General features: G+C 35.7%; 1 protein-coding gene across 1 annotated transcript; it reads right to left on the bottom strand.

Annotated features, from left to right (window-relative positions):
* Positions 1–85,932: 85,932 nt before the first annotated feature.
* On the bottom strand, positions 85,933–238,870 carry LRRK2 (leucine rich repeat kinase 2; the record flags this gene model as incomplete). Its single annotated transcript, XM_082849938.1, has 51 exons — positions 85,933–86,054; positions 90,559–90,626; positions 92,447–92,659; positions 93,925–94,077; positions 97,356–97,540; positions 99,560–99,632; positions 100,885–101,078; positions 102,433–102,627; positions 105,978–106,078; positions 107,303–107,473; positions 116,192–116,352; positions 121,567–121,757; positions 124,793–124,893; positions 128,052–128,198; positions 128,857–129,048; positions 129,207–129,353; positions 130,411–130,565; positions 131,457–131,644; positions 138,075–138,163; positions 139,208–139,409; positions 142,748–142,966; positions 144,309–144,436; positions 144,841–145,070; positions 147,598–147,779; positions 148,878–149,064; positions 151,358–151,451; positions 155,523–155,671; positions 155,955–156,205; positions 163,579–163,796; positions 164,298–164,367; positions 164,794–164,912; positions 171,226–171,414; positions 175,191–175,449; positions 179,865–180,035; positions 180,110–180,238; positions 182,227–182,366; positions 182,500–182,644; positions 195,228–195,340; positions 199,607–199,731; positions 201,146–201,275; positions 214,589–214,695; positions 216,035–216,114; positions 216,208–216,347; positions 216,819–216,938; positions 222,563–222,690; positions 225,109–225,247; positions 227,815–227,949; positions 231,234–231,322; positions 233,820–233,929; positions 238,342–238,427; positions 238,717–238,870. 51 exons carry the CDS (start codon positions 238,868–238,870, stop codon positions 85,933–85,935), a joined length of 7,584 nt encoding a protein of 2,527 aa, XP_082706064.1.
* Between the last annotated feature and the right edge of the window lie 49,488 nt (positions 238,871–288,358).

The raw sequence follows: 288,358 nt of genomic DNA, 5'->3' as shown, positions 1-288,358 counted from the left end.
AACTTCCAACTAAAGATTACAGAAGCGTCTACTTTTCCATATCAATAATAATTATTACCCTTTATACATTTCAAAAAAATGTGCTTTGACATACATTTATTCATTATTTCATTTGATCCTCATCACAATGTTACTCAATAGATTGCATTACTCAGTTTTTACAGATAAGAAAACTAAGGTAATAGAGGTTAAATGATTCACTCACTTAATTACATGATATTGATTCTAGGAGTAGTGTTTGCATATGGACACTGCTTGGGCAAGTTGTTTATTTATTTTTCTTTTTTCACATCAGAAATGATTATTGAATGTTTATCAAATGGCTTTTTTAGCCTCTTTGTAGAAAACTACTTGTTTTTATTTCTCTTAGAGCTATTAGTACAATGAACTATTTTAATGATTTTGTAATTTTGAAAAGCTTTCATTGAAAGTTAATAAGAATTATTATTAAACATTATTTTAATACACTTTTGGATTCTAATTTTAGCCACTTGTCTTTTGCTATGCAAACTCTTTAGATGCTCATTTTTTTTTTTTGCTTTTTGCTTTTTTATTTCTCTTTTGATAGTTAGAAAGGTGTTTTCTGGTTTTCTGCGGTACGCTGGCCTCTCACCGTTGTGGCCTCTCCCATTGCAGAGCACAGGCTCCAGACGCGCAGGCTCAGCGGCCATGGCTTACGGGCCCAGCCACTCCACGGCATGTGGGATCCTCCCAGACCGGGGCACGAACCCGTGTCCCCTGCATCAGCAGGTGGACTCTCAACCACTGCGCCACCAGGGAAGCCCAGAAAGGTTATATTTTATAGTGTTTTTCTAATATAATCCCATTAGCATCCTCCCAATTTTCTTTCAGATAGTGTCTATTGGTTGTCCCCTGTGGGCAGCAATAAAATTAACTCATAATCTCTTCTTTCCTTGTTCTCTTTCTCTTCTGTAGTTTCCAATTTAAGTAAATACCATTTTCTTTCTTAATGCTCATGTTTTTACTTGGTCATTTATACTTGGACGTTTTTACTTGGTCAAATATGTAACACTTATCTTCCACCTTTCTTTCAAACTTTGTTATAGTTTTAGAGCTACAGTTAAAAATAGCATTACAATCTTTTTGCTTGTTTTCAAGGCATCTTTTTGCTGCTTAACACTCCTCCAGTGATTTCATTATGAAGGGCTCATGGCTATCTAATTCCCTGAATTCTTTCATATTCCTATAGCTTTAATACTTGAATTACATTTAGTTAGCTATGAAAACCTTGGCCCACATTCTCTTTCCTTAGGTATCTAAATGCTACTCTACTCTTGTCTAATGTTAACCTGATTTTCTTTCTCTTTTAATAGCTGCCTTTTCCCTCAACATCCAGAACATTTCTTTATCTTTCAAGCTTAACATTTTTCTAAAATAAGCCACAGAATTGACTGTTCATGAATGATTCTTCCAGGTAGGTCCTTTCAACGTGTAGATTTGAAATTTTTTTTTATTACAGGAAACTTAATCTGATTTACAATTTTAAATATTAGTTCTATTTCATTGCCTTTTCTTCTCCAGAAACTGCAATTATATATATATATATATATATATATACACACACACACACATATATATATACATATATATAATATTTTTGTCTGTTTCCTATAACTATGTCCTACTCTGATCCACTTTACCTTTTTTAAAAGTGTCTGCAATTTTTTTGGGGGGGTGATATTTCCAATTCTACCCTCTAATCCCTTTCCCATACTTTCAGTCATTTATTCTCTGTAGGGTACCTTGTTATTTGGTCTTTACTTTCAAGAAAAATTTTCTTTTTTTTCAATATCTCTCCTTAGTTTTCATCAATTCCAATTTAACATCTTCCTATTATTTATCTGTTTTTACCCTGAGTTTTTTAGTTTATAATTTTGATGTCTCTTTATATCTTCAGTTGTTTCTTTATTTTAAGTTTGTGTTAATGTTATGTTTTTCAAACTGAGCAGAACCCAGATGGCTCCCCCAAGTACAAAGGCCCTTCCATGTCCCCTGCCTCTTGTTTGTAGAAAAGCTGAACTCTCCCAGGCCTCCCTGAGTCACAAAAGAACAAGTTCAAGCAGTTAATGATTAGGGAATAGAGTCACAGAATCTTTCAGTGTCCGGTGCACATTCCTGAGTTGTTTTACAGATAACTATGACTGCCACCAGAGGGAAAAAGCTAACTTCATGATGACCAGAATGTACCCATGACATAGGCTGGCCTATGTCAGCCATCTATGGCTAGCACAATTCCAAGAACTGGCCTCAGGAGAATGGGATTAACATTGTTGCTCATAATAATCTATATCTTTGAGGGTATCAAAATAATTATAACTTGCTCTGCCTGCATATGTAAGCAGGCAATTAAAACTTTCAGCAAAGAGATGCTACAGACCCATGTCAACATCTTCCACTCTAAGAATATGGTGCCATATGTCAACATGAAGAAGTTACAGAACATGGACCTTCACCCCTAATCCCAGAGAAATAGAATGATGTCTGACAGTGGGGATTTGTAAGAAGCTCCTTTGCCTCTTTCCTGTTGCCTGTTTCTGTTCCTCTCAAACCTTATAGAAATGAGATCACTCGGCAACATTTAACTTAACTCCTGACTTATGCCCTAATGAATGCACATAATACCTTGCCTAACCTGTTGATTCTTTCCCTAGATTAAAAGCAGTAGGAATGAGGGCTTCCCTGGTGGCGCAGTGGTTGAGAGTCCGCCTGCCGATGCAGGGGACATGGGTTCGTGCCCTGGTCAGGGAAGATCCTACATGCTGCAGAGCGGCTGGGCCCATGAGCCTGTGTGTCCGGAGCCTGTGCTCTGCAACAGGAGAGGCCACAAGAGTGAGAGGACCACGTACCACAAAAAAAAAAAAAAAAAAAGCAGTAGGAATGAAGAATTCTGTAGTTAAAGAGTGACTAGCTTTCTACCCCCAGACTCCCCCTTAGCAATTCTGCAGGCAGACAATGCAAGCAAGAAAACATCTGAAGAAAGATCATGAGGAGTCAGGCATTCTGCATGCAATGGAGAATGATACAGAACCTAACATTTTGCCTCAACGATTCACTGATTCTTTCCCTGTTTTCCCTTTAAAAACTGTCATGGCCAAGTAGAATCTTTGGAATTGGTTCTGGGACATGAGTCCACCTTCTCCTCAGATTGCTGGACTTCTGATTAAAACAACTTTTCCTTTCTACCAACACTTGCCTCTCAATATTGGCTTTCAAGCAGTGAACAGCCAAACCTGAATTTGGTAACATTTTAGTGTTCCTCTGCTTTATGACTAGATTTTTAGAATTTGCTTGCTATTGCTGAAAATTTCTGAAAATGTATACAAAAGAATAGTTTAAAATAGATATTGGAATTTAATTTTTTTCATGCCTTTTTATTTTTGCATTGTGTTTTCCTAAAACAGCAATAGCAGGAGATCCTATGCAGTGAGGGCACAGAGGCTTCTGTGAGGTTCATCAGATTTCTAAGATCAAGGGCTTCCTCTTGTTACATTGAAGGGAAGATTCTTTTATAAGTGGAGCTTTTCCTTTTTCTGTCTTCTAATTTTTAATTATTATACTGTTTTCTTGAGACCCTGAGCATTTTTTTTTCTTTTTCCATTGACATTCATTCTCCAAGGATTCCTTCACCTTCCAATATACCTCCTTCCCCTTTACAAGCAGTTGCATGCCTTCCCAAGACTGCCAGTTCTCATTCCATGAACTCTCCAGTCCTTTCTTTCAAACTCGCATTCACAAATGCTCTGACTTGCCAGATCCCAGATCTCTCAGTATTCTCTAATCAAGGTGAGGACCTTTCCTTTTGGAGGTGAACCCAGTTGATGTTACCTACATTCTACCACTATTAAAGACCTCTCTATACTTCCCTCTGTTCTGATGCCCTGACCTGAATCTTGATTCCTCTATGAGCCCCAGAGCGCTCTTTTCCAGTCTCGAGATTTTAGTCTTCTCTAAATATTCTAGATATGGGCTCTGTGTTGATATTTCTGGTTGGTGAAAGGAGGTATGTGTAGCTTCTAATGTATGCAGCCACCATTTTCCTCTTTTTTAAAAAAATTTTTTTCACAGGTTCCTTGAGTTTAAACGCTACTCAATCCTAAGAGCATCAGTGCACATTAAGGATCAGATCCTTAGTCCAGATCAGACACTGATGAGGGAGGTGTGGTTGGGAACTGTTAAAAAATCAGGTCCAAACTTGCCTGATTTCCCGGGACTTGTGGCTCCAGTGCCTGGTTCCCCACGGGTGTTGCCACCTCCAGCTCTGGGGATTGCTCCAGGCAATACCCTAGGCAAGGCTTAATTTTATAATGGGAGAAAAAAGCTAGCTAATTAAAATATAAAATTGATCATTTTATGAAGATGGCCTGTGTAAGAACAAATAAAAATTTTGAATAAGAGGCTTAATTCTCTCTATTGAAAATAAGGGAAGAGACTTCCCCTTTCCTTTTCTTAGAGTATTTACTTTAGAATATCTGTAAATGCAAGTTCTTTTCAGTGTCTTTGAAATGTATGTAAATCTTTCAAAAAAACTAAATAAGCCTCTTGTCAGCTTAATGACCCAGAAATGTCTTTCTCAAGGGCTTGAGCACTATCTCTTTGAAATGTAAACATCTAAGAAGACAGTGGTTCTTCCCCCTCCAGATACAAAACTTCCTCCTATCATCAAGATAGAAGTTTATTTTTCTGTTGTATAAAACCAGTTATTAAATAACCAGATGGTCACCCAATTGCCAGGTGAATTTAGAATGAACTATATGTAATAAATGGTGCTGTCAAGTTCTCTTACTTACGGACTATTTTTCTGGAGAACATGCATGTAGCAGATTGTATTGGCTTGGTGAGATTTCTTTCTCTCTTTATAGATCTTTAGTGAATTGGCTATAATTTGCATCACATTCTGGTTTAATGCTTATTCAATAATAAAACTGTTTTCTTTGTCTTCTACCTTTGTGGACAGGGTCTCTGGGTTGGGAGATTTTGTTTTCAATTCTATTTCCCCAACACCTGAAATATGATTGCTGTTTATTCCCCTGAAATTGAATACATCCTAAAATTTCATTCAGTTTACTTATGTTTTGAGTGTATTTGCTCAAGTTAAAGTGTATAGTTATAGACAAAGAATGTCTCCTGCCATTCCACTAAACAAAGAATGTTGCCTGCCATCACGCCATCAGCTACTGCGGCCTCCCCCACCAACAGTGCGCCCTCAGGGGAATTCAAGATGGAGAAAAAGAGGATACTGGCCCTACATAGTTAAGATGAACACCTAAGGAATAATTTCAATGAGCCTAGACTCTTGTATCTTCCCATACACAGAAAAGCACTAAAATCATTAACTTGAGATGTCTGATTTTTTTATGATTAGCTGTAATCTTTTGATGTAAGACTACATGTATTGTATTCAGCAAAAATCCTATATATCTTGGCTCCTCCCTTACCTCTTCAGAACAGTTCCTCAGAGCTATCTGAGAGGCTGTATCATGGGCTATAGTCCTCAATAAGGTCCCTAAATAAAACATAACTCACAACTTTTAGGTTGTGTGCTTTTCTTCAGTCAACACAGTCATAGTGTACTGATCATAATGTCATATTCTTTTCAAAATAGAATAATTCTTTTGCCTTTAACCCCAACAAATCAGTTCTCTTACTAGAAGGTCCTCTTGAGTTCCCACTTCAACAATTGTCACTGAACATTTCCTCGATTTAAATTATCTTCTATTGGACATGGTTTTTGCCTTTGTGTGTATATAAATATTCATTTCTCCTGATCAAAAATCAAGTTCTAAGAGAATAAGTATCTTACTCTTCTCCTCTCCTACTTTCTCTAGGGCACCCAGTGTGATGTGGGCACACATCAATAAATAACTCTTGATTTATTTCTGATCTTCATCAGTTTTGACATCACACAAATAATAATAATTAAATTTTCCAGAAAACCTTGCCTCTGACAAAATTTTAAGTAAAGAACTCACATTTCCATTGTCTGGTTTTATTCTGATTATGTTCATTCAGTACCTGCTGCTCCAGAAGTCTTTTCACCAGCAGCTCCAGTGATGGCAGCATTTTCCCCTCCAGTTGTTCCTAATTGAAAAGAACAATGGTTCTCAGTGGACATTGGGGTTGCCAGATATAGCATATCAAAATAGATGACACCCAGTTACACTTGAATTCTAGATAAACAACAATCACATCCCAATTATTGCATGGGGCATACTTATACCAAAAAAATTTCTTATTTATGTGAAATTCAAATTTAAATGGCATCCTGTGTTTTATCTGGCAACTCTACTCTACATAGATGGTTGTAATGAAAATGCTCAAACTACCCATATTCATTTGTCCTAAAATTATAACTGTTAAATCCATAGCCATTGCTCAATTCACCTAAATTCCTCATGAGAACTTGGAGTCTCAGCTCCTGATGGAGCACCACCAAAGTGTCCTGGTGACCTGCACCTTGACTCTGAGCTACCAGTTGGGCTGGAACCATGGAAAGGTGGTCTAGCTGTGATGCCACTGCCAGTTCCAGTGGTAGTTCCAACAAATTCTCCTGTTACACCTGATAAACAGTATTGGGAGAGTATATATATTATTATGACAATCCAGTACTGTAGTACTTTTGAAGGGAAGATTTGGAGAAACCAGAAAAAAGACTTCTTGAAAATGTTAATCATGTTTATACTATTCTACATCCTACATCTTTTGTTGGATGGTATGTTATCAACTAATACTAAGTGCAATCAATGGTATTCTGATGAAAGACTGCCCTTTTTGACAAAAGTCGTGGCCTCAGTGAGATCCTCTACTCACCTAACTTACCTTCAGATTGTGTCACTTCACTGCTTGGTGCTCTAGTTGTTTCACCAGCTGATGATCTGGTAGTCTCTTTCAAAATAAACAATATATATCAAATTACATATATATATATATATATATATATATATATAAAGATCTTTAGTTAAGCGAACAGAATATGCTGTTCTCTGTTTTCAAAAGACTTGTCACACTTATACATTCCCAGTTCACTCTTTCCAAAAATTGATCATAAGAACCATCTGGGTTGCTTATTAAATATACAGATACACTAGCCCAGTGATTCTCAGCTCCAGCCTATACACTGGAACCAACTGTAAGGCTTTTAAAAATTACTTATGCCTGGGTCTTTCTTCCAGGAGTTCTGATCAATTACTCTGTAAAAGCCTCTTCAGTATGTATTTTCAAAAATCTTTCTAGTCAATTCTTATTTGTAGCCAAGATTGCAAACCATTACTTTAGCCCCATTTCACATTCACAGCCTCAGAAGTCCAAAGGCAGGAGTCTTAGAATCTGAAACATAACATGCTTTGCTATAAATCACCTCTGAGCTAATGTTAGCGAAACACTGCCATTAATCCCATAAATGCAGGGATAGTGAGGTCACGAATATGTGCATTTACTAGTAACTAATAACTCAGAAGTGCTGGCTACTTCCCTAAGGTCAGTAAGAAGATGCCTCAGACTTCCCATTTCAATACCTGCTTGGCCTCCCGGGGTTGTGCCTGGGGTAGGTGAGTTCCCACTTGTGCTCTTGCTTCCATGCATGGTTGTGAAACCCTCTGATACTCCTGGGATCCCTGACACAACAGCAGGGAATGAGCATTACTTCCATTGTTGCCGGATTCTACATACCACTCTTCTCTAATGTGACAGAATTGAGGTTTCTCACATAAAAGACAACTTTAAATGATCCCTATGATTTCTGTGACTAGATGGTCTTATACCACATAGAGCTTAATCTTTAGTTCAACCTGCAATATGTTCAGTGCCATTTAACAGGGGTTAAGGAGCACATCCTGATCTGCCTAATTTCCCTGGGCTTATTGCTCCTGTGCTTGGTTTGCTGGGTGTGCCGTCTTCCTCATCTCCTGTTGTTGGTGCAGTAGAACCCCTGTTCCTGCTCATAAAGAATAGCAGTTTGAAAAATAACCTAGACATAAATCAACTCATGTAATCCTATAAAAATCCTCTGAGGCAGGTAATATTACTATTCTCACTTAACAGACATGGTTAAGTGACTTGATCCAGGTCACCCAGGCAATCTAGACCTAAGTTCATACTCTAACACATGCTTCTCAGAAGATCTGTGGTAAAAGATCAATTCTGTAAAATTTTCAGTCTTCCATATTGATGCTTTGGAAAAATGCCATGAAAGGAGAGAAATAAAATTAAAAAAAATAAATCCATACACAACATAAGCTTTTATTCAACAAATATAAAAATTGCTGTGTCAAATTGCCATGTTTCTAAATACTTGTTTTCTGTTTCTGTTCTTATCACTTCATGAACCAGTTACAAACAGTTCTGAATTGCACTCATTGGCAGAGCAAACTTTGAGAAGCCCTGGACTGACTTGTCATTATCACACAAATAATTCCCATTCAAATTCTAGAAAATATATACTAAATAGTCATCACCCTCAAATTTCAGTCAATTCACTGATCTAGTTGGAATTAAATAGTTTCTTAATTTGTGCTACCCTAGCTTACATCTTTCAACATATTATTTTTTATGCAAACAATATCTTATTCCAAAAAGTTTTTGACAAAGATTTTAAATTGAGAAATTTACTAAGGGAAAATAAATGTAGGAAAAATAAAGTCAGGTCATCGATTAGTTAATAAATGCATAAAGAGAAATTCCATGAAAACACTATAGAAATGGCTTTTAATGGTATATAAAGGAGTTTTGATTTATCCTAAAAGCAATCTGAAAAGTTGAAAGATTTTAAGTAGTGGAGTGGTATGATGACAGTTGAGGTTTTGTAGGTTCATTCTGGTGTGGTATCAACTAAAGTGTAAATTGGGAGGGAAGTGGGAAAGGGTGGGAAAGTTCTCAACATTGACAAGCATCCATTGCCTAAAGGGCTTGTTAATACACTGTTTGCCTGGCTCCACACTAAGAGCTTCTGATTCTAGGCAGGTAGGCCCCAAAATTCTGTGCTTCTAAAAAGTTTGCAGGACCTGTGGATGCTGTTGGTCTGGGAACTGCACTTTGAGCATCACTGTATCAGAGGAAAGTGAGCGAGGTGGGTGCATGTAAAGACTAGGTGGAAAATGTTTAACATCTGATCAAAAGCAGAGGCAAATGTGATGCACAGAGGAAATTTAAGAGTTATTCAATATTTAAAGTCACTAACTTGCAGCATAAGGGACAGGGTGAACTCAGGCTTGTTTGTTTTTAATCAAAATCATCTACACTTAAAGAAGTCAATAATATTTTATTCATGAAACCAACAGTAGTTGAAATTTAGTCAGTGATGCACAAGGGCAAGCATACTCTCACTGACTTCTCTTGGATGTTTGCTCTTAGGCACAGATCGCAGAATTGTGGAGCTATGACAGAGGAGGCTAAGGGTCTGGGTTCTAATCCTGCCTCTGCCAGTTTTGAGAACTTTTATTATTTTCTTCCACCTGGGAAAAAAGACACATATTTCAGCATAATTCAGAAATTTCAGTGTGCCATAGAAATGTCACTAATATTTTGTTAACATATAAATATTAATTTTTGAATTTTTCCCAAAGTCATCCAGATAACATAGTGCTGACACCAGACCCCTGTTATCTAATGAACTCAGAGTACAGTTGTTCTTGACTTGAAAAGAAGAACTGCTTGTGGAAAGAAGCTATGGACTCATTTCTTTGTCTCACCTGCTCTGAAGCCTATGTCACTTGTGCTTCCATCTTCAGCGCCTGTGGTTGCACTTACTGATCCTCCAGTTGACCCTGATGAAGGTAAAGAAAAAACAGTTTTTTTCTGTTAAAAAAGTGCGTGCTGTCAACTCTCAAGGTAATGGGTGTATATGATTATAACATGATATTCAATAATAAAGTAACTTGTGCAAAAACTACAGAGTCTACATTTTAATTACATATAAAGAACATCCAAATCTGATTATATATGTCAGATACATTTATTTTGTAAAATATTGCAGTGAGCAGTATTGCCTGAAACCAGCTGCTTAGGAGTGGCTGGTATATTTGTTCTGAACTTAATTTACCTGATATAAGCCCAGGACTGGTGAAGGTGGGGCCCACTGCTCCTGTGGTGCCCACACTTCCAGCTGTGGAGGTGATAGGCACTGGAGTTCTAGTAATACCTGAGAAAAATATAAAGTGAACTTCTCATCTCAAGTTTACTTGGCCTTTAATACCAATGGGTGATTTAACTGTTCAGTCAATTCCTACTATAGAAAAGAGAATCATGAATCCAGTGACTTTCTTCAAAGAGTCCTTAAGATTTTTGTTCCGTTATTACTTTCCTACTAAGATTTTGGTTTAGTTCTTGCCATATTTTTTTTTAACAAAGTCATGTTATCTTTTCCCACAAAAGAACTTGGGAAGAGGTAGGTCTGAAATTGTTGATATAGCAATAAAAAGTATAGATAAGCCTCTACTAACAGGAATATATGAGAATCCACATCTACTTGTTTTCATGGTTTAATTACCAAAACTGATAGATAAAGCATTTCTGTTCTCATTAATTTTGACATCCATAACCATTACAATTTCAGTTGATTTTTCCATTACTTGCAGATGAACATACACACTAAAGTACTTGATGTTATGAATTACTGTGTATCAGATTCTTTGTTGCCAAGACATAAATAATAATAGAAAGAGCTGTCTTTACCAAAATATTGATAGCTCTGTGTATTACAAAGTAGTAATCCACCCTAACAATTTTCAAAGTGACTGTGTCCATTTATTTTTACCTCATGATAAAATTAATAATTTATTTTATTATTTTAACTTCATTTATTTTTCACTTCTCAATAAACTTAATAATTAAAATAAAATCTTGCAATTAATTTCCCAGCTACTGCTAAGTTTTTTGTTTACTTCTAAGAACCATTTAAATTTTTATAAAATCTTTTACAAATGATTAATTTGCCTTTTTTCTTCAATGGATTCTATTTTACTTAACATAAATTTGAAAAATAATCTTAAGGAGTATCTATAACATTTACCATAATAAACAACACATTCAGTATTGCAAGGTTTATTTTTTGCAAAATATCTTATTCCTGAAAAAAGTTAAAAATACATAAAATTGGTTTTAATTAAGGAAGCAGTATACTTGTGATTAATTATTAAAAATACTAAACTCCTCTGCTAAAATTTAAGTTTATTTACATAATGAATTATTCTTTAAAAAATTGTAAGTAGTAATAAATTTGACTTTATTGAGTATTTATTATGTATTATACAAAGCTGCACTATCACATTTACTCAAGTCCTGTAATGTAGATGTTATATTTTTCATACTTAAAGAATGATAAAACTAATCTTCAGAGTGTTTGACAGATTAAAACTAGGGTCATACAGCTAGTAAGTAGAAGAGAAGAGATTCTCTTCTTATTTATCTGCTTCTGCTTCCCACTACACTCAACTGGCTCTCTGTAATATCCTGGTACAATTATCTTCTTTCTATGATTGATGCAATTTTAGAATAAGCACATTATACAAACAAATAAAATTTATATACAAATTATATAAATTCTAATAAAATTTAACATTTTGAGACAAGAAAGATGCATTTTAAGATATCAAATTGTTATGTAGCAGAAACCTACATTTTAATTATATGAATTAGTATCCCATTTAGTCAATGAGCTATTTTTAGTTTTAATAGAAACGTATTAAATAAGTTATAAATTTATTAAACTTATTAAATAAGTTATAAATTTATTAGAAACTTATTAAATAAGTTATTATAAATTTTAACACAAGTCCCAATTTGAAATTGGAATCTGCAATTATATGCCACTACTTCAATAACTGATTTAAATTAAATTTAACTTTTTTTTAAATATCAAAACACAAAAGCCTTAAGACTAGAATCTAGAAAACTATGCCCTGGATTTAATCCTCTCTCTGCTACTTATTACCAAGTGACCTTCAACACATGGCTTAACCTTTTGTGCTTCCATTTCCTCATTTGTAAATTGAGGAAAATAATGGTGCCCACTTCATAGAATTCTATACCAAATGATATAATATGTGTCAAATAATTATAATAGTGCTCAGTAAATATTAGCTCTGTGTCAAGATTTGTCAGGCTAAACAGGAAAAAAGCATAATTGAATAATTTTTCTTCTAAAAATAACATACTTATTGCAATGGTTGGCTAAGCATCTCTCAGGGCATTTTAACCCTTTGAAAGCCTTTACTGTATAGAAAATAAAATAGATATATAAGGCATGGAAAAAAACTTAAGCTTTGCATATTGCTTCCTTTAACTTTCTTTAAAGTTTTAAAGTCAAATACATCATAAATCCTCTTCTGAGCACCCAGGCCTTTCTCCTTCTATCTGGCAGGAATGCCTTTGATCCATCCGAGAAGGTCATTTAAATTTATGGAAGAAACTTTAAAATAACTTGTACAAGTTATTGTACAAGTCATTTTCAAGTTATAGGTGAGAAACAAAAACAAAAAAATAACTAATGGCCAGTGAAAAGTACTTGATACAGGGAAGTATTTGATCTATTACTTGATCAAAAGTACTTCACCCAGGGAACAAGATAAGGGAAAAAAGGTGCCCTTCTGCACAGTCTTTTTTTGAAATAAATCTTACCTATTCAAGAATCATAGGTTTTTTTTAAAATACCACACTGATATCTTAAGACAATGCAGAAAATAAAAATAGAAGAGTTTTGGCTAAATTAAATTAACCCATTAATCATATTGGTTCAATTCAAAAGGACAAATATATTATCCAAAATGAAAGTACATTTAGAACATTGAGACTATAAACCAAATTTCTGGGTAAAATGGGTTCTCATGTCTAAGAAAAAAATCCTTCCATCCATCATAGACAGTTCATGGAGAGGCAACACATGTTCAAAATGATGTGTCTTCCTAGCTATATTATATCTGGAAATATTACATTTCATTTTTCAGTGTCTATTTAAATATTCTTAGTTGAGGCATACTATATTTAGAAAGAAACAAGAAACTTGCTAGTAATGATGACTAAACTCTTATCTTGGGATCCATTTTTCTCATCACTGATCAAGAGAGCTTCACCACTAGAAAGCTAAAAACCAAAAATCATTATGTAGTTATGAATTCATCACAACTTGTCAAATGCTGTTCAACTTTTAAATCACTGATGTCAGTAAAAGAGATGGGATATGATTTTCAAGCCTTCACTTTGTGCAAGGCAATTTCTCCACAAAAAGGATCCTTACTTCCTTTAAAAAATGTTATAGATAATCTGATTTGCAAAGCAGAAATAGAGACAGAGAACAAACTTATGGATACCAAGGGGGAAAGGGTAGGGTGGGAGGAATTGGGAGATTGGGATTGACACATATACACAATTGATGCTATGTATAAAACAGACAACTAATGAGAACATACTGTATAGCACAGGGAACTCTACTCAATGCACTGTGGTGACCTAAATGGGAAGGAAATCCAAAAACTAGGGGATATATATATATATATATAGCTGATTCATTTTGCTATACAGTAGAAACTAACACAGTGTGGTAAAGTAACTATACTCCAATAAAAATTAAAAAGAAAAAAGGACAAAAGTGTTCTAAAAGCAAACACTTTAAACTGTTTTATTTTTACTATGGCGTGATGCTTATTGGATGAATTTATAAAACAAGTTTTTTTTTAATTATGTTGATGTGCCTTAAAATGAATTGCTTTATTCTTACATGAAAAATGAAGATCAATAGAACACTAAACTTGGCTTTTTTAAGAGCTTCAAAATAAGACTGTCAATAAACATACTCATCCTTCTGAGAGTCTACTGATTGCCATCCTCACTTTAAGTAGATTCTTATGATACTTCAGTCACCAGCAAATGGACATGTTATCTCTTATGACTGTTAAAATTCAAAAATGTCACATTTAATTCTCAACATTTTATACCCAGTCCAGGAATCTATAGCACATATTGAAGTATAAAATTTATGGTTGGTGTGGTTCCAGAGGGGGGACCTTCAAGATGGCAGAGGAGTAAGACGTGGATATCACCTTCCTCCCCACAAATACATCAGAAATACATCTACATGTGGAACAACTCCTACAGAACACCTACTGAATGCTGGCAGAAGACCTCAGACTTCCCAAAAGGCAAGAAAATCCCCACATACCGGGGTAGGGCAAAAGAAAAAAAGAAAAAAGCAGAGACAAAAGAATAAGGATGGGACCTGTACCTCAGGGAAGGAGCTGTGAAGAAGGAAAAGTTCCCACACACTAGGAAGTCCCTTCACTGGTGGAAATGGGGGCTGGGCAGGGGGAAAGCTTTGGAGCCATGGAGGAGAGTGCAGCAACAGGGGTGCAGAGGGCAAAGAGGAGAGATTCCCTCACAGAGGATTGGTGCTGACTAGCACTCACCAGACTGAAAGGCTTGCCTGCTCACCCGCCAGGGTGGGTGGGCACTGGGAGCTGAGGCTTGGGCTTCAGAGGTCAGATCCCAGGGAGAGGACTGGGGTTGGCTGCGTGAAGACCGCCTGAGAGGGCTAGTGCACCACAGCTAGCTGGGAGGGAGTCCAGAAAAAAATCTGGACCTGTCTAAGAGCCAAGAGACCATTGTTTTGGGGTGCACAGGAGAGGGGACTCCTTCCCCATCTGCCCACAGAAGGTAGAGCACCGCCTAAATGAACTCCAGAGAAGGGTATGAGCTGTGTCTATCAGCTCGGACCCCAGAGACAGTCAGGAAACACTAAGGCTGCTGCTGTAGCCACCAAGAATCCTGTGTGCAAGCACAGGTCACTATCCACACCACCCACCACCCCCCTAGGAGCCCATGCAACCTGCTACTGCCAGGGTCCCATGACCCAGGGACAACTTCCTCAGGAGAACACATGGCATCCCTCAGGCTGTTACAACATCACATCAGTCTCTGCCACTGCAGGCTCACCCCACATTCTAGTTATGACTACTCTACCCCTCACTTCCCCTGGCCTGAGTGAGCAAGAGCCCCCTAATCAGCCATTGTTTAACCCCCTCTTGTCTGGGCGGGGAACAGATGCCTGAGGGTGAACTACTTGCAGAGGTGGGGCCAAAACCAAAGCTGAACCCCAGGAGCTGTGTGAAAAAAGAAGAGAAAGGGAAATTTCTCTGTGCAGACTCAGGAGCAGCAGATTAAATCCCCACAATCAAATTGATTTACCCGGCATCTGTGGAATACCTAAATAGGCAATGAATCATCCCAAAATTGAGGCAGTGGACTTTGAGAGCAATTGTAGACTTGGGGTTTGCTATCTGTGACTGATTTGTTTCTGATTTTTATGTTTATTTTAGTTTTTAGCACTTGTTATCATTAGTGGATTTGTTTATTGGTTTGGTTGCTCTATTCTTTTTTTTTATTTATTATTTTTTATTTTAATAATTAAAAATTTTTTTTCTTTCTTTTTTCTCCCTTTTCTCTTAGGCCTGGTGGCTTACAGGGTCTTGGTGCTCTGGCCTGGTGTCAGGCCTGAGCCTCTGAGATGGGAGACACAAGTTCAGGACATTGGACCACCAGAGACCTCCCGGACCCATGTAATATCAGTTGGCGAGAGTTCTCCCAGAGATATCCCTCTCAACACTAAGACCCAGCTCCACCCAATGGCAAGCAACGTCCAGTGCTGGATGCCCCATGCGAAACAATTAGCAAGACAGGAGCACAACCCCACCCATTAGCAGAGAGGTTGCCTAAATTCATACTAAGTCCACAGACACCAAAAAACACACCACCGGATGTGGCTCTGCTCTCCAGAAAGACAAGATCCAGCCCCACCCACCAGAACACAGGCACCAATCCCCTCCACAAGGAAGCCTACACAAGACACTAAACAAACCTCACTCACTGGGGCAGACACCAAAAATAACGGGAACTATGAGCCTGCAGCCTGCAAAAAGACCCCAAACACAGTCAGTTAAGTAAAATGAGAAGACAGAGAAACACACAGCCGATGAAGGAACAAGGGAAAAACACACCAGACCAAACAAATGAAGAGGAAATAGGCAGTCTACCTGAAAAAGAATTCAGAATAATGATAGTCAAGATGATCCAAAATCTTGGAAATAGGATGCAGAAAAAACAAGAAATGTTTAACAAGGACCTAGAAGAACTAAAGAGTAAACAAACAATGATGAACAACAAAATAAAGGAAAATAAAAATTCTCTAGAAGGAATCAATAGCAGAATAACGGAAGCAGAAGAACGGATAAATGATCTGGAAGATAAAATAGTGGAAATAAATATCGCAAAGCAAAATAAAGAAAAAAGAATGAAAAGAATGGAGGACAGTCTCAGAGACTTCTGGGATAACATTAAATGCACCAACATTCGAATTATAGGGGTCCCAGGAGAAGAAGAGAAAAAGAAAGGGATGAGAAAATATTTGAAAAAATTAGAGTTGAAAACTTCCTTAACATGGGAAAGGAAATAGTCAATCAAGTCCAGGAAGCACAGAGAGTCCCATATAGGATAAATCCAAGGAGAAACACATCAAGACACATATTAAACAAACTATCAAAAATTAAATACAAAGAAAAAATATTAAAAGCAGCAAGGGAAAAGCAACAAATAACATACAAGGGAATCCCCATTAGGTTAACAGCTGATCTTTCAGTAGAATCTCTGCAAGCCAGAAGGGAGCAGCAGGACATATTTAAAGGGATGAAAGGGAAAAATCTACAACAAAGATTACTCTACTGAGCAAGGATCTCATTCAGATTCGACAGAGAAATTACAAAGTTTACAGACAAGAAAATTTAAGAGAATTCAGCACCACCAAACCAACTTTACAAATGCTAAAGGAACTTCTCTAGGTAGGAAATACAAGAGAAAGAAAAAAACCTACAAAAACAAACCCAAAACAATTAAGAAAATGGTAACAGGAACATAAATATCGATAATTACCTTAAATGTAAATAGATTAAATGCTCCAACCAAAAAACATAGACTGGCTGAATGGATAAAAAAACAACACGCACATATATGCCATCTACAAGAGACCCACTCAGACCTAGGGACACATATAGACTGAAACTGAGGGGATGGAAAAACATATTCCATGCAAAAGGAAATCAAAAGAAATCTGCAGTAGCAATTCTCATATCAGACAAAATAGACTTTAAAATAAAGTCTATTACAAGAGACAAAGAAGAACATATCTATTGATCAGGGATCAGTCCAAGAAGAAGATATAACAATTGTAAATATTTATGCACCCAACATAGGAGCACCTCAATACATAAGGCAAATGCTAACTACCATGAAAGGGGAAATCAACAGTAAAACAATCACAGTAGGGAACTTTAACACCCCACTTTCATCAATGGACAGCTCATCCAAATTGAAAATAAATAAGAAAACATAAGCTTTAAATGACACATTAGACAAGATGGACTTAATTGATATTTATAGGACAGTCCATCCCAAAACAACAGTATACACTTTCTTCTCAACTGCTCATGGAACATTCTACAGGATAGATCATAACTTGGGTCACAAATCAAGCCTTGGTAAATTTAAGAAAATTGAAATCATATCAAGTATCTTTTTTGACCACAACGCTATGAGACTAGATATCAATTACAGGAAAATAACTGTAAAAAATACAAATGTATGGAGGCTAAACAATATACTACTAAATAACCAAGAGATCACTGAAGAAATCAAAGAGGAAATCAAAAAATACCTAGAAATAAATGACAATGAAAACATGATGACCCAAAACCTATGGGATGCAGCAAAAGCAGTTCTAACAGGGAAGTTTATAGTAATACAATCCTACCTCAAGAAACAAGAAAAATCTCAAATAAACAACCTAACCTTACACCTAAAGCAATTAAAGAAGAGCAACAACAACAACTAAAAAAAACCAAATTTAGCAGAAAGAAAGAAATCATAAAGATCATATGAGAAATAAATGAAAAAGAAATGAATAATATGATAGCAAAGATCAATAAAACTAAAAGCTGATTCTTTGAAAAGATAAACAAAATTGATAAACCATTAGCCAGACACATCAAGAAAAAAATTGAGAAGTTTCAAATCAACAGAATTAGAAATGAAAAAGGAGAAGTAACAACTGACACTGCAGAAATAAAAAAGATCATGAGACATTACTACAATCAACTATACGCCAATAAAATGGACAACCTGGAAGAAATGGACAAATTCTTAGAAAAGCACAACCTTCCAAGACTGAACCAGGAAGAAATAGAAAATATAAACAGACCAGTCACAAGAACTGAAATTTAAACTGTGATTAAAAATCTTCCAACAAACAAAAGCCCAACACCAGATGGCTTCACAGGCAAATTCTACCAAACACTTAGAGAAGAGCTAACATCTATCCTCCTCAAAGTCTTCCAAAATATAGCAGAGGGAGGAACACTCCCAAACTCATTCTACAAGGCCACAATCACCCTGATACCAAAACCAGACAAAGGTTTCACACACAAAAAAGAAGAAAACTACAAGTCAATATCACTGATGAACATAGATGAAAAAATCCTCAACAAAATACTAGCAAACAGAATCCAACAGTATATTAAAAGGGTCATACACCATGATCAAGTAGGGTTTATACCAGGAATGCAAGGATTCTTCAATATATGCAAATCAATCAATGTGATACATCATATTAACAAATTGGAGGATAAAAACCATATGATCATCTCAAGAGATGCAGAAAAAGCTTTTGACAAAATTCAACACCCATTTAGGATAAAAAAAAATCCTACAGAAAGTAGGCAAAGAGTGAACTTACCTCAACATAATAAAGGTCATATATGACAAACCCACAGCCAACATCATTCTCAATGGTGAAAAACTGAAAACTTTTCCTCTAAGATCAGGAACAAGACAAGGTTGTCCACTCTCACCATTATTGTTCAATGTACTTTGGGAAGTTTTAGGCACAGCAATCAGAGAAGAAAAAGAAATAAAAGAAATCCAAATCATAAAAGAAGAAGTAACACTGTCACTGTTTGCAGATGATGTGATACTATACATAGAGAATCCTAAAGATGCTACCAGAAAACAACTAGAGCTAATCAATGAATTTGGTAAGGTAGCAGGATACAAAATTAATGCACAGAAATCTCTTGCATTCCTATACACTAACGAAGAAAAATCTGAAAGTGAAATTAAGGAAACACTCCCATTTACCATTGCAACAAAAAGAATAAAATACCTAGGAAAAAACGTACCTAAGGAGAGAAAACATCTATGTGCAGAAAACTATAAGACAGAGATGAAAGAAATTAAAGACAATACAAACAGATAGAGAGATATACCATGTTCTTGGATTGAAAGAATCAATATTGTGAAAAAGACTATACAACCCAAAGCAATGTACAGATTCAATGCAATGCCTATCAAATTACCAGTGACATTTTTCACAGAACTAGAACAAAAAATTTCACTATTTGTATGGAAACACAAAAGACCCTGAATAGCCAAAGCAATCTTGAATAAGAAAAACAAAGCTGGATGAATCAGGTTCCCTGACTTTAGACTATACTACAAAGCTACAGTAATCAAGACAGTATGGTACTGGCACAAAAACAGAAATAAAGATAAATGGAACAGAAGAGAAAGCCCAGAGCTAAACCAATGCCCATATGGTCACCTTATCTTTAATAAAGGAGGCAAGAATATACAATGGAGAAAAGACAGCCTCTTCAATAAGTGGTGCTGGGAGAACTGGACAGCTACATGTAAAAGAGTGAAATTAGAACATTTCCTAACACCATACACAAAATTAAACTCAAAATGGATTAAAGACATAAATGTAAGGCAAGATACTATAAAATTCTTAGAGGAAACCCCAGGCAATACACTTTCTGACATCAATTGCAGCAAGATCGTTTTTGACCCACCTCCTAGAGAAATGGAAATAAAAACAATAATAAACAAATGGGACCTAATGAAACTTAAAAGCTTTTGCACAGCAAAGGAAACCATAAACAAGACAAAAAGACAACCTTCAGAATGGGAGAAATATTTGCAAATGAAACAACTGACAAAGGATTAATCTCCAAAATATACAAACAGCTCATTCAGCTCAATATCAAAAAAAACAACAACAACAAAAAAAAAACGAACAACTCAATCCAAAAATGGACAGAAGACTTAATAGACATTTCTCCAAATAGACACACAGATTGGCAACAAACACATGAAAGGATGCTCAACATCACTAGTCATTAGAGAAATGCAAATCAAAACTATGATGAGATATCACCTCACACTGGTCAGAATGGCCACCATCAAAAACTCTACAAACAATAAATGCTAGAGAGGGTGTGGAGAAAAGGGAACCCTTCTGCACTGTTGGTGGGAATGTAAATTGATACAGCCACTATGGAGAACAGTATGGAGGTTGCTTAGAAAGCTAAAAATAGAACTACATATGACCCAGCATTCCCACTACTGGGCATATATCCTGAGAAAACCATAATTCAAAAAGAGTCATGTACCACAATGTTCATTGCAACACTAGTTACAATAGCCAGGACATGGAAGCAACCTAAGTGTCTATTGACAGATGAATGGATAAAGATGATGAGGCACATATATACAATGGAATATTACTCAGCCATAAAAAGAAATGAAATCGGGTTATTTGTATTGAGGTGGATGTACCTAGGGTCTGTCATACAGAGTGAAGTAAGTCAGAAAGAAAAAAACAAATACCATATGCTAACACAATATATGGAATAAAAAAAAATGTTCTGATGAACCTAGGGGCAGGGCAGGAATAAAGACGCAGACATAGAGAATAAACTTGAGGACATAGGGAGAGGGAAGGTTAAGCTGGAAAGAATTGAGAGAGTAGCACTAACATATATATACTACCAGATGCAAAATATATAGCTAGTGGGAAGCAGCCACATAGAACAGGGAGATCAGCTCGGTTCTTTGTGACCACTTAGTGGGGTGGGATAGGGAGGGTGGGAGGAAGATGCAAGAGGGAGGGGCTATGGGGATACATGTATACATATAGCTGATTCACTTTGTTATGCAGCAGAAAGTAACACAACATTGTAAAGCAATTATACTCCAATAAAGATGTTTAAATAATAAATTAAATAAAATAGAATTTATGGTTATGCAGTTAATTGAACAAAGATAACCAAGTGGTACTATCTGAGCCCCCAAGTTACAGATTTTTGATGAAACTAAATCAATGATCATTTGAATAATTTCTAAGTTCCTACCTGTTATGTCTGATATGGGCATATTCTCAGAAAAGATGTTGTGGAATAGTCGATGAGGAGCTAACCATTAAATCACTAATAATTATTTTAGAATTGAAATTTAAGTAATATACAAAATTTTATGTGCCTCAGTTCATCTGGGAAATAAGCAATTACTAATTTATTCCAGTATCAATATAAAGCTACATCTACATTATCCAAAAATTCTGGAAAGTTACTAATGATTCTATAACTTGATAATCAATGTTTTCTCTATATTAGGATTATTTTACTAAATCTACTTAAAATTTATTTGATTTGCGGCACATTTACAGAATTTTAACATGAAAAAAATAAACTTCTAAAAACTACTTTTTTCTCCTGATTTCAGATTAACGTTGGGGCAAGCCTTAATGATTCACATCTGTGAAATTATAATTTCTGATTTTATAATTTCTTGCTTTCACAAATAAAAAGGAAAAGACAACTCTTTTTTCTCTCTACATCATACCAGAAAATCCCTTTTTCTTCTGATATTTGTAATGCTGGAAAAAATATTTAAGCTCTTTGTATCTCCTCCCCTGTAAAATATGAGGGTACCTGTGTTGTGGAGGATTGTGGAATTAGGGGATTGTTGAGATTTAATGAGAAATTGAATAAAAAGTTCATGATATAATGACTAAAATATAGTAATCACTCATTAATAGTTATTATTTGCTATATATTATAATACAGTACTAAGATGATGTTTTAGTAAAATAATATTATACTAATAGCATGAAATGTCTGCTGGAATTTCAGTGAAATTAAATAAAACATTAGGATTTGGTAAGGTTAAGCATTAAAAGTCATAAATAATACCAAATGAATTCAGGAAAACATCACCTAGCTAATCTTCCCTATAATTAAACTCTACATTAGATTTATAATTTTTTTAAATGCTATGGTGGAAGCAATTGATGAGATTTTTGTAGTGTTTTAAGATTAATTTTACATCTAAAACCTTATCAGTGGCTAATGATGAAGTAACGAAAGCTCTAGGTAATCTACACATGGCCTTCTGTTTTATGTGAAAAGTTTGCTTGCTACAATACAGAATGTTGACAAAATTAATTGCCAGAATATTATGTTCAAAACTGAATGCTTGGGGAAGAAAAGGCAATAAAAGAAAATATATGTATAAACTGGAAAAAATCAAACCAGTCTTCTTAGTTCTGATTGCCTACTTTTAATGCAAGATGCAGATATCAGCATCATATTGAAATAGTTATCCAAATTGCTTATGACTCATGCATGACTACACAATTCATCAAATCAACAGTCAAGAATACATTAAATGGCCTCAAGATTCAAAAGTTTTAGTAGCTGAGTGAATGATTTTATTTTAACTGAAAGAGACCTATATAACTGAACCAAATTACTTATCTTAGACACAGAACAAGGCTGAGAATTAGGAATTCAGTCCATTGTTTATGGCTGAGATAATACATAGATAGAATATCATTATGCAGTGTATATTAAACAACTACCGGGATGAAATTTTTACTAAGCCTTCAGAAATAAATTTACAATTATAGAATAAAGAAAAATACTTCTGAAACGTGTCAGTTCTTCTAAAATTACATTGAAAGAGCCAGACCTGCTAATGATATTCAACATAAGAGAAAGTTTGATAGAAATTAAACATGTCAGTTGGGCATTTTAATGACATTCCACACTACAATGGTGATAAAGTTACATGTTTGCCCTTTGAATATAAGCAACATGTATTAAGTACCAAATAAATCAGACAACACTAAAAATTACAAAAGTACCGCAAATTAGTCATAATTCTATATCATGATATAAAATCATAATCAAAAAGTAGTCTTGATTTTACACTATCTCTTTGTATTCTAGAGAAGAAATATTAGCTCCAGTGAATGAAATGTATGAACTATAAGATTCATCAGTATAAATAATATCTAATCAATAGTATAATCTTCACTAGAAATTCTGTGCCAAAAGAAAAAACCTGAATTAAAATTTGGGACAGGGAAAAGAAGAATCATCCATTCATTCTACAAATATTTATTGAATACTAACTATTATATAGCTTGGGACTAAGTGCAATTGGGAATACAAGGATGGCAAACCATTATCTGTGACTTCAAGGATGTTACCTAGACTTCTTGTGCTGATCATTTTGCAATATATATAAATATCAAATCATTATGTTGAACAACTGAAACTAATAAAATGTTAACACGCCAATTATACCTCAATAAAATATTATGTTTTAAAATATATATGTATATACAGAGACAGACAGATTGGAGAAAGTAATAAATAAGAGGAGAAAGAAAAATAATGTTAATTGAGGGGAATAAAAAGGTATTAAGTATAGGAGAGTGGGTCTGTTGATTCTAATATGTAAAAAACTATTTTAATATATGTAAAAGCCTATATTTGTCAGTTTATAGGCTTGTTGATTCACCTACGGATTATTTCACTGCTTGATGTAGTAATCTCTGGAATGGAAGCTGCTGAATTGGAGAACAATGGAAAAAAATGTTTCATGTGGAAGGAAAATTATGTTACTGATAACATTTATGGCAATATATAAGATGGATTAACTTGAAATTAATGTTTCAGAGAAATTTGATTAAATAGTACATAGATGTCAAAATGTAAAATTAAAGTTTAAAATCTATAGACCACAAGTAAAAGTCAAAGACTCTTATCAGTTTGTATAACATTTTTTTCCAAAGTTTTCTTCTAAAATGTTAAAAATAAACAAAACAAAAACAGAAAACAAAATCTTCCCTGAGTTTATTTTTGTGTATGGTGTTAGGGAGTGTTTTAATGTCATTCTTTTACATGTAGCTGTTCAGTTTTCCCAGCACCACTTATTGAAGAGACTGTCTTTTCTCCATTGTATATTCTTGCCTCCTTTATCAAAGATAAGGTAACCATATGTGCATGGGTTTATCTCTGGGCTTTCTATCCTGTTCCATTGATCTATATTTCTGTTTTTGTGCCAGTACCATACTGTCTTGATTACTGTAGCTTTGTAGTATAGTCTAAAGTCCAGGAGCCTGATTCATCCAGCTTTGTTTTTCTTATTCAAGATTGCTTTGACTATTCAGGGTCTTTTGTGTTTCCATACAAATTGTGAAATTTTTTGTTCCAGTTCTGTGAAAAATGCTCAAAATGGATTAAAGACCTAAATGTAAGGCCAGACACTATCAAACTCTTAGAGGAAAACATAGGCAAAACACTCTATGACATAAATCACAGCAAGATCCTTTTTGACCCACATCTTAGAGAAATGGAAATAAAAACAAAAATAAACAAATAGGACCTAATGAAACTTAAAAGTTTTGCACAGCAAAGGAAACCATAAACAAGACCAAAAGACAACTCTCAGAATGGGAGAAAATATTTGCAAATGAAGCAACTGACAAAGGATTAATCTCCAAAATATACAAGCAGCTCATGAAGCTCAATATCAAAAAACAAACAACCCAATTCAAAAATGGGCAGAAGACCTAAATAAACATTTCTCCAAAGAAGATATACAGACTGCCAACAAACACATGAAAGGATGCTCAAAATCACTAATCATTAGAAAAATGCAAATCAAAACTACAATGAGGTATCACCTCACACCGGTCAGAATGGCCATCATCAAAAAATCTACAAACAATAAATGCTGGAGAGGATGTGAAGAAAAGGGAACCCTTCTGCACTGTTGGTGGGAATGTAAATTGATACAGCCACTATGGAGAACAGTATGGAGGTTCCTCAAAACACTAAAAATAGAACTACCTTATGACCCAGCAATCCCACTACTGGGCATATATCCTGAGAAAACCATAATTCAAAAAGGGTCATGTACCACAATGTTCATTGCAGCTCTATTTACAATAGCCAAGACATGGAAGCAACCGAAGTGTCCATCAACAGATGAAGGGATAAAGAAGATGTGGCACATATATACAATGGAATATTACTCAGCCATAAAAAGAAACGAAATTGAGTTATTTGTAGTGAGGTGGATGGACCTTGTGTCTGTCATACAGAGTGAAGTAACTCAGAAAGGAAAAACAAATACCGTATGCTAACACATATATATGGAATAAAAAAAAAAAAAAAAGGTCATGAAAAACCTAGGGGTAAGACGGGAATAAAGACGCAGACCTACTAGAGAATGGAATTGAGGATACGGGGAGGGGGAAGGGTAAGCTGGGACAAAGTGAGAGAGTGGCATGGACATATATACACTACCAAATGTAAAACTTATAGCTAGTGGGAAGCAGACGCATAACATAGGGAGATCAGCTCTGTGCTTTGTGACCACCTAGAGTGGTGGGATAGGGAGGGTGGGAGGGAGGGAGACACAAGAGGGAATAGATATGGGGATATATGTATGTATATAACTGATTCACTTTGTTATGAAGCAGAAACTAACACACCATTGTAAGGCAATAATACTCCAATAAAGATGTTAAAAAAAAACCAAAAATCTTCCCTGAAAAGTGTAACTGCAAAGGTATAATACTGAAAAAGGAAGTTTTGGAATTTTTTTTTAATGCCCTCTTGATTAAGTTGTGGTTGATGATTATGGCTTGCCTGTGCCTGAGCTACTGGTCACCAGTGTAATTGCTGTACAAAGGAGGAGACAAATATTTGGAAATGTACGTTAAAATGGTGTTGAAAGGCAAGATTACAAAGTATTTATTTAGACATGGGTTAGATATCTCTATAATTCAAATAAATAATGAAATGTCAGTTAAATTCATTTACCAGAAGTACTCCTGTACTTCTCTGATCATTGCTTTAATTACAAATGATTCAATTAAAGTTAAAATTCCTTGGTGTCAGTTGAAAAGAAAATATAAATTATTTTCAAAGAATTTAGCATAGAATTTTCTTCTGTAGCCACTTTCTTCCAAATTAGTAATATGTAGAATGTTATTTTTAGGACACATGATCTCTGAATAGGGAAGAGGTTCTTCACCAATATCACAGTTGGGATGTAGACCCTGCTATTTGGCATTTAGAAAATAAATAAATAGAGAATGATAAAATTGAGAAAAGGGCCAAATGCCTGAGTTGCAAATTCACTTTGATGCTTATTTAGAAGCTAAAAAGCAAATAAGCCTTTTTTTTTACCTGCTTCAGCGCTTAGTATGGAGGTAGCTGTTGTAGTAGAAACTGTTTAGGGAAGAAAATATTTATGGAAATAAATTACTTAAATAATTTTGCTGGAAAATTTAGTTCAAGAAACCAGTTGCCATAAACTTAATAAAAGTTTCTGAAGTTGTATGCAGAGGTTAATTAACAAAACAATCTTTCATTAAATCAATATGAATACCACTGTATACTTACTGTATGCCTGACAAAAATAACTATTTTCTGTTATTACCACTTAACCAAAATCTCACAGGAATTTTATAAGACAGGGCCAAGACAAACCCTGACATGTGATACCTTAGCTTTAGGAAAGTAACCAATGATAACTAAAATAAATAACACTTCACTGATGACCACATACTAAATACGTTACCAAAACCTAAGGTTTCCAATTTACTATACTATCTCTTAATTGACACCACTTCCAAATAATGATCAACAGGAAATAAATTCTATCCCTGAATCATACAAGACAGGAATGTGTAAGTATACTGTAGCAACTCTAAGTACACTTATATCACCAATGTATTACAAGTTCCAAACCCAAAGTTAAACTGCATTTTGCCCAATACGCTCTTGAATGGACATAACTGAAATACTTGCAACAAATTATAGCTTGCAACAAATACATGAGTTAAGAAAAATAAATTAACTTTTATTTCTATGTTTTCAAGTCATCTCCCAGTATAATCATGATTTCAAAATATTTACTTCACAGGAGATCACATTTACTTCTTTTTCATTCCACTTGTTCCAATTATCATCTAAAAATATCAAGCTTTGGATGATTATATTTAACTAATAAGCATACAATACCTATTGTACGTTCTAATCATATTTCTAACTTAAATCACAGGAGTATAATGAAATATTTTGACATATTTTCTAGCAACTGTTAATTTTATTTGTTTGTTTGTTTTCTTTGAGGTACGCGGGCCTCTCACTGTTGTGGCCTCTCCCGTTGCGGAGCACAGGCTCCGAACGCGCAGGCTCAGCAGCCACGGCTCACGGGCCCAGCCGCTCTGCAGCATGTGGGATCTTCCCGGACTGGGGCACGAACCCGTGTCCCCTGCATCAGCAGGCGGACTCTCAACCACTACACCACCAGGGAAGCCCAGTAACTGTTAATTTTAATTTGAAATTTTATATCAGCATATTTACCAGCATATCTTTTGCTGGCACAGATTCATGTGAAACTATAAATGATTATCCATAAAAAGACATCAGAAATACACATTTAAACCATAATGATGATTTTACCTGTAAATGTTGAATTTGTAGGAGCAGTTTCTGAAATAATCATAAATTACTATTATTGACAGGAATGAAAAATTGTGAAAAAAAAATCTAAAACTCAAGTTGCCTATGAGTTATCTGGCCTTTTTTATTTCACTTCTTACAATTTCGAATGCAAAACAGGAGTCGTTTATATATTCTTTGGAAGCTTATTGAAATTTCTTTTTAAGATATATGTTGCACATGAGTAATCCTTCAAGTATTGAATTCTATCTATATAATCCTCACCTTCCACTCCATCCCTTTATTAAATTATTTTAGTTGATGTCTCACTCCCTTAATTCCCAGAACCTACAGACAGGCAGGAGTGTGGCAGGAGAATTGCCCCATCTACCAGTGGTTCGAAGTACCTTGACAGCATTGGTTTTGAACTGACTCAATATGAACAAATACCCTGAAACAGAATAGTCTCAATCCACTGAGGAGCAGTCTAAAGCATTAAGTACTTACTCCTCTGCTGTTGATGATATGAAAAGATTGCAAACCCTTTACCTCATCTTTCCTAAATTGATTAGAGTAAAACATAGTGACTCACCACTGCACTCCAACTCTCCTGCGATGCAATAGCTGAAAGTTAAATTATAAACAAAAAATAAACAATCAAAATAAAAAACAAGAATTAGGTTGAAATTTTTAGCTCCTAATTACATACATCTCCCAAATTTAAAATAACAAATTGTCTAACCGTGAAAATCAAAACAGAACCAAGTAAGAGAACAGTAAATAACTGTTTCCCCAAGAGCATGCTGTGGATTCAAACTGTTTTTTTGTATTTTTCATGTACTGTTTCCTAATCTTTTCACTGAGGAGTTCTTGGGACCTAAAGGAATGTTTGGAGTCAAGCTGTAAAGTTAGTTCTTAGATTTTAAGTTTCAAACATGACTTTTTTTTGATGGCCATGCCGCTCTAGTACAGACCTCCCTTCTTTACTTCCATGTCACTGTCTGAAAGCCTATAAACATGATCTTACATTTATGGAATGAAAACTTTCTTTTTACCCAAAAGTACATAGTGACATTTTCTGTTCTGTCTTATGCACTAAGTATAAGATTTAACAAACCATTTGTTGATATGTGGATTTACTGAAAACACAAAATAACCAACATAAGTGATATAAAACTGAACTTAAAGCTGACCTTCCCATTTAGAAATAACAGTTAAAAAATATATTCACTGATATTTTTCTTAATTGTTTTCTAAATAAAAATGGAAGAAACAGAAATACTGGACAGTTAGAGAATTTACCATATTCTCCCACAGTTATCTTGGATCACTCCACCAGCAGGTATGATGTCATTATAGAAGCAGCTGCACTCAGACAAACTGACGCATTTCATGGTGTTCTCATCCAGGAAGGGAGCACTGTCTGGGCACTTAGCATAACAGCCTGTGTGTAAAAATGACCCGCAGTTCATCTCTATTTGCTGAAACTACATTGTACCTTTGTAAACTTACTTCAATGGTTCCATGAACTGAAGTAGATAATAGCAAAACAACAGCATACTCTTAGTGAAAAATATATAAAATTGAAACAGCCACTATGGAGAACAGTATGGAAGTTCCTTAAAAAACTAAGAATAGAACTACCATACGACCCAGCAATCCCACTACTGGGCATATACCCTGAGAAAACAATAATTCAAAAAGAGTCATGTACCACAAAATTCATTGCAGCTCTATTTACAATAGCCAGGACATGGAAGCAACCTAAGTATCCATTGACTGATGAATGGATAAAGAAGAGTGGCACATATATATAATGGAATATTACTCAGCCATATAAAGAAATGAAATTGAGTTATTTTCAGTGAGGTGGATGGACATAGAGTCTGTCATACAGTGAAGTAAGTCAGAAAGAGAAAAACAAATACCATAAGCTAACATATATATATGGAATCTAAAAAAAAAAAATGGTTCTGAAGAACCTAGGGGCAGGACAGGAACAAAGACGCAGATAGAGAGAATGGACTTGAGGACACGTGGAGGGTGAAGGGTAAGCTGGGACAAAGTGAGAGAGTGGCATGGACATATATACAGTACCAGTTGTAACATAGATAGCTAGTGGGAAGCAGCTGCATAGCACAGGGAGATAAGTGAGGTGCTATGTGACCACCTAGAGGAGTGGGATAGGAAGGATGGGAGGGAGACACAAGAGGGAGGAGATATGGGGGTATATGTATATGTAGAGCTGATTCACTTTGTTATACAGCAGAAACTAACACACCATTGTAAAGCAATTATACTCCAATAAAGATGTTAAATAAATAAATAAAGATGTTTTGTTAAGAAAAATAAATTGAACAGGATTCAGACCCTCTTGCAATGAATATAAACCTGAGAACTTAGAAATTTTGGCTGATTTAATTTTTTTCTAATATGTTTCCTAAAATATTTTAAATGATTTACTACTTTAATGACAGCACGCTGTTGAACATAATGCAAGACTTGGATAAATATGGGTCTTGAAATGTGAATGCCAATTCTAAATATCTACTTTCACAAGGGTAGACGAAGATAACAGAAATCATAATAAAATGGGCTGAAAATATCCCAAAGCCTGGGATTTAACACAGATGTGACTTTTGGAAAGTTTCTGTATCATCTTGTTTTCTTGTCAATTCATTCTTTTTCTCTAAGATATGTAATGCTAGGAATAAGGTAATTTTTAACTGTGAGATATAGTTAATTGGCCTCCATTCAAGTGAGACTATATTATATGTTGCATTCTGAAACTACATTCTCAACAAACTACCTTGTCTAATGAAATGTATAAAGATTGCCAATGCGATCAGATCGCTATGTTCTCCCTATCTCTCTCTCTCTCTCTCTCTCTCCTGTTAAATAGATAATTTATGTCTAGACAAAATATTTCTAATGTAGAAATATTAATATCATAATAAAAATAAACAACTATTCATTAAATTACAAAATGTAAGATACTGAATTGTCAGTATCCTAAAATATTTTCGTTTTAAGGTATCAGTATAATTTGCGCTTCTTCATGGAAATTATTAAAATATGTCTTACCTTCTAAAACTGCAGAAAACTTCTGGCCAATTACTCTATCTTTGCATGTTTTTGCAGTCAGTGTACCACAAGGTTTATAATGCCAGCTGCATTCCCCAGGTGCATTATAATAATCACAGTAGACAGCTATGATTGAATTATATCAAATTACTTGCATTCATTACATGACAATTTTCACCTTTCATTTTCCAAAGCATTTTTATAAGAGTTTTTGAATGAAACTAACAATAAACAGAACTAAAGTATATCATTCTGTCTTAGCAAGTCCCTTTGGCTTTATCTAAATTGCCATATGAGCAAAAACAGCTTACAAAAAAAGGAGGGAAAGCATATAGAATCAAAATAGCACTTTTCTTTGACATCTCACAATAAGATTGGTTTGAGGTGGAAGAGTAAATATTAATTTTCCCATTTTTTAGCTACTTTAGGTCATAGTCTATATTCATGGTTTTAATGTCTAAGCTTAAATGAGAAAGGTAAATCTCCAGGGAAATTAAGCTACTTTAATATGTAAATAACAGTTCCCAAATGAGGCAACTAAAGATTTCAATATAATATATAACGCTGTACATAAACTAAATAAAATGAGGATTCAATTTCAACATTTCTCATTTGACACATTATCTCTTATCATACCTTCCTTTGGAAGGAAATGTGTTGACTAATTTCTACTAAAGTTACCACATTCCACACATAACAAAATTCAGTTTATATTCATTTAACAGTTTATCTTGACTAGAACTCTGTAGAACTTTTCAAGATGATGTGTGAGGACTTCACCCAAAAGTGATATATGAGGTAAATATTTAAGAATATATAACTATACCAAGATAGGTAAACAGTTCATTGTTCATTTAAGTATGAATAAGAAATATTTTCCATCAATATTCAATTTTCCCCTGTGAACAGAAGAACTTTTGAAACTAAAAAAGTTGAATTTGATGTACTGTGCCAGGTGCTATACTTTTTTAAATAGGTATTTTTTTTCCAATCATAAACAAACATTAACATGTGTTTAAACCTGTCTATGCCCAAGAATATGTATTTTATAGAAAATATGAGGAGAAGAATGGTTGTCTAACAAAACAATTCTGTCTGATTACGTTTTAAAGGACAACAACATATGGACTTACGACAGAGATCTGGTTTCCTCCATGTAACACATACTCCAACCGCACTGCATGCTTCTGCGTACATCGCCACAGCTGTGCAGAATCCCAGGTACTTCCCCTCCATGTCACATGCACAAGCTTCTTCAACACATGCATCATAGTACGTACTGGGGTCCACCTAGGAAGACCATGTTAAAGCAAAAATAGAAATGAGATTTTCTTTTCTGATAAACAAGGAAAATAAGAAAACAATGAACAGACTGGGGAAACAGTATAACCACACCTGAAAGAGTTAAGCAATCTTGGTTATTCTTTAGCTGTTACTACTAACAAACACTTGTAGCCTTGTCCTTCACAAGGCTAGTTACTCTCTGACTCCTACCCTTTGCACCTGGCATTTCTTCTCTCCTGCACTCCCTTGTAGCACTATTCATTTCAGAAAGAAGGTCACAGGCAATAACTTCAGGGACACCAGACCGGGTTGCTGAGCCACCTGACACCAGCTTTGGCCATGAATTTGCAGAAAAAAAGACATGCAAGACCTTAATTACTTTGAGCCTTATCACCTACCCCAGACCATGAGCCCCAAGCTATATAATCTTTCCCTGTTCCCCAGGGAAAGGGAGCACAGTTCTTGAGGCACTAGCCTGCTGTGTTTTCCCCTTTGCCAGGCAAAGATTAAAGCCATTTTTCTCACTGCTCCAAAACTCTTGTCTCTGTATTTCTTTTCACCATCGGTGCACAGAAAGCCAAGATTTTTGGCATCAAGCACAGCACCTGAGTACCTGAGAGCAAAACCCGTGCCTGTCATTGCTCTCAGAGCCCCACTACCTTATTGTGGCAGTCTCTGAAGGTGCTGTCCCGGATGATCTCACATTTCCGCACAGCCCAAGCTTTACAGTATGGGTTTGAGTCACATGGGAAGGTTTGAGCTACTGTGTCTGAACATTCTTGACTTGTTTTCCAACTATTTCCAAATTCCAGTGCTCCAGCAGCTACTGATGAGTATCTCGTTGTGAAATCATCCTTAAGATCGCCATTGTTATTTCCACAAAGACCACACACTTTGCCCTATATAGATCAGAAAGGGAACTTTAAAAGTGAGTTATGCTAGAGATATATAGAGAGATAGATAGGTATGGATAGATAGACATATGATAGAGATATTAAGATTGTGTATATTATAAATCTATTTTAAATTCCAAATTTTGAATGGAAACCAGAATCTGTGGATAAGATTCTGCTCCCATTTAATCCAAGATATCCTATATTTCAGTATTGACCAAGATAAATGCCTTAAGAATTTAAAAATAATTATATTCAGTAGCTTCAAATCATACAGGAGTATACGCTTAGGTTCTTAGAATATTTGTTCCAAGGATTACATTAATTCTATCTATACACCAAGCAACCACATATGGCTAAACTAGAATGCTTCAGGTTTATTGCATTTATTTTTCACCAAATTCTATCATCTTTGATTACATTTAATACTTCACGTAAGGTTGAATAGATGTGGAACCTTGTTCTATAACAAAGACTACCATTCTCCCACTTTCCACATTTGAATATGTCTCTAATCTTCAGCAGCAAAAATGATTTTGCTTCTATTGTTATTTGCTTCTGTTATATTATTATATATATGAATGTGATATACATACATTCCAGCGTGGATCCAATAACACAGAAATTCTTGTATTTTTGTCCCAAATTATGGTTATTCCACTTAAAATTTTCAAAATCAAGTACAGGCCAACAGTATGAACAGAGTATGATTTTCCACTGAGTTCACATTCCTTACTTTCCGTAGTTTTGACTGCTGTGATTTTACCATCTTGCAAGACAATATTCTGATCCTATAAATGAAAAGATAGACTTACAAAAACATTAGTTTTATTTGGCGGTGCATAATCTGAGAGAAAAAGAAAGTAAAGAGAAACAGTACTGTACCTGAAGAGCAACTATAATTTTTCTTGAGCATGTAAGCCCATCTTCACAACACGGGACGCTTTCAGTTAAAATACGGAATGTGCCATTTTCACGACCACAATAATCCTTTAAAAATTAAATGTTAATAATAGTTTATTTATATCAGGGACATGGAACTCAATTACAATGTTTGTATCAGACAAACATTTCTTAGACAGTGACCCCTTATAATCAATAAATTACCATATGTTTTGTTATGGAATTTCCAAAAGACAGTGGTGTAACTGTGTTATGGGTCTGTAGCCTTTGCTGAGTCCAAACTAGTTAACTTGTTTTGACTGAGTCCTTTTCCCATTACCTCTATACAAGTTTAGAATTATACCATAGATGTATATATATTTAAATTGTGTAAGTCTTAGATTTATTTCTAGGCTCTGCAAATAGCTAGATAAGATGTGGGGGCTTTTTCCTCAGTGATTTATATGAAATTTGATATTCAATCAAAACTAATGCAAAACAATCCAAACTTCACCCATTACATGTTACTTAGGAAGCAGTTTAGGTGTATGGAACAAGCATGAACTCCAGAATCAGACAGATCTAGGTTGAATATAGCATTTTCTGCTTAGTAATTCATGTTGCTTAACCTCTCTAACCCTCAATTTCTTCATCTCCATCATAGGAATAATAATATAAGCCTTTTATATTTTAAATGATTGAATGTAATAAAATATATAAATTCGCTTTGCAAAAAGCACTCAAGAAAATGTAACTGTTATTGCTAATAGTGCTGTTGTTAAAATAATGACACCTAACATTTATTGAGCATTTAGTATGTGTGCCAATATTTTCTCTACTTTGGTTTCAAGTAGGGGCTATTTCCATCCCCATTTTATAGCTGAGGAAACTGAGACACAGAGAGATTAAGGAATGTGCCCAAACTAAGTCATACATCTGAGAAATGGCAGAGCCAGGAGTGAAATCTAGGTCTACTGCCTCCAGACTCATTTTTACATTATGTTACATTTTACTGCCTTTGAGAAACATATAAGGGGCCATTTTTTTTTAATTTCACATTTTGAGAATAAAATACTCCAGAGTTCATCTACAAATAAATAATAAGTAAAGAAAAATTGTGATAAAATACACTTGCAATTACCTCAATAAATGAATACTGGCAGAGACCATCAAAGCTGTAACTTTTTCCATCAAAAGATCTAACATGACCTTCCCCATAGATATGGCAGGTGGTTTGACATTCATTTTGTGTACAGTTCCAAGATCCTTTTATGCAAGTACTAAAAGAGAGCAATGATACAGTGTGGTAATTATATTACGTCAAGATTCATATACTCATATTGTTTTTGTAAAAAGCACAAAACAATGTTTCATATTGGTTTAAATTTTGCAGTTTCTTCATTATCAGATGTTCATCGTACATAATGCTATGTAAAATTTCTATTTTAAAGATAGCTTTTTTTCTAACTACATTTGACCATTATTTTTCAAAATATCCCAGAGTATGACTTCTTTCTCATAAAAATCAGAGCAGATTGTCCACTTTCAAATATCCAAAACAAATAAAGTAGTAATCTTTTGTTATGCACCATTTGTTGCAGCCAACCGAGGTGACACTTCCTTGGTCATACTCTTGTCCACCAAAAGAACATGGGCAGTCATCAGGGAAGACACAGTTCCCTTTAGAATTTCGAACCATTCCTACAGGACAGTAGCATCCACGCTTGCAAGGCAAGTTCTCCTACAGAAATAAATATAAAATATACACCATGGGGCACTAGTCTAAATACATCACATTATCAGTTTTAATTGACAATGCAGAAATATACCAAATATACATTTAGAGTCAACATTTGACAAATCAAAATGACACACAGAAAATAATGTGACCTTCTAATTACTTTTCATTGATGTTTTAATTTCCTTCTTCACTGAAACAAAAGTTTTAAAAAACTAAACTCTAATGTCATGTTACTTACTTCAAAATTAGGTATGTTCCGAGTGCTACAGGTACTGTCAACTCTTCTCTGTGCCTTAGGATTCCTACAGTCAACATATTCAGCCCCTCTAGAACAATTCTCTGTGGAACAAGGGAAGCTGTTAATCAAGGGCCCCTTGATCTGCTTATTTTAACCAAAGTAGATATCTTAAGCATCATGATTTCAAAACTTACGTAGTGTTAAATCAATGGGAGTCTGGCAAAGAAGAATTCCATCTCGACATATGCTGGAAATAAAAGAAAATGATAAATAAATGATAAATAAATTTTTTTTTAGGCTGTGCCGTGCAGCATGAGGAATCTTATTTCCCCAACCAGGGATCGAACCTGTGCCCCCTGCATTGAGAGAACAGAGTCTTAACCACTGGACCGCCAAGGAAGTCCTGGAAATGATGCGTTTAAATAAAATTCCAATGACAGCTTCTTAATACACTGTTACAGCAACTTTAACCTCTCATTCATAAACTACCTGTTTTATCACAAATAATAAGACCAATGAGACACAGTCCCCCAGAAGATGCATAAAATGTACCAAATTATAAGATATAATCCTGTATGTATTATAGAAATGTACAAGCAAGGTTCTTATGGACAAACAGAAAACTTCATGGAAAAGATGGCTTGATCTTGATGGATGAGTGAGATTCAACAGATATTGCTGATAAGATGTAAAATGTGACAACGGAAAGAACAAGGTACGTTCCAATGACTTGTTTGATAGAAGGCAGGATACATTACAAGGAGAAGTACTGGAAGTAAGTTACGGCCAGATTTCAGTTAGTCTCACATGCAAGTTTGTTTCTATTCTTTTTTTTTTTTTTTTTTTTCGCTGTACGCGGGCCTCTCACTGTTGTGGCCTCTCCCGTTGCGGAGCACAGGCTCCGGACACGCAGGCTCAGCGGCCATGGCTCACGGGCCCAGCTACTCCGCGGCATGTGGGATCTTCCCGGACCGGGGCACGAACCCGTGTCCCCTGCATCGGCAAGTGGACTCTCAACCACTGCACCACCAGGGAAGCCCTGTTTCTATTCTTTAAGCAACTGTCACCATAACAAAAGTGTTTGAGCAGCTAAGTGCCACAGTCAGAATAGTGCTATAGATTTGATATTCTATTGGTAGTACAAGAAACTTGAGACAGAGACAGAGAGAGAAAGGGCAAAGAACAGCCAAGTTAGCTCTCACAGTAGTGCCAATAAGAGGTCTTAGAGGTCTGAAACAGGATAATGATGAAGGCAACCATAATTTGGAGGTGCTGGCCTAAGTTTTATTAAAAAGGTAATGTACGGATTCCCCAGCATCTACAGGGAATGTATCATTACCAAACCCCAACCAAATATTTTACATATTTGATGGAAAAGAGTTGATACACATCCTTTCCTTTAAAATGACCAAGAAAAATTATTCATTGCTAAGTGATATCTTTATGGAACTAAAGAAAAGAGAGAAGGTACATCCAAAGTTTTTTTGGAACAACTGCTTCAATTTTGCAGTTATGTTTTTAAGAATTGCTATTTATGTGTATCGAATTAGAAATGTGGATAGACTACTTTGCCCAGACTGCAGAAATCACAACCTTCTTATCCATTACAAAAAGGTACAATTCTTCAGCACCTCCTACTTCCCAGGAACAAAGTTCAAACTCTTGAGTATGCCCTGGTCACTGCCTTCTTTTCCAGCGTAATCCTGTGCAGCAACAACCTGCATGTGCAATACTTTTTCAAACATTTCCTACATCAGTTCATTCTGTTTACTCCACTAGAAGTCACTCTTCACAACCCAATTTTGTCTGGAAGATTCATCCCTTAGGAAAACTGAAATGCTGGTCTCCTCTAAGAAGTTTTTTTATCTCCTGCAGTAGCAACTGGCCCTTTTTGGTACCATATGATAGTATACAAACCTCCTTGCAATATCTGAGTCCAAGACAATGCTCACTCATCTTTGTAACTCCAGGGCTCAGCACAAAGCATGGCACACAGTAGATATTTATTGAATAACTCTTTGTTGAATGACAAATGCTGAGAGACAACTAGGAAACATTGAATATAAAATCATTTTGCATTGTCTGTATGTAGTAGCTTCTAGAATATTTTTTCTACTGTCATTTAAAACCAAACAAGAGTGGGATAAATCAGCGATGGCCATTACAGTGTAGTGAACACTCCAGGTAAAAGAGGTAATATCAAACTTTAATAAGAAATACAAAATTTTAAATATGATAGGTCTAAAGAAGACTTCATACTAGCAAAAGACTATTTCTCTGAAAAACACAGTCCCTTGATTTCAAAGTCATAACAAGTATATTTGTAATTTCCATACCATTTATTGTCATCAATATGGATGAGTTTGCCTGGTTGTATGACCTCGTCATTTATGTAGCAGTCACACTGAGATTTTGGAACACACTTTCCTTCATTAGTCTGGTACATTCCATCAGGGCAAGTGCATCCATCAACTAGAACATCTTCCATATCACAGCTCCTATCTCTCTCTGACAATGATCGGCAGGAACTATTGCAGGTTTTAACATTGTATCTGAAAACTAGGCCACTTGGACAAGATTGATCTGTTGGTATAGGGAAAAATAATCAACATGAAAATTAATAATCTTACCTCAAGTTGATGTTTATAGGTATTATAGTGAATTAATCATAATTGAGATTATGAATAATAGAGGAAAAGGTACCGGTCCTTTTTTCATTCTTTTTTTCTGTCATTATTAAGACACTACTATAATGTTTACACATTCTGCTGAGAATAAAGCCAATGAACAAGATAGGCAGTACACTGCTCTCCTGTAGCTTATTTTCCTGGGGAAAGGACAATTGTGCTGCATGCTAAAAAAGCAAGATAGGAAGCGCTAAGTGTGTACAGCTGGGAACCTGCACTTAGTGAAAGGAGCGGGTAGATGGACAGCATGAAGACAGCCTGGAGAAAGGTAATTCTATGTCTGGTAATTCTATGTCTAAATTACAAGAGAGGGAAATTCTTTCAAAAAGCAAGTAGAAGAATAGAAACTATAAGCCCAGAGACAAGTAGCCTTTAGAACTTGCACGACCCTTGTAAGCAGCTTGGTCTTTAGTCTAAAAGCAATGAATTGCCATTGACTTGTTTTAGACTGGAATGTCACATGATCAGGTTAGTTTTATTTGGTTTTACTTTAAAGATTATACTGATTTCTCTGCAGAAATTGGATTAGAGGGGACCAAGACTGGATATTAAAGGAGGTTATTGCAATCACCCAGAAGTAAAAGTGACAGCTTTTGAACTAGGTTGGTGGCAAAAGAGATGGAAAGATATGAATATATTTTAAAGAAATTTTGGAAGTGAACTTGGCAGACCTTACTGATTAACTGGATATTGGCTATGCAGTATTAAGATTTATCTATAGAGATGTTTTTCTACAAAAGTTTTTCTTTTTTGTAAACAAAGTACTTCTCTGAAGTCGTATTTGAATAGTGCAATAAACATTTTTTTCCATTAAATGAAGGATTTATCAGCTTTCTAATAAGAATTTTTTTCATTTTTTCTTTACTGAGTACAGTTGATTTACAATATTGTATTAGTTTCAGTGTACAACACAGTGCTTCAAAATTTTTATAGATTATACTCTATATTTATCACAAAATATTTGATGCATTTCCTGTGCCATACAATATATACCTGTAGCTTATTTATTTTATACATAGTAAATTTGTACCTCTTAATCCTCTACCCCTATATTTTCCCTCCCCTTTCTCCACTGGTAACCATTAGTTTGTTCTCTATATCTGTGAGTCTATTTCTTTTTTGTTATATTCACTAGTTTGTTTTATTTTTCAGATTCCACATAAAAGTGATAACATACAGGGCTTCCCTGGTGGCGCAGTGGTTGAGAGTCCGCCTGCCGATGCAGGGGACACGGGTTCGTGCCCTGGTCCGGGAAGATCCCACATGCCACGGAGCGGCTGGGCCCGTGGGCCATGGCCACTGAGCCTGCACGTCCAGAGCCTGTGCTCCGCAACGGGATAGGCCACAACAGTGAGAGGCCCGCGTACCGCCAAAAAAAAAAAAAAAAAAGTGATACCATACAGTATTTTTCCTTCTCTTTCTGACTTTAGTGTAATAAATATTTTAAAACAAAATAAGATTTTTTTTCTGGCCACGTGGCAAGAGGGATCTTTGTTCCCTGACCAAGGATCCATCCTGTGCCTCCTGCAATGGAAGTGCAGAGTCTTAACCACTGGACTGCCAGGGAAGTCCCCAAAGTAAGATTTTGTAAACATAGTAGTTGAGCCCTTAGCTTACTAATTTATTTTTTCAAAATAAGTTATTAATATTTGACTATGAGTTAAAAATGCATGTCAGAACATTATTTATATTTCAGCATACAAAAGTTGAACAGAAACATATATTTATATATAAATGCATATATATTCTGTTCTTGTTAAAATATGAATGTATTTAGTCAAGATAGAAGAAATAAACCAAGAAGTAAATATGCAAGGATTGCAAAAAACATATTTTTTGAACAAACATAAAATCATCTTTGAAAGAACAAAGTACAGACTTGTAAATACACATGCTTAAAGTACACCTAGACACACACACTCACACACAACTGTTATAAAATTGAGAAGAAAGTAGAGTTATCTAAAGCCTCTGCTTACCACAAAGCCCAGCCCTCCATCCTATCATGTAAGTTTCCTTCTCAGCACATGCTTTCACATAGTTGCCTAAAATCGTGCACAGGCAGTCTTGACTATTTTCACAAGTACAAGTATATTTTTTGCATTCCTTTAAAATAAGAAACAAATTTATATTACATTATGAAAATATTCAGAACAGGAAAACTGTGTATAACAAATCAGTTCATAACCACTCCTCTTCCCTGAAAAACGTATGTCCTTGAAACTTTTGGAATTACTTCTTTTCAAAAATATACAAAATAGCAAATCAATTATTAAATGAGTTTTCCAAGAACTTAGAAAAGACAGAAAGAGAAACTTATTCAAGACTTTTCTCATTTCGGGTTATTTTCCAGTACCTCTTTTTGTTTTGAGTTGGTATATCTAACAATTGAATAAATTAGTATAATCCAATGTTAAATTTAAACATATATCTTAATCTACTGATAATGGCTGCTATTTGAACATTTTTAATATCTCATGCTTCTTTTAATATTATCAAAATATTTCTCAAAAAAAGCTGTTAATATCAGACCCTCACATACCTCTTGATATGGTTTAGGGTCCACAACTGAATGGCAGGAAGCAAAAGGCCCACTCAAATCAAGAAGAATTCCACAGTGCCTTTCAGCAAACCTTTCTGGAAGAAAATTAATGAACCACATATTAGATCAAAAATGTCATAATATTTTGATTAAAAGAGAAAGTGTAAATTTTTAACTTTTGTCTTTATTAAAACAATTGTGTTTTTAAAGTGTTTTGCTATAATTTGTTATCACTATATACAAAAATAGCATGATATAATCAGAAACTATTTAAACTTAGAGGCAAATCTTTATTAGCTTTGGACTTTTATATTAAATCAGTTAACATCTTCTGAAGGGCAGTTTCTATATAAAAATATGAATAAGGGAACCAGAGTATTTATTTACATACCTTTTAATTTAAAATACATATTTATGTCAAATTATGAAATGTTAGTACTGTCACCCAAGTAGGTCAGATCAGTGTTTCTGAAGGTCATACATTAGGACAACCAATATCAATAATTCAGATATGCTAATTTTATTTTTAACTGCTTAATTGATATTTGGTTGGTTTATAAATAACTAGTCTCAGATTAAATTAACAGAAGAGAAAATTCACAAAAATAGCATCTGAGCAGAAAATGTTTTGCTCAGTGATTTGCAGATTCTTAAGGATGATGACCATGACTAGGACAAACATTACTAAAATTTTTTTTTAACTATTTGTTGATTGGCCTTTAAAAGTTACTGTCACCAGGAAGCAATAAAGGAAGATGACTGAACCTATTTAAAGGACATTGAGGCCAATTATGAGGCCAAACTTGCAACCAGGTTTCACTGTTTTTTTGTAAACATTATTAACATCTTATTAAAGTATAGTTTAATTTTCTGTATTTTATTTTATTAAGTTATATATAAAACACTGAAAATTGAGTCATTTACATATCTCTCAAAATTGTTAACATATAGTCTGCTTAACATAAATTGGCTTGGTTTCTATGAGATATATATGTTTTTTACCTATGCTCATTTTTTTCATTGCAACACCACAAAACAAAATAACAACAATTAAAACCGTGAAATATGTATTACCATGTTGATGTTAATGCATTTACCAGCTCATCTTTTAAATCAAAACAAATAGATGAAACTTTCAAAAGGAATCGCTTTAGTAATTTTTAAATATTATTAAAAACTGATCAGACATTTGTTTCAAATATGCAGATTAATTTAGAAATAACTAATTAACATATCATCATAATACATCTTAACTTACCTTCCGTTGCATTCCATTACTTATGAAAGAAGCAACATAAAGTGAAGTATGTATTAAAATCAGCAATACTAGGAGAACAATCAGAGAAAGACTTGGACTCAAAACACTTGGATTACACCTTATTAAGAACACACTGTCTAAACTCCATTATCACCATCTACATTAATGGAGATAATAACCTCATCTATGTCCTTCATGAATATTTGTGGAAATAAATTGAACTAACAGGTATGAAAGTATTTGGTAAGCTAAAACATGAGCTGAATCATACAAGTGTACAGTTTTCCCATTAAGATCTATATTTGGGGTTTGGCATACATGATGGCAATGGTTAGACCTGGATCTAACTATAGCTGCATCATTAAGTGTCTCAGCAGTTACGGTGAGTCTTGCTATTCAAAGAAATGATGACTTCTACAACTAAATAAAATAGGAATACTAATAAACTAAGTGATAGGTAAAGTCTCCTCTAACCCTATTATTCTATAACCATGGAGAAAACTGTATAAGGAGGAAAAGAGTAAGTACAGAAAAAGACAGCTGTGTCTTTTCCTCCCTGCATTCCCCAATGAGACATGTTTTCTAAGAGTGTCATCAACCAGCCCGATTGTTTCTCCACTGTTCCCTCTAAAACTGGGACAGTACAACAAATGCTAGCTGAAACCAGGATTATCTGGTAGTCTCATATTATTACCAGAATAAGTTTATAATTCCAGTACCAAATATCTAATTACGGAGTTTGATGTTCAATTAACATTACCTTTTTCTATACTGACGCATGAAGCAGTGTTTCCTTTAGGACAAGGCATCATTTCCCAAGAATTAGCAAATGCCTGAGATGTCTTCTCTAATATATTCTGACTTGACATGAAATCATCCTCTGCTCTGTTGTTGTAGGAACCACAGAGTCCTGTATAGAGCACAGAACAAATTTTAGCATTTTCTCATCTTCTTTCTGGATTCATATTCAGTTCTTTGCTCAAATCAAAACATGTATAAGCCACCTGAGAGTATTGTCTTTCTTATCTGGACCCTTCTGACCCATGAGTTACATTTTTTTTCTGTGTATAAATGTCACCTTCTTAAGCAAAAGTATATTGCAAATATTTAGACGGTTTTAAATGAGTAACTGTAGGATTTGCCATCGTTTCTTTGTTTTGTTTGATATTTGGACAGTATGTAAGAGCTGATTTCTATAACAGAAAAACTCATTAAAAGAAATGTAATCTACGAGCAGAAAGACAAGTTATAATAGCTTGTATTTGAAACTTGATTTTCAAAAGATTTATATGTATAATATTTTCATTTATTCTTCTACAAGTCAAAGCTTTAGTAATATATATTAGCAAAATAAATAAAAATTATCAAATCTCACTTAATAAATCCTTAATTTAAAGACCTTAAAAATTTTAAATTGTTGAAGACCATTAGGAAATAGATTTTGTAATAAATAAAGCTGTCCTCACTGTATGTTAGAATTATTTTACTGCAATATGGAAGGAAAGATTAAGTAAAAATGCTTTATGGTCTAATGTCATTAATTGAGACAACTGAAAATTACACTAGATGGTTACAAGAGCACCTTGGAAATAAAAACATATCTAGACGACTTACCTACGGTGTCTGTGAATTGGTTGGGTGGCATGGAAACATATAATTGCATCACAGGAACAATTTGTATTTGCAGTTTTCCATGAAAGTATGTTTCTGCTTGAAGGTATGAGGAAGATGCATTGGAGATCTGTATTTTTTCTGTTAAAGTAATAATTTATATTAATAGCAACAATTGACATATTAAACAGTTTTTGATTTCTTAAAATGCTTTTATACTTGAATAGATTTTAAAAAGCAGAAACATTTAATATCCTTAAAGATTGAATAAATTAATGCATTTTATATTTATTTTAAAATGTTATTATTAAACTTACCTGAATAATAATAACCTTGATTTCTAATCTTGTCATTTGTGACTGTTCCATCTCTATTGAATATGTATTTTTCAGCTGGAACAAACTAATATTTAAAACACATTATTAGTTCATATTAATTTACAATATTAATTCATTTTAGTGTAATATATGAACCTGAAATTTTTTTCCATAAAAGTTTAATTGTAATGGATTAATTTATAAATATCTAAAATATAGATCATTTTTAAAGCATTTTTTTTTTTTTTTTTTTTTTGCGGTGCGCGGGCCTCTCACTGCTGTGGCCTCTCCCATTGCAGAGCACAGGCTCCAGACGCACAGGCTCAGCGAGCCCACTCCGCGGCACGTGGGATCCTCCCGGACCGGGGCACGAACCTATGTCCCCTGCATCAGCAAGCGGACTCTCAACCACTGCGCCACCAGGGAAGCCCTAAAGCATTTCTTATATCAATTCTTTGAGGAGGATTATAAAGGACTTTTCATCCCTGATTTGTAGATGAGGAAACCAAGACCCAAGAAGGTAACTTGGATTTCCAAAGGTCGAACCACTTGTAAGTACCAAAGATCAAGCTAGGTGACCTCCCCCCCATATAGGTCATCTCCACTTAAAATGATAATTCCAAATACATGAAATTCTAAACAAATATAAATGTCTTCTTAAATGGGCCATAGATTTTAATAATCGAATAAGCACATAAGGCTGACCTGTAATTAGCACATTAGTTATGTGTCTACGTTAATTTTGATATACTTAAGGATCCTTGGAACTATCCAGCTCTTCCAGAGACTTTACCAATCTTATTTATGCTTTTAATTTACACAGTAAAACCTCTCTTTTACAACCTGAAAATTCTGAATTTGTGGAGTAACTGATTTGATTTTGCTTTAGGAATCTGATTACTTACCGAATTCAAGAGGAGTGTAACACTATTTAAGCACGTTCCTGACTGACCACTTGGACATGGACGAAGCTCAACACTAATAGACCAATCTTTATCCTGTTAAAAAATGCATTTCATGTAAATGTTTATTAAAATGTCATTGAATATATGCTATTACTATGTGATTCATTCACAATGCATGTTTGCATTTCAAATATGCAAAAGGCTTACATCTTATCATTCTGCTCTGAAACTAGAAACCTAGTTCAGTCAATGGCACAGTCTAGGATTGGCCAAAAGCTTTACAGATGGTTCAAGTTTCTTGCATCTAAGACTATCTAAGTAGTCTATAACTGGTGGATTTTCATAACATTATTTTTTTTTTCTTTTAGCTTTACTTTTCGTCTTCTCCAAAGGAATTGTGCTGCATTATTGAGACTAATAGGACTTAGAGGGAACATAGCTTGTTTATTCTCTGGAAAAATCCATGATGTCAACTTAAATCCAATGAGAGAGGTATTTAATTTGTCAACCCATAATAAAAGTCATGCCAAACATTGACTTCCAGTTTTCATTTCAAGATCTAGGAATCTCTAATCTATAAGAAGCAAATATTCTATATATTTTGACATATTTCCCTCTCACTTTGCCCATCCCCTATTCTCATGGATTATGTGAGGAGTATTACAAAAAAGGAAAGAAGATTTGGAAAACTGGCTTTTGATAGCAGCAACTACATTTTTCAGATTACTGGTCATTGACCCACATCTCTCACTTCAGGAGTCACAAATTCTGCTCATCTTTGTTTCTGACCAGGAAGATTCAGTAAAATTTCCTGTTCTCATGCTAGCTAAAGGTACAAGCTACGAAATAGAATCCCCCTTTTATTGAACTTTGGATTACTTAAAATTTTAATATTGAAAAGAGTTTAAATGTAAGGATAACCTCTATCATACTGTTATATTATAAAAACTAAAAATAAATGTAAAAGAATAATGATGAAAGAGGAAGATCCTTTATGGAATGTAAAAGATAGTTTCATTTGAGGCACTAATGAACACATGCAAAGAAAAGTAGAAAAAGGAAAACTTTTCCTGGTGTATTTAGAAAATTATTAGTAATGAAGGAGATTTTGATTGTTTTTGTTTATCAAGAATTTCTAAGGAACACAAGTAATAATCATTGTCAATGTCAATATGTGACCGAAAGCAGATACTGAAATACATAACCAATGATTGAAGGGATGTTTTTTATTTTTAATAGTAAATAAAGATGAAGATTGTGTTTTAAAATGGCTGAGAAATAGTTTGATGTATCAGTTTTCTCAAGTGTTGTAGACTGTTACGTACATGGATGGCCAAAAAGTGACAGTTTCCATGATGATTGTATTTAACACCATCAAAGGTGGTAATCAAACTTCCTTCCACCTTACATCTTCCAGGACATAGCGTTTTAGTGCAAGACCACTTTGCTTCTTGGCATGTGCTGTTAAAATGCAATGGTTATGTTAAAGGTCATCAATTATGTTTTCTCTATGGTGAAAATAAATAACACAACATTAAAAAATCATAACTTAAACTATGACACCTAGTTAAGTTTTCTTACACCATTTTCATTCCCCACCCAACATCTCAGCTTTGATAAAATGTCTCATTGACCATGGTATCCTGGTATTTTAAAAGACTCTAATTCCATTGACCAAAATAATAACTTCTGCCTGCATTAAACATATAAAAACTTGTAAACTGGATTTCAGGAGTTTGTTTAAATGGAACACATTTCACTATTAGTATTAAAACAGCTGTTACATGCCACATTATAGACCTGCACTGTCCAATATAGTATAGAGACATAGCTACTGATTATGTGAAATGCGGCTTGTCAGTCCAGATTGAAATCTGCTGTAAATGTAAAATACACACAGACTTCTAAGACTTAATATGAAAAAAGATTGTAAAATCTCTCAACATTTTATACTAATTTCATGTCAAAATGATAATATTTTGGATATGTAAAATACATGATTATAATTAGTTCCACTTATTTCTTTTTGCTTTTTAAAATGGATCAACTAAAAGTGTTAAATTATATATGTAGGTCGTATTTGTGGCTCACATTATATTTCTCTTGGACAGCACAGTTCTACACATTCAATAAATCATAGCTCTTGTTATTCATAATTATTATTAATATATTACCAGACTAACAGAACATAACCTATTTATTGAGAAAATATTACAGTATTAATAATATATTAGTTTTCATTTAGTCAGTTTATTTCCTCACAAGGACACAGTACATTCTAGAAAGTCCTCTGAAGTCCAGCAGATATGTGGAGTTTCAGAGAAAAGGCATAATGAGGAACAGGGAAATCTGTCTGGTCAGAATATTGTTCCTGAACGCAAAAGGAAGAATCAAGCTATTCAACTAAAAGAGAAATAATCTACACTAACATTTGGCACATTAAAATCCTATCTGGAGGTTTTGAGTGCACTGGTTTAATGGAATACAATTAGCAAAGTTTATATTTTTGTTATTGCTGTTGCCTCTTCTTCCCTTTCTCCCCCTCACCCTATTCCTTTCCAGCCTTACCCAAAATTTGCAAAGCAACTTTATTTTCCTTATGTAATGTAGTAATGTGGATAAGCTTTACACCAATACTTCTTGTGGCCAAGGTGACAGAAAGTACCAATAAAATGTCAAAAATATAGAATCTAAAAAAAAAAATCCTATCTGGATTAAATGTATCTTCACCAATGTAGCCTCATATAAAAATTATTTGAAAAGTGTTGGGTTGTTTCTAATTGTATATTTTTAAATATTCTTGGAAATTAGCATATTGTTTCATTATTGTAACCATACTTTTGTATTATGCTTTGCTCTGTTTTGCAACCACCAATCGGTTTACTATTCAAAACACTATTTTAGTTAGTAAAAAAACATTGTCTTTTAAAGATACAAAGAAAGCTCATATATTTTACATAAAACACAAAGCTTTCCTCAAAAATTGAAAGACAGAATATCAACACAGAAAATGCCAGAAGGTTGTTTTTTTTTTCTGAAAAGTTTATTTTACATGTGGATTTAGGGAATTACTTCAAATTACATTAAAATATTAGTATTATGTCACTATCAATAAAATGTAGACCAAAAGCACACACACATACCACTGAGAACCACAAGAACCTTCACGGATTTCTCCTGACTGATACACCTTTCCATTAGATTCACAGGGACAGTCAGCCTTCAACACGCATCTCCCTTTCTCTCCAATATCATCCAATAGATAACCTAGAGTACGTTATATAAAGTTAATCTTGAAACTATATAAACATCAGTAAATTCTCAAGCAGTGTGTTGCAAAATCACTTTTGAGGTTGTTCTTTCAAGTGTAAACATGCACTTAAAATGATAATTTCTATTTAAGAAATTTGAGAACTGGCAAGAGTATAGAAATTTTCGGAGCCACAGAGCAGTCCTTTTGAGCCTAATACAGAGCTAGCAAATCATCTGTGTAGTACCATGGCCCTCAGGTATTGTAGAGACAGAAATGCACATTAACTTTAAAAGTCTCTCTACCCCTCCCCTGCAGTATGCTAGAAGGATGGATTATAAATAGGTAATAATTTATTCATTAAATATCTTGTTAGAAACAAGATCCCACTATAACTGAGTCACTTCATTTTCAGTTGTTTTAGTGTAAATAGTATTACCTTCTGGGCAGGTGCAGCCACTCACACATTCAATGCCTTGAAAAGGAGCCACATTAGAACAAGTTGCAGGATTTGAGGGACCACATTCTTTGTAGATATGTTTTTCTGGGCATCTAGGTTTTTCTGGAGAAATATAGAAATATGTATACATGGAAAATAAATGTGATAAATACATAATATTCTAATGTGGATCTTTTCAAATGGGATTCTTTGAGTCTACTTTTCAAGATATGTCAGTTTTTAAAGATATTCAGTACTAAATTATGCCAATTTCCTATGTATTATTTTATGATACAATATTTAATTTGGAGGAAATGTATATTATATAGTATCATTTTACCTTACTTTGAAATTGATATTCTATTTGTATTTTAACTTATAACTTATTAAAAACTTATAGGTTTTCTAATTTTCTGAAAAACATAATTACTCATCAACATACTTTTGATAACTTTTTCAGTTATTTTTTACAGAGTTTTTACAGAATTTCACAGAATTATTCATTTTTCCCAGTGACTTTTACTGATTATAAAGTTCCAAATTAAGATCTTAACACAAAGCACTTGTAGCAAGTAACCCCACAAAATGGACCTCAGTTTCCTCACAGGTACATGTCAGAGACAAGATTATGGTCTCTGAGGTTTCTTCCAGGGCTTAAGCATTTGAGAAGACTACTTTGAAACACATCCCAACTTTAAGTGCTATAGAAGCTTCCTGATTTGGAATCTACAATATATTTGAAACCTACCACAAACCACATCGGGATCGTCTCTCCAGGATACATAGGTGCCGGGACCATCTGATGAACAGAGGCGGGACAATTCTTCATAAGTGTCACAGGTGGATTTTTTGTCTCTACTTTGACAGTACTCATCAATGCAGATCATTTTGTAGTTGTTGGATAAAGTGCCAACCTTTCCACATTTCTCAAAGTAGGTTCCAATAATTTTGTTACAGTGCTAGGAAATAAAGCATGAAGTTTTAAGAAAACATAGGAAAAATGAAGAATCAAATGAGTATTTTGGGAAAGATAAATTCAGAAATTTATTTTGCATAATACCCTGTAGCTTTGACAGGAAAATTCTTGAACACTGGTTGAAATGGGGAGTTTTGAATCATTACATTTGGTACAGTGACTCCTAAAAGAAAACTTCACCTCTGATACTTTTGATTGCTATATAAGGACTTCAAAATTTGTTGTACCAAAACTCATCCAAAATTTCTCTAAAAGTGACATGAAGTTTAGAACTTGAGAAAATGAAAGGGGTGAGAAAAGGAAAGGTTGTCAATGTCAGAGATTGGGATGGTGAATGATTGATACCACAATACACAGAGGGATATTGACCCTTTAACTGTCAGTCTGCTTATATTTGATGAGCAAAAAAATAAAATGGACTGATTCTGTGCTTTCTTGGTGGGGGCCATGTGAGTCTGCTCTGGAAACAACATATCTGTTCTCATGTTGTTTAAGGAAGTAAAGACATATTGTCAAGCACAAAAAGTTCAAATTTCAAAATATTTTAATTACCACATAGCTTTTTGCTATCTTAACTATGTTTGTTTTCAGAGAAATATAAAAGCTACTAGCAAGGAAATAACACAGTTTGCACCAATTAAGCCCCAGGACAACTGATAACATTCTCCAAGTGAGGTATAAAATTAAGTGAAACGAAATCTTCAAAGATTGTTTTTTTTTTAATGTACTATTCTTTGTGTATATTTCTCACTAGATTACAGGTTTCTTTGGAGCAAGAAATAGAACTTTATAATCTCTAGGCTTAACACAATGTCTTGTACATAGTAAGTTCTTACTAAATACACATTGGCTTTAATATAAATTTGTATACTCATTCAACTAACATTTTTGAGCAACCAGGCATAAGTTCTCACACACTGTGCAACTACCACAACAGTAAAACCTAATCTTTATTATCACAGAGCTCATAATCTCTTAGGAAACATGTGAGAAAAACATGAGGAATTTTTATAGATCATAAGTACCAATGAGTGACATAGGGTAACAGAGGAAAGAGAAAGCAATTCTAACTGCAAAACTCAAGGAGCATTTCACAAGGAAGATAGCAGATGACCTTAGTTTGCTTTGCTAAAAGATGACAAGGTGGTTATAAATACAATACCCATTGTCAATTAAAACACAAGTCTCTTCTACCTATACTATTCATACATACCTTGGTCTTGAGAATTTTGTTCTAGATTGAAATAAGAATATGTGAAAATTCCTTCAGTCATCAAATGAGTGCAATCTACCAAATTCAACATTAAGAGTTTCTGCAAGTGCAGAAAATTCAGAATAAATGATGACTATTTTCAAGTGGTGTAGTCAAAAATATTATCTGTAACTTTTTCAGAAAGAAGGTAAAGTAAACTGGAGATGACAATTCAGACTGGCTATCTGGGGCGAAAGTAAGGGAGTGAGAGCAGAAAGTAGTTCTTAGGAATGCACTACGGGGATTTCTAAACTGTAAGAGTCAAGTCAGTCCTTATTAAGAAATAATCATGGAGAGGTGAAGCATGTCACTTTACAGACTAACTAAAACACTGTTCAAAGGAAATTAGAATTGTTACACTCATATATAGTAAATATCATTTAAAAAAAAACACTTATTTTAGCATCTACAGCTAAACTAAAGCAGAGAAACAGACCACAGGGACATTGGAGAGGAAGCAATGGCAAAATTCTAATAAGGTCTGAGTGTTAGAAAAGGATTTTGGCTATCCAAATTGAAACCAAAGGGAATATTGTTGAAATCTGTTATTAAATGAAATATATATTTCTTACATGCACTCCATCTTCACAAACTTGATAGCTTTTGGTAACAGCTTTGGGACAATTACCAGGAATTTTACTATTGTCAATGTGCTCATTAATATCTTCTCCTTGAAAAGAAAGCAATGTTAACTTCAAGATATTCATTTTATATATATATATATATATATATATATATACACACATTATTTTCAAGATAAATATGGACTTGACAATATAAATATATTTTTTTATTTTAACAATTTCTCATTCTATAGACAAATGCAAATTGTTAATTGTTAGATTTATCTAAATATGAAAAATTACTTTATAATTTCCTTTTGGGAGGCAATTTTCTTAGACAAAATGCATTGAAATCTTACCTGGAATGCTGTTGAAGTCACCACAAAGACCACAAGTTGGATACTGCTTGTGAAGAGTGAGCTTTAAAAAAGATTACGTGTATGTTTATAAAATATTGAAAATATCTCAAGACAAAGTTTAACCAAACCAAAAGACAGGCCCTCTTCATGTTCAATTTTACCTAAGCTGGTTACTTAGGAATGTATTACAGGGACTTTTCTAAAGGATTTAGATTTAGAATTTGGCAAGATCCTGACTTCACTTTTACTAACTGTGCCTTTGGGTGGATTATTTAACTTTTATTAGCCTGAATTTCCTGAGTTCCATCATCTGTAAAATAAGATTAATAACCATATTTTAAATATTAGATAATCCTTAGTACAGTGCCTGATACATAGAGATTTCTCAATAAATCTTAGCTCTTATTTTCCTTATATTATATTATTTTATAACTGAAAGTAAAGAACAAAAAGCACAAACTATAAGAAGATCATAGGTGGACTTACTGAGAGTTTATTATTTTCATCCCACATTAAAGACAGGATTCCTCTACGGCTATTCAGAACATTATGTTCTCCATATTTCTTAATGTGAATCATCTTATTGTCATATGGTATCTGTACACTGAAAAGTATAAAAGAAAAGTACATATAAAAGGTGTAAGAACAGTATTATTACATCATGTTTTTTTCTGGTAATTCATGTTTCTATATTTAGTATCATAAATATAATACTGCTAATAAATAGTAAAGTTTTTTTTTCTGATCATTTCAGAAGAAGAGACACAATGGCTTTCATCTGATTTTGGAAAGACTTGTAAGGAACAATGAATAAATCTTTGAGGCTTTGGAGAAATGAACAAGAAGAAACTGGTCCATTATAAGAATAAAATGATTAAATAATTTGAAATGTTCACAAGCAGAATATCATGCCTCACTTTCTTATCCTGAAAAATATTCAAATATGTCATCCCTTCTAAATATAAATTGCTACTTCTCAAAACAATGGCCTAAGTTTTAATGTATTGTAAAAGCTCAAATTTTTATTTAGCATTAAGCATGTAAATGAAAATTGAAATATTCTATTAACAGTTTTGTTGAATATGCATGTTGCCCCAAATCTAGATATTCAAAATAGTCAAACAACAGAACTACTCTTTTTTTCCCAGCTTGTGATAGGAATAAATATAATATCTTATAATCCCACCTATAGCAAAGTCTTATACATTTTACAAGAACTTATTATAAATATCAATATATTGATATATATATATCAATATATTTTTTGGAAATAGGAAAAGAGTACTATCTCTCCCCTAATAAACCTTTTATTTTCTTTTTGCTCAGGTTACTTCAAGTGATTCTATAGCCTTTATTCAAAACACTGTGACATTTACCTTTCTCCATTAACTAAAATGATATTGCCAACAATAGAGATGACATTACTGTCTACTATAACTGTTATTTTTTCAATCTCACTATCATTGTTTCGTTTGATCTCAATATTGAATTCTCCTCCAGATTCAACACAGTGACGGCAGAAACTATATGTGCATGAAGACTCAAAGGAAAAGACACGGCCGTTGAAAGCTTTATATGCTCCTTTGCCCCAAGTAGAAACTTCACCTACAAAATATTTAGGGTAGAATATTCATTATTATTTAGAACAATTAATGTAGCTTCTAGTTTCAGTTTTTAAGTGTTTATGTACCAAGAAAAAAAAATCACTGAAAGGTACTATTCTCACATCCACCTTAAGTCTGTACTTTTCTTTCTTATATACTGCAAAATGTGCTAAAAGTAATATCTGAGTACTTGCAAATACCCAAAGTTGGCTAAAACAAAAAAAGTAAAACATCTTGTTTCCCAGTGGAAAAGGGAAATTGTCTCTACTATGGGAAGGGATATATGGAGGGAAGCTATGGTCTGTTTGCTCGTTTGTTTTGCTTTTTGTAGAGCTAGCTTTTCTAATGTTGTCTGAGTGGGTTATCATTAATATTAAATAAGTATAAAGAATTATATTATTTCTCTCTATACATATATGTGTATGTACATATGTGTGTGTATATACGTTATGTGTATGTGTGGTGGGTGTCTGTGTCTGTGTGTGTGTATAAAACAGATAGATGATGGAAAAATTTTTTAAACCAGTTTCAAATTTTCAATACTTTGAAACCTCATTAGGTACTGGTTGTCTTGGTCATATAAATATGGATATAAATCAGAGTCATTTTTACTTACCAATAGTTGTGTTTGTTTCTGAGTATTTGGGGGTTGCTTCTGGAATATGGGTTCCTTTTCCTATTCAACACAATACATAGATTACTTAAATTACAAATATATATTGACTTTAAATATACAGGATATTTGGTCTTCTACATGGGAATTTAAAAGTTGGTATTGAAGGCCATCAGTGGGTATTTTTAATCCTAAATATATAATTTGATTTTGTGACAGCTATGATTTGTCAAAGTCATATGTATGATTATCTTTGAAGCCCATATTTTTTCTTGTAGCAATCAGCCACAATATGTTCAGAAAATCATTGACAGTTTATTCATTTTGGGTCATGTACAATTAATAACATATGCTGCATTCCTTACAGAACTATATTTTCAACTTCAAAAATAGAATATTTGTAGTCTATTTTTATTGGAAAATGCTACCCAAACAGGCCCAAGATAGATTTTATTAAATCAGCCTACTGTATAATACTAATAACTCAATCATCTATATACAAAAATAATCAGTTCTCCTGATCAAAGGGAAAAATTCATAACCTTGAAGATTTGTTTCCCATTATCATTTATTTCCAATGCATGGACCCTTTTATGAAACCAAGTAAACACATGAAGTCTTAGAGCAAGGTTTAAAAGCAAGCAGAATAGAATAGTAACAACAATTTTAAAAAGTGAACATTTTGATAGAATTTTAAAATATTTTTCCCAATGCCATTTATGTATATCTTGAGGCCACCTCTCTTTGCCCAGGTTGAGTGATAATAGATTAAATTCTTAATTTATTTATAAAATCATTCTTTAAATACTATATCTAAAATGATAAAGGGGAAGTTGTATTGTTTTATTTAGGTTCTATTAAGATATAATTTAATCTTTCTTATTCAAAAAATTGTTTCAAATATCCAATTGGTCATCTAAATTTTAGTACTGGAAGAGGAGAGCACTTAGATGTTCAATGCTACATGAGAATCACATAATAATATCAAGCCCTAGCAAATCAATAATCAACAGAACATCTTACATATACATTATAAACACTGAACATTAAAAATCAAACTACCTGGAGTGCTGAGTAGTCCAGAAGTACTGTAGTCAGATGAGCTTGTGACACCTATTTAATACAAAATGATTAGGCTGTTTATGTGTATAATTTTATCTGGTAAAATATGAAAAAAATATTTTTAGATCTGATGTATAAACCATAGATCCAAGTTCAGCAATGGTATGCTAGCAGACTTAAAACCACGTGAAGCTATATAAGAAAAAAATATTATCAACTCAACAACCTGCTGGAGTAACAAAATTATAAGCCTCACTACTAAATGAACTGACACCAAATTACTTTATTCCAGATAAATTGCCTTAAAACTTGTTCAGGGAAAGAGAAAAGGGTTGTGTAGACAGGACTCCAAGTCTGATATTTCAGTTTCAACCAAACTTATTCCCACTTTGAATTGTTTTACACTTGGGAAACCTAGGTACCATTTCAAGATGTCAACTGAATAAAGGATTCTGCATTCACAGGAACTGGAAGTATTAAAACTATTAATCTAGATGAACTGAGATGTTCAATCTCAAGATGTCTGATATCAAGAGACATTAATGTCTCTGTCCCTTAGGAACAGAGACTGAAAGGATATCTGAACTACTGGCATCAGAGCCAAAGTCTTTATGTCTACCCCTAACAGATGTACTGCCACTCATTCTATCCCCTCCAAGTTCATTGATTCCAAATCCCTGTTCACCAAAAGCCCCTAATTTGGATTCTAAGTTTCCAGAGCTATCACCAAAAACGGTATTACCATTTCTCAAATTGGTGTCACCTGCAGAATATAAAATGACTGTCACAGAGTATATTGAAAATATTTTATGATTCAGAAATTTGTATGCACAAATATGAGATATCAATACCTAGATCATTGGAAATGGATCCTTCAGATCTAATCACTCAATTTCCTTCAACTGTTTTGCTACTAAAGTCACCATCACCAAGTGAACTCAAACCAGAAGCTCCAAAACCAAATACAGCATTGCCCTTCCCTGCTCCAAGTTCCTAACTAAAGACCCCGTTCCAACGGATGAAAAAAAATCAAGATGTTATTAAAATTCAATCTTTAATAATTAGTTAGTTTGTTGTGAAATGTTATTTAGAGAAAAGTGTTTCCACTACTTAGTTAATTTAATTAACTTAAAATTTGCCAGAATGAGTCTTTATTGGAATACCTGAGCTACTGACATCAGATCCAAGGCCTTTAAATCCAGCCCCAACAGATGCACTGCCACTCATTCTATCCCCTCCAAGTTCATTGATTCCAAATCCCTGTTGACCAAAAGCCCCTAAACTGGATTCCAAATTTCCAGAGCTATCACCAACAAAGGTATTCCCAATTCTCAGACTGGTGTCACCTGAAGAATATAAAATGATCATCACAGAGCCTACTGAAAACATTCTATGATTCAGAAGTTTGTATACACAAAAATGAGATATCAATACCTAGATCATTGGAAATGGATCCTTCAGATCTAATCACTCAATTTCCTTCAACTGTTCTGGTACTAAAGCTGCTGTCACCAAATGAACTCAAACCAGAAGCTCTAAGACCAAATGCAGCATCGCCCCTTCTAGCTCCAAGTTCCCAGCCAAAACACCCTGTTCCAACTGATGAAAAAATCAAGATGTTATTAAAAATTAATCTTTTTTAACTAATTAATTTGTTGTTAAATGTAAAGAGAAGTATTTTAACTAATTAGTTAATTTAATTAATTTAAATTTTTTCTGGAATGAGTCTTAGTTGGAATACCTAAGCTATAGGCATCTAAAACCTATGGATTCACCCCCAGCAGATCCTCTACTGCTAATTTCACTCCAATCAACTCTACTGACTTCCAATCCCTTTTGACCAGATGTCCCCAAACCAAATGCTAAATTTCCAGAGGCACTGTTACTAAATCCAGCCCCTCTGCCTATGTTGGTGCCTATGTTCAGCTGTCTGCTGAAATTAAAAAAGATTGTCACCAGGGAATATTTAGGTACAACTTATGAGTCAATACTTTTTATGCACAAAACCTAAAGAGTAGTACTTAGATCACTGGAACTTGATTTTCCAAAGCTCCCTGTTTTATTTTTACCAAAGCTTTTTATTTTCAAGATCACTGACACCAACTCTGCGTGAGCCAGGATTACCAAGACCAAATCCAAATTAACCTGCCTTTTTACCATCAAGTCCAAAATCAAAAGACAAATGGAAACTTAAACTGTAATCAGGAGCAATAAACAAAGGATGTAAATCATTTGTGTTTTTTCTTAATAGAGTCTAGATCAGAATTCCTGAGCCTCTGAACTGAGAGCCAAAGCCAAAGCCCAGCGAGAAAAAACTCCTTGCTCTTCTTCCTGTTTCCACCAATTTCCACATCTTTTAAGATAAGTTGCTCTGACACAAAAAATACCTATATTTACTGTACTTTATTGACCCTCACTTCTGTCACTGACTTTAATTTCCAAATATAAAAAGCTATTTATCCACACCATTTTGTTTATTGAAAATATAATATAAAACAATATTGAAAACCATTTTGAAATAAAAATCACTATAACAAATTTTAACACTTTTGTTTTACTTATCACCTCCTAATTCTTGACCGTAGATATACACATTTGACAGTTTCAAACATTCTTGCATTCCTTTTCAAGACAACTAGTTCAAATATGAGTAATAGAACTTAAAAAGTCAAATTCATACAGAAACATGAGACCAAAAAGTTTCTGTTTCTTATGACAAAACTTGGGAACAAGAGAGTTTAAGTGGCTTTACCAAAGTCCACAGAAGGTTAGTAGAAAAGACTGGATAGAAACCGGATGTCTTCATTCCAGGTCCAAGTCCCTTCATAAAAGCATTCAATCTATTGTCCCTTCTAAAAGCATTCAATCTACTTGCCTCTTCACTAAAATGTTTAAATTGATTTCTGTTGAAGATAACACAGATCCTTTAAGAATCAAACATAGTTTAAAAATCTTTCCCATGAGTCCCTCCAACACTAAATCTGTATTGGTCAAAAAATAACCATCAGTTCGTCCTTTGCTAATTGATTGCCTTTTCTGTCAAAAGCAGAAACTAAGAAACAACTTAGAATACTTGTTTCACTGGCAGCAGAATTAGAGCTGGCTAATCCATTTACTGAATTCACACCAAATCCATTTGGCCAGACGGACCCCAACCAATTTTATTTTTATTTGAAGCAGTGCTGCAAATTCTGTACCACCAGAGACACTGTTGGCAAGACCACTTGCTAAATTGGTTTTCTCTACCATACAAAATATAAGCATTATCAGAGAACAGTTGCATTCATTCATATTATACAAGAAATTAACACGTTGCTTGAACTAGGCCTTCATTATAGTTTTGAATGTATCATCCCCTCCCTTCCACATATCTTTCCATATATGATTCCACACAGTGTAACTAGGGGTGTGCATGGCAACCAATTTACCATGAAGTTTGAGAGAATTCCATAAGAAAAGTGAAGCACTAGGTTCATTTAAGATAAAGTTTCAATTTATCCTATAGAATATGAGCAAACCATTCACACCTCAGTGTTGTAAACAAGAGCAAATATCTGTGTTAACTTATTAGTCATACTGAGCTTGTCAATCCCAAAACAGATGACTGAACAGATAGGAAACCTTTGTGTCTTTCCTGAAGAGATTTCAACCGTATCCCTACACCTAAAACTGCTTCTCCCTTTTCAGTTATCACCACCTAGACTCAAATATTAAATTTTAATAAAGAATATTGAAGTTATCTTCTTCACTGTATCTCCTTCTTTCTGACTTTTGCAGAGGTACAAAATACAGAAACTTCAGGGACCAGGCAAGTAAAGGAAAAGTTTGAATCAACCAATAGGTAGAAGCATATTGAATCAGAGAGGACACGCCTCACCGAATGAAAATTAAAATTATTTTCCAAACAAAACAAAATTAAAGGCCACAAACAAACTGTCTAAAAACTCTACTTTATAATATTGCTTGGCAAACTGAGTGTGCAATTTCAAGAGAGAATCTTGGTATAGAAAATGGATTGTGGTTGCCGACAGAAACATGAGAGATTCTGCACTAAAACTGGGTCCAGGAAGCATTTTAAATTATTAGTTTATAATCATAAAAATGATTGATCTTCACAATAATAGTAAGAAAGATAGCATAAGAAAATAAAAATTATCAGGAAGAATTTAATTTAATGTAAACTGCTTTGCCAAAATTCTCTTAAAACAGAATTCATTGCTCTCATTGGCACTGGAATTAGTGTCTTTAGCTTTTCACTGTTACTATTAAGGCCATGTGCTGCTAATAAAACAAAGATGATCAGATTATCCCAAATGAAAAAAGCACTTCTAGGTCAGTATTTTTCTCCAACAGTACCTGCTGGGGTGTCTTTTAACTCTAAACTGTTGGCATCCTGAGGTTCTCTCGACCCGTCTTCAGCTTCTCCTTGAGCACTAAATCCACTGTTAAGGAGTGAACCAACAAGAGATTTCTTTCTCCTGTTTGAGTCACAAAAGGATAAGCTACTGAGCAAAAAAGGACCTAATGCGAATAACAGAAGATTGTATTTGAAAACAGTATTGCTAGCACTATAAAGGGTTATTGGATTGTGACACTATAAAAAGCCATATTTTATTTTGTGTAAGTGCCTTTACTCTGGTGGCACTTGGAACAACATACACCCCTTATTGACTTAATCACTATGCCCATATCTTTTTGTCATAGTTCTAAGACTTCAAGAAAGAGATGAATAGAGTTGTGAAGATTTAATTGATGTGTAGTAGAAATTCTTCCTCTCATGGACAGGGCAGAAACCTCCCCATCTGCTTCATTGTCTACCGCTAAGCTCCAAGTTCCATTGTTCAACCTCCTCTCATCAAAATATTCTACCATGTTGGATCCACACTGTCCTTGGCTTAGTAACAGCTGATAAATTTAAAATAACATAACTGATTCTCTTTTCCATATTTCTACAAAGAAAAAAAGATGAAAACATTTACTCATAAATTAACATTTACTCACCTCCAAGTCTTAGCTTAAATGTCATCTCAGTGAGGCATACTCTGACAGTGTAAATTTGCAACCCCCATTTTAATCCTCTCAATTATCATTATATTACTCTAATTTATTCCATAGAAATTGTCACCCTGTAGTATATCATGTTTACTACTTATAATGTTTATTGTTTATGAACTGTCTCCTCCTTCCAGATTTTAAACTCTATAAACTCAAGATTTTTGCCTGTTTTATTCACTGGGGTATTCCAGATGTCTTGAAATGTGCCTGAACCATAAAGGACACTCAATTAATATTTATTTAATAAATGCATTCATCAACAAAGACCTTTCGTTAAGGTAATATACACTGAATTACATGAGTTATTTTGTGCTTTCTGTCATACCATTTATGTTTTTTTAAATCTCTATGATAAAATTAAAATACTTTAGAATTAGGCCTTAATAACTATGATATTCTTGTAAATTTGTGGAAGACATGCATTTTGGTCACTAACTAGACAATAAAATAAAATGTGTGATTTGTAAGCAAAACTTGAAGACTATGTAAGAGCAAATACAAATAAAAATAAGAGACAATTCTCTCTGTTGACAATAAGGGAAGAGAGACTCTCCTCGTTTTTAGATCATTTACTTTAGAAAATTGTGAGTTCTTTGTCTACATCTTTAAAATGTTTGTAAATCTTTTTAAAGGTTATATAAGCAACCCAAGAATGTTTCTTCGAGGGATTGGTGACCATCTTTTTGAAATGCTGTCATCAAGGGAGAGAGCTCCCCTTTGTCCTAGGTGATAAGAACATAACTTCAGCTGGTGTCTGGCTCCAAGCACAAACCTACCTCTTTTATGATTTTTAAAGATACAAGAAAGTACTTTTTTTCTTATAAAGGCAATTAGCAAACACAGGTGGCTACCCCAACTACCAAGCAAATTTAGGACAAACCATGTGTGACAATTGGTGATGTCAAGTGCTCTTACTTGAGGACTAGTTATTGTTCATCTTGAGAACAGGTATGTAGTGAGTTGTATCTGCCTGGCTGTATAAAAGGGTGAGATTTCTTTCTGTCCTTGCAATCTCCCCATCAGATTGCCTGTGACGTGTATCACATTCTGGTTTAATGCTTATTCAGCAGTAAAACTGTTTTCCTTCTCTTCTACTTTTGTGGAGAGGTTTTCTGGGGTGACAGGAGATTTTGTTTTAAATTATCTTTCCTCAACAACTCTTGCACTTCTTAGCCATTTTCCATGTTTACAGCAAAATTATTTTTCTATAGCAAACAATATACAGGAATAAAATATGAATGATTTTGAGAATAGTAATGAGTTAGTCTACTACGTAGTTGGATGAAGAGGCCCCCAACATTTAAAACATCATGAAATTATAATATTTACTTATCAGTGTTTGGTTTAGGAGGAATTCAAGTGCTGCTTAAATTACAGCCAATTTGTATTATTATGTTATCAAGTAATCCTCAAACCACTATTACATTTACAACTCTTCTCCATATAGAGCTTTTTTCTTTTTCTGAGTTTGCCCTCTACCTGCCTCACTGTCACTACACACTCTTCTCCTTTCCTCTTTTATCCTCTCTCTCTCACTGTCTTTCTTCACTGCCATGTACTTTTATAACTGCATCTTGAAATCTAAATATCTCAGTCTGATGGAAAAGCAGAAAGAAATAAGGCCATATTCAGTACTGGGAAATATATGAGCTTTTGAGTCAAACTCATCTGGACTTCCAAACTTGCAATCAGAATGGCCTTTGATAGGACCTCCCTTAAACTCAGACAAGAGGGGTTCCTACTTTAAGCCACACAAGTTTCATTCTGGCCTTCCTTGAGTCATGGTCCTCCTTAGAGGGCAAAGAATACAGACACAGGGTCAGGTGGATATGCTAACCCAGAGCCAGGACCATCTTCCCTCCTCCACTGTAGATCATACTAAGGCCCTAGTGCCCTGTAGTCTCAAGCATGTTACCATCTTTCCAAGACTAGACTGTCTTTCCAAGGTTAGACTGTCTCAAGACTGTCTTTCCAAGGTTAGACCACATCACAGGAATGAGAACCCCTAGGCCTGGGGGGATGGCCAGGAGGTGGCTGTTTATAGGAAAAGTAGATGGAACTGAGACATGCAGGTTAGGGTAATCCTCTATGTGTGTGACAAAGCAAGGAATGGAAAGGGCAATGGGACAGGAACATTGGCAAGGGTACTGCCCATCCCATTCTTGGGTTGAATTCCAGTGATCTGAAAATTCTGCATTGGTATCAGGCCTTCCAGGTTGTCACAAATATATTTTTGCCAAGGTGGAAGAAAAAACACATTTTAATTAGATGTTTTTCTTTTTATTTATGCATATGCTATGTAGACATTCATTTTTATTCTTGCCCCTGGCTGTGCCCTTGACCTGTCCTTGGATAAATTATTTAATACTTCTGAAACAAAGTTTCCTTATCTATTAAACTGAGAGTACATAATAAATGAGGATAAAACAATATCTACTTCATAATATATTTATTAATTAAGTAAAAGAATTAAATGAGATGAAAGCACCTCTCACAGTGTCTGGCACATAAATAGTCAACAGTCAAAAGCCACATATCTTTTAATATATTTCATTTTCTTCACCAAATTTGTCACATCAAACTCATGCAGATTCATTTTATTTCACTTATTTAATTCATGACAAGTCTTCACTATATCCATCATACCTCTCCTGAGTTTAACCTCACAGATATATTAGATCCTTCATTTTGTTAGACCAACATTTCTTCTGAATTTATTTCCTCATTCTGTTGTTGAAATGAATAGCCTGGTATCTTAGCCAGTGTGCCATATTCGTTTCTACTAACTATTTTATCCTTCTCATATTTTACTATATAAAACTTATTCAATATATAAATATTGCCATTGGGGTTACCAGTAGTAATGGCCAGTTGTATGTACCACATCTTAGATGTGTAAAAGTATCTTACTTGCCTTATCTCTTTTAACTCTCTTACTCTTACTCTTTAACTCTTGCCTTATCCCTTTAACGGTTCTCCTATTAGGTAGGTACTATTATTAATCCTCACTTGTAAATGAGAAAACTGATACTTTAAAAAGGTTGAATAACTTGCCCAAGATCAGGTGGTAAAATCTGCTAAGAAACCCTTTTCTCCTAAGCAAGAGGTACACTGCTTTCACCTTGCTTAAAGACAGATTGCTTATACAATTCTTAGAGATAAATAAAATATGTTCATATACTTCATAGCTCAAAGGTAGGTAAAATACATTTACTTATTTCAGAGTAAAGTCATACTATATTTTGCATACATTTTGCATAAATTTTTGGAAGAGTTATCTTATACTTTGGATCTTAGAATGGAATAGAATAAAGAAATAGACATAATTCTGCTCCTCCACCCCCACCCTATGGAAAAAAATTGCCAGATCAGAGAGGAGAATATGAGTGAGCTGTGTGGAAGAGGGGATTTTAAAATTAATGGTGCTAGGGCTTCCCTGGTGGCGCAGTGATTGAGAGTCTGCCTGCCGATGCAGGGAACACGGGTTCGCGCCCCGGTCCGGGAAGGTCCCACATGCCACGGAGCGGCTGGGCCTGTGAGCCATGGCCGCTGAGCCTGCGCGTCCAGAGCCTGTGCTCCACAACGGGAGAGGCCACAACAGTGAGAGGCCAGCGTACCGGAAAAAAAAAAAAAAAAAAAGTAATGGTGATAAACGAGTTATGTTGTCTAAAATTAATGAATATCAAAAGTATAAAGTACTACAGCCGCCTATGGATCCTTTTCTCAGATATGTGAGACTTTGTCCCTTTTAGGAATGAAGATTGTGGGATTAACATAACTCTGGAGCTTGTCCAATTTTTTTTTTTTTTTTTTTTTTTTTGCGGTACGCGGGCCTCTCACTGCTGTGGCCTCTCCCGTTGTGGAGCACAGGCTCCGGACGCGCAGGCTCAGCGGCCATGGCTCACGGGCCAAGCCGCTCCGCGGCATGCGGGACCCTCCCGGACCGGGGCACGAACCCGTGTCCCCTGCATCAGCAAGCAGACTCTCAACCACTGCGCCACCAGGGAAGCCCGAGTTTGTCCAATTTTACGCTGGCTGGTTGGGTGGTTGGTTGGGGCTTCCTTGCTTGGCATTTTTATTCATCCAATGCAGCTCTAGTTTTAGAGACCCTCAGGTCCCTCCTCAATGAGACCTGGAAGGTTCCCTGAGCGACAAAGGAATAAATCCAATTGCTCATAATTTCAGAGGATTTTCAGAGAGCTATGGAATTCCAAGTGTTCCCTTGCCTCATTCTAACTCCCTGAATGAGGAAGTAGAGAAGCTCTTGCTATGCCATTGTGACAGAACCTAATGAGTCTTGTTTGTAGTTATGATGAGGTGACTTCTTCATGAGACAGTAGAGCTGCTGCTTATTTTCAGTATGTGTTTTACCTCAAAGGAAATATGTGCCAATTACATTTTATTGTATTAAGGTTGTAGAAAGAGAGATCGAAAAAATATATAAAAGTAATCTTGGGCTATTTGATTGCTGTGTACATTACACCAGAATCAAATTGAATCTATATTGATATTGACAAAAATCCTATCATTAGGTTTACGAAAAATTCCATAAAAGTGGTGTTCATTTTCTGTGGCTTATTTTTCATTTGGTGGAGGGGGAAAACAAATAATGGGTAATAGCGGCCTAGTTTCCAACTGTACCAAAATGATGAGTAATAATCATAACTATTCAGTTGCTCAAAGAAATCTGTAGTAAAACTATTGGAACTAAGATCGATTTTAATTAAAATAAATCAGTGAGGAATTAATCGCAGAATACAAAATAAAAGCATGTTCTGTCAATAAAAATATAGGAAAGTAAAACTTTAAATCTACATTCACATTTTTCTCATAGGTTTAAGAAATTTTTAAAAAGCACATAACCAGAGTAGTTTCCTATTTCAAAGGTCACCACCTTCATAAATACTGATTAAATATTAAATGGCTGGCCCAGATTATGTTAAAACACACTATGGTATGTTCCTTTGTATTAATAAGGAATATTTCATTTTAGGTGTTTTAATGATTTTCCATGGAAGAAATGTCCTGTCTCCAAAGAAAAGCACTGCCACTCTATCGTTATTTAGCATAAATAGCATAAGAAAAGAAAACAAGGTAATTTACCTGATTTGCTTTGAGCTATTTTATCATCTGAATAAAAAAAGGAAGAACTGCTGTCAGTGATAGATTTTTAAATAGATTTGCCAATAGAAAGTGAATCTTGATTGCAGACAGTTCTTGTCCTGAGAGGTGTTCCCATATACATCTGCTAACTGAGTCAATACTCAGGCATGAATATAGTAATTATCCATTGACCATGGTATCTTAATACCCCTCCAGACCAGACCCATAAAGGAGAATGGCTGCACTAATGCTCCAGCCAATTTATAGAGTCAGTCTAGATGCATGAATTAGAACACAGCAAAATATAATTCTTAGATGACTTGAAAAGGTGCCTCAAAGCATAAATTATTATTCTGTTGGTGAAATCTGTTGGTGAAATGTAGAAGAGTTAGTTAAAAGAGTTTTTCATGTGACAAAAGTACTATATAAACTAAAATTAATTAATGTGAATTAAATGGCTACAATTTCTATTTTACAGGTGGATACCAAAATTCATGTACACACAACTTACAGATGATTCCAGGATTGTTATTATTATGAATCAAGGTGAATTTTCTTCATATTTAAATAAATAGCATGTAAATTTGCAAGATTGTCAAGCTATAGTAAGTATAGCAGAGTCAAAAACACACAATAGGAATGAGTACTTTACAACAAATGGCATGATTTACATGCAAGCACACATATTAAGAAAGACTTAGAGACATCAAAATATTTTTATCAAATACATCAAAGCATTGGTCTCCAAAAGAATTTTCTCAATAACTATGTGAAATAAAATACTTAACAATGGCAATAGAATTTTGCATAAGGTTACCAGTCAATTATATATTCAAGAAACCTCAAAAAAACCATTTGGGGTAACATTTTTATTTTGGGACTTAGTGGATTGCAGGTTTCTTTTCTTTTTTAATGCTTCTCTATGCTCTAAAATTCACAAATTTCCTAAATACAAACTGACTATATCATTCAAATAAAAAGTTAAAGCATATGGTCTGATACTAAGATAAAATTTTAGAAATTGGAGCTCTTCTGGGAAATCCAAGACTTATGGTCAGCAAATCTATCTGAGAGATATAGGTGCAAATTAAAACAAACAGTAAATAGAGCTGGTTAAAAGACAAAGGTCTTCATATGTGTTCTGATAAATCATTGCCAAAACTAAATTGTGCATAGTTATACACACACACACACACACACACACACACACATACACATTTAGCCAAAAGATAAGAGGAAATGGTTTACAGACAGGGTTTGGGGACACTTAATATTGTCTCTAAAGAAAAATTATACAATAACATTCCCCATATAGGTTAAATACCTGGAAAATTCTAGCTATCTGAAATGTAGGTTGCAATCAGGAGTCATCCCCAAACCCCCTTGCAATAAATAGAGGTGTCACAAAACCCATGCATGAACTTTTCCCTCCAGGAAAAATTCCTTGGTGTCTCACAGAGAGTGCCTACCCTTACAACATATACGAGGTTAATGAGCTGGGATCAAAGGTGTTCTCATCACACTAGACTGAAGACAGTAAGAATTGGAACTGAGTGCTAAAAGCAGACATAATGACCCTATAAAGATATAAAGCTAGATATTCAACATAAGTGAGGAGAAAGAAAGGCAAATTAAGAAGAAACATAGAAACTCAGAAACTATCTCTAGAGTAGGGTCCAACTGTCACATGCATATCAGCAAATGCCAAGAGCATCATTGAATGGTATATAATATAATTGGCATTTATTTTTATGCCCTCAAAATAAGGTTAAACTGTGTTCAGAAGTCCCATGTCTCCCTGGGTCTGAAGATAGGCCTTCTGTGGTTCATTTTAGAAAGTTTACCTTGCAGAGGGTTTGGTTACCTTCATATAGAAAATTTTTGTATGTAGAACAAATCATTTATCAATGATCCTGAATTATTTTATTAATTCAAAACAAACATATACTGAGTGTCATTGCGGCCATAGATCAAGAATCCTACCCTTGAGTAGTTTACAATCATGTGAGATAAATGAGTGAGGAGTCCTGGTAGTTCATTCACAAAATCAAGTATGTATAAAAACAGAATACATCAATTTTCTCTATTCCATGTTGGTGGGAATGTAAATCGGTACAGCTATTTTGAAAACAGTATGGAGGTTCCTCAAAAGATTAAAAATAGAACTACCATATGACCTACCAATTCCACTCGAGTATAGACCCAAAGGAAATAAAATCACTATCTCAAAGAGATATCTTCACTCCCATATTCATTGCAGCACTATTCACAATAGCCAAGACATGGAAACCGCCTAAGTGGCCATCAACAGATGAATAGCTAAAGAAAGTGTGAGATATAGATATATGTATATATCTATATCTCATGCACAGTGGAATACTATTCAGCCATAAAAAGAAAATCCTACTATTTGTGGCAACATGGATGGATCTTAAGGGCGTTATGTAATAGGGAAGAACATTTTGTATTCTATTACAAATTAATCACTAAAGGGATGTTGCCTATAAATTTAAATTATACATAATGGCTTGTCTCTGGGGACCCTGCCTCCCAGGTAATGAGCACTAAGTTAAAATACCCTTGTTTCCCTTGTTTAGCTCGCCAGAAACATCCTGAACAGGCCCACCTGTGAATGACTTCAGGGAGGAAGAAATTAACACATCCCCTCCGGAGGCTGATGGGAACCAGGAAATGTTTGACTTTACTCCTTCCCCTTTTAGTATAAAAGAAGCCTGAATTCTAACTCAGGCAAGATGGTATTCTGGGGCATGAGTCCACCATCTTGGTCTTCTGGCTTTCTGAATAAAGTCTCTATTCCTTACCCCAACAACTCGTCTCTCAATTTCTGGCCTGTTGTGCAGCCAGCAGTACGAGCTTGGACTTGGTAACAATTATGCTAAGTGAAGTAAGTCAGAAAAAGACAAATACTATACAATTTCCCTTTTATGTGGAATCTAAAAACATCTAACTCATAGAAACAGAGAGTAGAATGGTGGTGTCCAGGAGATTGAAGATGGGAGAAATGGGAAGAGCTTGATCAAAAGTACAAACTTCCAATTATAAGATGAATAAGTTCGGGGGATCTAATGTACAGCATGGTGACTACAGTTAACCATTTTGTATCAGGTATGTAAACGTTGCTATGAGAGTAGATCTTACATTGTTCTCACCACACACACACAGACACACACACAAAATAATTGTGTGAGGTGATTGAGGTGTCAACTAACTTTACTGTGGTAGTCATTTTAAATATATACACATACTGAATCATCCATCACATTGTATATTTTAAACTTATGTCAATTATATCTCAATATAGGTGGAAAAAATTTCTGTGTTCTAAAAGTGGGCTCAGAATACACCTTGCTATATCAAAGTGAAGATTAATTTCTGAAAGATACTGACCTGAGTTTAGCCTATAAAATAGGGCTTCCCCATCTACAAAAATGAAAAAAAAGTGAAAACAATTAGATCATTTTATACTTCTCTATAGCATATTTTTTAAGAGAATGAGATTAATTCTGTTGTTTCCATTCTTCTTTTAAATTCATTATAAGCAATCTACTTTTTGTATCTAATCATTATGTTATTTCAATGTTAATTTATTATTTTGGAGCTTTCTTATTTAATAAATCTCATTTATATATATATAAGTAATACATTTACCTATCAACATACTTAAAGTTTTTAACATCAATATACTCTTGGGAATATATGTAGCCAAATAAATTAGACTCACAAATTAATATCAACCAATACTTCATACCTTTTTCATACTATTTATACTTATACCTTTTTCAAACCTTTTACAGCTGCCAATGTGAAGTTTATTTTCTGATCTATATTTTATTTTATTTTCCCTAAACATTTTCTGGCTAATGTGTTCATAAGCAAGGAATTAGGCAAAAAAGGGAAAAAAGACAATTGTATAGATTTTACTCTACTGAGAGGATAAAATAGCCTGGGAATAAAATAAGAACTGATTTTGCATATCCATTTTGTGCCAAATCTACCTCTTGTATCACTGAAGATTTTTTCCACTTAGCCAGGGAACTATTTATTAGGTTTCTTTCTTTCTATACATTTACGGTTGATGAAACAATACAAATATTTCTTCTGACTGATTCTATGTATGCCCTTTAAATATCTGTCTTCTGTAACTTCCAGTCATCAATTCTTTATCATCCTGTAACCTACTGAAAATGAAGGGAATCTGTTTGGATCATAAATCTTATTGACTAAGAGCAATAAAAATTCATTTCAACTAAGGCACTTGGAATTTCTGCAAAGAGCAGTTTTTCAGGTATATTCTTTACTTCTGACTATGAACTTATAAATAAATACATAAAATATCTGAATTTTGTTAGTAAATAACCAGCCTATGGAAATCCTATTGAAATATTTATAATAATTTACCAGAATTATCAGGGATATCTAGGAATTTACTTTAGAAATATTCTCCAGTTCTCTGGTGAATTTAGCATACTTTAGCAAATACAAACACATTTTGTTGTGATATATCATTTAATAAATGCTTTGAAATGAGTTTTGTGAACTGTTACTTAAGACATAAGAAATACATTTATGCAAAGTATAGGCAAAGAATATTTATATTTATATAAAATAGAAGCAAAGATTACAGCAAAGTGCTGTATAAGATTACAAAAGTCACCGTTACTTGAAATAATCATTTTCTAAGGGCCTATCAATTTCTCAGGTAGCTGGATTAAGGATAGGAATGTTTTCTCTTAATCAAAACAAACAATTGTAGTCCTCTTTATTCTGGTTTCTCACAGAGAAGCAAAATGTTTCCTACTCCCAAATTTAGAAAATAGAATTTAAGTTTAGATATAGTATGAATTTCCTCTTTTGCACACCTTTCTCCTTATGTTTGTATATTATTGTTTTCCTATCCTTTTCAGAAACAAACCTAAAGGGCAAGAAATACATTTGTTTCTAAAGATTTTTTTTTCATTTTGCTCAATTTTTAATTAAAATTCATTAATGATCTTATCTTTCAATTAATTCTAGAAATTAATTAATTGACTTTCTAAAATGTCCATGAAAGTTGTTTAAGAAATATTCTTCCTACAAAATTTTCTTTTGATGATGAACCAGTCTTTTAATTGATGAAACTTTATGATTTGTGAAAACTGAAATTACTAGTGTGAGTCTTTAGTCTTAAGGTAGATGCAAGATCAAGACAGAGTCATCGAAAACCTGTTCACTAATATTTCTAAGCATATAGATACAGATATACATATTGCCTTAAGACAGGCTTGTAAAACCTGAAATAATACCTAATAAAATGCAAATCCAATTTTCTTACTTATTATCCTACTCTTGGTGTAGGAAAGATTTCCCAGGAGGAAAAATATTTGAAATATAGAACACTAAACATTTAAACAAATATATGCATGGATCTATCAAGATATGGAAGGATTCTTTAAATTAGTCCCTTACCTTTGCAGAAGATGCAAAGTACCACAACCAAATACAAAAATATCAACTTCATGGTGGTGATTTGGGACCTAGAAATGAAGAACAGTCATGGTGGAGAATCAGATCTGCAAGGGCTCCTGTAACTGGAGTTTTTATACCCACACATAGCACCGTCTTTCATCATGGACTAGGTATGGTAAAGTTAGTGACGACAGGGCAAAAGTAAATATCATAGCATGCCCCAGATGAAATCCATCTCAAGTTAGTTTAGTGTCTTATTTCTGTGATATCTTCTATCTTGAATCAAGTCCAGCTCACACCAAACACAGACAATGCCTTCTTGCCACCCTAAGCAAACAGCAGAGGCAGGAACTAAAAGCCCCAGGATTAAAAACCAATATGCCAGTGATATATATTTATCTGTACTCTATTGATCATTGCAAAAGTCTTAACACCTCAAGAAACTCAAATACTGTGATTAAATATTGTAATTGTCTCTCCCTTAACAAGAAAATGAATTTTAAACATTAACCTACCTTGAAACAAAGAACTCTTTACTTATTGATATATTATTAGGTATTTCCTTAGAGAAATATGTAGCTATCACATAGGGTATATGCATAGGTATAGACATACTAAGACATATTTAAGTGCAATATGTTTACAGTAATTGCTTTATTACTCACAAGGATACATAATTCTCCAGTAATATACATTTTACCATGAACTTTATAATCAGATATGTAAGTAGAAGATGTATGAAAATGAGAACATCTGAAAAAATGTTTTAGGACAAAAATTAAGTTGAATAGAAAATGCCATCCATAAATTATATATGTAGATGTTCTGGGATAGAGGGAGCAAGTTCAAATTAGGATTTAAGAAGAGAAGATCTAGTCTGTGCTGAGAAAGGTAGAGGGGATTGACAATTAGAGGAATCCCTGATACTGATCAGCTGGACCTGAAAACTAGAAGGGCCGACTCCATGGTTTTGATGATGCCATCTGCTTCTCATCTGCTCCCAGTCACTACCAAGCAAAAACTTCAGTAGCCAGAGGGAAAACAATCTTTATTCGCTCCAGAAAAGCAGAATAATCCCAAGAAAAGGGAAAAGTAGCCAAACATCCCTTTCTTTCTTCTTTATTCACTCACGCCTCTGCTAATCTAAAGGAAAAAGCGATGCCTGCCTTCTTCGAGGGCCTCCTCAGTAAATACTGAATGCTTGTACTCCATGCTCCCTGCTCCAGAGAATCTCCTTAGTCTACTTACTGAATTCTTAAATCATTTTGAAAGTGGGAAGAATTCCACAGATTTAAATATTTAAAATTCATTTTCCTATTTAAGGTAACACATTTACTGAAGGCCAGGCATTTTTTAATCTGACATCAGTGAAAGTATCAGATTTTTCCCTGTGGGGCAGAGACCTGGAGAGTGGACAAACAGGAGACACAGGAGCACTGAGGAGAGGGCTGTTCATGCCACGAACAGAGAGGGAGGTAACAAAGGACTGACTTCACAGACCATAATTTTTCCAAAACCCAGCTCTGATTGTCTCAATAATTCACAAATAAAGACTGTACATTGAGGACTTTTCTCCAACACAGAAATTAAAAGTATAGCTAAGAGGGAACATTGCCACCATTACTGCTGCCATTTAAGACATACTTTTCTTTATCATACATTACTTCATTGTGAAGGAGATTTGGTCCCGGAGCACCCATTTATCAGGTGATCATTATGACATAATTATTCTTTTATGTGCTTGACTGTGAGCTTAGGTATGAAGGAGACCAGAATGAAACATTAAGTTACCTAGAGACTTTTGGGGGAACTAAGAATACACAGAAGATAGAAATTTTCTATAAGTCGGGTTTAGTAGGCAATCCTATAGACGTACCAAGAAAGGCAGGATTTCTTTTAGCTTGGGAGAATCAGGGAAAATTTCATGGTTTCATAGTCTAAGGGCTAGACCAAGGCTTGGACTTGCAGAATCAGGGAAGGATTCCAAGTGGAAAATGCATTATGAATAAGGTCAAATGCAATTTCAAATATTTCAATGTCCTCTCTCTTTCCAGATCACTTCTTCTAGTAGTGTGATTATAACAAACTACTGGTTCCCACTCAGAACGATAATGCATTGAGCCTATTTACCTTTCATTCACCCTCACTTCCCTCAACAATTCAAGTACCTTCTTCCTTGGTTTAAAGTCTGTGGTCAGTCATTATCATTCCCTTGCATGAACCCTCAGTTCCCTTGACCCTCTCTATACTTGCTTGGCAAAACCACAACCATGGCTTAAATTAGACTCTTTCCTTTTCTCTACCTATACCAGGCAGATGAACATGATAGGGTAAAAACACATCGTCATGCTATCTTGTCTCACTTAAATTCATTACCCCAACTGGATCTTTAAGACAGTCAGTTATACTTTGTAGTCCCTTTGCTTCTATGCTCTTCTGCTTCATATTTTTTCTCTTCCCCAATAGCCAATATCTCCTTCCCATCCTCCCTCTTGTCAATGACCTTACTTCTAAATTTCCTAAGAAAATAAAAGCCATCAAAAGAGAAACTCTACATCCCCATGCAAGCACACCTACTGGTATTTGTACCCTGAACTCTGCCTACCTTCTTATTAATACAGATGAACACTATGTGCTGCCACCTAAGCTTGACCTCCCATTTCTGTCCTGGATTCCATCCAGGAGAATCATGCCAGGAATTTGCTCATTTCTATCCGTATCATCAAGGTTTCCCTCCTCTTTTGGCTTACTCCCAACCATATAAATATATGCTGTTATTTGTCTTTACTTAAAAAATGAATAAATATAATTAAACAAACAATTTTATGGTATCTGAATTATATCTCAATAAACCTGCATTTTTAGCTATTGAACTCACTTCCCTCCAGTTCTATTCCCACTCCTCCACCGCCCTTAATGGTTAAACTTCACAAAGGAGCTACCTGTGCCAATTGACTCTGGCTTCTGACATTCTCTTGGAATGGACTAACTCCCATTGTTTTTGCTTCAGCACTGCACACAATGTGCTCTTGTCAAGAACACTGGATTCTTTTGTGAATCCAATGGTCAGTTTTCAGTCCTTATTTTATTGACCTCTCAACCTCATTTAACACAGTTGATCAATTCTTCCTTCCCAGTACACCTGACTTCTGTGATTCCCAGTTTTTTCCTGCTTCATTTGTTACTCCCTCTTCTGCCGATTCCTTCTCATCTACAAGACCTCTTAACACGAGGATCTGGAGGCTCAAATTTGAATCTCTTCTTTTTTTCTAGCCACTTTACTTCCTTGGTGACTGTACCCAAGTTCTATGGATTTACAAGGCCCACTCCATCAGCCCAAACTCTGATCTCACCTCCAAACAACTCGCTCTTACCCTCTTTCCTCCAGCCTCAGAGGCCTCTCTGCTGTCTTTGGTGAAGCTCACCAGACAGAATCCCATGTCAGAGCCATTGCATTTGCTGTTTCTCTCCCTGGAATACTCTCTCTTCGGCTATCCACAGACTGTGCTCGCTCACCTTATTAAAACTGGAGTTTTAATGACATACTTTGCAAATAGCTAGCGTCCACTTCTATATGTTATAATTATTTTCCTCCAGAATAACTCTTTTCAGGGTTATAATTAAACTTTAGCCTTAAGAATTAAAGCCTCTCTATATGTAAAACATTTAAGTTATGGATAATTTGCATATATTTTAAACAGATGTCCAGAAAGATGGTTAGATAACATAATTATTTGTCACTATTACTATTTTTACACTATTAAATTTAATATTAATTAAAATTAATATTCTAATTTCAAAGTAAATTAAAAGCACTTTTAAATTTCTTCTAAGTTATTTTTACTTTTAAGCAATTGCTAATTCTTCCCCTAAATACCACCCCCTCACCTCATAAATCTTTGCTCAAATACTATCTTCTCATGGACACCTTCCCTGAATACTTTAAATTACAAACCTCATCCCATGGCACTTCTTCCCTCTCCCCTCTTTCCGCTTGATTTTTTCTCCATAGTTTTCACCACCATCTAATGTATCTATTTTGATTTAATCTGTTTAATACATTTAACTATTGTCTGTTGTTAGTTCTAGAATGTAAATTCAATTAGGACAGGTATCTTCATGTCGTTTGTTCACTGCTGAGTCCCAGTGCCTAGAAAAGAACCTGGCACATACTTGGTGCTCAATAAATACTGAATGAATGATTTAATGAATAATTTTGGGGGGGGGGCTCAAAAATAAACATTACATTAAATAATAATGTCAATAATAATAATCATAATTAGGTGTTGGTACTGAAGCTATTTATATTGAGATTCACTTCAACATAATATAGCAGGCATTCAGTTAGACACATTGTACTGAAACAAAGAAAATCTTGATGGTTAACAAAAAGTTCCCACCATTTGAACCTTCTAGTCCAGATTTATTCTCAGTTAATGACACAGGGAAAATGCTATACTAACAGTATTATAGTTTTGTTTGATTTCACCAACTCAGATTTGCCTAGTACTGAAAAATTGTTACAAAGTTTTAAGATGTGTCCTAGAATTTTTTCACTATAAGGTTAATAACTATAGACAAAATTTGGTTTACAGTGGCGCTAAAAGTCAAGAAGACAATAAAATGCCAGTAAACTATATTTATATATGTGGTCTTGGTATGAGGTTTTTTTTCAATTTTCATTGAGAACCAGATAATTCAATGCTTATGCATGAAAGCATGTAAGCTACAAACCACATTTGTTTGACCCTAGTGCCTCTCTCCTCCTCAGACCACTCCTTTTAGGATTTCACTTCAGGTTATTCTTTTTTACCTTCTAAAGTTTCAAAGTATCCGTTATTGATATTATAAGAGGAAAAGTATTTTTAAAGGAATTGAAACTATCCACTTAGCAAATGTTAAATAGTGTTCTTAAAATAATTTTTCTAGGAGGTAGACCCATTTTTGTTCTGGAGCATCTCATTATGTAGCTCCTTTTTACAAGGAAATTAAGCACTTTAACTCTTTTGTAATAGTATATTGTTTGGATAAAACCATGTAATAATGCTAAAACATACACTGCATAACTACGGTACATAGCTTGAAAGCACATCCAACAAAAAGAACAATAGTCAAATGTTTCCTTCTTGATTTTAAAGGATGTGGCTTAAATGTCTGTACACATAATGATATACTGCCAGAGGAAAAGTCAACAGTTGAAAGAACAATAGCATCAGGGTGGGCAAGATAGTTTGTTTTATCAATAACGTTTATTCCAGAAGCAAACACAGAAAATGTTAAACAGTGTCTCTTTGGATTGTGGAACAAGTTCCCTACTTTCATATATTATTACCTGAAATTATATTCAAAAGTTGAGTGTCTGAAAATTAGAAAATTTTTACTATATGGGAAGACTCATACCAAAAAAATAATACAATTGAATTTTTAAATGAATATTATTCAAAGTTATATAAATAATTAAACTAATATTTAACATTAGATATAGACAATAAATAATTTTCTACAGTAAATTGCCACCTCCAATTTAACTTCCCCAAATTTTCTTAGAGTAATACTTAGTAAGCAGAAGAAACTGGTAATGTTGGAACAGACTTTCAGATAGTGATTTAGAGTAAATGAGAAATTTTGCAGGGTTCTGAGCAGGCTATTATAGTGACCTTGATACTTACAGCTATTATGTCAACTTCTTTGAATAAAATTTTAAAAGGAATTTCAACACCGACCTTCTCTTGATAAAGAGGTTTATAGTAAACCATAACCCTGACTATAGCTTTATGTCTTCTCTCTGCATTTGTATCATTGAAATGGTTTCTTGTGCTCAATCTAAAGCATATTTTCAAAGATCCCTCTACCATTTGTCCTTTAAAATTACCCCCTCACCCCACTTATTGTATCAATTCCCTCTTTCTAGCTTTCTTCTGCTTCTTAACATGCACTGCTGTCTTTTCATTCTTGTTGCACTTCTTAGTTAGGCATACTTCTCAACCCACTTCCATCAGCTTTCCATCCTATAAACCCTGTCCTCTAAATGGTCACCATGGACGGCTTCAACACCACATTTATTTGCTGTATTCAGTCCTGATAGATCCTTATTGAATGTTCTGTCTCTTTTGATTCCACTGATCATCTCCTCCTTTAAACTGTCTCCTCCTTGGGCTGTCCCCTTCTGTCTGTTCTGAATACAGATGTGTTCCAGAGCCTTCTTTCTCCAATGTGACCCTCTTCATTGGCCATCTCACACTTTCACATTTTTAAATCATGGTGCTATAGAATGAATTGTGATCCCTCAAAAATTCATATGTTGAAGTCCTAACCCTTAGTACCTCAGAACATAACCATATTTGGAGATAGGCTCTTTAAAAAGGTAATTAAATTAAAATGTCATTAATGTGGGCCTCAATCCAATACAACTCATGTTCTTATCAGAAGAGAAAATTTGAACAGACATGTGTAAGACAATCTGAAGACACAGGGAGAAGATAGCCATCTATAAGCCAAGGAGAGAAGACTAGAGCAGTCCCTTTCCCCACAGCCCTCAGAAGGAAACAACCCTGTCAACACCTTGATCTTAGACTTCTAGCCTCCAGAACTGTGGGAAAATAGATCTCTGTTGTTTAACTACCCACTCTTTGGTACTTTGTTATAGCAGCCCTAGCAAACCAATAAGATGACCTCTCAACAGATCACTTCCAGATCTGCCTTTGACCCATAATTTCTTCTGAGTCTTGGATCAGCATTCACAACTGCCTACTGAACATTCCCATCTGTATGTTTTACAAGAAGCTGAAATAAATGTCAAAAATGAAATAATCATCTGCCGCATAGCTGCTACGCTTTTCTACTTTCCAGTATGTCTTAATACTCAACACTCTAAGCTTAAAAGTTCAGAATTATTTTACATGTATAGTCTTAATTGTAATGTTAAAACTGAGTAAGGCAGTATGTGGTGATGTTAACTAGAAATGAGTGATACACTTCATTACCTATGAATCATTTATTCCTTATCAAACTATATGCCCTACTGACACTTGACAGACTGAGGGAAAAAAAATTAAACCCAAAGAGATAAGAACTCCAGAAATTTATGAAAATTTTTAGCATACGTTTTCAGGACAATGTTACCTCATTAAGTGCAAGTAATTAGTGTGACCTCTTTTTAAATTGAGAGATAACATGCATGAGTAAGTAAATAAAATATAAATGTGTAATCTAAGAAATTGTTATACAACAAAACCCCATCTAATCAACAACTAAGTCTAGAGATAGGACATTTTCCAGCATCCTAGAATCCCCCACCTGCCTGCTTCTCAATCATAATTCCTTTCCTTCTTTATAGAGATGATCACTCTCTTGACATTTGTAATCACCATTTCTTTACTTGCTTATAGTTTTGCCATCTATCTATGCATCCTTAAACAAGAGTTCAGTTTTTCTTTTCATTTTTGTATGAATGGAAGCTTACTGTGTATATTCTTTGTGTTTTGCTTCTCTCATTCAGTGTAATGTTTGTGAGAATCACCCAGGTCTTTTTATTTGACATTCTGTCTATGTGGAGATATCTTTTAATTTATCTAAATTTAGATTCTCAAGGTTTCTTGTATAAAAGATTGGTATCTTTCATCAGTTCTAGCCAGTTCTTTGCCATTATCTCCTCAAACACACCTCTCCCCTATTCCTCTTCTGATAGTCCAATCAGACAAATGTGAGAAATTCTTAGTCCATCCTACAAGATTCTTGACTACTCAGTATATATGTTTGATCTATTTTGCTATCCCTGCTGCATTACAGAAAATCTCTTTGGATTTATCTTCAAGTTTATTAACTTTTTGTTCACCTGTCTAAAATGCTATTAAACTCATCTATGACACTTTTTTTTTTTTTTTTTTTTTTTTTTTTTTTGCGGGCCTCTCACTGTTGTGGCCTCTCCCATTGCGGAGCACAGGCTCCGGACGCACAGGCTCAGCGGCCATGGCTCATGGGCCCAGCCGCTCTGCGGCATGTGGGATCTTCCCGGCCCGGGGCACGAACCTGTATCCCCTGCATCGGCAGGCGGACTCTCAACCACCGCGCCACCAGGGAAGCCCTAAACTCATCTATGACACTTTTAACTATATTTTTCCTTTTTAGAAGTTCCACTTGATTCTTTTACAAATCTCCTTAGTCATAATTATGGTTTCCTGACCCCTGAAGAAATTGTCAAGTTTATCTTTGTTTCAGATTCTGTTTCACAATTCTACAATAATATTTGGACTCTTAGACAGCCTCTGAGTTGATCCTGAAGCTTCTCTCTCATGTTGTCTTCTTTTCTTGTAGGCTTTGTTTATTAAACTGTACACTGCTTATTATCTTGAAAAACTTATTTATGTTATTTAAGAGAAAGGATAAATATCTATTCCTCCAAAGAATATGTAAGTTTTCTTTTTCCAGGCACCTAATCAATACCAGTGGAACAGCTTTCAATAGTCTCTTGATGTTTTTTGGAAACACATGTCATGTAAATTTGGTCTGTAAATCTATTACGAATTCAGAGTTACAATATCTCAGATTCTTTTATAACCACCTTGCTATGCTCAGCACCAACACAATTTTACCTGGAGGGAGAGGCTGCAAATTGTGGGATGAGTGAAGTCTGGTTTACCTTTATTCGAAGAGTATACTTCTTTGGGGTTACAGCTTTATTTGAGGAGTGAATCTACAACTAGACTCCCCATGTTAGGTAGGACTTCATTTATGTCTTCTGTCCCTATAAATCCTTCAAAACCTCACCCCAATTTCACCAGAATTAACAAATTCACTCAAGCAATTGGTTGTTTACACATGTATTTATTACTTTCAAAATATATCAGAATTTTAGTTATCAACCATAGATGTTGTTCATTGACACCCAGGATCCACTCCCCCAGTTGCTGGGAAGGTTGTAAACTTATCTGACAGCCTGCTCCTAGAGATGCCTCTGCTGAAAGTGTTGAAATGCCCAAGGTTACTCTGCCTTCTTCAGGTATCCCACATCTAATAACTGGCCTGGGGCCCTCACCCCAACCTAGGACAACCCTAATGTAGAAGCTTCACAGGTCTCCATGAAGTTAACTGAGGCCCTGTTATGTTTGTGACAACACTCAATTTCTCCTTTTACCCGTTGTGCTTGCTTCCCCCCTGCTCCCCCCGACCACGTGTGGATTCAGGGAGCACAAACTGATGAACTTCCTGCACAATAATTTCTATCTCAGAGTCTGCTTGCCAGGGAATCTCGCTTGTGACATCTTTTTGCAACTGATTTTATGTTAATTCAATTCTTGTGAGAGAATAAACTTGTATGATTTCAGCCCTTTAAAATTAAATGATGACCTTAATGATGTATGGGCCCTTTTATGGTCAGTTTTGTAAATGTTCTTTGCATTTGAAAAAAAAGGGGGGAGGGATAAATTAGGGGTTTGGGATTAACATATACACACTACTATGCATGAAATAGGTAACCAACAAAGACCTACTTTATAGCACAGGGAACTATACTCAATATCTTTTAATAACTTATAATGGAAAAGAATCTAAAAAATATATATGTGTGTGTGTGTGTGTGTGTATACACATATATATATAGCTGAATCACTTTGCTATACACCTGAAACTAAGACATTTTAAATCAAAGTTTATTACAAAATAAACTTGTAACTTTGAGAGCTTATGCATAAGTTTGTTAATTCAAGATATTAAATAAAATATCTAGAGTGAAAAAAACACATACGGTAAAGATATTGGTTGCCATGTTCTTCATATGTCCATCATGTCAGTTATTCACTGTGCTGTTCAAACCTCTGCCCTCACTCATTTGTTCTTCTTCTGTCTAGTTGCTCCATTATTGAGAGAGGTATGTTAAAATCTTTCACTCTGTTGTCTAACTATTCCTTGTAGTTTTGCTAATTTATGCATACCATCTTACGGAAAAACCCAAATGAACTTTTTGCCAACCCAATATTTGAGAATATGTGATTATATAAATTTTAATGCATATTGTGCATATAAATTTAAAATTTATGTCTTTACGGTGGATTAAACATTTTGCCATTATGAAATAATCCTCTTTATTTCTGGTATGATGTTTGCTTTTAAGTTTTTTTGTCTGACATTAATATTGCTGCCTTGGCTTCATTTTGGTTATTAATTGTATATATGTATTTCAACACTTAAATATACTTAAATTTTAGACGTATCATGTAAGGCACACATGGATTTTTATTAAGTCTCAAAATCTTATCAAGTGGATCATTTAATTCATTTACATTTTATTTAAGCACTGATACATTAGGTTTTATACCTATGAACTATTTTTTATCAGTCCCCTTTTTTTGTTTCTATTTAGTCATTTCTTACTTTCATTTGGATTGAAAAATATTTTGTAATTTATTTTTTCCCCCTCAACTAATTTGGGAATTATATACTCTGTACTTATTCTTTTAGTGGGTACTCAAGAATTGACACTATATACATTGTCAATATATACATATATATCTAACAAAATCTAAAGACTTTGCTTTCTCCCTAGCTAATTCCAGAACTTTAAAACACTTTTCATTTAATTAATAGCTTGGGTGATTTTTAAAAAATAATATAGATGATGCAAATTTGGGTTGTAACTCCAGGAAGGATGACTTATGGGCCTTCCCAGAAGCTTGCTGTCCCCAGTAGGGAGAGGATGGGACAGTTCCGCTTCTCGCTTACGGAGACGTAGCCCTTCATGTTCCAGCCCAGTGGGAATACCTGTCTATATTTGATTCCTGACCTTGGAGTGTGTTGGGATTTGTCCTTTGTCCTTCAATCCTTTTGAAGCTGAGAAAACTGTCGCTATGTTCACTAGGATCAGCAAATGCTCACAGGAAAAACAGCTTTGGTGTTCTGCTTAAGTCTTTGTCTTCACCTTCACTTTAATTTCAGCTTGATACTTCTATGCCATCTTACCAGATCTTTTCCTTCTGTTTACCTAGGCTTTTTAGTTTTCAGCAGATGGACTTCTCCAAATCATTGCCAACTGGAAACAAAACCAAAGCCAATTTGTTTTCATACTACTTTTATTAACACAAAGTCAGTTTCTCCCAGCTTCCACTAAATAAATGCTAAGCAAATATTCAAAGTATTAGTTTGACAGGATGCCAAGTTACTAGCTTTCTCGATCTCTGATACCCATGATATATAATCCAGAGGCCTTAGTCTGTCACTCAAGTAACACAGCAGAATGAATAATCAGCAGAATATTGGCTCCGTCTACCAGCTTCAGACGTCAAAATTCACCTTTCTCTCATCAACAAATATAAAGCAGCTAACAGTTCTTTTAGGTTTGGGGATAAAACTGATAAGAATATGCTTCTCACAACAACTGTATGTGATAGTATTTTTGTCCCTTTTGACATCTGAGGACATTAACATGAAGACAGATTAAGCAACATGGCTGGCACAAGGAGATGGGGTCAGGCCCAGGAGCCCAGAGCACATCTCCTAACTTCTACAAATTTTTTGAATCTGACACATAGAACAAAAAAAGAAATTTTAAAAGATTAATTCTGCTGTGTGTGTAAACTTTCAAGGGAGATTTTTCTACATGTTTTTGACAGGTAGGCCTTCAACTAGGGATTGAAGACAGGTTGACTATTTCTTTACTTTTTCCATTATGTGCAATTCTGCTATAAAAATCTCCTTCAGTCACTGTTTCAAGTTATGTCAGTTTTCTCTCTTCCTATTTACATTACCTTGAAAATGTAAAAATTACTTGAAGGAACAATTAAATAATTTATAGACCAATTTATATCATGACATTTAGAAAGTAAGTCAACACCTGGAGAACCATATTCTTTAATATAAAGTCAATAAACCAAAAAGTGGAGGTAAAGAGTAAAATGTCAATAGTTATGGATGAAGAACAACTTATTTATCTGTAATTGACACATACTAATTACCTTTATGGAACACCAAAATGTACAAAATAATTGAGGGCATTTTATGAAAATGGGATTGAGTTGACTTAAAAGACTAACATTTCACTAAGGGTATTGCTACATATTGTTACTACTTGTGTTTACTTTTGAAATAAATATATATCAGTGAAGACATTCTATTGTATGTGGCTGAATTTATGTTCATCTTTGAAATAAAATCTCTCTCGCTAAACAAAGATACTCCCACCTTTATTCAAGAATTCTAGTCACATAAAACTGAAATGATCTCATTTATTTTATAATCTCCTACTGCAAGAAGAAAGAACTGTCCAGAAATTATCAGAAATTCATAGAAGGTTTTGAATGCCAAATTAAATTTCCCATATATAATTATGTGCCAGGAGCATTGTGCTAGCCAGTAATGTAGCTCAAACATAGTGGATATGAAACAGATAAATTTTTTAAAAACCCATATTGTAGGAGGGGAAGGGAGCAAAGAGATGTTGAGTGTAATACATGGAAGTTACATAGAAAAAATAATTCTGTGCTAAGGCAGAAGAGTTTTCATTGGATGATCTTCCACCACACCGCTCTCTCTACTCCCACTCCTACCCCACCCCCCAACAACAAAAAATCAGAGTAATCTCACTCCACTCTGTACACAAAACATTACCCAGCTCAGAATAGGGATGTACCATCTGGAAATCAGCAGCCACAGGCAATTCATTGGAGGAGAGAAAATCATAAACCCTATCAAGTACACTGATCTTCATATTAAAAAATTAAGTATGTCCATAGTTAATACCATTGACAGAGTTGCACTTAATATGCTTATTTCAGTAAATACAGAAAAAAATCCTGTTAACTCTTTGCAAGTACCACTTTCATTTTGACACGAGGAAATCCCCTTGCTGTAATAGGCCGACATGGAATTTAGACCAATGTAGGATAGAAAAGTAAATCAGTAAGCAGCAATAGAACTGACAAGAAGGCAATCTTTTTTGCTACTTCTGTTCTGTTTCATCAATATATCTTACCGTCCAGATGAAAAATAAATAGTTCACACATAATCAATAATGCCTGCCAGAATTAGATTCAGAGAAGCTCCCTTTTCTTTATATCTAAACTTCCCTCAAAGTATATTTTCTGTTAAGATAAATGCTTACGTTTTGATAATGATTAGCAGTTTACACTAGGGTTCAAATCAGAAAAAAAAATTAAATGACTATTTTTTTAATAAATCGGTTGTTCTAAAGTCTTATTTTTTTAACAGTACTCAAGAGTGAACCATTCTTCTTAAGAAAATTTTTATGAGAATTTGAAAATAGAATACATTATGCCCATTGGGTTTTATCCCGAGACCCTGACAACTAGTTGTACTATAGAAAATTGAATAAAGCTCCAGGAGAATACTGTAGTTAGCAACTCCTATAGCGGAATGTCACATACACAGATGAATACAAAGTTTAGATGGATTACAGACTTATATGTGAAAAATAAAACATTATCACAAAGTTTTAAAATTCACAAACATGCTTTAAAAAATGTTTATTGCTTCATTTAAATACAATGTTCATTTACCTATTTCTCCATAATTGTCTTTGGCATATGAATACAAAGTAACAATGAGAAATATCACAGGAACAAATAGCTCCATCATTTCTGACTTTTTTTTGAACTACACAACAAATTAAAATATAGGTCCTCTGAAAAAATGGAGAACCTTTCAGGGTTAAGAATTTAGTAATTACCCTTAATATAAAGAAATTTAGTCTTCATATAATAAAATTTTCAGTTTTGAGATTATTAAATGGGCTAGTTATCCTATCATAGGGAATTGTTTGAAATTATAAATATTGGCCAGGGTCAACAGATTTACCAAAAATGTATTTTCTTAAAGCAGAAATGACATTTAAATGGTTACCTAGGTACTCAGCCCGATACTCCTACCATGGGAATTTTTTTAAACAATTTAAGTATAATTTAGAAGACTAGGTTAACAGGTACAATTATAGCTAAAGCTCCTTTCTTCTTCAGCAAACTGGTATGTTACATTCTTGTCCCAATGGTCTTAGTGGGAGTTGTAGAATTCTATAATTCTGAAAATAGTTTCTACCTGAATGATGTAGAATTTGCAGGGTCACAAATTTAGGAAGAAGAGTAGAAACATTTGGAGTGAAGAAAATTAGGAACAAGTAGCCAGTGGTCTGGCTTAGCACTTAGAATCAAAATTAAAACATAAAAATATCACTTGAAGGACTGAACATTTTATTTACACCAATTATAAAACTTCAGGGTTCCATATTCAAAGGCAGAGTTGTAATATAGGAAAAGAGAGTGGCTATGTCTTTCTTGGAGAGGAGGATTTTGACAATATGTTGGTTTCTTATCAGCACGTTTCATGGCATTTTCTTTTAGATAAAGTGAAGTTGTATGAGATGCACTGCTTGCATCAGGAACAAAAAGAACTCACATCCCAACAAAGGGCTTTATTAGTGCAAATTCACTGACTATTTACAAGCATATATGATAACTTCATTTAAAAGCAATCTAAGAAGGAATGTATTACATGTAAAACTGTTCTAACATTTTTATTCTATTTTATAGAATATCTAGAAAGTAGTCCAGCAATAGACCTGTCAATCACAGAATGTAAAATAAAGTTTACCTTCATTATGAGTAACAAAACAAAAAATTATCCACTTTGTAAATTTCACTACGAGTACTGCAATTAAGTACTTTTTCGATTTCCTTTCATTACTTAATCCACAAGATTAATTAGGATATATAAGAAACATTAATTTTATATATTTTTACAAAATAAAACCTATAAACAGTCCTTCATATACACAGTAGCAAACAGCAAGTAGTGGAAATACCCTTTTTTTTTTTTTTTTTTTTTTTTGCGGTACACGGGCCTCTCACTGTTGTGGCCTCTCCCGTTGGGAAGCACAGGCTCAGGACGCGCAGGCTCAGCGGCCATGGCTCACGGGTCCAGCCACTCCGCGGCATGTGGGATCCTCCCAGACCGGGTCATGAACCCGCGTCCCCTGCATCGGCAGGCGGACTCTCAACCACTGCGCCACCAGGGAAGCCCTGAAATACCCTTTTTATATATAAACATTTTTAAAAGAATATTTACAAGATAATAATTTTCCCATCCAAAGACAAAGATTTCCAAGATCTCTCTTATTCAACAGATATTCTTCTCATTTTTTCAGCTAATTCTTTTCTCACTCCAATATGTTTTTCTAAATTTTTCACTTCATGTGGAAGATTGATGTCCCAAACAGACAAGCAGGACTGTATCTCTAGAAAATTAAAAAACAAATCATGTTTCAAAGATCTGCCATGAGACATTTTTATTTTACTTTTTGTTAATTTATATTTAGTTGCCTTGGACAAATGTGTATGTGTGTGTGTGTGTGTGTGTGTGTCTGTGTGTGTGTGTGTAAATAATGTACTAAATTATTGCCATTTATAAGAAATTACATTTGGAAAATGTTTAAAATACATTCTATAATGTATTTTGCTCTATAACTATTAAACCTTAATAAGTGTGGAACTTTAATAACCTATAACACTTCATTTTCTGAAAGAAATAAAGATTTTTCAAACACTGTTCAAAATCAGACATAATATGGATATAGGTAATATGTAAGGAAAAATATCCACATTTAGTTTAGGTTAGAGCTAGTTCTCATTTTATAGTGGTTGAAATCTCTATTTCACCTGAAAACTAAATACTTAACACTGCTAAATAACTAAAACTTAATTTTAAAGATTTATATCTAAATTATTTGCACTATAACATAAGGCAAACACTAACAGCCATAAAAGGGGAAATCGACAGTAACACATTCATAGTAGGGGACTTAAACACCCCACTTTCACCCATGGACAGATCATCCAAAATGAAAATAAATAAGGAAACACAAGCTTTAAATGATACATTAAACAAGATGGACTTAATTGATATTTATAGGACACTCCATCCAAAAACAACAGAATACACATTTTTCTCAAGTGCTCATGGAACATTCTCCAGGATAGATCATATCTTGGGTCACAAATCAAGCCTTGGTAAATTTAAGAAAATTGAAACTGTATCAAGTATCTTTTCTGACCACAATGCCATGAGACTAGATATCAATTATAGGAAAAGATCTGTAAAAAATACAAACACATGGAGGCTAAACAATACACTACTTAATAATGAAGTGATCACTGAAGAAATCAAAGAGGAAATCAAAAAATACCTAGAAACAAATGACAATGGAGACACAACGACCCAAAACCTGTGGGATGCAGCAAAAGCAGTTCTAAGGGGGAAGTTTATAGCAATACAAGCCCACCTCAAGAAGCAGGAAACATCTAGAATAAACAACCTAACCTTGCACCTCAAGCAATTAGAGAAAAAAGAACAAAAAAAACCCCAAGCTAGCAGAAGGAAAGAAATCATAAAAATCACATCAGAAATAAATGAAAAAGAAATGAAGGAAACAATAGCAAAGATCAATAAAACCAGAAGCTGGTTCTTTGAGAAGATAAACAAAACAGATAAACCACTAGCCAGACTCATCAAGAAAAAAAGGGAGAAGACTCAAATCAATAGAATTAGAAAGGAAAAGGAGAGGTAACAACTGACACTGCAGAAATAAAAGAGATCATGAGAGATTACTACAAGCAACTCTATGCCAATAAAATGGACAATCTGGAAGAAATGGACAAATTCTTAGAAATGCACAACCTGCCAAGACTGAATCAGGAAGAAATAGAAAATATGAACAGACCAATCACAAGCACTGAAATTGAAACTGTGATTAAAAATCTTCCAACAAAGAAAAGCCCAGGACCAGATGGCTTCACAGACGAATTCTATCAAACATTTAAAGAGCTAACACCTATCCTTCTCAAACGCTTCCAAAAGGGAAGAGTTCCTCCCAAGAGGGAGGAACACTCCCAAACTCCTTCTACAAGGCCACCATCACCTTGATACCAAAACCAGACAAGGATGTCACAAAGAAAGAAAACTACAGGCCAATATCACTGATGAACATAGATGCAAAAATCCTCAACAAAATACTAGCAAACAGAATCCAACAGCACATTAAAAGGATCATACACCATGATCAAGTGGGGTTTATTCCAGGAACGCAAGGATTCTTCAATATACGCAAATCTATCAATGTGATAAACCATATTAACAAATTGAAGGAGAAAAAACATATGATCATCTCAATAGATGCAGAGAAAGCTTTTGACAAAATTCAACACCCATTTATGATAAAAACCCTGCAGAAAGTAGGCATAGAGGGAACTTTCCTCAACATAATAAAGGCCATATATGACAAGCCCACAGCCAACATCATCCTCAATGGTGAAAAACTGAAAGCATTTCCACTAAGATCAGGAACAAGACAAGGTTGCCCACTCTCACCACTGTTATTCAACATAGTTTTGGAAGTTTTAGCCACAGCAATCAGAGAAGAAAAGGAAATAAAAGGAATCCAAATCGGAAAAGAAGAAGTAAAGCTGTCACTGTTTGCAGATGACATGATCCTATACATAGAGAATCCTAAAGATGCTACCAGAAAACTACTAGAGCTAATCAATGAATTTGGTAAAGTGGCAGGATACAAAATTAATGCACAGAAATCTCTGGCATTCCTATATACTAATGATGAAAAATCTGAAAGTGAAATCAAGAAAACACTCCCATTTACCATTGCAACAAAAAGAATAAAATATCTAGGAATAAACCTACCTAAGGAGACAAAAGACCTGTATGCAGAAAATTATAAGACACTGATGAAAGAAATTAAAGATGATACAAATAGATGGAGAGATATACCATGTTCTTGGATTGGAAGAATCAACATTGTGAAAATGACTCTACTACCCAAAGCAATCTATAGATTCAATGCAATCCCTATCAAACTACCACTGGCATTTTTCACAGAACTAGAACAAAAAATTTTGCAATTTGTATGGAAACACAAAAGACCCCGAATAGCCACAGCAATCTTGAGAACGAAAAACGGAGCTGGAGAAATCAGGCTCCCTGACTTCAGACTATACTACAAAGCTACAGTTATCAAGACGGTATGGTACTGGCACAAAAACAGAAAGATAGATCAATGGAACAGGATAGAAAGCCCAGAGATAAACCCATGCACATATGGACACCTTATCTTTGATAAAGGTGGCAGGAATGTACAGTGGAGAAAGGACAGCCTCTTCAATAAGTGGTGCTGGGAAAACTGGACAGGTACATGTAAAAGTATGAGATTAGATCACTCCCTAACACCATACACAAAAATAAGCTCAAAATGGATTAAAGACCTAAATGTAAGGCCAGAAACTATCAAACTCTTAGAGGAAAACATAGGCAGAACACTCTATGACATAAATCACAGCAAGATCCTTTCTGACCCACCTCCTAGAGTAATGGAAATAAAAACAAAAATAAACAAATGGGACCTAATGAAACTTCAAAGCTTTTGCACAGCAAAGGAAACCATAAACAAGACCAAAAGACAACCCTCAGAATGGGAGAAAATATTTGCAAATGAAGCAACCGACAGAGGATTAATCTCCAAAATTTACAAGCAGCTCATGCAGCTCAATAACAAAAAAACAAACAACCCAATCCAAAAATGGGCAGAAGACCTAAATAGACATTTCTCCAAAGAAGATATACAGACTGGCAACAAACACATGAAAGAATGCTCAACATCATTAATCATTAGAGAAATGCAAATCAAAACTACAATGAGATATCATCTCACACCAGTCAGAATGGCCATCATCAAAAAATCTAGAAACAATAAATGCTGGAGAGGGTGTGGAGAAAAGGGAACACTCTTGCACTGCTGGTGGGAATGTGAATTGGTTCAGCCACTATGGAGAACAGTATGGAGGTTCCTGAAAAAACTACAAATAGAACTACCATATGACCCAGCAATCCCACTACTGGGCATATACCCTGAGAAAACCAAAATTCAAAAAGAGTCATGTACCACAATGTTCATTGCAGCTCTATTTACAATAGCCCGGAGATGGAAACAACCTAAGTGCCCATCATCGGATGAATGGATAAAGAAGATGTGGCACATATATACAATGGAATATTACTCAGCCATAAAAAGAAACGAAATTGAGCTATTTGTAATGAGGTGGATAGACCTAGAGTCTGTCATACAGAGTGAAGTAAATCAGAAAGAAAAAGACAAATACCGTATGCTAACACATATATATGGAATTTAAGAAAAAAAAATGTCATGAAGAACCTAGGGGTAAGGCAGGAATAAAGACGCAGACCTCCTAGAGAACGGACTTGAGGTTATGGGGAGGGGGAAGGGTGAGCTGTGACAGGGCGACAGAGAGTCATGGACATATACACACTAACAAACGTAGTAAGGTAGATAGCTAGTGGGAAGCAGCCGCATGGCACAGGGATATTGGCTCGGTGCCCTGTGACAGCCTGGAGGGGTGGGATAGGGAGGGTGGGAGGAAGGGAGACGCAGGAGGGAAGACATATGGGAATATATGTTTATGTATGACTGATTCACTTTGTTATAAAGCAGAAACTAACACACCATTGTAAAGCAATTATACCCCAATAAAGATGTTAAAAAAATAAAATAAAATAAAAAATAAATTATTTGCACTATAAAGAAGCTACCAATTAAAAATGCCTAAAGTTTTATAGCATATGTAATATTTACTGTAAATGTATAAACACATAATATGTTATAATCATTCACATCATTGCACTCTGCTTGGAATCCAGTATATCCTATTAAACATTACCTTTTTGATGTTGCATACCTTCAATACTCTTCCGGTTATACCCCAAAACCAGCATGACATTTTTAAGGCTTCCTTTATAAAAAAATAAAAGTTTTCTGTTAAAACAATATAATAAGTTGGACTTCAAAGAGTACAACTGTTCATATTTAAGACACAAAAACTTTGGAACTTAACTTAAAATTCCATTATTTATGAGATCCCTCAACTATACTGAATAAAAAAACTCTCCAAGATGACCAGAAATTTTTTAAAGTTAGAAAATTTGTGATCTACTCCTTATTATCATTCTTATTAATTGTGTGAATCTGAGAAAATAGCTTAACCTTTCTGCAAAATGGGTTCAATATTTATACAGTACCCCTCCAGCCAAAGTTATATGTCAAAGAGATATGTGTGCAAAAGTGCTTTGGATACTATAAGGCACTGGTCAAATGTGAAGCATCTGGATAGAGAGTTGCATGGACAGATAATATACTGATACCCTGTCACATAACCATACTTTATTCTCAAGTCATTCAATAATTTATTCAACAAATATTTATCAAAAGCCTCTATGTACTAGGCCCTAGGCTAGGCCATGGGAATAAAAGGGAACAAACACAAGCAGAGCCAACCCACATGGAGTTTACGGTCTAGTGAGGAGATTAGTTACTACTCAGTAACTAAGTTAACTAGGCAAAAGATGAAACCACACACATAAAACCTTGAGGTAGGGTGAAGCATAGTATTTAAGAGGGACTGAATGTTCTTCTAGACCAGAAAGAGCAGAGAGGAATATGGCAAATGATAAGGGCTAGAGAACTACGGTGAAGCCAGATCATGCCATACATTGTACATTAAGTTTAAATTATTTAAAAAATCAATAAAACCCATTGAAATCTCACTATAATGTCAGTAATGAACAACCATTTGGATGCCAAAGTATTGGGCTGGCCAAAAAGTTCGTACGGAAAAACCCGAATGAACTTTTTGGCCAACTCAATACATACAAATTAAATTAAAGGATAAAACAACCTTGGTGAGTAAGACTAGAGGGACGACCCCCTGCACACCTACTACTTTGCTGGTGTGGACGTGTGTCCTGATAGTCACCAGTCACTAGGAGCACCTCATTCTAACTCCTGTGCAACTCAGACACACAACTCTGACATGGACAATGGGTGAGGTTGAGGAGAAACATTTATCTCAGCCCTTAATATATTCCTGTAAAAGGAATTTACTATTCTCTTTACCCTGTTAAACATTTTATTTCTCATTTGCTAAAGCTACATTAACTCTAGTTTTGCAGAACTTAACCCCATTTTTGTGATCAACTCTATATATACTAAGTCTATTCCCTAAAGCAAATAGTCAAAAGAAGATAGTTAAGTTTGAGTATCATGTGCTATCATGATTTTTTCATACTTAAGTAGAAAAGGAGTAACAAGATAAAACATAAAAGCTTGAGTAAAACATTATGATTTGTCAATATCTGTAAATTGTGAAGTTCGGCATATATTGCTACAAGAATATAAATTTATTTATAGAATGAAAAACTAGTAGGAAGCTTAAACTATGATCAAAATAAATATCTGTTTTAATTTCTTTGGTCAAAAACTTAAAAATACTCAACATTATATGTTTTTCTCTTAATTATAAAGAACAAAGAGAAAGTAAGACCCAAATTTAGTGTCAGTTAGAATAATCTGCTTCTCTTATGGGACTAAAAACATCAATTCCCTCCGTGTTTTTAAGGGCCCTATTCAAAATACATCCTGCAAAATTTCACTGTGAACTTCTGAGACACTTCACATGACGCTGGAAAGTGAAGAGAAAACTTAAATTTAAAATAAAAACATATTTTTATAGTCTTAGAGAATATGAAAAAAAAGATCTAAAGGAAAGAAACTTGCCTAACTGTGCAGTCATCATGGCCCTAACAGAATCACAAAAGCTGTGAATTATACAGATGATTCGACGAGCTGAAAGATCAAGGAGTAAGATATGCCCCCCCCCAGTCCCTATCCAGAGGGCAGTGTTCTTCTGGAGGCAGAGAGTTTTCACTCTCCCAGAATAAGACATTTGGTGTTTCGCTTCCTTGTTTGCTTTGACCAGCTTCTCCCTAAAAACCGTAAGGAAAGTATGCATTAATACTTTTTTCAGAAATAAAGAGATAAAAAAAATGTGTGTCTCTCTCTGTATATACAGACACACACACACATATATAACATTTTAAATTATGAATACATGACAGCATACATTACATACTATTAAAATTGTACAGAACTAATTTTGCTAAATATAGTATGTCAAAGAGTCACGTTTTACTACATAAAGCATAAATGACCAAAGATAACACAATTGTCTCCTAACTTCAAGAAATTCTGAAATAAATAAGATAGATACAATTTTTATTAATAAGCCTATGTAATCCAGCAAAAAAAAAAAAGAACCAATTTGTCCAATATAAAGGAAAAAAAAGTTAGTTTCAAAAGGTTTTTATGAAGTCTAAAAGTTATAGAGGAAAATAAAATTATAATCATCTACATGTAAAAGATATGAATACAAACGACTGAATTTTTCACTGAGCTAATGAGTAATTCATGACAAAAATGAGGTATCCAGAAGTAAAAGAATTTCATGAAGTAAGGGACCCTTTACCAGGCAGAACTCTCAGCTCTTCTGAACATAAATTTCCTCACCATCCAGAGAAAAACTAAGAAGGTGTTAGGAAAGTAAACTCTGAAATCTAATTTTATGGATACAGTATATAATCTAAATGTTCTCCAGCAGATAAAAAAATCTATACTGTAAAACCGGAACAAAACTATGAAGTAGCTAGCAAATAAGGCTGGCAATGGTCCTGTGTGCCAGCAGCAGCAAACAAGGGATGTGCTTGATGGGAAGTCTCCGACACACTGTATCAGACTGAGCACTGCGGCCTCAGTCTGGCATCTTGATCTTCCCTCCTTAGTGCACTGGTCAATCCAGTACATTTTTTCACCCATATTTTATATTGTTTTGTGACTTTTTCTTTGTAATACCTTGAGGAAACCATATCTATTATGTGCCTATTTTTTTTTCAAAAATGAAATTTGTTGGATACCAACAGATGGTGCTGAAAAGCATTAACAATTTTGTTTCTGGGGGTTGTTTTTTTTTTTTTTTTAACATTTTTCCATTTAGAAGTAGAAAGGAAGAAAAATAAGCCATACTTCCTCTCTCTGTGAAATATGAAGTGTAAGGACAGCTCTTACAGGCATAAAATAAAGAAACAATGACACTGTACCTACAGTCAACAACATATTGTACACTTAAAATTTTGTTAATTGGGTAGGTCTCATGTAGTATTCTTTTCACAATAAAATTAAAAAAATAATAATTTACTTTAAAAAGTGCACACAGTCTATCAGTTCACAGAGTTTTTCAGTCTTCTTGTCCCATACTTCCACAAATGGGCTATTTTTCTTAGCAACATAAAGAGCCGTGTCTACCACCACTGCTATGATGTTGGAATCACTGAAAGATGCATAAGAAAACCTAGGGGGAAAGAAAAGAATGTCATTTCATTTTTCTAGTATTTCAAAATATAATGCAACCTTATTATGTTAGCTCTTAATGCATATAAAGGATTAACACTATTTTGAAAAAGAAACAGGCTAGAGTATTTGGCAATTATTTCATATTATCCCCTAACCATTCTGAATAGAATACTTTGCGAACAAAAGTCCAGGACCAGAGAGCTCCACAAATGAATTCTACCAATCATTTAGAGAAGAGTTTTAACATCTATCCTTCTCAAAATATTTCAGAATGTTAGAGGAAGGAATGCTCCTGAATTCATTCTATGAGGCCAGCATCACCTCAATACTAAAAACCAGACAAAGAAAACACATAAAAAAGAAAATTACAGGCCAGTATCACTGATAAACATAGATGCAAAAATCCTCAACAAAATATTAGCAAACCAAATCCAACAATACATTAAAATGATCATATACCATTATCAAGTAGGATTTAACCCAGCAATGCAAGGATTTTTCAATATCCACAAATATCCACAATATCCACAAATCAATCACACCACATTAACAAACTGAAGAATAAAAATCATACGATCATCTCAATGGAGGCAGAAAAGGCTTTTGACAAAATTCAACATCCATTTATGATAAAAACTCGACAGAAAGTAGTCATAGAGGGAACATATCTCAACATAATACAGGCCACATATGACAAGCACATAGCTAACATCATTCTCAATGGCGAAAACCTGAAAGCGTTCCCTCTAAGATCAGGACCAAGACAAGGATGCCCACTCTTGCTACTTTTATTCAACATAATACTGGAAGTAGACACAGCTATCAGACAAGAAAAAGAAATAAAAGGAATCCAAACTGGAAAGGAAGAAGTGAAACTGTCACTGTTTGCAGATGACATGATACTATACATAGAAAATCCTAAAGTTGCTACCAGAAAACTACTAGAGCTCATCAATGAATTCACTAAATTTGCAGGATACAGAAATCTGTTGCATTTCTATACACTAACAACGAACAATCAGAAAGAGAAATTAAGGAAACAATCCCATTAACAACTGCATCAAAAAGAATAAAATAACAAGGAATAAACCTACTACAGCAGATAAAAGAGCTGTACTCAGAAAACTGTAAGACTCTGATGAAAGAAACTGAAGATGACGCAAACTGATGGAAAGCTACACCGTGTTCATGGATTGGAAGAATTAATATTGTTAAAACGACCATACTACCCAAGGCAATCTACATATTCAATGCAATCCCTATTAAAATACCAATGGCATTTTTCACACAACAAGAACAAATAATTTTAAAAATTTGTATGGAAATACAAAAGACCTGAATAGCCAAAACAATCTTGAGAAAGAACATAACTTAAGGAATCACACTCCCTGACTCCGGACTATATTACAAGCTACAGTAATCAAAACAGTATGGTACTGGCACAAAAACAAACACATACATCAATGGAATATAAGAGACCAGAAATAAACCCACCCACTTATGTTCAATTAATCTACAACAAAGAAGGCAAGAATGCATAATGGAGAAAAGACAGTGTCTTCAATAAGTGGTGCTAGAAAAACAGGAAAAACAGCTACATGGAAAAGAATGAAATATAGAAGATTCTCTAACAGCATATACAAAAATAAACTCAAAGTGGATTAAAGACTTAAATGTAAGATTAAGTACCATAAAACTCTTAGAAGAAAACATAGGCTGAGCACTCTTTGGTTTAAATTGTAACAAAATTTTTTGGGGGGATCTGTCTCCTAAAGCAAAGAAAATAACAGCAAAAATAAACAATGGGACCTAAGTAAACTTAAAAGCTTTTGCACAGCAAAGGAAACCATCAACAAAATGAAAAGACAACCTACTGAATGGAAGAAGATATTTGCAAATGATACGATTGATAAGGGGTTAATATCCATAATATATAGACAGCTCCTATAACTCAACATCAGAAAAAACAAAAAACCCAATTAAAAAATGGGCAGAAGACCTGAACAGACGTTTTTCCAAAGAAGACATACAGATGGTCTGCAGGCACATGAAAAGATGCTCAACATCATTAATCATCAGAGAAATACAAATTAAAACCACAGTGAGATATCACCTCACACCTGTCAGAATGGCTCTCATCAAAAAAACCACAAATAATAAATATTGGCAAGAATGTGGAGAAAAGGGAAACCTCATACACTGTTGGTGAGAATGTAAATTGGTGCAGCCACTGTGGGAAACAGTATGGAGGTTTCTCAAAAAACTAAAAATAGAACTACCATATGCCCCAGCAATTTCACTCCTGGGTATTTATCCAAAAAAATGAAAACACTAATTTGAAAAGATACACACACCTTAATATTCATAGTAGCATTATTTACAATAGCCAAGATATGGAAGCAACCTAAGTGTCCATCAACAGATGAATGGATAAAGAAGATGTGGTATATATACATATAAAATAGAATAATACCCAGCTATAAAAAAGAATGAAATTTTGCCATTTGCAACAACATGGATGGACTTAGAGGTTATTACGATAAGTGAAATAAGTAAAAGAAAAACAAATACTGTTTGATATCACTTCTACATAGAATCTAAAAAATAAAACAAACTAGTGAATATAACAAAATAGAAACAGACTCACAGATACAGAGAACAGACTAGTGTTTACCAGTTGGGATAGGAAGGGGGGGAGGGCCAAGATAATGTTAGGGGATTAAGAGGTACAAACTACTATATATAAAATAAATAAGCTATAACAATATATAGTACAACACAGGGAATATAGCCAATAGTTTATAACTATAAATGGAATATAAACTTTAAAAATTGTGAATCACTATGTTGTACCCCTGGAACTTATATAATATTGTAAATCAACTATACCTCAATAAAAAAAGAAAGAACAAAGAAAATTATACAAAATACATGTGTTAAATCCATATCTTTAGTAAAATAATGAGTTGCTGCCTCTCAAATTCCATGTTTAATTTGATACAGAGATAATGAAAATAATAAAAAATTAGATTGATAGATACTACTAAAATTACTATGAGTTTTCATATTTTATCCCAAATGTGATTAGACTGGGTGATTTTTTAATGTTCCTCTGCTTTCTAAGTTCTATAATGAATATTTAAATTTACAATAGAAAAATAAAGTATGCATTTTGAAAGATCTTTGTTTGGGATTATCAATAGCATTACTGACTTGATTGTAAAGAATAAAAATGAAAAATATGGTAAATGAGTTGCATAGATAAGAATAACTTACAGCTGATTTGTCCTGGTCTCAATCCGTTTCTGAATGGTGAAATCATCAGAAAATGAGAAAACTTTTGTACCACATCCTCCCCACATAATGTTTTTCTCGGTTGAATTCATGGATTCACTCAAACACATCAGTGGAGTGCTGACATTTCCTATATTGAGTGTCTTCAAAGGAGCAGCTCCTTTACACTTTGCCAAAAAGAGAAAACACATTCAGTAAATTGAGTAGCCACAGAATGAAACAGTGTAAAATTTCAGCTTTCTAAAAACTACTTTCCCATCTTAAATGGTTAGAGGTATTAAAATAAAAATTCAGGATACATTTTTCAAAGGACTTATAAAAACAGGATTTAATTCAAATGGTATTCAATGTGTTATCCTTATAACCAATCTCTTCACTTCTCCATGCAAAACTTGTACCGGAAGTAACTTAGGGATTATACTATAATTACGTCTTTGTCTCTCATTAGATAATAAGCTTTTTTGATAACAAAGAGTATGAATGGGTAGGATGTTGAATGACTAGATAGAACCACAGATGAATGATGGATGGAGAAATTAATTCTTTAATGATAAATGTGAATCTTAATAACAGAAAGTCACATGATTTCTTCAAGGTTAAAGAACAGGTTAACCACCTAGAGAAATGGAAATAAAAACAAAAGTAAACAAATGGGACCTAATGAAACTTAAAGGCTTTTGCACAGCAAAGGAAACCATAAACAAGAATGAAAAGACAACCCTCAGAATGGGAGAAAATATCTGCAAATGAAGCAACTGACAAAGGATTAATCTTCAAAATATACAAGCAGCTCATGCAGCTCAATATCAAAAAAACAAACAACCCAATCCAAAAATGGGCAGAAGACCTAAATGGACATTTCTCCAAAGAAGATACACAGATTGCCAACAAACACATGAAAGGACGCTCAACATCACTAATCATTAGAGAAATGCAAATCAAAACTACCATAAGGTATCACCTCACACTGGTCAGAATAGCCATTGTCAAAAAAATCTACAAACAATAAATTCTGGAGAGGGTGTGGAGAAAAGGGAACCCTTCTGCACTGTTGGTGGGAATGTAAATTGATACAGCCACTATGGAGAACAGTATGGAGGTTCCTTAAAAAACTAAAAATAGAACTACCATATGACCCAGCAATCCCACTACTGGGCATATACCCTGAGAAAACCATAATTCAGAAAGAGTCATGTACCACAATGTTCACTGCAGCACTATTTACAATAGCCAGGACATGGAAGCAACCTAGGTGTCCATCAACAGATGAATGGATAAAGAAGATGTGGCACATATATATAATGGAATATTACTCAGCCATAAAAAGAAATGAAATTGAGTTATTTTTAGCGAGGTAGATGGACCTAGAGACAGTCATACAGAGTGAATTAAGTCAGAAAGAAAAAAATAAATACCGTATGCTAACACATATATATGGAGTCTAAAAAGAAAAAATGGTTCTGAAGAACCTAGGGGCAGGACAGGAATAAAGACACAGACATAGAGAATGGACTTGAGGACACAGGGAGGGAGAAGGGTAAGCTGGGACGAAGTGAGAGAGTGGCACTGACATATATACACTAACAAATGTAAAATAGATAGCTAGTGGGAAGCAGCTGCATAGCACAGGGAGATCAGCTCAGTGCTTTGTGTCCACCTAGAGGGGTGGGATAGGGAGGGTGGGAGGGAGGGAGATGCAAGAGGGAGGAGATATGGGGATGTATGTATACACATAGCTGATTCACTTTGTTATACAGCAGAAACTAACACACCATTGTAAAGCAATTATACTCCAATAAATATGTTAAAAAAAAGAAAAAAAAGAAAGAACAGGTTGGTAGCAAGCCAGACTTAAAACTTGTTTCCCCTGTTTTTTCCAAAATGTATTTATAAGAAATTATCTACTTCACTTATATAAAAATGGAATTATTTCCATCCCTAACCTTATAAAGCAGATCTCATTTATCAATTCATCCTTGGTTCATTCCTATAAAATATACAGTTAATCAGTAAGTACTTATAGAGAATGTACTGTGTTCAACACTTCCTGAAGCAATAGAAAGGTAAAAAGCAGAATATATGATCCAGAATCTCAGGGAGTTTATAATCAGTTAGAAGGAAGGTGGTGATGAGTAAACATAAAACAAAGAACTTAAATTCTCATGCAGAATGCATTCAACATTTACCTTAACCGTTTTATCTTCAAAAATTGCTAAGTTGCCATCAGCAGTTCCCACTAAAAGGAAATTTTTCTGCTTGCTAAAAGAAAAAATGTCAGAATTGTTACAAAAATAATGCTTATATTGACCAAGATGGTCTTAACATCCCACCTACCTTAACTAAACTTTAGATAGGTTTCTTCCTGATTATTGGCCTCTACCTCCTTTTCCTTAGAGCATTTACTTGAGAAAACTTACATTGCAACTTCTTTCTCTGCCCATTTAAGATGTAGAGCTTCTTCAAGTTTTACAACTCAAGAATGTCTTTTCTCAAGGATCTGGGTGCCCTCTCTGAAATGTCATCAGGAAGGATGGCACCCCTTCTCCCATTCTTTGTGGGAGGGTAGGAGCCTACTTCAATAAGCAACAATCAGCAAACACAGATAACCTAATCACACTGACCCTCCCCGTCCCCCAATGTCCTCCAGTACTTTTCCAGTAGCTCATTACAGGGTTTAAAAAAATCTCCCACCTTTTATTTCAGCAGAGCTGAGTCCAATCCCTCTCCCCTATTGCAATAATCTTAAATATAAAGTCTTCCTTGCCTATTTGACTTCATCTGATGAAATTTTTATTTGACAGTATCCAAATAATTTCAACTCCAAAATTGCCAGTGGAGTTTATATTTTAGCCACCAAAAACTTGGACTTCACATTTTTCTAATACTTTTTATTTTCCAGTACTGACTTAAACCAGAGAAGTATATGGTGCATAATCTAAATGGCTCCTGGAAATCATACTTCCCCAAATATTACAGCAACCAACCTGTTACACCTGAAATTCTGCCATTTCGATAAATTCCTGAGATAAAATCTTTTCGACTGATAATGGTTAAGCCATTTCACTATTGACAACTTCTGAACTCATCTACTGAAGTTTTTTTTTCCAATTTGGTAGTTAGTTAAGTGATATGCTTTAGACTGGCATTAACAGTTTATTGATATACATGTATTCAAAGTAAGAATGAATGAGAACTCATTTTTGAAGAGGCCCTACAAAAATCAACTGATGTGCTAAGTGTTGAAGAGTTAGAGCCATAGTTGAGATAAAACCAGGAGCAAGGCTGGAAGTCTGAAGAAATGACTGACCTATTTTTTAACTGTCTCAGCTTGATCTGTATACAGAAAAATGCAAATATCTTCGTGGCCTCCTATAGTTCCCTTTAATATATGCAACCAATGGAAAAATGTTAAAAATGAGCAACCTTTCTTGATACTGTAACAATTTTGCACACAATTAAGTCATCTAAAAGATATGTAATTTTCCCCCAATGGTCAAAATCACCACCTTACCTTTGCTTGGAAAAGGAATTGCAATACAAGCAAGTAACAGAATCAGTCATCTTTTCAAGAGTGTGCCTCTTTCTCTCATCTTCAGTATTGACGACGAGGAGCATGCCAGACTGTGTTCCAGATACAATCCAGCTTTCCTTTTCAACAGGAAGATGCACCAAGGCTAGGCACAATATTCTACTATCAGTAACTTCCTGTTAAGAAAAGAAAACACGCTTTAAAGGACTTGGTTCTAGCTTAAGTGACTAGAACTTACATAGAATGAAAATATTATGTAATCCACATACTTAACTCTTTTTACTTTCTTGGTTTTCATTTTTAAAACAATGACAATATTATTTAACTTTCAACAATAAATGAGTTAACCGGCAAAAAAAAAAAAAAAAAAAAAAAATGCCTGCCTAGAATGCACCTGAAACTAAAAATTGAAAATTACTTCTCAGTATCATTTCCCACTCCATCAAAATAATATAAGAGGATTGTTCAACCTTAAGAATAATGTTTAGGTACAACATTTCTTTCAAGGCAACAGTCAAAATATAAGGTTTTTTTAAGTCTAGAAATTTACCTTATATTTCCCAATATAATTTATTGGGAAATATAAGGTAAGTCTAGAAATATACCTTATATTTCCCAATATAATTTATTGATCCATCTTGCAGAAGCCATGCCCAGATCTCCTCTATCACCCACCCCCGGCTGCTCTGAGTGTTGGCTACTAAGAGCTCAGAGCTGCACCCTTCACTACCTTCAGCTCATGGGAGCTGGCTTGTTAAGAAATGGTTGGGAGGTTATGCCACCCCTACCCTTGGGCAAATTGCAGCTGATGACTGACTGATAAGTGGGAATGAAATACTGGACCCCTTGCCTGGTGAAGGGATAAATCTGTGCCGTTATTCACATTCCAGAGTTTCTTGTGGGTAAAGACTGAGGCTAGACTTCCTCAGACACTACATTTTTGCTAAGCTTCTTCCCCTGATCTATGTGGCTTCCCATACCTCCTTAAAAGTTTCTCTCTCCTTGAATCACTCATATAAGATTCTCTGTTTCAGGCTGTGTTTCTAGCATTCCTGACCTAAGACACACATATACTGTGATTTTAAAATAAAACACACACTACTTCATTTCATGTGAATACACTTGTTTTAACAGGAAGCTAATTTAATAACACTCCTATATTATATTATATATATATATAATATATATAATATATATATATATATACACACATATATATATATATATATTATCGCAAGTAACTTTTTTTTTTTTTTTAAAGAACCAGTCACTGCAGTCCACTTGAAAGTCATGGACACCCTCGGGAATCTCACGGGCCTGGTTCTTGGCTGGGCCCCTGACAAAAGGTTCTGCCCAGCAGTTGAACCCAAATAGCTGTGTCCAAAACCAAATGCCGGTTCTTCAAGTCCTGGACACTTCGCACCTGCACACTGAGTACCCCTAAGTAATTTTCAATTGTTTCATGCTTTAAAATAATTTGCAAAGTGAGTTTTCTGGAGTTTCACTAATTTAAATGGTATTTGGACTTACCGCAGAAGTGTATCTTTCTGTATTTAAGTCAAGAAAGGAGAGCTGTCCTTTGTCAGTGTGCCCACAGCCCAGCCAAATGCTTGCATTCTTGCTGTTATGATTCATAGCAACCATGCATTCAACAGTAAAGTTTTTAGGTATTGATATACGCCTCATCAGACAGATTAACTCAGCTGAATTCAAAATGTCAAAGACCTGAGAAAGTTTAAAAATTAACAAAATAACACATCAGGTTAACACATGCCCTCTTGAAAGATCATATCATTATGCATAAGGTAGTATTAAATGTTACAGCACTAAACCTAAATCTTATTTAAACTGTGACCCATTCGGAGCAACAAGATTAACAATCAAACTATAGATATTAAGATAATACTTATTTTTAAGCTATGCATGATATACGCACTTTTGTACATATGGTATGTTTTGTAACTTGAAAAGAAAATCTCAAAAGTGCCAAATGAACAGAATTTAGCAGAGTCAGGAACTATTCTTCATTCAGTTTCATACCGCAGAGACGCATCATGTTGAAGGGCCCACGATAGAATACACCTTCTACCAGTTGAAGGGAAAAGACATTTTGATTTTGGTAACAAAACTCACAAATCACCTCTAGATTCTGTTTTTATATTTTTCCTTCAAGCACTAACGAACTAAAGAGATGGCAGAGAGCCAGCGTAAGGAAACAGAACCAGGGGTCAGGAAAATGGAATTAGAGCCCTGTGTCACAGCCACTTACCTGCCACTCACGAGGCTCCAAGACAGCTCCATTTCTCCCAGTGACTCATCTGACAAAGGTGATGAGTTTACGCACCTTGCCTAGTACACACTGTATTCTAAAGACTAAACGGGTATGTGAAAGTTTCTGAAAACTGTCATGTGCTAAAAAAAACCCTCAAGATTGTTATGCAATCTGTAAAATACAGGTGAAATATAAGTGAAAATTAAAAGAAGAAAAAGTAAAATAATAATTAAGCTCTGGAAAATTTTGCTTTGATAATTTTTTTTTAAAGTCTGTGTAATTAACACTGGTAGCAACCAAAATTAAAAAGTCAGTAAGGCAACTAGTCAAGATGATTATATGATGTTTGATAAAGGCAGTGTATACATGTCCTCAGCTATTTCTGAGTAGGAAATTTAAAATTGAACAAAAATTTTTCAATGAATTATTATACAAAATTGAGAGTCCACAACATAAAAACAGCTCTTATTTTGATCTATTAAAATCTGTTTCATTTAAAACATAGTAAGAGTTCTGTTTCCAATAATATGGTGGAAGAGGTTATTTGGACAAAACTTCCAGCTGAATACAACTTAAAATGCTGAAGAAATTATTTTTTAATCTCTTAAAAACATTAAAGATCTGACAACACCATATAGAATTTTCAGGCCAAAATATTAATGAAAGACAGAATCCAGAGAGGTCAGATGAACCCTGAAGCCCAATTTTCCCTTTAGGCATTTGTCTATTGAAGCAAAACTGATGTGCGGTTTTTAGTGCCTTGTGAGGCCAGTGGGAAAGAGTTAAACCTATGACCTGCCCAAAGTGGAGAATGTAGTCTTGTTCCCATAAAACTGGGATCCCAAAAGGACTGCATATTTAGAATAAATGAGAACCAGATATAAAGCCACTCCACACTCCCACTCTCACTGGTTTATAAGAAAAGTTGCCTTGGGACTTTACAGACACAGGGGGAGAGAGCAAAAGAACCCTGAGAAACTGTTTATTAATTAATAAGCTTGTTCTCGAGATTTGTAGACCAGATTCTCATCACCTGGGTGATTCAAAAACATCTCAAGCCAGGAATTGAGTGTAAAGCAATTTATAGCAAGATAATCCAGAAAAAGATGTGCAAGACCTAGATGCAAAATTATAAAACTTTATTGAAAGACACTTAAGAAGACCTAAATACAGAGATAACCCATATTCAAGAATAGAGAGACAATATATCATAAGGATATTGTCTACAGATTCAATGCAAGTCTAATCCAAAGCACAATAGAATTTTTCATAAAAGTTGACAAAGTGATTTAAAATTTTATATGGAAAAACTAGACTGAAGAACAGCTAAAGCATTCCTAAAGGATAAAAATAAGGGGGGAAAGAGACTATTATAAAGCTTCAGGAATTAAGACAGGATTGTACCGGAGGAAGAACAGGTAAATTGACCAATGGAAGAGAATGTGTGTGTGTTTATCTTTGAGTGTATATTACAGAGTGGAAATGGAAAATAAAAAGATCAGTAGAAGACAAAGGAAGAAACAATTTCATAGATGAAGCTGGAAAAATTGGTTACCCATAAGGAAAAAAGGAAATTGGATCTAGATTAAAATGTCATTTCCTGATGGATTCAGAACTTAACTATTAAGAACAAAATTTTAAACATTTTGAAGAAACAATAGGTAAATATTTTTGTGACTCTGAGAGAGATAAGGACCTTTTAAAACAGGACCCTAAAATTAATAACCATAAAAAGAAGTATTGTTAAATTTATCTCTATTAAAATGAAGAAAATCTGTTAATCAAAAGGCACTCTTTAGGAAATAAAAATGCAAACCATGAATTGGGAAAAGAAATTTGCAACATATATAACCAACAAAGTTTTAGTATACAATGTATAAAGAAGCGCTTTTTAAATTTTATTTTTACAAAAACAACTCAATAGAAAAATGGCTAAATAATGAACAGGCATTTTCCAGAAGAGGAAACATATATGTGACCAATGAATATATAAAGAGATGCTCATCTTTATTAGTAATTAGGAAAATGTAAATCAATACACAAGACTGAATCTGTTTGGAAAAAATTAAGAAGTCAGATAGTACAACGTTTAGGGAGAATATATTAAAAAAAACAGCTACCTTAATATACAGGTGATGGAACTGTTAAGCTAGTACAACTTCTTCAAGAAATGATTTAGATATTCCCATATCCCATGATTCTGCAATTCAACTCCTGGTTAGATACCACAAAGCAATTCTGATACAATTTGCACTAGGTGACATGTACGACCGCACTCATTAACAGCACTATTTATAATAGCAAAAAACTAGAAACAATACCAATACCCACTGATATGATCATGGGTAAATACATTGTTGTGCATTCAAACAATGGAATGGAATAGTAGGGAAAGTAATCAACAGCTATGTTCAACAACATGAATGAAGCTTACAAAATAATGTTGGGAGAACAACTGAAAAAACTCAGAACAGCACGTGACTATGATTCCATTTTAAATAAATTATAAACTGGGTAGTAAAATCATAAAAAGAAAAATAAACAATGATTATCATGAAAGTCAGGAGACTGGCTACATATAGAGAAAAGAGGGTGATGCAATCAGAAAGAGGCATATATGCGTTTCTGGGGTGTTGGCCCTTTATTTTGTGCCTGGGGTAGTGACGGGATAGAGGAGTTTTGCTTTATAACTGTTTTAAACTGTGTGTGTTTGTTTATATGTTTGAGTATATATATTTGAATATTACATATATATTTTTGATGTTCTGAACAAAATACTGATAAATTTTGACTACACAAATACCTGGGCAGAAGTAGGTCTTTCCTGAGGATTTTCTTTCAAACATTTTTTAATTAACTTCTCAACCATAGGCCATGGGGCACAACCATATTCTTTAACTGGATCTAAAACATTAAAAAACATATCACGCTTAAACACTGGACAAATCAGAACAATTATTTTATTTCTTCTCAATGTGTATGAGAGGTCCAGACATTGCAAAGGAACCACTGATCTCTATAATCCCATATATATCATGAATCTACTTATCACTCTTAAAGCTAATTTTGTTAACTGTCTCCACTAGAGACATCAAGAATGAGTTCTTAATTTTTACAGTATAAAAAGAGACACAAATACCAACTGAATAAAAATAGATTTTCCTTTCATACCTTCATTTCAAATAGACTTTGAAAACACTTTTGTTCATATAATAGACTGCTTTGCAAATACTTTTTATTTTAATATTCAATGTAGACAAGCATTTAATCCATTTAATCCAAAGTTACCCCCACAGTCACTTTGTGCACATTTTTTTTTTATAAGAGGTATGCCATTTTTCTGATTGGTATAGAATACAGACCTGAAAACTTTCACTGGAAAGCTAACTGATAAAATGAGGGAGATGACCTAGATTGTGCACAAAGTTTAGTCGAATAATAATAGATTTCCTTCTGTTGGGAATCTTTAAAGGTTCCCCAGAAGGAGATAGTTAAAGCTGTATTCCCTGCAGATGGAACATAGTATACACTCAAAACTTTTCTTAAATGAAAAGAAAAGCAGAAAATATGAGAAACTAAATATATTTAAAAGAATACTTTAGAATGAGAACTGAAGAGTTAAGGAATGAATGACAAAGCCCTAGAATTTCTTTAAAGCATGAGGCAACCATTCAAAATGAGATTTGATTTCATTGAATACTCATTTACGAATTCTTACTAATATTTACTACTAAAAATTATTATTGTAAATAATTGAAGCTTCCATTCCTGCATAGAAATTACTTCACTCCAAGAAAATGAAAATAGCCCAAGCTAATGGACACTTAGTAACTCCTTACAAGAAGAAAAGTCACTAAACCTGGAGTTCTAATAGTATTTCCTTCTCTGAGTATTCTTCTAAATATAATACCAAATATATCAATATTTGGAATATTAAAAAGAAGCCCTATAAATTCTATCTTTCTCATATGATTTTATTAATATGTCACAGAATTTAAGAATATTCATGCACTAAAAAAATTTTCAGCTGTGAAATGAATTACTATACAACTACAATTAAATAACTTGGAAATGAAGCTGCTATTAAAAAATAATAATAATCTTTATTGTAGATAAAATAAAACTTACCAGGTAATTTTCCTTGTATTGCCAATTCATCAAACTCATTTGGGAACTTCAAACCCTCTGCTATTCTACCTCCAGTTGTCAAAATATCATAGAGTAGCAAACCAAATGAATAAACATCAGCCTGTTGGTTATAAATAACATTTCCTCTGGCAACTTCAGGTGCACGAAACCCTGAAAGTAAACAGACATATTAATAAATATGCCCAACCCCAGAACTTATACACCCAGGGAGGTATATACTTAGGTATATGTGCTGATGAAGAGACAGGAAGATGAGTTCTAAACAGGCCACATCACCTCTATAAGAAGACATTTTAATCAAGTCAATTAACAGCCCTGTCCCAGGACATTTCACCCCAAGGTCCATCTTGAAGAATAATAAGGATAAACATTCAATAATAAATTATTAAGTGATATTTCATAATTAAATAAATAAAGCCTAAGAGGGGGGAAAAGTCTACATCATTCTTAATAATAACTATTCCCAGAGCAGTGTTTCAAACAGAGGAGGAGACAGGAGGGAGATTTCTAGACTTCACTCCAAGTCACTTTAACCTGGCTGCAATGCTAATGGCCTTATCATTCCAAGAATTGTGACTCTGCTCCTTGAACCCAACTGAACACTAAAAAGAAAACCTCGAATAAAACGAATAAAAGCCCTCTCTCTCAGGTGTAAGTTCATGCCTGAAATTCTCTGAAAGAAAAATAAAACCTTTCATTTTGCAATAGAGATAAATCATTTTTAAGCACTTCAGGGAAAAAAAAGTAATTTCAACATTACCTGTAATAGTCAACAATCTAAGGAAAACCAACTATGTTCTATATATAAATATTTGAAAAATAAAAACATTAAATTATCACTTTTTGACTATTAACTTCATGAAGATTAAAAACAATAACAAACCCAGAATGGGAAATAGGTGCTCTAATTCAAGTTTTGAGGGAATTTTAATTGATAAACCTTTCTAGAAGGTAATTAGTATTTCAAAATTCAAAATATGCCTACCCAGCAATATGATTTTTAGAAATTTAATGTTTAAAAATTAGTTTCATAAATGGGAAATTTTTAATTTACAAGTCTATTAATTAAAGCCTTTCAATATATCAAAAAGTTCGAAAAAATTAAATATACATCAAGATGTGGTTAAGTAAATTACTGAAATATTATGTAACTGTTAAAACTGATATTTGACACAGAAAGATGTCCCTGAAATATTAAGTAGAAAAAGAAAACAAAGGCAGAATTTACAATACAGTATGTATATAAAACACTCAAGCACATTAAATCTAGATATATCTCTTTGTTGCCAGAGTGTTATTTCCACTAATTTATTAGAAACACATCTTTTGACCTGCTCAATAGCATTTGCTGCTTTCAACTCACAACCTTATGTTTTGCAAATCAAATCTTAATTTAAAACATCGTGGAGTATTTCAACCAAAATGGGGAGGGGAGGGGGACTGAGGGCATCAAGACCTAAGCTACCAACATAACATTTAACTATCAATCTAAACCATAAGATCCTCCAAGCTACTCTACATGTATCCTTATCACTGAGGACTTCCCTGGAAAAGCAACTCCAATTTCTTCAAAAACTTTTGCCTTATTTTTCAGTATACTGGTCACCATAGTAGTAACAGGAAGAATAACATTTCAAGCTACTCAATGTATTCACCACTGAATTTAATTTGGGAAGAAAATGAACACTTTTAATGTTACTTGTCACTGGAGGCTAGAAATAGAAACATTTCCTGCCTGTTTACAAAAGAACAGTGTTGTCACCTGATCTAATACTGTGAATGATCTATGGCAGTTATGGACCATGCTACTGTACCACACGGATACCCTCTTTAGCACTGATGCCCCTCAAAGACTACAAATGTTAAGTACTAACTAAAATCCTAAATGTACGTTGTATTAGGCTGTTCAAATAAGTCATTTATTTAAACATGTATCACTTCTACTTCTAGGTAAGATAGAATAACAGGGACTAGACTTACCATTCTGCATAAAACAATGAAATAACTAGACAACATGTATGAAACTCTGGACACCAGGAACACAAGACAGTGATCTCTGAGAGAGACCAAACAAACAAGATGAGTTTTCTGAATGCCCTTCAGAGGACAGGGAAAGGGAAGGTAAACAGAGCCTTCTGTGTTAAGAAGGGGGCCCCCTGTGTTAAGAAGACAGAGCAGAGGGCTTCCCTGGTGGCGCAGTGGTTGAGAGTCCGCCTGTCGATGCAGGGGACACGGGTTCGTGCCCCGGTCTGGGAAGATCCCACATGCTGCGGGGCGGCTGGGCCCGTGAGCCATGGCCGCTGGGCCTGCGCGTCCAGAGCCTGTGCTCCGCAACGGGAGAGGCCACAACAGTGAGAGGCCCGCATACCGCAAAAAAAAAAGAAGAGAGCAGAGAGTCCAGGAAAGAAAAGATACCTAAGGAATGTGCCAGGCATTGTGCTAAACACTTTACATGAATTTCTCATCTGATTTTCACAACAATCCCCTACAACAGATACTATTATTAGGTACTACTGTTTAACCAAGGAAAGGAATTAGGTAATTGCTCCAGCCCTGGCTAGTAAGTGGTAGAGCAAGGATTCAAACTAAGACACTGACTTCATAGCCCAAGTTTAACAGAATCTAGACAGTCAATAATCATTAGGTCATATATATCTATCTCCAGAATCCACTGCGGTGCCTAGAATGTGCACCATTGAGAAAGATTAATTTAAAACAGACATTTGCTCTTTTTATTTGAACATAAGTCTAAATGCTATTCATATTTACTCTCATAACTTTTTGCTTATATCACAGGCTAATACTCTCAAAATCTAGAGTAAATGCTAATCATCTTGTTAAAAGTTTTTCTGCAAATAACATTTTCCCCAATGTAAGACAATACCACAATTTGAGCTGCCCATGTTATAACTGATTTATAGAGGCAATGACACTATTTATATGATGAAGAGATGGGAATCACCTGGGGATCATTTAAATAACCTCAATGTCTGGGCTCCACCCAAACTATTTAAATCAGAATCCTGGGCATGGGGTCCTGCTACCCGTACATTTGAAAGTCCTCCAGTAGCTTCAAACATGTGGCCACATTGAGAGCCCCTGCTCCACACCTACTAAAATACAACTGTAAAGGACACAACCCTAGGGGATTTATCCCTTAAGCCCTACATGTTATCTAATATACAGCCAGAATTGAAAAACATAACCAAAGAATCCTCCATCCTCCATCTGTCACTTAGACCGCATGGAACTTCTTGCAGTTATCGGAATGAGACAAGTCATTTTCTACCTTAGCAAGTTTTACCTGAAATGTCTCCTCCCACTTACTTATTTATTTACTCAAATCTCAAACTTCTCCTTTAAGATGTCATTCCAGAGTCACCTCCTCTATGAAGGAAGTCCTGACGACCCATAGCTCAGTTAACCACTTGCGCCTTGCACTATCACTGTACCTTGAACTAGATCTCCTGCTGAAACTAATACAATGCTTTATGATTATTGTTTACAGCCCTGTTTCTCCTGGCAAAACGTGTGCTTCTGGAGATGAAAATTTACATTTATTAATGCCCATTCTCCAAGTTCACCACTAAAACAGCTAACACACTTGGCGCAACTGCAACATGCCAGCTCTTCTCTATGTTACTTACATGGGTTACCTCATTTTACCCTTAAACAACTCTTTGAGGTAGGCATTATTTTTCTCGTCACAATTTACAGAAATGAAAAGTGAACCCCAGAAAGTGAATCTTGAGCACCACACAGCTATTAAGTAGTGACACCAGTTTGATATTTGGTAAACATTCAATAAATTATTGCCAGATGCATGAATAAATGAATAAAAAATAAGAATACCTTTCCCTTAGAGAATTATTACAAGTCACAATGTTAAAATAATTGGGAAAATATGATGCATTTGTCTAAAAACTATATTTAGAGATACTTTTCCAGAGAAGTCTGCATTTAAAATATCCATAGATCAAAAACATGAGAAATTTATAAATTAGGTCTGACTATATATCACAAAGTACACAGAAACATATACTTTCTTTTTTACTTTCCAAAAAGTCTGAGTAGAGCATGTTTCATAATTTCTATCAGATGATAGGTATAACCAGAAAATAACATTTTTGTTTACCCAAAGACTGTTGTATTTCTGTGGATGTTGGCGGGGTGAAAGCCATCAGTCAGCATCCATCTCAGTCAACAGTGTAACTGTCATAAGACCCAGAATTAACCGTTGCTACTAACAGGATATAATACATACATACCCATTTGACTGAGTTAAAGTTGAATCTCTCCAAATTATTTGAAGTTGAAAGTTTCCATCCCATATTTACCTTTGAAAATGTAGACAGACACACTGCTGTGGTACTTGCCAATAACCGAATTGTTTCTACCTTTGCGCTCCAGCTATGATGGTACCTGGCCAGGGGCTGTGTTCTCAGGAAGGTTGGGTTTGTGTCTTATGTGACCCTATAGACATTTTTAATGGTCCCTAAGCTTTATTTAGTTTCCTTATCTGTAAACCAGGAATAATAATAGGACTCATGTCAGAGGGTCATGAGGGTTAACTGAGATAATCAACCTACGCAAAGGGCTAAGCATGAGACAAGCACTCTGTTCGTGCCACAAAAGGTTTGCTCCCATTACCATATTCCCTGAGACAACAGCAATGAACCCACACTCACATGCACACACGGTGTTAATGCACCACAGTAAGAGTTAGTATAAAACTTCACAAAAGTTTAACAATAACAAACACATGGTGTTTTGTTTCTCTAAAATTTCCAAGTTAAACCTTATATTTTGTTTCTCATAAAGTTTCTAAGTATAACATTAACAGGAAGATCCATTAAAAAGGAAAAGACAAGGAGAGAACTAAAATCATATGAGAGGGAATGATTTTCTTCTCAAACATAATTGCTCTGGGGAAGGAAAAGTTTGGTGATGGTGGCAGCAGTGGTGACAATTACTGTTATTTAAAATTTTTATTTTGAGTTTAGGGCTGAGGTGATTAGAAGTGCTCTAACAATAATAAATACAGTAGAGATAAAGAGAAGGTCCAAGATATAGCAAGGAAAAATGCTTACCATGTATTAAGCAGCCTGGGGGAAAAGCGGGCAGAACAGAAAGAATCGGGCTCTGGGTTTCCCTGTCATGATCTTTCTCCATACTTGTGTTACTGCACATTGATACAGCAGATTAAAAGGGGTCAGGAACAAGTATCTGGCTTGGTATGAAAAATCAGTTGGATATTGAACTATAGACAGGTGTTGACCCAAACCAGGAAGACACATTAAAATGAAGGGCCATGAGTTTGAACAGAGTTGAAATGAGCTGACTGCTGGCTTGCCCAGCCCACTGAGGGAGCACAATCTACAAGGATCAGAGAGGTCCACTGCCAAGTAGGGGGTTGAGGCTTCAACAGCAGGATTTCCTCTCCACGAACACAGTGACGTGGCTGGGGGGAGGGGGAACGAATTGCAGGCCCCAGATGAGTGGCCTGGCCCACCTTCATGAGACATGACAGTAATGAGCAGATCTTCCAAGAGAAGAATGCCGTCATGTGCCCATTTCTAGGTGGGTTTACGAGGCCTGTGGAATCCCATCTTCTAAGACTATTCTTCCAAACCTGTACGTGACAATATTTGTGGTTTCTGGCCCTGTAATTTTGCTTTGTTTATTTGGATTTTTAATAACTAAGGTTAAGTAAACCTCTTTAAGTGTATGTCATAGTTGTATGTGATCCAGGAGAGCGACTACAGGCATACCTTGGAGATATGGCAGGTTTGGTGCCAGATCACCTCAATAAAGCAAGTATCGCAATAAAGTGAGTCATACAAATTTTTTGGTTTCCCAGTGCATATAAAAGTTATGTTTACAATACTGAAGTCTATTAATGTGCAACAGCACTATGTCTAAAAATAATGCACAATCCTTTATTTAAAAATACTTTATTGTTAAAAACTGCTAACGATCATCTGAGCTGTTAGCAAGTCACAATCTTTTTGCAATAGTAATGTCACTGATCACAGATCCCCATAACAAACATAATAATAATGAAGAAGTTTGAAATATTGTGAGAATAATCAAAATGTGACACAGAGACCCAAAGTTAGCAAAGGCTGTTGAAGAAAACAGCTCTGACAGACTGGCTTGATGCACGGTTGTCACAAACCTGCAATTTGTAAGAAACACAACATCTGCGAAGCATAATAAAGCAAAGTACAATAAAATAAGGTATGCCTGTATAGGACTTAAAGCCAAATAGCTCTGGATTCAAATGTCATTTAGACTGAGCTTTATCTTGGCCACTTACTGCATGACTTTGTGCAAGTTACACAATCTCACTGAGCCTCAGCTTCCTCATTTTATAGATGAGAAGATAAAAGCTAACTTTCAGCCCTGGCATGAGGATAGGATACCATGTGTCTAATGTATCTGGCCCTGAGCCTGGGACACAGCAGTTGCTGAAGAGATAATTATTTTATTATTATTGAACAACCCAGAGACACTTGAGCCAGAAAATATACTTTGAAATGTTTTATGAGAATGCACACTCTACTTCCAACAGATAGCCATGTAAAATGAAAGAGATGATATGTATTTGGAGCAAAAATAAAACCAGGCATTGGAAGCTGGGGCCATTTGCTTATCTAAGGACAAAAATGGGGAAAGGGGAAGAGGGTAGGGGACAATTTTGCCTAGTCAGATATCCTCTAAAGTACTTTCTTCTGTCTTAAGAATGTGTTTTAACTGAGCTTCAATCATCAAGATGATGTAAAGCCACCTGTAATTGTATTTACAAATAACTAACCATGTAAGATTTCTCCAGAGCTAGAGCTGCCCCCCACTAAACAGATATCAACCCTTCAATTTTCTATTCCCACGCAAACTGAAATCTGAAAGACAAGATGTCTGTACAGATTACTTGCCCTATGACTGTTTCTTACTAATCGGAAGCTGAGATTCTGCTGAATCTATTATTAGAAGAGGAAAGAGAGCTGAGAAAGGGAGGGAGAACTCCACGTGGAAAGAACATGTCTGAGTATAAGATCATGAAAACCCAAGAACAAAGGAAATAGAATTTTCACTGGTAGAAAGTCAGTTTATAGTTAAAGTAATAGGAGTATTACAGCAGGCATGACAAAAAAAGAGTTGGGCATGACACTTAAAAGCAATATTAAAATCTAAGGTAAGAAAATGATGCCTGTGATTTCTGGAGACCATAAATATAACAGTACGCAAAATGGGTATGTCTCATTTTACATAGTAACATGACTCTACAGTACTTTTAAGTATTGAAGCATTAACAACCTATAAATTATGAAGAAAGAAAAACAAAGTTCAATGTTTGAAGGTTTAAATTACTGTACCAGTCAGAACCCTCCTACACTATTGGTGGGGATGTAAATTGGTACAGCCACTATGGAGAACAGTATGGAGGTTCCTTAAAAAACTAAAAATAGAACTACCATATGACCCAGAAGTCTCACTACTGGGCATATACCCTGAGAAAACCATAATCTGAAAAGATACATGCACCCCAATGTTCACTGCAGCACTGTTTACAATAGCCAAGACATGGAATCAACCTAAATGTCCATCGACAGAGGAATGGATAAAGAAGATGTGGTACGTATATACAATGGACAATTACTCAGCCATAAAAAATGAAATAATGCCATTTGCAGCAACACGGTGGACCTAGAGATTATCATACTAAGTGAAGTAAGTCAGACAGAGAAAGACAAATCTCAGATGATATCACTCATATGTGGAATCTAATTTTTTAAAAATGATACAAATGAACTTATTTACAAAACAGAAACAAACTTAGAGATATCAAAAACAAACTTATGGTTACCAAAGGCGAAAGTGGTGGGGAGGGATAAATCAGGAACTTGGAATGAACATACACACACTACTATATATAAGAAAGGTAACCAACAAGGACCTACTGTATAGCAGAGGGAACTCTACTCAATATTCTGTGATAAACTCTGTGAGAAAACAATCTAAAAAAGAATGAATATATGTATATGTAAAACTGAATCACTTGGTTGTACACCTGAAACACAACACTGTAAATCAACTATACTCCAATAAAATTAAATTAAAAAATTTTTTTAATTAAAAAAATTTTTTAAAAAAGAATAAGAAAGTATGCTTGTATCAAGAACAGTGCAACTAAGAACTCCAGTCCCAAAGTCCCTACCTGAAACTCTTGGAGCTAGAAGTATTTAGGAATTTATACTTTTTCATATTTAAGAAAGTAATAATGCATATAACAAATTACATAAAATTCAGTGGGATCAGAGCCAACACCCTGTATTCAAACAAACATGTTTATATTTCTGCTGTGAAACATACACACATTCACAGTGAATATGAGAAATAAAGATCCTAACAAGGATCAATTCAATCGGGTCAGATTTTGCCACCGAATCAGTTATAAAAAAAAAAACTTTGGATTTTCAAAGTTATTTGGGTTTCAGAGTTACAAAAAAGGGTTTGCGAACCTGAATTTGGTTTGCCTCACTAAAACTTTGAGGTTCCTTTTCACCACCTCTGGAGTATTTAAACATTTTTAAGTCCAACTTTTAAAAATATAACTTGACATAAAACATACTCTATTTAATTTGTTTTTTACCCTGGAAAATTACATCAGTTGATTTTTTTGCCCTACAGGATATAATATTCAAAATCACAAATGTACTGGTCACAATTATTCACATTCTGGTCACAACAAATATCTGTTCACAGTGTGATAGGCTACAGTGTTCTCTTGATTCTCCTGAACTCACAACTGAAGTCAGTGGTTATCCATTCTGAAGAGGGAATTATCACACAAACCTTGTCACCCACCTGGTGTGCCCTCTGACGTTTTTATCCCCATTCTACAGCAGTACTGAGCAATCCCATAGTCCGCAATCTTGGCAATGATGGCGGCATTGGGATACAGGGTGAAAAGCAACACGTTGTGGGGCTTCAAGTCACGGTATATAATCATGGCTGAGTGGAGGTATCTGCCGTGAAATGCACAGGAAACCTTATTAAAATGTGATTATACCATAATAAATTTTGTCATTATTTTTAAAAATATATGTTTATTACTCAAAGCATCAAAAATTCTGTGCTAAGTTTCACCTTCAAAGTTAAGAGATATTGCAGAAGGAAATCAAAACCTACAAGTCCAATATTACAGAGCAAGCTTATGCTTTTAAAACAAACAAACAAAAAGACATGTCAATCCTGATAAGTGATTTAAACTTTAAGGCACAACCACTTTAAGCAAAGTACCAATTTTTGAAGACTTACCTTTTGTATACTTTAAAAACAACTTAAAAGGAATTCTGAATTCCCTCAATACCATGTGACTATTTTAATTAGTTTAAAATGTAAATATGTTAAATAAGAATTGATAGTATTTTGTTATAACTCCCATTTATTTAAGTTTTAATTTTCTTAAAACCACAGAGACGTTTTTCTTAGCTTTTAAAATTCTCTCTACTCCATCTCTCCTTTGATATTTATTTTTTTCTGACTAAACTATTTCCTAATTTTTTGGAAAATATTTTCTACTTTTTAAATAGTAATAAATCAAAATAAAAGACTTTTCTAGCTATCAATACTGTACCGTTTGAAGATGTAATTTACTTTAAAACCCAATTCTGTTATAAATTATCAAAGAACATTTTAGACCAAGAGTTGGAATGAGTAAAACATTGTCTTGGGAAAGGTGATATGGGGGATTTTAAAGTCTTTCCTTTTAGAAACAGATCCATTCAACCATCAGCAACTAGAGCTGGACACTCACTGTAGGTGAAGAATAAAAACTAGTTAATATAAAAAATAAGAAGTTTTCATCTCAACCAGGTCTTGTCCATTCTGGAAACATGGCCGAAGAGCCATTACTTTGCCCCAACTACTAAAGTAACTCTATTACCTTTCCTTACACACTCGTAAAATTCAGATTTCCCCCACTCTGTTTACCCTGCCCTGTGACATTAAATTTGCCATAGCTCTGCACATGATCTCACAACTACATTATGCCCTACCTTGAGAAAAGAATTTTTCATAGAACTTAATAGAGGTAAATTTAAATCCATTGTTTGTGGCTTTTGGTTTAGGTTCACATTATATCAATAAATATTTACTCCATTACCTAATACCAATCACTGCTAGGAGCATTAGGAGCAGAGTGGCAGCAATACCCTGAACTTTCCACTGATTGATGGGAGTGTATGTATCATTTAACGGCATCAACTAATGCAGGAGAAGATTCTTTCTCTTCCAGGATGTAGTTAAGACATTTGACATTAGGCTTATTCCTTTCAGTAAACATATTTTTGGTTGAAAAGTAAGATAGATGTACTAATGAAGTTGACCTTAATAATAAGTTATGGGCTTAAAAGAAAAATTTACTAAGGGCTTACTGAAAAGCCATTAGCTACTTTGCCCTGCTGAAGAGAAAAGCTGGGAGATTAAGAACAAAAAAGTTAAAGCCAAGTCATACATAATTGAATGGTATCCAAATCCTTCATAATGCGTGCCTCTTTCAGAATATTTATAGAATACAGACTCTCTCGGAATACTTTCCAAAGGTTAAAAAAAATTAGTTAAACTTAATTTGAAATTATGTCAGTGGGAGAGAAAGATTATCTGGATTAGTTAAAATGTTCAGTTATAGAATTTAATCTTAAAATTGCAGTTTTAATAGCTTTTAATAGAATAGCAGAATAGCTTTCAAAATATTAACAAGTACAGATCTTGTCTTACTAAGAATAATTCAGCCATAATTTATGTATTACATGACAGCGAGCATTGTCAAATATTTTATTAAAACAAACTGGTCTAAACTCAACTAGTCATTTTTAAATTGTGATTATCATCAATGTTGCTAAGAAACTCGTATAACTTAAAGTAAACTTTATCTCATCCTAAAGAGAATTACTCTAAAAATAGAATGCCTTCATTCATTTAACAAATATATATTGGGCATCTATGAGGGACAGTCACTGGGGATATAACGTCATCTTTGTCTCCCTGCTCTTGAGGGGCCACAATCTAGGAGAGACAGGTGCTCAAATAAGGTTGCAGAAATGATGAGTACCAAATGCTAGGGAAGCCAGAGGAAGAAAAGCACAAAGGTACAGATAGCAAAGCAGACTCTCCCACTAGACTATAAGTTTTAAAACTTGATAAGAGCAATATAATCCCTATCTTTCCTTCTTCAGCAGCCAGCACAAAGTCCTGCATGGAGACTCAAGAAACATGTGTTAGCCAAACCAACTCTTCATGATGCAGTCAGACATCATTGTGGAGATGGTATGTGAGCAAATTCTAGAGGAAAATGAGTTCTCTAGGCAGACAATTTTTTGAAAAGACAGGAATGACAAATGCAAAGACAGACATGGATGTCAGTGAGAAGTCAAGCCCTTCAGCATGGTTAGAACGAGGGCAGTGGAATGGGAGGAGGCTGGAGAGGCAGACTAGAGGATACATAAAGAGTTTTGACGCTATGGCCAAGGAGTTTAGATGTATTCTGCAGATAACTTGGAATGCCAGGGAATTTCAAGGATAATTAGATTTTTATTTTAGAAGAATATAATATCAGAAATGTTCTGATAGTTCACCAGAGGTACCGGACCAAGTCAGCAGTAGTGGCATAAAAATAAATTAATCAATTAAAAAGATGATGTAAAACAGTCAAGGACCTGGCGGACAAATGAGTACTTACTTTTGTGGGAGAGGGGGTTGCTCTGGATGTGACTACGAAGACCTTTGTTGGCAAATGGGAGATACAAGATAAAGAACAGATTCATGGTGGAAGGAAAAAGAGAAAGCAAATTCAATTTTGAACATACTGAAACACAGAAGCTTATGGGAAATATAGGTGACCATATCTTCAAAGGTAGTTGAGAAGTATAATAAAGAACTCAAAGCATCAGACAGTTAGAGGTGTAAACTAATAGCTGAAGGCAAGACTGCAAAAGAGAAAATATGTAACATGAAGAAAGTTCCTGTATGTCACTCTAAACAGCGCCATCATTTAAGGGACCGCAGAGGCATGTGACTTTATTGTCTCTTTCTACCTCCATAGTTATAGCTCTGTGCTAAAATATATTTGGGAAGACAAACCCTAATGCTGAGATTTTTAAATACTTAGTGCTAGGAGAAGATCGATTGCTACTGAAATCTACTAGCCTCTTGTAGCACAAGACCCAGAAAGCTCCCTTGGCATTATGCTGAGAACAAATCAGGCAAATGATAGGAAAATATGATGAGATTTCACTTACTTTAACAGAAACTGCTGGATTTGTTATTTTAAGTAAGGTCTTCAAGTTATTTAAGAGATGAGGTCTTTCAAACAGTGATGAATTTTTTAAAAAATCAATTATTCATTTTATAAATAAGCACTTTGGGAATTATGTGGAAGATTTAGGGAAAAACCAGGACCTGGAGTCGGTTTAATCAAGGAAAATGACCAATACAGCTTTTGAAATACATAAGACATAGTTGCCCTTTATCTAGATTAATTTAGTACAAAGTTCCCTCTGGTGTTCAAAAGTGGATGTAGCAATCCAGATCCAAATCTTTGCATTCCTGTTTCATATAATAATCTGTGTTTTTCAATAGCTTCCGGACTCTTTCAGGAAAGGAAATCTACTCATTTTATTCTCCTATTATATCCCCTATATAGTATTAATAGTTATATCGTATATATCAATAGTTTAGTTTTATTTGTTTGTGATCAGTGTTTGTTCTCCTTACCATCCATTCCATTTACATTTCTGGATACTGCTCAAAAGGAATAGACACTATTTAAGAAGGAAAGGAAGAGAAGGAAATTTGCATCCACTTTGTGGCTACCATGCACCAGGCACTGTCTTCCTTCCTTCCTCCCTCTCTCCCCAGTGGCAACATGTGTAATGAGAACGCACCGTTCTAGGTGCTGAGGTACAACGGTGAACAAGAGGAAAAATCCTTGCTATCGTGGCACTTAGATTCTGGTGGCAAAGACAGACAATAAACAAACTTTTAAAATAAAAACATAAAGAATACCCGGCAGTGATAAGTGCTACAGGTGCCAAAGAGACACAAGGTAGTCAGGGACACCCTCCCTGAGGAGAAACCTGAATGAAATGAGAAGTGAGCCAAGAGGATATCTGGAGGTTCGACATTCTGGCCAAGAGAATAGCTGGTATAAAGTCTCTGGCATATTCCAGAAGCCTCGGGGAGGCGAGTGGCTGAGCACAGTGATCAGAGTGAGGTGGGAGAGGGTTGATAACAGGAGAAAGATGTGATCCAACTTCCATGTTAGAATGATCACTCTGGCTACTGTGTGAAAAGCAGGTTATCTGGGGGGCAAAGGTGAAAGCAGGGAGACAAGCTGGGCGAGAAGAGATGACAGCAGCTTAGACACTGCTGGGAGGGAGAGAAGTTAGGAGAAGGAGCTGCATTGAGATATGTTTGCTAAAGACATTTGCTGAAGGATGAGCTGTGGGATGTGAGAGAAAGGAAGGACTAAAGGATGATTCCAAGGTGACACAACTGGGTGACCGGAGATGGAGAGCAGTGGAAAAGGGGGAAATCAAGAGTTTGACTTGGGATGTCTTCAATTATTACAGAAGAACTCGAAACACTATTCACTAAGTATTAGGCACAGTTTAGAGACTACAAGAAAGAGAGAATCAGAGATATAAAATCAAAGCAAGTGTGTGGACAGTCCCTCTGTCTCCAAAGGCCATGGCCTTTCCACCCTCCAAGGCTCTGTCCGGATGCCATCTGGCTGCGGGACTGGGTGCACCTCTGAGACACACTATGGTCTTACAGGACAACCCAACTCAAATCACTCCAGTCCCCTTCAGAAATATGGCCTCATCTTTCCTCATTAGAATTACCCATGATAACTGACACTTTCCTTGATACTTTGAAGCCTTACCTATATTTTTTTAGGGAAGGTAGGTCAATACAGGGTTAAGATCATGGGCTCTGGAGAAGGCCTCCTGGGTTCCAACTGTAATTCTGCTAGCTATGAGATCTGCACGCTCTTCCTACTCTTATTTTATGAAATTATAAAATCTGATCAGGGAAATGGTAGTTTTACACCCAAATAGTTTGTGAAATATTACCAGGACACATTGTTACAGGGAAGCGCTCTTCTCAAAGTCTGAGAGTAATTTGGGGCTCACACTCATCATGCCCTGAATAGAAAACAGCATGACCTAATCTATTACCTCAGACCATCAGCCACATGTAGTGCAATCCTGTGCTGCAGCGTTCTGGTGAGACTGGCTTTGTCTTGTTGAAGCAGGCGATCCAGGGAACCCTTGGAGGCTAACTCCATCACCAACATTCGAGGACGAACCCCAGCTGCCAGCAAAGATATTAAGCTGGGATGGTGGAGGTGGCAAAGCACCACCAGCTCCTGCAAAGTCAAGAAGCATTTCAGAGTCATAGACAATCAGCTTTTACCCAAGTGTCTCCTTCCTTAAGCCCATCAACACTTGGAGCACTTTTCCCTGAGTGACTGGATTATAGCAAACTTTCCATTTCTTCTTTGAGCTTTTTTACATTTTCCACATTTTCAGAATTAAACCACTGGTTTTGCAACCATATTCTGAATTAAAATTTTAAGTTCTCTTTTTCCGTTTGCTCTGCTTTACTGGAACATTTAATGCTAGGACAGGACACTGTCCTATTGTGGCACACTAATAGGTCATGTCAGTCTTGCCTACTGAATCCTCCTTAGCCACAGAATCCTTCTCAGCCCAACATCCTGAGCAGCCACTACTAATCAACTGCACTTTGAGGCATGTGAGGTACAACCTGCCTATTATCTCTGGTTTAATGACTAGAGAGTTTTCTGGAGAGAAATGTCTAAGTCTAAAGAAATGTATGGCATTGCCCCTGCCTGAAACTCTCTAATGACTTCCTGTTACTTTTATTGGGTTGGCCAAAAAGTTCGTCTGGGTTTTTCCACAAGGTGTTACAGAAAAACCCAAACAAACGTTTTGGCCAACCCAATAGATTAAGATCCCATGAACTTAAACAGCCATTGTGGCCTGACCCGATCTGCCTTAGCCCATCTTTCAAACCTCATCTCCTTTCTCTCTCTTCCTTATTCACCACCCTTCTGCCACACTGGTGTTCATTAAATCCCCAGCACTGCACACACCCAGCTCCTGCCTTCCAGCCACAGAGTCTTTGCCCTTGCTGATCCCTCTGCCTAGAAATCCCTTCACCCTTCACACAGCTAAAGTCTTCTTGCCATTCAGATCTTAGCTCAAAACTCTTACTTCCTCAGAGTGACCTGCCTTGGACCACCCTTACTAAAGAAAGCAATCACCAGGTGCAACACCTCTCTCTAATCCAAGAAGTTAGCTGGAACAGAGAGGTCTCCAATCTGATTCCTAGGCCACATCTGGTGAGACTTTACAACCTGTTTCATGATACTGTTGTTTTGAATTCCATACATGTTATTCTGTGTATTTCACTCTACTCTGAAACTGTATTTAGTTGAAATTTATAGCTTATGTGGTATTAAACTGATTCATGTTTTTTTGTTTTTGTTTTTTATGATTTTGCGGCACGCGGGCCTCTCACTGCTGTGGCCCCTCCCGTCGCGGAGCACAGGCTCCGGACCCGCAGGCCCAGAGGCCATGGCTCACGGGCCCAGCCACTCCGCGGCACGTGGGATCCTCCCGGGCCGGGGCACGAACCCGCGTCCCCCGAATCGGCAGGCGGACTCCCAACCACTGAGCCACCAGGGAAGCCCTGATTCATGTTTTAAATTATGATTTCTGCAGAAGCTCTGCTTCTTAACAACCAGCTTCAAAGATGAGTATCAGTGCCAACTGCATTTATCAGGAGACTGATGTGTGAAGAATTCTGCAAGCTGAAGAATAAAGGCTCAACACCCTGAGAGAGGATTTTTCAAGAACACGGACTTCAGACTGCAATCATACTTCCTTAGTAGATAAAAATCTTTTTTTCTTCTATGTCTGATTAGCTCAGTTGGCTAAAACTGATGAGAACAAGTCAAGTTAGCTTTGTTTTCTTTCATAAGCACAGACTGGAGCCTAATCCAAATTTCCTATCCTAGAAAAACAGCTCACTGATTGCAAAGAGAAAGGAACAAAAAGAGTGTAACAGATCAGCCCCGATTCATGACCACAGGTAGAATGACCCTTAAAATGCAGCACTGAATACAAGTGTTTTCCTTTCCTTTTCTTTTTTTCGAAAGAGGCATATTACACACACTCCATTGTTTCTATTTCTTCTACTATTTCCTTGGTTCACCTAGCTGCCCATACACTAATCAGTCCCATAAACCTTTCTAGTGTTCTGATTTCCAACAAGGTTCCCTGAGCACATTACATAAAATTTGAAACATATTGAAGACTAATGATCAAGACTGAAAAATTACAATTAATACAACAAACTGCCTACAGATAGAAAGAGATTGTGCTCAGATTTGGTTCACTGACTTACAAAATATTATATACAAAATATTTATTAGCTTATTCCTAGAGCTACAGTGTAATTTTTGGTACTAATAATCAAAATTACTCCAGGATATTTTACACAGACATGAAATTATTTTCATTATTCAGAGTAACTAATATATTGCAACTGTATTCTTTTTGTTTATATAAGTTATTTAGATTCAGATTCAGGCACAATTTTTCTTTAATAAATCAAGAAAAAAATAAGAAAGAATAGATTCAAAAATATGGTTGAGTTCTGGTGTAAGACTGCAGAATTCACATGGATTTTATCTCTCCTGTCACCCTGTCTCCCTCACTCATCCCTACTGTTAGGACTCAGAAAAAAGAAATAAATCCCCACCAGTATTCAAAACAAGAGAGGGTACTGGAGTGACCACTCTTGGTTATGCATTCAATCAACTTTCACTCTTCCTAACAGTACCCTGACTTTTGCTGAGGTATCCAACCCTCAGCCAAGCAGCCCATGAACTTTAAGGGGAACTGACCCCAATCTCAGCTTCAGGGAAAGGTGGGGATATTTTAAATAATACCCTGCTCATTATCACAGTGATTGGTTCAATAACACAGGCCTAAGCCAATCAGCAACAGTACTGCCCTGAACATTGGTGCCTGCAGAGAAAAGAACGTGTGACTTAACTGAGGCCAAGAGAAGTGTTTAAATGGACTACTGTTGTATGGATTTTGGTTCCTTTGAATTACAAAAATGCAAAAAAGGTACCCTCTTTTCTTCTGTGCTTGTAAAGCCTGGAACAAAAATTCTCAGAATACTGTCTTTGTTTTTCAACAGGAGTAAGCTATTTCACTCCATAAAGAAAGGACAAAAGTAGGATTTCATAACTAAACTCTAGTAAACTTTGAGGGAAAATACGGTAATTACAAATGCATGCAAAACAAGAGTTCCAGGAGATTAACAATGTATGATTTAATGTAATAATACTGTTGCATTTCTTACTTGTCTTAACAGTCTAAGTGATGTATGTTTATTAAAAATCTTCACAGCCACTTCTTCTCCTTCATAGGACGCTCGATAAACAGATCCAAAACTGCCGTCACCTTTTGAAAAGAAAGTACAAAGCACTTAGGTTAATCTGTGCAAGCAGGAAAACTCAATAAATTGTATCTTTTGTAATTACATCTGTTTCAAAGATAAATATGACCCACTAGTTTCACTGAATCAAGTCTCCTTTAATGTTTTTTCTTCCTTCTTCTACTCCATGAACTAAGATGGAGTTTCAGGGGGAAACAAAGGCTATAGTAACAGTTAAGTATTGGATTCAAAACAGGATTGGGCAAATAGAAGAAGGAAAAGAGAAGGAAAGCAAGTGGAGGGGGAAGGGAGACAAGAAGAGATGGAGACTTAAATAATAGACATATCCTGCTCTGATTCCCTTCAATCTGAACAAACACTGACAACAAAGAAAAAATTTAATGAGCAGAGAAAAGAAATACACTCTAGGGAAACATAAAATTTTCAGGTGGGAGTAGTAGAGATTTCTAATTTTTTAAAGCCCTTCCCTATTTCATAATCACTGCCATATTAAATTGGAGTATGGGCTGTCGTACCCTTCAGGTAACTAAGAGGAAAAATAAGGTTAAGGACTGCTATTGTGTACTTGTGACACAAAGGTGTGAAAAAATTGACACATAATACCAGTATCTTCTATTGTGGCTCTCTGGAAAAATAGTCCCTTAAAGAGGAAATGTACCCCCTCCCATAACTCTTCAGATAGACAAACAAAACCCCATATATGTGTATTTTAAAATATTCAGTTGACCCTTGCACAACACACAACATGGGTTAGGAATGCAGAAGCCCCGAGTGCAGTGGAAAATCTGCACACTGCTGTCTCTGCCTCAAAAACAAAGGAACTGAAAAATGTCTCACCCAAGGAAAGGAAGCTGAAAACAGTTTAGATACAATCAGGACTCAAACCCTAGTTCTTTTGATTTCACACACTATAGTCTCTAATTGAACACAAACTTTTCCCTACATTTAGTTAAAGATCTGTAAAATAAAAATACAGGTACTGTATTTATTGAAAAAAAAAATGCAGATAAGTGGACCCATACTGTTCTAATCTGTGTTGTTCAAGGGTCAACTGTATTTACAAAAACAAGTCTACTAATATTCACAAATCTATTAATATGTGTCATATTAGTCACTGCCTAATAGTAACTGCTATCTGGGAAGGAAGGGGTTAACTGAAGCCCTAAAATTCACTCCTGTCCCACAAAGAAAATGCGGAAGGGAGGGAGATGAATGACCTCCCCCAGATCATCCCAGCATAAAGATACCAGGGTGTTTCTGATTGTAAAATGTTTTTAGAAGGATTTATCTGATTTGTTCAGATCAGTGGCTCTCAGCTAGGGTGACGTTGCTCCCTATCCCCAGCCCCCACCTTTGACAGTGTTTGGAGACAGTTTTGATTGTCAAATCTGAGACGGGGTGAGGAGATACTACTGACATCTAGTGGGTAGCGGCCAAGGACGCTGTTAAACACCCTGCAATGCACAGGACACCCCTCATAACAAAGAATTATCAAGTCCCAAACAGCATCAGTGCAGAGGTTGAGAAACCCTGACCTAGATTGCTTTTTGTATAATAAATAAACATGGAATTTATGAGTTTATGGGAAATGGGGCTAGAGAAGGGGAGTACTCTTATAAACATTTTCCTATCTGCATAATTAAAGAATATAAAACACAGGTGCTTTTGAAGGTGGTCAAAAGGTACAAACTTCCAGTTATAAGGTAAATAATTACTAGGGATGTACTGTACAACATGATAACTGCAGTTAACACTGCTGTAGGTTATGTATGAAAGTGGTTAAGAGAGTAAATCCTGAGAGTTCTCATCACAAGAATAAAAATACTTCTTTCTTTTTCCTTCATTTTTTATATATATGCAATTATGGATGTCCACTAAAGCTACTGTGGTAATCGTTTCACCGTACATGTAAGTCAAGTCATTATGCTGTACACCTTGAACTTATACAGTGCTATATGTCAATTACACCTCAGTAAAACTGGTGGAAAAACACAGGTGCTTCAAAAGTGAACTTTTTGAACATTTCTACATAACACTGCTCAAAACATGTCCATTAATCTGAAACACAACTTAGTGCACTAAAAGGGTATATTTGGGGGAGCTGTATCTGATGGCTTGAGACTCTTTCAGAGAAAGAAAATAGTATGTCTGGTACTTGTCTGTATCTTTCAAATCACAAGTCAAGTTTGGTGTTGGTTAAGATCTAAGATTCAGTGTTAACAATTCAGCATTTTGCATTAGCCTACTATTACTAATATATTCACTCTCAGAGTGCAAAGGCATTTAACATCATTCAAAATTTCCCAATCAATGTAAAGAATAAAGGTACAAAGGAGTTTATTTACCCCTACGTGTCATATCCCAAATTTTGGACATTGTTTGTTAATAATATTAATATCCTGACACATCGTCTAGTCATTCTCTCTGTGGAAATTTAATTAAAATAAAATGTATACACACATAACAACAACAAATACTCCACAAAGTAAAGTCAGAATTGTCCTCAAATACTTTACATTAAATCAACTCAATACTCTCCATAGCTCCCAAGTATTCTCAGCAATGTTTAGAACTTGAATACATTACCAATTTAATGCTTCTGAATTTTTAATCTCAAATTGGCTTTTTATGAATATTTTAATGAAAATTTATGATTGTCATACTTAGCAACAAAATTGCTACAATGACTACTTAGAGGTGTTCTTCCTTTACTTATTCTTTTTGTGACTGAAAAATGGCTGCAATACTCAACTGAAAACTTCCTAAATGCCTTCCCTATCACTGAAAATTAAAGCAAATGCAAGGACATATTTCATAAATATGTGTGCTTCCATGGTGGTCCCATCCTCAACTCAAACCCAGCCTACAAAAGTGTTGGGGTTTTTTTTTTGGCCGTGTCATGCCACATGCAGGATCTTAGCTCCCTGGCCAGGGAATCAAATCCGCGTCCCCTGCAGTGGAAGTACAGAAACTTAACCACTGGACCACCAGGGAAGTCCCAACATGATATTACTTTAAAATATATTATCCCAAAGGAAAAACATTACAAAAAATATATGAAGACACTAAAAACTATGACAATATAATTATATGTAAATATTTTCTAGATTATAAATAAAAGCTGCACTCTAATTTTTATTCTCAAATCAACAAAAATAGTTACCTAAAAGAAACTCTGGAGCTTGTTCAAATTCCAATTCATCATTATTCAACATAATATTTCTAGGCAGGTCAGCCAAAATCAAGTCAGGAGCAATCTGAGATATTGGAACGGTGAGCCTTGGTTGGTCTGGATTCACTAGGAGGTCTCCTGAGAAGTACATAAAACATTTTTTTTTAAAGGTAAACTATTAAGGTTGTACATAAGTTTGTCCTTTTGATTTACAGAAATAATCACATATTTTCTATGATTTCTAATCACTCTTTAAGGTTTTCTTACCAATCTTATTTTTCTCTAGAAACTCTGAGAAAGTTTTAAAAGTTGAATTAATACCTATCTACTAGGAATTTTAAATACTCATTCCTAGGTTCACTCACTAGAAAGTAGGATTCAGAACTGCCTTAGACTATTGACACATGACTAGGAAATTATATATTCTTTACTTTTACAACATTCTTGGAGCACTTAGCCTATGGTTATCGTTGCTAAGTTACTTCCATGTATCATCTATTTTAATCCTCATAACAATTCTATGAGGTAGTTTTGGTCAGTACTCTTATTTCACAGATGAGGTTATGTTGCTCAATAGCCAGTATTCAAACTCTCAAACCAACATTTTTTCTGAATCTAGAGTATAAGATCTTACTGGGTAATAAACATATTTTTCTGAACTGTCACTACAATTGAATGTAGTATCCTCTAACTCATCCCTTACGGATAAGAATAATTTTTACATTTATTTCAAACCTCACTTCACAAATATTGAAAGGATCACTTAAAAACATTTGTAAGTTGTATCAACACATACCTTCTTCTACTTTCTTCATCAAGTTGTCAAGTAAGATTTTCTGATGTTCTTCACCATCATTAAAACTATATAATGCCCACTTCTTCAACAGAGTTTCTCCTTCACCACAAATATCAATCTCCAATAACCCTGGAAACCACTCTTCCATGAGAGAGTCAATGTGGTCCACAACTTGGCCCAAAAGAATACAGCCTACATAATCCAAAGAAGACTTAATCAACACCCTAGCTGAACCTTATTCTGTCACAAAACTGGAAAGAACCTTATTCTGTCACAAAACTATAAAGTTTTTTTAAAAAGTTTAGATTTCTTTAGTGGTACAATTCAAAGTTTTTAATTAATTTCCTTACCTTTTCTACAAGAAGGAACTGTAATTTTTAAGAAACTCTCTGGGTGATTATCTAAGACTTCAGATCCTACCAAGCAATAAGCTTCAGGAGACCAATTCAAGTAGATGCCTTGTCGCCAATACATTCTGTTTGGGCGAAGTGCTCGTTCTGAAAGAAGTTTAAATGAACCCACATATAGCCATTAATTATTAGCGGCTCCATAAATTAAAGGGGAAAAATTCACTGCACACACCACAAATGACAGTAAGAGAGATATATTTGTTTTGAAGGAAAGTACTGGAATCGTTAATGATATGAGTCCCCATCCATATCTATTAAATATAATATTAAATATTTTATCCTCAATTTTGGAATGAAGTAAATAAAATGCCCAGTATACAACCTAAGATAGATTTCAGATTCATGGTGTTAAGTAGTTTAGTATGTGTAATAGATGAAGAAAGAGAATCATAAATAAGTTCCCATAACTTTTAAAAAGAGGTTGGTGGTCATGCTAAAACCAACACTTTGATGTGATGTAACTTTCTATATGTCGATTAACTGCAAGCAACATAGGTTTACTTCAGAATACAGTACCACCTCCATAAAGCTGATTTTTAAGCACATAAAAAATTATATTTTCCCTTTGGAGCACTAAGATCTCTCTTTCTTCCAGGAGGAAGAGCTAGCATTATAAACACCCATTTTTATTCTTTTTGTAAACCCCTCAGGGATTGTGCAGCAGAATAGAGCAATTATAGTCTCTACACAGAATGGTCTGAATGGTCAGGAACTGTTACACTGTTAAATAAAACTCCCTGACTGCAGTGGTGGCCATTCCTAGTTTTTCTTTGCGCGCACGTGTGTGTGTGTATGTTTGTGTGTATGTGTAGGTTGGGTGGGTGTGTTTAAACAAATGATGCTTACTAATTTCACCTTTTAAAATTGCTACTTCTAGTCTGCTTTGGCTTGCAAAGCGAGATAGTCATAGGCATTGTAAATGTGTCTAAAATAAGCACACATGGGCTTTGAGGAATTTTCTTCTTAACAAATTGCATGAATTTATTTGAGTGTATGTTTTTATATTGGCCACTCTGAGGTCTTTTGAGCTTATTTTCTGATTTTCAGCTGCCTTTCAAACAAGTAAACTCTGGGAAAATGACATTAATTTTAATATGCTTTCCTCCTAACTTCTCTAAATATTAATTCTTCATTAAATACATACCTCTTCCTGAAAGCATGTAAGGTGAAATTTCAAGTAATCGATTGATTAATCTCGACCAAAAGCCCATTGGAAAATAAGGCATTTCATACAGTCGAATGATAATTTCAGAGTTCTCACAATGGGGAAGCTCTATTACAGGTCTGTGGTCCGACAAACTAAAGATAAAAGGACACTGTCATTATACAGCTTCATAAAATACCCAATCATGTTGACCAAAGTGCTTTACTACTTGAAATCAATGAATTGAAGATAAATATTCTAAGCAATTGCACTTTTTATAATGTTCTTTTGCTACATGCTCTTCCTACTCAAAATGTAATGGTTATTTAATTAATTCAAATGCATGATCAGATGTAGATGCATGAAATTTTTTCAATAATCTTATTTATACTATAAATAAATTATTACAGTTCGTTATGCATAGACGAGTAAAGGGATTATGTAAAACTTGAAAAAAATTCATGTCCTAGAAAAGAGTTATATCTATTTTTAGAATTAGTTACCATCCATCAACCAATGCAATTTGCACTTTTCAATGTCATATTACTTTATAACATTTCCCAGGTGCTTATAAAGCAGTAAGAATTTCTACAGTACAGGGCTATAACTTAGGCCTCCATTGTGTTGCCCATACCTCTGAAAATTCACAGCCATAAATTATTTTAAGACTATGTTGAAAACTCATTATATCCCCAGAATCTGCGTAATAACTCTTCCAGTACCATGTAAGGACACACACACACACACACACACACACACACACACGCACACACACAGAGACTTATCTCCACTATTAATCTTTATTAAATAAATTAGGCAGTGCTAAATCAAATAGTAATTATATACATAAAATCAGTCATTTACTGTATCTTTAAATGTCAAATTTAGTGTTTTCATTAAAAGAAAATGTTATACTTCAGTACAAAGTTTACACAAGAAGAAAAAAGTTAGTACATTTATCACAGACCAAAGTTACTTTGACTACTAAAACAATATAATATATGGTGAATTTCCATAGGGTAATAAAATTTTAAGTTTTGGCTTACCTGCTTGGAACCAGCAAATATTCTTCTCCTGTTGGCAAGGCAATCTGGAATTTTTCTAAGAGTTTAAAGTACTGTGACATGTAGTTCTTTGGAAATCTCTTTTTCTTTGAAAGAAATTTTTCCACATCTCTACGTGAAATAATTCCCTTAGGATGTTTTGGACAGCCCTCCACTTTCACTGTCAAAATCTGAAAGATTTAAACTTATACATAATCACTAAAATTTATTTTCTGGAAAGTTTTGAATTTAAAACATTTCCTGTGCTCAGTAAAAATGATTAAAACAATTTTAATGTTGTCAAGTACAACACAGGACCTAATTTCTCTAGCTAGCAGCCAGGTAGCCTAGAAGCCCAGTGGGGCATGTACTCCCTACACACACAAAAAAAATTTTATTAAATTAAGGGAGTTAATTCAGATCAGAAATTCTGGAGATCCTCTGAAACCAATGAACCACAAGCCTTCCCCAACTCCAATTAACACATCAATCCAGTACCCCACATCCTTGTTACAGTCTCATCAATAGTATATTCCTTGGGAAATTATCTTCCAGACTGTGTTACCACTACAGGTTTGCAATAGAAATGTTACTTTACATTTATATAATAGGAGATGGTTTCCATCAGCGAGAAGAGAGGTAGCTTAGCACATTTCAGTGATTCTCAAACAAAGTAAGTAACCCCTGAATTTCACTGGACTCCACTCAGTCTGGATCAGTAGGTCTGAGATGAGGCTTGAGAATCTGCTTTTTTAACAAGAAACTGATGATTCTAATGTGGAGATCATACTTTGAGCTTCGATCATCATCATAACAATTAAAAATACAAGTTCAGAAGAACTCAGGTTCAAATCCAGGCTCTACTGCCAATTGTGTGACCTTGGGAAAGATATTTAATTTCTTTACCCACAGTTTCCTTCTCTGTAACATAAGATAATAAAAGTGACTGTCTCTTAGATTGCCATGAGAACAAAATAAGATACACATAAAACATGCAAAATACATACAACAATTTTTAGCAAATAGCAAGCCCTCAAATGTTAGCCATTATCTACATATTCCTATTCATTTTACTTGGCCAAATCAATTTTCAAAAGAGATTTGTGCTTAATTTTCTTTAGTAGATCTATAATGTTTAAGGGATACTTAAATAGGAACAAACATTATTTACATTATCATGTAGCTGGGTAAAATACTGGACTGTAAAATCCGTAGGCCCGAGGACTTGTCTCACTCAACATTATGTTTCTATTTTGTACGTATACCGTCATTGAATCAATGAATACATGACTGATTGAACATAATGATATCTAATGCAATGTATAATGGGTCATTAAATAATAAAAACTATAATTTGGGACTTCCTCCATATTGTATAGTTTATAGCCCAAACTGCTCTTACACTTTAGGTAGTGAAGAAAACTGCTGTTTTAGTGTTTTTAAAGTTGCTAAGACCTGTCTGACAAACTCACTCTCTACCCCCAGCCATACTTTATATTTTCTTTGTAGCATTCTGTACCACCTAACATGTTAAGGATCCATGTTTTGGTTATTTCCTCCCATTTGAACGTCAACTCCATGAATGCAGGAAACTTGTTTTGTCTACTGCTATCGCCCCAGCACCAGAACAATATCTGAAACATCATTAGGTGCTGAATAAATACTGCTGAATTCGTGAACTGGGGGAAAATAAAGTTTGGAGCATTTTATCCTAGGGTTAGGTTCATAGGCACTGGAGTCAAACCACTTGGTTTGAAATCATAACTCTAATTCTCCCTGAATATGGAGTCAAACCACTTGGTTTGAAATCGTAACTCTAATTCTCCCTGAATATGTAACTTTGGATAAATTATTTAACCTCTCTGTCCATCAATTTCTTCATCTTCAAGAATGGGCACTAATAAAGTACCATTTAAAAGAGTTGTTCTGAGAATTAAATGAGATAATCTTTGAAAAGCATATAAGTAACCTCTCATATGTCAGACATTATTGTATACTTATTCTAATTTATTTTACTTAGACAAACTGATTTTATTTTATTTTATTTACTTTTTTTTTTTGCAGACAGGAAAACCTTTTATTTTAAACCATAAATAGCAGGTGGCCACAACTATCCATGTTTCATTAAAATCACATAAAACCTAGGTACAAAAGCACCACTGATTATTGCTCTAGAAGAACTGCATGAAAAAATTCAAATACACAGTAAAAACACCACAGTATGCACAGGACTAAATTTTTAAAGCAAGTGCATGGAATGGTGAATCAATTTTACAGACAGCTTCCTATACTAAATTGGTATTTATTTTACTCAAGGATGATGGGAATCTCAAAAAATCATGACTATGAGAAGGTAAAATGTCCATCCTTATATATTTTTGTATGCCAACTAGTAGAGTCCTAAAAAATTAGCATTTACAAAATACTCGGTAAAAATAGCTTTTAAAAGTTGTCCAAAGAGGTACATAAAATCAACCCCAATTTTCATGACAAATCATTCTCTTTCGTTTACAGATTCAGTTTTCTGTGCCTTCCTTTCCAGCTTCTTGCTTTTCCTCCTTCTTCCCTTTAGCACCTTTTTTAACCTTTGTTGCCAGTTCTTTCTCAGTAGGGCTCATGTGAGGATCTATGCACAGGATAAGGGCCTTAGCAGATGTTTTTCTTGGTTTAGGTTCAGGTTCTGGGGCAGCAGCTTTCGCTGACAACCTGGCAGACCATCTGGTGGGCTCCTGTTTAGTTACTTTGGATCCATCCTTGCCCTCTGGATTCTCTGGAGACTTTCTCTTCGGCATAATGACTACGTTGGTGCAGCTAAAAAGTAAAGCAACGGGCTGGAACTGCTGGCACCGCCGCTGGATGCTGCCCCTGCCGCAGCTGTTCACGCGCAGGGCTCGGCGTAGCACGGCCTCCGACAAACTGATTTTAAAATATAAGTTTGTGCTTGATTCTTTTAGTAGATCTATGCTGCGCTACCACTATCTGTAGCAGATAGTTTCCAAAGATGGACACATTAATTTTTTCTCTCTCTACATGTGGGCTGCTTAATCCTTCAAGATATAGAATCCATCCATTTCCCTGAACAAGACTTGTGGTTGCTCTGCTCACTAGAATGTGGCAGACCTGACATTTTACCAGTTCTGGGCCTGGCCTTTAAGAGGTCTAGGCATATATGAGAGACCACATGGAGGAGCACCAACACACCAAAAACGTGAGTGTAGCCTTCTTGGACTCTCCAGCCCAACTCAATGAGGAAGCCAAGCGAACGACCCCTGTCAATGCCATGTGGAGCAGAACCACTTGGCTGAACCCAGTCAACCCACAGAACAGTGAGAAACAATAAGCTGTTGATGTTTTACTCCAAGTTTACTTGTGTACGCTAGGTTTTGGGGTATTTTGTTATATAGCAATAAAAAACTGAAACCTTATCTTAATTTTATCACCTTTGAAAGACCTCTTATTATTCCTTCAGCCTGGTAACTTCTAAGGCTAACTTATGCCCTTGTGCAAGGAAAGAAAATTTTCCAAATTTCTCACACAATTTTTTATCAAGATTAAATTGCCATGCAAGTTTTATAATACTCTACCAGTAAGTCCCTTTCATATCTCTTTTATCATATAGTTAAATGAGTTTTGCAAATTTCTGTGTGTTGATGAAAACTTTAATAAGTTTAGTGACCTAACAGCTCTGGGCACAAAGAGGGTGGCTGGGCTCATTAGAGCTTCTACACCATGAAATTATTTCTTCCCTTGTCTTGATGACTCACTTGGAGGTGAATAACCCTATTTATTTTTGCTGGTTTGGTGTCAGGCAGATCATTCTGTCTTCACGTGATTACTTATGGCTTTCATTCTCTTTAAACCTTAATAAAAATGACATATTTCAGTATATCGCATAAATAAAAATGATGGCATTTATCTTTCACATTAAGAAATTTTACTGACCCTTTAGATCTATCTTTCAAAATAACTTGAGCTGTTCAAATTCTTGACTTAATTTTCAATTAAATTAACATGTTTATAGTATAACTAATAGTATAACTATGCTAATGAGAACTTTCATGGAGTTTCAACTTAATTACTCCATAGTATCTTCAGGGATTTTATTGCATCATGATGGAAATTTGCTTCTGTTAAAAGATAGTGATTCTGGGCCTCCCTGGTGGCACAGTGGTTGAGAGTCCGCCTGCCGATGCAGGGGACACGGGTTCGTGCCCCGGTCCAGGAGGATCCCACATGCCGCAGAGCGGCTGGGCCCGTGAGCCATGGCCGCTGGGCCTGCGCGTCCGGAGCCTGTGCTCCGCAACGGGAGAGGCCGCAATTGTGAGAGGCCCGCGTACCGTTAAAAAAAAAAAAAAAGATAGTGATTCTGATGGAAACCACTTTGTTATTCTATTGAATAAGATGTACCCACTCTAATATTATCCACATGTGTGCAACTTTAAATAGTCCCAATTTACATGGAAACACATCACTTTTTGGTGCAACTTTAGCCTTTTCTTGACTATACAGAGTTCAGTTATTTTCTGATACAGGTGCCACCTAACAACAAATCTTCAGGGTATAATTAAAACTCCCTTTTCTACACAGAGTGCATATAACTACACATATTGTTTTATTTAGCTCCATACCTGGCACACTTTCCAAAACTACATGAATACATCTTTACAGTTTTGAAGATTTTTTTTCATTTCCTGAGATCATAAGTCTTTAATTACCAAATAGGTCAAATATAAACTTTTGCTAAAACTTACTATTCACTTATACTGAACTAGGGAGGCAATGTAGAAGATAATATTGTTATTATCCTTATTTTACAAGTGAAGAAACAAAAGCTTAAAACATTAAGAAATGTCAAAGTGAGTAAGGATTTAGGAGAGATCTGAACGCAGGTCATGCTGACTCTAGAGCTTGTGCTCTTGACCACTATACCTTCCTGGCTCCATTCTCATTAGGTAGATGAGTAAAATCACACTTTCCATGGCATATGTGCAGAAGGATGAAAATCTACTTTAAAAATATCTGCCAGACGGGCTTCCCTGGTGGTGCAGTGGTTGAGAGTCCGCCTGCCGATGCAGGGGATGCAGGTTCGTGCCCCAGTCCGGGAGGATCCCACATGCCGCGGAGCGGCTGGGCCCGTGAGCCATGGCCGCTGAGCCTGCGCGTCCGGAGCCTGTGCTCCGCAACAGGATAGGCCACAACAGTGAGAGGCCCGCATACCACAAAAAATAATAATAATAATAAAAACTGCCAGAATAGTAATAACTGTCCCATTACAATTAATTGCCAATTGCAACGTTTCAATACATTCCCAAGTTCTGTGGTATAGGATTTAGCCACAAATGAATTCCCTCTTTAAAATATCTTTCTTATTCTTCCTTAGATGAAATTTAGGAACTATTATTCAAGATTACCTGAGGGAATTTAATTAACATTATAGTTGATTAGAAGAGAGCTTTCTGGGGCTTCCCTGGTGGCGCAGTGGTTGAGAGTCCGCCTACCGAAGTAGGGGACGTGGGTTCGTGCCCCGGTCCGGGAAGATCCCACATGCCGCAGAGCGGCTGGGCCTGTGAGCCATGGCCGCTGAGCCTGCGTGTCCAGAGCCTGTGCTCCACAACGGGAGAGGCCACAACAGTGGGAGGCCCACATATCTCAAAAAAAAAAAAAAAGAAGAGAGATTTCTAACATAAAAAAATACAATCATTTTAGTGACTCAAAAAATTATACTCATAAACAAAATAGCCACCAGTGAGTGCACATGCTGGAGACGCCCTCCCCAGGCTCACTTCAATTCATGATTCATCCAGATGCAGTTGTTCTCACCCAGGGTGATTTTGTGCATCCTAAAATATTTGGCAATGTCTGGGCACATTTTTGCTTGTCATACTGGGAAGGTACTACTGGCATCTAGAGGGTAGAGGCCAAAGATGCTGCTATCATCCTACAATGTACAACAAAGAATTATCTGGCCCAAAATGTCAATAGTGCTGACACTGAGGAACCCTGAGCTAGTGTGTTCTGTTTGAATGGTTTTCTGTGGCAAATCTATAGAGGTGGATTATGATAGCTAATTAATATAAACTCATTGGTAACTGTTATTGGGAGAAGAAATAATTTTCCATATGAAATATAAATAGAGAAAAGACAGTCATAACCACCACTATTCAAAATTTTTTAAATTGTAAGCATTTAGACCTTACATTCCACTGAAGAGTCAAAATTTTCCTCCATGTTGTCTAGACTGAGGTTTCAGAGGCTCATCAACCCAATTTTCGTATATGTACTTATCCCAAAGATTTTCACAAAGCTTTCATTCAATTGACTATATCAATAACCAAACCAAAGCTATCATCAGGATCTAGAAAAGTACTACGGAACAGAGCAGTACAAACACCTGTCTGTGACTTGAAAACAAAGACATTAAAGTAAATTCTAAGATGCCTTCTCTTCTTTCATGAAGTTCTTCTTTATGCAGTCTTCTACACAAATTGTTCTACAGTTTTCTACATTCACAGTAGTTTCTACCTTAACTGAACACAAACTCTATAAAACTCAATGTTCTAGGTGTCACTTGTAGTTTTCTTCAATCATTACTCCCATGCCACAAAAATATAATATACCAACCTGGGCCATGACTTTACAAAGCCACTTGGGTTCCACAAAATATAAGTCACTTAACTGCAAGGCTGGGTCTTGAAAATGAAGGAGGACCCCTGGAGTAAAAATCAAGAATGAAACATGGAATTTAGAATATGCAAATATCAAGGGGCTTTAGAGAGAATCTAGTCCAACCTCCTCATTTTACAGATGAGTAAACTTCAGTGGCAGAGCTGAGACCCGAGCCCAGGCAACCCAGCTCCCAAGCCCTGAAATCCAAATGTTATTTTAAAAAGTTATCTTTTGAACTATATAAAATGATCATATTTAAGCATATTTAAGACAAAGCCATACATTGAAGAGCATGTATTTAGAAATAAATAGAAATTCATAAATATTTTTGGCTTTCTAATTACATACTACAAAGACACATCTTATTTTCGAATACAGGTAAGAAACACAAAATATCAAAGGAAGCTACTGGTTTAAGAACAATGAGGAAATGAATGGATCAGATTTAATCCACATGAAGATTATTTTTCATACAGCAGAATCTGGGATCAAAAGCAACTTCCCAACCACTTATCCGAGCACTACAAATCAACTCACACATTTCTAGCAAGGTTATATTGATCAAATACACAATTAGCACCAAAGTCTGTTCAAGAGTTTTCATCTGTGAGGTCATGCTGACAACATGTTATGCAACAGAGCAAGATCTGCCACTCAGTAGCTGCATCATCTCAGGCAACCATTGATTCTCCAAGTGCCAAGTTAAACCATCCCAATAATAATTCTTCTTTTCAGTGTAGAAATAGCCTCCACATAGGGTCTCACAGGTCCTGAATAGTACAGTCAAGTTCTACAACCCATGTTTTAACTCCTGCTCAGAGACCTTTTCCACTACTGCCCTTAGATAATTTCTAAATTTTTCTCTTATGACATAATACATGATTCAACATCAATGCTCATGATGATCTTTCAAAAAGAAAAACAAATCAGTTACCTATTAAAGAATTTTGTCAATATTCTGTTAAATTTTTAAATGTTCTATTTTTAAATTTTTAAAATTTTAAATTTTTAAAAGTTCTATACAAGGTTCAGGTGCATTTTCACAAATTACTACAGCAGAGCTTTCAAAGAATATGCAATAAACAAACCTGATTCATTTAGGAAGTGAACTGCATGAGGAAGCTCATTTTCATCTAACTGCAGCTGATGTTCTTTCACAAGTTGTAATAATCGTTTCTGGTCAATTACAGGAAATTCAACTGGCACATTTTTACGCTCTGATAAAATGATTTTCTCAAGTTCTACATAGCAGTCTGGAATCAGCTGCCCAACAACAGGCTGATCTCGGATCTATGAAATTACAAATGACAAGCTGTAAAAATCCATTTTATTCATCGATTTGTCATGTGGGTGGTAAATTCTATGCTAATCATTCAGAACTGTATTTTTTTAATAAAATCAAAATGTAATGTAAAACCAATTAAATTGTGAAGAATAAATAAGATGATCTTAAAATAAGAAAAAATATGAACACAGAAGCCAATTTGGAAAGAACTATCAAATAATATTACATGGAAATATTTAGCTAGCTATTCAGAAAATCCATGGCAAAATCCAAGATAAATCATTGACTGTAAATAAAGGACTTTCTGTTTTCTAAGACATTAAACTTACATGCAATAGATATTCTAGCGTAAGAAGTCAGCAAGTATTGTAAGAGCGTTTGAACCTTATTTATTAGATGAAAATGTGATCCACAACCCAAGGTAAAACTAAATTTTGTTCTTGTTATTTGCAAAATGTTGTATTAATGGAATGTACATATCAACAGTGAAATCTGGAGACAAGACATAAAATTTCCTCACCCAAGCTATGCTTTTTCATGGAAACTTGAACTTGGAAAAATAAGAAATCATCTAAACCCCAATGATTCTGATATGAGAGGATGATCTGGGGTCTGTTACACTTAGAATCTAACAACTGTCTAATAATCAAGAGACACATAAAATAAAATTTTAAAAGAATGACCTTAAAGTGATAGTTTCTATAATTATCTTTTCCAAACTTTTTTCTTAAAAATCTAATTTTAAATAGAAATGCAACCCTAACAATAGTAACTAAAATACCTTTGAGAACCACCAGGTGGCACACTCTCCCCATTTCTCAACCCATGAATATATTCTTGTATATTCTTTTTACCTGACAATAACTAACATAATTTCTACTTGAATTCTTCAACTTATTACAAATAGAAATTGGGTTTTATTACACACATGCACACACACACTTTAACTTGCTCTTTCTACTTTTAACTAGAATCTTAAGGAACTTGATTTACAGCAACTGTAACCATTACTTTCATATTTACCTCCAAACATTCAAGATTGTTTCAATGCACGCTTTGAACCAGAAAATTAAATATAATTTCACTAACCTGCACTTTTCATATTCTCTCTCTTCATCATTTATAAATTAAGATAAAAAAGAAATTCATACTGAAATTTATGTTTTAACCCAAGAAGGGAAACCTACATATAAAAGTAAACAAGAGTTCTCACAGAAAGCAATCAAGTAACAAAAGGATGAACTTTACAGGGCTGGATTACAGGGCCAGCAAAGGATCCCACTCTGCTGAGGGGCTGGACAAGATTGAGAGGGATATGGTTGGCACTGAATTCTGTTTTGTCCTCCTTGTTTTAAGCTTTATTATCAGGTCACCAACAGCCAAAAACAAAAAAACTTTTATTCTGAAGTCTGCACAGACACATGTTAATAAGGGTGAGACAGGGAAAGATTAGAAAAGAGCCAAGATAAAAGGAAAAGATGAAAAACAGATGAAAGGGCAAACAAAAAAAGATTTCTAGTAGATTAAAAGCTGTTGTTTGAATACAGGTTGAAGCACCTCAGGGAGGAAAGAATATTCAAGTTCTGGCAGGTTTATTGTTTTGGGGTCATCTGAGTCACTATTCTGCAAAGCAATCAAACAGATTTTCAAACCAATATGCCAGAATGACATATCCATTAGCAATAGATACCTTTCTTCAAATAATACTGCCATTTCTCAAAGCATTTGTTTTACTTCCTTATCTGGTATTGCCTTCAGAGTTCATGTACAAGTGCAGAAAGAAAATTGGTCTCATTGATTGATAGTGATAAATTGTTATTAGCCTAAAGCAATACCAGTCCAGCTTGATGAACCACCTTATCCAGACTTTGCTTCAACTAAATTCAGACTTTCTCAAAACAAACTCATCCTCCAAGAAGTCTTTTTTAAAATATGATAAATGCTCTGATACCAATGATAAAAAGAGAAGATATTAAAATATTATAAATAACAACAAAGTTCTGTAAGCACAGGTATAGTCTCAAAAGAAAACTCCCTGGGTAAAGAGAATATTTAATTGAATATATTAATTTTGCATATTTGTTTCTTAAAAGTCATATTACTCTTTAGTCATATGTCCCACAAAAAAAGTAAGAAAATCTACAAATAAATGATATTTCATTCTTCTTATATAAAATGTCACTGATCCACCATCTGTAAAAGCTTTTAGTGACTGGGATAAATGAAAAGATACAAATGTGCAAATTCTCTCCCTGGGCACCACAAAGACCAGTTTATAAATGGCTCATTAGGTTTTGGATAGGAACATAATCTGTGGAAATGGAAAAGAACTAAGCTAACTAGCCAACACATTATAACCAAGGTGACCATATAATTTATCATCCAAACTGGAATGCTTCTGAGAATATAGTGGGACACAATTAATAATTATGCTGGGACTGTCCAGGCAAAACAGGACCCTTGTTATAAGCCATGGCCTTGATCATTAGTGCTAATGAGCTAAACGAACAGAGACTAACAGTGAAATTCACCATTGTGCTGTTATATTGAACTATTCAGGGTGTTTTTCAGTACAGTTCATACCATGCTGTCTGTAGAACCCAGGTAAAATTTCTTTCTCTTGCAAGTATTAATAACAAGTGTTCTCACTGTTAACCAATTTATTTGTGTTTTATGAACTCTATGAATTACATTTGTCTTACCAGAAGAAAACTTTGAAATCAAAAACATAATTCCCAAAATGAAAAAACCCAGTTTGTATGAACTAAAAATTGCTTAGACATTGATGAAAACCAAATTAGTGACCCTGATTATCAGATGAAAGAAACTTCTCCCAATCTTGAGAAAAAAATGTTTGGAAGGGAGATCACAGTGACAAGAGACATGAAGGAACAACAAAGAAAATCAAGGAGAGCATAAAATAAGAACTCGAAAAGAAAGGAGCAGATGGAAAATATAAGAAAGATAACCCCAAGACCCCAACATTCATCTTTATCCTTTGGATTCAATCACCACTACAGGAAGTTGGGAGAGAAAGGGCATCAGAAACATGTCCCCAGATTCTCTCAGGAATATTCTCTCAGCCTCTCAGATATCATCTTAGTTTCTCTCAGTATCCTCAAATTATTTTTATTCCCACTTCTATGAGTTTGAAATAAAGTATAGCATAAATAGTTTTAAAATTGAAAGTACTTTAATAATGTTAACAGCTCTGAAAAACACCCACAATTTTAAGATAGCTGCTCTCTTCTCAAGACTTTTGACATTTCTTAGCAGTTGCACAACATGAGAATTAATAAATCATATTTATCTACTACCTAAAGTCGGCAATGAACCATGTTACCTTGAAATTGAGGCTCTCATTTATGATGGTTTTCCGAAGTTTTGCCAAAGCATCGGATTCCTCAGTGGCATTTACAAAGTGGTAATCCCGTATTGCAGGAAACCCTCGTTTGTTCAAGAGCTCCTTGGTGATTTTACTGATACAGGCTTTGCGCTGCTTCTCATCAGAAACATCCAAATGTGTCCCAACAAGAATCACAGGGGACGAAGAAGCACGAGCCTATGGGGAAAGATACAAAATACTTTTGTGTTTTTTTTTTTTAAATCAAGACTGCTTACATTTCCACTGACATTCACTTTCTATGAAATTCACTTGAGTGGAAATGAGAAATCAAGACTTCTAAGAAGAAAATAACAACTTCCTTTCCTTCCTTAAACCTAAGAAAAAACTTACCCTTACGAAATTTTAAAAGTCAATTTTATGCCCCTTCTTATCCAGTTATCACTTTTCTTTCAGGTGGCCTATGTAACAGTAATAGTATATTTTTCTTTTGCTTTTTCCATGCCTTAAAATGGGTTATTCTCTAAGTGTGCTTTGGTCTTCTAAATAAAATAGTATTTAATAACCCCCAAATTATTTCAGAGTGATACAATTTGTTTTATATTTTCTCTTCCTTACCTGTAAATTCAATCTCCTTAATTCATATTAAAGTCATTCAGTGTGGAGTCTACAATGAAAAAAGTCACTAAAGCAAATATTACTGCGACTATACTATTTTCTCACTTTGGCTAGCTATAATAAAATCAAAAAAAGGAAGTTTAAAAAATTACCAAAATGACAAAACAAGCTTGATGGAGCCGAAATTTCCTGACAAATCTTTTCAAGGGCTTGCCTCACAGAAGAGCCCACTGGAGCATCATTCAAAGACCATTCACTCTTACTTTGGTCTCAATTCTAAAAAGTCATGTATATTTAAAACCATATATACATAAATTAATAGCTGACAATATGACAGCAAGGGACAAATTGGAAAAATTGCAAAATTCCAAATATACTATTAATCTGGGACCATTTAAAACTGTAAGATCTGAAGGACTTCACACTAAATTGCCTCTGAAGACAGAGTTGGTGATGCACAGATTGCTTTTTTTCACTATGGTTTATTTTAAATTAGGGAAGTTCATATTACCCTTAAGAAATAATATCAGGGAATTCCCTGGTCACCTAATGGTTAGGATTCAGGCTTTCACTGATGTGGCCCAGGTTCAATCCCTGGTCGGGGAACTGAGATCCTGCCAGCTACGTGGCACAGTCAAAAAAAAAAAAATAGAAATAATATCAAATAATATCAAAATAATATCAAAAATAGTTTAACTTATAAACTCTCAATTTTTATAGCTTAAAAGGGTTTCCAGTTTCTATAACTCTCACTAATATAGAAAACACTATTTTCATGTCACAACTTAATTACTTTCCCAACTCAAAATTTTAGTGCTTCTTTCTTTTAAAAACTTATTTGAAGAGACTATTTGAAGCACCTGTTTGCCCCAAATAAATTACCTTACATACCAAAAAAAACCCAAGAATTATTTTCTATTTTCAAATGATTAGAACAGATCACCTTTATATTGAAGAGCCAAGGCTTCATGGCATCAACTTCAGCTTGCCCTTTGCTGAGGTCATAGACAGCAAGATACAGGGCTCGTTGGGTCATAAAGTGGGGGTGAGTGCTGTAGAATTCCTCACAACCTAAATAAAGATTAAGAATTTTTTAGTCTTCCAGAAAATAGGCAAGAATTCTTCATCTTCTTCAAAAATAAAATTAAGTGATACTATCCACTATTTATCACACAAGGAAAGAGAAAAACTATAAAAAGATGATGGTTACATGGCTACACTGGCTTTTTACTAGGGACTGACAACTTTTCACATGTGTCAGCTACTTAGCTTCAGCTGGTATGTACTGGTTCCTAACATTTCCTTCCATGGCTTCTCCATTCTGGTGGCAAGGGTAGAATTAGGAGAAATAAGTGGCTTTGGAATAATTCCATAGGATCCACCAGGTCTCTTTGCAGTATTGGAAGAGAAAATTCAGTTTTTAAGTCCCTGTTTTAAAAAGATGTGTGAATAAAAAATTCTAGCAAAATAAATACCTGCAAAATCCCACACATTTAGAATGAGGTCTTTCTTCCCTTTGCCTCTTATTTGGATGGGCCAGTCTTTCACGTCTATGCCAACTGTGGCACCTTGCATCCCAAGATCTGATTTCTTGATTTTCATTAATTGCTGCAACAAGGTGGTCTTACCACTCCCGGTATTTCCCACAATCATAAGTTTCATTCGGTTATAGGGCACAGCTTTTTTTAACCGCTGTTGAAGAAACCTGGTATTTGAAAAACAAAAATAAAATAAACTGCTTAGCAGTGTACTTATGATATAGGTGAATTCTTATGCACTGAATTCTTTCAAATATCAAACTGTTCTAAAATACAGTATGCAAAACAGTGCATAGCTCATGTAACTAATAATGCATGTGTCTTTCAAGGCACTATTAATGCATATATTTTGTTAGTATGTTGGTGTAGTTGATAATGATCGGCAGCATTATCAAATATAATGATATTCTATCACCAGAAATAATCAAAATTTCAAAATATGTTTGTAATACTCATTAGAATTTTATACACACACATAATTTCTTTAAATAACACAAATAAAACCCTAAAAATTATAAAGTATAATTTTTTTTTTTTTTCAGTATGCAGGCCTCACTGTTGTGGCCTCTCCTGTTGCGGAGCACAGGCTCCAGACACGCAGGCTCAGCGGCCATGGCTCACGGGCCCAGCCGCTCCGCGGCACGTGGGACCCTTCCGGACCGGGGCACGAACCCGTGTCCCCTGCATCGGCAGGCGGACTCTCAACCACTGTGCCACCAGGGAAGCCCAAAGTATAAAATTTTACAAAGCTCATAGGATAAACAATCAAGGTAGAGTATATAAGCATACTGCTATACTAAACTTTGATAGTGAGGTCGTATTTGGTACATTATACATGTGTATACGTACATATATTCATGTATGGTATACATAATGTATATATTCATATATATCATACATGCATATACATAATGTAAATGGAAAGGGAGAACATATTGGTTAAATTATAAATTGATACATATAAATGATTATACTATCAGCAGATAATATGTTGCTGTTCCTAAGTCTTAATGCGAAAATAATTGAAACTAACTAGAAGTGCTGCAGGTGGCTAGCAATACCACCTTTAAATTAATAGTACATTTAAATGTTCTCAAAAATAAAATGGATATAGAAAGATATATTTTAACTATGTTAAAATGTTGCCACAGTTTAAAATTAGAAAAATAAACTAAATCATAAGTGAATCTTAGGCAATATTGACTGATTAGTTCTCATAACTAATAGGAATCTGTCCAACATTCTTGATGATCTGAGCAAAAAGCATCATTATTTTCTTGAATTATTTGATGCTCTAGAAAACAAGATCTGGCAGATCAGATCTTGTACCTGCTGTTATTGAAATCAGTCATTTTCTCACATACAGCTTATGTTCTGTTTTCATCACCAATAAACAAGAAAATCAATGGTCCAAATGTCTATTTATTAAGAATTCATTTTTTGTCATTCTTTAAAAAAGCAAATGAGGACTACAATTTCTAAATTACTCCAGGTCTATGTTCTCTCTAAAAATGTTAAATATGTTTAAAAATATTTAGTTATATAGTAGCTTGATAATATAGCATAACACATCGAAAACCAGTTCTACTAAATGTTTAGTAAGAATTGAATAAATTTTTATATGAACATCTTTTCCAGTTTCAGGAAGGAAAATCATGGGAAATAATTGTGTAGGGTGCGGGCTAGTCACGTTTATTTAGCATAGTTGGTGAAAAGATCTTTTTTGTTTTTTCAAATTAAATCACACTCAGGAGAACGAAAAAAACCAAATCTTTGTTCATAAAAAGAGACAAAAAGCTAAATATAAGTTAAGAAACTTTAAAGAAGAGATTTAGGTAACTGTAGTTCACTCGTAATGCAACAATTATTAATTGTATGCCAGACTCCGTGTTTGGTGCCAAGAATGAAATAGCAAGTAAATGTAGCCATGGTCCTTGACTTAGTGGACATTATAGGCAAGTCAAGGATACATTAAGAGGTGATAACTGAGCTGAAACCTGTAAGATAAATATGGATAACAGTAGTTTTGTGGAAATAAAAATAAATGATTTTACAGGTAGGTAACAATAAGAGTAATGTGCTCAAACAGTAACAATAAGACTAATGTGCTCAAAGAGTAATTAATGTGCTCAAACAGTAACAAAGAGTAGAATAAAGTTCATTATTAAAGATATTTGAAGTTCATAAAATATAAAACCAGAAACAGTGATACGTGGAAGTTTTGGTGGTTTCAAAGATGATCAAGTTGAGTAGGTTATCAGCTTCCTAAGCAAAATTGATATAATTTTATATCATTTAAGTAACTATAATGCTTTAAGATATAATAGACATACAATAACTATTTGCTATATGAAATGCAGCTTGAGAAGTTATAATACTATGCTTTATTTCTTTAGATTGTATAACTGGTAACAAGAGACCAAATAGTAATAATTTCCTTTTAGAGTCCCTTTCTACTGAAAAGCATGATAAGGAGAAGCCATTCTGTCAACCTTAACTTGGCTAGGAGGAAATGAAAAACTCTGCAGTGGCACCAAACAACCCCGTTTATTAAATAAAGGGCAAATGACAAATAAACGTTTGATGGTACTATATATTTTTTTCTTAAATTGTAACTATATATCCATCAAAGTCACAAAGAAAGGATATCTGAAACAAATTTAATAAAAACAAATGAAAATAAAATTATCTAACCTTATGATGTCTTTGGCTTTACATCCTATGTGTTTAAAATCAAAATTAAGATGCAGTTCATCCAAAGGAAGATCCCATATTTTGCTTAATTTCCCCATTTCATTGGGAAAGGATCTCAGCTCCAAGTTGTAACTAACATCAAGAGATGTCAGATTTTCAAGACAGCCAATCTCAGGAGGAATCTTAATGAAATAAAAGAGGGCAAATCCTGTTGGTGGGAAGAAAGAAATGTGTGCTGCCAAAACACAAGATGCTAATATGAAACAAGAGAGGCTCAGAGATCCCACCAGCACCTTGCACAGCCTCTCAACGGAGTTCTAAAACTTTCCAAAGGTTTGTCATAGTTTTCATTATAAATGTTTGAAAACATACATATAAAGGACTTACTCCAATCTATGTCATTTATTTATAATCTTTAAAAACCCATTCTGTCTCCTTAACATATTTCATCACTTCACAACACTAAAAGTAAAGAAGTTCTTTTTATGTATCCAAAACCAATCATCTGTGGCTTCAGTCTATTCCCTCACACTGTGTTTTTCAGTAAAACTAAACATCTAATCATCACAGACGTATGTACAACTTACTGTTCTTAAAATACAACTAAATGTTTATACCTTAAGTGGCATAAATATTGGAATTTCTTTCTGTTCCAAATTTTTAAGCAATATTCATTACTTCTATAATAGCAAACATTAATTTGCTGCAAAAAAAGTCAGGTATTCCAAAATATTCAGAGTTATTCTGAACCTCATGGTTTCAGACACTTTACTGTTTTTTTGGCTTTTATAGGCAACAGACTTGAACCTAGCAAAAAAAAAAAAAAATTTTCTGGGACGAATGGATAATAAATTTCAGATTTATAACAGAGACCTGTCCATTTGGGTGAATGCAGAAATTTAAGAATGTGGAAAAGAATGTCAGCTGAAAAACACAGGCTATATATGGCCCGGAGACAACTTGAGAAATACAGCGTGTCTGAGAGTCTGTTAACAGATTAGCGATTTTGTGATAAATTGTCACACTTAAAGCATTACACACATTCATAATTAAATATATATATATAAATATTCAAAATAAAATAGAGCACAAAAAGTGATTTTTTAAGGAAATTAAGCATTGTTAATATACCCATTTACCTCAGGGTAGGATTAGATCTTATTCAAAAAGTAAGCAATATCAAATAACAGATTTTGAAATGATCATTTGTGATAATGCAAATTATAAAAGCATATTTTCAAACTGGAAATAATTCTAAACAAATAAAGATGACCTCTTACCTCTTTCAGTTTATTATGAGAAAGATGTAGTTTCTCTACTCTAGACCATGCACATGCTTTTTCACTCAAGTCCAAGATACTGATCTGATTATGACTAAACAAGAGTTCCCTTAAGTTCAAAGATCTCCAGTGCACAGGACCTGGTAGATATTGAATATCATTGTTGCTCATATCTAAGGACCGCAGGCTGAAACAATACAATGTCCAGATAAAAATCAAATGAGTGTTTCCAAAATACATGAAATAACATCACAAGTAATTTTCACCAGAGTGAGAATAAGGTATAACTTTAAAACTAACATTATTTATATATGAGTACATACGTGTTTTTTTGTGTACATAAAGATATATACAGGCTAGAAAAAAAAGGCATGTCTCAACAGGAACATTTTAAAAAGGACCAATAAAAACAAAATTGAGGCCTAATTTCCCTACTTCAGAAACATAAAAATGTCAACCATAAGGAAAGACCAAGTGTTTTACAAACACTTATGATGCATGAGAAATCATAATTAACAAAGGCAAAACCAGTCATTAAGATTCCTGCCTTCTATACAAGATTTACAAGTATGTAGCCTCCATTTCTCTGTTCAATTTCACTCATACCTGGAGGGATTCTTCAGAGGTTGGGTCCTTAAGTTTACTATCATTTTTAGCAGCCAGCCTCAGTGTGAAAAATATCGTAACATTGAGCATGATGTCTTGTATACAGCAGGCCCTCAATGTAAATTTGTTGCTTTCAGGCAGGAATAGCTACCCAAAATTTGCAGGAAATAGCAGAAAAACACATGTCACATGTAAATGTCCATGTGTAGGAAGAATAAAGATAGTCAACAATTGTGGTATATTTGACTATGTAAAAGGTTGCCTGGACTTTTACTACTGTATACTGATCCCTTTCATCCAGCATATTTGAAGTATTATGAATTAATTCTAAGCTCAAATAGCTGTACTGCCTGCTAGACCAAGATTCAGATCTGCAGAGCAACATTATTGCTCTAATTTTTAAATGATCTAGATTTTGCCCTAGTTACCTTATAAAAATGTTGAAAACAAGAAAATTAATTTGACTATATTAAAGATAAGACATGTATGTCTAACAAACAATGCAACTGAGACAAAGTTGAGAATCGTCAGGTTGTTCAAAGGCAGTGTCTCTTAGCTTTTAGACTAAGCTTGGAGACTGAAGCTGGCCAACCACACGCTCATTTGTGAAACAAAAGAATAAATTTAAAAAATACATATAAAACACTAAAATGTATACCTGAAGATGGTGTCTAAAGGTATAGTGTAATTAGGGACTGCATAATATTTTTAGTTCTCTGGGAAGAAAGCTTTCTTATGACATGCATCTTCTAATAAGGTTTTTTTTTTTTTTTTTGCGGTACGCGGGCCTCTCACTGTTGTGGCCTCTCCCGTTGCGGAGCACAGGCTCCGAACGCGCAGGCTCCGCGGCATGTGGGATCTTCCCAGACCGGGGCACGAACCCTGCATCGGCAGGCGGACTCTCAACCACTGCGCCACCAGGGAAGGCCTCTAATGAGCTTTTATAAATAGGTGGCTTCCAAACACATTTTCAAGAATAAATTATGTTTAAAATATAGGACCGCCCACCTGTATTCTATAGATGCCTGTATGTCAGAATTAAGAGTCTGAAATCAAACCATCAGTGTTTAAGAACTGTGACTTTGGGCAAGTTACTTTCTCTCTCTTATGAAATAGAGTTCTCATTATAAAGTGGAGATGATAACAGTAAGTATTTCATAGGATTATTAGGAAGATTAAAAAGATGATCCACTGTTAAGCAGTAAACTACAGTGTCTGACACATTCTAAACCTAGACTTAAATTAACTATTATTCATCTGTCTCACACCTTCCATGGCTAAATTATAACTAAGTATTATTTGCCTGTATATGTATATATTTGCACATGTACCTTGATGGATTTTATTTATAATAAATAACACTACTAGAATAGTTATTTAAGATTACAACACATTTGAAATCTAATTAATGCCTGGATTTTAATAGGAAGCTTTTATTTTTAATGAAATTAACCAAAAATATCCCCAAATACTTGGAACGACATAAATTATCCTATTCTTCACCAAAAATGTCACTCGAACATAACAAGTATAATTTCAAAGTTAATAGTGTTTTAGCAACATAATCCCCAAAGCAAGTGAAATTTTAAAAGTTAAAGTGATAGTACAATCTCATTTGATTATAATAATGCAACAATTAATTACTCTTAAATTGTTTCTACACAACAGCACATTAAATTAATATAAAAGTTGAAAAGTCCAAATAACAATTCACATCTTTTGTCTAATATTAAAAGTCAAACATTCATAGATTTTAAAAAATTAAGTTTAGTAGGTTTAGAAATCAATTACATTTATATGTCTAAGTTAAAACCATATTTCTGAAGGTTCTGTTCCACCTCATGTGGTTTTTAAAGTTAAAATAATAAACTTACTGTGGAAGATTTAAAATTGCTTCTGGAACACATGTAAATCTGTTTTGAGATAATTTTAGGCTTGTCATGGAAGAAGGCAAAAAAGGCATAGCAGCTAAGAGAAAATGAAAGTGAGATAATGGACATTTTAATAACTTTAACTAGATTTCCATTAGATTCTACAATAAGAGCAGCTACCAATGATCTGTCACATAATTTAATTTCCATTCTCACACTGACAATAAAATAATTCTACTTTTAAAATAAATTAATACTACCACAAAACATTAAAACAATACACCATAATTATAAGACTCTTTTAACCTGAAAGCCACAAAAGTGTCTAAGTATAAATTCATCTGTCCAACATCTGCACAAAGTAGAAATCATTAGAATATTCATTTCAAATTATGTGTGATATTATGGGACATACATTATAGATTAATTCAAATTACTCTGAAGTAAGTCTAACAAAACATTTTGGAATATTTTACTAATCCACAATATAATATAAAAATAAAAATTTTCTATAACACCATCTTGTAAAGAGTATTCTATGGAATAATTATGGATGTTACTTAATAAAAGTATTCTTTGATCATATGATCTTAAGAGATTAGGGACCTCTCCACAGAGATTTCTACCTTGAATTTGGTGTTATTTCAATACATGCTTTTGTACTTTTATGATGTATGCATCCACAGGTAATACATATTACTGTTTTGCATTACATAAATATCATCATATCGTACATGTCTATATTCAATTTGCTTTTTCATGTAACAATTTTTTTAGATTTATTCTTCATGTTGATAAATACATCTTATTCATTTATTTTAACTGCTACATAGCATTTCCATTGTATGAATATAGCCAATTTATTCACTCTCCTGTTGATAGACATTTACATTCTTTCCAATGTTTGGCTACTATGAAAAATGCCATAATAAATATTCCTATGCTTATGCTTACTTGCTGAATACTCAGTGCCTATGACAATGTTTAGCAAATTGTCAAAAAAAACCAAAAAGCAAAAGGGTCTTCTGTGAACAGTGAGAGGATGCCTCTATTGTATATAACCACTAGTAGAATTCCTGAACAGTAGGGCATCTACAATTTCATTAGAAATGCCAAATTTCCCTTTAAGACAGATACGCCAATTTTGTCAGTTATTCCTAAGGTATTTTATATCTTTTGAGACTAAAAATATATACTTTACAAAAAAAAAAGGGATTAGGGAAACATTATGCAAAATAAAATTTAGTATTTCAGAGCTGTCAATATTCTGGTATATTTTATGAATTTCCAAAAGGGAAATACAGTACGAGGTACCTCCAAGGAATAAAATTCTATGGAACATAATTTTGGAAACTGAGCAAATCATACAGACTGTTTTCTCATCTGTAAAATAGTGAAGCTAAATCAGATGAACTCTGAGATTCTTCAGAGATCTGAAAATCTGTGGTTCTATGAAAGTGGCTTGAGAAATTATTTCTTAGCATTTTCAAGGTTAAAAATATGGGTTATGTTTTATCCAGAAAATCTTCGAGGGTCAAAATGTTCCAGGACATTACTAGAAGCTATTTTCCTGAGAAGCAGAAAGGTACATGCTATACTTCACCTATTTCCAAAAAGTATTTGTAGCAAAATAAATTAGTAGAAATGATTCTCCACTTAGGAATTAAAAGTCTTAAGGTTCAGATTCTATATGGAAGACTGATAAAATCAAAGAACTAAAACTTCATTTCACATGGGAATTTTTTTTTTTTTTTGTGGTACGCGGGCCTCTCACTGTTGTGGGCTCTCCCGCTGCGGAGCACAAGCTCCGGACGCGCAGGCTCAGCGGCCATGGTTCACGGGCCCAGCGGCTCCGCGGCATGTGGGATCTTCCGGGATCGGGGCACGAACCCGTGTCCCCTGCATCGGCAGGCGGGCTCTCAACCACTGCGCAACCAGGGAAGCCCCCACATGGGAATTTTTAATGGTTGTGGTCCCACTCAGGTATGACCTCCATAATGCGTCTTTCCAAATATAAAACCACTTCTAAAATTATTACAAAGTCGTGCAGTGCAAACATTTTTTGAACATAGGTATGTTCAAGCTTTCACAACTAATTAATTAATTCTATGCCCCTGAACATGTCACACAAAAATCTCAGAGCTTCAATTTCCTCAATTAGTCAAGCAGAGATCATACCTGTCCTACCCTATGGGATTTTTGTGAGATTCAGCTGAGATAACATATTGACCATAAGCTAGCCTTAGGGTCCCTCAGATGCTCTTCTTTCCAGACTTAATTAAACGTCACAGACACAGACACACTTCCCTGCCTCCACAGTCTGGATCAGATCCCCTTGAGGTACCCTCATAGCATCTTGAAACTTCTCCTCACAGCACTTAGTACGATATACAATTACATTTATTTATTCCATCATTATTCAATGTCAGTATTCTGCACTTAACTACACGTTCCTTAAGGACAGAGACTGGGTTGCTTTACTCACTAGTGAGTGAATCACTCTATTCCCCAGGTTCACTCTCATGGTAAGAACATTGTCAATATCCAAAGAGGGTGGAAGGAAGGGAAAAAGAAGGAAAATAATTCGATGCAAATTAATATGGATTTTATTGTTAGTAGTTTCTCAAAGTTCTGGGAAAATAAAATATTTTAAGGTAAGTTGTCAAACTATATTCTGCAATTAAACAATATTAAAAATTATTTTACCAAGTCAGGTATAGGTATGTGGGTGGCAAGGTATGCATGGCCTCCATTAAGGAAGATAAAATAGGGAAAGTTCCCACTTATTTCCATAGAAGTATTCTGTTCCTCAATATTAGAACTTTCAGACAGGCTACAAATGAACATAATTCCCTGTTGTCTCACACGCTACAAGAACATAGAGTATTCCAGGATTTTTAACAAAAGTGATGATTATATTGTGTATTATTATAATATTTTGCACAGAGCAAGAGCTCAATGAATACACATTAACCTAACTAATTTAAAAACTTTTAAATAATTAATTTTATTTCTAAAAAATAATAATAGTGGGCTGCCCTGGTGGCACAGTGGTTGAGAGTCCGCCTGCCGATGTAGGGGACACGGGTTCATTCCCCGGTCCGGGAAGATCCCACATGCCGTGGAGCGGCTGGGCCCGTGAGCCATGGCCGCTGAGCCTGCGCGTCCGGAGCCTGTGCTCCGCAATGGGAGAGGCCACAACAGTGAGAGGCCCGCGTACCGCAAAAAATAATAATAGTAGTACTTATACTCCAAAAATCTGCTGAAGAAACTTCAGTAGGAAACTCAGTATTTCTGCTTCAAGCAGTTCAGGCAACTTATAAGCATTTTTAGTATAATCGTGTAAAAGGAACCACAGTTTAATGACTATCTGCAGTCCAAGATATTGACATTTTAGCCTAGGACAATAACAACATGTTAAATACTGTAATACAATTTTTAATATTAAAATTTTAAAATATTAAAAACGACTTTTTTTAGAGCAGCTTTAGGTTTATACAAAAATTGAGCAGAAAATATAGAGAGCTCCCACATCTATCTTTTCCCCTCACCATCACCACCCCAGACACATGCATCTTTTCCCCATCATGAACAACTAGAATAGTTTGGTATACTTGTATGTATAATTGACGAGCCTATATTAATAAATTATTATTAACTGAAGTCCACAGTTTACCATAGAGTCCACTCTTTGTGTACTATATTCTGTGGGTCTTGACAAATGAATAATGACATGTATCCACATTACAGTATCACACAAACTAATTCCACTGCCCTAAAAATCCCCTCTTCTCCACCTAGTCATCACTCCCTCCCTCCAAAATCTTGGAAATCACTGATTATTTTACTAACCCCTTAGTTTTGCCTTTCCCAAAATGTCATATAGTTGAAATTATACAGTGTGTAGCCTTGTCAGATTGGCTTCTTTCACTTGGCAATATTCATTTAAGTTCCCTCCACATTTCACGGCTTGACAGCTCAATTCTTTTTATCACCAACCTGCTAACTTGATATTTAAAACTCCAGCATAATATTTAACTGAAATGCCACCTTTAAATCCCCACCTAAAATGTCCATATATGGCTCATGCAATTACATTTATTTGTTGCATTCGACCCATACAACACTCAAAAGGACTGGAAGGAGAAGACTCATATAAAACACTTACCAAGAAAATTCATTCTGGCACTTAAACTCTCCACTTTAGGACAAGTCTCAAGAAAGTCCTCTGATAGAGATGAAATGTGGTTTTTACTAAGGTTTAAAATCTTCAGTTCCTTCAGGCTCAAAGGGGAATATATTCCTGATATTTTATTTCTAGTCGTAAGAGACAAAATGAGGATTAAATTGCATAAATTCACATGCTTTGAAGAAAAATAGTCAAAATATCTTCAAAAATAGCATTAAAGCACATTTATTAATTTTAAAATTAGTTTTAAAAATTTAAGTCAATTGAAAGAAACTGTATTATGAATTTCCTCAGTCTTTTATCACATTACCATGTAAAAGTCATTACTACGGAAACAATGTCATTGTATGTCAACCTTATGAAACTTCAATGTGAGGTGACACTTTTTTCTTCAATGAACCCCTTTCTTACCCTTCTAAAATGAGCTGTTCAAGTTTCTCTACCACATCACCGAGATTCTCAGGAAGAAAAGATAGCTGATTGTAGGACAGGTTAAACTGTTTCAAGGTTGAGCACCTCACAGCCCGATCCAAAACTACTGAGGGTCCAATGTCGTTTCGAGAGACGTCAAGGTTGGCAATACAATTCATTTTCAACAAGTAAGGGGGGAATGATGTAAATTTATTACTTTGCAAGTCCAAATGTGTCAAACACTTCAGAGTCTGGAAAGACAATATTTTAAAATTTTTTAATGAACCACCTGAACAACTTAAGTTTAGCTAATATTTCTGCCTTCCATACTTCTGGTAACTAGAACCATTAAGAATTTTCCAAAAAACTGAAAACACAATCTACAAGAGAACTTCAGTATACTGACTGGTACTACCTGCTCTGCTAATAAAATGGGTAAAGCCAGGAAAAATATAACAGGTAGAAGGTCAAAAGCACGCTCATAGAAATAAGGTTTAGAGTCTAATTCAGTTTTTCTCGTAAACTATTCCTGCAATGAGTAAAATGGAAGAATACTTTTGAACTAATGATTTAATGAATAAGCAGTATAACATAATCCTGGGAATATAGTTTTTAACATTAGCTTTTAGAAATTGTTACACATTTTAATATAAATAAGATTTACCATAAACTAGTCATGTATATAATACACATTTTATTTTATAACCTCCTTTTTATTTTCTATTTTTTTATTTTTTAATTTATTTTATTTATTTATTTTTGGCTTCATTGGGTTTTTGTTGCTGTGCACAGATTTTCTCTAGTTGCAGTAAGCAGGAGCTACTCTTTGTTGCAGCTTGCGGGCTTCTCATTGCGGTGGCTTCTCTTGTTGTGGAGCACAGGCTCTAGGCACAAAGGCTTCAGTAGTTGTGGCACGCAGGCTCAGTAGTTGTGGCTCGTGGGCTCTAGAGCACAGGCTCACTAGTTGTGGTGCACAGGCTTAGTTGCTCCGCGGCATGTGAGATCTTCCCAGACCAGGGCTTAAACCTGTGTCCCCTGCATTCGCAGGCAGATTCTTAACCACTGCGCCACCAGGGAAGCCCTAACCTCTTTTTTTAAATGAAACATTTTGTTTCAAATCTCTATTTTCTATTTTTAATCAATTTCTAATTTTACTATGATAATAGCAAAACTTCCATTTATGTATCATATCAATTTTTAAAATGTTTCGTATGAATTATTGTCAAAGGGCTAAACTACCAAAAAACAATCACTTCTTTATTCTCCTCCTTATATATCAATATATGTACTTATTCTCATATGGAATTCTAAACAGTTTAACATGATTATAAAGTCTTATTAATGGATCACTGCCCAAAAAAATCGGTTTCAAAATTTCTATCATTGTTTCAGATACTACAAGATTATTCAGAAGGAAAGATTTTTACATTATTTATTCCCAAGGTTTAATCACCAAATTTTCTTGTAAAGAGACAGCCAAAAGCAGTAACAAAAAGTCCCATCTAGTGGTGCTGACTTGAAATTTCCTTGGAGAAAGTTATGAGCTGGCCCAGTCTTTGAATGCCCTAATGTATCTCACCTTGCCATGCTCTATTCATTCTCTTTGTTTCCACTAGGCTAAATTCTAGTTTTCTTTTACTTAATATTTAGCAAATATTGACGGTCTACCAAGGGTCAGTCATTAATTCCTTCACAAATTAGTTCAGTAATCATCTATCAAACGTCTACTATATGTCATACCTTAGTAGGCACTGGGGATACATGTGAACAAGTCTAAAACAGTTCCTGTTCTAAAGGAGTTTACAATTTTGTGAGGACAATATACTTTAGATCAAAATTTATAGTAATGAGCACTGGAAGAAAAAGAGTGGGTGCCGGGGAAAGGTAAACCAGATGGTAGCCAACCTAGCCTGGAGGGAAGACAAGAGAAGAAAGGAAGAAGATGGTAAGGAAGTGACATTTAAAATGAGGTCCTTTGAAAACTTCCCTAACATGGGAAAGGAAATAGTCAATCAAGTGCAGGAAGCACAGAGAGTCCCATACAGGATAAATCCAAGAAGAAGCACACCAAGACACATATTAATCAAACTATCAAAAATTAAATACAAAGAAAACATATTAAAAGCAGCAAGGGAAAAATACCAATAACATACAAAGAAATCCTCATAAGGTTAACAGCTGATCTTTCAGCAGAAACTCTGCAAGCCAGAAGGGAATGGCAGGACATATTTAAAGTGATGAAAGGGAAAAATCTACAACCAAGATTACTCTACCCAGCAAGGATCTCATTCAGATTTGATGGAGAAATTAAAAACCTTTACAGACAAGCAAAAGCCAAAAAAATTCAGCACTACCAAACCAGCTTTACAACAAATGCTAAAGGAACTTCCCTAGGCAGGAAACACAAGAGAAGGAAAAGACCTACAATAAAAAACACAAAACAATTAAGAAATGGGAATAGGAACATATATATCGATATTCACACTTAAATGTACATGGACTGAATGCTCCAACCAAAAGACACAGACTGGTTGAATGGATACAAAAACAAGACCCCTATATATGCTGTCTACAAGAGACCCACTTCAGACCTAGGAACACATACAGACTGGAAGTGAGGGGATGGAAAAAGATATTCCAAGCAAATGAAAATCAAAAGAAAGCTGGAGTAGCAATTCTCATATCAGACAAAATAGACTTTAAAATAAAGACTATTACAAGAGACAAAGAAGGACACTACATAATGATCAAGGGGTCAATCCAAGAAGAAGATATAACAATTGTAAATATTTATGTACCCAACATAGGAGCACCTCAATACATAAGGCAAAGGCTAACAGCCATAAAAGGGGAAATCAACAGTAACACAACCATAGTAGAGGACTTTAACACCCCACTTTCACCAATAGACAGACCATCCAAAATGAAAATAAATAAGGAAACACAAGACTTAAATGATACATTAAACAAGATGGACTTAATTGATATTTATAGGACATTCCATCCAAAAACAACAGAATACACTTTCTTCTCAACTGCTCATGGAACATTCTCCAGGAGAGATCATATCTTGGGTGACAAATCAAGCCATGGTAAATTTAAGAACTCTGAAATCGTATCAAGTATCTTCTCCGACCACAACACTATGAGACTAGATTTCACTTACAGGAAAAAATCTGTAAAAAATGCAAACACATGGAGGCTAAACAATACACCACTTAATAACCAAGAGATCACTGAAGAACTCAAAGAGGAAATCAAAAAATACCTAGAAACAAATGACAATGAAAACATGACGACCCAAAACCTATGTGATGCAGCAAAAGCAGTTCTAAGAGGGAAGTTTACAGCAACACAATCCTACCTCAAGAAACAAGAAAAATCTCAAATAAACAACCTAACCTTACACCTAAAGCAATTAGAGAAAGAAGAACAAAAAAAAACCAAAATTAGCAGAAGGAAAGAAATCATAAAGATCAGATCACAAAGAAATGAAAAAGAAATGAAGGAAATGATAGGCAAAAAAGATCAATAAAACTAAAAGCTGGTTCTTTGAGAAGATAAACAAAATTGAAAAACCATTAGCCAGACTCATCGACAAAAAAAGGGAGAAGACTCAAATCAATAGAATGAGAAAGGAAAAAGGAGAAGTAACAACTGACACTGCAGAAATACAAAGGATCAGGAGAGATTACTACAAGCAACTCTATGCCAATAAAATGGACAACCTGGAAGAAATGGACAAATTCTTAGAAAAGCAAAACCTACCGAGACTGAACCAGGAGGAAATAGAAAATATAAACAGACCAACCACAAGCTCTGAAATTGAGACTGTGATTAAAAATCTTCCAACAAACAAAAATCCAGGACCAGTTGGCTTCACAGGTGAATTCTATCAAACATTTAGAGACGAGCTAACACCTATCCTTCTCAAACTCTTCCAAAATATAGCAGAGGGAGGAACACTCCCAAACTCATTCTACAAGGTCACCATCACCCTGATACCAAAACCAGAGAAAGATGTCACAAAGAAAGAAAACTACAGGCCAATATCACTGTTGAACATAGATGCAAAAATCCTCAACAAAATATTAGCAAACAGAACCCAACAGCACATTTAAAGGATCATACACCACGATCAAGTGGGGTTTACCCCAGGAATGCAAGGATTCTTCAATATCTGCAAATCAATCAATGTGATACACAATATTAACAAATTGAAGAATAAAAACCACATGATCATCTCAAAAGATGCAGGAAAAGCTTTTGACAAAATTCAACACCCATTTATGATAAAAACCCTCCAGAAAGTAGGCATAGAGGAAACTTTCCTCAACATAATAAAGGTCATATATGACAAACCCACAGCCAACATTGTTCTCAATGGTGAAAAACTGAAACCATTTCCTCTCAGATCAGAACAACTCAAGGTTATTTACTCTCACCACTATTATTCAACATAGTTTTGGAAGTTTTAGCCACAGCAATTAGAAAAGAAAAAGAAATAAAGGGAATCCAGATCGGAAAAGAAGAAGTAACACTGTCACTCTTTGCAGATGACATGATACTATACATAGAGAATCCTAAAGATGCTACCAGAAAACTACTAGAGCTAATCAGTGGATTTGGTAAAGTAGCAGGATACAATATTAATGCACAGAAATCTCTTGCATTCCTATACAGTAATGATGAAAAATCTGAAACAGAAATTAAGGAAACACTCCCATTTACCACTGAATAAAAGAATAAAATACCTAGGAATAAACCTACCTAAGGAGACAAAAGACCTGTATGCAGAAACTATAAGACACGGATGAAAGAAAGTAAAGATGATACAAACAGATGGAGAGATATACCATGTTCTTGGATTGGAAGAATCAACATAGTGAAAATGACTATACTACCCAAAAAAACCTACAGATTCAATGCAATCCCTATCAAACTAGCAATGGCATTTTTCACAGAACTAAAACAAAAAATTTCACGATTTGTATGCAAACACAAAAGACCCCAAATAGCCAAAGCAATCTTGAGAAAGAAAAACGAGCTGAAAGAGTCAGGCTCCCTTACTTCAGACTATACTACAAAGCTACAGTAATCAAGACAGTATGGTACTGGCATAAAGACAGAAATACAGATCAATGGAACAGGACAGAAATACCAGAGATAAACCCACGCAATATGGTCACCTTATTTTTTATAAAGAAGGGAAGAATATACAATGGAGAAAAGACAGCCTCTTCAATAAGTGGTGCTGGAAAACTGGACTGCTACATGTAAAAGAATGAAATTAGAACACTCCTTAATACCATATACAAAAATAAGCTCAAAATGGATTAAAGACCGAAATGTAAGGCCAGACACTATCAAACTCTTAGAGGAAAACATAGGCAGAATACTCTATGACATAAATCACAGCAGGATCCTTTTTGACCCATCTCCTAAAGAAATGGAAATAAAAACAAAATAAACAAATGGGACATAATGAAATTTAAAAGCTTTTGCACAGCAAAGGAAACCATAAACCAAAAGAAAAGACAACCCTCAGAATGGGAGAAAATATTTGCAAATGAAGCAACTGACAAGGCATTAATCTCCAAAATATACAAGCAGCTCATGTAGCTCAATATCAAAAAAAGAAACAGCCCAATCCAAAAATGGACTGAATAAGTACAGACATTTCTCCAAAGAAGATATACATATTGCCAACAAATACATGAAAGGATGCTCAACATCACTAATCATTAAAGAAATGCAAATCAAAACTACAATGAGGTATCACCTCACACCAGTCAGAATGGCCATCATCTAAAAATCTACAAACAATAAATGCTGGAGAGGGTGTGGAGAGAAGGGAACCCTCTTGCACTGTTGGTGGGAATGTTAATTGATACAGCCACTATGGAGGTTCCTTAAAAAAATGAAAATAGAACTACCATACGACCCAGCAATCCCATTACTAGGCATATACCCTGAGAAAACCATAATTCAAAAAGAGTCATGTATCACAATGTTCATTGCAGCTCTATTTACAATAGCCAGGACATGGAACCAACCTAAGTGTCCACTGATAAAGAAGATAAATGTATAAAGTAGATGTGTCACATATATACAATGTAATATTACTCAGCCATAAAAAGAAACAAAATTGAGTTATTTGTAGTGAGGTGGATGTACTTAGAGTCTGTCATGCAGAGTGAAGTAAGTCAGAAAGAGAAAAACAAATACCGTATTCTAACACATATATACGGAATCTAAAAAGAAAAGAAGAGAAAAGAACATGTTTCTGAAGAACATAGGGGCAGGACAGGAATAAAGACACAGACATAGAGAATGGACTTGAGGACACGGGGAGGGGGAAGGGTAAGCTGGGACGAAGTGAGATAGTGGCATGGACATATATACACTATCAAATGTAAAACAGATAGCAAGTGGGAAGCAGCCGCATAGCAGAGGGAGATCAGCTCGGAGCTTTGTGAACACCTAGAGGGGTGGGGTAGGGAGCTTGGGAGGGAGACACAAGATGGAGGAGATATGGGGATATATGTATATGTATAGCTGATTCACTTTGTTATAAAGCAGAAACTAACACACCACTTTAAAGCCATTATACTCCAATAAAGATGTTTAAAAAAAAAATGAGGCCCTTGTAACTTGGGGGATTTATGCAGGTAAAGAGGAGAATAGAGTGGGGATATACTTTAGACACTGGGGTAGTGTTAGGGATCACCTTTTTTTCTTCTCTTTCCGCAGATATACAAACTTTAGGGTAAAGATACCACTTAAATATATTTAAAAATCATGCAATGTTGCTCTTAAAATATGTCAAAATTATGGTAAATTTTAAAAATTAGAAAAAGGGAAATGTACTGGCAACAACACTAGTTTATAAAAACAGGTATAATTCTTTTTCAAACTTTGCAGTTCAGTTCAAGAATTTGTTTAAAAATTTAAACATTTGTATTAAGATCGTTTTGTCCGTATATTTTCTTTGACTTCTGATCTATAGTACATAAAAAAAGGATGAACAAAGTCAATAGTCAGAGGACTACCCTATCAGCAGACTATTTTGTACTTTAATTTTTATGAAATAGGAACTTTGAGCATAAAAATCAATTTTTAAGCTGCATATAATTTCAAAACTCAATTAATGCCTTATGGATAGTTTAGTTGAGCCTCTGTATTTTGCAGATAAGAAAATTAGGGTCTACAGCAGTCAGAGTAATATGTTCTTATTGTCACACAGTTGGTAGCTGAGCAGAGCCAGGACCACCAAACTAGGTCTAACCTAATTTAAACAGTTTAAGTTGTCCTACTAGAATTAAATAATTGAAGGCATAATCAACACATAGCCTTGCTAGACTTTAATACTTACCATGTAGCATCAGGACAGAACCTCGAATTCCTTTTTAATCACATTTCCATTTCCATTACCTGCCCCCAAAGATGCTTCTGGAATACCACACAGACTAAGATACTTGTATGACAACCAAAAGAATGGGGGAATTATTGTCCAATGACACAAAAACAGAACATTCCTTTTAAAGATTTAAGCATGCAAGTTAGATATAAATGTAAAAGCTCTTCAAATATCCTGAGAATTATAAGGATAAATTAAACTTACTTCACATAGTTGTTGTGGAAAGCTCGTGAGTGCATTCTGGTGAAGTTCCAGCTTTTCAAGATGCTCCAAATGACCACTTATACAGGATTTCTGGCTCAGGGCATCAATATCTCTTAGTTCATTTGCTGAAAGGTCTAAAGATGTAATATATTCTCTCTCAGAAGACAGGGAAGAAATGCTGTCTGAATGCCTCATATGTGATTGGAATTTTGATGCTCCTTTTGTCAAAAACAAACAAACAATGGAAATATAAGCAAGTAATTTAAGTTCATATGGTAAACATTTATGGATCACCTACTACTGTCAGGCTCTCTTCAAGGCACTGGAAATTCAACAGAAAACCAAACTATGGAACTTAGATTACAGTGGCAGAGATAAACAGTAAATAATAAATATTTAATCAGGTGGTATAAGTAGTGTAAAAAACCAACAGACCTGAAGAAGAACATCAAAAGTGGCATTGGTGAGGGTATTATTTACATTTCAGGAACACAGTAGAAAGGATAAAAAGTGTATGATGTATAACATCATAAAGGCTAAATTTTTAAATCTATAATTGTATTTCATTTTTCTACAGTCTATGGAATCATTAGGTAAATATAATTTGAAGGTTATGTGAAATTGGCATCAAGAAAGTTTGCATAATCAGAGGAAATTTATCAAAGTGCTGTATTCTGCTCAAAATATCTATTTACTTGTGATTACTTTCAAATACTTACTGAGCGAATCATCTGAAGTCAATATTTTTCTTTTTCTCTTCAGTAAATCTTCATGATCAAACATGGGTCCCTATTAAATATTTATAATAAATTACCATCATTTTTTGGAGCAAAGAGAACATTTTCCTATCTGGTTTCTTTAGGAGTCACTATAAGATTACTAGCTAAAATATTCATGGGACCAAGCCATACCATAAGACACAGACCTAGTCTGGGCTCCATAGACATGAAGCTCTAAAAAGAAAAAAGAGTAAAACCATTTTAAACTGTACAGAGCACCTATATGCCCCAAACATGCTCAAAAGTCTACAAATGTAAATTTAAAATAGCATACGTGCACGCACACACACACGTGTATAGAGAGAGAGAGAGAGAGTTTTCTCACATTAGGGAATTTCTGCACCAATAGCTCCTAGCTTTGGCACAAAATTTCAGTTATTGAAAGAATGTCAAAAAATATACAATATTTAACTGCAGTTTTTACAGTATAACTTACCAATGAATTGGAATGTCTTTGCAAATTTGGTGAGCAACGCTGCAAGGCAGGATCTTGGTAAAATTCTCCTACGCTAATTGAATTTGATTTCTTTTTCACAAGAAATGAGCCTTCACTTCCTATTTTTAAACAATAACATAAAGGCAAGTAAGAAAAGCTGACCTAATCATAAGATGCTAGCATAGTAGTTCAATCACAAAACATTAAACACATTTTCATGAATGGAAATTGCCCAATTCCTTTTGTAACATCTTTAAAATAGAAATGATAAACTATGTCAGCTTGTCATTTTCAAATTCAACTACATTATTCTTCATCCACAAATATTTATTGAATGGCTGTCACAGACTAGACACTGAGTAAGTGCAGGATAAAGATAAGCAGGAAAAATAATCCAGGCCTCATATGAGCTCATAGTACAGCAGGAAAGAGCCAAGTAAAAAAATAGTTACAAGTGCTACAATAAATACATGCATGTTCAGGAAGCAGAGAAAGTTTATACACAAATCTGATCAATGTTATTCCTTTCTGTTTCTCTGAATTTTGCTTAGAAAATTTTCGAATCTTGTTTTAAATATTGGAATCACACTAAATTATTTAACATTCAGTAATTTTGAGTACATCTCTGTTTGAATTACATATTTTATAGTTTCATTTATGAAATGACATTAAAATAAACACAATGAACTTAGTTGGCAATATTGTTTTGAGAGAGAAAAGAATTACTTTTAAAACTATGGATTTTCAAGAAAATAAGGATCAATATTAGTCATATTTTAAGGATAAATAATGTAGAGCCATTTTTAAGAACTCATGAGATTTTAAATTCTATCACTTTTTATCTTAGAAGCATAAAGAATTAATTGTGTCAAAACATTATAAAATTTACAAATCCAAAAATCAATTATTTTTACATTAGCATTTCTGATGTTTTCCTTTATTTAAAAATATTTAAAGAGAATTCTTCTTTCATCTATGATGGTGTAACAAACACTAAACTTAACCTCCCCACAACAAACAACTAGAAAATTGGACAAATTTTTTTAAACAACTGGTTTCAGACATTGGGCTGCAGAGAGTACAGGACTGTATAATCCCTGAAAGAAGAGAAACAAACTATGTGAACCTTATGATCACCCTGGCTTTCTGCCTGGAGGCAATTTAAGGGCCATAGGCACAATGAGAAGGAATTTAAACAAAGCACAATGGCTTTCTTGAGATGAGGAAATGGAGATCAGTGTTCATAGAGACTAACTTAGCTGGGAGTTCCAGGAGAGAGTCATGGAAAAAGAGCTCCAGTAATCTGCATAGGGATTTCCTATAGCTGTGCACTAGAAGAAATGTAAAAGGGAGCTCTTCAGGAGGAAGGAAATGATACTAGATGCAAACTTGGATCAATATAAGGAGGTTAAGTCATCAAAAAAATTATAGTATTTAATGTATGTTCACCCAGTAACAGAGCTTCAAAATACACAAAGCATAAACTGATAAAATGAAAAGGAAAATTAACAAATTGGCAATTACAATCTCAACATTTTGTTCTTAAATATAACAAGTAGAGAAAAAATCAGTAAAGATATAGAGGACCTGAAAAACACTATCAAACAAGTTGACCCAATTTCACCCAACAACAACCAAATACACATTTTTTTAATTGCACATGAAACATTCACCAAGATAGACCACACAGTAGTCCACAAAGCATGTCTCAATAAATGTAAAAGGACAGAAATCATCAGAGTAGGTTCTTTAACCACAACAAAATGAAATTTGAAACCAATAAGAGAAAGCTATGTGGAAAAATGTCCAAGTATTTGGAAAATAAACAACACTCCTCTAAATAACTCATGAGTCAAAAAATCACAAAGGAAATTAGAAAATTTCAAAAGTGAATGTAAACAGAATATATAAAAGTTGTGGGATGCAGCTAAAATGGTGCTCAGAAGGATCTGCATGGTCTTAAATGTTTATACTATAAAATTAGAAAGCTCTAAAAATCAGTGTTCTAAGCTTCCATGTTAAGAATCTATAAAATAAGAGTCAAATAAAATCTAAATAAGTAAAAAAAAAAATAAAAGAAAAAGCAAAAATCAATGAAAAATAAAATGGACAATCAATACAGAAAGTCAATGAAACAAAAACCTGATTCTTTGAAAAGATCAATAAAATTGATAAATCTTGAGCTAGACTGAAGAAAGAAAAAAAGGAAAGACAAAAAATATCAATGTCAAGAATTAAAGATCAGATATCACTAATGATCTTATAAACATTAACAGGACAATAAGAGATTATAAATAACAATAAATAAATTTGGCAACTTATGTAAAGTGGACAAATTCCTTGAACATTTCAAATTACAAAAACTGACAAAAGAAGTAACAGAAAAATCAAAAGAACCATAAATTTATTAAAGTTATTATATTTATAATTAAAAAGCCTCCCCCCCACCACCAAAAAGTATTCCTAACCTACAAGGCTTTACTCATGAATCCTATTAAACATTTAAGACCTCTCCTACACAAATTCTTTCAGAAAACAGTGGAGTTAGGAGCACTTTCCAATTCATTTCAAGAGGCTAGCATACTCTCATAGTTACAACAAAACAAAACTACAGACCAATATCTCTCATAGATGCAATATCCTTAACAAAATTTTAGAAAATCAAATCAAATAATATATTAAAAGGATAAACCACCATAACCCAGTAAGATTTCCCCCAGAAAAGTTTGGTTTAACATTAGGAAATCAATCAATGTAATTAACTAAATAAGAGAATAAAGGGAGAAAATATGCCCATTTCAACAGATGCAGAAAAGCATTTTCCAACACCCATTATGATAAAAAGTCTCAGCAAATAATTACTAGAAACAAGTTTCCTAAACCTGATGAAGGATAGCTATTAAAAAAAAAAAAAACTACATATAACATCATACTTAATGATGAGAGACTGAATGCTTTCCCCCTAAGTTTGGAAGCCAGGGAACAATGCCTACTCTTACCACTTCTATTCAGCATAGTACTGGAGGTCCTAGCCAGTGTAATAAGACATGAAAAAGAAGAAGAAGAGAAAAAGATATACAGGTTAAAAGGAAGAAGTAAATCTGTCTGTATTAGCAAATGGCATTATTGTGAACATAGAAAAATCTGTGGAGTCAACAAAAAGCTGTCAGAACTCATGAGTTTTGCAAGCCCACAGGATACATTAACATACAAAGAAATCAACTGCATTTCTATAAACCAGCAGTGAATGAACTACTGGAAATTGGAATTCAAAAACAATACTATTTACAATAGCATCAAAAAACATGCAATACAAAACAGTGGTGGGAGAAATTTAAATGACAAATAAATGGAAATAAATACTACATTTATATGTCAGAAAACTCATTATTAAGACACCAGTTCCCTCAAATTTATTTCTAGATTTAATCTAAAGAAATTTTTATTTATATGTTAATTCTATATTATATAACAATAATATATTATTTATACATTAATTCTATATTAAATGTATACATAGATTTAATTCTAATAAAAAATCCCAGCATAAAATTAATTAGTTGATTCAAAATGTATATGGAAATGCAAACAATCTAGTATAATAAGAAAAATTTTGAAAAAGAACACCACCAGAGAACTTATACTACCAGATTTCATTAAGCTAAAGTAATCAAGACAGTATGGCATTGGCATAAGGATAAAGATTTAAATCAATGGCACAGAATAAAATCCCACTCCTAGGCATATACCTGGAGAAAACCATAATTTGAAAAGATACATGCACCCCAATGTTCACTGCAGCACTATTTACAATAGCCAGGACATGGAAGCAACCTATTCCATCAACAGAGGAATGGATAAAGAAGATGTGGTACACATATACAATAGAATATTACTCAGCCTTAAAATAAAGAACAAAATAATGCCATTTGCAGCAACATGGACAAACCTAGAGATTGTTGTACTGAGTAAAATAAGTCAGACACAGAAAGACAAATATCATATGATGATATCACTTATATGTGGAATCTAAAAAAAGGGTACAAATGAACTTATTTACAAAACAGAAGTAGAGTCACAGATGTAGAAAACAAACTTATGGTTACCAGGGGATAAGGAGGGGAGGGATAAATTGGGAGACTGGGATTGACATATACACAATACTATATATAAAATAGACAGCTAATAAGAACCTACTGTATAGCACAGGTATGTCTACTTCATACTCTGTAATGGCCTATAATGGGAAAAGAACCTATAAAAAGAGTGGATATATGTATAACTGATTCACCTTGCTGTACATGTGAAACTAACACAACATTGTAAGTCAACTATACTCCAATAAAAAATTTTTTTTATTTTTTTTAAAAAAGAATGCAGAAATAGAACCACACCTATATGGTCAGTTAAATTGGACAAACATGCCATTAATTCAATGAGGAAATATAGTATATTCAACAAGTGATGTTAAAACAACTGGATATCTATGTGGAAAAAAATAAATGTCAATTCTTCACTGACACTATATACCAAAATTAAAATGGATTATAGACCTAAATGTAAAAGCTAAGAATTTAACACTTCTATGAGAAAACATAAGAGGAAATATTCACAAATTTGAGATAGGAAAAGATTTCTTAAATGGGATAGAAAAAGCACAAACTAGAAAAGAAAAAACTGAAACACTGCACTTTTCAAAATTTAAGACCTCTGCTCTTTGAAAAATAACATTAATAAATGAAAAAACAAGCTATAAACGAAAGAAAATATTTGTAATTCATATATCTGTCAAATGACTTCTACTTAGAATATAAAAAGAACTCTTAAAATAACATGACAAGACAATTAAAAGTTAGCAAAAATTTGAACAGACACTTTGCAAAGAAAATATCAATATATGAATGGCCAATAAGAACATGAAAATATTCTCAATATCAATAGTTTTCAGGGAAATGAAAATTAAACCCAAATAAGCTAGGACTACAGCCTCACTAGAATGGCTAAAATTAAACTGACTTACGATACTAAGTGTTATAGTGTAATGAGGATTCAGAGCAACTAGAATTTTCATACATTGCTGGTGGGAGTATAATATGGTATAACCACTTCAGAAAACAGCCAGACATAAAAAAGGACATACTGTATCCTATTTATATGAAACTTGAGAAAATACTATTTTAATCTATTGTGACAGAAAGCAAATCAGCGGTTGCCAAGGGACAAGGTAGGGGGGGACGTTTTTTGTAAAGAGACATATAAAGGAACTTTTCTGGATGATAGAAACGTTGCATAACTTAAGTGGTGATGATTACATGGATGTATAAATGAAAACATATACTTAAAATGGGTAAATTAGTATATCTCAGTAAAGTTGCGGGGGGTTTTGTGTTATTTATTTATTTTTGGCTGCATTGGGTCTTCGTTGCTGGGTGTGGGCTTTCTCTAGTTGCGGCGAACAGGGGCTACTCTTGGTTGTGGTGCGCAGGCTTCTCATTGCGGTGGCTTCTATTATTGCAGAGCACAGGCTCTAGGTGCGTGGGCTTCAGTAGTTGTAGCACATGGGACCAGTAGTTATGGCTTGCGGGCTCTAGAGCGCAGGCTCAGTAGTTGTGGCGCGCAGGCTTGGCTGCTCTGCGGCATGTGGGATCTTCCTGGACCAGGGCTCGAACCCATGTCCCCTGCATTGGCAGGCAGATTCTTAACCACTGCACCACCAGGGAAGTCCCAATAAAGTTGGTTTTAAAGAATGTTTGGACTTGAGACATGAGATTTTGGAATAACTCATTTCTGCCCTCTCAAATGTCTTTATTCTATCACCCAAAGGTTTCAATCATACTATTTTAATAAAAAAGCACCTCACCCTATTTTTACCAAACTGTATTATGTTAAATGTCAGCCTTAATCACTGCCATTAATATCTTGCCATGTTAAATTTTTGTTATTTCAGGAGTTATTAAAATATTATTTTTAACTCTAATAAAGATAAAAATATTTTTTATTAAGCACTTTCTATTTGCAAACACTCTCCCAGACACTTTACATACATTTTTCCAAATTCCTATAAATAATCCTGGAAGTTTAGCAACACTGCCTTTAATAAGGATAAGGGGCTTACACAAACCACAGAAGTATCTAGTCGATGATGGAATATGGAATCCAATTCCAGTCTGAGTCAGTGTTTTCACTGCAATAGCCACCACTCACTGATTATGGGCAGTATGATAACACTTAAAAGTGTAGACATACATTTTCTTCATTGCCTTAAGTAGTAGTAAAGTAATAGTAAGCATTAACTATTTCCACTAATGAATACAGTTTTCCTCAAGATTTTCCAAATGAAGTAAATCAGATTTTTGTCTCAATTTCTACTGTTCAATGCCAGAGGGTAAGTGTTTTAAAACATAACTGACTCTATTGTTTAGTAATAATTACCTTCACTATCCAGGTCATCACTTTGAGCAAATACACTGTCAACATAAGACTCAGGAATGAAGGTCCATTCATCAAATTTATCAAGTATTTCTTCAGAAAAAGTCCCACTGCTGCCTGAGGCTGTTCCTTCTTCCACAGCACTTTTCATCTGATATCTGAGCACCATTCTCGCTAGGGTGGATCCTATATCTAAAAATAAAACGATATACCAGCAACAACTTTTTATTTTTCAACATCTTTATTGGAGTATAATTGCTCTACAATGTTGTGTTAGTCTCTGCTTTATAACAAAGTGAATCTGCTATACATATACGTACATCCCCATATCTCCTCCCTCTTACGTTTCCCTCCCACCCTCCCTATCCCACCCTTCTAAGTGGTCACAAAGCACTGAGCTGATCTCCCTGTGCTATGCGGCTGCTTCCCACAAGCCATGCCATTCTCTCACTTCGTCCCAGCTTACCCTCCCCGTGTCCTCAAGTCCATTCTCTACGTCTCCATCTTTATTCCTGTCCTGCCCCTAGGTTCTTCAGAACCTTTTTTTTTTTTAGATTCCATATATATGTGTTAGCATATGGTATTTGTTTTTCTCTTTCTGACTTATTTCACTCTGTATGACAGACTCTAGGTCCATCCACCTCACTACAAATAACTCAATTTCGTTTCTTTTTATGGCTGAGTAATATTCCATTGTATATATGTGCCACATCTTCTTTATCCATTCACCTGTCAATGGACACTTAGGTTGCTTCCATATCCTGGCTATTGTAAATAGAGCTGCAATGAACATTGTGGTACATGACTCTTTTTGAATTATGGTGCTCTCTGGGTATATGCCCAGTAGTGGGATTGCTGGGTCGTATGGTAGTTCTATTTTCAGAAATCAATAATTATACAAGCATAAACATATATCATACCAAAGTTCCTTATATAGTCTCCTACTTCTAAGATTTTTTATTCTTACTTCAAAGTCACTTTACAATCATGATACTGTATAAAGTAGCAGGCAATGAACTTAAATTTTTTTTTTAATTTACACAAAGCTTTGGTGTTGGTGACAAAACTGAACCTTTATGAAACTAACTTGATCCAGGAAAAGGTCTGGGACTTGAAGCCAGACAGGCCTGTGCTCAAGTCACCTGCAAGTTATACAAGCTCCCTGAGTGTCAGTGTCCTCACTTGGGAAGTGAAGACAACAATATACACAGCACAGGATTATGGAAAAAATTAAAGAATATGAGGTATGTGAAGTTTTTAGCAGAATATTTAGAACACAGAAGATAATAAATGATATTCTTATTTTTATAAACTATTTGCTGAGTGATTCATTCTATTAGGAAATTTGATGAAATTTCAAAATTCTTCTTAACATTTTCTTGCTATTTTACTGCATTTTATATTATGCTCTATTTTGACGAAATAAGTTGGCAGAGTTCTCATTGTCCTACATATATCCTGGAAAATTTCTTCAAATATTACTCTCATAACTCACATTACAACATGTGTGCGTAACTCAAATAGTACCTGGAAAATGTTTTAAAGCTTTGAATTCAAAATGTCCTTTACTCAGACCAGTTGTCAAAAAATTATGGCTATGCCCTCCAATCTCTCAAATGACATTATATTTTTTAAATTAGGTAAGACTTGTCAATACTTGTAAAAAACTTCATACAGAAACAAAAGAATACCCTGAATGTATATCTCCGTTCGTACCTCTCCAAAGGCCCACAATTCCTCTCCATCAGAGATCAAAGATTAAAGTAAGCAGGTTGTTGGCATGAGACCAATTGAAGTGATAAAACATAGACTCTAATCATATTTCATTAGTTTCCAAGGTCCCCAAAGGCAACCAAGGCACCCATTTCTGGATTATTTTCTCAACATGGTCTTTTCACATTCGAACACTTATGACTACCATATCCCAATTGTCTTTTCACCAATATTAGTATACTAAAAACACTGTTCTCTAACTGTTTTTTCCCTTAAGAATGCATTCTAAGGGCTTCCCTGGTGGCGCAGTGGTTGAGAGTCCACCTGCCGATGCAGGGGACACGGGTTCGAGCCCTGTTCCGGGAAGATCCCACATGTCGCGGAACAACTAAGCCCGTGTGCCACAACTACTGAGCCTGTGCTCTAGAGCCCAGGAGCCAAAACTGCTGAGCCCACGTGCCACAACTACTGAAGCCTGCACACCTAGAGCCTGTGCTCCACAACAAGAGAAGCCACCGCAGTGCAAAGCCCGCGCACCTCAATGAAGAGTAGCCTCTACTCGCTACAACTAGAGAAAGCCCGTGCACAGCAACGAAGACCCAACACAGCCAAAAATAAATAAATTTATTTTAAAAAAAAAAGAATGCATTCTATATCTGGATATTTGGATTTGCTAGATGTTTTTCTCCCAATGAATGCAAAGCATTCCACTGCATGAACATACCATAATTAATTTGAATAGTTCCTTTCGGGGAATACTTAGGTTTTTCCCTAATTTTTTGTTATTATGAATAATATTTTTTTTCTTATTTATTTATTTATTTATTTTTGGCTGTGTTGGGTCTTCGTTTCTGTGCGAGGGCTTTCTCTAGTTGTGGCAAGCGGGGGCCACTCTTCATCGCGGTGTGCGGGCCTCTCACTATCGCGGCCTCTGTTGTTGCGGAGCACAGGCTCCAGATGTGCAGGCTCAGTAGCTGTGGCTCACGGGCCTAGTTGCTCTGTGGCATGTGGGATCTTCCCAGATGAGGGCTCGAACCTGTGTCCCCTGCATTAGCAGGCAGATCCTCAACCACTGCGCCACCCGGGAAGCCCTATGAATAATATTTTAATGTGCATCCTTGAACATAATTTTTGTGCACATTAAGAATGCCTGGGGCTGCCCTGGTGGCACAGTGGTTGAGAATCCGCCTGCCAATGCAGGGGACACGGGTTTGAGCCCTGGTCTGGGAAGATCCCACATGCCGCGGAGCAACTAGGCCCGTGAGCCACAACTACTGAGCCTGCGCGTCTGGAGCTTGTGCTCCACAACAAGAGAGGCCACGACAGTGAGAGGCCCGTGCACCACGATGAAGAATGGCCCCCGCTCGCCGCAACTAGAGAAAGCCTGCGCACAGAAATGAAGACCCAACACAGCCAAAAAAATAAATGAATGAATAAATAAATAAAATTAAAAAAAAAAGAATGCCTGTATCATGGACCCCTATCAGCATATTCCTGGGTCAAAAAAGTATGGGTGTACATTTAAAGTATTAATGGATATTGCCAAATTTTCCTCAAAAGAGGAAGATTTTAATTCATATCTATAATGTGTGAAGTGCCTGTTTCCACATATGCTTATCAACATAATTTCTTACCGAATTTTATGTTTGCCTATACTATATTTAATGAGCACTTACTATGTGAAAAGCACTAGTATAGATGCTAGTGGTAACTGTCATCAATGTACTTAATGTATACAAGATCTATATTAACTTGAAATTACATCCTTAAGTGAAATGCGAAGTATACTAACTTGAAAATGCAAAGTATATATGTGTTTATGTTTCCATGCACATATTTTAATTCATATGTAAGCATACAAAAAGTCTAGGGAAAAAAGCTACATTGATTACCTATAAGTGAAAAAATAAGTTGTTATTTTCTTCCTTAGGATTCTTATGTTTTTCTATTTGTAAATGCACATAGATTATTTTTATAATAAAAAATAAAATATGTAACAAAGAAAAGAAACCTGACAGAAAGATCCCACTGTTTTGCTCTATCTTTATAAAATATGTATTTGCTGGCTCATAAAGAACTTAAATATAATGTCAGTTTCAAGCATTTCTTGACAAAAAAAAAAAGATATCCAAGCCTTTACAATATTTTTGGCTTAAGTTGAACCAAACTGGAATGAAAACTAACTAAAAGATTAGTGATTTTTAAAAATACTACTAAAATTAAAACTTGTACAGACTTTTCCTGTTAATACTTACTTGTCTCTTTTCTTAAATTAGATGTCTTATCTGGAAATAGAGGACCAAGCCAAGAAGGTTCAATTTTTCCCATACAAAATCCTCCAAGGCAGATGCTATTATTGGCCAGATCCAGGGCAAGCCTCTTTAAGAGTAAGCTGATGATTTGGCTGTCGCCTTTCCCAATGCTGATTGTTAGAGCTTTCCGTACATCCTGCTCACGGGATCCACTATTCAGTAACAGTTCTACCACTTTGGGACTGCTCGCTTTCTCACATACCTATTAAAGAAAAAGAGAAGGTAAGCACATTAACAACCTGTCATTTTTCCTTTTAAGAGACTGATAATCAAACTTGGTGTGATTTTTCGCTACATCCGTAAATTCAGAATGAAACAAAATAAGGCAAAACTCATCCTTGAAATAGATTAGGAAAAAAAAATAAGATTAGCACCACAAATATCAGAGCAGCATAAATCAAATAAATCTGCCACAGGAGAGTCAGTTACCATGAAAAAGGCAACATGGTATGAAATAAAACTCATAGGCTTGAAGTCAGAATACCTGAGGCTCCAACAATTTACACGTTTCTCATACTTTCTGGACTTCTGTTTGCTCATTGGAAGACATCTGGGAAACTAGTACCTTAACACTGTAAATGCTACTGCCCTGCCTTCATTCGTGACACAGAATAACTAAGTGTGAGTATAAATATCATAAAATTTGCTAATGCCACATGCAAAGGACAGTCATCATTTACTTCTGGTTTTCCAGGACAAGAATTTTAATTTCCACAAAAACATATCTTGTCTCTCAGTTTTCTACCTTTCCCTGAATGTTACGTTTTCAGAGCAGGTCCTCAAGGTGGGTTAGCATGCTAGCTGCTACAAAAACTAGAGTGACCATAGTAAGCAGAGAGAAGCCTTAGCAACCTGCAGCATAGCACACTGGCCCAACCCAGCAACAGCTTCTGAAAGGCTATGGAATGTGATGTTATCAACTAGAAGAACAAAGTCATAGATAATATAAATATTATATGCCAGGTACTGTGCTAACTTCTGTAAACACATGACCTCCAATCCTTATTTTTAAAAAACCTATGCTGTAAAAATTATTACCCCCATTTTATAGATGAATATTTAGGAAAAATATGTGATTTGTCCAAACCCTTAGAGCTAGTCAATAAAAGACTTGGATTTGAAATCAAATCTGCTGGCTCCAAAGCCTGTGCTCCTTTCATGACCCAATATTAAGGATTAAAAAATAAAAGGAAAGAAGACCCTAAGATTCAGGGTACCAGGTCAGTGGAACAAGATGGTTGGGGAAAATTCCTGAATTCTTCAGAATTAAAGTGTGTCCAAGAGGTTTGAGGGGACAGTCCTGTGGTGTGATGGCACCAACTTAGTGCCCATAGGTCTCCAGGATCACCCACCTTCAACCCATTCTCCCCAGAGCCACTATAGTAATTTTCTAGTCTGGATATGATCAGGTCATTAACCTATTTTAAAATCTTCTAAAACCTTTCTGCTCCAGGACATTCCCCTAAATACGACATGCAATTTTTCAAACCTTATTACCTTCATTTATGCTATTTCTCTTGCCTCAAATATCTAATTCTGTTCTTCAGCCAGTAAAAAGATGTTCATTCTTGAAGGAACAGTTTTAAACTCTCTTGCACATTAAGTCCTTGCTATCAGCTTTCCAGGCTACACACACCCTTCTTCCTCCGATGCCCATCCCATTTTGTTTAACATAGCACTTAGCACACTGAACTAGACATGCTTATCTGTTTTATAACTAGAATGAAAGGCATGGATGCTACTGCAATTCAATTTGTACCTCTGTACCCTAGTACAATGCCTAAGGAATATATTTAATTTAGCAAATTATTAAAATCCTTTAAGGGCCCACAGGAAATTTTAAAGGAAGGAAGGAAGGAAGGAAGGATGGAAGGAAGGAAGGAAGGGAGGGAGGGAGGAAGGGAGGAAGGGAGGAAGGGAGGAAGGGAGGAAGGGAGGAAGGGAGGAAGGGAGGAAGGGAGGAAGGGAGGGGCAAAAAAACTCATTTCTTCTCTTGGAGCCCAGAGATCTTTTCTCTCTAAATTATGGCATTTACTGCCTACCTTGTATTAAGGTGATTTATGTTTTATCCTCCCCCATCTCCCAATAGACACTTTGAAACCATCTTGAAACAGGAAACTCCTTTTCTATTCTTTACTGAATATCTAGCACTGTGCTTTCCACAGAGAAGATGCTCAATACATTTTATAGCAGAATTTTCCTCAGGGGACCCAAGCTATCCAAGCTGATTTCAGGGATATGGTGCCATGAAGAGATAAATATATAAGAAACAGTATCAGACAAAAGAAATAAAATTATGAAAGTAATTTCAACTTCATGAGAAGGAAAAAAAATACTGCTCAGATACACAGTTTTGTATTTTAATAATGAGGATAATTCAAATATAATCAAACTGTAATTTACTATCCTTTGCCATCTTGTCTCTCATATTCTAATTTATAAATAATTCAGCCCACAATCAAATCCTAATATTTCAAACCAGCATTCAGTAATGAATGTACAACCCCCTCCCCCCACCACCACTATCATGAATCTGTTATGTAAACAAAAGATTAAAGCAGGCAGATTTTCCACTACTTACCTGTAGAGTGTCCTCAGGCAAGTTACTTAACCTTTCTGTGCCTCAATTCCTCTCCTGCATAATAGGATAGTACTAGGACTTATTCCTAAGGTTGTTGTGAGGAGTTTATTAAGTAAAGGGCTCAGAGCAGGGCCCAGGTGATAATGAACACCACAGAAGTGTCTGCTATTATATTTATTCACAATTCATTATCCTTGCTCTTCCCACCATGACTTGATGAGTCATCTTCAGGTCTCCATTCATGCATTTTCACACCCGATATTAATCCTCCATATTCTTCTCTACCAGTCATGTACATTACATTATTATTATATTCACCTCAGAAAACCTAACAAGATTAAATCTGTCCTTGCTCTGAATAGTTCATAATTATGCAGCATTGGTGCATGAATAGTCTTGATTATGTTACTTTACAGTGGTACAAAATAAGGTATGTTCAATCAATCTACCCACAATATTTAATCAACATTTATCATGTTAGATACAAATAATCTCTGACAACTAGGATAAATTCTTTACATTTAATACACCCATGGATGTAAAGATCTGATTTTAAGAAGAAAAGATATAAATAAGTACATTAAGTCCAAAAGAACTTGGGAAGAAGAATAAGGTAAAAAGCCTTTTGTATAGAAATATTTGGATAAATTAAGAGAAAAGTAGAAAGCACTCCCTGTGGTGAATGTAGAGTAATTGCACTCAAGTGATTTTAGCTATGTTGTTTCTCTAGGAAAAATCTGAAGGGGAAGTTTCTTTTCAATCCAAGTAACATTAACTCAATGATCTCAAGATCACACAAAAGATACACAATAAAAACATATTAAATTATTGAGGAAAATAATTTAATTATCTTTAATAACAGAGAAGCAACTATTTTTAATGTTGCTTGCTTAAATGAAAATATGACTAATTTAAATAATTTGATTAGGTATTTGGCATAAATTAATTCTGCATGAAAATGAGTTACAGGTTCAGTTTCTTTTTAGGTAGATTGTTAAGAGGTGCTAACTTACTCTTACAGTTGACAAATTGATTTGAATCCATAGGTGACTGGGAAATTAAATAAAGTAAGGCTTTAAAAGTAAATTATTGGAAAACACAGCACTCTGCTGGTTATTTAATAATGTATATTAAATCACTACATAATTGCTTTGTTGGAAATATTAAGTAACCAGAAAATATATGTAGTGCTTCCCGAATGCTATTATAAATGCTAAAATTTATAGAATGAAGACAAACTTGAAATAACATGTCATACACTCTGATAAATACGTACCGAATTCATACTGTATGTAAAGCAGTGAGTTAGATATTCTGAATGATACATAGATGAACCTTGTACATCTCTACTTTCACATAACTCACAAAATATAAAGAGTGTACATAAACTGTCACGGACTTACACAAGAAGTAAATCTTTATTTTGTATGGAGGTCTGGGAGTGTGGGGAGGGCTTTATTGAGGACAAGGAATTTAGGTTAGATTTTGAAGGCAAAGCAGAATTAGATATATGTGTTTGCACAGTGCATGAGGGAAGGGAGAGAAGGGAAGCAGGCCCAGTGCCACACAACTGCAGGGTGGCCCACAGCAGGGTTGTCAATGGGTACAGCACCCCAAAGTGTGCAGTACACAGCCTACAGGGCCACATGTGGTAGCCCTGAGGGGAGAATTTTCTAGAGAGAGAAACTGAAAACAGAGAAAATAGCTGAAAGATGATCAAAACAAGATAAAACCATGTGTTGTATGGTGTGTGGCTGGAGAACGATTTGCACAGAGATGCACAGTAGGAGACACATTTGAAAAGTTATTTATCAACTTAACAAGCTAGGTAGAAAAATAAAATGAATGATTAGATAATAACACCTAAGGGACCTATTACCTCTGAAATTCTGTGAATCTAAACTCCTACAAATCAAAAGCATTTGTTCAATAAACTGATAAATTCTGTAGTGTAGAATAATAGGATGTAGATAAGAGCTATACAATGGCAGAGTCAAATAACAGAAAAAAACAAAAGTGAGTCCTTGAATATTTACCTGACAAATTAAAGAAGCTGCTTCTTTTGCTCGATTGGCATCCGCTCCCAACAGAAGCAAGCATTCAACCATGATGCTGTTATTCTGATCACATGCTCTCTCTAGCATCACACTTTTTAACTCATCATCCATGGCCAATTTTGCAAAGCACTTGCAACAAAGATTTAGAAACTAAAGAGAATGGAAGTGAGGATTAGAGTCAGCTAAATGTGTAACAGTTAGAATACAGGTGAAAAACATTGTACCTGTTGATCCTTTTGCTCCATGATGTTGGAGGACAACTGATGGAATATTACTGAATCAAAGGAATGATGCACCAGCAGCTTGGAAAAAGACACTGACAATTCCAGTACCGTCAAGATTGTCTGAAATCCCTGAAAGTGTGATCAAAAATAATAATAACAAAGCAATTGTGGACAATAAATAAATAAATAATGTGAAAGAGAGACTGTATATGGTACTTAAAACCTTGGATGTTCACTTAGCTAAGTAGATGTATTTATTAGGTTTGTACTTTAAAGCTATAAACCTTGAGACAATGAAACAAATACACCTTGCTCTCTCATTACTAAGAAATAAGCAGGTGCACAGAGAATAAGATGCTAGTTAACAAACTAGCATCTAGCAAAGCAGGAAAAATATCTAATACACCAAAATTTGCCTTTTAAAGATTCCCTGCCTGAAGCCATACCTACAGGTTGAAAGCCCGATACTAATCAGGATTAGAACAGCAGAGTCAGCAGTGCCACAAATCCAAATAGACCAGTGATGTGAATTGTTTATTACAAGATTGCAGATCAGGTTCTCTAGATAGCTTAGCATTTCCCCCAAAATTTTTGTGCTATCTTCTTAAATTTTAACCTCAGACAAATGCGATTTCCTAGATTTTATTCACATTGAGTGCATCTGAGAGAAGCTCTAAAGACACTCTGAGATTTACATCCTTATAGCAAATCATTTATAAAGAACTGATCAGTACACCATTACTTTTTAGAACCACCCCAAGAGTTGTGAACTTCTGACTTGACTATTATATAGCTTGGGTAAACTCACCAAAGATCCACTTAACTTTTAAAATTTTTATCTTTCTAGTATATATTAATGAAATCATCTAAATGTTAAAATTATTATTTTGAGCTCATAAGATGCTGAGTTTCTACAAATGCTTCCTAACATTTGACAGGAGAAATAGTATTAATCTATGCAGGTCTGAGCGGCATGTGGTCCACTAACCTCTAGAGCAGAGGTCCTTGCAAACTCAAATGAATGCAATAGCAAGGCAGGTAATGCAAATGCATAGAAGGCATATAATTCAAGTTAAAAACTTATAAACACTGAACTGGCCAAATAAAATATGTTGACAAGCCAAATTTAGCCCACTGGTCAATAGTTTACAACCTCTACTATAAAAATCCTAAAATTTATGCTTAGATGAATAAATACTGACTGACACCTTCATACCTGCACAAAATAATTTCCTTTCCCTAGGATTACTTATAATCAATTCTGCCTTGGCTTTAATCAGCCTAGGTTGAGGCACATTAAAAAAGCAGATTTAAAAAAAAAAGCAGATTTAAAAAAGACATTTGGTTCTAAAACACATTTTTGCTTGTGTGTTCAGCACTTTAAAATTTAAAATCTTACATGCATTATCACATTTACTAATAATGTCTGTGCAAAGATTAGAGCTTAGACATTTTCACTCCTGGTGAAGGCTGCCATTTATGAAAATATTTGGTTTATGAAAATTGTTAACTCCATTACTAAAAAACCACAACCAAGGCAGAAACTCTTAAGGAAACTATTTGTTTTGCTAACATTAAAAGAAAAACACTCTGAAACAATTTACTTCTTAATCTCCCCTAAATTAATCTTAAACCAGTATCTTGGATTCCTTATAGACAGTTAATATAGATCCCATTTTAAATTTTGCTTGATGAAAAATGTTTAAAATATTGTTTCACTGCAAGAAAAAAAATCAAGGGGCAAAATTACTAGGTAAGCAGCTAACAATAAAACACAGAGAATGACAAACTTCAGAATAATTATAACTTTTACTTATCTAAAATCTAAGCAAATAAAGCTCAGCTAGCTGAAATTTCTTTAGCACATTCTGTGCTCTTTCATGGAAAAGATAAATGACAAATAAATATACTAATTTTAGAGATTTAGTAATGAAACAGGATATTTTGAGATTCAATCCAATTATCTTCATCTACTATAATTAAAATACTACAAAATGATAAAAAAAGGTTTTCAGTTAACTAGAATATACCCATTAACCCAAAGTGGGAGTTACACCAGCTGTTCTGAAAGAGATATCTGTGCAAGATCGCAATTCCCTTCAAGATAATGCACATACTTTCATCTGTATTTCACCAATATCCTTAAATCGTTGTAGGCTGGAAATCAGAACTTTTGCCAGCAGATGCCCAGTGCCTATGCATAAATTCTTCTTTGTAATCAAACATCCTATAAGACTTAAACCCAGACACTGAATTTCTAAAAAAAAGAAAAAGAAAAAAGAAACAAAATTTATTGTTTTAAATCTCAAAACTGAAGAAAAAATTCAAACATGTCCAACCAACAGCTAAAGGCCTATAAAAATCTAAATCCTGAGTTCAATTGTACCAACCTTGGTCATCTGGATACATCTGCAGTGTGTGAAGCACCGAGTCAATAGCATCTTCCAGGGATAACACCTCTAATGCATCAGGAAAATGTGCTATAGAAGAGATTACTTTTAATCCACATTTCTGAATCCCAGGATTTCCAATGAACTAAAGTCAATAAGAAAATTAAGAATATTTGCTGTTAAAAAATGAATTCTAATACTTACCTTAGTTAAAGCCAGCTATACACTGATAAAATATAAACTAAGTAGTCTAAATAAAATTACTATCCTTGATTCTGCCTTATATCATGAATTACTTTTATTTATTATTAAGAATAAGAGCTAAGGGCTTCTCTGGTGGCGCAGTGGTTGAGAGTCTGCCTGCGGATGCAGGGGACACGGGTTCGTGCCCCGGTCTGGGAAGATCCCATATGCCGTGGAGCAGCTGGGCCCGTGAGCCATGGCCACTGAGCCTGAGCGTCCGGAGCCTGTGCTCCGCAACGGGAGAGGCCACAACAGTGAGAGGCCCACACACCACAAAAAAAAAAAAAAAAAAAAAAAAGAATAAGAGCTAACATTTTAATGCTTATTAAGTATCTGTTCTGTGCCAGGCACTATACTAAATACTTTTACATGCTCTTCTTTGCAGGGCATTCTTATTAAACACACACTAATATGATTCCCATTAAAAGATGAGTTTACTGAGGGTTAGCGGGGTGGAGTAGCTATTCCTAAATTCTCACAGACTGTACACTACTGGGAAGATACCAAAACAAGGACATTTGCTCCCACAGCCTAAATTCTTAACCAGAAAAATCAGTGCTGTCTCTCACCATAGAAAATACTAATTGAAAATTTACTCTTTACGTGCTTTACATGCCATATCTCATCTGTTCCCCCTCAACAGCCTCATCCAATAGGTTCACCAGACTTTAAAGATGCAGGGACAAGGTGGCCATATGTGCGTGGGTTTATCTCTGGGCTTTCTATCCTGTTCCATTGATCTATTTTTCTGTTTTTGTGCCAGTACCATACTGTCTTGATTACTGTAGCTTTGTAGTATAGTCTGAAGTCAGGGAGCCTGATTCCTCCAGCTCCGTTTTTCGTTCTCAAGATTGCTTTGGCTATTCGGGGTCTTTTGTGTTTCTATACAAATTGTGAAATTTTTTGTTCTAGTTCTGTGAAAAATGCCAGTGGTAGTTTCAAAAAATCTAGAAACAATAAATGCTGGAGAGGGTGTGGAGAAAAGGGAACAATCTTGCACTGCTGGTGGGAATGTGAATTGGTACAGCCACTATGGAGAACAGTATGGAGGTTCCTTAAAAAACTACAAATAGAACTACCATATGACCCCGCAATCCCACTACTGGGCATATACCCTGAGAAAACCATAATTCAAAAAGAGTCATGTACCAAAATGTTCATTGCAGCTCTATTTACAATAGCCCGGAGATAGAAACAACCTAAGTGTCCATCATCGGATGAATGGATAAAGATATGGCAAATATATACAATGGAATATTACTCAGCCATAAAAAGAAATGAAATTGAGCTGTTTGTAATGAGGTGGATAGACCTAGAGTCTGTCATACAGAGTGAAGTAAGTCAGAAAGAGAAAGACAAATACCATATGCTAACACATATATATGGAATTTAAGAAAAAAAAAATGTCGTGAAGAACCTAGGGGTAAGACAGGAACAAAGACACAGACCTACTAGAGAATGGACTTGAGGATATGGGGAGGGGGAAGGGTAAGCTGTGACAAAGCGAGAGAGAGGCATGGACATATATACACTACCAAACGTAAGGTAGATAGCTAGTGGGAAGCAGCCGCATAGCACAGGGAGATCAGCTCGGTGCTTTGTGACCGCCTGGAGGGGTGCGATAGGGAGGGTGGGAGGGAGGGAGATGCAAGAGGGAAGAGATATGGGAACATAAGTATACGTATAACTGATTCACTTTGTTATAAAGCAGAAACTAGCACACCATTGTAAAGCAATTATACTCCAATAAAGATGTAAAAAAAAAAGAAAAAAAAAAGATGCTGGGACAAGAGCTCAAGTCACACAGCTAATACGTGTCAGGCCTAGTACTTGAATATAAGTGTGTCTGCCTTAAAAGTACAGAATCTTAATCACTATCTCTTCCAAACTTTTCATCTCAATTCCTCCAGAATTTGACATGATTTGACAGGTATTCCAATACAGTCCACTTCTTTTCCCAGGCCATCCTTCTCATTGACTGAGAAGAAAACAGGCAACAACACACTTTCCAACCATGTGACAATCACAATCACACTTCCCCTCTTTTGATGTCTGTGACATATACCTAACTCTTACAGTCTGCTTTTCCATGGTGCTCTTTAAACTTCAACTATGATATGAATGCCTACCTAACAGTTTTCCTTTCAAAAATTACAATGCTATCTTTCTGAGGACTTCTGCTTTCATAGACACTAGTTTCATGGTTATCTTCACTCCAAATCTCTGACTGACCCCACCACATGTTCAACTATAGAGCTGAAATAGCTTCCAGCCAGACCTCAAATTCCGATGTAGTCTCTTCAACCAAAACCTCCTACCTTCCAGCCTGTCTCACTTCCATACTGTCAATGAACAGATTTTCATTCATTTCCCAATCTAGTCCCTCAATACCTCTAAAGTGTCCTTACTCAGCATCTTTCTTTGTATTGGTTATGGGGAGAAGCATCATTTTCTCATCCTGTGTCCTTCTCCTCCACCCCGTAACTGCTCACCTTGGACATCACTTCATCTATCATTTCAACAAGACACTCATATCCTTGCCTCCCTTGGCATTTTTTCCCATCATTATTTCCGTCTTACCAACTCCTTGAGCAGTAAAAATATATCAGCTTTGGAGCCAATTATATTTGAGTTTAAATTGTCTCATCACTCAATAGTTCCATGAATCTGAGGACCATTAAAAATGAATGAAATAACATTTCCTGAGAAGTGGTATTTACTCAGAAGGTATTATTCAAGAAATATAAAGAAATTCAAAGTGGTGCAAAGTGAAGCTGGAGGGATGGCTCAGTGTCTGTCTCGACTTCTTCACCTCTGAAATGATCCTAATAATGCAGTGTTGTTAGGAGTGTGAAATGAGATAACTCATCATCCATGCAATAAACATTGAGTGATGGCACAGTTCAGGCCTTGGGCTGAACACTCTTCTCAAAAGTGAAAGCCTTCTCACTGGGAGAGAGTATCCCTAACTTGGTCTTCCATTCCATCGAGCTACCACTTTTCCTTCATTTCTAAACTTATTAATAGAAAAGTCTACACCCACGACCCCCACATTCTTCCCACCTCTTAATTTCATATAATCAGACTTCTGTCCTAACCACTCCAAATTAAAACCATTCAAAGAAACAAGTCCTTTAACAACTGAATTGCTGCTTTTTCCTCCCTTGATTTCCATGACACAGTAATCCACCCCCCCACCCCCACCCCACCCCACCCCCGGCAATTATTCTCAAACTTTAAAACCATTCATTTACCCATCTCCTTCACAATCACTTCTTTCAACTCCAGAATTTATCCAAAGAACTTTTCTTAAAACTCTTCTATTCATGGATGGAATTTCATACACTATCATGGCTTCAAGTCACCATAACTACAATAGCAACAACTATAAGGATAATGCCAAAACCTAAGCAGTGTTTGCTATGTGCCAGACTTTCTTTTAAGCACTTCATATATATTAACTCATTTAATCCTCACAACAACCCTATGATGTAGACACACAATTATTCTCCCTATGTTACTGATGAAAAAAAACCTGAGACACAGAAACCTTTGAGCAGATAACTCAAAACACAAGTTTGAACTCTCTTAAGCTCTAAGCCCATGTTTCTCTTTGCTTGACACCAGTATCTTAAACTCAGATGTTCAAAGTTAAAAGTTTATCACCTTCTCAAAGAAAAAGAAAAAAGAAAACTCAGACTGTCATTCTGAACTTTCTGTTTTAATTAATAGTACCATCATTTCTGCCTCCTAGGCAGGGCCAGCTTCCGGGGTGCACACATGTGCAGTAGCACAGTCTCTGTGCTCAGAAGGGCTCCACACCTGGTTTAATGCTCTGCAGCTACCACCTTGAAATACTTAATAATTTTTTTTTTTTTTTTTGCGGTACGCTGGCCTCTCCCGTTACGGAGCACAGGCTCCAGACGCGCAGGCCAGCGGCCATGGCTCACGGGCCTAGCCGCTCCGCGGCATGTGGGATCTTCCCGGACCGAGGCACGAACCCGCAACCCCTGCATCGGCAGGCGGACTCTCAACCACTGCGCCACCAGGGAAGCCCGAAATACTTAATAATTTTTAAACAAGAGGTCCTGCATTTTCATCTGTTACTGGGCCCCACAAGTTATGTAGCTGGTCCTGCTCTTAAGCTCAAAATGCATCCATAGGCTTATTTTTATGCTAAAGTTAAGTCAAATTGATATTTATAAAGTACCTGTTCTTGTCTTAATACCATCACCTCTAACAAGTTTCTACTCAACTATTGGTTCTGCTACCCTGAGCTCCCCTAATCTCTATTTCAGGTGCAGTTAGATGATGACAAATGACTAGCAACAGGAAATCTGTGATTTGTCTATGCAGAAAGAGAATGCAGAATATCACATTATTACATGTGATGGAGCTCAAATAAACTATTTGCTGATTTTAAATAGTGGTGTTTGATTTTTGACAGTTTCATAAATTAGAAAAAAATATATATATATACACATATATATGTTATTTACAAGCTTACAATGGACTTTCTTTCACTTATCAAATGGTCTATCTTGAAAATAATGATTTATTGCATTGTTGTTCAAATGGGGATTGAAATTAATTTACTAGCAAGTGTTGTCCACATGAAATTTTTTAAAGTACCAATGGTGGACAGCTACAAACATTGATTAGAAACATCCTATTACCTATGCTTCACAATTTTCCAAATTTTTTCAAAGAATACAAATGGTTTCGCTAATGAGTGAGCTAGCCAGCTCAAGGGGAAAATGCCCACACCATTCTCTTTCCTGTCAGCTAAGTCAATTGCAACTCAGAAAAACTTTCCAGAAAAAAAATTAATTGAATGTACAGCTAGAAAGAAGACACCATAGTACATGACTAACACTAAGATAGACACTAAAGTAGATTTCAAGAAAAAGAATCCTTTGGGGCCCCAGATGAAAATATCAAATCCTTTAAAAATGGGAAAAGAATCAAGTTGGTCTCAGACTTCTCCACTAAAACATTCAGTACTAGAAGACAGTGAAATGCCTACAGAGTTTTCAAAGAAAGAAAATAAAACACCAATACTTTACAACCAACCAAGCTGTTTTTTCAAGAGTCCAAATATAGAAACAACAACAAAATGTTCAGGAAATGGAACTTTAAAAAAAAAAAACAGACCATTAAACGATAAATGGAAAAACTATAACAAAAGAACTTGCAGTGAACACTGAATCTACATGACTGTAGGCACAGATGAAAACAAAGTTATTAAGTATGGTTATAGAGCTGAATGTAAATATTTTAAACCTCATCAAATGTAGAATTAATTTATTTAACAAAAGCTGGTGATAAGATAGGTAGAAATAGTGGAAGATAGTGTGAATACTTCAATTTTCTCATCTTTTATAGCCAATGGTCAAAAGATACTTTTAAATCTAATAGTAATAACATTAACTAACATTTATTGACCGAATACTATGTGCCAGGCATTGTACCAAGTACATGGCATGAATTATCTCATAAAATTCTTCATAATAACCCCAAGTGAAAAGCCATTTATTGTCTCCATTTTATAGATAATGAGACTGTAAATAACTTGTCCAGAATACATTTGTCTGTAGGTGGTAAAACCAGATTCAAACCCAGATATCCTGATTCCAGGACCCACACACTTAACTATTAGAATATGTTGTAGAGTTAAAGCTATAAGAGTAAACACCATATAATCTGCTTTAATTGAGTGATAGAGGGGAGAAAGACATAAAGATGTGAAAATATGCTAATTTCATCAAAAGTGTGCATAATGTGCTAACATATATGAAGGAAAAAAAAATGAGTACCTGGGTGATACATTCATATTCATGGAAAACTGTAGATAATTCCATGGCAACACATTGGGAATCTCATCTAGTTGTTTTTAATCTCTATGTAGAACTACATAACTTGGAAATAATATAATTTATTTAATTAGGACCTATTGATAAGAATTGTATTGTCAGGACAGACTAAATTAAGCTGTAGTAACAACCTCAAAATTTCATAGGCTGGAAAAAGAAAAGGTTCAATTCTTATTCATGCTTCATTTGTGTTACCGGTCAGGAGGGGTCTCTGTCCAGCACAATCCCTCTGGGAGCCCTGCTAATGGAGCAATCACCATCTCAGACATTACAGGTCACAGTGCCTGAGACAGTGTTCTGTAGCCGCAGTCTCCAGCCTTTTTGGCACCAGGGACCGGTTTTGTGGAAGACAATTTTTCCATGGACCAGGGCGGGAGGGGATGGTTTCGGGATGATTCAAGGCACATTATATTTATTGTGCACTTTATTTCTATTATTATTACATGGTAATATATAATGAAATAATTATACAACTCACCATCATGCAGAATCACGGGGAGCCCTGAACCTGTTTTCCTGCAACTAGATGGTCCCATCTGGGGGTGACGGGAGACAGTGACACCCAAGTGTGTTTCTTATGTCCAATCTACTCCATAATCTCGCTTTGGTTGCTGTCACTGCAGAAAACCCTGCTTCACAAAGACAGGACGTTGGAACTGGAAGCAGGCTTTTCAGTGCTTTTGCGACAATCTCAGGATATTCCGCCTTGACTTTAATCCAGAACGTATGGAGATTTGAAGTTGTCTCAAACATATGTTTAAGGCCATTTGCAATCTCAAGCAACTGATCCTCTTCTACCACGGACAAAGTCAATTCACCTGGCTTATTCACAAATGGGTCGCGCATCCATTCCTTCCCAGTTTGCGGGTCTTTTGTGCTTGGGAAGTAATGCTCAAACTCTTTTGAAAGCTGAGATAGGTGATCATGCACCAGCTGGGAGAAAGAAGACCCTGGCTCAGTCTCTTTCAAAACCTCTGCTAATGTTTGAAACATGTCAAAAATCCCAGTGTTCACTCATCACCCCTATAATTCCAGTTTGGCTTTGAATGCAGCCACTTCATCTGCTGACTTGAACACAGTTGTCATTCTCACCTGAAGTGACAGATTGAGTTCATTGAGCAGGTTGACTATGTCACACAAGTAAGCAAGTTTTTCAACCCATTCTGTGTCACTGAAATGTGCTGCCAGTGGTGACTTTTTCTAAAAGAAATCTCTGGAGCGGCTCTTGTAACTCAAAAATGCTGGCCAGTGACCTACCTTTAGAAAGCCATATCACTTCTGTGTATGAGGGAAGACATGTGTGCTCTGCGTCCATCTCCTCACAAAGCTGTGAGAACAGACATGAGTTAAGGGCATGTACTTTAATGTGGTTGATAATTTTAATCACATCCTGCAAAATGCTGTTAAGTTCAGGTGACATTTTTCAGCTAGCCAGCATTTCTCTATGGATGACACAGTGCGTAGACTCACATTCAAAAGTGACCTCTTTGGGCTTCCCTGGTGGCGCAGTGGTTGAGAGTCCGCTTGCCGATGCAGGAGACACGGGTTCGTGCCCAGGTCTGGGAAGATCCCACATGCCGCGGAGCGGCTGGGCCCGTGAGCCATGGCCGCTGAGCCTGCGCATCCGGAGCCTGTGCTCCGCAACAGGAGAGGCCACAACAGGGAAAGGCCCGCGTACAGCAAAAAAAAAAAAAAAAAAAAGTGACCTCTTTGACCTGAGTAGTAAAACCAGAAAGCCATCCAGTCACGGCAGCCGTTCTGTCCGTGCATATACCGTCACAAAATGACCAATTCAGTTTTCCTGATATGTAATCATTCAGAGACTTGAATAGTTCTGCAGCTGTGGTGTTGGCTGGCAACAAAAGTGCACATAACATATCCTCATGCACATCCTCCTGAAAATATATATCGCACAGAAACAAGCTTTGCTGCCTTGTTGTCAACATCAGTAGACTCATCAACCTGCATTGCATACCACAGTGACTCATTAATCCTCTCTAACAATTGTCCCTCAATATCCTCTGCTATTTCATCAATTCGTCTAGTTATGGTGCTAGCTGAAAGAGGAACACATGCCACTTTTTGAACTGTAGCCTCTCCTAAAAGTTCACGACAAATGCCCTTAGCAGCAGGCAGGATCAACTCTCCACCAATAGTAAAGGGCTTCTCAGCTTTAGCAATGTGGTTAGCCACTAAGAATGATGCTCTTAGTGCAGACACATTTGATGAAGTGGTGGCCTTCAATAATTGCTTCTGTTCTTCATGTTCACATTTTTTTCTTTTGAAAAACTCCAAAGGCTTGTCTTTTAATGCAGGGTGCTTGGTCTCCATGTGGCAAAACAGTTTTGAAGGTTTCATGGCTTCGCTGGATAGCCGGTCACCACATATTATACAAAGCAGGCTTGGAAAATGTGAATCACCTGTTGCAATGAACGCTTAATTTAAGGACTCGGTATTTTCTTTTATATGCAGCTTTCTTTTTGTTAGCAGTCTTAGAGTCTTCTACTGTCTCATCATTGGGTCTTTCTCCCTTTTCAAAGAAGCTCTCCAGCGATGTTTGTTTTTTACTCATTTTGGCTAGGGTTAGCTTGTGGAGGGCTTACCAAAACTGACTGAGACAAGTGCGCAGTGAAGGAAAGAGGCACGGATGGAAGTGGTAAATAAAATAATGGGAGGGCCATGTGTGGACTAAAATAAGTGTCAGATTCTGACTTAAAGCCTGCACCAGATGCCGCTTGTCACTTGCCACTCACTGATAGGGTTTTATTTTTATTTTTTTAACATCTTTCTTGGAGTATAATTGGTTTACAATGGTGTGTTAGTTTCTGCTTTATAACAAAGTGAATCAGCTAGTCAGAAAGAGAAAAACTGATAGGGTTTTGATATGAGTCTGCAAGCAATTGATTTATTATGGTCTCTGTGCAGTCAAACCTCTCTGCTAATGATAATCTGTATTTGCAGCCACTCCCCAGCGCTAGCATCACTGCCTCAGCTCCACCTCAGATCATCAGGCATTAGATTCTCATAAGGAGCGTGCAACCTAGATCCCTCACATGCACAGTTCATAGTAGGGTTCGCGCTCCTATGAGAATCTAATGCCGCCACTTTTCTGAGAGGAGACGGAGTTCAGGCGGTAATGTGAGCGATGGGGAGGGCTGTAAATACAGATGAAGCTTCGCTCGCTCGCCTGCCACTCACCTGCTGCTGTGTGGCCCGGCTCCTAACAGGCCACGAACCAGTACTGCTCCATTGCCTGTGGATTGGGAACCCCTGTTCTGTAAGATGCCTCACCAGCAATTAAATGTTTGGTCCAGAAATGACAGATGTAACCTCTACTTACAACTGCTTGATCAAAACCAGACACATGATCCAATCTAACAACAAAAGGGCCAATAAATACTATCCCAGAATCACCAGAAGGTGGAGAACTGAAAACATTTGGCAAACAACACTAATGATTACCACATAAACATTTAGCTTGTTACCACATTTTTCTTACTACAGATAATGCCACAATAAACATTCTTGTTTAAAAAAACTTTGTGTACATGTACAGGTATATCTATATTATAACTTCTTAGAGTGGAACCGCTGGTCAGAAAACATGTCCATTTTAATTTAGATAGATATTACTAAATTTCCCCCAAAAGGTTTTTCTTTTTTAAAATTTACATTTCTTTAATAATGACCGTACGTACTTGAGAACCTTTTCATGTGTTTATATGCCAAATTCATTTTTACCTTTAAAGCTCATCTACATGAGATTTAATCTTTAAATGAGTAAGGTAAATATGCAGCTTCCTTTGCTTTCTCCAAATGGCCAGAGAATTAGTTCTTCCAACACAAGCAATCTATTTCCCTCTCCAGTGGTTGGGAAATATCATATATGAATTGAACATTTGCATTTGAGTCTATTTCCTAAATCACCATTATGTGACATTGATCCATCTCCAGTGCCAATGTCACACCATTTTAATTACTAAAATTTTATAATACATTTTATAATCTACTAGAGTTAGACCATATTAATTATCCTCTTTTTCAAAATTTGACTGGTTATTCACATATATTATTTAATTAATTTTCTCAAAATTTTATACTAGCTTATCTAGTTCCATAAAATACTATTGTTATTTTTATTAAGGGTTCATAAATCCAGATCAATTTTCATTTTTAAAAAATTAGTAATTTTATCAAAACAGAGAGTATATACATTTTCCTATGTTCAACTCTTTTTTTGTATTTACTCTCAGTTGTTTCAGTTTTCTTTAGAGTAGTTTTATACACTTTTATTACTTTACTCCTATGTAATTTCTTTTTGCTGTTGTTATTATTGTTACTTTTGCAAATAAGCTCTTTCTTTCACTACATATTATTTACAGTTGAAATAAATATCTTCAGTATTTAAACTGGGTACATTTTGCTTTAAGGTTTTTGAGAAGCACACAAGCTCTTTGACTTGTGTCCATTTAATCAGAAGATTGGTTTGACTTTGTAAGTTCCCTGGCCGAAGACAGCAGCATTGTCACTGCAGACAAAGCACAGATGTGACCAAAATGCTGAGAGTCCTATTTTCTACTGTGTTCTCCACAGACAATACTGGGCAAATCGATCTCTCTAGAATAGGTGACTGAATGTTTCATGTGCAGAAAAAGCTAAAAGGATCAAGCATAAATGGAATGTCAATATTTCAGACATTTAACTTCAGCCTGAATGTTACTGGATTTATACATACATATTATATATGTATATATTTACATACACACATATATATCTCCAAACACTGATTCACTTTAATAAATATTTTAATAGTCTTCACATTGTAAATCTTAGTTGAATCTCAAATTCTACCTTATTTGGAAGTCTGCTCTCCAAGAATAGACCTATTTTTAATGGTAATTCATTTTATTACATCAGTAGTATTTGGACCTAAAATTTCTGATTCCTTGTAACATTTATTCAGAGTGAGACATGCAATCACAGAATTTTAGAACTAAAAAAAAGATACATTCATCTTTTAGAGCATTTTTTCTCAACCATGGTGAAGAATTAGGGGAATTACACAGGGGAGATTTTTTTAAATAAATAGTGTCACTTCTGTTTCCCCATGACCTTAATTCCCTGCCCACAAATGACAGTCACTGTTTAGTAAGATGCTGTGTGTCATTACTCAAGTGTGGCATGGAAAATAAAGGAAGGGGTAGGGAGGTTCTCAACCACTTCTCCTGGGATTATATAGCAAAAGAAAGTAAGACCTGGGAGCAGAGTGATCTCCTTGGCATCACAGTACTGATGGCAGTAAGCACAGTACTTCTCCCTTGACCGCCCACTCCTTCCACTCTATCACACCCGTATTCAGTAATGTTAGGAAAGATGGGATAACCAGAATCAGAGTTACCAAAAGGCTTTTCTGGTACCTCTTGCTTCTCACCAACACATACCATGAACAAAATTAACTACTCTCTCCTCTATGTTCCTAAAGTACTGTTCATAAAGCTAGTGCAGCTCATAAGTGCTAATAGAGAACAATCTAATATGTGTTTTATGTTTTATGCATGGCCCAGTCAGATTATGAGATCCATTACAGAAGGATACAAAGCATATTCATTTTTGTCTTCCCAGTGTCTAACACAGTTCCTTCCATATACTTATTTTCACCAAATATTTCTGGAATTAAATTCAACCCATGGCTATACTCAAGAATCATATTAAGGTCTGAGTACAAATGACTCAAATATATCATAAACAATTACATTATAAAGTTCAGTTTAAATCGCATTTTTGAAGATCTCTCTGCAGGCTCTTCTAATTAATTCATGACATTTTTCAAAGTATACTAAATCACAAGGAATTATTTCCATTAATTGCTTTGACTACTCTCTTCCTTTCATGAAAACATTAACCTAATCTTCACATCTTTACATCTTTACTCTGATATCTTTTATAAAGAACAAATTCATCTTATGTTAAATTTCAAAACCATCTTAATTCCATCAATACCTTTTGCACTGCACAATATAAACACAATGCTCCTTTTCTCCTTTTTCAAATGTAGTATGATTATTAATTTATTAATTATATTATTGCAAATGTACATAGATCTGTAAATACCTAACACTGGGAGAAAACAATGCACACTGAGCCATTTCAGAGGTTATCCCTAAGGAGTAAAATGAAAACAAGCACAGGGAATCAAAAAAGACTTTAATGTGTGCCCTGTGTGTCTTCATGGACTGAACCTTTCAGCCTGGGACCAGAAAATAAAGACAAGCAGCCAGGAGGACAGAAAGAGAAAATAGCAGTCATGGCTCCTGACAGAGCTCGTGAGGCTTAGCTGCACATCTAGAGTTCTCTTTCTGATTGAACAGACTCGAGTGGATTTATCAAAAGAGCCTGTCAAAGTCTGTAGTTGACGGTGCACTTCTCTTAGCTGGAATGGCACATCTCTTCACCCCCTACATCCCTACTGTCATCTTATGTCTCTAAACATATAACTTCCTACTATCATAGTAAATGGAACATGGAAAACTTAAGCTAATAAAAGCCCCCCTACTTCCCCAATTTCATATTGTAGTTAAGAGTATAAAGGCAGAAAACCTATATTATACGTACCCTGTTCAAAGCCGCTAGGACCAATTTGTGAATATCATTCCTGAAACACTGTTTTTTAACCATACTTAGCTTATGCTGATATTCAGTATCTTCCCTGGATTCTTCTGGGATGCCTAAATGCAAAAATAAACAAATAAACAAATGTTTTTCTCATAAAGATTTGGGCTGAATAGATTGTCACTTATTAGGAATGATTATAATTAACCCAACAATACATATATATGTTATACCTTTTTCTAATCCATGGTTCCTTACCAAAGAAATAACTCTTAGCTTTAAGAAATTTCTAAAAACAGTTCATCACTGAATGTAAAATAAATACAGTGTGTGCGGATGTTCACTGAATTTAAAGCAGCAAGAAGTTACTATGGTGGAGGAATTTTCTGGAACAATCTCTTTTTTGTATGAATAGGCTGTACTCATTACAAGAAGCTAGAAGATTTTTATGCAACAATGGACAACTTGAGAAAAGATCAAAGTTACTTGGACTACACATAAAAAGGTCAGATATGAAATGTAGACATAAAAGAGCAGCTGGAATAACAGTGGGAAAAAAAAAAGTTTTTAGTTTCAGCATTATAATGGTAAAGAGCATATAGTTTTATTAAAAGTCCTCTAAGACTGTATAAAAGTATTAAGTAACTTAAAGAAAACATATTCTTTATTCAGCTACATTGTAGCTGAACTAACCCAAAACTGTTGGAAAAACAGGAAGTCAAAAAATATTGGTTATACAATAGAACATATAAGTAAAATTATTATGAATAAATAACGTTTCTAAAACCTATGACTATAGAAATAATTATTAATAAACAATTCCTTCTAACCTTTCACTTCAATAATTTGTATTAACACAAACTATAAGTTGACTGCATATAACTTTTCATTTACTTAACAAACATTTGAATGCCAACTACATGCAAGGGATTTTGCTACATGCTGAGAATACCACAGTGAATATGACAGGCATGATTTTCACCCTCCTAGAACTTTCAGTCTTCATTTTAAAATTTATTCAAACAGGTCCTGACATTCATTACAGCTGTATGACCTTCGATAAGTTACTTAAACTCTCAGTGTCTCATTTTCAGTGACCAAGATCACATTAATTGCTGAAGCTGCCCATTATATCACAAGCAGATGTGACCATTAAAAGCAGTCCTGTTGAGAAGTAAAATCTTCATGCCATATGTAAGGAGACTTATTAAATGTCTTTCTTATGTTAAGACCAAATGAATATTCCCAAAAGTTCATCTCTGGTCTTTGTTATATCACTTGAGGTTCTACTATCCAGAATGGATATAATTTCCTTTCCACATAATAGTCCTTTAAATTGTTTGAACTGCAAACTTTTTGAAGGCAGGATCCATAACCTAATCATCTCCAGGTTACCAAGAGTTCCAAGCAGAGTGCTTTAGGTATAACAGTTGTTCCAAATACACTTATTGCACAAATGTGTCTTTAAAAAGCACCCGCTCTGATTCAGGCTGCACAGGGTGAAAACCTGGCTCCGTTACATAAGCTGTGACCTTAAAATCTCTATATCTTATGCCTCAGTTTCATCACCTGTGATATGGGGTGGAAAAGTAGAATCTGCCTTATGGGTTGCTACAAGAATTTTTAAAGTTTATATACATAAAGTACTTTGAATAATGCCTTACACATTTGTTACTAACTATAAATGAGTGAATTTTAATAGCTTTCATAACCTCCTGCATTATCTCCTCTCCAAATTAAACAAATTCAGCTTCTCTTATTGTTCTTAAGGATGTGGTTTTATATTCATAATCACTTTCCTCTATACACTTCCCAATATGCACATGTCCTTTCCTAAAGAATTTTTTCCTCTAGAACTGACACTAAATCAAGAAAGAACAAGTCAACTGATATTTTACTAAAATAAGTAGGTCTTTATTATTATTTTTTAAAGCAACAGGCTCAATCACTTCAATAAGTTATTGTTATAAAAAAGAGGAGGAAGTGAACAGTACCAGATTGAAAGAAACTTAAGAGACATAATACTAGCTGCAATATGTGGCCCTGAATTAAATTATACACATTTGCTATAATGCACATCTTTGTTACAATTAATAATCTGAATGTGGTCTAGTTAATAAAATTAATACATGTACATCTAAACGTAAATACCTACTTCAGCATGTCAAAACCAGAATCATATTAAACCTCAAAACTACTGGTGTACTGATATTATAGTTACTCACTGACATACAGAATGATATAATATAGAATGATAAAGTATAGTATGGTACAGTTACAGCATGGTAGAGTATGGTATCGTGTGGTATGGTATGGTAATATAGTAGGTTAGCATAGAGTGAAGTAGATGGTTAAACCTTTACCTAATAGAGAAATGTATTTATATGTTGATATGCTTATAAAATATGTCTATTAATATGTTTCCATACATAAAGTACCACCATAAAGTTATAAAATTATTTTCAAGGGCACCTGTTTAATACACCTAAACATTATTATAAAAAAAAACATTTAAATACATCATTTCATACATCTAAATTATTACTGACTATCAATGTCGCTTCAGGCTCAATCTCAGAACAATAAAAGAAAAGAAATTCTACATTCAAAACTTATTTTTGAACTAAAAGAATGTTATTAACTAACAGATGATTCATAATGTCTTTTGGTTATCTTTAAAACTCAAATCCACTCTCAAAAGAAGAAGGTTGACACCTTTATGGGTAATCAAAAGGATTTTGTTTTGTATTTTACAATCTACAAAGTTTAAAAAAATTCACAATAATATTTTCAAGCAACACTATGTCTGTTAAATTATATCTCTAAAGTTGTGTGACAACTATGAATGGGACATCATGATTCAATTCAAAATTTATTGAATAGCTATTTTTGTTCAAGTTACCAGGGGGTTAAAAAAAAAAAAAAGGCATGACTAAAGAAAGCCCTCTCCTTGAAAAAATCTATACTCTTATACAGAGAATACTCTTATACTCAGAAACATAAAATACCAATATGACTACAGATAATGGTAGATTTAGGAAGATTTCATTTAAAAAGGACCAAAAAAAATGGGCTTCAAAAGAATTGGGACTTTTACAGAGCAAAATAATAATAACATCCCTGATATTCAGTAGTCAGAAAGTCATGCCAAATGTACCTCCTAAACATCTCCCACATCCATCCTCTCCTCTGTTTTCTTTGCTGGGCCCCCACCATGTCTCACCTATCACAGCCTCCAGCCTAATCTCCCTGCAGGAGTTTCCCCTCCCGTCAATCATTAGCCACACCACAGTGCTACTGTTATAAATTGCAGATTTGGTTATTACACTGCAATTTTGAAACACCTTAAATAAATTTGAATTGACTTGTGCTAAAAAAAAGCACAAATTGCTCAGTGTTGTGTTCAAGGCCCTTCCCTCTCAGCCTCTGCCAGTCCTTCCACATTTATCCCCAGGACTGCTTTCCTCACATACCATGCTCCACTCACCCCACACCATGAGCACTTTCTCTTTCTGCTTCAAATGTCCTTCCTGGCTTTTTCACCAGGTCAGCCTTATTCACCCGTCAGGTTCAAATATCACAATCTCTGGCCTACTCTTTTGAATAAATTATCTGTGCCTCCATCAATACTCTCATAGCCTTTTATAATACATATATCTATAATAGCTCCTCGCAACTGTCTGGTAATTAACTATCTGTCTACCTCTAGGCTCCTATACATAGTACAGTCATGTCTTGTTTTACTTGTCTTTCAGACCTTTGCAGTCATCACAATATATAGAACATAAGAGGCACTTAATAACTACGTGCTGAATGAATGGGGGAGCAGTTGTTTTAAATGGGCTTTGGAGGACAAATAAGGTCATAACAGATGTAAGCAGGAAGTAAATGTGGGGAGGATTGACACTATTGTGGCTCATGAGTAAAAGCTACATGGTTATATTTGAGAAAGATTAATTCAACCGCAGAGTAAAAGAAGGACTGGAAAGAGGCAAAAGAGGAAGTGTGAAAATTAGTTGGGTATTATTATAATTCAGACAGGAAAAAAACAAACAAAAAAACTTGGACTTGGTAAGGTCAACAGAAATAGAAAAGAAATAGCAGAAATGACACTCTCCTTGGAGGTAAAGCTCCACACTATGTTGCAGTTATTTTTTCTGGAAATAAATTATTGATATTTCTTATTAAATTTTAATCTAAATTTATCTGACTCTTCCACATCATCATTTTCCCTCTATTTTAATTTTTGGGCTAGTGAAAAGATTACATTTGGTTGGCAGAAACTGGTCCTTTAATTTTTGCCTAGAAAGTTGATATTTCATGAAAAGTCAAAAAATCCACTTAAAATGACATCTCTTCCCACAATCAATTATGTAACTTACCTGGAACTATAAAATGTAAAATAGCTCGAAGTGCCTCCAGCTGCACTGATACTGACGTCTCATGACTTCTCATAACTGTTATTATTTTGCGGGCCACTGCTGCCATTGTATCCAGGGAAGTGTTACTAGAGATAAAATATTGAAATGCTTATTAAGAGTACAACCTGATTCCAATACAAACACCAATTTGAAACAAGTACGAGAAAACAGATCTATTTTATCAGAAAAGGCTGATGTGAATTCGGCAGTATGAGCATACACAATTTAAATTCTAATTTAGTTAAACTTTGACGTCAAGAAGTTAAATTTACAGTAAACTGGGAATTCTTTGATTTAGTTTCCCAGAACTAACAACTTCCTTCTGATCTATACATGGGTCACTGGCAGCAAGCCTGGAAAGTAGGTGTTATTATTTGCATTTTCCAGGTACAGAATTTAGGCTGACAGAGGTTAAACATCAAGGTCCTATCACTGGAATGTGACAGAGCCAGAGCTGGAATGCAAACTCTGACTGCCAAGTCCAGAGAGCTGTTTATTGTATAACTACCTGCCTCTTCCAGATTAACACCACTAGACTTCTTATATGGTATTCTTAATTATTTTTTGCATTAAGTCTTGGTTTCTCTAAGGTATTTTAGCTATACTTTCTTTTACATATAAATAAATGTAGATTTATTTCAGTAGGTCCTACAAACTGTAATAGAGGCAGCCCTTGCTTTACACAGTGCCCTACTGACTAAAACTTCCGCATATCGTAACTGTGTCCTCACTTCGCGTGGGTCTGTGGTTACTGACATATAGTCCCTTTTTTCCACCTTAAAGTCCCAGGTTAAACACATCCCCTCTTTGTAGCCTCTCTCCTTTGCTCGCCCTAGCTTGGTTCACCAAGACCCTATGATTTTACACATCCTGCCATTGAATTATCACACTGTATTGTAATTATCTGTTTATAAATTAGTCTCCCCAACTAGACAGGGAGATTTTTAAGGGCAGGCACATTGTCATAGTTAACTTTGAATCCCCACAACTGGAAATTTACACACTTAATATATGAGAAAACAGCCAGAAACATTAATTGCCCAGAATGTACAAAATCTTAAACCGTCAGTTATTCCACTGCATTTTTGCCTCATATATAAAGGTTCACACACTGCCAGGACCATAAAAATCACAATTTAAGGTAAACTTAAAAATAACAATTAGAAGCCATATCCTGATTTTATCTTTTATACCTTTCACATAACACAATAATCTGAAAAACTGTTTAAGGTTATGTTCTATATAACTGCCATTTTTCAAAACATAGTCAACACCAAGCATTAAGCACAAAAGCAAACCTTCAACGTATTTTTACTTTATCACCCCTTTCAATATGTAGATAAAATAAGTCTGTGTATCACTGACATGAAATTATATTGCAAAATGTTTCACTCTTCAAATGCCTTGTTTTTCCTTTTATTCTTAAAATTATGCTCAAAATATTGATATTCTACCTGGTCCAATTAATATATTCTACATAAATTCAGAAATATGTAATACCTTCCTTCAAAAAGATGATTTAGCATTTTACAGCCACTTTCAGCTACTTCAGGAGAATGTATATGCTTCTGCATTAACTCCAATACATTCAGATATATTCCTTTTGATAACAGGATCTTTCTGAAATTAACTACAAGATTTTTTAAATGTTACTTGTATAAATGAAAGCACATTCTCATAATCTTGCAAAAAGACACAATTAAAATAATCCAAATTCATAGGAAGGTATTTAAACTACATATTTAATTTATATTTCATTGGCAACTTAAAGATCATTAATTTTTTTAATTTAAAATATATACCATTTCCAATTTTTACACATTTATTAACCATTTGTTGAGGTTTTAGTATTAAAGTCTCATTCACAGAGTAAACTAGTGGAATGTAACCATCATCCACGTGAAAAGAGTATTTTTTGCAGAAATGCATTTTAAAATAATGTCCTCCAAAATAAGAATGAAAGTTAAATTTCATTCTAATATTTAAAACAACTTCCTAAAATAACCATACTTATATAGAGCTAAGGCTCACTAGTGAGTTGGGAATAAGTTATAGATGTGTGAAGATACTGAGCATTCTATTGGCTCTTGGGGGATGCAGGAAGTGGGGCTGAAACCAGGCTGGGTTGCCCTCAGCCTTGAGCTACCTTCTCCATTTACCCCAGTGGACTGTACAAACATTATCATTTCTATGTGTGCCATGATATGCAAAGTGATGAAAAGCACTGATAGAGAACAAAAATAATTACATACTTTCACAGAATAATGCCCAAGCTTAAGAAACACATAGATTGCTTTAAAACTGATTGCATATTATATGTGGAAAAGTAATTATATTCCAGCAATAATTATTACAAATTAATTTTCCTCTTCATAATAAACTTTCTTCAGCAAATGCAAATCCAGTGTCTTAAAGTTTCCACATTGTCTTAAAGTTTCTATATAAATATCACTTATCTTGAAACCTCTATATAAATATCGATTCCAACATTATACACTATATTTCAACACTTTGAAGGTGGCAGGAAATGAAACTTTTAAAGCTTTAAGTACTATTTTGAAAAACTAAGATATGCATCTCAAATTGGGAAAAAAAGAAAAGATCAGACAAAACTCAGAAATAAGTGGAAGTGATATATGCATTCTAAATTACTGGCAAAAATCTGAAAACTAACACCTTTTAAAGACATCCTGAATAGCACACATTAAAATATAATAAGAAGTTGGTTATTCAAGTGTTGGTGAGGATGTGGATAAAAGGGAATGTAAAATGGTGGAGCCACTATGGAGAAAAGTATGGAGATTCCTCAAAAAAATTAAGAATAGAACTATCATATGATCCAGGTATCCCACTTCTGGATATTTATCCAAAAAATGTGAAACTCCACTGATTTGAAAAGATACATGCACCCCTATGTTCTTCACAGCATTATTTATAATATCCAAGATATGGAAACAACCTAAGTGCCCATCAACCAATGAATGCATAAAGAAGATATGACATACATATATGGTGGAATACTACTCAGTCATAAAAAAAGATGAAATCTTGTCATTTGCACCAACATGGATGGACGTTGGAGCTATTATGCTAAGTGAAATAAGTCAGATGGAGAAAAACAAATACTGTATGATTTCACTCACACGTGGAATATAAAAAAATAAATAAATGAACAAACGAAACAAAAACAGAGTACTAGTGGTTACCAGAGGGGAGAGGGGCCAGGGAGTGTGAAATGTATAAAGGGGATGAACTGTATGGTGATGGATGGAAACTACATTTTTGGTGGTGAGCACACTGTAGTATATACAGAAGTAGAAATATAATGTTGCATACATGAAACTTATAATGTTATAAACTAATCTTAGCCCAATAAAAAATTTTTAATGATTTTAATTAATTAATTTAAAAAAGAATTTGGTTGTTTTGCTCAGTCAAATCAGAAGTTTTAATAGTCCTTCCTAAAATGGCTAAATTCCAACCAAGGAAATACTTTAAATTATAGAACTTATTCTAGACCAGCAGTTCCCACACTTCACAGTACATGAGAATCCCCTGGGTGACTTGTTAAAACAGATTGCTGGGTTCCACCTACAGAGTTTATGATTCATTGGGTCTATATGGCACCCTAGAAATTACATTTTTAACAAGTTCCCAAATGATGTTTCTGGTCCAGAGACCACACTATAATGATCACTGTCTTGGACATTAACTCAATTTGAGACTTGAAAATTAAGAGTAGAAATTCCATCGTACAGTACACGTTGGAGAAAAAATTATAGCACGGAGTCACTTTAGAGTTTATAGAAGACTTTACACACCTTATCTCATCTACCAGCTATCTACACAGTACTCATGACTTCTTCCACTCCATTTTAGCAATAAATTATCTGCTTTACAAGACCAATAACAATATGCAAAACTCCCTCCAGGTCTTCACTTCAATAGTCACCTTCTTTCCTCACTAGGCAGTGAGGAAAGTGAGGAAAGTCACAATTTCATCACCTCTGAACCCTAATATGTATACTCCTTCTTTGCTTCGTATTTTTTTCTTAGTTACCTCACATATCATATATGCCAATTAGCCTTTTTATTTATCTTCCCCACTAGAGTGTAAGCTTCATGAGCCTGGGATTTCTATTTATCTGCTGTGTCTCAAGTGCCTAAGGTTCAACAAATATTAATTTGATTAATTAATTAAATGAAGAAAATGTTACACAAGATGCTTGAACCTTCACCTGGTTAGCACCATCACAAAACCCAGTTTTTCTGGCCAAGAATCCAGTCATTTTTTCTAGAAAACTATACCCAGCCCTACACATGCAATGTTCCCAAGTGTGTTTCAATGACAAGTTGCCCATGGAGATTGGTGAACAAGCTACTTAAGTTCTTAATACTCTCATAAGGCAGAACTCCAAGGACTATACAAAGGGATCTGAGGAAAGTTAACATGGCAAGTGACCAAGAACAAAGAAGTAAGAAAGCAGAAAGAGCAGAGAACTGATTCTGAACAAAGAAACCAAGGTTAACTCCAAATGTAACTAATCCTGAGACACCATAATAAGAATCAGCCCAGGGACTGATCAAAATTGCAGAGATCAGGGCTTCCCTGGTGGCGCAGTGGTTGGGCGTCCGCCTGCCAACGCAGAGGACATGGGTTCGTGCCCCGGTCTGGGAAGATCCCATATGCCACGGAGCGGCTGGGCCCGTGAGCCATGGCCGCTGGGCCTGCGTGTCCAGAGCCTGTGCTCCACAACGGGAGAGGCCACGGCAGTGAGAGGCCCATGTATCGCAAAAAAAAAAAAAAAATTGCAGAGATCAAGATTCTTCCCAGGGAAGACCCTGAGCTCACCTCCTCCCATGGGCATACCTAAATTACAACTATTTACAGAGCAACTATCTATGAGAATGATCTGAAGACTAGCAGAAAAGATATTCCACAACTAAAGACATAAAAGAAGAACCACAATGAGATGACAGGAGGGGTGTAGAATGTGATGTAGTCAAGACCCACACTCCCGGATAAGGGACCAACAAACAGGAGGATAATCACAATTGCAGAGGTTCTCCTCATGGAGCAAGGGGTCCAAGCCCCTCATTGGTCTCTCCAGCCTGGGGGTACTGCACTGGGAAGATGAGCCCCCAGAACATCAGGCTTTGAAAGCCACTGGGGCTTGTATAGTGGGAGAGCAAGAGGGCTGTAGGAAACAGAGATTCCACCCTTAAAGAGTGCATGCGAAGTTTCACACACTTGGAGACCCAGCACACAGTAAGTTGAAAAGAGCCTGGGTCAGACCCACTTGCTCATCTTGGAGAGTCTCCCAGAGAGGCAGAAGGTAACTGGGACTCCCCCTGGGCACAAAGATGCTGCTGACAGCCATATTGGGTAGCATATTCTACCACGAGGACATTGGTGCTGACAAGTACCATTTTGGAGTTCTCCATCTAGCCAATTAGCACTAGGATTCAGCTGCACCTATCAGCAGGTTGGCACTAGTCCTGGGAACCCCTCAGGCCCATAGTCAGCTGCCACGGGATTCTCAGGCGCACAGCCAGCCACCCAGGGACCTGGCACTGCCAACCAGCAGGTCGGCACCAGCTCCAAAACCCTAAGCTCTGCAGTCAACTGCCCCAAGACCTCCCAGTCCTGAAGTCAGCCTGCCAGGACCCAGCACCCCACACCAGTGGGCTAGAACCAGTCCCAGAAATCCCCAGACTGTGCAATCAGCCATGCCATGACCCAGCCTTGGCCACCAGGGACCTGCAGCCTCTGCACAGGAGGTTCAGGCGGCCAACCAGCCAGAAACTGGCCCCACCTACCTGAGCAGCCATAGTAGTTGGACTCACCACAACAGAAGAGCCCACTCAGACCACACAGGGGGCACCCCTAGAAGATATACTCTGTTAACCAGAGGAGAGTGTACTCCTAGATCTAATAGTATGTTCCTACGTAAGGACACTTCTCCAAGATCAGGAAACATAATCAACCCACCTAAACATACAAATAAAAACAAAAAATTAGGCAAAATGAGACAACAAAGGAATATATTCCAAATGAAGGAACAAGATAAAATCTCAGAAGAATTAAGCCAAGTGGAGATATGCAATCTACCAGATAAAGCATTCAAGGTAATGATCAAAAAGATGCTCAACAGGGCTTCCCTGGTGGCACAGTGGTTGAGAGTCTGCCTGCCAATGCAAGGGACACAGGTTCGTGCCCCGGTCCGGGAAGATCCCACATGCCGCAGAGCGGCTGGGCCCGTGAGCCATGGCCACTGAGCCTGTGCATCTGGAGCCTGTGCTCCGCAACAGGAGAGGCTACAACAGTGAGAGGCCCGCATACCGCAAAAAAAAAAAAAAAAGAAAAAAGATGCTCAACAAACTCAGGAGAAGGATAAGCGCAGTGAGTTTAACAAAGAGTTAGAAAATATAAAGAATTAAAGAGATGAAGAATACAAAAATTGAAATGAAAATTACACTACAAGGATTCAACAGTAGATTAGATGATACAGAGGAATAGATCAGTGAACTGGAAAACAGTGTAGTGAAAAATAACACGAGCTGAACAAAAAAAAAAAAAAAAAAGGAAAAAATCCTGTAAAATATGAGTTCAATTTAAGAGAACTCTGAGACAACATCAAGCATACTAACTTTCTCATATAGAGACCCCAGAAGGAGAAGAGACAGAGAAAATGGCAGAGAAATTATTTGAAGTGACAATAGCTGAAAACTTCCCTAAACTGAGAAAGGAATAGATATCCAGGTCCAGAAAGCACAGAGAGTCCCAAACAAGATCAACAGATCGAGGTCCATAAAAAGACATATTGTAATTAAAATGGAAAAAATTGAAGATAAGGAGAGAATATTAAAGCAAAAGAGAAGCAACTAGTTATATACAAAGGAACTCCCATAAGACTGTCAGCTTAAATTCTGCAGAACAGAAGGGAGTAGCAGGATATATTCAAAATGATAAAAGGAAAAAATACTCTACCCAGCAAGGCTATCATTCATTTGAAGGAGAGATAAAAGTTTTACAGACTAGCAAAAGCTAAGAGTTCAGCACCACTATGCTGTACAAGAAATGTTAAAGAGATGTCTCTGGTGGAAAAAAGAAGACCACAACTAGAAAAATAAAATTTATGAAAGGACAAATCTCATTGGTAAAGGAAAATAAAGTAAAGGTAGTAGATCAACCACTTATAAAACTAGTAGGAAGGTTAAAAGAAAAAAGTAGTAAAATCATCTATGCCCACAGTAAGTAGGTAAGGGATTCTTACAAAACAAAAAGATGCAAAATATTATGTAAAAAACACTGAATGTGGAGAGAGTAGTAAAAATGCAGGGATATTAAAATGCTTTCAAAGTTAAGAGATCATCTTCTCAAGAAAGTAACATTGGAAAAAAGAAAAATACAACAGATTAATGTTTTATATGTGTGTATGTGTGTGTCTGTATATATATCTATAATATATATATAGGAATATATACTCATAATAACAAAATAAATCCATATTTGATCAATAAATTAGAAATAAAAAGTTAAGAGATCAACTTAAAATAATTTTATACACACACACACACCCCTCACAGTAACCACGAACCAAAAATCTGTAATAGATACATACTGAAAAAAAATAATCCAAACATAAAACTAAAGGATAGTCATCAAATCATAAGAGAAAGGAACAAAAGAAAAAGGAACAAAAAAGAACTACAAAAAAAAGCACCCATAAACAAACAGCAATAAGCACACACCATAAATAATTACTATAAATGTAAAGGGACTAAATGTTCCAACCAAAAGACATAGAGTACCTGAACGGATAATAAAACGAAATCTACCTATATGCTACCTATAAGAGACTCACTTCAGATCTAAAGACACAAACAGACTGAGAGTGAGGGGATGAAAACAGGTATTCCATGCAAATGGAAAAGAAAAGAAAGCTGGGGTAGCAATACTTATATCAGACAAAATAGACTTTAAACAAAGACTGTAACAAATAGCAAGAAAGAACATTACATAGTGATAAAGGGATCAATCCAGCAAGAAGATATAACAATTATAAATACATATGCCACAACACAGGAACACCTGAATACATAAAGCAAATATTAACAAACATACAGAAAGAAATTGACAGCAACACAATAATACTAGGGAACTTTAACACTCAATTTACATCAATGGACAGATCATTCAGACAGAAAATCAATATGAAAACACTGGCCTTAAAAGACACAATGAATCTGATGGACTTAATAGATGTGTGTGTGTGTGTGTGTGTGTGTGTGTGTGTGTGTGTGTGTGTGTGTGTGTGAATATATATCACTCTCTATCCAAAAGCAGCAAAATACATATTTCTTTCAAGTGCACATGGAACATTTTCCAGGACAGATCACAGGCTAGGCCACAAAACAAGTCTCAATAAATTTAAAAAGACTGAAATCATATCAAGCATCTTTTCCTACCATAATGCTATGGGACTAGAAATAAACTTGAAGAAAAAAACTGCAAAAAAACACAAATATGTGCAGGCTAAACAATATGTACTAAACAACCAATGGGTCACTGAAGAAATCAAAGCAGAAATTTTAAAGATACCTGGAAATAAATGAAAACACAAAGAAAAGAACCCAAATTCTATGGGATGCAAGCAGAAGTAGTTCTAAAAGGGAATTATATAGCAATACAAGCATACCTCACAAAACAAGAAAAATCTCAAATAAACAACCTAACCGTATATCTAAAGGACCACAAAAAGAAGAACAAACAAAACCCAAAATTAGTAGAAGGAAAGAAATCATAAAGATCAGAGAAGAAATAAATGAAACAGAGACTAAAAAATCAATAGAGAAGATCAATAAAACTTACAGCTAGTACTCTGAAAAGATAAACATAATTGATAAACCGTTAGCCAGACTCATCAAGAATAAAAAAAGAGACAGAGAGAGAGGACCTGGCCCAAATCAATAAAATCATAAATAAAAAAGAAGTTACAATCGAAACCAAAGAAATATAAAAAATCATAAGAGATTACTGCAATTATATGGGTATAAAAAGGACAACCTAGAAGAAAAGGACAAATTCCTAGAAATGTACAATCTCCCAAGACTGAACCAGGAAGAAATAGAAAATACAAACAGACTGATTACCAGTAATGAAATTGAATCAGTAAAAAAAACAAATAAACAAACAAACAAAAAACTCCCAACAAACAAAAGTCCAGGACCAGACAGCTTCAGAGGTGAATTCTACCAAACACTTAAAGAAGAGTAAACGCCCCTACTTCTCAAACTATTCTAAAAAACTGAAGGGAAGAGAATGCTTCTGAACCTGTTCTACAAGGCCAGCACCACCCTGATACAAAAACCAAAGATACCACAAAAGAAAATTACAGGCCAATATAACTGATGAACATAAATGCAGAAATCCTCAACAAAATATTAGCAAACTGAATTCAACAGTACATTTAAGGAATCATACACCACGGTTTATCCCAGGGATGCAAAGATGGCTCAGTATTCACCAATCAGTCAATGTAATATAAGACATTAACAAACTGAAGAAAAAAAACAGCATATGATGACCTCAACAGATGCAGAAAAAGCTTTTGACAAAATTTAATATCAATTTATGATAAAAACTCTGAACAAAGTGAGTTTAGAGGGAACATATCTCAACATAATAATGGCCTTATATGAAAAACCTACAACCAATATCATACTCAATGGGGAAAAGCTGAAGCATTTCCTCTAAGATCAGGAACAAGACAAGGATGCCCACTTTTGTCATTTTATTCAATATAGTATTTGAAGTCCTAGCCACACAACACAAAGAAATATAGGGAATCCAAATTGGAGAGGAAGACGTAAAACCATCACTGTTTGCAGATGACATGATATATATAAAGAAAATCCTAAAGATGCCACCAAAAATGTATTAGAACTAATAAATGAACCTAGTAAAGTTGCAGGTACAAAATTAAAATACAGAAATACATTGTGTTCCTATACACACAATGAGAACAAACTATCAGAAAGGGAAATTAAGCAAACAATCCCATATACAATTGCATCAGAAATAAATCTAACTACAGATGTAAAAGACCTATACTCAGAAAACTATAGACACTAATGAAAGAAAATGAAGATGACACAAACGAATGAAAAGCTATTCTGTGCTCATAGATTGGAAGAATTAATACTGTTAAAATGACCAAACTACCCCAGGCAATCTACAGGTTCAAAGCAATCCCTATCAAAATACCAATGGCATTTTTCACAGAACTAGAACAAACCATTCTAAGATTTTTATGGAAACACAAAATACACCAAATATCCAAAACAATCTTAAAAAGAAAAACAAAACTGGAGGCATCACGCTTCCTGATTTCAAACTAATAGTAAACAAAACAGTATGATACTGGCAAAACAAACAAACAAACACATAGCTCAATGGAACAGACTAGAGAGTCCAGAAATGTACCCACACTTATATGTTCATTTACTCTCCAACAAAGGATGCAGGAATATACAATGGGGTAAACACAGCCTCTTCCATAAATGGTGTTAGGAAAACTGGACAGCTACATACAAAAGAATCAAGCTGGACTTCCTTTTCACAGGATATACAAAAATAAACTCAAAATAGATTAAAGAATTAAATGGAAGACCTGAAACCATAAAACTCCTAAAAGAAAACATAAGCAGTATGCTCTTTGACAATGATCTTAGCAATATGTTTTTCGATCTCTCTCCTCAGGCAAGGGAATCAAAAGTAAAAATGAACAAATGGGACTGCATCGAACTAAAAAGCTTTTGCCCAGTAAAGGAAACTATCAACAAAATGAAATGGCCACCTACTGAATGGGAGAAGATATTTGCAAATGATATATCTAATAAGGGGTTCATATTCAAAATATACAAAGAACTTATACAAGCCAACATCAGAAAAACAAATAACAAGACTAAAATATGGGCAGATGACCCTAATAAACATTTTTCAAAGAAGACTTAGGGATGGCCAACACACACATGAAAAGATGCTCAACATTACTAATCATCAGGGAAATGCAAATCAAAACCATAATGATTTATCACCTCACAACTATCAGAATGGCTATCATCAAAAAGACCACAAATAACAAATGTTGGCGAGGATGTGCAGAGAAGCGAACCCTCATGAACTGTTGGTAGAATGCAAACTGGTGCAGGCACTATGGAAAACAGTATGGAGATACCTCAAAAAATTAAAAGTAGAACTACCATATGATCCAGCAATTCCACTCCTGGATATTTATCCAAAGAAAACAAAAACGCTAATTCGAAAAGATATATGCTCATACTAAGTGAAGTAAGCCAGACACAGAAAGATAAATATCATATGGTATCACTTATATGAGGAATCTAAAAAAATGATCCAGATGAAGAAAGACAAATATCATATGATATCACTTATATATGAGGAATCTAAAAAAAATTATACAAATGAACTTACTTACAAAAAAGAAATAGATTCACAGACACAGAAAACAAACTTATAGTTACCAAATGGGGGGAAGGGATAAATTGGGAGTTTGGGATTAAAATATACACACTACTATATATAAAATAGATAACCAACAAGGACCTACTATATAGCACAGGGAACTATATTCAGTATCTTGTAATAACCTATAACAGAAGAGAATGTAAAAAAAGAATACAAATATTTACATATGACAAAGTGAATCACTTTGCTGTACACCTGAAGCTAACACAACATTGTAAATCACTATATTCCAATAAATTTTTTTAAAAAGAAAATATATATATGCACCCCTATGTTCATTGTAGCATTATTCACAATAGCCAAAATATGGAAGCAACCTAAGTGCCCATAGATACATTAATGGAAGATGTGAATATTACTGAGCCATGAAAAAAGTAAAATCTTGCCACTTGCAGCAACATGATGGACCTAGGGGGTTAGACTAAGTGAAATAAGTAGGAGAAAGACAAGTATTCTATGATTTCACTTATATGTGGAATGTAAAAAGGAAAAGAAGTGAACGAACAATGAAACAAACAGACTCATAGATACAGCAAACAAAATGGTGGTTGTCAGAGCAGAGAACAGTGGGGGATAAGTGAAAGAGGGGGAGGGAACTTAAGCGGTACAAACTTCCTGTTACACAATAAAGGAGTCATAGGGATGGAATGTATAGCATGGGAAATATAGTCTATAATAACGTAATATCTTTGTATAATGACAGATGATAACTAGGCTTACCATGCTGCTCATTTTGTAGTGTATAGAAATATAAAATCGCTATGTTGTGCACCTGGAACTAACAGAGTGTTGCAGGTCAATTATATTTCAAAAACAGAATCATAGAAAAAGAGGAATTTGTGGTTACCAAAAGCTGGAGGAGGGGTGGAAGGGGGGATTGGATGAAAGTGGTGAAAAGGTACAAACTCCCATTTATAAGATAAATAAATACTAGGGCTATAATGTACAACATGATTAATATAAGTAACACTGCTGTGTGTTATATATGAAAGTTGTTAAGAGAGTTAATCCTAAGAGTTCTCATCCCAAGGAAAACATTTCTTTCTTCTTTTATTTTGTATCCATATGAGATGATGGATGTTCACTGAACTTATTGTACTAATAATTTCATAATGCTGTACACCTTAAACTTATACAATGCTTTATGTCAATTATATCTCAATAAAAATGAAGAAAAAAGCACAAGAAAAAGTATTTTAAAAAGTAAAAATGGTACATCTTCCAACCTAAATACTACTGTCTTGCATGGAGCAGGATAAGCTTTCATCAGGGGAAACAACAATGGTTCCACCTAATCAGAGCATGTGACATCTACCTGGCCACTTTAAACTACTTATGAACTGAACCACCAGTTTAAAAAAGGAGCTACTCTCCTGGCTGATGTTACTGATCCAATTACCAAGGGGAGACAGGTTACTGCTACACAATGGTGGTGAGGAAGACTATCTGAGATCCAAGGTAATCTCTAGCAGCCTCTTGATACCTGCATCCCCAACAGTAAAAGTGAATTGAAAACTACAGCAACCAACACACTACTATAATATATAAAATAAGTAACCAACAAGTACCTACTGTATAGCACAGGGAACTATACTCAATATTTTGTAATCACCTATAAGGGAAAATAATCTGAAAAAGAATATATGTATGTATAACTGAATCACTGTGCTGTACACCTGAAACTAACACAACATTGTAAATCAACTATACTTCAATAAAAATAAAAAAATTTTTTAAAAATTAAAAAAAAAGAAAGAAAGAAAACTACAGCAACCAAAAAAAAGCAGTATGACTGAGGACTTTGACCTTTCATGGATGAAGGTTTGGGTCACTCCAGAACCAGGAGCAACTGAAGTTCTGGTGGAGGACATGGGAAATATGGAATGAGGAGATGAAAACAGAAACTATAGATACTAACTAAATATATATACATATACACATACACACACACCAACTACGACCTGGTGACCAATTACAGAAATGAGTACTACTATAGTAGCTTTAGCTAATGTCTCCAGGATTCTTACATGTATGTGTCAATATGTATAAAGTAATCCTTTTCTTGAAAAAACAACAACAAAAAAAAGCAGTTTAAATCTCACAAAATCATGGTTGTCTTGTTGACATATCAAAGATATCCAGGGAGTTAAGAACTACAACACCAACACAATGTGGTTTGTACATGGTAAGGGTTTGTCTCCTCTCTAAGAGGCCTCACAAAAAACAGCCAAGGCCAGTGCTCATTTTCAAGAGTGAGATCCCCATCCAGATCTCTGCACAGTAGAGGATGGGTGACTCAAGAAGAGCAGTTTCCTTTTCTGCCACTCCTGCTCTGACTCATTATCCCTTGAAGGGATATCCCTGGCTATCCCTCAGGGCTCTTGCCAGCCCAAGCCTCTTATGATGGCCTTTTCAGTGCCATCAGAGAGGTAGAGCGAGAAAGGAGGAAAACAAAGAAGTGATTTTTCTCTTGATTTGACTTAAATAATAGTGTAAGGAAACATGCATGAGGAGGTTTCTTTATTCTTTTCACTCTAACCAGGTTCTCTACTAAAAGCTGATGCTAACACTGGTCTTATTTTCAAGCTTTCAGTGTTTTTCTCTATTTTTCTCCCTCCAAAAATATCCTTCAAGAGCTGCCAAGTCCCAATGCCTTTATGATAAATTTTCTCCCAAGATTTTCTGGCAGTATTTCCTGTTTATAAGGGCAGGAATCAGAGCAGCCTGAGACTCAGTTTTAAACCTCAAGTGTTCTTCCAAAGGTATAACAGCCATTTTTCTCTCCTTAATAATGCAAAGCTATAAGATTTACATGTAAAGGACTATTTTTTTTAATTTTTATAATGGACAATTTTAGCAGATTTTATAATGGTGAATATCTCTCCACCCATTGCATTCCTAATAAAATAACAAGAAGAGTGTATAAAGGAAACTGGGGGAAAAAAGTGACCATTTGGCGATTATTATAGGTATCCAAAAAAAATACCACTGGACACAAGCTAAAAGTCCATCAACAAGAAACTGGACTATAAAATAGGAAATAGGCATACATTGGGAAACTACACAACCATTAAAAACAATAATGTGAGAATTTACATTTATCAACACAAAAAAAGAAATGTAAAATTTGTTTATAAAAAATTATATGATCCCATTTCTCCAAAAAATATAAAGCATATTGTATATGCCATGTGTAAGTACATACAAAGAAGTCCAGAAGAATATCAAAATGTTATTTTCTTCTTTATCCTTTTACCTATATATCAATATATCTATATATTAGATGTATAATTTACATATTTGAAGTTTTTACAATATATTGCTTTTATAATTTAAAAAATACCACAAAACGTGTTTCTTTTTATTAAAAAATATGGCGTATCTCTTACCATTTTGTTCTAACAGAGTCGACAATGCATTTGCAGATGCCTGGAAGACTTCTTTTGATGAAGAATGCATCAGCATCGAGAGCATCACTTCCCTGTGAGCTGGGAACCTTTCACAAATTCAACCACAATATGAATAGTAATCTCTTTAATAATTAGCTCAAACATTCACTTACTGTTATCTAATCTCTCTAACAACAAATAAGGGCAGATAAACAATATTTTATGCCACCTCTACTCACAGGAGTGAATTACAGTTAAACAGTTTTGTATTTACAAGTTATATTCAAATCCATGAACTACTAATAAAGTAGTATTTCTGTTTCTTCAAAGTAGATAAGCAGTAGACGGAGAAAATAAAAGACTCAGCAGATATATAAAGAGGTGCTAAGGGTAAAAAGATTAAGTGAGAAAAAGATGATGTAAGCAAGAAATGAAAAATTAAAAGTCATAATGAAGCAAAGTGAAATTTTTAATGTAGAGCATAAATATGTTTTAATGATGTATTTATTTTAATGATCTCCTATGGATTTTGAGGAATTAGTGTCTATGAACTGAAATTTATAAACTGCAACATGAACCAACCTTATCCTAATTTCTTTAAAAGATTGCTCAAAGCAGATTAGAAGGCTGGTTTAACATATATTTTTCAAAATTTACTGTTTCCATTCAAAATAGATGTTTAAATAAATAGCATCTGTGTCATTAATTCCCTTCTGATTGGCAGTAGATCACTCTGCTGACAGGCTGTCAGGATTTGAGATGCAGAATATTACTATTTAAATTTCCAAGGTAAGTAAGTCATTCAAAATTTAAAATCCAGAGGATATGCAGAGCCAACAGTAAAAATCTAAGCAGTTGCTCATGGACATGAAACAAATCTGATATACTCAGAACTCGTGTATCTGTGGGAGAGATGACTGGTCTTACGAGGTTAAATGGTGCTCCCACAGAAAGCATCCTCAAGAGCTGACAGCTACAAATAACCCTCTCAAGAGAAGAGAGTCCAACACTGCTACACCAAGTGGGGAATCACTATAGGAGGCTTCTAAGCACATCTAATTCCTGATATTGACAACCTGCTGGCTAGTAACCACAACAGAAAAGGTCACAGATTGCTCTCCGATTTCTATCACTTGAGATTAATTAATATGGCATTTTAAATGATTAGCCAGAAAATTGAAAGGTTCTTTCTTGATGATTCATAATTTACTGAATGACTCGATTCTAAATCTCTCAGTAATAACTCTCAAACAAATCACCTTTTACTAACTATCCAAGGCAACGGGATCAAAATATACATCCACAAGTATTTTGTGGCAACACTTAAAACATAAATGCCTACATCAAAAATATTTCAAACAATAAAAACTTCAGTTATGGTATTTCATGTGGATTGATTAAAAATATGACTGAAATTTTCTATCATATAGAATCAAAACTACTGACTGGCCATCTTCATCTCCAATCTTCTCATGTAAACTGTTTTGGTACATAAGGAGATTATTCAGGGCCCAACATGCAGCCTCCTGGATTAGGGAAGGAAAAAAAGAAAACTGTCAAAAAATAAATTATTGAACAAACAATTTTGAAAGACTATAAAATTTATGAAAGAGTCTAACCTGCACATGCTTGTTCTTTCTATGCCATGTTAATGCTTTGTAGCAGGCTTCCAGCCAAAACAATTTATCTTCTTCTTCATCATCATTCTCCTGATTCTCATTCTTTTCCTCTAAGTCTTGATTTAAGAAAATGGTCTCAGCTTGGAAAAAATGTAAACATGTAACTTACTTACAGTTTGAATGACCAACTAAGTCCGTATATTGAAACATTATCAACAGAGTGAGGTATTCTTTAGCAGTGGCCCTGGTTATTTAAAAGACCTTTTTAATATATTACACACTTCATCATACTGCTATCCCATCTAGATAAATTACCAAATGAGCAAGTGGGTACCAAACAAAACTAATAGGCTACAGGAAGATTAATTAAGGAAGTTAACTGCTAATAATAAAGCTAAATCAAGGATGTATTTACTGATATCTGAACTGGGAAGGATGTACTTACCACAACTGTTAGTTCCCTTGAAAGTATCGTCTATTGGACAATGAGTTACATTAAGACAGAAAAGGCATTTAAGGGCTCCTTCTCCACATATGACTTTCTTGTTATAATGTTAATATTCAAGATCAAATGCACCTGTAAGAATTTCCTTGTTAGTTAAGTTACTTACTGAGGAGAGCTAAACAGCTGAGTGCTGCAATCTGTAATGCTGCATTCTCTGAATACTGCTGCACAGCTTTCACCACAAACTCATGCACCTCGTTTAATACCAGGATATTAAAAAAATTACCTGAAATTTAAGTGAGATATTAGTGGAAATTCTCATCCATGGAACTTAAATTACCTTTAATCACATAACAGTATTTAAATCAACAAATTTGAGTAGTGATGACTATTCTTAATGACATTAAAACATATATTTACTTTAATTAAAATAGCTTAAGAGGATTGCATAAAGTATTGAAAATTTATTTTATGCACTCATTCAATTATCTTGCTTAGACAACGGAACTGACTGGGCAAAAAAAAAATTAAATGTTTGAGTTATATTAACTTGTGTTCATTGACTCCCTCTCATGTCATCATCATGTTAAAACAATGAGGTATCTGTTATTCATGACACTACAATATTGAGTGTACAAAACAGCTTAATTTTCCTGCCTTCTAAAAGACGGGGGAAAAAAACCTTCCTTGTCATTAAATGCTTTTGCTGAAACAGCCTTCTTTCACTTAAAGAATAGTGCTCAGAAAACCCATTGGCACACTTATCATTACCTGATCTTGTCTATGATAATCTTAGAAGAAAAATATGAGAATATTTTACTACCTCTAACCCAACCCAGGAAGACATCCCTTACATTTTTATACTCATTCTTCTCATAGTCATATAGAAATCTAAATCCTTATAAGGAAAACACTTGTAAATGACAGTCCAAAAATATGTGCCTCCTTCCACTTAGCTTATCTGTAACTCATTAACAGTCACCAAGTTTCCTTCTAGGAGTAAGAATGAAACTCCTAGTTAGCTATATGTGTAATTAGATGATCCCTGAGACACACAGCCAGAATTGGAAAAGATTCTATACCATGAAAAGCCTAAAGCCCACACTAAATATCAATCAAGGCTTCAAAATCAAAAGGCAGATTAACTAGGGGTAGCTCTTCTTTATCAACATCTTTTTATGTTCATGCCTCTTCCGTATTCACCCATTAAGCTGACATACTGCCCAGCCCTTAGTGGTCTCTCGTCTTGGAGGGTCATTTCAAAAAGCGTTCTTTTCCACTTTTACCAGCTTATCTAAACTTGGGCTGTCTCACCTCCTTTTCCCTAGTATTATTCCCATGCCACTGCCAACAGCTGCTCTACCACTGAAAACTGTGTGACTCTGAGCAAACATCAGTGAGACTGGCCTTATCCTATTTTCATTTATATTTAATTTATGTGAAAATATATAGTAAATTATATAAGGCCTTTAAATGCATTAACCCCATAATTGAATTTCATAATTTGACAAAATGCTTAGTATTTATTTACTGACTTTGGGTTTTTATTTTAATTATGAGGAAGAAGTAAGTTTTATTCAGCTTCTTTGAAACAGTAACAGGGACAATAAATTCTCTAGTCACTAAGAAAGCACCTTTAACTAAAGATCAATTTGAGGAAATTCGCTGGTGGTCCAGTGGTTAAGACTCTGCACTGTCACTGCCAAGGGCCTGGGTTTAATCCCTGGTCAAGGAACTAAGATCCCACAAACCTTGAGGTGCGGCCAAAAAAAAGATCAATTTGATGACTTTTTACTTTCAAAAAATGTCACAGAACAATATGAAACTTATAATAGTTTATATGGTTTATTTAATTTCAACAGTATAATGTCAACCACCCTTAATGTGCTATTGTAGACCTATTTGAAATTCAAGTACCATTTCCTCAACATGACAATAAAACCACTTCCTCGTCTGGCTCATTTAAAGGATTACGGTAAACTCACATTCTTAGTATGTCATGCAAGTTTTAACTTGAGTGGTAAATCGTAGAACATGAAATAGAGAATTCTATATTAGTGTGCTACTATATTACCTAGATTTAAGAAATCAACTTTTGAATTACTTTACAACTTTCCCAGATATCAGCTAGCTTGTACAACTGTGTGCTTCTTCATGAAAATATGAGTAAAATTCTCACCTGATAAAAGAAATAAACTAGTAAATGGCTACAACATTTTAGAAGAAATGCTTTGTTTTGCTTATGAATGCAGAAATTCTGTATTTTACCACTTACTGACTACATGATCTTGAATAAGACACACAGACTTGCTAAAATAGGTCCTCATCTGTAAATATGGAGATAATAAAAATATCACATCTCCCAGGATTGTTTCAAGGATCAAAAAATTATATATTGTATATGAAACTACTTTAGAAAATATGAAAGAAATGTGCAAATAAGACATTATTTTCATATCTCCACAGTTTTGGTCAAATGATAAGCATTCAATAAATGCTTATCAAGGAAAGAAACAAACTGAAGTTGTGCATGCAAATTAGAATTCAATTTATAAAAATTCCATTTTAACTGAAACTACCTAGGAATATTCCTAAGGCTAAAATCAATTGCAGAATTATACAAATTCTGAATACAGGGGATATAGCCATATTTATGTAAGTAAAAATATAAGTTGCTACAATAAAAACATAAAAATGAGTTTTTTCAAATTAATGATGATGTTTTTTCCCAGAGTTATAGTGATGAAAAGTCAAATGTCTATTATAATAATCCTGATTTTGCACAAAACATTTCTGGTGATCCTTTTTAGAAAAGGTTGTCGGAACCAATTTCCAACAGTTAGGGATCCTGCCTTACTATTCACCAACCATTTACTTTTTAATGCGTTGTTCTCCTCACAAAAACATCAAGGAAATCTCCAAGGTGTATATTGAGGGAGTTGGGGAAGGCTCAACAAGGAGCTGAAACAAGAACTGTGAGCTGAAAGCAAATGGTCAAGCCAGAGTAGCCATGTGGGAAAGTATGAGTCACTGTGATCAACTAGCCTTGATCAGACTAGCCTTGTACTCTCTCCAAAGGAGGGTAGCTCAACCAGAGTCTCCCACTTCAAGTTTGAATCTTAAAAAGATTCTAAAGTGGTCCCAGGTCAGTCCTGTGCCCTAGCTTCTGGCAAACATCTCTGGATGAGATGTTTAGGTCCTCAGGATTCTCAGAGATTAAACTCAATCAAAGAAAAACTCACAAACATACAGGAAAACAAGACTCCATGACAGACAGGCAGTCAGCACAGGAGCAGGAGGTTTAAACTCTCAAGAACTTCATATATTGGAATTATCAGATACAGAACACAAGATAGCTATGTATTAATGATTAAATAAATAAAATTAGAATAAAAGAAAAGAGAAAGGGGAAGAGAAGAGTGAATAAGAGTCAGTCAAAACTTACCTGGCAGATCTGAAAATAAATATATAAATTTTTTATATTTTTTATATTTTATATTTTTTTATAAATATATAAAAAATCTAATAAAATGACCAAGTTGAATTTATCATAGGAGTACAAAGTGGCTTACTATTAGAAAACCTGTACAGGCAATTCTAATTCTCCATATTATCAAGATAAGAGGAAAACAAATGATCTTAAATTTTTTTTAAATATTTGATAAAATTCAATATTCATAATTCTTTTTAAAAAGCCCACATATTAAAATAAAAGCAAACAAGAAACAGAAGGAAACTTCTTAACTTGATAAAAGCTACTTGTCACAAAAAAAACAAGATTGGGGCTTCCCTGGTGGCGCAGTGGTTGAGAGTCCGCCTGCCGATGCAGGGGACATGGGTTTGTGCCCCAGTCCGGGAAGATCTCATGTGCCGCAGAGCAGCTGGGCCAGTGAGCCATGGCCACTGAGCCTGCACGTCCGGAGCCTGTGCTCCGCAATGGGAGAGGCCACAACAGTGAGAGGCCCGTGTACCACAAAAAAATAATAATAATAATAAAAAAACCAAGATTAACAACAACAATAACAACAACAAAACCCCATATAATAAGCATTATTCTGGATAGAAGAATATAAAGCATTCCCTTTAAAATCAAGAAAACGACAAGGATGCCTACTATCACAGCTTCTAGTCAACACTGTAGTAGTAATTGTGGGCCATGCAAGAAGACAAGGAAATCAAATTAAATAACTGCTACACAGAAAAGAGCATTTATAAATAAATTTTTAGAATTAATGAGTTTAGATAAGATTAATATGCAAAAAATCATTTGCATTTCTTTACACATACACAGTTCAAAAATACAATTTTAAAAAAGACACCGTATATAATAACAAAAATAGGGTACCTAGAAATAACTAATAAGATGTGCAAGACTTGTATGGAAAAAATTATAATGTAAAGTTGTCCGTTCTTAAATTGATCCATATATTCTGTATAATTTTAATCAAAATCCAAATAGAGTTTTCCAAGGAACTGGACAAGTTAATTCTAAAATGTATATGGCATTGTAAAGGCCCATGAAAAAAGCCAAGCTGTAACCAAAGAAGAAGAATATATAATGACTTTACCTATTAGCTTTTGAGATATCAGGACTTACAGAGCTATAATAATTTAAACAGTGTGATATGGAGCCAGGCAAATCAAATCAACAAACACAACAGAACAGCAAAAACAGAAATATACATATATTACATGTTATAAACCTATAAATAATACATACATATTATATACATATATTCAATATATGATACTACTGGGAAATGGCTGAACCATATAATAAATTGTGCTCTCCATATTATAAATGGGGGGGTTAATTGAATTCCTACTGTATAAAATTATTCCAAACAGATTTTAACACTTTAATGCTTAAATTAGAAAGATTTTGGATAAAATGTGGAATACATTTATTATGTTAGGCAAAGGAAGGATTTCTTAAAATACATTAAAAAGGTTAAATCACAAAGCAACTCATCATGAAATTAAACTATACCACAAAAGCCACATAAAGAAGATAAAAAGACAGCTCACCAATCAAGACAAAATATTTTCGATACATATAACTGACCACCAAAACATTATTAGCCAGAACTAAGAATCAATTTTTAAGAAGATAGACTATACCATGAAAAAAAAGAAAAAGGCAAACCAGGTACTCCACAAAAAGAGGAAGCACCAATAGCAAAGAAATATTTGAAAAGATATTCACCTTCCTTCACACTTTCATAGCAAGAAAGATGGTAGTAGCATAAAACAAGACATAAACCAATGTCCGCGGATAGGAAAATGGATAAATAAATTGTGGTATACTCACATCATAGAATACTACATACTATATGCAAAAATATTCATGAGTCTTATAAACAAAATAGTCTTTAAAAACTTGCAGAAGACAACATTCAGCATGATGCCATTTTTATCAAGCAAAAACAAGCAAACGTTAACAATTTTGTTTACAGAGATAAATGAATGTAGTAAAATTTAATTTAGAAAGCAAAAGGTTTATTAACACAAAACTCTGGAGAGTGTTAACCTCTGTAGAGAAAGTGGAAGAAGGGCAGAGCCCAGAGTAGCTTTACCAGCACTGGTAATGTACTAATATTTAAGTTGGGTGAGGAGTTCTTTTGCACTGTGCTTCACATTTTCTATATGTTACGCTTATTTTTTTGTATGTATCAACTATTTACACAATAATACTTTAAATATAGCATAACAGTGATAAGACTTCTCATATTGCACACTTTTATTTTTGCCACTCCTATTAAAATTCCACCTAAGAATGGCAGAACAGTTTGCTAATTTACAATATTTCCATCCAGTGTATGTCAATATTTACTTAAACATAAGCATATGTATGCTATATATACTTACATCATATAGACTGCGATAAATTAACCAAGAATTATAACTTACCTAATGTAAGCCTATGGAGCAAGCAGCAACTCACTTCTTGGATTTTTTCACTGATAGGGAATGCTATCATGGCTTCTACCACAATATTATAACACCTGACATTGCCACTCATGAGGACTTCAACATTACTGCCTAAATTTAAAGAAATCATAATTTTCAATAAGGTAATAATTTCCCCTTTTAAATATGCATACAAAAACACCTTACAGAGATTTTAAATATATGGCAGTACAATGGCTACATTTCCAAATTTAAATATACTGTTCTGTCAAATAGCTATAAAAATACTGTTGTTCGATGTTAATATAATACAATTTAGGACTCATCTCTAGCATTAAGGGAAAGTTGCTTTATTCCTGTATTTTTGGCTTAAAAACTTAAAGAAAATAAAGGGAAAACTGAGAGTGCTTTTTATATAAGTCAAAATACGTAAAGTTTTGGCTGTAAGTTTTCAAATAAATGGATTTGGGGCCTGTTTCCGAATGAGGCACTATTCCATTGGATAACGGATTTTAATTGCTCCTTTCCTCAAACCAACAGAAAGAAAATCAAGATTATATCACATAATAGAAGAGGTAGAATCAGCTATCATCTATTTCCTGTCCATTCCAGAAGGGCAGCAGAAGAGCAGTCATTGTAAAAGGCAGCAAAACCGAGCTTCCTGAAGGCTCTGAGATAGACAGGGAAAAGAATGGATGAAGGGAGAGGAGGGACATAATATTAAAATGTATAACTAAGGGATAAACATAGGTGAACCACAAAGGAAGGAAAGAATCCACTGGGAAAGGCAATTAATCAATAGAGTATGTGAACCTATGTGGAGAAAACTAATTTATATGTCTGAATGAAATGTTGACTCTTCTTAAAACAGACAGAAAAAAGGTGTTTGCAAAACATTTTTCTTTCTTTTCTGGCACAATCAAACTAACCAACTGTTTTCCAAAAACTACGTTTTTAATGTTTAATTTGTATTTTAAAAAACACTAAATATGGAAAAAGAAGGAAATGAAATGAAAGGAAATGGCCTCAACGCAATTACCTCCTTTTATTCATTATCAAAGATACAACTTGCTCTAGATTCAATGTAAAGTTTAAGACACCTGCTTTTTTTTAAGTTTTAGTTGCTGCTTTCTTTGACCTTTTCTTTATGAATCAGCACATTTACACTGGAGTTATGGTGATGTGGGTGGAAAAGAATGAATTTCAAAACAACCAGCACAAAATAAATAAATAAATGTATAGCCAAGGAAAGGTAAAATGAAGAATATATTCAGTTTGTTGGCAGTAGATGACTCAGAGAAGTTTAAATTCCATTTCCTATTACTGTTCTGCCCCATCTACTTCTAAGAGTTTAACTTTCCATGGATAAGAAAATGATGGATTTTATAACCATTATTAAGAACGGGCATTCTTTCACAAGGCGATTAGTCTCACATCTGTGAGATTTCTATGTCTGAAACCATATACACATATTATATATAATAAGCTACATATGTATGAAATACAAAGCATGTAGTAATACTGTCATTGTTTTAACCACACTTACTACATTACATTACCAGGTACTATTCTACATTTTTCACATTATTTAACTGATTTAATCCTCACAACTTCACATGTGTGAAGATGAAATTATTACCAGATAAATGCATGTGTAAATCCTGTACAAGCCCAAACAGGTAATACATGAAATACAAAATGCTCATGTGCACTTACAAAAGTAATAGAAATCTGATGTATTATTTTTGTCCATTAGTATTCACTGGTAGCATGCACAGCAAATTAATTTCTTCTTATTTGTACTTTTTTTGTTATGAAAGTGGCTAGATTTCATAGCATCACCCAAATGCTAAACAAGAATCACAATAAAGTGCCAACTCCTTCCTGTGGCTTTTCAGGCCCTAGGATCTGGTTATGTCTCCAGCCTCATCCACTGACTCTCATCAAGCCTTTCCCCTACCTCCATGAAATGGCACAGGAGCAGATGCTCAGGGCTCTGCATGTGTATTACACACACGCATGCGTGCACACACTTATAAATACAGTTTACTGAGCTACTTTTATCCTCTTGATTCCTCTATGCTATCTTTTGCTCCAGGATCTTTACGCTTAGGATGCCCACTGCCTGGGATACTGCCTGCACTTCTACTTCACCTCACACCTCTCCACACACAAAGCTCTCCTCATCATTCAAGACTCCGCTGACTGCCTCACTCCCTGTTTGTTCTCAAAACCCTAGGTACTTCTGCCAACACTTGCCCTATAATACTTTGTAATCACTTCCATGCTTATCCGTATCTTGCGGAGTACTATGGGGTCAGAAAAGGAAAGATATATGTTTATATTTTCTGCTACTGTTTCTCCAGCACCAAGCCCAGAGCCAGTAGCAGTACAGCATCAATAAATAAAAATTTATTAAATGAATAAATGAATGAGTTTAGCATCTACAAGTTTCTAAATAATAAAAATATTTTTGAAACACACTCAGAAAGAAGATAATATTGTAATTTTTCAGATTCAAAAATGAAACCATGTATGCAGGCTACTTACAAGGAATTGCTAGGGAATATAAACAGTGCAGTACATGAAACACAATTTCCTCTTCATCTTTAAAATGTTTTAATGTACTTAGCAATATCATATAATCTTTATTCTCAACAAATTCAGTCAGTTGCTCCTCTGAAACTAAAAAATGAAAGACAAAATATCGAAAGAGCTCAAACATGATATAAAAGTTTAATTACTCTATAATATTCATGATGATTAGATAAGACAGTAGATACAACAAACAAATTAAAAATTATATTTTAGCAAAGAGCACTTCCTAGGAATTTTATAACGGGGAAAATAGCTATTGAGGTTAAAATAATTGTTTTGACCCATATTAGTTATTCCATGTTTTGAAATGTAGTGACCATGTAGTGACCAAACAGTTCTCAGAAAAATAAAATTATTTACAATTTCATTTGAAAGATTCTAGAGAAAACTAATCAATGAATAATAAAGATGGCCTACTGAAGTGAACATATCACAATACTTAAAAAGGAGCGGTTGGGCTTCCCTGGTGGCGCAGTGGTTGAGAGTCCGCCTGCGGATGCAGGGGACACGGGTTCGTGCCCCGGTCCGGGAAGATCCCACATGTCACGGAGTGGCCGGGCCCGTGAGCCATGGCCGCTGAGCCTGCGCGTCTGGAGCCTGTGCTCCGCAACGGGAGAGGCCACAGCAGTGAGAGGCCCACGTATCGCAAAAAAAAAAAAAAAAAGGAGTGGTTAATGGTACATTGTTGAAGGGCAGCTCAGCTAAGTGGATGAGTTCAAGAGGAATGAACTTTAGCAAATAACAAGTAATTAGACTTTGAAATACTTTATCTTAATGGTCTGACTTCATCAGAGATCAAAAATTGTCATCATTAATTTTCATAATTAAAGTCTTGGGATCAAGCCAATGAGTTTCATTTGGAGTCATTTTACTGGGTGGGAACCTCAAAAACATGTATAAAAATCTGGTTTATCTAGCCTGAGAAGGACACTGACATAAATGTTAGTGTCACTCTTCAAAATCAACATTCCTTTTTGCTGTGCAACTTTACACCAATAGTCCATATAATATAATGTGAAATTGACTGGGTTCTTCTAATAAATGAGAAGTATCACCAAACCTTCTCATTTTATGAAACAGTTTCCAGAGCATAGTTTCAAATTTTGAAAATTAACTTTACACGTGCCACTAAGTAATGGGGAACTTCATATTCTTGAAAACTTCAGAAATGTTTCTACTCTACATATACAATCACAACACTGTCAGCGCTGATCTATCAAATAAGATCGTCTTTTTAACATTCCCTGGCGCTTCTCCATATGTCCTAGATGGATCCCACAATGCTGGTGAGCGATGCTAACCCTTCTTTCATGAATAAGAATGTGCCCCTTAAACTGCAGCACGGAAGATTATAAGCCCTCAAGACAGTAATTCCTCAAACTCTATTCTGCCCAATTCTTATGAAAAGCTTAGTTTCAAGATATGACATTTAGAGAAGACAGCCTGAAAGACATGCAGTTCCTCCATTCCTCTCTTCCACCATCAGAGAGCTGAGCCCCGTGTCCATGCTGTTCTGACTCTTGATAGAATCTCTTTCACTGAAATACACTTTGTGTTCCTTGCAAACTGTATGTATTTTATCAACTTATCCAGGGAAACCCAAGGGAGTATTTTCTCAAGTCTCCCATGAGACTGATTGCTTCTTCTGATTAATGAGTTGACTTTTATCTCAAGTAACTTTGTAACCAATGATGTTTACCTCTTTGCCTGATAGGAAGCAAAGAACCAAATTTCTGGTCCATCCGTTTGCTAAGATACAGGATCTGAAGTAAGCAGTAAATTTAACCTAGCTTCATATCATTTTCCCTTCACCCATTTCCTCATTCATTTTTCTTTTCCTCTAATGTATTATAAATATCTATAAGCTATTTGAAGTCCTTCTGGAATAAGACAGGGAATTAAACAGTAGAATTTCCATTCCTGGAGCTTCCAGAAACTAGAGTAGGTAAACTGATATGAACACAGGGCCCACATACGTTATTCTTATCCTAAACTCCTAGCACTGTTGGCTTTCATAATGACACAAAAGGTGCTCTCAAAAACTGTGGTAAATTGAATTGTAATGGAGATAACTAGCTGTGTACTCTCAGGCAGGTTGCTCATTTCACTTCTCTGATCCATTTCCTCACCAAGCCAGTGGAAGGACTAAAGGTTCCAACCAACTATAAAATTACATGGCTATCTCTGTCATCATTCTCAGTGCCATGTGATAAAATACATATTAGTCTTTTTCCTAAGGGACACTTTGTAAACCTCTTAGCTCTTTATCCAGAGCCTTTAGCAATTTCTAAAACCTCTGGTGATGACTTAACATCATAAACCCAAACTTAACCTATGCTTGGCTTCACAGTATTGCTTTTTCTTCCTTAACTCCTACACATACAGTTTGCAAAGTGAACCTATGCCTTGCTAAGCAATGGAAGAAAGCTTACTACAATTGCATAATTGATAATCCATGAATGAAATTCATTCTGCAAAAACAAGCAATATTTCTGAATTAACCCCATTACTTATCCTTGACTGACAATCCAACTTTTAATAAACAGTACAATTTCAGATATTTTCTTATTATCATAATTATATCCTACTTATCCCACTATAAACCATTTCTTCTTACATAAATATCAAAATAAAGAATTTGACATTTTAAATACCTCTCTCAAACAGCACATGCAAAGCTTTGCATCCAAGTTTCTGGACTTCGTCATTGGCTGAAAATGTGCGCATGGCATCAAAAATTAACAAGAAAATATCATTTTCTTCATCCAGTATCAGCAAAGTGATTTTACCTATTTCAAAGAGAATATGCTCCAAGTAAATAGCTGCTTTAACATTTAATGTCTTCATTTTTACATGAGGGTTATGAATGGTTTGTGGACTTCTCTTTCTGATGAACCACTTAATTGCCCCAGATGTTAGACCTATCAAGCTTTACGGTCTTTCTAAATGAGATAAACTCCCAGTACACTTTACTATAACTCTGTGATTCCCAATCAATACCCGTAGCCAAGACCTTTTGCCCCGAATTCCTGAAACATTTCTACCTGCCTCTTAGACAACACCATCTGAATACTCCATGGCCACCCAAACCTAGCCTACTCCAGTTCCATCTCTTCATCAATAACCACCATCCAATAGTTACCAGAGAAACTACGTCATCTACCTTCTTTCATCCTCCCTCTCTCTTCTCATTCTCTGACTAGCCAAAGAATCAACTCATTACCAAGTCCTTCAAGTCTAACTTCTAAATATCTCAAAAACTCCTTTTGAACTAGGCCCCTCCATTTCTGTCTTGTTCAGGACCCCAACACTTCTCACCTAGAATGCAAACACAATTGCATAATTGCTCTGGTAGGTCCAAATCCCTACCTAACTAGTTTACCTGCTGCATTATATTTCTAAAACACAAACGTGATCTGTAAATCCCTTGCTGAAGTCTTCTAAGGCCTTCTCGCACTCCTCAGTCTGACAAACAAGACTTTTCACAGACTACATGTATCTCATCAGCCTCACGTCCCTCCCTGCACTACTGACTCCAAACATGCTAAACCCCTTGCTCATCATAAACACATTTCTTTTGATATCTTTTTGCACTTGCACTAGCTGTGTGGAATGCCCTTGCCATTTTCTGCGCCAAATATGATCCTACCTTAACAAGAAATAACACAAACAGTACCTATTCTGTCAATAAAAACTGTAGGAGTGGTAGTCGTAGCAAACACTTCTACAGCACATAACATGTCAGACATAGGTTGAAGTATTGATAGTTCACTCTAACACGTGTAAACCACCACAACCCTGTGAGGTAGGTGCAATCCTCATGTTAGATAGAGATAAGGAAACTGAGGCACAGAAGTGATGCAGTGACTTTGCCCAAAGTAGAACAAATAAGAGGCAGAGCTGGATTAAAATTAAAGCAGGTCATGACCATGCTCTTAACTCCTACAAATGAGCTTAGCTGCAGTCTTCTCTTTGTTCCTATGGTGGTTTTCTTCATATCTCTGTTAGAGTACTTTCCTCATTACATTGAAATCATTTCTTTAAATGCTTTTTATCTCTTTGTCAGTGCTATCCAATTCTGTAGCCACCAATCACATGAGGCTACTTAAACACAAATTTAAATCAATTAAAATTAAAATTCAGTTTCTCACATTTCCAATGTTCAACCACCACATGTGGCTACTCACCATGATTTTGAACATATACAACATTTCCTTCATTGCAAAAAGTTATATTGGACAGTGGTGCTGGACTGTGAACTTCTACATTGTAGGAACTTTGCCTCACCTGTCTGAGAGTTCTCTAGCAGCCAGCACAGCAGTAAGTGCCAATAACTATTACCTCAGTTAACAAATAAGCCAAACAAAAAAATGATTCATAAATTAGCCTCTAATAAGTACCTGAAATGAACTCTAAAACACATTACAAGTTTTCCTAAAAGCTCAAAATTATTAATGTTACGTGGAAGAAATTAACTAGTCTTTTTAAAACACATGTCAAATTTACTATTTGTCTACATGCTGCTAACCTTGATATATTCATGTTGGGAGATTTCTCAAATTCATAAACCTCCTGTCCATTGCCAAATGGAGAATAAATCTTTACCTCCCCACCCCCACCAAAAAACAAGATCCCAAGGATGAGTTTAAATAAATCATGGTTAAGACTAGTTAGTACATCCCATTATATATTTTAATAAAAGGCTCTGGTGAAGTGGTGAGTACCTTCTGGCCTTTCCTATCCCTCTTCAGTTCATTCTCTGATCTTCACCCTCTTTCTTCCTTTCTCTTTCTCCTATTGGACCTTCATCACTTAGCATGGTCAATGAGGGCCTTTAAAAATCTTACCACCCACACATCCAGCCCCTCCCAGGCCTCTGCAATGCTGCACATGCTGTTTTCTTGACCTAAAGCACCCTTCACACTTTGAAGGAAATCCACCCTATCCTTCATGCTTAGCTTCCCTGAAAGGAGCCTTTCTTCTCAGAACCTTACATCATAGCAAGTGTCTGTCACAGCAATGATCACAACTATTGCACCACAGCAATATTCTTTGTTTTCAGGTCCATTATCCTCCAAGTATAAGTTTACTCAAGGAAAGAACCTGACATGTGAAATCAGACCCTGGTTCTACTACTTTTTGGCTGACGCAATCTCTCTATGCTTCAGTGTTCTCTAGAAAACTGAGATAAAATAATAAACTCAAGAGATGTTTTGAGGATTATGCTTTTAAAAGCATATTAAGTATTTTACATGTTAAGCCTAGCATTTAGCAAGCACTCAAGAAGAAATGCTATATATTTTTATTATGATGTATTACTATTATGTCATACTCTAGAGCATATATTATAGAAAACATATTAGAGATATAATGAAGTACAATACAGTCAAGACAAGGACATGTATGGCTAACAAACTAATGAGAATGTGAGATGTGGGACCAGATCTGAGGAGCAAAGCTGGGGACAGACATTAGATTTGGGAGTAATATATAAGGTGATGTTTAAGGCCAAGATGTTGGGTGGTATTTTTGAGAGAAAAAGTGTAGAGAAAAGAGATAAGGAAAGAAAATGGAGGGGCTTCCCTGGTGGCACAATGGTTAAGAATCTGCCTGCCAATGCAGGGGACACGGGTTTGGGCCGTGGTCCAGGAAGATCCCACATGTCACAGAGCAACAAAGCTCATGTGCCGCAACTACTGAGCCTGTGCTCTAGAGCCCGCGAGCCACAACTACTGAGCCCACATGCCACAACTACTGAAGCCCACGTGCCTAGAGCCCATGCTCCACAATAAAGAGAAGCCACCCAGTGAGAAGTCCACACATACAATGAAAAGTAGCCCCTGCTCCCCGCAACTAGAGAAAGCCTGCACACAGCAACCAAGACCCAATGCAGCCAAAAATAAATAAATAAATTTCTTTTTAAAAAATGGAAAATGGAAACAGAATTTTGGAAATCATCAATATTGAGGTTATATTATGTGATTATACTTTAAAAAAATAACATCAAAACACATTTAGCAAATGGTTTAAAATGTTTTTTTCAGTCAACATTAAAAATGTGTGTATATACTACCTGAAGTTAGGAGAAGATCTAAGGCCTTCAATCCAACTGTTGACAGGTTGACACTGGCATTATGAACTGTTAGCATTTTAAGAATCAGTCTGTAATTAAAAACAAAAATCAAGATCATACCTAGATGTTTGCTCTTTTAGATATTGTTTTTTACTCACCTACATTTTTCTTCATCTCATTGTATTTCATTCCCTATATTGAAGCTAGTGTATTTTTTCTCCCTGTAAACCTGAGCCAGGTTTATGATGACTAACAGGGAATTATTATGAGTCTCCATAGAAAAGTTATAACTTTTTCCTCTAAATATTCAAATTCAACTATTAACTATTTCACCCAATTCTATATCCAAAATAATATTGAGTTATATGCACCAAGGGATCAATCAGTTTATATGTGATACAAACTTGTAAATTATGTTATACACATTGATATTATTATAGGGAGATGTAATTAAAATGTTAGCTTGTATATAAAAATTAAGAACCATTTGAATATTTAAATTATTGATTTTTACTATTTTTGAAAGAGAAATTGATATTTTATAACAGAAAGTGAACCTAGTCTATCAATAGTATTCAATTAGTTCAAATGCATTAAATTTGAGCCCCTGAGTTATCAATTCTAAAATATACAATCTTTAGTCTATTCCTACCCCAGTGTTGTTTGGCTTTCTATTGTTAGAAGAAGAGAGAGCCTCCATGGCTTCACCTAGATCCAAGAAACTTGGCACGTGGTCTCCAGGTGGTGAGGTGAGGAACTGAGAGACCCTGTCCTTCGACTCTGTCAATTCTCCTCCTACCTATGCTGCCCCTACCTCTCCCTGCACCACTCCCACTATTCCTGACTTCAACACCACACAAGAGATTTCTCCTTTAGTACTGTAAGCCTTTGGGGGGATAAAAGTCCTTGAATATAAGGAGATATGTTTTACAATAAATATTTGCTGGTAATGATCTAATATGCTCCACTGTAGAGAGGGTGTGTCTACACTGTTCACACTACTTCTGGCCTAAAGGAGTGTAATACCTGATGAACAGAAGATGAATGAATGATGAGTGAGTGACCAAATAAATGAGTGAATGAAACTTCCTGTAGAAACGTTTATGTAAGTTAATTTGAACATTTGGTTTATACCAGAATATGACTAGATGAGTTTTCCATTGCTCCCTAAAGTTATAGATGGCTAATCTTTGGGGATCTTGGAAATTCTCATCCAAACCAAGGGACACATAACATTACAACTACTAATTGCAGGCATATTTTGTCTAATTCCTCATTAAATGCAGTATTCTTTACTACTGACTCATAGAATTTCAGAGATTAGTTTGGTGTTCAGAGAACACCTATTAACTGTAATTAGTCTCTTTTCAGAGCACAGTCTTTAGATGCTAGAAACCGAAGAACAGCAACACATGTTTATCAAAGATGGAAAAATGTATAAGCACGGACATGCTCGCCTATGAACAAACAGCTCTGATTTGTCAAAATCTGCAGCCACAGTTAATACTAATAAATAGTGCAAAGATGTAAAATTTAGTTTTGCATTAATTACGTTTTCCACAAGCAATATGCCTTTGGAAGCAATTAGTATTCACTTCTCTGTGGTAAAGAAGAGTCACATTAGGTATAAAGAACACCTAAAGTTGATGACAGAAGATATTTTGTTAAATGTCAAGAAACAAAGTTTTCCAAAAAGGATTTTCCTGGAAACACATTTTTTTTTTCAGAAAAGTTTTTCTTAACTAATTATGGCTAAAGAAGTAGTCTCATTTAAGAAGTCATTATGTTGCAAACTGCAATAATATAGCTGGTAAATAGCTATCAAGATTTGGCTGCAGATGTCCTGAAAGATAATTTCCTCTTTTTTCTTCATTTTGAAAGCTGTAGTTTAAGCTCATTAAATATATATGTATGAATATACATAAATGTACTTTTTAAAGACAGTAAAGCATAAACTTCTAAATTACTATTTATAGAACTAACATTTTAGTTCCCATATTTTTGTTTTGAAGAAGTAGTGGTTTGTGTCAGTTCTACTATTAAAAAGTAAAAAAAGAGGGGCTTCCCTGGTGGCGCAGTGGTTGAGAGTCCGCCTGCTGATGCAGGGGACACGGGTTCGTGCCCCGGACCGGGAAGATCCCACATGCCGTGGAGCGGCTGGGCCCGTGAGCCATGGCTGCTGAGCCTGTGCGTCCGGAGCCTGTGCTCCGTAACGGGAGAGGCCACAACAGTGAGAGGCCCGCATACCGCAAAAAAAAAAGAAAAAAGAAAAAATCTTTCCTTGGTTTGAATTCATAAACAGTCATCAACAATCTACAACTTAATCAATTGTATAACTATTATTATATTACTAAAATAATAACAACACCTGACTTCTTACCTCAAATGTTAGTTTTCTAATTCAAATAGATTATAGACTTCTGAGTCAAAAGCTCTCTATAAATGTAAATCATTGATTCAGGGAAAACTATATGTATTTTAAAGGATTTTTACTAGATTGGCTTGGATTGCAAATATAATATATCAAGGGAAGGGTTGTCATATGTACAGATAAATATTCAATGCAGTTTGTTTTTACATACTTACTGGTGAACCCCTAGGACTTCCCAATCATGTCCAATATCCTGGGGACCCATTAAGCTTTGCATTGTATTTGGACAGATTTCTATTAATTTGCATAAAAGTGACCAACCCACCTAAAAACAAGAAAGACAAATATTCACATTTTTTAAAAAACCACACAAATAGAATATATTCAGTCAAAGAATCTCTTCATTCTTAATAGAATAGGTGGCTACATTATTTTAAAATAATTATTTTAAAACAAAATGATACTCTAAAAATGCTTACTGAGAAAAGCAACTCATATACTTAGAATACATCTTTCTTCAAAAATCTACTGAAAAGGCATACAAAAATATTATAACATTTCTGAATGATGAAGGCAATAGACTGCCTATTGTCTACATAAAAGGAAATAACACACACACAAAAAATAGTTTTAGAGGACACACCAAAATTATGAAGTACAGGAAAGGCTATTCTCAGGCCTTCGTACCTTTTAAGGCATATCTACCTGACAGATTTTCTTCTAAATATTTAGTACTTTAATTATAAGAAGAAATGAAGTAGTTTGGAATGGAGGATTAAGGGAAGTTGGAGATTTTGATGGCAAAGTGTAAGTTATCTGGAAAGACTGCTCTCCAGATAATGGAGCTAGAAAAAATAGCAAAAGAAGTAGTATCGTCTGATGACAATGTAACGTCTTTCATAGGTAAAAGAGACAGGCATTATGAGATAGAGAGGAGGTAGAATTTCTCAGTGGACCCCTCTAGATTTCTTCCGTACACCTAACTATGAGCTGATGAGATTTAGACATCACAAGTGTCCCTAAACTCTCTCACATTCCCAAATTAAGTATGATCTTACTGATGCATTTTAAATATACCTTCGTTCAGCTCATTTATACATGATGCCAACTTGAATAAGCTGCTCTTTACTTCTGAAAAAAATACACTTTTTTACATACGATATTTTAATTCCAAACTGGACATTAAATTTAACTCACTTTTCCTGTTATAGTTTCCTCCCCAAATTTAAGGACTCTTCAATTCTTTCTACTATATTACAGAACTAAACTTGATATGGTCAGAAAAAGAAAATAGAAAATGCATATACATGCAGATCTAGAGATTAATGAAAAAGTGCCTAAGCACGATGTGTGATAAATACCAACATAATATGAATCCTGAAAGCAGGATTCGCTAGAATTACTCAGGGAAGAATATAATACAGAAAAGGTAGAATTTGAGTCAGATTTCAAAAGAATTATAAATTTGGTCACTCAAAATAGGGAAATGGAAACTTCTAATACTGATGAGTTGTGAGGAAGGAAAGTAAGATACTAAATGGTGAGGAGGCTGCCAAAGAGGGGCCCATTCCTAAATGAGACTGGATACGTGAGTTGGAGCTAAGTGGTACAGACGGTTGAGTGACAAGGGGAGAAATCTCTATGCAACCAAAAAGGAATAATGCCACGTTTCCTACTTGTTTACAGGAATAAAAGAGGGGTATTTAATAAGATAAAAGTGATTACATAAGATCTCGTTACAATATTATTTCCAGATCTTTTCTGGATTAAGCATGAATTGCTTTACTCTGTCATCACTTCCTCTTACACGATTTCAAATTCCTTGAAAAGGAAGCAATTTCTGACAGCTATTTTTACCTATATTTAAGTAGACAACCTCCTCCACGTAAGCCGAACAGACATTGACAATCCGGATGTCATAGAAACTGGCTATTTTTGTGCTTTCATAAAATCATCAAGACTTTTTTCCCCAAGTATTTCAAAAATTAACATTTGGAACAGTTTCTGGTGGTAAATATAAAATCATAAATCACACAGGATACTATACTCATCTCTGCATCTGCATGGCTAACTCAAGGAGAAAACCTGTTTTGTTTTGCTTGATGAAACAGCAGCATCAGTAATTGCTTTGCAAAAAGACTGAGGCAACTGAGCTTCCAAGATTAAATAGAATTGCTAGCAGCAAAGCAGAGGTAACAATTGATCCATTAATGTATTCAATTAAAAGCTTATCTTTCAAAAAGAGAAGGCTCCCATCCTGCACAGTTATAATACAATTAAATTGGTAGTTTCACTTTATTATAATTATTCTGTAAATTCAAGTATCTAAGTAATGCACAATGGGAAAGAGTCTAGGGGTTAAAGAAAATTTTAGTCACTTTCATATATTTCACTCACTTACATCAAAGGTGGAAACTGTGTGGATAAAGAGATGTAATGTAAACTGAAGAACACAGAGAAATGATCAGATGACTGGCAGGAAAAGAAATTTATAAGACAGCAGCCTAACTACCAATTCTCTAAAGATTGTCATTTATTAAGGAGAACTAATAAAATATGAAAAGACATTGAAAATAAAAATTCAGAGTCTGGAATGTCATGTTAAATGAATTCTGAAAACAAACCTTACTATTTACTTTTGAAGGGGACTTTACCTTAACTCCTTAAATTCATCAAGTGATTTTAATCCAGCACCTCCAGCTGATTCAAGATATAAAGCTTTAAAGAATATCTAGACTAATTTCACCAGTAATATGAAGAAAGCTGAAGGAAAAAATTTTTTTTTCTTTTAAGTGGAGTATTAAAATATCAGTAGAGCTACCCCACTCCACATCCCTTTGATAAGATCAATGATAATTTAAATCGATAATGTCATTGTGCGTAGCACGGTCACAGCATTTGTATCATACCATTGTACTTTTTACTTGTGTAAAAATCTTATGACATCAGCACCTACTATATGATGGAAAAAGATTCTGAACGTGTGTGAAGCTTGAGTCCTGACCCTGTCACTAGCTCTGCGATCCTAAATGAGCTACTTATTCTGAGGAAAAAACATTCAGTGTGATTTCTGAGAGGATAGTGAGAGTCCAGCAAGAATCAAATGATATAATATACATAATGCCCTTTGTAGAGTAATATATTGTGCTGAAACTAATAATTCTATTCCATTAAATTACCATATCAAAAGACAATTCCTTATTTTCATTTATCTCTGGTACCTACTGGGCAAGGATATTGAGTGACATTCATAACTACTCCAAACAAACATGTCCAGGCTCAGGCAGTTTCTAAAATGAAGAAGAATTAGGTGGTGGGAATGTTGCAGGCTTCCCTGGATTCTCAAGTCTAGCACTGCCTCCTCTGGACCCTGCAGACCAAAGGCCACCCAGGGCCCAATTGTTCTGAGTTGTACCTGGCAGAGGAGACTACCAAGAACAGAATCCAAGGAATGGAGGCTGCCAGACAAGGCACTTTGGAACGCCAAAGCAGAGGCAAGTAAGAAGGATGATGTGGATGGAGAGTAGCAAGCACAATAGGCCAGTGCCAGGGAGTGACTCATGTTTCATGGGCAAAATTCAGACATTGGGTGTTAAAAAGAACAGTGTCTTTATCATGTCTCCATTTTTTCATGATCTTATTTGCTAACAGCCTGAAAATGAATAGTCAGATGGGAAATATTTCAGTTGAAGAAAAATAAAAGTAACCATTTATCTGAGATATAAACATCTTCATATAAAAGAAGCTAGATATATGTTTCACCCAAACTAGACATAGCTAGACACAGAGATTAGCATAAGATAGACAGATACAGACTTAAGAGATCCAGATAATTCTTACATCTGTCTAGCCTCTCAAGTAGGTATTAGAAACACTGCACCTCGATAGAGTTCAAAGTTCAATTCTCTTTCCCTTCAGGATCTAACATGCAAATGAAAAAGGTAATTTCAGTTCCCCAAATCTCAATATCTACAAAGGAAGTTAGCCTTAGGCAGTAATTTTGTTTTGACTGTAAATCATCCTTAATTATCATCTTAAGGCTCCTTTTTAAATATATCTAAGATATGTAACAAATTTCTGGGTTTCCTACAGTGCAGTTTCTAAGATTCACTTTTACATTCATTTTATATGAAAACGGTTGAGAAGTATAGATTTAAACTTATAGGGGAATCCTAAAACATCACTCTTTAGATAATACATTGTGTACTACAACTAAAGAAGGTTAGAAATCTGTCTTCAAGTTTAAAAAAAAAAGAAAACCTTAAACCTATGAGAGTTTGCCAGTAACTTCATTTTATTAAGTTAATTATTATTAGTTCTATTACTGTTCATTATTCCTCTTTCCCAAACTATTCACAATTGTGTCATCTGCAGGACATGCTGTACATTGGGAAGATTCTTAGAATAATTTTATTTAAGCACTGATGATCTAGCCATCTAGCCAATGTCAGAACGAAACCTCAATCCATTATTATTCCCCTCCCACCACCATCCATATTCTGTCAGCCGACTGTATAAAGTTACTTCTTAAATATAATTAGGGAGCACACAGTTGGCCCTCTTACACCGTTAACATTTGATAATGATTTGAAAACGCTTCCATCTTAAAACCACAGTCAGCGGTTTGTCAGGACAAATCTCAGAAATAACCCAGAACTCTGGGTATAGAATATTAATAGAAAAACACCTATTTCCAATGCGAAGGGGAAATGGGAAAAATGAAAACAACTCCTTTACCTGCTGCACACTAGCGACTCTCATATACGAGTCCAAGACGATCAACAGAGGCACGTGGACATTTTTGTCTTGAAATAACTTGGAGGCTGGAAAAGAAGGGGGTTAGGGAAAAGTAGCAAAGTCACGATTCATGGCACCCCTTTTAAGTCTGAAAAGGAGGGAGAAAACAAAAGAAGTGAGCTCAAGACCTTCCTAGAATTATCAGCTCTTTTCTGCCCTAAGGAGTAGAGAGTTTGCGGCTCCTCAAGAATCCAGGTTTGTGCGGCCACAAAGTTCGGGGGGAGAAAGTTTGTAAAAAAAAAAAAAAAAAGGCCGGGGGGGAAGGAGGGCCGGGGTGGGGGGCGGTAAAGGGACAGTTCCCCGGCAAACGATTACCGTGGTCGGCGTAAGTGAACACGAGCATATCCTCCAGGATTTGGACCAGCGTCTCTATCTGTTTTCCTTCCTGGACATTGTTCAGCCTGACTATCAACTTCTTCAGAGTTTCCTCATCCTCCTCCTCGCAGTCCTGGCAGCTGCCACTGGCCATGACCGACCCTGCTTCAAACCGGCCGCCCCTCCTGCACCAAGGCCGGCCGCTCCGGTCAGAAGACGAGGCCAGCTCACCGCCCGCAGCCAGCGCTCCCGGCTGACCCCATCTGCACCCACGGCCGCCCATTTATGCGAAGGCGGCGGCTCCGCGTCCGGCGCCGCCCTCCCCCGCCCGCTCCCTTTCCTCCTCTGCTTCCCCTTCCCCCACCCAGGGCCAAAACACAGCTCTGGGGCCTGCGAGAGGTTCAGCTGAGGTGCTGTGCCCGCAGAACCATGGCAGGCAGGCAGGACGCAGCAAGAGCCCGCCCGGCCCGGGTGACAGTGGCCGTGGCCCCCGCACCGGCCGAGACGGGACCCCGGGCCGGCGCAGCCTCCCGAGACCGGATCCCGCTCTCCGCAGCGGCGCGGCCGGGAGTCGCGCAGGAAGAAACCGACTCAGCGGACTCCGCCAAGGGCCCAGTCCCCGGGCCCTGCAGCGGCCGGCGAGGCGCGCGGTGGGCACCGCGGCCCACGCGACCCGACCCACCAGCCTTGACTCCTGCAGCCCCGCGGAAGGTCTGGGAACTAGGAAGAAGACAAATAAAAGCTGCCGCGGATCTCCAGATCTAAGAATAGAAATCGGGGCGTTGGGAAAAGAGGGAGCCGCCCAGTTGGCCCCTTTTAGGAAAACATTCTCTTTATAGTTACCACTATAGGGAGATGAGTAATTTCCCCCCAAGAATGGACGAAGATTTAAGCAACCAAAATGTACCCAGTTAAATGCTTTTCTATGGTTGCTGTGGCTGTAGGGAAGGAAACAAAAACATTTTTCCTGTTAGTTATCTTGAAGCTCTGCTGGCCAAAAGTCCACTAAAATTAGCTTTTGAAAATTTGAGTTTCAGTTCAGTGCAATTAAAACTAAAGAGAGGGCTTCCCTGGTGGTGCAGTGGTTAGGAATCCGCCTGCCAAGGCAAAGGACACGGGTTGGAGCCCTGGTCCAGGAAGATTCCACATGCTGCAGAGCAACTAAGCCCGAGCGGCCACAACTACTGAGCCTGAGCTCTAGAAACCATGAGCCACAACTACTGAAGCCCCCTGCCCTAGACAGCCCGTGCTCTGCAACAAGAGAAGCCACAGCAATGAGAAGCCCGCGCACCGCGGCGTACAGGGGCCGCCACTCACCGCAACTGGAGAAAGCCCTCGCAGCAAGGAGGACCCAATGTAGCCAAAAATAAATTAATTATTAAAAAAAAAAAAAAAAACCTACAGAAAAACACAGGATAAATGAAATGAAGAGGTGAGAGATACAAACCTAAACATTGTTCTCTTGGTATTCAAAATTACTAAAGTGTTAAAAAAAAGTACCACAGTAATGTGTTTTTTCAGGAAGAGAAACCCGAGCAAGAAAAATTAAAGACAAGGCTGGACAAAGATAATCTATTGCCTTCAGAAGATCTCTTCTGGGATGGGGGCGGGAGGGGGGGATCATTCACAACGGAGAAGATTGGACTGGAAGTTAGATCGTTTTATTTCACTTCTGTTACCCAATTCTGACGACACTTCTGAAATGGATAAGACAGCTACTTATTCTTCTTTTACTGACGAGGAAATGGAATTTAGAGTCGATAAGAGAAGAGCATTGTTAGTGTCACACAGATGAGAACTTGAGAGTCAGGACTTAAATGCAGGTAGATCTCCGAACCCTAAAATTGAAGGTTGTTTACACTCTACCACTTTAATCAAAATGAGGTAGGCTTGGGCTTCCCTGGTGGCGCAGTGGTTGAGAGTCCGCCTGCCGATGCAGGGGACACGGGTTCGTGCCCCGGTCTGGGAAGATCCCACATGCTGCGGAGCGGCTGGGCCTGTGAGCCATGGCCGCTGAGCCCGCGCATCCGGAGGCTGTGCTCCGCAACGGGAGAGGCCACAACAGTGAGAGGCCCACGTACCGCAAAAAAAAAAAAAAAACAGACATTGCTAATTACAGTAAATTAACAAAACAAATTCCAGATGAGTTAAAAAGTTAAATGAAAATAACAAAAAGAAAATATAAATTAACAGTTATTTAATCTTGGTATGAGGAAACATAAAAACTACAGAAGATTGATGTATGTAACTCCATAAAAATTCTAATTTTCTGCAGTCAAGGAAAACAACATAAATAAAACTAAAAGGCAAATGGCATACTGTAAAAAGAAAAGTTGCAATACATATGACAAAAACAATTAGCCTTAATCTTTTAAAAGTTCTTACAAATCACTGGATGGGAAATGACAAGCCACAGGTACCCCAGAAGAAAAATGGATTAAAGTTTTGAACTGGAAATTCACTGTGAATGGACAATAACTGTAAGGAAAGTATATTCATAACTATACAAAAATTGTGTTCCTAAATATCAATAACATAGTTTTAAAATTCAATTTTCTGTGTATATCAGTGCATAATAACAATGAGAAAGAGAGAGAGAACTTGGGAGTAGATCTAACGAAGTATTTTTAAAACCTTTATGAAGAAATTATTAAACTGTATTAAAAGGCATTATTAACAACGTATAAATGAGTGAATAGGCCATATCAATTAATGAAAAGATTCAATATCAAAAAGATGCCAATGTCCCCACAAAGTAATAAAGAAACCGTACAAGGCTAATGAAAATCTAAGCAAAAAAAAATTTTTTTTTCAGCAAGAGTGAAGGGCCTAGAAGAGCCAAGACACCTTCGAAGAAGGACAAAGCAGGAGAATTGCCCAATCAGACATTGATTCAGGGCTTCTGATAGCCTTTATCTATTTTCCAGAGGAGGAAAAAGTGCCTAACAATGTCTTCCTGTGAATTAGAAAAATGTGCACCTCCTTCCAGGCAGACACAGCCCTGTGCCAGGGTGCACAAAGCAAGATTTGGATTTCAGACTCCACCCATCCTTTCAGCCTGGTGTCCTAATGCAGGGCGTAACCTCTGCAACATATGAAGCAGTGTATTCAGTCTTATTATGATGCTATAATAACAGGCATGTTTCTGGTACTGTGCAAAAAAAATCAATGAAAGAGTTAGAACCCAGAAACATACCCTTATATATATGGAAATTATATGAGAGATGTTGCATTGAGTACCAGTGGGAAAAGAATAGATTATTTGATAAATGAATCTGAAACCATTGGTTGTAGAAAAAACCGCAAATCATACCCTTACCTCATGCCATATTAAAAAATAAATTCCATGTTGGTCTGAACAATTTTATATGAAAAATGTAACTAAATGTTTTGAATGTTTTGAGGGGGAAATGACCTTTTGAAGACCTTAAGGTACAGAAAGACAAGATATAATCATCACAGTCTATAAAGGAAAAGATTGTTAAATTAAAGTACATTAAAATTTAAAACTTCATACAAAGACTCCATCAACAAAGTTAAAAGATGACCACAGGCTGAAAAATTTTTGCAATGCATATAACCAAGAAAATATTAATAAGAAAAGGTAAAAGGAACTATCATAAATCATAAAAGATAGGCTAGTTTTTATATAACAAAATATATAAAAGGCAATTACAGAAGAGAAAATGCCATTTAAACCTGATGCCCAACCCCACTAAAAATAGAAGTGCAAATTAAAGCCATAATGAGATATGATTTCACACCCCTCAGATTAACCAAGAATGTAAAGTTTGATAATGCTAGTGATTGGCTGGGATATGGAGGAACTAGAACACTTATACACTACTGGTGAGAGGATAAATCAGAAAAATCACTTTGGAAAGCAATATGGAAGTATCTAGTAGAGTTGAAGATGTAAGTATTCTGTGACCCAGCACTTTCTCTCCAAGGATATTCCTTAGAGACAGTCTCACATATACATAGAAAATTCATATTAAAATGTTCAGTTTGGCATTTTTTGCTTGTAATGAAAATGAAAACCACTTGAATATCCATCAACACTTACATTTCATATATTCATATAATAGACATATAAATCTGTGAAAATTATTGAACTAGAGCTTCATGTATCAACATGACTAAACAGCAAAAATATATAATACCTTTTTAACAGTTCCAGTAGTATATATATCCTACTGGGATATCAATACTCTAATACTAAACATACAAAGTTCCATAGTAAAAGTATAAAAATTATGCATGGGACTAATAAATTCTAGCTAGTGGTTAACCTCTGGGGAGAGGAAAGTAGAAATGCATCCAGGAAGAATACACTGAAGGCTAGAATTGTATCTGTAATTTTTTTTCTTAAACTTATTATTGGATACATGGATGTTCGTTACATTATTATCTATGCTCTGTATTCCTAACTTATTTCATAATAAAAATAATTAAATGTATTTTCTACTTCACTGGTGCTCAAAGTAATAAATAAAAAATAGATGAATTCCTTTTATTCATCAAATTGGCAAAGAACTCCTTGAAATTTGTTTGGAAGTTAGTATATGAGGAAATAATAAATTATTAATAATATATAAAAGTTGGATATAAAATTACAGAATTTTGAATCAAGTTTTGCAAAAATAACCAAAAAAGTACATGCCTAATAAACTACTGAAAGTAGATAAGATAAACACATGTGTACCAGGCGTTCTTGTGAGGTCATAGAATTATAAGTGATTTTTATGCTTCATGTATTTTTCAAATTTTTCACAGCAAATAATGTATTATAATAAGAAATAAGGCAAAGAAATTTATAAAATACAAAGTTTATAAGTAGAAAACTTATTTGGAGAATATAACTTACCACACTAATAAATATAAAATATTTTACATGGCACAAGCCAAACAGGAAAATTCAAGCTGAATTGTAGCAGACTCCCTGGATATATGCTATAATTCAAAAGTCTACATAGCCCAAAAACAATAATCCAAGTAATGTAAGCCTGTTCTCAGAAATACTACATTGATGGCTACAAATTCCATGAGAGCATCTTGAGTATTGTTCTATACCCACACTACAAAACAGTTTCTGGCACAGCGTAGCCATTCCATGAATATCTGTCACTTGGATGAATAACTGAATGAATGTAAATGGAAGACCAGAGGAGTAAAATAATCTTCCCAAGTCATCACTAAAAGGCAGAACTGAACTGTATGACAGTCTCAGACTCTCAGTCCAAACTTTTTCCATCATTTTGTTGTTCCATGTGAGTTTCATTAAACCAGAGCAAGGCTGTCTAATCACTGAAACTGCACTTACCTTTTATCATCTATGCCTTATATATACAGAAAGCAAATTTTGTTTCTGGTTTCTGAACTAGAGATAAAAATTACAGCTGTGCTTGTGATGTGATATTCTTCCCCTATCAGCTGAAATAATCTCTCATTAAATCAAATCCAAGTTACTCTGAGATTAGAACAGCAGAGTATCCACAGTCTTCATGCTTGGTTTGCTCAGGAAATCAGTCTCCAAATTTATGCTAATATTATATTCTAGTTTAAAATTTTTAGAAGTATGTATATATATTAAGAGTATTATAGAAAAATAAAAGCAGTGCCATAGAAAACCAATTCAATGTCTATTTAACCAAAAATAGATCATTGCATTTATGTTGCTGGGCATATTATAGGTGGTCAAAAATATTTCTTGAATTGAAAAATATAAATTATTATTCATAGTACTTAATCTCTACTGATAAAATAATATTAAGAAAAAGAAAATTAAATGATGCATCTTTTTTATCACATTTCTTCATAGGAAAAAAATAACGAAATTTCTTTTGAGGAGAAACATTATTTTTACAACTCAATAATTAAATGGTATCTTTAGAACATAGTTTCATATCCCTGCCAAGGGTAGTTATAAAATAAAAGCACATGCATGCTTAAGTTCCAAATGAAGAGATATATATCAATCATATCTTTCACCACTAGTACTAGAGTTTCCAAAAAATTTAGATGACTATTATGTGAATGATTTTACTTAAATCTATCATAAGAAGCATATATCTTTCTAGACTATTTAAAAATTTGATTGTTTAATTAGTTTAGAGTGATTTTTTGAGATTAATAAGAAGGCAAATTTGGACTATAAAAATAAACATATTCTAGGATATTCAGTTATTAAGTCAATAACTATTGTGCACCTACTGTGTCTGAGCTCTGCTTGTGTGTTAGGGACCCAGAAGACACAATCTCTACCCTGAAGTAGTTCATAGTCTAGTGAGACAGATATTCAAAAAATTATGAAGCAAAACAACACAGTGAAAGTGAAAGAAGAGGCCCAGCAGGTACCAGGAGGGGTGAGAGGAGGAAAGGGAAGAATGGAGGCAAGTGTGTAAAAGGGGAAGTGTTTACCATTGAGGTAAGAGCAGGAAGGACTGAGAAGTGCACTCTGGTGTGGGTAACTGAGAGACCCTACTGACAAGTGTTCTGTGCAGGACAAGCCCTGAAGCCCGAGTGCCGCGCTCACTGAACAGGAATTCTAAGGGGAATGAGTGCTTTACATGTGCAGTTAGTCTACAGGTATTTTTCATATATTAATGAGGTGTTACTTTTCATATTTCAAGTATCTGAAAGAGCATTCTGAATCTACTTCTTGCCTATTATTATCTCTCCATTAGTGTCACCTTTTCCCCAAAATTAGTGTTTCTTCCCATGGACAAGCAAGAATCCTGCTAAAAAACATAAGTTGCTACCAACAGTTGGAAAACATATTTGTTTTATTGCAAACCAGAAAAAGCCAAGAGAGAAAAATGTTAATAAATGGCCTTGCTGTTATTGGCCGCCAGAACATGAGAACTATGGGGGAGAGTTAGCAACCTCCACAAGAACTTGGGGAAAAAATGAAGCATAAAATCAACAAAAGCAGATGAGGCCAAAAATAATATATTAAAATCACTCCGAAGAGACACAACTGCACCCAGGCTGGCAACACTATACTTAACTGGTTAAATATGTTAACATATCTAAAGAACAAACATATTTATGTGAAGGGGATTTGTGGTCCACCATGAAAACACCGATAAAGAACATTATAGGCAAACTTGAGTAATGCCCAACCAGGAGAGGTTCTTATTAAGAAAACCTTTAGTAGTGAAGTGGAGCAAAAGCAGATTGCACAATGGGACTTCCCTGGTGGTCCAGTGGTCAAGACTTTGCTTTCCAACGCAGGGGGTGAGGGTACAATCCCTGGTGGGGGAGCTCAGATCCCACTTGCCTCGTGGCCAAAAAAACCAAGACATAAAACAGAAGTAAAGTTGCAACAAATTCAATAAAGACTTTAAAAAATGGTCCACATCAAAAAAAAAAAAAAAGTAGACTGCACTGTTGGAGAGTGCGTCTTGACCATTGGATTTTGGACCTTCTGATGAAGCTAACCTATTATGAATGAATGAATGAATGAACTTAATTGTTTATTGAGCCTCTGTTATGTGCCAGAAGGGATATGTTACGTGGGGATATGAAAGTAAACACAGAGTTTACAATCCAGGGGTGTTACTAGTGTTGAGTGATAAGTGCTATAATGAGGTATGTGTAGGTTACAACGAGAGTACACTGAAAAAGGAATTTTTGGAATAGGAAAATAAAATGAGAGAAGACTTTCTTCTAATCTGGAAAGCACAGGCCTGGAGGTGACAGAGAACAAGACAAGCATTCTAGAAATTCAACAATATTCAGTATGAATAGAGCCAGGGGTGCAAAACAGAGTTGATGCAGGTTGGATTTTTCAGGAAGCAGATTCTGAGACAGAGGTTAGGGTTGGGGGTGGGGGGTATTATTAGAGAGCACTCTTTACTATGGAGTATGGAAAGGAGGGAAGGAAATAAGGTTGAGCAGAGAGAGAAGTTGGGCTGTGATACAGTGTCAGCAGAGGGCTCAGCCAAACCTACCAGGGACTCTGGAGCTGAGATGGCCCTCAGAGTGATTCCAAATTGAGATAATGGGACCAGGTCTTTATTCCTCCATGTGGACCAGTCAATGGATAGAGGTATTTCTGGGAATGGGGAGTGGCATGACCTTGTGTGAGAGAATTCTCTTTAGCTAAGGCAGTTCTGAAAAGGGATGGCAGCTGAGGGCTGTCTGCCAACAGTAGTCCCAGGAGCTAGCAGAATAAAGCTTCAGTCCTCAAGGCAGATCTGGTAGCTGCATTACAGCATGACTGCAAGACAGGTGAGAGATAAAGCAGGGACGGTAAGCCAAAATCACATCATGAAGGGCATTGTAAGTCATGTTAGGGGCTTTGGCTTTTACATAAGGAAAACAGGGTGGCCACTGCAGAGTTTTGCTTAAAATAGTGACATGTGAAGATTTGTGCTTCCAAGTGATCACTATGGAAGGGGTATTCTTTAGGGTGGGAAAAGAAATTGAAAGGACAAAATTGGAGGAAAGTAAGATTGTGTTTGGATGCTCTTGAAGGAATCCAAGAGAGAGATGGTGGTGACCTGAATGGCAAGGCCATAGCAGTAAAGATGGAAAACAGCAATGGATTTGAAAGAAATTTCAGTCACAGAATGAACTGAACTTGGTTATTGGTTTGATGTGAAGGTGCAAAGGAAGAAGTATGAAACTTAACTATTAAGTGATGGTGGTACCATTCATCAAGCCAAGAACCAACAGAGATGGAGCAGGGCCCAGTGGCAAGCTCAGTTTTGGAAACATAAATATTACGTCTGTGGTACATTCAATTGGTAAGGGGTCATATCTATAGGTCAAAAGGTAAGAGGAAAATGTGGGCCTCCACATTTTTTAGGTTTGCCTCCAACTTAAAAATAATAAATCACCCAGAAGGAAAAATGAAATCTCCTATAGGATAAAAAAAACACTTGGGACTGGAAAGGAGGAGTCCAAAAAAGGTGATTAAGAAAGAACAGCCAAAGATGTAGGAGGAAAACCCATTGAGAATGATCAGTAAGAAATCAAGGAGACAATGAGCTCAAGGGGCAAGGGTGCCACCATGTCTCAACATTCCTGGCAGAGAGACTGGGGGTTCCCTTGCCAAGAGCCATACCAGGAGAGTAGTGTGGGTGGAAGCCAGACCACAGGGGGCAGGAGTCTAGCAAAGAAACCATATATCCTGGAGGTGGTGTTGGAGTGGCATCAAGAGTGGAGCATTCTGTATTGTCTTATGATATAGAAACATAAAAGGAAAGGCCAGGAGGAGATAATTTATAGAATGAACTCCAAGTGGAAGCCCTGTGCACATAAGACCTGGAGTATAAATAACAGGGTTGGAATTAACCTCAGGGAGGTTTTAGAGTAACCTAAAGGAAGGAGGAAGGGGCACTGTGGAGACAGGTAAGTTTGTAGGTGGAATAACAGGAAATAAGAAGAGTTCCCATTGTAATGGTGGGCTGTGTGTGAGGTCATCTGTGAGGGTGAAGGATGGGAACATGTTGGAGTTGGGGATTAGAAGAAAGAAAGTTTTCAATTTATATTGGATGGAAGAATACCTTAACTAGGTAGCCTGTTGCTTCTAAACATTTAAATCATCTAGTCACTTTTCTGATTTCATGCTCAGCAAACAACTAGTGTTTATAAGTTGACTTCCCTGTAGTTTTCTCAAAAATTTTGAGTCATTACTATGGTTGTTGTTATGATTACAGGGAAGAAATGTACTATGCAGGATGATATGTGTATTCTGGTCCTCATGACAGTTATATTTCTTATTGTAATCAGTACATTGACATTTTTGCTTTATACTATTTGGAAGGGTAAGTTTGGTTTGTGTGAATGCCCTTGAACAAGTTCATTGTGAATGTATTGTCTATATAGGCCAGGTATCTGGGCCATCAAGTCCAGGGGCACAGGGGACCATGCCAGGTTTGCCATGCACTCTGGGAAAAAGCCTCTTGGAGGACAGCCAACCAGACTGTTCCTGTTTTCCTGTCTTGAATTTCATATATTCTTTTAAAACTTTCCAGTATTAATTATGGGACACATCCAAAGCCAGAGCTAAACTAGGAAAAATAGAGTTGGAAGTATCACAACAAGATACAGAAAACAGTTTAAGGCAATTCCAAAAGAATCAGAAAGGGAAAATTTTGACAAAAAGTAGAATAAAACTTCTGATGTATTGACAGTCATCTTCTTCTCTAAAGGCACATCAATTCATTTACTCATTCAGTATATAAGTATTGATCACCCACTACCTACTAGGAAGATCGTTATGAACAAGTGAAATTAGCTCCTTTCCCTACAGTGTCTACTGCCAAATGCCGCCAAGATGAAGAGTTTGCAGAGGGAATAATAGAATAGAACAGAATAGAAAGTATACGTAGCTATGTTAGTCTCTTGTGACAAATTTCTTCTACAACTCAATCCAATTGTTGAACAATTGACAAAGCTTAACCAAAAACTTTTGTGCTATATTTACCATAGAAAATAGTATTAAGGTACTAAAAAAATCTTAAAATGTAAATACTGTTGCTTGAAAAGAAAATCAGAGAAGACATCAAGGAATTATCACCTTTATTTTTCTGATTTGAAGAATAAACAGAAGAGAATGATAGAGGACATTTCTATTCAACTAGTACAAATATTGCAACTGAAAGATGTTTCAATGATAAAAAATAATAAGTTAATATAAACATCCAGAGTAGGATTTTATCATCAAAAGGTATTATGTCCTTTAGGAATAGAGCAAGGTCTTTAGACACAAGGTTTTTAGAATACTAAAAAAGCAAATCACAGGGGATCCATACAATATAGAATACACATTTCATCATATTCTGTAATAGTGACCTGGCAAGGGTAAGAGACATAGAGAAGTTGGAATATTACCCAGCCATAAAAAAGAATGAAATAATGCCACTTGCAGCAACATGGATGGAGCTAGAGTTTATCACACTAAGTGAAGTAAGACAGAGAAAGACAAATATATGACATTGCCTATATGTGGAATCTTTAAAAAAAAATGATACAGATGAACGTATGTACAAAACAGAAATAGACCCACAGACATAGAAAACAAACTTAGAGTTACCAAAGGGGAAAGGTGGGGGGCAGGGATGGGAGGATAAATTAGGAGTTTGAGATTGACATATACACACTACTATATATAAAATAGATAACCAACAAGGACCTACTGTAAAGCACAGGGAACTACACTCAATATTTTGTAATAAGCTATAAGGGAAAAACTGAATCAATTTGCTGTACACCTGAAATTAACCAACATTGTAAATCAACTATACTTCAATTAAAAAAATTTAAAAAGAGAAATAGAGAAGATGAAAGTGGTAACAGAAGTTCTACTGGCTGCAAAAGCTAAATCAGGTTTTTTATTGTTATGCATTCACACATACACACGCATACACAGTCTGTCTGTAAACGATCCCAAAGAGGAGTAAAAAATCTTTAGAAAGCTAAGATCTTAATGCCCAGAGCACTTGCAACAGCAGAGAGAAGAAAGAGAAAGAGAAACTACAGCTAGTAGATGTAGAACTAGCCATGAGAGAGTGACTGTGCTCCTCCCGTGTGGGGTATTTCTTCATACTTATGGCTCAAAAATATTGTGAAAACATCCTGGGCAAAGTTTAAAGCTATTTTCCTTGGCGTTGAGTAATGCTTATTTAGGGCAGAAAAAATTTCTTGTCCCAGATGACTACATATGAAATAAAAGGGTGGATGGGTCACTGGAAATAAAGGGACACAAAATTTCCTGAGCACCTATAAATCCTACTTTATTCAGGACATTTTGCATATGTAATGTGTTTAAGCTCAGCAATCCTAAGACGCAGCTATTACTCCTATTTTTCAAGAAATAGTTTTAGAGAAGTTATAAATTGCCTAAGTAAGACATGGAGCTGGGATTCAAACACATAACTGTGTAACTGGAGATGATTCTCACCAGGAAGAAATGGGCTGTGAGAAGTCATCACTATGTAGAGACAGAAAGGGAGAAACCCCCCCATGGCCCAGATCATCATTGCAATGGTTGCTTTGGCTGAAAGCATATTGAAACCTCAGATAAGTCTCTTTGACTTTGACTCACAATTTAGAGTCCACAAAATGAGAAGACTTTTTCAAAAATTGATAACTAAATTTGGGTTCCTACACACTTAATTTACACATCGTAAAATGTAACCTATATTTTATTGGCCAAACGAGACTAGGGATCCACAGAGAGTCACAGCAGACAAACAGCAGTTCTCTGGAGCTGTCATCCCCTGCTCTGGGCCAACATCAGGTCCTTCATGATCTTCCAAATATGCCTGGAGTCCCCAGGATGTATATCACATGTGCCCCCAAAGTATTCTTTTGACTACCAAGTAGGAACTAACTTAATTTTTTTCTTCTCTTCCTCGATTAGATTATAAACTCCATGAGTTTTTCTCACTCCTGTGCCCCCAGAGTTTAGCCATTTCTTTTCCAATAAAGGAATTTTTTTTTCATGGAAAGGCATTTTATTTTGAATTTAGCAGTGTGTACATGTTAATCCCAAACTCCCAATATAGCCCTTTTAATGGCTGAGCTATATTCCACTGTACATATGTACCACAGCTTCTTTATCCATTCATCTCTCAATGGATATTTAGGTTGCTTCCATGTCTTGGCTACTGTAAACAGTGCTTCAATGAACATTGGGGTGCATGTATACTTTTGAATCAAGTTTTTCTCCAGATATATGCCCAAAAGTGGGATTGCTGGATCATATGGTAGCTCTATTTTTAGTTTTTTAAGGAACTTCCATACTGTTCTCCATAGTGGCTATACCAAGTTACATTCCCACCAACATTGTAGGAGGGCTTCCTTTTCTCCACACCCTCTCCAACATTTATTGTTTGCAAATTTTTTGATGATGGCCATTCTGGCTGGTGTGAGGTGATATCTCACTGTAGTTTTGATTTTGCATTTCTCTAATAATTAGTAATGTTGAGCATCTTTTCATGTGTCTCTTGGCCATCTGTATATCTTCTTTGGAGAAATGTCTCTTTACGTCTTCTGCCCATTTTTTAATTGGGTTGTTTGTTTTTTTGATATTGAGCTGCAGAAGCTGTTTGTAAATTTTGGAGACTAATCCCTTGTTGGTCTCATCATTTGCAAATATTTTCTCCCATTCTGTGGGTTGTCTTTTCATTTTGTTTATGGTTTCCTTTGCTGTGCAAAACATTTTAAGTTTAATTAGGTCCCATTTGTTTATTTTTGTTTTTATTTCCATTACTCTGGAAGATGGATTGAAAAAGATATTGCTGTGATTCGTGTCAGAGAGTGTTATGCCTATGTTTTCCAAAGCAATCTTGAGAAAGAAGAATGGAGCTGGAGAAATCAGATTCCCTGACTTCAGACTATATTACAGAGCTACAAGACATCAAACCAGTATGGTACTGGCACAAAAACAGAAATATAGATCCATGGAACAGGATAGAAAGCTCAGAAATAAACCCACACACCTAGGGCCAATTAATCTACAACAAAGGAGAAAAGACTATAAAATGAAGGAAAGACAGTCTCTTCAATAAATGGTGCTGAGAAAACTGGACAGCTACATGTAAAAAAATAAAATTAGAACATTCTTTAATACCATACACAAAAATAAACTCAAAATGGATTAAAGACCTAAATGTAAGACTAGATACTATAAAACCCTTAGCCATTTTTTTTAAATTCAGGGATATAGTTGATAAATATTGAGTGAATGGGGGATTGCTCCTGTTTCTACCTCAGCAAAAGCAAGATGACTACTGCTAACCACATGCTGAGGGCGCATGGACCTCTGCTGCCTGAGCCTGGGAGACTATCTCCAGTCCCCTGAAAATAGCAGCCATGTCCTTCTATTGTAGCCAGATTCTACTGAAACCAAAGCTGCTGATGCCCTCCATATGCAATGAATGCCCCACAAATGTTATTAATGATAGTGATTTTATTTACCTGCTTTCTGTAGTCCTCTCATTCTATGCCTCAGACTAGAGGACAATCTACATAACAAATACTGTGCTGTTCTCAGAAATACCTCACCCAATGGGGAATTTTATTCCATTGTTTATGAAATAACCCTGTCTCCCTAGTTCCATTGTCCTCTTAGAATACTCATCCCTAAGCTTATTATATATTTGTCTATTATATATAAGCTTATCATATAAATAGATGCATATGTATGCATATATACACATATGTATATAGCATATAACATATATAGTACAAATTGCATGTTTATTATATAATATATAATTATAATATATAATTGTGCACATATATCATATATAGTACATATTATATGCCATACAATGTACATATTATATTGATATATGTTTATATTATATAATTATTATATCATATAAATATATATTATTACAGTTATATAAAATTTATTATGTATGCATGTGTACACATAAACACACATATAAACTTATCATAATATATGAAAGGGAAAGAAAGGAAATAACTTTAAACAAAACACAGTGTGTTTGGGTTTTAATTTCCACATGTTGCTTTCTAGAAATTGTTGCCCACCTTAGCTTGCACCTGAGGGAAATGGTTCTGATCTTCTTTGTCCACCTGCATTATCTCTAATTCTGTATCTAACATTATTTATATCGTGGACCATATAGCGCAAACCATCACGAGTCAAGAGGTAGCAAACTTTTGTTATTATCATCATTGTTTGAAATTATTTTGGATTTTTACTCTCAGTATCTTTCCTTCCACTTCCAATTTCTAACTGGTTATTCATGCCTTTTGTGTTTCTTGTCTGAGATTTATGGGACTCAGAGAGAAGATTCCTTCTCTCTTTTTTATTATCCTAAGGCCTACTCTTTTTTAAGAGATTAAGTGCCAATGAAAAGTGAGAAGGTGTTATTTGGAGGATAAAAGGAAAAGGAGCAGGGGAGGTAAGATTTCCCTAAGATCCAAAATAAATGTCCAAATTGAGGGGTGGGAGAGCTGGGGAGACAGGACAGTGATCAGGCTTTAAAGCAAATTCCTTCCAGGTACTCAGAAGGCTGGGCTCTGGTCAGGGGCTTCCCAGAAGCAGCTCAGATCCACGAACCCCTGTGTAGACCAAAAGCAGATATGGGTGAGACTTCTGCAGCCTTGCACTAGGAGCAGGACCAAAAGAACCCTGGAGCCCATTCAGCCATTTCCTGGATCACATATAAAACTCTCTGATTCTGTGCAACTTCAAGGAAGGATCCAGACCCTAAATGACAGACATCAAATGTCCTACCATCCAGACGAACAGCAGCTTGGGGTTAGAATTCAACTATTTTAAAGAAAATGAAAATAATGATAATATTTGCACAATTGTGTGTGCCATCTGAGATTTGATCCTACTATTAAAACTTTTTTAATTTTAAATGTAAAATTTCTTTGGTGCTTCTGCACCAAAGAAATGAACTCATTCATTCAACAAACACTTATTGAAGGACTTCTAAGTGCCAGGGATTTGGGATAAAATGGTGAACAGGACAGATAAGCCAATGTTTGCAGTCTAGCAGCAGGGTAAACTAGTAAGTGGAATTAAATACAGTATGCTAAGAATAATGATAAGGTAAGATAAATAGGAGAGATATAGGAGACCACTTAACTCAGACTTAGGGAGTCAGACAAGAGAATGTTCCTCCAGCAACAGACCTGGAGAGGAGACAGTACACTGAGTACTGATGAAAGTGAGATAAACATGGAGTTTAAGGTGGGGAGTGACGAGAATGAATGAGTCCATAGAGGCCACCAAGGTCCAAGTAACTGAAAACAGTGTTAAAGGACTTGGGTGTTTAATTGATTGCTCCAGCTTTTCATATCTACAAATCTTCATCAGGTCTCTAAAGTTTTCTTTCTCACATTGCCTTTGCATATACACTGGCTACAACTACTGGTTCAGCAGGAATAGCATCTCTGATGTGTAAATTTGTTGTTAGTATTTCCATTTGTGTTAAGAGCTGTGCCATGCAATAGGCGATAAGAGAAGTTCTGAGTTGCAAATGTTTGTAACCAGAAAAAGGCCATTTCCAATCTGGCTATTACCTGAAGATGGCCCTTCCTTGCACAGGACCCTTTTATCTCTGTTTCACTTCCTTTGTTGCAATATCAAACACCCCCACGATTGTGGCAGCTCAGGTCCACTTCTGTTTAAAATAAGGAAGGGGAAATTTGGTTCCATTTTCATTTTAGGTTTAATATTTCAGTTCTGAAAATGAGCCTACCTTCAAAAACTAACGAGATTAACTGATTTACCAGATTAGACAGAAGTCTTACAACTCACCCAGAACTACACAGGCCCAGGCAATGTGGAGCTAGACACTGATGGGTGGTTTGCTCAAGGGTAGGGTAATCTGAGCCCTCCTAAAGTGAAAATTTGATATGATTATATTTTTAAAAATCTTCTTTCAACTATGTCATCAGCATTTGGAAAATTTAAAACACCTTAAACGTTAACTTTGTAGTTACTGGTTCAAATGCAAGGAGTGTTGCCTTAAAGATAGCTAAATTTTTTATTTTCCAAAGCCTGGAAAGATTCTAGTGGATGCTCTACCTGTTCAAGGCAGTTGGATGAACAAACCATTGTTATTCAGCTGAGTTTATGTGTAATGGAGTTGTAGCTTAAAATTTAATGAAAGTTACAAACATTTGAGAGCAGACAATGGATCCAAAAAAATATCTCAAACTGTTTATTGTACTCCTGAGTGGAAAGCAAATTGGAAAAAAGTCAACCTACACAATAATCTCATAGCCAACTAAAGAGTAAAATTAGTTTATAAGGTGATATGATTTTGAGCTCACTTAGCATGATAATTTGTTTACTACTTTGTTATAGTTGAACTTTATCAGCTTGGGTGAACTCTATTTGGGACCCATGATAAGGGCTGCTACAGAGTTTATGTAAAATGCCATATTTTCCCTGCTCTGTAATATCTGGTAGTGCTGTCCACCAGGTCCTCATGACATAGGCTGATATTACACAGTGGTGTCTAATACCTACTGCCACATAATCTGGTCTTCTGTGAGTAAACTAGGCAGACTGTGTGAAGGGCCAGCATGGCCGTAGATACCTTAAGAGTTTCAATCCCTAGGCTATGAAAGCCAGTAAGTTTGCAGTTTGCTTGGAGTCACTGACATAACTTACCAACTCTTTGATTTCAATTGTACCAGTGAGGTGGGAGCCATCACACACTCTGGTAATCTTCCAGGATAAGAGACAAGATAAACCTTTAATGATGCAGCATTGCTGTGTGACACGGGAGAAGCAGAGCTTTAATCCACAATTACTCGGGACTTTACTGTGACTCTTTTTTTTTTTTTTTTTTTTTACGGTACGTGGGCCTCTCACTGTTGTGGCCTCTCCCGTTGTGGAGCACAGGCTCCGGACGCGCAGGCTCAGCGGCCATGGCTCACGGGCCCAGCCGCTCCGTGGCATGTGGGATCTTCCCGGACCGGGGCACGAACCCGTGTCCCCTGCATCGGCAGGTGGACTCTCAACCACTGAGCCGCCAGGGAAGTCCTGTGACTCTTTTAATGTGAGATACATTTAAAGCCAGAGTTTGAGGAAAATGTATCTGTGTGACCTCTTACATTAATAAGCAATGGGCAAAAAATTTTTCATTCCAACAAAGTTGTAAGCTTTAGAACCTCTAGGCAAAATAAATGGAAGTCAGGGGTTTATATCTATAGAAAAATAAGCAAGGAAGATGGACTTAATTGATATTTATAGGACATTCCATCCAAAAACAACAGAATACACATTTTTTTCAAGTATTCAATGTGTATTCAACAAAATACACATTTTTTTCAATACACATTTTTTCAAACAGAATACACATTTTTTTCTCTATAACAAAAGCAAGGAGTCCAAAACTGAGGGCACTTTGAATCAGTTTAAAATAAGAAATATGAAATTGGGCATCAGCATCTAGCATACTGTTTTTCCTATGGTTAGTGCTCAAAAAATATATACATATGTAGAATATAACTGAAAAAACTTATCCAAAATATGTGGCCTTTCCAATTTAGCAATATTAAAGATATATTATGGAAAAATATGCAAAGAAGGCTCAAGCCACTGTATCAAGTAGTTATTTCTAACTCTGGCAAAATTTTTATATATATAAAAAGAACTTGAACATCTTACCCATTATTATATGAGTTCATATTAACTCAGCATTAAAGTAAAAGAGATTATGACTTCATATTTGAACTATAATATCCATCATGGCCTGTCTTACTAGATTTTGTTCCTGGTGCAAACTATTTCAATTTTAGATGAACATTTTCTCTAAAAGGTTTTCTGATTGTAACTACTCTGGGTAAAAGAGATGAAAATTTCTGGGAAATTTTCTTAAGGTAAAATAGAAATCTGACATTGAGAGGTTAAAAATTAATTTTTTAGAGGGCACACCTTAACTAGTAGATTAAAATTTTATATTTTTAAACAGTAATCTATCAATTATGTCTTAAAGTTTTAAGGTTTAAATCCTCTAAAACATTCTGCAATATGTCAACCTTTAAGTTATTAGTGAGTGTCAAGAACCACTTAGAATTTGGACCCCGTAATGGGAAGAGGCCAAATCCAAAAATAACACCCAGCTAGGCCTTGGTGATGCCGAGAGCTGACCTGTTCTCACAACTAGGCTTTGCTGTTCTATGCAGCCTAAAATTTCATAGAACATTAACATCAGACAAGGCCACTCTGTGACTGTGATAGATCAAGACAAAAACTAGAACACTATGCAATCATGTTTGAATACATACCAAAACGTGAAATTTGTCCAATTCACAAAAATGATGAAACATTCCCTGTCCCAGCTGCTATACACTGTTTGAACTCATATGTTGAAACCTAATCCCCAATGTGATGGTATTAGAAGGTGTGGCCTTTGGAAAGTGATTAGGTCATGAAGGTGGAGCCCTCTTGAATGGGATTAGTGCCCTCACAGAAGAGATCCCAGAGAGCTCCTTTGCTCCCTCTGCCATGTGAAGACAAGCAAGAAGATGCTGTCTGAGAACCAGGAAACAGGCTTTCACCAGACACTGAATCTTGGACTTCCAGCCTCCAGAACTGTAAGAACTGTAAGAAGTAAATTTCTGTTGTTTAAGCCACTCAGAATAATGGTATTCTGTTAGAGCAGCCTGAACTAAGACACTGGCTAAAAGGAGTGATTGCTGCTGCTTCTTTTTTTTTTTTTTTTTTGCCATACGCGGGCCTCTCTGTTGTGGCCTCTCCTGTTGCAGAGCACAGGCTCCGGACGCACAGGCTCAGCGGCCATGGCTCATGGGCCCAGCCGCTCTGCGGCATGTGGGATCTTCCCGGACCGGGGCACGAACCTGTGTCACCTGCATCAGCAGGCGGACTCTCAACCAGTGCGCCACCAAGGAAGCCCTGCTTCTTTATCAATTATATCTTTAGACTACATCTAGCCTTTTCTCCTAGGTAAGATCTATTTAGGTATCTAATCATAGAATCACAGAATTGTTACCAGAGTTTTCCTCTTCACTTCCTCCTTTCTCTCAGCATATAAACTTTTAAAATAATAACACTTCCTAAGGACTTTCCACATATCAGCTCCCCTTTTATTCTCACAAATGCCCTGTGAGGTGAGCACACAGAAGCCCTGTGAGATTGAGTAATACTCAGCTGATGAGCAGCCTGGGATTCCAATCAGCCCAGTCTGGATGAAGAGCATGTGATCTTAATCACTACACAAAACTGCATCTTATAAACAAAATGAAGCATAAGCTGAACTCTATTTCCCCTTTCTGGTTCCATCTCTCTCATTTTTTGTCACAGTTAAGCTTCGGTGTCCTCACTGCCTACCTTCCCTTAATTCCCATTAACAACAGTATCATCAGAGTGCTCTGCCCTCCATGCCCCACATTCTATCAAAACCACCAACAGGGCTTCCCTGGTGGCTCAGTGATTGAGAGTCTGCCTGCCGATGCAGGGGACACGGGTTCGTGCCCCGGTCTGGGAAGATCCCACATGCCGCGGAGGGGCTGGGCCCGTTGAGCCATGGCCGCTGAGCCTGCGCGTCCAGAGCCTGTGCTCCGCAATAGGAGAAGCCACAGCAGTTTGAGGCCCACGTACCGCAAAAAAAAAAAAAAAAAAAAAAAAAAAAAAAACCACCAACAACCTGAGAACAGCTTGGAGACAGGACAGGCTTTGGAATCATACAGACCTGAATTTAAATCCCAGCAAGTTATTTAACTCTTCTAATTTTCATTTTTACCTCATGCAGTCCTTGAGAGATCAAATGAGATAACACATACAAAGCACCTTGTACATTATTATCATTAAAAATAATATATCGGGCTTCCCTGGTGACGCAGTGGTTGTGAGTCCGCCTGCTGATGCAGGGGACACGGGTTCGTGCCCCGGTCTGGGAAGATCCCACATGCCGCAGAGCAGCTGGGCCAGTGAGTCATGGCCGCTGAGCCTGCGCATCCGGAGCCTGTGCTCCACAACGGGAGAGGCCACAACAGTGAGAGGCCCGCATACCGCAAAATAATAAAAAAAAAAGAAAAGTGTTTGTAATATATTAAGGACTCACTAAATATTTACTGAATTAAGGAAGGTCTCATGACCAACGTAGGTGCCCTACTAAATTGTTTTTAATAAAAATGGGCCAATTGATTTGAGTATTTCTTTCACACCCATCTCTAGATGCATGTCCCACTTATTTAAAAAAAAATATTTAAGGATACAATGCAGATTACAGATCTAAATCTTATTTTTCTACTGACCTTACAAAAAGATGTTGAAAGAGGAGTAAACAGTGACAGAGTATGATGAGAATGCTTTGGAACAGAAAACATATCAGGGTGGCATCAAGAATGTCCTTACAGAGGTGAAAGTTATAGATGTCCCTCCCACTCTCTAGTACGGATAGTTTTCCCTCTGCAGAAGTAGAGCATTAGGACAGGAGCAGGGATCACATGTGATTCATGAATTTGATGTAGCAGGGTCAAAGCTACTCATATAAAGTCCCTTGTCCAGTTCCAGAACCACCAACACCATTCACTACATTTGTACATATCAATGTTCAAGCACTAGAGCTCACATTGGGAGATATAATCCTGTTTGTTGCCCAGACCCTCTTATAGATTCTGCTGAGATTTATATTCTTGAGCATGAAGTAAGAAGAAAGATGAAAAGACACTATTTAATTTGAGGAAGGAGCTCTGTTCCTCTTGTTTTCTACTTGAAAATATGACAGTGCCTAAAAGATAGCAAGAACAGTATCCATGAGCTGTGCAATGCAACTAGGCATTAAAGTATTAGATAAGGTTCAGAGAGTTCCCTGGTGGCCAAGTGGTTAGGATTCCAGGCTTTCACAACTGGCCCAGTTTCAGTCCCTGATTGGGGAGCTGAGATCCCATCCCATAAGCCACGAGTCGTGACCGACCAAAACAAAACAAAACAAAACAAAGATAATGTTCAGTAGGGACAAAAGTAACATAACCTATTGAGATAAAAATAATCCATACTCTACTAGCATGACAATGACTATGTGACTGTGACTCATCCCTTAGCAAAGATAGGAGTCTCATTAGGTCTTGAAAATATCAGTTTAGGGTGCTCTTTGGTCAAAAGTGAAACACCAGTTACTTTTAGGAAGGAAGCAAATTATGAAACAGGAAGTTTGCCTTGTTTAGTTACTTTAATATGCATCTTATCTCTAAGACAGTGAAAAGTTATGGGTCAAGAAACTTTGAAGATGGCTTAACAAATCTGGAGAAGTGAGAGAACACATAACTAGAGTAATATAGGAGGTAAAGTAGCTCCTGTATGTGAAAATATCTAAGACCGTTTAGTCTGAAAAGATGAAATAAGATGAAATCAAAGTTCATAGTATGATAATAGGTTTATACAGGACACATGGAGACTCCTTCATCAATCACTGGTTTTAGAATGGAGGGGACAGACTTGATAGAACGTCAGGACTATAGAGGAACTTAGAAGTCATTCTAATCTAATCCCCTTATTAAAAATCAGGGAATTGAGACCTTGAGAGGTGAAGTGACACCCTGCTCGTAATAACAGAGCTAGCACTAGGCCTTATTTCTCTATCCAACCACCTCTCTTTGACTCCATTTAGAGTTCTCATACTGCTCCCTGACTGGTAAGTGATGCCTACAATGAAACCCCTTTCAGGCCTGTTCAACTCATTCTTGCTTTGCAGTCCTGAGTTAGAAAACAGATGAAGTAATTTATTCTAAGGTGAAAAGAATAATAACTGTATGCCTTACCTCCTCCATGGATTTATTTACTTTTTTAATTTTATAAATATATTTTAATTGAAGCACAGCTGATTTACAATGTTGTGTTTGTTTCAGGTGTACAGCAAAGTGATTCAGTTTATATATATATATATATACGTATATATATATTCTTTATCAGACTCTTATAGGTTATTACAAAATATTGAGTATAGTTCCCTGTGCTATACAGTAGGTACTTGTTGATTATCCATTTTATCTATGGTAGTGTGAATAGGTTAATCCCAATATCCTAATTTATCCCTCCCCCAACACTTTCCCCTTTGGTAAACCATAAGTTTGTTTTCTATGTCTCTGGGTCTATTTCTGTTTTGTAGATAAGCTCATACATATCTTTTTTTTTTTTTTAGGATTCCACATATAAGCGATATCATATGATATTTGTCTTTCTCTGGCTTACTTCACTTAATATGATAATCTCTGGGTCCATCCATGTTGCTGCAAATGGCATTATTTTATTCTTTTTTATGGCTGAGTAATATTACACACCACATCTTCTTTATCCATTCATTTGTTGATGGACATTTAGGTTGCTTCCACGTCTTGGCTATTATAAATAGTGCTGCAATGAATATAGGGGTGCATGTATCTTTTTGAATTATAGTTTTGTCTGGATATATGCCCACAATGGGATTGCTGGATCACATGGCAACTCTATTTTTAGTTTTTTGAGGAATCTCCATACTGTTCTCCATAGTGGCTGTACCAGTTTACATTTCCACAAACATTGTAGAAGGGTTCCCTTTTCTCCACACCCTCTCCAACCTTTATTGTTTGCTAATTTGTTATTTGTAGATATTTTAATGACAGCCATTCTGACCAGTGTGAGGTGATACCTCGTTGTAGTTTTGATTTGCATTTCTCTAACAATTACTGATGTTGAGCATCTTTTCATGTGCCTATTGACCATCTGTATGTCTTCTTTGGAGAAATGTCTATTTAGGTCTTCTGCCCATTATTTTATTGGATTTTTTTTTCGTTATTGAGTTGTATAAGCTATTTGTATATTTTGGAAATTAATCCCTTTTCAGTCACATTATTTGCAAATATTTTCTCCCATTGTGTAGCTTGTCTTTTTGTTTTGTTTATGGTTTCCTTTGCTGTGCTGTGCAAAGGCTTATAAGTTTGATTAGGCCCCATTTGGGTTTTTTTGCTTTTATTTCTATTGCCTTGGTAGACTGACCTAAGAAAACATTGGTACGATTTATGTCAGAGAATGTTTTGCCTGTGTTCTCTTCTAGGAGTTTTACATCATTACTCTTTGATGTGGGAGATAATGAGAGCCAGGGCCACTCTCCTGGACCTTCTAAAATTATACAACCTAGATACTTACTAAGTCCTATTAAAAACGAGACTGCAGGCTCAAAATGTAGTCATTTATGGGAAGGCCTGTGTCACCAAAATGAGACTTAACATAATCACAGTTTTGGTTCTCTCAGGAATAGAATCTTAAACCAGTCAATCAGAAACTGTCTGGTCAGTATTGGTTAGGTAATCTGCCAGATAGACCCCTGCCATCCCCTATCAGAAAAGTAAACTTTGGATAACCACTCTGCTTTTTAGCCTAGTAAAGCTTCCTTGTTCCTGCTCCCTTCTTGTTCCTGCTTGTTCCTTGTTCCTTCCTTGTTCCTGCTCCTCTTGCCTTTTATAGCTCTTCAGACTCCTTTCTATCTGCTAGATTGGATGCTGCCCAATTAATGAATCCCTGAATCTTCAAAATTTACTCAGCTGAATTTTTTTTCACAGTTTTCTTGGTGACGATGGAATCCGAAGTTTCAGAGACAACTAGAAATGCAGGTGTTGGTAGCCACTGAATCCTTTGGGTTCTGTCTTCCTCGCTGTTTCTAAGAGCCATAGGTAAGTTCCTCTAGGATCTTAATCCATGCTTTCACTATTACTGACTTTCTAGTCCAAGCTCAACAGGTCAGCCCAGACTGACAGGAGGCTCTATCAGAGTACCAGTCCTTAGAGCTTTGTTAGTCCACAATTGCTGTCCAGGGCTTAGCAGGTCAGCTTGAGCTGGCAAACCAGTCCACCTGGAACTCCAGTCCCTAGCCCTTGGCCAATCCACAGTACTGTTTCTTTGGTTACAGCTGGTGTCCATAGTTCTGCTTCCTCAGTTACTGTTGGTTACTGTTAATGTGCACAGGAGGTAAAGAAATAATAGACCTATTATTTTTAAAGGTTTTTTTGATGTGGACAATTTTTTTTTTTTTTTTTTTTTTTTTGCTGTACACGGGCCTCTCACTGCTGTGGCCTCTCCCACTGCGGAGCACAGTCTCCGGACGCGCAGGCTCAGCGGCCATGGCTCACGGGCCCAGCTACTCCGTGGTATGTGGGATCCTCCTGGACAGAGGCACGAACCCGTGTCCCCTGCATCGTCAGGCGGACTCTCAACAACTGCGCCACCAGGGGGGAAGCACGATGTGGACAATTTTTAAAGTCTTTTATTGAATTTGTTACAATATTGCTTCTGTTTTTTCATGTTTTGGTTTTTGGCCACAAGGCATGTAGGAGCTTAGCTTGCCGACCAGGGATTGAACCCTCACCCACTGCATTGGAAAGCAAAGTCTTAACCACTGGACCACCAGGGAAGTCCCGAGATCTATTGTTAATGGGAGTCTCAGAAGCCAAAGTTGCAAAACTGGTGGGTATAGATCAAGCATGTAGAAGCTGTTAGAGCACTCACCACCTAAATCTAAGACTCTCATGCTAGGATAATTTGGTACCCTGTAAAACACCATAAAACTCTCAACCCAGGGGCACACCCGTCTTAGGTTAATTTAATTCTGAGACACCCAAGGCTTATCTAGAGAAATAGGATCTTCAAGATCCAAATAATTCAGTGCTCCACCTTCCAGCACACCTTATTTTTAAGAAATATGGTCCTGGAAGCTGTAGATATCAATAATAATGGCAGAATCTTACTAAAGGTGTACACTGGAAAACCACGGTTCCCAAATCAAACAAAGAGAATGGGATATCAATTTTAATTGGCCTGCAGAAAGCCCCAAAAGTCTTCAAGATTCCAAAATAGCTTCAATGAAGTATTATTCATTGCATAAGGCTATTAAAAAATTGAAGACACATGAGGTATCCCCCAAAAAGGCTATAAGACTAATATGACTCCTACTACTCGCCTCTACCTTCCTTTACCTGAGCACTCACATCTACTAATCCTCTATCTGAGTTGCCTTTCTACTCTACAGAGAATATTAAACAGTTATCTTTTTCATTTCTTTCTTTTTTTAAATTTTTGGCTGCATTGGTTCTTTGTTGCTGCACACGGTCTTTCTCTAGTTGTGGTGAGTGGGGGCTACTCTTCGTTGCGGTGCGCAGACTTCTCAATGCAGTGGCCTCTCTTGTTGCAGAGCACGGGTGTCCAGGCTTCAGTAGTTGTTCCTCTAGTGCACAGACTCAGTAGTTGTGGTGCACGGGCTTAGTTGCTCCAAGGCATGTGGGATCTTCTTGGACTAGGGCTTGAACCTATGTCCCCTGAGTTGGCAGGTGGATTCTTAACCGCTGCGCCACCAGGGAAGTCCCAAAACAGTTATCTTTTAAAATAAAGCTACATCTTGGGTAACCACCTTCAGGTATCTTTCACCTTTGGGTCAAAGACCAAACCAAGGGCCACAGTTAAAAAATTTCCTAAACCCAGAAAGCATCCCCAAAGCTTTTCTAAAGAATTTAATCTTCATCAGGGCCTAAGACCCCAGACTGGCAAATCCTTACCACCTTCTGCACATGCTGGTAGGACCTGGTGAAGCCCAAAATGAGGTGCAGGAAGCAGAATGGCATAACTTCAAGAGTGATATTGATATCAGTCTCCAACATGGTCCCCTTATGAACCAGAAAAAATGATGAAATAGCAGACAATATTTTAAAAGCTATTGCTAGAGTTCCTTGCCCACACTGATTGGTCTATTATTCAAACCTGCAAGGAAAAGAAAGATGAATCTATGTCAGACTTTAAAGCTCATCTGGAAGCTTTTTTCCTACAGCATGAAGGAAGGGCATGGAAAGGGAGGCAAGGACATGCTTCAAGAGAAACAAACTATTTCCTAACTTTTACTGGGTCTCTGTGACACTTCTTACTCTTGACAAAGCCATTGTAACCTTGGAAGCAAAAGCTGTCATTGCTCTGCCTTTTCCTAGAGTGCATGTTTGCCTTTAAATTTCCCTTCACAAGTTTACCCTCTGAGAATGTTACTCTCTGAAATGCTCCTGGGGTGTACAGAATAGAGGGAAAGAAGAAGCAAGACTCTCATCACTTTAAAAGTAGAGTTAAGGGCTTCCCTGGTGGCACAGTGGTTAAGAGTCCGCCTGCCGATGCAGGGGACATGGGTTCGTGCCCCGGTCCGGGAAGATCCCACATGCCGCGGAGCCGCTGGGCCCATGAGCCATGGCCACTGAGCCTGCGCGTCCAGAGCCTGTGCTCTGCAACGGGAGAGGCCACAACAGTGAGAGGCCCGCATACTGCAAAAAAAAAAAAAAAAAGTAGAGTTAACAATTCATGTCCCAAAGGGGAAAAGATAAGTTACTGCAAAGACAGGTTGAGTCATATTGTCATATTCAGTCATTGAGACTAACTGTATGTTTAAAGGGATAAGTATCTGTAGCAAAATGAGCTCAACCCCTGGGCCTATTGTTTCTTTGTTTTTGGTTTTGGTTTTTTTGAGAATATAAATTTTTGTTTTTTTAAACATCTTTATTGGAGTATAATTGCTCCACAATGGTGTGTTAGTTTCTGCTTTATAATAAAGTGAATCAGCTATACATATACATATATCCCCATATCTCTTCCCTCTTGCATCTCCCTCCCACCCTCCCTATCCCACCCCTCTAGGCGGTCACAAAGCACCGAGCTGATCTCCCTGGGCTATGTGGCTCCTTCCCACTAGCTATCTATTTTACATTTGGTAGTGTATATTAGTCCATACCACTCTCTTTCTTCGTCCCAGCTTACCCTTCCCCCTCCCCATGTCCTCAAGTCCATTCTCTACAACTGGGTCTTTATTCCTGTTCTGCCCCTAGGTTCTCCAGAACCTTTTTTTTTTTTAGATTCCATATATATGTGTTAGCATACAGTATTTGTTTTTCTCTTTCTGACTTACTTCACTCTGTATGACACAGTCTAGGTCCATCCACCTCACTACAAGTAACTCAATTTCATTTCTTTTTATGGCTGAGTAATATTCCATTGTATATATGTGCCTCTTCTACTTTATCCATTCATCTGTCGATGGACACTTAGGTTGCTTCCATGTCCTGGCTATTGTAAATAGAGCTGCAATGAACATTGTGGGACATGACCCTTCTTGAATTATGATTTTCTCTGGGTATATGCCCAGTAGTGGGATTGCTGGGTTGTATGGTAGTTTAATTTTTAGTTTTTTAAGGAACTTCCATACTGTTCTCCATAGTGACTGTATCAATTTACATTCCCACCAACAATGCAAGAGAGTTTCCTTTTCTCCACACACTCTCCAGCACTTTTATTGTTTGTAGATTTTTTTTTTTTTTGCGGTACACAGGCCTCTCACTGTTGTGGCCTCTCCCGTTGCGGAGCACAGGCTCCGGATGTGCAGGCCCAGCGGCCATGGCTCATGGGCCCAGCTGCTCTACGGCATGTGGGACCTTCCCAGACCGGGGCATGAACCCACGTCCCCGGCATCAGCAGGCGGACTCTCAACCACTGCACCACCAGGGAACCCATTTTTGTAGATTTTTTGATGATGGCCATTCTGACTGGTGTGAGGTGATACCTAATTGTAGTTTTGATTTTGCATTTCTCTAATGATTAATGATGTTGAGCATTCTTTCATGTGTTTGTTGGCAATCTCTATGTCTTCTTTGGAGAAATGCCTATTTAGGTCTTCTGCCCATTTTTGGATTGGGTTGTTTGTTTTTTTGATATTGAGCTGCATGAGCTGCTTGTATATTTTGGAGACTAATCCTTGGTCAGTTGTTTCATTTGCAAATATTTTCTCCCATTCTGAGGGTTGTCTTTTCATCATGTTTATGGTTTCCTTTGCTGTGCAAAAGCTTTGAAGTTTCAGTAGGTGCCATTTGTTTATTTTTGTTTTTATTTCCATTTCTCTAGGAGGTGGGTCAAAAAGGATCTTGTAGTGATTTATGTCATAGAGTGTTCTGCCTATGTTTTCCTCTAAGAGTTTTATAGTGTCTGGCCTTACATTTAGGTCTTTAATCCATTTTCAGTTTATTTTTGTGTATGGTGTTAGGGAGTGTTCTAATTTCATTCTTTTACATGTAGCTGTCCAGTTTTCCCAGCACCACTTATTGAAGAAGCTGTCTTTTCTCCATTGTATATTCTTGCCTCCTTTATCAAAACTAAGGTGACCATATGTGCATGTGTTTATCTCTGGGCTTTCTATCCTGTTCCATTGATCTATATTTCCGTTTTTGTGCTCGTGCCATGGGACTGTTGTTAAAGAGAATCTTGGGAGCATGTCATCTCATCAAACAGAGCTTGAGGAAATTAACCATTATAAACAAGTGTCTTACTTAACTAGTCATGTACCCAAGCATTATTAGTAAAATTTCAAGCAAATACCCTTTTGCTCTAATAACCTAAAAATTAAACAATGATCCTGTAGGGGAGCAAAATTTGCCACCCCAACATGTCTCTTTGGCATGTGAATTATTTCAAGTTGAAATCAATCAAGGCCCAAAAAGACTCAGGAAGAAACTTGGACCTTCCCCCTTAATGCCTAAAAGAATGTATAGGTAGAGGACCTTGTCCAAGATGGGAACTATTACCATGGATAACTATAGTATGAACTAGGTGCATAGATAGGAAGGAAGAAAGCAAAGTCTGTTTGTTAAAATTTCACTCTGTGTCTCATTGTCTCTGAATAAGCAAGCAAACATCTGTTTACCAAACTTACTTTTCCATGGTTATGTAAACTGCCTTCTTCCTCTTGAGGTCCAAATCATTACCCCAACATCCCTTTTTGTCTTTAGCTGAAAACTGTGTTTAAGGTGAGGGTTTCAGCCACTTTGGTGAGTTACTCAGTTTCCCTGGGTGCCTCCTGGGTATACATGTTATTGAAAGTTTGTTTGATTTTCTACTGTTAATCTGTCCCACATCAATTTAATTCTTAGACCAGCCAGAAGAACCTAGAAGGGTAAAGGAAAACTTCTTCCTCCCTTACAATATCTACACTCACCATTATTCATCTCAGCGCACATGTTGGAGGTGATCCCAAGGGCTCATCTCATCTGTCTTCTCATATTGAAATCTTCCCAAAGTGAAGAAGATTCCACATTTTAAAATATTCTAGTGGCTTTATCAAGAACTTTGTGAATTTTCTTAAACTTTACATATAAACATTCTTACTTGTTTAGTTTGGAGCTTATAAGTAAATGGTTATGTTAAAAATAGTTCACCAAAGAAGATCAAGATGACAGAGTAGGAGGATGCTGGGCTCATCTCTCCTCACAAACACATAGAAACTACAACTATATATAGACCAGCTCTCACTGAAATCAACCTGGAGACTAGCAGAAGAGATTTTCTATAACCAAGGCTGTAAAGATAGATCCACATAGAGTCTGGTAAGAAGGAGAAAGAAGCATCTGTTCAAGTCCTGCAACCCTAGTGGAGGACACAGAAAAGGAGGGGGAAATTACAGGCTTGGGGATCTTCCCTGGGGATCAAGGAATTCAAGTCGCTTATTAGGCACCCCAGCTCTGAGGTCTAACACTAGGAATATGAGCCCCATAGCTAGTTTAAAAACCAGTGGGGCCTACTGGAGGGGTGTAGAAACCAAGACTCTGCTCTTAACGAGCAAACACACAGACTTGCTTATTCTCAGTCACAATGTGTAGGCAGCAGATTGAAAACTGCACGAGACTCTGACCCTTGCCAGGATTACACCAGTGTGCCCCCCAACCTTAGCTCATTCCAGGATCCTACTCCAGACCCTCTTGCTTCTGCACTACTTCCCACGAAGGCAGAGGCTGCCATTGTCAATGAGAGTGCGCACATGTGGAGGGAACAGAACCAGTTCTGACCCCAGCCCTGCCTCTGATCAGCATAGAGGAAGCCATTACCAACATGCACATTGATGTACACGCTCAGGAGGGAACAAGACTAGGTCCAGGGAAGAGACCACCAACACCAGAGTGCCCATTAATTTTCACCCTCGGAAAGGAATGAGGCTAGCTCCAGGATAGAGACTGCCAGCACCAGAGCACCTGCCCCTGCACACACTCAGAAAGGAACAAGGCTAAGTGCAGGGTGAAGAATGTTGGGTACATGAAGAATGCATAAGGACGCTCCCGCACAAGGACACACCTTCAATACCAGGATAGGTAGTCATTTCTCCTAATTTTACAGAGACAGAGAAAGTTAAACAAAATGAGAAGATGGAAAAATATGATTCAAATTAAAGAAAAGGAAAAAACTCTGGAAAAAAACCCTAATGAAACAGAGGGAAATAATTTATCTGATAAAGAATTCGAAACAATAATAAGAAGAAAGCTAACTGAACTCAGGAAAAGAATAGATGAACACAGTGAGAATTTTAATAAAGAACTAGAAAATATAAAAAAGAACCAGTCAGAGCTGAAGTGAATCACTGAAATGAAAACTACTCTAGAGGGAATTAACAGCAGACCAGATGATACAAAAGAACACATAAGTGATCTGGAAGATAGAACAATGGGAATCACCCATTCAAAACAGCAAAAAGAAAAATAAATTTTAAAAAATGGGAATAGCTTAAGGAACCTCAGAGACAACATCAAGCATCTTAACATTTGCAAACAGGGGTCCCAGAAGGAGAAGAGAAAGAGAAAGAGGTAGAAAATGTATTTGATGAAATTATGGCTGAAAACTTCCCGAACCTGGAGAAGGAAATATATATCCAGGTATAGGAAGCACAAAGATTCCCAAACAAGAGGAATCCAATGAATCCCACACCAATACATAACATGATTAAAATGGCAAGAGTTAAATATAAAGAGAGAATTCTAAAGTCAGCAAGAGAAAAACAAAGAGTCACATACCAAGGAACCCCTATAAGTCTATCAGTTAATTTTTCAGCAACAGCTCTGTAGGCCATAAGGGAGTAGCATGATATATTAAAGTGTTGAAAAAAAAAAAAAAACCTGCTATCTAGGATACTCTACACAGCAAGGTAATCATTCAAAATTGAAGAAAAAATAAAGAACTTCTCAGACAAGGAAAAACTGAAAGTGTACATTAGTACTAAACTTACCTTACAAGAAGTGCTAAAAATCTTTTTTAAGTAGAAAAGAAAAGGCTATGACAAGAAGTCATATGAAAGGAAAAATTCCACTAGTAAAGGCAAATATATAGTAAAGGCAGTGCATCTACCACTTAAGTAAGCTAGTTAAAGATTAAAAGACAAAAATTATAAAATCACCTATAAATACAAGGGGATAAACATAAAGATGTAAAATATGACATTGAAAACACAAAACATGGAAGAGAGGAGTAAAAAATGTAGCTCATTTAGAATGTGTTTAAATGAAGTTAAGTGCCTACCAGTTTAAAACAAGTAGATATAGTTGTAAGTCAACATATATGAATTCCATGTTAATCACAAGTCCAAAACTTCCAATAGATACACAAGCATACCACTAAAGAAAGGAACACAAGCATACCACTAAAGAAAATCATCAAACCACAAGACAAGAAACTAATAGAAGAAGAAAAGAGAACTACAAAAAGAACCAGAAAACAAGAAACAAAATGGTAAAAATTACATACCTATTAACCACTTTAAATGTTTTTTTAATTTTTAAATTTTATTTAATTTATTTTTTTATACAGCAGGTTCTTACTAGTCACCAATTTTACACACATCAGTGTATATATGTCAATCCCAATCGCCAAATTCATCACACCCCCACCCCCACCCCCCTGCCGCATTCCCCCCCTTGGTATCCATATGTTTGTTCTCTATATCGGTGTCTGTTTCTGCCCTGCAAACTGGTTCATCTGTACCATTTTTCTAGGTTCCACATATATGCATTAATATACAATATTTGTTTTTCTCTTTCTGACTTACTTCACTTTGTATGACAGTCTCTAGATCCATCCATGTCTCAACAAATGGCCCAATTTCGTTCCTATTTATGGCTGAGTAATATTCCATTGTATATATGTACCACTACTTCTTTATCCATTCGTCTGTCGATGGGCATTTAGGTTGCTTCCATGACCTGGTTATTGTAAATAGTGCTGCAATGAACATTGGGGTGCATGTGTCTTTTTGAATTATGGTTTTCTCTGCGTGTATGCTGAGTAGTGGGATTGCTGCATCCTATGATAATTTTATTTTTAGTTTTTTAAGGAACCTGCATACTGTTCTCCATAGTGGCTGTATCAATTTACATTCCCACCAACAGTGCAAGAGGGTTCCCTTTTCTCCACACCCTCTCCAGCATTTGTTGTTTGTAGATTTTCTGATGACACCCATTGTAACAGGTGTGAGGTGATACTTCACTGTACTTTTGATTTGCATTTCTCTAATAATTAGTGATGTTGAGCAGCTTTTCATTTGCTTCTTGACCATCTGTATGTCTTCTTTGAAGAAATGTCTATTTAGGTCTTTTGCCCATTTTTGGATTGGGTTGTTTGTTTCTTTAATATTGAGCTGCAGGAGCTGTTTATATATTTTAAAGATTAATCCATTGTCCGTTGATTCGTTTGCAAATATTTTCTCCCATTCTGAGGGTTGTCTTTTCGTCATGTTTATGGTTTCCTTTGCTGTGCAAAAGCTTTGAAGTTTCATTAGGTGCCATTTGTTTATTTTTGTTTTTATTTCCATTTCTCTAGGAGGTGGGTCAAAAAGGATCTTGCTGTGATTTATGTCATAGAGTGTTCTATGTTTTCCTCTAAGAGTTTTATAGTGTCTGGACTTACATTTTGGTCTCTAATTCATTTTTGGTTTATTTTTGTGTATGGTGTTAGGGAGTGTTCTAATTTCATTCTTTTACATGTAGCTGTCCAGTTTTCCCAGCATCACTTATTGAAGAGACTGTCTTTTCTCCATTGTGTATCCTTGCCTCCTTTGTCATAGATTAGCTGACCATAGGTGCGTGGGTTTATCTCTGGGCTTTCAATCTTGTTCCATTGACCTATGTTTCTGTTTTTTTGCCAGTACCATATTGTCTTGATTACTGTAGCTTTGTAGTATAGTCTGAAGTCAGGGAGTCTGAATCCTCCAGCTCCGTTTTTTTCCCTCAAGACTGTTTTGGCTATTCGGGGTCTTTTGTGTTTCCATACAAATTTTAAGATTTTTTCTTCTAGTTCCATAAAAATATGCCATTGGTAATTTGATAGGGATGGTATTGAATCTGTAGATTGCTTTGGGTAGTATAGCCATTTTCACAATACTGATTCTTCCAATCCAAGAACATGGTATATCTCTCCACCTGGTGGTATCATCTTTAATTTATTTCATCAGTGTCTTATACTTACCTGCATACAGGTCTTTTGTCACCCTAGGTAGGTTTATTCTTAGGTATTTTTTGTTGTTGTTGCAATGGTAAATGGCAGTGTTTCCTTAATTTCGCTTTCAGATTTTTCATTATTAATGTATAGGAATGCAAGAGATTTCTGTGCATTAATTTTATAACCTGCAATTTTACCAAATTCACTGATTAGCTCTAGTAGTTTTCTGGTGACATCTTTAGGATTCTGTATGTATACTATCATGTCATCTGCAAACAGTGACAGTGTTACTTCTTCTTTTCCAATTTGTATTACTTTAATTTCTTTTTCTTCTCTGATTGCCATGGCTAGGACTTCCAAAACTATGTTGAATAGTGGTGAGAGTGGAATCCTTGTCTTGTTCCTGATCTTAGAGGAAATGATTTCAGTTTTTCCACCATTGAGAATGATGTTTGCTGTGGGTTTATCATATATGGCCTTTATTATGTTGAGGTAGGTTCCCTCTATACCCACTCTCTGGAGAGTGTTTATCATAAATGAGCGTTGAATTTTGTCCAAAGCTTTTTCTGCATCTATTGAGATGATCATATGGTTTTTCTTCTTCAATTTGTTAATATGGTGTATCACATTGATTTATTTGCATATATTGAAGAATCCTTGCATTCCTGGGATAAATTCCACTTGGTCATGGTGTATGATTCTTTTAATGTGTTGTTGGATTCTGTTTGCAAGTATTTTGTTGAGGATTTTTGCATCTATATTCATCAGTGATATTGGTCTGTAATTTTCTTTTTTTGTAGTGTCTTTGTCTGGTTTTGGTATCACAGTGACTATGGCCTCATAAAATGAGTGTGGGAGTGTTCCTTCCTCTGCAGTTTTTTGGAAGAGTTTGAGACCGATGGGTGTTACCTCTTCTCTAAATGTTTGATAAAATTCACCTGTGAAGGCATCTGATCCTGGGCTTTTGTTTGTTGGAAGATTTTTAATCACAGTTTCAATTTCATTACTTGTGATTGGTCTGTTCATATTTTCTATTTCTTCCTGGTTCAGTCTTGGAAGGTTATACCTTTCTAAGAATTTGTCCATTTCTTCTAGGTTGTCCATTTTATTGGCATAGAGTTGCTTGTAGTAGTCTCTTAGGATGCTTTGTATTTCTTCAGTGTCTGTTGTAACTTCTCCTTTTTCATTTCTAATATTATTGATTTGAGTCCTCTCCCTCTTTTTTTTTTTTTTTTTTTTTTTTTGCGGTACATGGGCCTCTCACTGTTGTGGCCTCTCCCGTTGCGGAGCACAGGCTCCAGACGCGCAGGCTCAGCGGCCATGGCTCACGGGCCTAGCCGCTCCGCGGAATGTGGGATCTTCCTAGACTGGGGTACGAACCCGTGTCCCCTGCATCAGCAGGTGGACTCTCAACCACTGCACCACGAGGGAAGCCCTTCCTCTTTTTCTTGATGAGTCTGGTTAATGGTTTATCAATTTTGTTTATCTCCTCAAAGAACAAGCTTTTAGTTTTATTGATCTTTGTTATTGTTTTCTTTGTTTCTATTTCATTTATTTCTGCTCTGATCTTTATGATTTCTTTCCTTCTGCTAACTTTGGGTTTTGTTTGCTCTTCTTTCTCTAGTTCCTTCAGGTATAAGGTTAAATTGTTTATTTGAGATTTTTCTTGTTTCTTGTTGCATGCTTGTATAGCTGTAAACTTCCCTCTTAGAACTGCTTTTGCTGTGTCCCATAGGTTTTGGATTGTCGTGTTTTCATTGTCATTTGTCTCTAGGTATTTTTTTAATTTCCTTTTTTATTTCTTCAGTGATCTCTTGGTTATTTAGTAACGCATTGTTTAGCCTCCATGTGTTTGTGATTTTTACATTTTTTCCCCTGTAATTCATTTCTAATCTCATAGCATTGTGGTAGAAAAGATGCTTGATATGATTTCAATTTTCTTAAATTTACTGAGGCTTGATTTGTGACCCAATATGTGATGTATCCTGGAGAATGTTCCATGAGCACTTGAGAAGAAAGGGAAATCTGCTGTTTTTGGATGGAATGTCCTATAAATATCAATTAAATCTATCTGTTCTATTGTGTCATTTAAAGCTTCTGTTTCCTTATTTATTTTCATTTTGGATGATCTGTCCATTGGTGTAAGTGAGGTGTTAAAGTCCCCCACTATTATTGTGTTACTGTCAATTTCCTCTTTTATAGCTGTTAGCAGTTGCCTTATGTATTGAGGTGCGCCTATGTTGGGTGCATATATATTTATAATTGTTGTATCTTCTTCTTGGATTGATCCCTTTATCATTATGTAGTGTCCTTCCTTGTCTCTTGTAACATTCTTTATTTTAAAGTCTATTTTATCTGATATGAGTATTGCTACTCCAGCTTTCTTTTGATTTCCATTTGCATGGATTATCTTCTTCCATCCCCTCACTTTCAGTCTGTATGTGTCCCAAGGTCTGAAGTGGGTCTCTTGTAGACAGCATATATATGGGTCTTGTTTTTGTCTCCATTCAACAAGGCTGTGTCTTTTGGTTGGAGCATTTAATCCATGTGCGTTTAAGTAATTATCGATATGTATGTGCCTATGACCATTTTATTGATTGTTTTGGGTTTGTTTTTGTAGGCCCTTTTCTTCTCTTGTGTTTCACACTTAGAGAAGTTCCTTTAGCGTTTGTTGTGAGCTGGTTTGGTGGTGCTGAATTCTCTTAGCTTTTGCTTGTCTGGAAAGCTTTTATTTCTCCATTGAATCTGAATGAGATCCTTGCAGGGTAATCTTGGTTGTAGATTCTTCCCTTTCATCACTTTAAGTATATCATGCCACTCCCTTCTCACTTGTAGAGTTTCCACTGAGAAATCAGCTGTTAACCTTATGGTAGTTCCTTTGTATGTTATTTGTCCTTTTTCCCTTGCTGCTTTCAATAATTTTCCTTTGTCTTTAATTTTTGCCAATTTGATTACTATGTGTCTCAGCGTGTTTCTCCTTGGGTTTATCCCGTATAGGACTCTCTGTGCTTCCTGGACTTGGATGGCTATTTCCTTTCCCATGTTAGGGAAGTTTTTGACTATAATCTCTTCAATATTTTCTCTGGTCCTTTCTCTCTCTCTTCTCCTTCTGGGACCCCTATAATGCAAATGTTGTTGCATTTAACGTTTTCCCAGAGGTCTCTTAGGCTTTATTCATTTCTTTTCATTCTTTTTTCTTTATTCTGTTCTGCAGAAGTGAATTCCACCATTCTGTCTTCCAGGTCACTTATCCGTTCTTCTGCCTCAGTTTTTCTGCTATTGATCCCTTCTAGTGTGGTTTTCATTACAGTTATTGTATTATTCATCTCTGTTTGTTTGTTCTTTAATTCTTCTAGATCTCTGTTAAACATTTCTTGCATCTTCTCCATCTTTGCCTCCATTGTTTTTCCAAGGTCCTGGATCATCTTCACTATCATTATTCTGAATTCTTTTTCTGGAAGGTTGCCTATCTCCACTTCTGTTAGTTGTTTTTCTGTGGTTTTATCTTGTTCCTTTATCTGGTACATAGCCCTCTGTCTTTTCATTTTGTCTATCTTTCTATGAATGTGGTTTTTGTTCCACAGGCTGCAGGATTGTAGTTCTTCTTGCTTCTGCTCTCTGCCCTCTGGTGGATGTGGCTATCTAAGAGGCTTGTGTAAGTTTCCTGATGGAAGGGACTGGTGGTGGGTAGAGTTGACTGTTGCTCTGGTGGGCAGAGCTCAGTAAAACTTTAATCCACTTGACTGCTCATAGGTGGGGCTGGGTTCCCTCCCTGGTGGTTGTTTGGCCTGAGGCAACCCAACACTGGAGCCTACCTGGGATCTTTGTTGGGGCTAATGGTGGACCCTGGAAGGGCTCATGCCAAGGAGTACTTCCCAGAACTTCTGCTGCCAGTGTCCTTGTCCCCACAGCAAGCCACAGTCACCCCCCACCTCTGCAGGAGACCCTCCAAAACTAGCATGTAGGTTTGGTTCAGTCTCCCCTGGCATCACTGCTCCTTCCCCTGGGTCCCGATGTGCACAGTAGTTTGTGTGTGCCCTCCACGAGTGGAGTCTCTGTTTCTCCCAGTCCTGTTGACGTCCTGCAATCAAATCCCACTAGCCTTCAAAGTCTGATTCTCTAGGAATTCCTCCTCCCATTGCTGGAACCCCAGTTTGGGAAGCCTGACGTGGGGCTCAGAACTTTTACTCTAGTGGATGGACTTTTGTGGTATATGTGTTCTCCAGTCTGTGAGTCATCCACCCAGCAGTTATGGGATTTGATTTTACTGTGATTGCACCCCTCCTACCATCTCATTGTGGTTTCTCCTTTGACTTTGGATGTGGGGTATCTTTTTTGGTGAGTTCCAGTGTCCTCCTATCAATTACTGTCCAGCAGCTAGTTGTGATTCTGGTGTCCTCGCCAGAGGGATTGAGAGCACGTCCTTCTACTCCACCATCTTGGTTCAGGGCCAAAAAGCTCTTTAAATGTTAAAGGACAAAATGCTCCAATCAAAGACAAAGAGTGGCTAATTGGATTAAAACAAAAACAAAAAACCAAGAATCTGCAATATGCTGCCTAAAAGGGACTCACTTCCGTGCTCAAGACACACAGAGACTGAAATTGAGGGGATGGAAAAAGATATTTCATGCAAATGGAAATGAAAAGAAAGTGAGGGTAACAATACTCATGTCAGAAAAACTAGACTTTAAAACAAAGCCCATAAAGAAAGAAAAAGAAGGGCATTATTTAATGATAAAGGGATCAATACAAGAAGAGGATATAACATTTGTAAACATACGTACACCTAATTAGGAGCACCTAAATATATAAAGCAAACATAAACCGACATAAAGGGAGAAACTTACAATAATACAATAATTATAGGGGACTTTAACCCATGAATGGACAGATCACCCAGAGAGAAAATCAATAAAGAAACAATGACCTTAACGGACACATTAGAATAGTTAGACTTAATAGGTATGTACAGGACATTGAATCCAAAAACAGCAGAATACACATTCTTTTCAAGTGCACATGGGACATTCTCCAAGATAGACCATGTTCTGGGCCATGAAACACTTCTCAAAAGATTTGAGGGAATTGAAATTATTCAAAGTATCTTTTTCACCAAAACAGTATGAAATGAGAAATGAATTACAGGAAGAAAAGTGGGGAAAACACAAACACCTGAATACTAAACACCATGTTACTAAAAATCAATGGGTCAAAAACAACAACAACAACAAATCAAAGAGAAAATCAGAAAATACTTTCAGACAAAAATTTCAGTGGACTTCCGGGAAGATGGCGGAAGAGTAAGACGCGGAGATCACCTTCCTCCCCAAGAATACACCAGAAATACATCTACATGTGGAACAACTCCTACAGAGCACCTACTGAACGCTGGCAGAAGACCTCAGACCTCCCAAAAGGCAAGAAACGCCCCACGTACTTGGTTAGGGCAAAAGAAAAAATAAACAGAGACAAAAGGATAGGGACGGGTCCTGCACCAGCGGGAGGGAGCTGTGAAGGAGGAAGCCCCTTCGTGGGCGGAGACTGTGGGTGGCAGAGTGGGGGAGCTTCGGAGCCGCGGAGGAGAGCACAGCAACAGGGGTGCGGAGGGCAAAGCGGAGAGATTCCTGTGCAGAGGATCAGGGCCGACCTGCACTCACCAGGGGAGAGGCTTGTCAGCTCACCCGCCGGGGTGGGCGGGGCTGGGAGCTGAGGCTCTGGCTTCAGTCGGAGCGCCAGGAGAAGACTGGGGTTGGCGGCGTGAACACAGCCTGCAGGGCGTTAGTGCGCCGCGGCTAGCCGGGAGGGAGTCTGGGGAAAAGTCTGGACCTGCCGAAGAGGCAAGAGACTTTTTCTTCCCTCCTTATTTCCTGGTGCGTGAGGAGAGGGGATTAAGAACGCTGCTTAAAGGAGCTCCAGAGACGGTCGCGAGCCGTGGCAAAAAGTGCAGACCCCAGAGACAGACATGAGACACTAAGGCCGCTGCTGCCGCCACCAAGAAGCCTGTGTGCGAACACAGGTCACTATCCACACCCCCCTTCCAGGGAGCCTTGCAGCCCTCCACTGCCAGGGTCCCGGGATCCAGGGACAACTACCCCGGGAGAACACACGGCGTGCATCAGGCTGGAAATGTCACGCCGGCCTCTGACGGCCCAGGCCCGCCCCGCACTCCATGACCCTCCCTACCCCCCCCCCCCCCCCCCCCCGGCCTGAGTGAGCCAGAGCCTCCGAATCAGCGGCTCCTTTAACCCCGTCCTGTCTGAACAAAGAAGAGACGCCCTCCGGCGACCTACATGCACAGGCGGGGCCAAATCCAAAGCTGAGCCCCTGGGAGCTGTGAGAACAAAGAAGAGAAAGGGAAATCTCTCCCAGCAGCCTGAGAAGCAGCGGATTAAAGCTCCACAATCAACTTCATGTAACCTGCATCTGTGGAATACATGAATAGACAACGAATCATCCCAAATTAAGGAGCCCTGTGGATGAAAGGCTCTTGGTGCTGCAGCCAGGAGTTAGTGCTGTGCCTCTGAGGTGGGAGAGCCAACTTCAGGACACTGGTCCACAAGAGGCCTCCCAGCTGCATATAATATCAAATGGCAAAAATCTCCCAGAGATCTCCATCTCAATGCCAGCACCCAGCTTCATGCAACGACCAGCAAGCTACAGTGCTGCACATCCTATGCCAAACAACTAGCAAGACAGGAACACAACGCCACCCATTAGCAGAGAGGCTGCCCAAAATCATAATAAGTCTACAGACACCCCAAAACACACCACCAGACGTGGACCTGCCCACCAGAAAGACAAGATCCAGCCTCATCCAACAGAACACAGGCACTACTCCCCTCCACAAGGAAGCCTACACAACCCACTGAACCAACTTTAGCCACTGGGGACAGACACTAAAAACAACAGGAACTACGAACCTTCAGCCTACAAAAAGGAGACCCCCAAACACCGTAAGATAAGCAAAATGAAAAGACAGAAAAACACACAGCAGATGAAGGAGCAAGATGAAAACCCACCAGACCTAACAAATGAAGAGGAAATAGGCAGTCTACCTGAAAAAGAATTCAGAATAATGATAGGAAAGATGATCCAAAATCTTGGAAATAGAATAGACAAAATGCAAGAAACAGTTAACAAGGACCTAGAAGAACTAAAGATGAAACAAACAATGATGAACAACACAATAAATGAAATGAAAAATACTCTAGATGGGATCAATAGCAGAATAACTGAGGCAGAAGAACGGATAAGTGACATGGAAGATAAAATAGTGGAAATAACTAATGCAGAGCAGAAAAAAGAAAAAAGAATGAGAAGAACTGAGGACAGTCTCAGAGACCTCTGGGACAACATTAAATGCACCAACATTCGAATTATAGGGGTTCCAGAAAAAGAAGAGAAAAAGAAAGGGACTGAGAAAATATTTGAAGAGATTATAGTTGAAAACTTCCCTAATATGGGAAAGGAAATAGTTAATCAAGTCCAGGAAGCACAGAGAGTCCCATATAGGATAAATCCAAGGAGAAATACACCAAGACACATATTAATCAAACTGTCAAAAATTAAATACAAAGAAAGCATATTAAAAGCAGCAAGGGAAAACCAACAAATAACACACAAGGGAATCCCCATAAGGTTAACAGCTGATCTTTCAGCAGAAACTCTGCAAGCCAGAAGGGAGTGGCAGGACATATTGAAAGTGTTGAAGGAGAAACACCTGCAACCAAGATTACTGTACCCAGCTAGGATCTCATTCATATTTGATGGAGAAATTAAAACCTTTACAGACAAGCAAAAGCTGAGAGAGTTCAGCACCACCAAACCAGCTCTACAACAATGGCTAAAGGAACTTCTCTAGGCAAGAAACACAAGAGAAGGAAAAGACCTACAATAACAAACCCAAAACAATTAAGAAAATGGGAATGGGAACATACATATCGATAATTACCTTAAATGTAAATGGATTAAATGCTCCCATCAAAAGACACAGACTGGCTGAATAGATACAAAAACAAGACCCATATATATGCTGTCTACAAGAGACCCACTTCAGACCTAGAGACACATACAGACTGAAAGTGAGGGGATGGAAAAAAATATTCCATGCAAATGGAAACCAAAAGAAAGCTGGAGTAGCAATTCTCATATCAGACAAAATAGACTTTAAAATAAAGACTATTAGAAGAGACAAAGAAGGACACTACATAATGATCAAGGGATCGATCCAAGAAGAAGATATAACAATTGTAAATATTTATGCACCTGGCATAGGAGCATCTCAATACATAAGGCAAATACTAACAGCCATAAAAGGGGAAATCGACAGTAACACATTCATAGTACAGGACTTTTACACCCCACTTTCACCAATGGACAGATCATCCAAACAGAAAATAAATGAGGAAACACAAGCTTTAAATGATACATTAAACAAGATGGACTTAATTGATATTTATAGGACATTCCATCCAAAAACAACAGAATACACATTTTTCTCAAGTGCTCATGGAACATTCTCCAGGATAGATCATACCTTGGGTCACAAATCAAGCCTTCGTAAATTTAAGAAAATTGAAATTGTATCAAGTATCTTTTCCAACCAGAATGCTATAAGACTAGATATCAATTACAGGAAAAGATCTGTAAAAAATACCAACACATGGAGGCTAAACAATACACTACTTAATAACGAAGTGATCACTGAAGAAATCAAAGAGGAAATCAAAAAATACCTAGAAACAAATGACAATGGAGACACGACGACTCAAAATCTATGGGATGCAGCAAAAGCAGTTCTAAGAGGGAAGTTTATAGCAATACAAGCCTGCCTTAAGAAACAGGAAACATCTCAAATAAACAACCTAAACTTGCACCTAAAGCAATTAGAGAAAGAACAAAAAAAACCCAAAGTTAGCAGAAGGAAAGAAATCATAAAAATCAGATCAGAAATAAATGAAAAAGAAATGAAGGAAACGATAGCAAAGATCAATAAAACTAAAAGCTGGTTCTTTGAAAGGATAAACAAAATTGATAAACCATTAGCCAGATTCATCAAGAAAAAAAGGGAGAAGACTGAAATCCATAGAATTAGAAATGAAAAAGGAGAAGTAACAACTGACACTGCAGAAATACAAAAGATCATGAGAGATTACTACAAGCAACTCTATGCCAATAAAATGGACAATATGGAAGAAATGGACAAATTCTTAGAAATGCACAACCTGCCAAGACTGAATCAGGAAAAAATAGAAAATATGAACAGACCAATCACAAGCACTGAAATTGAAACTGTGATTAAAAATCTTCCAACAAGCAAAAGCCCAGGACCAGATGGCTTCACAGGCGAATTCTATCAAACATTTAGAGAAGAGCTATCACCTTTCCTTCTCAAACTCTTCCAAAATATAGCAGAGGGAGGAACACTCCCAAACTCATTCTACGAGGCCACCATCACCTTGATACCAAAACCAGACAAGGATGTCACAAAGAAAGAAAACTACAGGCCAATATCACTGATGAACATAGATGCAAAAATCCTCAACAAAATACTAGCAAACAGAATCCAACAGCACATTAAAAGGATCATACACCATGATCAAGTGGGGTTTATTCCAGGAATACAAGGATTCTTCAATATACGCAAATCAATCAATGTGATACACTATATTAACAAATTGAAGGAGAAAAACCATATGATCATCTCAATAGATGCAGAGAAAGCTTTTGACAAAATTCAACACCCATTTATGATAAAAACCCTGCAGAAAGTAGGCATAGAGGGAACTTTCCTCAAGATAATAAAGGCCATATATGACAAACCCACAGCCAACATTGTCCTCAGTGGTGAAAAACTGAAAGCATTTCCACTAAGATCAGGAACAAGACAGGGTTGCCCACTCTCACCACTCTTATTCAACATAGTTTTGGAAGTTTTAGCCACAGCAGTTGGAGAAGAAAAGGAAATAAAAGGAATCCAAATCGGAAAAGAAGAAGTAAATCTGTCACCGTTTGCCAATGACATGATACTATACATAGAGAATCCTAAAGATGCTACCAGAAAACTACTAGAGCTAATCAATGAATTTGGTAACGTAGCAGGATACAAAATTAATGCACAGAAATCTCTGGCATTACTATACACAAAGAATGAAAAATCTGAAAGGGAAATCAAGAAAACACTCCCATTTATCATTGCAACAAAAAGAATTAAATATCTAGGAATAAACCTACCTAAGGAGACAAAAGACCTGTATGCAGAAAATTATAAGACACTGATGAAAGAAATTAAAGATGATACAAATAGATGGAGAGACATACCATGTTCTTGGATTGGATGAATCAACATTGTGAAAATGACTCTACTACCCAACGCAATCTATAGATTCAATGCAATCCCTATCAAACTACCACTGGCATTTTTCACAGACCTAGAACAAAAAATTTCACAATTTGTATGGAAACACAAAAGACCCCGAATAGCCAAAGCAATCTTGAGAACGAAAAAAGGAACTGGAGGAATCAGGCTTCCTGACTTCAGATTATACTACAAAGCTACAGTAATCAAGACAGTATGGTACTGGCACAAAAACAGAAATATAGATCAATTTAACAGGATAGAAAGCCCAGAGATAAACCCACGCACATACGGTCACCTTATCTTTGATAAAGGAGGCAGGAATGTACAGTGGAGAAAGGCCAGCCTCTTCAATAAGTGGTGCTGGGAAAACTGGACAGCTACATGTAAAAGTATGAGATTAGATCACTCCCTAACACCATACACAAAAATAAGCTCAAAATGGATTAAAGACCTTAATGTAAGGCCAGAAACTATCAAACTCTTAGAGGAAAACATAGGCAGGACACTCTATGACATAAATCACAGCAAGATCCTTTTTCACCCACCTCCTAGAGAAATGGAAATAAAAATAAACAAATGGGACCTAATGAAACTTAAAAGCTTTTGCACAGCAAAGGAAACCATAAACAAGACCAAAAGACAACCCTCAGAATGGGAGAAAATATTTGCAAATGAAGCAACTGACAAAGGATTAATCTCCAAACGTTTTAAGCAGCTCATGCATCTCAATAAAAAAAAAAACAAACAACCCAATCCAAAAATTGGCAGAAGACCTAAATAGACATTTCTCCAAAGAAGATATACAGACTGCAAACAAACACATGAGAGAATGCTCAACATCATTAATCATTAGAGAAATGCAAATCAAAACTACAATGAGATATCATCTCACACCAGTCAGAATGGCCATCATCAAAAAATCTAGAAACAATAAATGCTGGAGAGGGTGTGGAGAAAAGGGAACCCTCTTACACTGTTGGTGGGAATGTAAATTGATACAGCCACTGTGGAGAACAGTATGGAGGTTCCTTAAAAACCTACAAATAGAACTACCATATGACCCAGCAATCCCACTACTGGGCATATACCCTGAGAAAACCATAATTCAAAAAGAGTCATGTACCAAAATGTTCATTGCAGCTCTTTTTACAATAGCCCAGAGATGGAAACAACCTAAGTGTCCATCATCGGATAAATGGATAAAGAAGATGTGGCACATATATACAGTGGGGTATTACTCAGCCATAAAAAGAAATGAAATTGAGCTATTTGTAATAGTGGATAGACCACTATAGGTGGATAGACCTAGAGTCTGTCATACAGAGTGAAGTAAGTCAGAAAGAGAGAGACAAATACCGTATGCTAACACATATGTATGGAATTTAAGGGAAAAAAATGTCATGAAAAACCTAAGGGTGAAACAGGAATAAAGACACAGACTTACTAGAGAATGGACTTGAGGCTATGGGGAGGGGGAAGGGTAAACTGTGACAAAGCGAGAGAGAGGCATGGACATATATACACTACCAATCATAAGGTAGATAGCTAGTGGGAAGCAGCCGCATAGCACAGAGAGATCAGCTCGGTGCTTTGTGACCTCTTGGAGGGGTGGGATAGGGAGGGTGCGAGGGAGGGAGATGCAAGCAGGAAGAAATAGATATGGGAACATATGTATATATATAACTGATTCATTTTGTTGTGAAGCTGAAGCTAACATACCATTGTAAAGCAATTATACTCCAATAAAGATGTTAAAATGAAAAAAAAATTTCAGAATAATTTTTAAAACTTTCCAAAATATTTAGGACCCAGCAAAAACAGTTCTAAGCGGGCAGTTTATAGAGATAAAGGCATACCTCAAAAAACAAGAAAATCTCAAACAACCTAACATACCATCTAAATGAATTATCAAAAGAAGAAAAAACAAAGCCCAATGTCAGCAGAAGGAGAACATGATAACGATCAGAGAGAAAATAAATAAAATAGATTCTAAAAACACTATAAAAAATGAATAAAACAAAGAGCTGTTTTTTTAAAAAGATGACACAAAATTGATAAACCTTTAGCCAAGCTCATCAAGAAAAGAGAGAGAGCCCAAATAAAAAAAAATAAGAAATGAAAGAGGAGAAAAAAAACAACTGATTCACAGAGATACAAAATATCATAAGAGTACACTACGGGCAGTTATATGTCAGCAAATTGGACAATATAGAAGAAACAGACAAATATCTAGAAACATATACCTTCCAAGAGTGAACAAGGCAGAAACAAACAATCTGAACAGAATGATCAGTAGTACTGAAATTGAACTTAAAAAAAAAAAAAAACTCCCAGCAACAAAAGCCTAGGACTGGATGACTTTACAGGGGAATTCTTCCAAACATATAAAGAAGAGTTACTATCTGTCTTTCTTAAACTATTCCCAAAAATTGAAGAGGAATGTGCATCCCCAAATTCATTCTACAAGACCACCATTATCCTGATATCAAAATCAGGCAAAGACACTACAAAGAAAGATAATTACAGGCTAATATCTGTCACGAATATAGATGCAGAAAAATCCTCAAACAAATATTAGCAGACGGAATCCAACAGTATATTAAAAGGATCATACACCATAATCAAACTTGGTTTATTCCAAGGATGCAAGGATGGTTCAATATCCACAAATTGATGTGTTACACCATACTAACAAAATGAGGGATAAGGGCTTCCCTGGTGGCACAGTGGTTGATAGTCCGCCTGCTGATGCAGGGGACATGGGTTCATGTTCCAGTCTGGAAGGATCCCACATGCCGTGGAGCGGCTGCGCCCATGAGCCATGGCCGCTGAGCCTGCGTGTCTGGAGCCTGTGTTCCACAATAGGAGAGCCCACAGCAGTGAGAGGCCCGTGAACTGCAAAAAAAAAAAAAAAAATTGAGGGATAAAAATCACATGATCACCTCAACAGAGGTAGAAAAAGCATTTGACAAAATTCGACACTCATTCATGGTAAAAACTCTCAACAAAGTCGGTATAGAGGGAACATATCTCAACATAATAAAGGTCATTTATGACAAACCCACAGCTAATATTATACTCAATGGTGAAAAACTAAAAGCTTTTCCTCTAAAATCAGAAACAAGTCAAGGATACCTGCTCTCACCATTTCTATTTAACACAGTATTGGAAGTCCTATCCACAGCAATCAGACAAGAAAAAGAAACAAAAGTCATCCAAATTGGAAGGGAAGAAATAAAACTGTCACTATTTGCAGGGGGCATAATATAATATATATAAAACACTAAAGTCTCCACAAAAAAATGATTAGAACTAATAAGTGAATTCAGTGAAGTTGCAGGATACAAAATTAATATACAGAAATCTGTTGTGTTTTCATATAGTAACAATGAACCATCAGAAAGGGAAATTAAGAAAACAATCCCATATGCAATTTTATCAAAAAGAATAAGATACATAAGAATAAACTTAACCAAGGAGGTGAAAGGCCTATATTAAAACTATAAGACACTGATGAAGGAAATTGAAGATGATACAAATAAATGGAAAGTTATCCCATGTTCCTGAATTGGAAGAATTAATATTGTTTAAAAATGCATACAACCCAACACAATCTACAGATGTAATGCAATCTCTATCAAAATACCCATGATATTTTTCACAGAACTAGAACAAATCATCCTAAAATTTGTATGGAATTTCAAAAGTCCCCAAATAGCCAAATTAATCTTGAGAACAAAGAGGAAAGCTAGAGATATCATGCTCCCTGACTTCAGACTGTAATACAAAGCTACAGTAATTAAAACAGTATGGTACTGGCACAAAACAGACACAAATCAGTGGCACAAAATAGAGAGGCAAGAAATAAACACATATGGTCAATTAATCTATGAAAAGGGAGGCAAAAATATATAAAGAGGGCAAGACAGTCTCTTCAGTAAGTGGCATTGGGAAAACTGGACAACTACATGTAAAAAAGTAAAACATTTTTTCATACCATATTAAAATAAAAAACTAAAAATGAATTAAAGACCTAAATGTAAGGCTGGAAACCATAAAACTCCTAGAAGAAAACCTAGGCAATACACTCTTTGGCATAATCCCTGGCAATAGTTTTGGGGGAATGTGTCTCCTCAGGCAAGAGAAACAAAAGCCAAAATAAACAAATGTAACCTAATTAAATTAAAAGCTTTTGCACAGTAAAGGAAACTATTAACAAAACAAAAAGACAACTTACTGAATGGAAGAAGATATTTGCAAATGATATGTCTGATAAAGGATTTATTATGTCTCCATATGGAAAACAAGCAACCTGATTATAAAATGGGCACAAGATGGGAATAGACATTTTTCCAAAGAGACATACAGATGGCAAACAGGCACAGGAAAAGATGCTCCATGTCGCTAATCATCAGGGAACTTCAAATCAAAACTACAATTACATATTACTTCATATCTGTCAGAATGGCTATCATCGAAAAGACCACAATAACAAATGTTGACTAGGATTTGGAGAAAAGGGAACCCTAGTTCACTCTTGGTGGGAATGTAAATTGGTATGGCCACTATGGAAAACATTATAAAGGTTCCTCAAAAACTTAAAAATAGAACTACCATATGATTCAGCAATTCTACTACTGTGTATATGTCTGAAAAACAACAACAACAACAAAAACTCACTAATTCCTAAAGATATATACACCCTAATGTTCACAGCAGCATTACTTACAATAGCCAAAATGTGAAACCAACCTAAGAGTCCATCAACAGATGAATGGATAAAGAAGAGGTGGTATATATATATATCTGTGTGTATTGCTCAGCCATAAAAAAAGAATGAAATTTTGCCATTTATAACAACATGGATGGACTTGAGGGTATTGTGCTTAATGAAGTAAGTCAGACAGAGAAAGACAAATACTGTATATTTTCACTAATTTTTAGAATCTAAAAAATAAAACAAATGAGTATAACAAAACAGAAACAAACTCACAGATACAGAGAACAAACTATTGGTTACCAGTAGGGGGAAGGCTTGGGGGAGGGGCAAGATAAGGGAAGAGGATTAAGAGGTACAAACTATTAGATATAAAATAAATAAAATACAAAGGTGTAATGCACAGAACAGGGAATATAACCAAAATTTTATAATAACTTTAAATGGAATATATTGTATAAAAATATTGAATCACTATGTTTTACACCTGAAGCTAATATAATATTGTAAATCAACTATACTTCAATTTTAAAAAAGAAAACTATAGTCCACTAAATATTCTATAATAGTTTTGCTAATGTCAAAAAACTTTAAAATCATGTAATGTTACTATGTTCAACAGAAGCAAAATGTGGTTAAGTGTGCAATAGGGTTTCCAGTAAAATGCATACATGGTATGCTAAGCACTCATGAAGTACTCAATAAATATTTGTTGCATGAATGACTGATGCTTTGCCTTACAGGAAGAAAGTGCCACTTATTGATAAGAATATGAAGACTTTAAAAGGGAAAAATTTGGGAACTTGAAGTAACAGCCAAATGCCAGTATGTTTTAAAATAGTGC

The sequence above is a fragment of the Leucopleurus acutus genome, assembly GCF_964270905.1.
Source record: "Leucopleurus acutus genome assembly, chromosome: 11".
Classification (NCBI taxonomy): domain Eukaryota; kingdom Metazoa; phylum Chordata; class Mammalia; order Artiodactyla; family Delphinidae; genus Leucopleurus; species Leucopleurus acutus.
The sequence above is the reverse complement of the archived record's forward strand: the minus strand, read 5'-3'. Positions and strand labels throughout refer to the sequence as shown.